Source organism: Harpia harpyja, chromosome 2, assembly GCF_026419915.1.
Source record: "Harpia harpyja isolate bHarHar1 chromosome 2, bHarHar1 primary haplotype, whole genome shotgun sequence".
Lineage (NCBI taxonomy): Eukaryota > Metazoa > Chordata > Aves > Accipitriformes > Accipitridae > Harpia > Harpia harpyja.
In genome coordinates this window covers 29,765,488-30,053,845 of record NC_068941.1, presented here as the reverse complement: position 1 = coordinate 30,053,845, position 288,358 = coordinate 29,765,488, and the positions used below count along the sequence as shown (strand labels likewise).

The 288,358-nt window shown below is 40.5% G+C and overlaps 3 protein-coding genes and 1 long non-coding RNA gene across 16 annotated transcripts; 1 reads left to right on the top strand and 3 right to left on the bottom strand.

The window, feature by feature from the left end:
- The first annotated feature begins 50,310 nt into the window (after nt 1-50,310).
- FAM241A (family with sequence similarity 241 member A) lies at nt 50,311-201,255 on the top strand. Of its 2 annotated transcripts, none has more exons than XM_052774500.1 (2): nt 50,311-50,367; nt 197,452-201,255. In XM_052774500.1, exons 1-2 carry the CDS (start codon nt 50,317-50,319, stop codon nt 197,695-197,697), a joined length of 297 nt encoding a protein of 98 aa, XP_052630460.1. In that variant the 5' UTR covers nt 50,311-50,316; the 3' UTR covers nt 197,698-201,255. The 2 variants fall into 2 exon arrangements, with proteins under 2 accessions (XP_052630460.1, XP_052630452.1); XM_052774492.1 differs by lacking the exon at nt 50,311-50,367 and adding an exon at nt 182,936-183,084.
- Nucleotides 201,256-211,806: 10,551 nt separating this feature from the next.
- On the bottom strand, nt 211,807-215,321 carry LOC128135498 (uncharacterized). The gene is made up of 3 exons (XR_008233097.1): nt 214,636-215,321; nt 212,304-212,529; nt 211,807-211,945 (listed from the first exon to the last, which is right to left on the bottom strand). It is a non-coding gene; the product is annotated as an uncharacterized LOC128135498 (long non-coding RNA).
- A 10,699-nt stretch (nt 215,322-226,020) lies between these two features.
- SLC20A2 (solute carrier family 20 member 2) lies at nt 226,021-284,743 on the bottom strand. 10 transcript variants are annotated; one of them, XR_008233085.1, is made up of 12 exons: nt 284,633-284,743; nt 258,898-259,448; nt 254,016-254,156; nt 252,689-252,774; nt 250,588-250,684; nt 248,450-248,566; nt 247,554-247,757; nt 245,554-246,142; nt 234,240-234,425; nt 233,440-233,524; nt 232,854-232,938; nt 227,611-227,719 (listed from the first exon to the last, which is right to left on the bottom strand). XR_008233085.1 is itself a non-coding variant. In XM_052774384.1 (12 exons), the coding sequence occupies exons 2-11, from the start codon at nt 259,184-259,186 to the stop codon at nt 229,666-229,668; spliced, it is 1,827 nt and encodes a 608-aa protein (XP_052630344.1). In that variant the 5' UTR covers nt 259,187-259,448; nt 284,633-284,743; the 3' UTR covers nt 227,642-227,719; nt 229,640-229,665. The 10 variants fall into 10 exon arrangements, 9 of the variants coding, with proteins under 9 accessions (XP_052630292.1, XP_052630335.1, XP_052630298.1 ...); XM_052774384.1 differs by lacking the exon at nt 232,854-232,938 and adding an exon at nt 229,640-229,698 and having other exon boundaries at nt 227,642-227,719; XM_052774332.1 differs by lacking the exon at nt 232,854-232,938 and having other exon boundaries at nt 226,021-227,719.
- Nucleotides 272,299-288,075, bottom strand: SMIM19 (small integral membrane protein 19). Of its 3 annotated transcripts, none has more exons than XM_052774464.1 (3): nt 287,870-288,075; nt 287,593-287,717; nt 272,299-274,477 (listed from the first exon to the last, which is right to left on the bottom strand). In XM_052774464.1, the coding sequence occupies exons 1-3, from the start codon at nt 288,028-288,030 to the stop codon at nt 274,425-274,427; spliced, it is 339 nt and encodes a 112-aa protein (XP_052630424.1). In that variant the 5' UTR covers nt 288,031-288,075; the 3' UTR covers nt 272,299-274,424. The 3 variants fall into 3 exon arrangements, with proteins under 3 accessions (XP_052630424.1, XP_052630417.1, XP_052630432.1); XM_052774457.1 differs by lacking the exon at nt 272,299-274,477 and adding an exon at nt 285,480-286,409 and having other exon boundaries at nt 287,870-288,070; XM_052774472.1 differs by lacking the exon at nt 272,299-274,477 and adding an exon at nt 286,483-287,368.
- Nucleotides 288,076-288,358: the final 283 nt, after the last annotated feature.

Genomic DNA, 288,358 nt, shown 5'->3' with positions numbered 1-288,358 from the left:
TTCCTATAGTTCCTCTAAAAATATGTTTAACCTTTCTAGCTCAAAAATAGGTTATTTCATGATACAGTTTTAGCTTTACAGTATTTTACGGCATTTCTTACTCCCAGATATAATTATGTAATGATACCTCTTCTGTTTTACTTTTCAAAGTCTCCTTCAGGACTACATGGCTTTTTAGGCTTTGGTCTATAATTCCAGTTCAGAAATTACAAATTGATTTAGAGACTGCAATGTCCATCTGTATATTTTTAAGTGTTGTACTAGCTGAAGTCTGAGTGCTGTAACGCGATAAGTAACCTACTTACCCTTTAACTTTATTACTTTAAAAAATGGCTAGTGCTCCAGTTTGTGGGATGTTGCATAACATGAGACTCCCATGTGTGATTTATAACATTGACATCACAGACTGTGCTGGTTAATGTCAGTCCTGGACTGCTGCTTTATATCAGCAACTATCAAGCTTATTCATTATCAATAAATAAGAAATGCCAAATAGTTTCATTTAGCTTTCTTGAAAAATGTTGTACTTTTTTTTTATTTTGAGCTGTACGTATTAATATAATTATCTGATTGTATTAATCAGGAAAGGAAGAAAAACAAAGGAAGTGACTCAGTTTTCATAGTGTTCATTCTCATTGGCAAGCTCTCTTTTGCCTTTCTGCCCCCACATACCTTCATTTGAGGCTGAATTCATTCCACACAGATGTGAGGACTCATTGATGGTAGCTTGTATTTTTCGATTCATGAGGTTACCCTGTGTCCATCTGACCCTCTGCACAAGTTAAAGCAGTTATTGGAGCCTTGCAGAGCTGGGGAGGGGGAAGAGATAGTTCATCCTCCCCCACCTTAGAAAGCTCTTCCTGCAACCAACTTTGCATCTGCAAACGTGCCCTGGGTGCTTTGGGGGCAAGCAGGGAAAAGACTTCATTGTGGCCATATGCTGGGTAGCACATCATGAATTCAGCTCCAGTTCATAACAATCAGAGGTGCAAGATGAGCTGTGCTTAAATGACCTCCTCTTAGCCCAGCCATGGTGGTGACTGTGGGGTGGCATCCTCACATCTGGTATCTGCACATCTGGTGCTTGCAAGCACTTACCTATGTTACGCAGGTTGCTACTCTGATGTCAGCAGGGTCCTTCTCATAATACAGTTTCATGGTCTGTGTCTTTGCTTGTTTCTTATCTGTCTGTGTGTTTGTCCAAAGCCTTGCCATATTGGGAGGTAGGAAATCACTTTAGGACTGAAGGAAAGATTCTTGTACAGGTGAAAAAATGGGTTTGGGCTTCTTAAAGATCTCATAAGGATTATTTTTATATAAAACAAATTAAATTTATTTAATTAAATTATGCTGGATATTTTCACCACTGGCCACATACTTAATGGTACCGTCTCCATTTTGAATTACTTTGGTTTACTGCCAGAATTTTATATGCTAGAGCAGTGACATGTTACTCATGGTGTCATTTCAATTATTATTCTAATTTGGACTAAGACCATTACATTGGGCTATGGACAAATGTCCTCTTCTAAATCCAGTTAAATCTTGAACCTCATATTGTCTTTTTTTTTTTTTCTTGAAGTTTTCTGAGCGAGTGTGTGTCTCAGGATTCTTTCTGAGCAAGTTCTCATTTGTTCAAACAAAACGTGCTGGTCCAACAAAGATTACCCAGTTGTGAAACATAAGGAAATTAAATGTGTTATTATAAGTGGGAGATGTTGGTAGAGCTTTGCAGTACAAGAAAAGTTATCCCTAAACCTTCAGAGTGTCCACTGAATCTTTTTCTTGAATTCATGCCACCTAGCCAACTGCAGCTTTTCCTCTGAAATTCAGTGTGAAATTACATGGTGAAAGGTAATACTTTTTCTCAGTCTCCTGGGTCCAATGAGATGTAATATGAAACATAGGACTTGAAAGACTGGCTTTAGTCACATAATTTAGACCACTGAATATATGCAAATTTCCTCCTATATGAACTGTATTGTCAGGCCATTTTTCATAGTTATATTGCAAGTCTCATAATATCTTTTTATTTACCTAATGCTTGACATTCTAAATGTGAAAAGTGAGAATCTTAGTTTCCAGGGCTTTTTTAGCGACCTTCTCCTGCAGTTTAAATGTGATTTCAGTTCTCCACCAGAATGCAGTTTAAAATTTCATAAGAAGAGAAGGGAAATCAAAAGAACGCAAAATGCTGAGAGGGGAAAAAGAAAAGAAGAAAAAAAAAAGAAAAAGAACAACATTTGATTTGGGGGAGGTATACCCTGAGCCATCTGCTCTGGCTGAGCCTGCTTTGGCTGGGGATTGGATGACAGACTTCCAGAAGTGCCTTCCAGCCTCAGCCATTTTGTGATTTGGTGTCCACTTCCAATCCAGTGTGAAGGCAGGGTATCGAAACCTGCTAAGTGTTTCTGTTGTGCTTTTGTCTTCCATCTGTGAATCAGTCACAAACTAGCCTTAATGCTCTCAACAGTATTAATCAAACAGCTTGGATGAAGGTGTATGAATGATTCCTAGAGGTCTATGTAGTGTTTCTACTATGCATTAGTTAACAGTACTGCATTATGCCCTACCACTCTCTGATTATGCATGTTCCTTGAGATTAATGATTAGAGAGCTTTCTGGATACTGTAAATAATCACTAGTCATCTGCTTACAAATAGGTAACACGGTCCTTGAATAAAGGACAGAATGAACCTGCCCTGTTATTCACAGGTATTTTCGGTTCATTATTTAACCAACTTCAGTGTGAGAGGTTTTTATAATGTAACGGACTAGATCATAAATTAGATTATAATATAAAGGACTAGATCATGAGAATACATTATGCATCTGGATGTATTTATGCAAGTCCATAGGTCTATTAATGTGGACTCAGTTACTTGCAAAAGCCTTTGCAGAACATAGTGATGATGACAAATACTCTCCTGGATTGGAGTCTTGTAATTTATTCAGTTAATAAAAAGAAGATACATTGCTTGCTAACAAAGAGCATGGAAATTGTGTGAGTAAAACAGGTAAAACTTAAAGGAGTTGAAGCCTACAGGTTAGTACAGAAAAATAGGAATTTAATTCAAATAAAAGATCTTTAGCCTGTATCTTTCCTATGTCTTCTTCCATGGTTTGACAGTTTCTCTACATAGGGAAGTTACTATATAGTTAGGTAAACTGTGAATGTGTGGTGTATCAGCTATGGTATGTTAGCTTCCCCGCGTGTACGTGTAATAGTAAGATTAGCTCCAGGTAGGATGGTTTATCCCACTTTCAAAACAGAGTAAAAAGTGCTGCAAAGAGCTGCTCACACAGGAAATGTGTATGTTCTATTGACAACATGGGAAAGTCGCACTGAATTCCTGTAGAATGAGTTCCCCATGGAGACAAAGGCTTAGAGAATAGACTCTTTGCAGCAAAAACCCATTTTTTGCCTGTGAAATAGTGGGAGTGTCTAGCAGAGTTTTGCAAACTATTGACTCATTACCCTTTTCCTTTTCCTCTACCTAAACTATGCTGCTATAATTTTTGCCATGCATACACAATGTTGTATTTCACATACATATCGACTGTAAAACAGTTTCATTCAGAAGCTTGTCACAGTGCAAGATTATTGGAGTTGACTGTGAGATTAGAGCATTACCTACAAATGTGTGCTTTACTGTCACTGGTAATAATATGCAAGCATGGCTTAAAACTAGAAGCAAACATACGGAAATTATCCAGTAGATACAGACTAAAGCCAGTTACTCAAGTTGCTCTTCATTTGTTTGCATAACAAAGATTTGTTAAAGCTTCAGTTTTCAGCAATAAAGAAGGGGAATATATATATGTGTGTAGATAAATACATATTTAAAACGTATATATTTAAATCTTGCATATCTATATATAGCATGCTTTTATCTATAAACTGTGTATCTATATAACAATATAGATATATCACTCAAATATGAGAAAGGCCAAACCAAATTTAAATCTAAATCTGAACTGCTTGTCCATCCTTTAATATGAGAGATCAGTGCAAAATCAGTGTGAAAACCTGTCTAATTTGATAGCATTTCATACTGGCTTTGTAGGGATGTCTATGACGAGGAAATAGTGCAAAGCAGTGGGGAATTAGACTCCTGTTAGGATTTCATTCAACTCGTTGTAAGTTCTTTTATAGTACTCCTTGTCATTACTGTTGTCATTCACAGTTTCCACCTTCAAAGCACAGGTCATTTAGACTGGTTGTGTTTTGTCACTAAAAAGTAATGTCCTAATTATAAACCTCCATCACATACTGGTCTGTTTTTCTGATGAGAGTGAAATACTAGTTTACAGATTTCACCAAACCTGTTTGATTCATAGGGGGCTTTGACCTGGCAGTGCAATGTTTGACAAAGGCCATAATTCATTCAAGAGCCTGTGTAGCTTTTATTTAAAAATGCTTGGTTTCAAAAGGAATTAAAAGGAGCAACCTTCCTAAATAATTTCTGAAGTACCCCATGATGCACTGCTTTTTTAACATCCAGAAAAATCTTGGGTTTTTGTTTAAGTGCTTACTCGATTAGTTTGTCCAGAAAAAAGTCAGGCTGCTTCTGTAAATTTGATACATCAGCTACCTCTAGCACAAATAAGAATTAACTCATTTTTTTCAGCCCAAACTGAAACTTGATAATTTGTTTGTATTCTTTATTGACTGGATTTTTTTTTTAATAGTGTATTCAAATTTAAATGATGAATTCAGAGTATTCTACAGTTTACTGGCACAAATACACAAAAGCTATTGGCAGAACTTGCTTCTATGAGATACTCGGTTCATAAGACATGAGCAATTTTCCTTATCTGGATACTTTGTGAAGCTAGGCAGACTCTCAGAGTAAAATCAGCAAAAATGAAAAGTCTACACAAAGGTACTGTTATCACTCACATATACAGTATTTTAATAGATATGTAAACATGTGAAGTAAAAAAAACTATGCCCAGAAATAAATTCATTCACCTTAAGAAATTCATTGTGAAAAACAGCGTAACACTTGGGAATGAGAAAGAGAGATTGTGCATCACCTCATTAAAAGCATTACAGCTTATTTAGCTCAGATTTTGATTGCATTATAAGAAATTCTCTTGCCAGAAAGCTGAGTAAAAATATGGTAGGATGAAATTAATTGGCAGATCTGAATCAATTGCTCTTTTACATTTACAGACACTTCACAAGCGACTTAACACAGTAGTATTTCACAGCAGCTCTTTTTCAAATATGAAAAAAAGGCTATGCAGAGGAAGGATGACCTTTTTATCTTTGTAGTCAAAAAGCTCATAGATTTATTTTTAGACATGATGCATATGGTAAAATGGCCTAAAATTTTCCCCAAGTGCCAGGTTGTGAGTGGTTCTGAGGCAGCAGGAAGAATTTTGTTAAAGGAAATATTGTGGCCAATGCATGAAACACTTTACTATAATAAAGATGTGGGGGAGGGTGAAGGGAGGAGAGAGAGAAATGTACAACTAAATGTCTCTGTCTCCTAAACACTCACAGAAGTGCTGTTTGAAATTGAGCAGAAATGGGCAAGCCCCACATTCCTCCTGTGGTCATAGAGCTTCCCACTCTTCTAATGCACTCGGGTAGACTTGCAGAGTTCGGCTGCCACTGCAGAGCTCACATCTGGTATGGAGAGCATGCTTTAATAATCCTAGAAATAATTTAGAAATACCTACTCGTTTTGGAAGCAGTTCTCCTTTGAGACAGAGGGCCGTAGCGCCCTGCAATGAGGCCCTGCAGTCCTCCACGATCAATTTTCAGTGCACAAGTGCTATGCCAGACGTTGTAGCTACTGTGCATCCACTGCACACTTGTGTGGGAGTTCTGAATTCCAGATCTTAAACCTGCAGGTTTCCAAGCAGGATTGTCTCCAGAGTCCTGGAGGTACTGGGCCCTGCATTTGTACAGAAAGCTGATCTACAGCGAACCCAGTCTCCACCTACTATGTTCAGTGATTTGCGTGCCCATGTGTTCATATGGTAATTTGGGGGCGTATGTGCAGTAGGTCTAATTTATGCTTGCCTTTTGGGATTAATAAGATTCTTTTGGCTTTCTAATCTCTCACTGAAGTCAATGAGAGTCTGATTCTGCCCATTTGCCATGCTGAACAAAGACTTTAGCTTAGCTCAAAACCATGTTGGGAGGTGTCATTTCTAGGAGAGGAAGTAGAACCACATGCTGTTTAAGTCCTCCTGAGTTCCCCTGTCACCAACTGGGGCCTGGAGGTCTGTAAGTTGAAATGATATGATTATTAGTATTTTCACATTTGTTTTTCTGGTTTATACATCTAAGCTGAAGCTGAAATGGTGAATAAAGATATTCATCCCATGCACAGCTGAGAACTAATTACTTAATTATTACATCTGTTTTCTTTTTATTACTAGTCCGTGCTCAAGTCACAAAATACCTGATCCAGAGCTAGATTCAGGTTTTGCTGGCCTCAGATCTGGAGAGTTTTTCAGGTATATGTTTTGTATCAGTTTATTCTTGCCTATGATAAAAATGCAGATTATGGTAGGCTTCCAAACTCAATGAATAATCAAGATTTTTAGCAGAAGAATAGTGTATTGTGCAAGCTAAATTTACTGTCCTGTATTCTTCCACAGATCTTTAATGAAATCAGTGGGACTTCTTAAGTACAACTGAAGAAGAAAGAACTGATTCTTAACTTAAAAAATCAGAAATCTTAATATAATGTCAGATTTTTGCAAATAGATTAAAAAAAATACAGTTTCAGGACTGTCCTTTTAAAATTTGATAAATAATTTCTGGTTACTTAACAAGCCCAATTTTTCAAAAAGCTGTGGACAGGCTTATTGTGCTTATGATGAATATAAAAAAAGTCTTGCAAGGCCTAGAAGGTAGGGTGGCAAGTCTTTACAGAATTAGGCCCTAAATTAGAATGATTCCACATTTAAGAAAGAATACACCTGGTAGACAGAAACAAAACCTGCGTGTATATTTACGCAGGACGACATGAACTGAGCTTAAGACATTGTTAGGCCAGTGATGAAGTGGAAAGCTTGGATGTATGAAGGTTTGGCTTTTCTTTGTACTTAGAATAAGACAGTTCAGAATGGACTGCTGAATTGAGCTAATGAAAAGTATGCATTCAAACCTCCTGTGTGCCAAGAGGAGCACAACATCCTTGCACTGGGGGAGGAAGGAATTTGGTTGGCCGACTTGCTGAACAACAGGGCCATAGCTGCACCTGTGGGACGCTTTGACTGGGGGTGCAAGAATGGCTGCGGTATGTACATCACAGCTCAGGACACATGGAAACAGCACACTGAAAGGATGGCTTGCACTTGTTTAGTGAAATTAGACCTGTCTCAAGCTGTCTGAGGGTAATTTAGAAGAAATGCTGATCCTTCAGAACCAGCGGATTTGGATTTCCACTGGAATCTTGTCTGGTAAAGATTTAAACTTGATAAGGAGCCAGAGCACAATCCTTAAACTTGCCTTTTTCTCCAAATCAGTGTGGAGACTTAGATTTGTTACATACCAAGGTCCTTTTTCTACCAGTAATGTGCAGTGATGTGAGAACTGCTCAGACTGATCATTGCCCACTGGCTGGCCTTTGCTCAGTGGAATTTTCCTCCAAAATAGTATTACAGAAAAATAGATAATGCCTCTATAGAAGCTCATTCTGTGTGTCTCTGTCTATTATTAATAACAGTCACCTGTAGCTAAGAAACTTGGGTTTGTAGTTGTAAATGGCCTGGAGAGGACTGATAGAGAAAGCGTTGGACAGGACTGATAAGTTAATGTTACTCATAGGTAATTCTAGTGTTATGTGTGCTTACAGTTCTTATCACCTCTAAACACATACTCATTAATATTTCATGATACCTTGGAGCTGCTCAATGAAAACATGAACTGTGCTGCATGCGAGTTTTCCATTAAAGCTTCTGCTTTCCGGTTATTTTGATGAGAGGTTTGGGTTCTTTTTTTTTTTAAAGGGGGCTTCTACATTTCAACTGAAAGATAAAAAATTATCTTTCCAGATCTTAAAACAAAACAAAACAAAACAAAAAACTAAAATGCCTTAGTCTCCTCCAAACTAAACTGCATGAAAAGTTAATTTCACTGAGTTGTATAAAAAGAGGAAAGAGAGGATGTGGTTTTTTGTATACCTTCTGTCCATCAGTACTGGTTGAGAAATTATTCCCCTACAATCTCAGCCTTTTCTGTATCTATTACCGTTAAATCTGTGACCTATACCTCTAGAAATCACTTGTATCCTCTAGAGGATCATGGGGACTGTTCCTTTATTGTGTTGCATCAGATCAGAATGACCTAAATTCTTCACATGAGTCTCATGCCTATGTAACTTCATTAAAAATTGGTTATCAGACAAAACCAAAAATTTTGCTAGAAATGGATTTGCAACATATAACTTCTGCTGAACTCCAGTATCTCTCGTCATAATTTAAAACTGTAAAAGTTCATAATTTATCACAGTCTGTGACATAAATCAGAACAGAAAATTTTATTATTCAGCCATTCAGCATTAAAAATTACTATACTTTGTACTTTTTCATCCTGAAAGCACATTACAAGACTTGTCTCCATTAGTTGTGGCAAACAATGCTTGACTTCAGTCAGTTGGGGAGAATGGTACCACCTGAAATTCAATAGGATAAATTAGTCTGGTCTTAAGTACTCTGTATAATGGTCCATGTACTTAGAGGTGCATTATGCAATTTCAAGAGGAAATTTTTAGAGAATTTTGTTCACACTAAGAGAGGAAAAAAAGCCTAGAAATAAAGACTAAATTGATATCAGATGGTGAGAGTCAGCTCAAGTCCATGAGTAAGTATTAGACACACTCATGCTTTTTTTGTAACTTACACGCTACTACAGGATACATAACCATTTAATATCCATTTGGGGAGAAATCTGCCTATTTTAGTAAAAAGAAGTGTGCTTTATCTGTTAAGATTCACAGATCTGAAATGTCTTCTCTTCTGTTTATATTCTGAATTATTAATGTGAGTGTATCTAAATTAATCCCACATCCCTGCTCATGTAGAAGAGAAGGTCTCTAAGTGTTATGCTGCCGTGTTTAAATGTCTTCTCTTTAATAAAGCATTATTTTGATTACCTATTCTGTTATATGATTTTGTCCCTTATTTTTCTGTGCTGTGGTGCTTTCTGTGCTGCTATTTTGTAGTATTTGAATATCCATTTATGACAATTGTCTTTGCAGCTACCTTTCTGCAGTTACAAAATCCATCATGAAAGCTAATATGCATTTAAAATATAAACATACAATGATAGATGAAAGGATTGTGAAACAGATAAACAGAGGCAGATGGTGCAGATTTAATTAATAAAAAACACAAACAGGAAAATAATCTGCTGCAATGATTTAATGCCTAATTTAATTAAGAAAAAAATGTCTTGGAGTTTAGTTATTGCCAGGAAATTATATACTATGTTGTTTCTATTTAGAGAGAAATGGTTTGTATAAACTTTACAGCATTTTGTTTTATGAAGAATCTGACACATTTTGATTGAATGCCATGAAATTTTTCTCCTTGCAGGGAACAAAATTCAGGAAAAAGCAGGGAATGAGGCTCAGGTCGCTAGGTTAGATGTACAGAGCTGGAGTTTGAGGCTGAGCTCTCAAATACGAGGTTAATGCCTTAGCTGTTAATGCCACTGACTGTCTAGCCCCTGGATCATGGCCCACTTGGACCAGAAGTTCAGCATCATGCTAAGAAACCCTCCCCACTGAAAATATTTTTGAAATTAGTGCACAAACATATGGAGCACAGGATTGTTTGCCATATTGACATATTCCTAAGGGGAGGGAGAAAAAAACCTTTTTATTTAAAAAAAAAAAACCAAAACATTGGCATTTGTCTGAAGAAATTTTTCTTCATTGCTGCTACATGCATAATGTCATAAGAGACCAATATTGGAAATGAGTTAATTTTTGTTTTGTGCAGTACTTCACTGGCCAGAAAATAAAAATGAGACAGACAACCTTGTGGGGTCACAAAGGAGATAGGTCTGTGGAATTAAAACCAGAATAAATTTGGGTTGCATTTGTTGGGGAGTTTTGGCCTGTTCAATCTGGGAAAGACTGAACAGGCCATAACCTGTAAAGTGGTAAGTGTGTGACTATGCTTCTGGATTTTGGTTTCAGAATTATATCATTGTTTATGGTGCTTTAGCTTTCTGAAAAAGAGGTTAACATTGACAATCCCAAACAGAAGAAAAGAAGGTGGGATAGTTCTCTTTCTTTGTTATTGTTAAATCAAAGAAATTTTTTTCTCCTCAATACATTAGAATAAAAGATTTATTTTAGGTCAAGCTGAGATTAATTTCCTTTTTCTTGCCCTTTTTAGTCAGAGAAGCAAAAAATCAGCTATTGCTAGATTCTTCAGTGTTTCAGACAGACTGTTGGAGACTGATAGGAAAGACATTGGTTTACGTGCAGCTTTCCTATACTAAAATCAGCTAAACCAGCCCTCCTGAACACTCTCAAGGGCCTGGGAGTGACATGGGGACATCAGCCCTGTCTGACCCCAAGTCGCAGGCAAGCCCCACTTGCAGGATGCCCTGCCGACGGTGTGGGGTCAGAGGGGTCTGGAGGGATGAAGGGGTGGAGAGGTGACGTCTCCAGCCTCCCATCATCCAGCTGCTCATGGGTTTTCAAGCACTGGTTATGTTGATCGAGAGCAGTCCCAGAGTGACAGATTCACTCTTGTCAATCTGCTTTCTGCTTCCATTTGCCACACAGCAAGGGCTGTAGCTGCTCTCCTTGAGTTTGCTGATGTCTCATCACCACTGTCAGCCTGTCTTCCTGGCTGAGTGAGGGCAGATTCCTGGCTCTGAGAGCATTTTTAGGAGGGCATCTGTTCCCTGGCACTTCCTCCTTTGACTATACATCCTCTGTTTGTCTGTGTATGTGTGAAAAGAGGGTGAGATCTTCTCCCTGGCTTATGTTTAGGTACACTACGGTTTTGATAGGTAAATAATTCTGTAAAAATACCACTAAAAAGTTCAGGAGTCCTCTCATTAATTTCTTTAACTAATTTTATCATTATCAGAATACAATTCTGGTCCAATATATAATCTTCAGGGAACTAAACCTCTTTTTGTAACTGCTACTCAGAATTAATGTTGTAGAATAGGTCTAGTACCTCAAAATACTTCAGGAATATTATAGGAAATGCTTTCCTCCAGTAATGATCTATAAGGGTTGTCTGTTGCTTTTATATTGCCTTATACTGTTTTATCTGTTGACTCATCCTGTATAAAAAGAAAAAAATATTTAAATTCTCTTTTTATCTGCTACATTTGAAAAAAAATTGAAGAAAATCCTCTCAGGGGGGTCTGCTGGTTTATATTGGAATCTTAGTCCTCTAGTATAGATACTGATTATTACCTGGTTATGGAACAAAATTTAAAGTGAAAGAAGAATTTGGGGGTTTTTCTGAGCTGAAAGAAGTGGCATTCATTTCTTTCAAACAGGACTTATCCTTGTTTACTGAAGCAAAATAAATTTCAGAAATGGAACTAAAAATCTAACTTAGGATCACTTAGAGGGAAATAAAATAGAAGCTAAAATTAAGCAGGAAATATTTTATTCTGATATTTTCTAATTTTTATGCATTTTACATGGGATTGTACTTTATCATTTGTAGGTGTAAGAGATGAGGAATACAGTATGGTTATTTGTGCCGATATTTGCAAGAAACAATTCACATACTGGAGGGAACCTCACTTGCCACTTCCTACATCAGCTAATGTTCATTTAGCAATCTTCATAGTATAAGTCTCTCACAAGAAGACCGTCACATTCCTCATCCACAGCATTCTTAAAAATTTGTCTTGCTGTCAGGCTGTTTTAGGTTTTTAATAGGTGCATAAAATCTTACAGACTTGTAAATCTCCTGAAACATTCACATGAATAATGCAGAAGTTAAAATTCACATGGGTGAGAAGTTTTGCAGATAAGAGACCATCTCATCTACTAAGAAAGCATGTGGTTGCCCTGTGAGTGCAACTGGAGTTGTAAACATTATCTGGTAAAAGTGAGGTTTCCTGGGGCTGCAGTAAGTAAAGCCTGTTACATCTTCTGGTATTAATCATAATAAGTGTTTTATCTTTAGCTGTCATGTTTAGTTTCTGCATGCAATTTACCTCTCAGGCAAGCTGTTCACGGTATCGGCCAAGCTTATCTCTGAACTTATGGTCTTCAAGTACCTAAATGTATTTCCACCAGAGTTCCCACAGTTAATGTGACAAAAGCCAACGTAAGTGCTATTTTAAGACCTCACTGCATCCCTTTACAGAAAAATAGTGTTGCTTGTATTCTGATCACTCCTATCAACCAAAGTAAAGCTTAACTGCCTTTACTAGTCCTACAGTCTACTGTAATTTTATTATGACCTATTTTCAGATAGACTTTCTGTACACACATAATTTATCTTGACTCCAAATGTCCCTCACACATGTTATCTCCTATCCTGTAAAGTGCCTTTACTGCCACAGGACTTCACATACAAAGCATGTCATTATCTGTCTGACTCCAAAGGTATGTTTAGCAAGATGCAAAAGCATGAAGGAAACACATGGTCCCTGTCCCAAAAAGTCTACCAGCAAAACAATCAAATTGCTGCAGGACATCCAGCAATAGCCTGCTGAGAGGAAGGCAGGAAAAAAAAAAAAAAGAATGCCTTGAGCAGTTTTGTGAGTGGCTGGTTTTGCACGATGATGCCAAAACGATACGGAGAAATAGGTCAAAGATTAGACAGCTCTTAATATTCTACTCTGCATGACCCCATCTCACTGCAATACTCTCATGATCTGCTAATAATCCTTTATAATTAAGCTTCCAGCCTAATATTAAAATGTAATCCACATGAACACCAATCAGAGCATACAGCAAGAAGTGGTTACCACTTTGAGTTGTGCATGGCAAGCACTATGCAGTTTTAATTTAAAATCTTTAAAACATTTGGCCCTTGATGTAAAGACATACAGTACAACACATCTAGTTCAGATCTGCTGCTGTGACACATTGCCTGTACAATGCTTGCCAAAAGAATATGGAAACATTGCTACTGTGAAAATGGAGACTGCGCTTGTTAGCTACCTTGACATTTACACAGACCATGAATGCCAAACAGATTTTGTAGCAGCCCATAAAATAAATGGCTCAGGTTCATAGTTGGTAAACTTCGAATTTGGCCTTCTGGATTGGGTTTTATATGCAATCTATATGCATGTGTCATAGTAATCACCACTGCAGGAGAGTCAACTGTTTTCTCCTTGCGCTGGTGTAACTCTAAGAACTCATCTGAAGTTACAGTGTTACTGCAATTGTGACATGATGCAACGTTTTACTCTGTGTTTCTATCTATTCCATTTCTATTTGTTATTGCAGATTCTTTCTGTGGATTCTTCTACTCTTAAAACACTTTCAAATTAGTTGTCACTAGTGTGATTGGGCTATTCTGCATATTAAAATGGATGGTTTCCTTTCCTCCTCTTTTTCCCTTGGCATAAAACTACTCATCAGAAATCTTCCTGTAGAAATACTTGTATCCTGAACAATTTGCTTTTTGCTCTCAAAAAAGCAAAAAAAATAACAGTCCAATATACTAGACCAATGTAAGAACAGCAACTTTTTTTCAGAATTGAGATAAATATTTGAATGTGCCAGTGCCTCTAGTCCAAAAAATTCTTAAGCTAACTATTCCCATGAGATTGCAGAACGTAAAATGGAAACTGAATTGCAGCAGTAAGCACCTAAAAGAGTTCAAGGGAAAAGTGCAGTGGGAATATTAGTTCATAATAACCTTTTGATTGGCTTTTTCAGATAGACAAGGGCAGTTTTAGCTTTTATGAGTTAAGCTAGAGTAAGCCTATTGTGAACTATGGAACATACAGTTTTTCCATTTGAATGAAACAGGAAAAGACTGCAGTTTTAGATTTGATTTAGATTAGATGAATTTGTATTTCTCATTTCTTTAATGAAGCTTTGCAAACTAGCTAAGAATGTTTTCCACTGATGGCATACAGTGGAATTCTAAACATCTAATTAGTGCCTAGAGAGCTGACTAACTAGGAACTGCCAGTGATATTAATATCTAGTGTATATTGCTTTAATTAGCCAAATCCACAGGTCAACATTAACACTGACTTTCCAGTCCTGGAAAACTTCATTCCAGAATTTGACACTTGGGTTTCTACAGCTGCCAGGCAACCTCCATGAATGGCCAGGGCAAACTGAGGCAAGCAGGTGAAGGGCATGAGAATGGATATTGCTTTGAGCAGAAAGATGGGTTGCCAAACGTTGTCCACATGTCATTGTAGAGTGGAATTGCTTTCCAATTTTGGAAGGAACAAGTTGTGACAAGAGAAGCTTTATGTCATCAATGGCGAGATCACCAGAAAGGATGCAAAGGACGTTTCAGAATAGAAAGACATAACAGAGAGCACTTGCAGCAGCTATTGTGGCTGGTTTTACTGCTTTTAAGCCAGTGTTACTTTTCTCATACTCTGGTCTCCTTTGACTTCCAGAGTGGCTTACAGAAATGATGATGATCATTACTGTCTTTCAGCACTACCTTTTATTCTTTACAAGAAAAAGAGAAAAAGAGCCCATGAAAGGAGAGAGCAAGTAGACAAAAGAACACACACTTGCTTCCTTAGGCATGTTACTGTCTTAAAGGTCACGTTAAGATTTAATTTAGTTTCCTGCTCCTTTCTTCATTGTAAAATCTAGATGAAACCGTAGGAAATGGCAGGAAACAAAGCTAAAACCATGTTTACAGGAGGGGCCTTGAACTTAGCATTGGGAGTAGCCCGGGCGTGAGTTTTCAGGGCAGTGCATGATGATAGCATGGTAGATAGACCATTCATCCTTTATGGGTAGAAATACACTAAAGTTTTTCTGTGTTTTAAATATTCATGCTACCTTTGCAAAGCAATACAATAAAATATAAGTGGTATATTGCAATACCTGGAGAATGTTTGTAAGTAATTAGAATTAAGTTGCTTGAAAAATGTGAAGAGGTTTATTTCCAAGAACACTTATAGATCTGTGATATAATTTCATAGTAGCACAATAAAACAAAAATAAATGTGTTGGGGCATACATAAAATGTAAACTAATGTATTAATCTAATTTAAATAAAATAAATCCTTATTTGCTTAGTAAGTGCCATCTCTGTTGTTCTCATGATGTATCACTTGAATTAGTTTACTTTCACTGCAGTCGGTGAAATCTTGATCAGTATAAGTTTAAAAACCATGGCTAGTATGTGTTCTGGGGGAGTTACTATAAGTACTGATATTTTCTTAAATTGTGAGTAACCTCTGATTAGGATGCTAACTTGCTCTGCGTGTATTATTTATGTAAATCATGTTAATGGAAAAAGTTGCAACCATGTATTATTAATTAGATTAGAGAACAAAACAATAAATTCTTGATGCAATGAATTTGCTTACCTGCCATTATGCCTGATCTTAAAATATGTATGATTATACCTTGTACCACTGTCAAAAAGGAGGAAATAATGAAAAAGTTTGTAGTGGAGAAGGCAGGAGGCAGACTTGAGGTGAGTAACAGTGAGGTTAGCTATTGATGGTCTGGAGGATGATTTGGTTTTGGAGTAGTTTCCCTCATTTTTATGCTCATGTACTGCAGTGTGCCAGAGGGAGCAGGCCCTGCTGATTCTTAAAACCCGTGCAGGTATGAAGTAATAAAAGGGAACAAGGAGAGTGTATCTCTATCTTTCCCACAGTGACTAGTAAATCTACCTTGGCGTAGTAACTGAGAAAACTGTATCTATTCCTATGGTATTTCTGATAAGACAGAGGTGAAAGCATTGGGAGTTTGCCAGAATAAGGACTGGATTATTACTATACAGAGACCTAAATATCAGACTTAAGTCTGACAAGCCAAAATGACTGCTATTGCAGACCTGAATTCTAGAGTGTCTTCTAGTTATAAGCCAAGATTGTCCTGGCTTTGTATTTAACTTAGGCTGACAGAGCTGCCATGGGAAAAAAAAAAAAAAGCTTAAAAAGTCTAGATTTTTTGTTATAAAAGCTAGAGAAAGAAATATTTAAGCTAAACCTTGAAAACTACTGCTTTATATATTACCCTAGCAGCTACTAACAGATCGGAGGGGAGGAGAGCTAGACATAAAACTGAAGTTCTTCGGAGACTGTGTGTGAATAGGTGCAGGTGGACCCACGCTCTTCTGCTTCAAGCTAGTCATGAGGCAGCCGTGGTAAGGAGACGTAAGGCTGCATTGCGATAGGGCTGTGTAATACTCAAACCAGTTCAACGCAGTGATTCCCCAGCGGGAGTCAGCATCCGTGCTGGAGTACTACAACATGCAAAGCCTTTGGGAAGCCCTGTTCCTCTTACAAGGCTGCCTCAGTTTATTTTGAGACCCTGTGTCATGAGCGTTATTAGCTGATGTAGATGGGCTACCCCACATAAAGAGGATGTAGGGACATGAGGCAGCTGAACTACAACTCCTGTGCATCCTGTGACAGCACTGACAGGTAGAAATACTTCAAGCTTCACATTAAACATTACAAGTCAGATGTGTTAATTTTCCTTTTTATTAAAGCTATGACTTTTCTACAGTACAGATTCTCCACACACAAAAAATATTTAATATAAATCACTGTTTTTCTTCTCTTGCAAAAATGCTAGAAGTTCCCGGAAAAAAGACAGGTCTGAGCACCAGTTCATACTGGGATGAAGAGGCCAAGTTACTGGGGACAGGGTGTGGCTAAGTGGGAGATGAGGAATGACAAAAAGCTTGTAGGGGATCAGATCATTTTGAGCTGCCTTCTAGGTAAAGAGCTTGAATTCAAAAGTGTTAATGTTATGCTTGGCTCTGCAACCTTAACTTCCTTTTCTTATCAGTTTACTTGCTGGTGTGTATGTATTAAGTATAGCTCTACCAGATTCAGACATTCATGCAAATATTTCATCTGGCAGGTACGGTTTACATTTCGGTCTGACTTTGCACTTGATAAATTATATTAAAAATATAGTGCAAACTGAACCTGTGAATTTTTGTGGAGAGCTTTTTAAATATTCTAAACTGTTACTTAGTTCATATTTTCTGAAAACCTGTACTGAGGTTTGTTGCAGAATTTCTGTTCTGACTTTCAGACTGCAAGATACATTCTGTCTCTGTTTTCTACAGTTTAAGATTTTTCTGCCAACTCCTTGTAGAGCTCCACTTCCAACATGTCCTCAGGGGAACCACTGTAAGATAGGGGGTTTGTTTATTTTTAAGCTTTTGAAACTTACCTTTTGCTCAGTACTTGAACCAGTGAAAATTAAATCAGTAGAAGGCCTTCCTTTTGCTTCTGTAGATTTCAGACCAGGTTCTAAGTGCTATTTCATTCCTATAAAGTTTGTGCCCTTTTCCCCTTCAGATGTCTTGACAAAAATGAAAATCCAAATAACTATGAAATTACTTTTAGTGCTTCTCCTCTCCCTGCCTTACTCCCCCTTTTGCCCAATATCAAAAGGTTAATGAACCAAGTCCACACTGTTTAGATTTTGTACCAAGTACAAAGAAATATGTTGTGAATAGCTGATAAGTGGCATGATCAATAATAGGGAAACATCTTCCAGCTGGTGTTATATAAAGGAAAAATTATCAACAAAGACCATAGCATTGTCAATGTTGGTTTGTAATATATTGATAAGTTACAGATTAGTCACTGCAATTTAAACAATCGTAATGTTGACCACTGAACCGTGTATATTTGGATCATCAAACATGCTAAAACTCCATTTCTGAGTGTAATGGCAGACCTTTAAGTTGTGCCTAATAAACTGCTCCATAGCATAAACTTAGTAGCTTTCTAACAGACCTTTTTCAAACATTGCTTGCCATTATGAACTTAGTTCAAAACAGTAAGTACAAAAGCAAAGAGATGTTTCTCCTTAAAAGCAGGCATTTCCTAGGTAACTGAGGTATGGTTATTTTTAAGTAAATTTGCTTAGTATCCCTGATGACTGAATGCTATTTGGCAATCATGAATAAAATTATTGAGTGGCAACTCTATAAGTTCTAGTGTAACTCCTGTGGCACTGTATTTTGATTAACAAACTAGCTGTCTGATGTTCTCTAAAAATTCTGGTGCTTTGGGCATTTAATGGAGCCTAAGAACATTTGCAAAATGTAAATTTATTGAAAGTATTTTGGGGAAGAAGCAATATCTTAGAGGAGATCGTATGGGTATAACACTGAAATTTGTTATGGAACTGTGTGGAATGTCTTTTGCATCAGTATTTTGCCTGTAATTTATGTAGATGAAAGGCTAAGCACAAGCATGTGCTTTCATATGCACAACTTTGTTGTGTATCAGTTAATTGCCCAGGAGGATTCATGCCTTCTAGACACTGAGTAAAATCTTGGTCCTATGAAAGTCAATGGGAGTTTTGTTAGGGACTTGCAGAGAGTCAGGATTTTACAAAAGCAAAACTAAAAAGGATTGTTGGATGTAGGCTGATTTTCAAAAATCCATTCACAATTTCACCTTTCCAACTTTAACTAATAATGAATAAATTATTTGAAAAAATGCCTTTATAGGGAAGAAAATTAAAAGTTCTGATTTTGAGCAAAATTATCTGACAGAGATAAGATATATCTTTTAAACTACTGCCTTCTCCCTAACAAAAGTTGTCAACTCCCCAAAGACAAACTACTGTCTGAGACCTTAATGAACTTTTCTGTCAACAAAATAACTGTTGTTTTGAGATGAGCTGGGAAAAAAAGAGCATAGATAATGAGAAAACATTTGCTTTAGTTATTTTTCAGATCAGTTTATTTTAGAAGTAACTAATACTTTTACATAACATTTGTTTCTGTATTGCTTAGGTAAGGGCTTGTGGGGATCTAAAAAGAGTGACAAGGGCAAATTTAAAAGCTCATTAAGGATTAACACTTCTTCCGTATATAAAAAATAGGAAAAGTGTTAGAATGAGTAACACATCTAGAAAGAGTGGGATTTTAAAACTATCCCTGCATTTAAAAGCAGCAAGAGTATTTTAAACATCTCTGGAATCTGTAGCATTTATAAGATCTATTTATTAGCTGCCACAAGCACAACACTTCTAAGAATGAATAAAACCATTTAAACATTTCCCAGGACTCCTGAGACCGAGGTGTGTGCTTTGCATGTATATGTAAAGCATAAATATGAATGTGTGTAAGTGCATGGGAGGGAAGAACAATTTTCCCTTCTTCCTCTCAAGAGAAAGCCTGAAATTTAATTGAGGTAAAATAAATGTTCTTATCAGAAGGCACAATGGACCTTCCCAGTTTTGTTTGTGGCAGAGTTCGGGAGCCCTCCCCATGGCTTACTCTACCTTCCCCCACTTCAGATATTAACCTGGACATCATGCCTTCCAAACATTAAATGAGCTGTGCGATGTTTTATTACATTTCTCATGTGGCTAAGCTTAGTGTGGCTTTTAAGTGTTCCTCGGTATGCCGTGCTTACGCAAGTTATTTTCTGCTGTGGATTGTTGATGCTGCAGCAGCAGATAGAGTGATGTGCCTTGAATTCCAATGAGGAGAAGGCGTTGGCTTATTTTGTTTTTTTGAGTACAAGTGAGTATTTTTAAAAGATTTGTAACTCAGATTTTTCTCTATTTCAGGCTTAAAGCATTAGAAATGAATTGTTTTAAGTGCTGCTGGGAAATAATTATATGTCTTTAGAAAGTAAAGTAATTTAAAATGTCATTATTTGTAAAGTATGTTGTTTATGAAAATCTGTTTTAGCTAGTGACTTTTATTACATTCAGTGTGGGTCTCCACAAAATGCAAATGAACAAACACAAACCCTAGAGCACTGAATACCTAATTTTTATGAAACTAATTTTTATGAAAGTGGACAAAAGCAGTGGGTAGAAACTTTGCCATTGAGAACCTGAATTGTAACTAAATTAGACTTTCTTTCATTGTACTGAATTATTTCTGATCTTGTCCTGACAATTAGGGAAAATTTATAAGCAATGAGGTGGGCAACTGAAGTGATATGTATATTTTCTCAAACTCCTTTAGGGGATTAAAACCTTTCAGTGTGTTCTATCCATCTGCTTATTTAGTGCTTGTATTATTGGAAGCAATCCTTTCCTCTTCCAGCAGTGATGCTTAGATCCCTAGTTCTTAAGGGTTGTGTATGAAACAGATTTTAAGGGATCCAGCTCTGATTAGAACAGTTAGCCTGTTAACGTCCTATGTATTTACAGTGGATTATTTGAAGGGAAGCAGGGGTTAAGTCAGCAGGTCTCTCAGCTTCCCCAGGGGTTAACCTGGCAGCCTGTTTGGCACACACAGGAGGGCTGACAGGTAGCAGGATTTGTCTAAGCAGTGTGCATGAGAGCCAACAAGGAAAACTGAATGCTCTGGATTAGTTTTGGATTATGTTGTCAGAGTGAAGCCTGACGGACAAACTGCAGAGGAATAAAATGCAATCTGTTTGGGGAAAGAGACAGCGTGCATAGCTTTCATTTCTCAAGAAATGACAAGAAAAATCATTAATAATTTGTAAATCCATGTCCATTAACTTTTCTCTTTGTTATCCCAAGACAGTCTTTTTAACATAATTTTGCCACTGTTCTATATCTGTTCTTTCTTGTGACAGATGGCAAGATAAATATAAAATTGCAATAGTACAGTACAAACCAAAGGGAAAAATATCTAGAAATCATAACACCTGGAATTGCTTAATGTGGAATATTGGGGGTGGGGAGGTGGTGTTTTTTCTCTGTCTTTTTGTGGTAAAAGATAAAATTGAATATAATTTACATACTTTTCCTATTCTATGGTTTCCTTTGTGTGATCATCATTTACTTCAACATATTGGAAGCAACATTCCATTATTCTTTCTATTAAAGCAATTGCATTACCAATATTACTAACACAGTTGATTCCCTGTTTTTATTCATCTGGTTATTTCATTATTTTACTGCTCAAGTACTTACTGTTTTACAAGAGGGGAAAAACATTTAAAAAAAAAAAAAGCAACCAACTTTTTTTTCACCAGAAAGAATTGCATCATTTTTCATTGAAGTACTGTTTGTCCTTGAAAATGTCACTTAGTTTGTTAACAATGACTTCTTTGGCTATAGAATAGTTCCTGCTCATGAACTTCAGTCAGATTTGATTTTCAGAAGGTTACTTGGGGGCGGGGGGCAGGGGAAGGGCAGGAGGAAGGGGAGGTTTCTACAATTACTCTTTTATAATAAAAAAAGGAACACACTAAATGGAAGTTGGCAAAGAAACTCTACTTAAGGACCAAATAAAGTCAGGGAAAGACTGTAAAAAGTATTGTGGACTTGATCTTTTTTAGTCAGGTTTATACCAGATTTGTTCAGTTTTTGCACAGTTTATCTTTACAAAAACGCCCAAACCATTTTACAGCATCCTTAATACAAGAAAAAATGATTCATCAGTTACAGCTGTTTGGATTATGTTGTTGCTGAGGTGTTACCAGAGTAAAACAATTCATAAATGTATTAGGACTAGAATTGTAATAGTACAGCCAATTAATTTGCAGGAAAACATCTATATGATAGATTTTAAATTTGTTTTTCTGCCTATGAATTATCCAAATATAGCATCAATGCATTTGGGTTTGGAAGAGTACAGTAAACATTGTCTATGAATTAATCTTGGTCTATTTACATCTGTATGCAGATTTTGTGGCTATTTGATATATCAAATTTGAGGTAAGTTGGGTTCATTTGCAGTGAGCGTATGAAAAGTACATGAAGTTTCTGCCTCCTAATCAGTGATATAAGAAAGATTTTGGTGCTAACATTCCCAGTTTTATTATATTTCCCTAAAATGTGTTCTATCTGAAAGCAGTCTTGGTAGCTATTTTGTTTGCTCAATTATTCTTGAAAAGTAAGTAGAAAAGTATGAGGAATTGCTGTAGCCAACTTTTACTTACCTGTGTAGAATTTGCTTTTGGTTATTAACTCAGCTTTGGCTAAAAGTAGTAGTGTATTTTCCCTTGCTGCTGTGGGCCCATCTGAACCTAAGACACCAAGGCATCTCTGTTGAGTTATAAAGTGTCATTTTCATAGGAAGTTGTTACTGTTCTGATTGCAATGTATAAAATTGTTATTTTGTGCAAGTTAAACACTGATTTCCAATTGGCTGGTAGCAGCCTTGTTTAATAAGTGAAAAATAGAGCAATATTTTGTGGTTCATAATAAGGTCTTTGTAGAAAATTTCTGGAGGGTACCTCTTGGATGAGGGAAGGAGAAGGAATGAACTTCTGTACAGCTGCTTCCATGCCGCTGTCTTATCCCCTCAATTTAAAATAGCAGAGTGAATGATGTAACACACTATCACTGTTTTAGTATTAGATGCTACATAAGTGTGTGTGCATATGTACATCAGTTTATTCATAAAATAATCTCAGGACATTTATCTTCCATATAATCTTTTAGAAGTATTAGTTGGCTAGCTGGGAGTGTGAGTAAGCAAGCAGTAAAAATATCTCCTATAGAGTAAAATGTTTATGCCCAAACTCATCCTGACTGAGTCCCTGCACCTCGTATATGCTGTTGGCTGACTCTCTAGATCTTTAGAACTGCTTCCTTAATAGGAAACAACAGCACAGAGTAGAATTCAGGCTGCATTAATTTGGGCCATGTTGCATGTCAAATTTAAAAATATTAAATATTCTTTTAATATTAAGCGTGTGCTTCATTGCTTGTCTGACTCAGGGTGGCTAGATTTGGTCCTGGAAGCACTATTGTTGGTGCATTGTATTCTTGTTTTGCACTGAATGGATAGAAGCCTTGTAAAAGCCATGTAATCTCTCTGGGGTTCTCTTTCCCCTTGAAAATGGTAATAGTATTTCATAGAAGTTTTAGAGACTGAAAATTATGCTTTGGGATTTTTTTTTTCTGGATAAAAGTTCAATGATTTGATTGTACATAGTTGTCAGTGCTTATAACTAACCAAACTTTTCAAAAGTAGTCATATTGTACTACCATCTCTAAAATTTCAATCCAGGTGAAAATTTTAGTGGCATTATAAATCTTTGTTCTAGTTATGGTTATTCATCAAGAAGTCTTCCACAAGCGTTTTTTCAACTATTTTGAAATGATCTGACAATTACATTGGGACAGCAATACAATTTTGTTTGTGTCACCTTAAAGGTAAAAGTACCTGGAGGAGAGTGCTAGAGTAGCAAAGGATATGTTTAAAAGGCAAACAAAAATTAAATGGCTTGCTACAGATATATTTTGATTTTGTAACCAGTTGTCCACAATGAGGAACATTTCTTTTCTTGAATTTCTTCAATCCTTTTCCACTAAGATAAGTATTACAGGTTCACATTTTTAAATAATATATATTGTCAACATTGTTTATATACAAAAGAATTAAGATAATTCACTTGTTTATTAATTTGTTTCTGTGGACATTCACAATATCCATATTTACAAGCTTAAGTATTTGAACTAGAGAATAGGCCTGGGACATTTTTCATCCTGCATGTTTCAAAAATAGCTTATAAACATCTCCGTAATCTGTAGCTGTCAAGTGGTTATTTCATTTATTGCTGACCTAGAGTGAAAACTCAGCAAATGTACACAATAATTGGGGCTAAAGGTCAAAGAAAACTGCAGAAATATACAGGCATAGATGCAGTACAACTTATGTGAGGAATTTAATTAACAGCTGTTCACAGTAATATAGAGCAATATCTAATGGTGAATGATAGTCAAGACACAGAATTTTGTAGTATCTTTTAAATTAATCAGTCTCTTAAGCTCTCCCAGGAAAGAATACTACCTAAGTAATGGCCAGCAGGAGCTGCATGTTGCTATAGTTTGTCCTTCCCAAAGACAGGTCTATTCCACGCTTGCCTAACTTTTCAGAACTGATGGGAATCACACACAGTTTGCTATGGCTGCAAATCATTATTCCATGGGAATAAAAACAAGAGAAATGCTCTTAATTCTGTTACTCAGCTTTTAAGCCTGTCCACTTTGGGCCAAGTTGTCTGACCAAACTTGGATTAGTCATTGATTTCTTTGTCATGAATTTATGGGAAGTGACAGAGTACAATAAAAAACTTCAGAATGCTCCTCTTTGTGACATTAGTAATAGTAGCTTTAGGAAAACCTTAATATCCTGTTCCCTTTTTCATATAGGAAAAGTTAGACAATAGCACATAGAAATAACTGAAGTAGTAAATTATCAAGGGGCATACAGTTTTAATGGAAATAAGTCCATAAAACTATTGCATATATCCTCCTGTTCTAGGGGAATAAAAGTCTGCATGACTTATTTATATGAAAGCATTTGTTAGGTATGCACGCTAAAAAAATCTTCCAAGCTACTGAAAGAATATGACTTCAGTATTGTTAACACTGTTTTAACAAATTGTGTTGCAAAGAGTAAGCAAAAAACCTAAGTTTTCCCTTAGTTGATTACTTGTATATTATACTTTATTCTGCAGTGTAGCATCCTTGATTCTGTGAGGTTTAAATTACATTGTTGGTTCCAAACCTCACCTCAAAAGAAAGACCTCTCCCAGCATTCAGTTCACACTGTCTTTAACCCAGTCTCCTGCTGACTTCTGGTATGTCCCTTTAGGCAATTCTTAGGCATAAGAACTTATTTCAGAACTAGAACTATAGTTCTACTCTGCTCTGTTGCCAGTTGCATGCAAGGGCTCTTTTTATTTCTACGTCCATATAATAAATAAGGTGATCAAATATTCTGGTTTGTCTAGCAATGCAGGCTCTGTCCTGGTATTTCAAGGACTGATTTCTGGATGCTGTTTTGTCCTGGATTATTATTAGGGATATTGACTTTTACCAGCTGGTTACACTTGCACTACTGCAGCAAGAGTTGATGCATTCCCAGGACTTTGGTAGAAGCACATGAGAGAAGAGCCTACCTGAGCAGACAAGAGCTGTGCACTCTCATCTGACCAGCGCTGAGGAAAGTTCCCCTTTCATGCTATCTCTATTAGGTTCCATGGCCTAACATGAGAGATGAGTTTTTAGTATGTGACACCACAGCCTTGTGCACCATTTTTAAAAAATTTTTAATTTTTAATCTGACCACCCTAACCAGAAGCCAGAGACACTCACTTTCTCAATAGCCACCTTAGAATTTTGTAGTCTCAAAATTAGTGCTGAGAGCCATAGTGGAAGGAGAGGAGTATTTTGAGTGTATATGATGGTGGCACAGGTTCTGAGTCATGTTTGTGGGAAGAGCCACAGCCTTAATGATGCTGTCAGGTGAAAAGAGCCTAGCTCATCTTTGAGACTCCAGTGCTTTGTAAGGTGCTAAGTGAGAGAGCGCACAGTTTTATCTATGAAAAGAGCAGATATGAAATTAAGAGACAAAAATAGCATGAGCTAAAATAATCACTTCTTAGAGAAGTGAGTTTGTGTCTCTCCTCTTCCTCTTTCTTCTTTCCCCACATTTTTTCAAAAGAGAAGAGTGATCACCAAGATACTTTTCACAAGTTCACAAATTTTTCTAACTCAACTCAGAAGAAAACCCTTTAGAATACAAGCTTGAAATATCACATCCAAACACGTTATGGGAAATAGATCTCCATTGTTCACACACAGATAGATTCCACCAGGCTTCTCTGGGCTACAATTGACAGTGCTTTTCTGGTTTTGAATTTTCCTGCCTCTAAGCCTTGTGTCTCCTAGATTTCTCAAAGACATTTTCATCTTCATTATCCTCTTAATGATACCAAATTCATAATGCACTTCCTTCCAACCTTCCAATTTCTACATCTAAACATAAACACATAGTATATATTTATTTTGTAGAAGTTTACAAGTTGTAAGAGATGATGCATCTCTATTTCCTCCCTTAGCTTTGTGATATTTCTTAGTATATGCAGGCCTGTGAGACTCTGAGTGAGAGACCAGTGTTTCAATATTAGCTTTTTTTATATATAGCAGCCTTCCTGCATTTACAGGTCATCCAAACTCTACTTAAGCAGTGGCATCCAGCGCAGAGGTTTGCGAGGGCTTGCAGGGTTAATTCTGTCATTACTGTGTTGACATGAGGCATGTTACAGCTTTCAGCTGAAAATGTTACTTGTAATCTTTTAATCCCAAATTAGGTCAACATTTTATCAAGTTAATCTAACATGAAGATTAATTAGGCTAGTTAACACACGCACAGAGGTTATTTGTTTTAAGTCTACATTTAATCAAGGAGTTAGTCCTTAATACAATAGACAGCCTCCTCCCTGCCCCCTAACCCTAGCTATAGCTCATTCCATCATTTTGATATCATGCACTGTTTAGGATGTAAAATTAGGAAAAGGCCAAACTGAATTTCTTATTCAATCCACCCACAAGCCCAGCTGAAACAAAACCAATCCCTTGTAGTATGAGAGAGATGGATTTTCAAAAATTGTATAGATATTCAAAATTAAATCTAACATAGACTTTTTTTTTTTTTAGGAAAAAATGCCATTAATATTAAACTGCTCTGAAATTTATTTTGAAATAATTCCATAGCTTTCCAAGATAATTCTTCATGTAAGAATTATCAGCATTTGAAATGCGGAAGATGCATGATGTTTTCTAAAGCAAGATTAATACTACCATTAAATCCTTAAGGCTACAAAATGCAGAATGGCAGGAAAAAAACGACTGTTGAGAGAAATGTGCCAGGCAAAATGGAAGTTTTATCAAGAGAGTTTCTCATGTCTGCATTGGAGTTTCTCTCAAAATCAGATTGTCTCAAGAGCTTACACTATGCCTGCTAGAGGACTCACCTGACGCATAAGAACCCTGGTTTGGACTACAGCTACTGGGCCTGTTTCACAGCAGGTTTTTGACTCAGTCTCCCAAGCCTCAGGTAAATTTTAGTAACCAGCAGACAACTAGGAACTGTAAGGAAAAGGAACTTTTTATACTTTTTAGTGTACTGTTTCCCAGCACAGAGGAAAGCACCTTTCAGTTTTGTGGGTATATTTGTACAGCCAAGGAAAACTGTTCTTTATAGTAGTGCAAGAAAGTAGATTTTTCCCTAGGGCAGGATGTCTTTTAATAAGAAATTTTAGTTCTATTAGGACCCTTGAAATTACCTGCAGCAGTCATGCTGTCTTTTATTTTTCTTTTTGTTACCCACAGAACTTGTTGCTCTTGTGGCGTTCCGAAGAATAAGAACAATGGCATAAGCAGAATGGAAAAAAAGAACTTAGCTGGTTTGTTTCTTTACCATTTTCATGCCATATCTCTTCTAAAATATACTAATCAGTATAGTTACTCTCAAATTAAATATCCAAAAGGAGGAGAGAGAAGACAGTTTGTATAGAGGGAGGTGGCATAAATCTGCTAACAGGGGTCATTAGACTGGACAAATGCCTTTCTCCCCTGAGTTTCCTAGATAAGGAGAACCTATCTAGTAGTTAAAAATTCCAAGAGTCATTCTGGATAGCATTACCGACCCCCCTGGGTGTTGCTGCAGAGTTCATGCCCTGTTTCATCAAATACCCAGTGACATTCACCAGGGGCCATGCTAATTATAGGGATTTAGCAGACAATGTCTAAGAACATTTCATCACAAAATAGCATGTCTTTGTCTACAAGTATTGGTTTGTTGATGTGCTAAGTTAGCAAAAAACTGGAGGTAAAATGATTCTGCAGTTTGTTAGTGTACCTTTACAGCAGCATTAATCAACATATTGAAATGTTAAGATACAATCTCCCCTGCATTTAGCGCCAGCAATACTGTGCTGTTTTGCAATTACATGGAGGAGAAAGGTTCAAGGTAGCTTAAAAATTCATGGATTATACATTAGTTCAATGTCTTCTAACCCAATTGTTTTAATGAGTTACATGGTTGATTCACTATAAAACATTTTTTGGGGCAAGAGTTAGACAACCCTTGTCTTTTACTTATGCCAGACCTATTCAGTAGACTACTGAAATCAGGGAGGAGGGTAGGGTGTATGATGGTAAGGGAGGCAAATCAGACTCCCATTTTGCTTCACTGCCAGTTGAATTGTTTGATTCTCAGAGAGCAAAGCTTGTGATTATGGAGTGAAGTCCCTTACTCAGGGCTAAGTGCAGAAACACACATAAGCAATGCTACAAGTTGGCTTTATCAGAGTTCAATCCATAGGCTTTCCTTGTACATACATGGAGGCTGTGTACCTCAGAAAGCTGTAAAATAGCCAGCTTCTGAATGGTGAGCAGCCTACTCCACTCATCTCAAAAAGCTGTGAAGAATAATACTTTTTATAACCCTCCAGGTAGAGAGGGGCTTAGTGCCAGAGGTCACATTGCCATTGTCACTGGAAGCCTCTCTTGGAGGTAGGTACATGACTAATTTCTTTTTAAAAAGAAATAGAGTACAACCCATCTGTTACTTGCGAAATGTTGGCAGTGATTGTGTGATATCTTCAGTGTTTGGGTCCCACTCTGGCCCAGTCACTGCAATACAGTCCATAGTCACATTTTAACTCTATTTTTGAAAGGAAATAATTCCAGCAGAAAATATGCATTGCCCCACTCACAGTGGCCTATAGCATGGTGCTTCCTATACTATCCAGGGAGCTGGTAGACAGGAGGGTCAAACCAGTACCACTCTGATTCTAAGAATACCCCAAGTGATGTGTCCTGTACAAAATATGCGCCTACACATGACTGCTAGGCATGCCAAAAATGTATTTTCTCCATCAGATCTATAAGGGGATTTATAGAAGGGGGTTTATTAACATAATTCAAAGGATTCTAGGGATTACGCAAAGCCTAATCTAATGTTTGCAGTATACTTCGTGTAGTTTGTACATTATGAAATAACTTGAAATTAACAGTTAGTGTCTCTGACACACACATTTCTACTTTTACATGAAATTCATTATTTTTTGTTCATCAATTTATGGTAGTTATTATTGTTTTATTAAGCATTTTGTATGGAGGTGACAACTTGCCAACCAGCTTGGACTCAGATGCAGAGGCACAGTACAGACTTTATAAAATAATCATACCTGCCTTTTAATGGGAGCAATTACAAATATTTACTTTCTTAACAAAAATTTTGAAGTAGACTTAAGTGGACTTTTAAGTGGACTTAAAATTAACTTCTGTGAAAGCATATGGACATTCAGGACTCCTGGAAATTAACTCAACTACTTAAGCATCTTAGGAGAATAACTTCTGGTTGGCAAAAATCTGCCAGATATATTAATGATGATGGAAATAGTAATGAGATAAATAGGCACAAATGATGAAGCAGAAGACTTTGAATTGACAAACAGCTAGTGGGATAGCAACAAAAAATGGCACACAGCATAGAAATCACCTATTATTGAATTTCAGGAATGTTTGACTATGAATGTAGTAGATATGTCACGGTCATCAGGAGGCTGTTGCTGTTTCCCTTTCCTCCCCCCATCCACCTTCCCTTTCCTTACCTTTCTTTTTCCTGTCTTTATCAACTTTTCCAGACTGAGGTTCATGTCCTTTGCCTTTTTATTTTTTCTGAGAACAGTTTGTAAGAAGCACATTTGTCTCATGCTCTACATTGTAGCATTTGTTTGCAGAGCTACAAGGGCATAGGCAACACTATTCTCCAGGAGATGACTCTCTGCTGGGGCGCACAAAATGTTTCAAGCCTTTTTGGCACTGCCTGCATCCTAGCTGCATCTTCCCTAAAGGGTTTTAGTGAGAACAGTCCTTATGTCCTCTTCATTCTCCAAAGCAAATGACCTGTGATTAGTTCTGGTCACATACTAAGGCTTATAAGTGGGAAAAGGATTTGTGGTAGACAGGAAGGAGAGCTTCTGGAACCAGCTCTCACTCTTCTGCATTCACAGAGGGTATAACCCACAAAGAGCATTTAATTACTTAGTGGTGTTTTATGGTGGCTGACACATGCAAGTTTAAGTTATGTAACCGTACCACTTTTGTAAGTATCTTCTAAATTTTTATCCTTTTGATTAAATGATTGGAAATATAAGATATTTAGCTCTGTAACAACTGAACTCCCCACAGTATTTATTTCTCAAAGAATTTAGCCTCATTCTTAAAATCTTCTTGCAATATCCTATTATTGCAATTTCTTTTCTTTTTAACTGTGGGGAAAAGGTCTGCAGATCATTTCTAGTGAGCTCACTGAAAGCTGTCAAATAAATGCATTGGCAGATATGTTCATGTTTAATGGCTCCAGGAAGTGTTACTGACAATTCTAATCATATAAATTTTTGCAGATACACTCAAACCCAGACTATGCAAGGTCAGTTCACATAATCACACCAGGTTTCACTTTCCACAGTGTTTTTTTTAAAAAAAACTAATGAGCTCATTTGGAGATGTAAGAGCATATTACAGGTTAATGTGATTTTTTTAAATGCAAAAGACCATGCAGTGAAAATGCTAAGAGCTTGAGGTGAGGAGGTGATTTCTAAATTATGGTGCTGAGAAGTCATTGCTTTAGTTAATAAATCAGAGAGTGGTTTGAAGACATACAGGTTTATATTATTTGTATTTTCTCCGAAAATATTTCAGTATTGTTGTCATCAGAGAGCACAGACTTTGATCAGTTTGTAAGTCATTATTTTCCTACATTTCTGGTGAGAAATGAACATTGTATATTAAGTTTTATTTCTGGAGATGGCCTAAGCAGAACACCTGTCTTGTTGTGAGAGTCCTAGGGAGACTGCACTCAGTTATACTCTAATACAAATAGTCTGGTACACAGCACTCTGTGTAAACGGAATGTGTACAGTTTTATGAATGGGATTTTTCTAAAGCTCTCTGAAGTTAAAAGGAATCCCAAACAAGTATTTAGAAAGATAAGGAGAGGAAAAATTATAAAAAGGAAAAAAAAAAAAAAAGGATAATCTCAAAAGCCTTATTCCTGTGGGAATTTGTAGAGGATAGAACCTTGTCAAATGCTTATTACTGCACTCGCCTATAGGATGTACATTTATTTTTTCCAAACAAATTTATTGCTTCGGTACGCATTTGGTTAATGGGCTTCTGTGACATGGAAGTGCTACAGGGACTCATTGTCTCCATCTCTTCCTGCTGTGTTTTAAGTCAATATTAGTTTATAGAGAAGTGCCACAGTGCAATTAATTTGTCCTTCGAAGAATTCAGATTCATAAATCAGCCTCTTTCTCCCTCTCTTTCTCTCTTTTTCTGCACGCTTCATGGTGAGGTAAACATTCACGACAGCCAAAACTCAAAAGGTTGAAAGGTCTAATTCAGAAAGGGCTCCCCAAACAGGATGCTTATCTTAAACATACAAATTTATCCAAGCCTTTGCAAGTTTACCTTTTTCCATGTGCCATTATTTTCTTTCCAGCTCACTCAGGCTATACTCCTTACCCTCAAACTATTTTTTTTGATGGTTCTTTTTGTTTGATATGGATGAAATTTTCTTTTTAAAAGCTACTCCAATCTTCATTGTACTGAACAGAATGCAAACCACTTCTGGATTCATTAAAGCTTAGATAAATACTTTCCTGCCTCTCTGTGACTTCCAGTAGCCCTCTTTAACTCTCTGTCTTGCTGGAATCCTTCCCCACATATCAGAGAGGCTGGCAATCTCCTCTGCGCAGGCTACTGTCTTCAGATCTTGTTAGTTCTTGGGAACCACAGGGAGACCCCAAGTGTTAGGATGTGAATGAAGTAGGCTACCAGAGAAGGTGACAGGTCAGAGGCGTACACCTCATCAGTCACATCACACTTTAAGATCAGGGCATATATCAGGTCAGGTAACTCTCTAGGTCAGGTTGGGGGGTGGGGAGGAATGGAGTCTCTTGAGGTTTATAAGGAAGAAAGGAGAAGAATGAAATGAAAGTGTCGAAAGAAAGGCTGGGGGAAAAAGAACAGAAGAATCTCAAAGGACAGGGGCAAAAGAACTTAAAACAGAAAGGAACCAAATTTCTCAGAACTTTTTCAGAAATCCTTGACTCCTTCACTGATCTCTACCTTCATCTGTAATCCCTTATTTGTCAGACTCTTTCAGCTCTCTCCCACAACTCCAGAGAAACTAGCATCCTGTTTTAAATCTGATTCTCATTCTGCAATGGTAGAAACTACCAATAGAGAGAAGGTCTTGCCATTACTTCTTCTCTCCTACTTAATTTAGAAATGAAGTAGTTTCTTCATGCCTTTTATTCTTCCTGCCCCTTCTACCAGGACCACAAACAATTTTCCTCAGAGAGTAGCAAATAAGACATAAGTAACATACTACTGCGTAAAATTTCTAGGTTCCAGGTTCTCAGGTTTGCTTTGCTTTGATTTTGTTTTCTTTTGCTGCTCTTTTTGAGGACTAGATTGCCAGCATTTCTGGGTGCGGAGATGGAAGTTAGTCCAGTTTGAATCCACTTCTTGAGCTGTTCCTTAGTTACTGTGGAATAAGTAGTAAGAGATAATAGCAGCAAGTATTTCTAATGCTCTGCAGTTGGTACTGCATCCTGATGAAATACACCTGATGAAACTTGCCACTCTACCAAATAACTTTTTGACATATGTCATTATCACCAGACTGAAGTGATTTTCAGCCTTTGATACAAGGGATTCTATTTGTAATGGAAGGGGAATAAAACCTCTCTCTAATAAAATATTTCATGCTCATTACAGCAGTATCCTGACAATAGGGATTCAAACCCCTCAGGGAAGAAGGAAAACCCAATTCATGTTCCCACATCTTTAACAAATGCTTTACCGACAGGTCTAGAGAAAACCCAGAAGCACAAGGATTCTGCTATGTAAGTACAAATAGAACTCATACCCTTTAAAAGAAGCAATTACTGTATGACCAGTCCTGAAACTTTGGAAGTTTTCTATTTTTGTAGAACCTTTGCACCCATAATGGAAAGATTACATTTCAGTGATTGATTGCAAAGCAAAGGATGTGAACAATCCAAAAGCCCCAAGCCATGCTGCCAATTAATCAGTTTCCTGCATGATAGTGCTCAGGAAACTTAAATTTAGGTCTTCAAAGAGTTCCTGGAGACTCCCGCTGCAAGGTGTGATGTTCAAGCACAACAGCACCCTATTCACTGCCTGAAGCAGCCAACCTCCATTATTCACAGAATCATAGAACTGTTTATGTTGGAAAAGACCTTTAAGATCATCAAGTCCAACCATTAACCTAGCACTGCCAAGGCCACCACTAAACCGTGCCCCTAAGCACCACATCTACATGTCATTTAAATACCTCCAGGGATGGTGACTCAACCACTTCCCTGGGCAACCTGTTCCAATGCTTGACAACCCTTTCAGTGAAGAAATTTTTCCTAATATAAAATTCATTCATCCTAAACTCAAACATTACATCCTTGAACATAGGCCTCTTGGAAAGTGCTGTGCTTGTAACTTCATGCCTTTTGCACTATTCCTGAAATAACAGGAATGGAGACATTACAAAGGAGAATGGAGAGCATTACAAATCTAAACATTAACATGGGAACTCAAACTCTTTTGCTAAAAAGCAAAAGTATGTAACAGGGAAAATGTAAAAGGGGAAAATGTAACAAGGTTCTCTTTCCACTAGCTCTGCAAAAAATTTAATCATTAAAAAGAGAAGCTTATATATTTACTGACAAATTTTTCTCTTCAGAAATACAAAACCAATTAATGGCCTCATAGCCCAGTTTTGTCAAAGTACCAAAGTCCTAATTTTTTTTATAATCTCTGCTCAAAGTGAGTAGAAAATTGTAGGACATAGAACTCCATAAAACCACATCCATATCCCTTTACATATGTGTAAGCCCCTAAAACAAAGAGAAACGCAGTCATAGTTATCAGAATATTTCCTACAGGTATTAACATTCATATATATCAAATGAGTAAAGTGTACATAAATCGTGAGTGAGCATCTCAGTCCCACTGTCATGGTTTAATCCAGGTCTTAAGCTTCTGAGAATAGAGAAATAGTGTCCCAAAGATTATTTCCATATCTGTCAGTCACCTACATAGATGACATTACAGGTGGTAAAATATGCCCTCCTGACCACTCAGGCAAAAAAAGGGGGGCTCCCGTTAGAAAGTTAGCTAGTAAAGTTTAAAAAATTACTTGCTGTTTACTGCAGAAAAGTTTATGTACAAATGTTGTTACAGCAAAATAAAAATTCTCTGCAAGTTCACACTTCCTCTTATTTTATGGGAGCTTGTTTATAAATTCATATTGTGAAATACTAGTTACTCAAAGTACCATGTTTTATTTTAATTATCCTTGAAAAAGGAATGAGGAATCCAGAAACACTTCCCCAAAGTTATATCTATGACAGAGGCAAAGAAGGAATTGAAGCGGAAGAGGAAGGAGGGGGAAAAATGTAGTGCAAGTTCAAAGCGAGCTTGGGGCAAGCCATCAGGACTGGGAGTTAGGAATAAGAAATGTGTAACTAAACTTGCTACTAAGGCTAGCTGAAAGCTGAATTTTCATTGCTTAGATGCTGCTGCTGTTATGTTTGGGGTTTTTTTCCCTGAGCTAAGGTGAAAAAGCAAAATAACTACCCTTTTTTCACAAAGCAAAGTTCAAAAAACAATTAAAAATATTCCTTTTTTTGGCCAATCTGTCATTAAAGTGTATCTCTATGAGTCATTGCAGTGTTGTGTGTCCCCACTTCAATAAAAGTGTTTGTTTTGTAATTGTGAAAACCATCTCAACAGAAAGTTCTACAACCAGCATTCAGAATTTAATATCCTTCTTGTGGGATTGTCTGTCTCTTCAGTATTTTAGACATTTTAGAAGTGAAATACAGGTGGGAAAATGTGTTGATCCATTGTATGCAACCATGGAAGAAAACCTGCAGCTGTGGTAGACTTGTACCAGTTACTATTAATGATACTATGTAAGTTAGTGCTGAAGTATAGACATTTGGTTTTGAAAGAGAGAATTTGTTTACCCATGTTTAAAAGCTAGGTATCCCCCTAATTGATACAACATTGTTTAAAAACTCAGTTAAAGGGGATTGTCTGAGTGGAAGTTGTTGTTATCTTTACCAGTGAGACATAGTACCTACAGTTCCTGCAGCAAATGGGGTAATTTTTTCCTAGCTGCATGTTTCAGTCAAGCTGAGATCAAACATCCTGATTATTTTTGGCAAAAGAATCTCTGAAGATTATTGAACTATTCTGCAATAATACTTACTGCTTGGCTTCTTGGGGCTTTACAGTATTTCTACTCAGTACTCAGCTGGAACTACTTTCCAGGAATTTCACTGGAAGATTTTATTGCCAGTTTAATCGCTACTTGTTTCCTTTTCCTTGTTTCCCTGTGATCCTATTTTCCACAATACTTAATAAATTATTTACTTTTTGTGTGTGTGTGTAACATATTCTATGACCAATCAGAATCACCATGGTTGTTCTTTGTACAGGGATCTACCTATCTCTTAGGGACGGATATTAATGCCATGTCTGGAAGCAGATTTATGTTTAGAATTACTGCTTTTTTAATTTGGCTGTATGATACCAAAGGAGAAATGATTGGGTCTACTTATACATAGCCTTACCTAATGCTTAATGGTTAAAGCAAATGCCTTCTCTTTTTCTTTCCTTTTGCCATTCCTTTTCTTTCCGTTTTAAATCCACAGTATCTGTTAGATAGCTTTTTATGGCAGATGTTAATTATTTTCTCCTCTGATAATAGAAAGCAAAAACCTGAGCTTAATTCCCTGGCTGGGCTATGTTTACAGTGTATTTGTAGCACCAAAATGAAAAACCTGTATTTATAACCTGGAGGAACTGCAGGTAGAATAAAGTTGCATGACTTAACATACTGTTTTGATAGTGGGCAGTATTTGGTGAAGTACTCTGTATCAGGCAGGTGGGTCGGACTGCTATTTTGCAGCCTACCACATCAAAGTGTAGTGCCTTTCCTCTCTACTGTTAAAAGGAACTGATGGGAATCAGAGAATGATGGACAGTCTTCTTAATTCAGGCCTTTGAAAGTTAGATGGTCTCAACCTATCCATAAAGGAAGAATATTGTGACCATATGTCTCATCTGTCCCATATTTGGCTTCAAAACAATGTGATGGTAAATGCACACACATAGACTGCATTTGTGTATCTGGGAATTGCCAGTGGCCATAAAGTACTAACATTTTTCTTACTCTGCTACATCAGAAGAGGCTGACTACAGCTTAACAATAACTTATTTACTTGTTTGTTCTTGCTAAGAGTTTTGGTGATTGTGAGTGAGGTACCTGTACTTTTAGTTTTTTCAAAAGGGATTTTTCTATCAGCTATATTTACTTTGCTACAAGCTAGCCTGTAGCACTACTGAAACATGTTGAATTACAATAGTGAATAATAATTTATCAAAGTCTCATTCCAAAATAGATGATAAAATCCCAAAGGTCAGGGAACAAAGTGAAGCAGACCACCTGGTCCTGGGGTTGCATGGGAGAAATGGTCTCTCAATTAGAGACACTTAAGGTGGGAAAAAGATGTTCCTGAATTGATCGTCAGTAGGACATCATACTGTCGTGAGGCTTATGATGTAGATACTGCTAAGACAGGAGATGAAAATGAGTTGAGTTCTGCAAACATGAGTTGGTGAATCTGGATAGATTTGTAAGGATACCAAAGCACCTGAACACTATCCAAGTTTTAGACGGTTTCTGTGCAAATTTACAGCATCTGCTGGAGTTGGTGTAAATCCAAAGACTGAGCTTGGTTCTAGTCTGCTGCCCATTTCATGAACAAAATGAGATGGGATTGACAACAGAAATCTGACTTGGAGGGGAAAAGGGTATCTTCTGCCATTAACTTGTACATGCTGTACCAGAGCTGAGCAGATACACAGGACTGCATTCCACCTTTAGAGCCCCTCTTCCCTGATTCCAAAATGATGAGGAAATTTTTCCAATCTCTGACATAAACTAGTGCAGATTAATTACAGTTCTGCCTTTTGGTTTTGTTTCTCCCTCGGAAGGTTGTTTTGTGGGCAAGCATTAGCTAGCAGGTTTTTTAGACACACCCATTCCCTGGCCCTACTCTGAGCTGACTTTTAAGTATAGAGGTGTCTTGCTAATGCTGTTTGCCACTTAAGTGAGGTTTGTGCTGGGGCAGATCCCTAATATCTTTATTCTCCTTTCTAATTTATTGCAGTCAGAAGAGTGCATGGTAAGAGAATTAGAGCCTTTGATTTGGGAACACAATGCACTTGATTTGAAATTTCAGAGTGAACCCCACTCTAAGATGTTCATTTCAAGGATCACTTGTTCTTGGAAGGTGTATGTGCTGTTCATTGACCAGAACATGATTCAAATATCAAGTCAGTGCGTGGTTTGAAATGTTTGCCCTCTTGCAGGGCTGGACATGCTGGGGTATATGCTGCTGGTTATTATCTGTAATCTAAATCAGATTTCAGTTGTGCAACTAGTAACAGGGAAGTGACATTTCCTTACAAACCTTTCTAGCTTTACAGTTACTGCATTACTACAGTTACTTGCAAAACAAAGATGATTAACTTGTCTGACCTTAGAAGCCACATACCAAATCTTTAAATGGCTGAGCTGTATTTGACTGAGTGGGTACACACTCTAGGAGTATGGCAAATGGTGATGGGTGCCCCACAGCCCATTCCACATGTGCCACACTTGGAAGTTTGGCTAAGCACCAGCCTGACCTGGTGATAATAGTGTCTGCTGGCTCATTTCCTCCTACCAGTGACAAATTGTCTGTTCTACTGCCACTCTTTCCTGATGACATGTTCTTGTCTCAGCACAAATGTTACAACTGAATTGCTTGCAAGCCAGATGTGGCTTGAGGGCTACAGGTTGGCCACCCCTGTTCTATGAAAGAAGAGAAAGTCTTCTGTCAAAAATGCAAGTGCTTTTCACTGGTTGGAAAAGCAGTTTCACTTCTGCTGAGCATGCAAGTGTAGAAGTGCATACCAATCTTCAGGGAAAGTAGAACGGTCAAATTTTTCCTTGAATAGAAACACTCAAGTAGTTTTGTGTCAATAATGTCCTAATATATGTGAAACATATAGGTTTACATATACATAGTATGTATAGGTTATACTGGATGTATCACTTTATGAAAAATTTAAAGGTTGTAGTAAAAACACATATTCTAACTGAAAAAGTAGTACTAAAAAAGTTAGCTGTCCCTGTCTAGAATTGCAATATATTTGCAATCTATAGCTATACACAGTTTTGTTTACTTTGAATTATCTGGCTCCTGTATCCCAATGAGAAAAGTGAAAAAGACTTTGTCTCTGAAATTTTAACACAAATACATGTTTCTTTCAATAGGGAAGAGGACAGGAAGGAGAGGAAATTCTTGCACTATTTCTTCTTCTTTCTTTTACTTTCCTCTCCTTCCTCACCTTCATCTTCTCTCAGTTGTTACTTTCTTCCACTCTCCAAAGAGATTTTGTCATGTAGCTAATACCAACTTGTCTGTCAATAGCAGGTGTTGGCTTTCATCAGCTTGCAGTTGCCCAAGCAAATGGAATATAATGCTGTTTCACAATTTAAGGAGGGCGGGGAGAGGGGAAGGATGATGGACAACTCACAAGTTATATTTTGCTAATTGAAAATTTTCTATGAGGAACTTACCTTTTTAAAAGTGTTAAACATGTACTGTTCCATTGGAAATCTATCAGAGTTATAAGTGCAGTGAGCTGCTAAAAATCAAGTCCATATAGCTATAAAGCTCTGAGACAATATATTCCATACTAATAAGAGACTCTTTCTGGCATACTTGTATTTGAGGGCAGGGATGTGGAGAGGGCTCTTTTTTCTTGGAGAAAATTATTTATTTTCCAAGTAATGTTACATTTTTAGATTGTTCATGTTGATTATAAGTAAGCTCTTCTACCTGAATCTCTTCTGTAGTAACTGAGAATCGTTTTCATAAAGTTAGAATTTTTTTTCAAACACTGTTTTTGACATGTTTCTCAATTCCATTTAATAATACTAGGAATAATACGTACTGGGAAGGTCAAAGGCAAAGGGGAGAAATGAGACTTAACAGAGGGTACTATTAAACCATTCTAAATTGATTAGGAAGATGAAGGAATTTCACGCATTATAGATAAACTCTATAAAGAGAAATAGTAGCTATAAGAGAAGTTCAAAATGGCAACAGATATAGTCAGCAAACACAGACTGGAAGATAAGATGGTGTCTGTGATGCAGTGATAATAGAACACATATTGTGTAATGCTCAGGGCTAAGTTTTGTCTAGATCATTCTTCACCTTCATATACCTGTCTGGCTTTAGAGGAGGATAGTTACAGATTGATAGATAGATATGTGCATATGTACACACATGAAAAAACATAATTTTTTTCATATATATAAAATAAAAACATATCACTAATTGTATGTTGAGTTCCAACAACAAGAAAAATTCACTTTCCAGTCACCCCCCCCCCCCCAAAAAAAGCAGTTTTGTAAATGCAGTAGCCATTATTCATTATAGTTTATTCTTGGAAGATATATGCTGAAAGTATACATGTTAACTATCTCTACTCTGCAATTTGCAATGTATTGACAAACTATTGCTATGTACAGTTTTATTTACATTGGTGAATACTACTTCCAAAGAGAAAAATGAAATAAACTTTCTAATTATATGCAGGAATAAAGAAGAGGGCATAGCCTTCTTTAATTAGCATTTACAGCAATTTCAACACAGAGTTCAAAGGTGAAATAGACTTAGTTTTATGTACATTGGATCTTAGAGTTATTAAAGATTGCAAAGCTAAAATTCAGAGGCTGAATTTTTGAAGTAGAAAGAAACTGCATTTGATTTGATTTAGATGTCTGTAAAGCCAACTATAGCCACATCTATCTTGGGAATTGAATGTGAAATATTTTCATTACTAATCTGGTGTTGGTGGAAATGTTTTATGATTTTGGCATGCCTACTATCAGATTAAAATGCAACAAGATAGTAACAAGAATGAGTTTATTATTCTTTTCTATTTCACTGCCTCTCTATAAGTGTCTCTGTGCAACTATTCTAGTAATATCATGACAGTGTAATTGGGTAACCAAAGATGTCTGCCTCATTTTAAAAGCTCTCTAATAATCAAGGTGAGGCCAAATTGCCAACTGTTGTACCCACAGATACTTTGAGGCACAAAATTGAAAGCCTAGAATGTGAAATCCATATGTTGTATTAGATTAAATAATCAGCATTGATCTGAAATTGAATGTCTGGTCTAGTGTACACATAAATTGTATATTTGGCAGCAGATCTTGTAAAGAGCATGAAATTTATCTGACTGAAGATCCTTTGTTATCAGAACAGCAACCAGCATCTAGATAGGACAATGGATTTTTAATGCTGGTCATTTCTATATTTACCAACCACCTGACCCTGTCTGTTGGTACTCCCACAATGATGATTTCCCAGAAGCAGTGTTTTTCCAGGCTGTCAAGCATTTACTCATTTATCATACATAAAACAGAGGTTCCCTTTCCAGCAGTTTATGGTAATAAAGAGAAAATGTGGAGATATTCTCACTTAGTAGGATATAGTGGACGTACCTAAAATGTTCTGAACTAGTCTCATCTCTGGCTCTACAAGCAGCGGAGGACTACTTGACAGCATTACAGTTGACAGTCATTGGAAGATTTAGCATGTGATCACTATGTTTTTCATGGAAACTTGGCAGAATGTGGCAAATTCCCTCTCATTCTCTTACTCTCCCTTCCTTTTTTCCATACTTTCCTACTATATATGCCGTATCCCATTTCAGAACAGCAGTGAGTGACTTCAGACATTTCTTAGGGATTATTGCACTTCATGGGCAGTGATATATCCAAGGCATCTAAAAACACCCCAGAAATGCTTTGCTTGGAGTATCTTATTGCTGAAATGGGGCTAGCAGTACTCCATCTCATCTCCTACCTGCTGAAACAGGCAGATATTGAAAAGAGGCAAGATAACAGAGTTGTTCTTGTTAACAGTAGAGAATCAAAGCAGCACACACTACCTTGAAAATAATTGAATCTGATTTATGGGCTTCTTCAGTCTCCCTGAGTTCCTGTTGACTTTGATGGGGGGTAAGATTCATCCACACTTCACAGTGTATAGTCAGCTTCTTGCAGTAACCAGCTGTCACAGACTAGCTATAGTTTGCTGGTTTGCTCTAGAGTATAGTTGATGTTAAGAGAAATACAGATCTCCATTTTTACCTGCTGCTGAGAAACCATGAAGGGGCTGTTTAAAGACACTAATTTAAGCAATTGAGGTTTGAGTCACATCCATTTATCAAAAGTCCAGTGTAGTGGAAAAGACTTTCCCTCCTGAGTTGTCTTCCTGAGTTTTACTGAAAAAGGCCTAAAGCCCCAGGATGTACTTCAGTGGTTATTTCTGTATTAGTGAACCAGGCTGACTCCAGATGGAGATGACATGTGGCATGTTGCCTTGACAAGAGCTACAGCTTTCTGTGGGAGGTTCCCAGCATGGGCAATCACCAGCCAGAACCCCTGCCTTTACAGCTTTGCATCCCAATGGTTAGTCTAAGTAACTCCTCTACTGGTTCCCCTCCTTAAATTTGGCCTTTTCCATTATGAGGGCATGATGTGGGAAAATCACAGAGTGATTGCTACTCAGTGGGCACACCCTTTTGCTGCCATGCTCATATTGATAATTTTAGTGATACTATATACAACGTTGCTTAATGTGTATGTTAATTATTATCTCTAACTGTAAACACAAGGTGACTAGTTCTATTATATCCTCCATCTGCAAAGTGGTGGGCTTGTGTGAATGTAAGTGGGCACAGAATTTGGCCCTAAATCAAGAAAGCTTTACTTTGTAAAACTGTCAGGAAAAGGTTTGTGTATTTTCTCTGTTTGTGCAATGTCCAGCACAGTGAAGCCCCCTTTTCCTTACAACAGTGTCTTAATAGAAATATTAAATAGCAATCGAAGTTAAAAGACTTTTAAAAAGTTGTATGACTCAGCACAGGAAAACTATCTGCCTGAAAGCATTCAGTCACTTGCAGCAAACTGCCTTGACTTTTGTAAATATAACGGAAAAAATAGCCTTTTTTTCTGGTTACTCCCTGAGCTGTTGTACTCCATTGGCCCTTTCTCACCTTAATTTCACCCCTCTCCTAGCATAAATCCAATTTTCTTGCTCAGGCACCATCTTATCTTTGGCTTAAAAATTCAATTCATACCATAGACTTTGTATAGCTTATGCCCTACAGGCCTCTCACAAACTTCACAGCTATATGCTGAAGACATAGTTAAGACTGGAAAAGTAGAAAAACATTCCTGCTTGACATGGGTGTGAAAATAAGAACCCAGGTTTTCATCCTCCATCATGTTTTTATGAAGTGACACAGTCTTTTGTTATGTTTCCCTCTTTTGCATTTCAAAATTGTCCAGAAATTGTCGAGATACTGGCATGATATTTTCCCTTCTTTGCCTAGGAAGAATGGTCAAAGGATGCAGCAATAGCTTTTACGTTCCATAATAATGCTCTTGTTAGAGTGGGTTTTAATAATTTCCATGCTTATAGAGGCCTAGTTTAGAATATGTATCATGAAAACAATTTCCCGTCAATTTGAGTAAAAGGCAAGGGTGAATTTTCCCCTTGTGAACAGGCATTTGCTGTAGAATGTCTCAGTGCACCCGAAAGTCTGCACTCCCCTGTTGGAACATGTAGCAGAGAAATGTGTGTGCAAGGAATTAAACAAGAGCATGAAGACCAGCACAGAAAAGGGCAAAGGGAGCAGAGAGATCTCAGAGAGCTTTTCTGTTAAACTATTTAGTGCCTCAGTTAGAGGTACCCCCTCATCTTCTGGACAACTAGGCTGGAAAATAGCCTACTGTCACCAGCTCTATGTGGGAAAAGACCAACAATTTATTTTTTTAAAAGCTCAATTTTTTCACACTGCTGGACTTTAAGAGACCACTTACTTGGAGGTTTAAAGTCAGCATAAGCTTTCCTGGCCATCTTCAGCAAATGACACTCTTCAGATGTCCATCTGCACTTTGTGTTCCTTCAGAACTCCTCTGAAGGAATTTCTTACTTGGGCAGCTTGGTATGTGATCACCAGAAGGGCATGGCCTAAGAAACTAAAATTTATTTATATTTAAATGAAAATCCCAAAACTTAAAATAGGAACTCAGCTGAACGGACCATGACTCCTAGAAGGAGGTTTCAGTTCACTGTTAATTTCTGTGCATTTTCACTACTAGAGTAACTCATTCTTCTCAATTGATTGAAGCCACTGTGGATCACGGGGAGTGATTATTTGTCAGGGAGATCTCTAGAACCGCATTAGGGCAAAGAGCTCAAGTTTCCAAAGTGACCTCCTGGATCACTTGCTCGTGTTAGGCAACAAGGAGCACGTCAATCCTTCTGTTGCCCACAAAGCTCAAGGGACTGCTGGGATATGGACAACGCAGGACTGTTCATCTTAATATTTATGGGCAAAGGGATTGGAGTTGTCTTCCCTTATGGAGTTTCGGGCCTCTCCTTTAACATCATCAGTAAACAACAACTTCTGTATAACAGTTGGGGGGGTGGTGGGGTGGTGGTCGTATGTTCTTTTACAGTTTTATTGGTTCCTCTGACTGCTATGTAAAACCATACCACAGCATACATGGGAACTCTTTCAGAAGCAGGATGACCCACCTGGGCCCATACTGAAACGCTATGCAGTAGAGATGAGAACCTGTCTTGCCAGAGGTGAGAGGCCACTGTGGAAGGTGAATGTCAGCCATTCCAGAGAGATGTGTAGGTGCTGCCTCCAGTCCGGCCAGTGAGCCCACCTAGTGGAGTGGGAGCACGCAGGCAGCCAGGCCGTTTTCTTGGCAGCCATTGTGTCTTAGCTCCAGGAAAAGCCGAAGTATTTCTGGCATAGGCTACTAATGGATAAAAAGCATGTGAACTTCAGTGATCAGCCTGCTGCATAATGTCCCAGGGCAAAGATGAGCAAGGAGCACTTTAGAAAAGAAAAGAGGGGGGGGAAGACAAATTGAGCCAAGTGGGGTCTGTACTTTGTTCTTATATTTTTACTGGCAGAAATGCTGCTATAGTCTTTTGCAAAGCTTCAGAGTTCTCAATTTACTGTGGATAACTCTTGGATCGAGCTATCAAAATGCAGTTTTAAAAAACTCAAGAGATTCAGAATATGGAAATTATTATGACATATACTAGACAACCCCAAGATTTGTTTTAAAACTTCAGGGTCTTATAAACAGATTCTTCTGCCTTCTTAATGTTTGTACTCTATAATTTAGTCTCTGTGAAAGATATGGTACATGACTTTACTGTTTATCTGTCTAAATTCTTATTCTTCTTCTGTGATTTCAGTATCACTTGATCACTACAGTTATTAGTAAGCTCATGTTTTTGTGTAATCATACATTCCAACTTTTGCCATACTAAGTTCTCTGTATTGAAGCATTTTTTTAGAGGAGAATAAAGAGGGCTGCTGAAAAGCAATAACTTTTTTGTATAACAATCAAGAAATACTTGGTGTATTCATTTAATTTTTTCTATTTCGTTAAGTAAAAAGTAGGGAAGGGGGAAGAAGAAAACCCCTTTTGGCCTTAAGGAACATATAAAACTGTGGTGGTATAAGTACTTCAGTAGATATGTACACTAGAAGTCAGAAGTATTTATTACTGGTAAAGAAAAGTATCAAACAGGAAACAACCCAACTGTGTCTTTGCACTCTGTAAAGGCTAAGGAATTTTTTTTCCCATATTACTCTTTAAAAAAAACCCCAACAAATATTTGATGTAATTTTCTTTTAGTTTCATATAGTGTAATTGTTTTAAAAGACTTGAACTAGAAAATTAGACAAAATGATAAAATATATGCATTTAATATATTTCAACCTGAGAGCCAAATAACCATCTCACATACACCTATTCACACAGGTTCCATTTCAGCCAGTGGAAATACCATGGTGTGGGATCAGTTCTTGATCTCTCAGTGTCAGTCATCTAAACAGTGTGTAAAACGCATACATTTGTAAGGAAAGACAATCCCTTAATTGCTAGTGGAGGCTGGTGACATCTGAAAGTGAATAGGCAAAACTGTCATAGGTCCAAGACCAGAGCCAGTTCAGAGCATCTGGTAAAGATCACAGAGTGTTAAACTCGCATCTGCCTGTGATGCAGAGCCTTATCTGTTAACTGCAATCCTGTGTATCAAGTTGCACAAACAAATGCGGATTTTAAGATCGCTCATTAGGTGGCTACTTTGCAAACTCCATTTTGTGTCTTCAGCTTTAGGGCAGTATCAAACATTCCACAGGATAGATGGTTATTCTGAAGCACTTTTATTTGAACTGTGTAAGAGCAAAAATATTACTTGGACTTTCTCCTTTATGCTTTTCTCTATGTGTAGATGCATATATTGTTCAGCTGCATACAAAGATCATCTTTTTTGCATATCTGTAAATTATAAGGATAGTGTTGAACAAGTGATTTTATATTTATATAATAAAAGTTCTCACAGTGTTGCAATAAATGTGAGTAATTAGAGCTCTTGGAAGGATCGGCAAGCAAAATTATGAAGCCATGCAAAACACCCTTTTTAGTTTTTTGAAAAATTCAATTTAGTAAAGAAAGATATGGATACTGCTAACTAATTATAATGACTTGAAAAAGAGTTTCTTATATGTGAAGCAGGTCAGGAAATTCATAGCTTAGTAATATAACCTGCATTGTTTATGTGTGAATCAGTTTGGCTAATATTCTTCCTGCTTTCAGAATTTGTGTTTATATTGGTTATTTTCTAGTTAAAATCTAGTACCTTGTTCAGATTTGGCCTCCTGTAGGTATACTATATAGCCCCTTTGACACTGCATAGTAAACTGATGCCAAATAGGCAATTGGGCCTCAAAGTTGCGTACCAGCATTTGCATCCAGTAATAGGTAATAGCTGTTCAAAATGCCACATTGCAACGTTCTCCTTAGCAAGAAAGCAAGGTATAAGAACATGAACAGCGTGTGCAATAAAATAACCTCACTAATATGTAAAACCTTTATCAGAGTTTCTGCTGAAGGTCTTTTCTGACTGCCTACTAATATATCAGGGTAGCGTTTCAGCCCTTAAACATCTGAAGAGAGGACTCGAGGTTTTATGGGGTTTTTTGCAGGTACTTGTGCTGCAGTTCTCCCGATGGCTGGCTGTGCCCACAGAAGCAGGCAGAACCTGTGCAGCTTCTGCCCTTCCTTCAGCTTTTGGGGTTCCCTTCTGGTGGCGTAAACTTAGGAGATGAAAGTGAGAGAATCTAGTATTACTGTCAGCTTGGATTGAGGAGGTTTACCAGGCAAACCTGCAAATCAGGACATTTGCTTAGTTACGGACAGAATGAAATGCAACAGTAGAATATAGTTAAGGCAAGGGCACAACTCTGCCTCTGATGCTTGTGAGAAGTGGCAGTAGCACAGACAAAATTGGGCAGGCATGGGATGAAACAGTGCTTAGGCTGATCCACTTCTACCGTAGGACCTCTCCTGATTAATTCAGCCACTAAGAATCAGGAAGGCTGCCTGCCACTTACTGCCACTGCTGCCTGCCCTCATGGTCTGCTTGCACCCTTTGCTCAGATGCACAGACACCTTCTGCTCGCTCATCCGATCGTCTGTGCTGCAGGGGTCAGGTGAGGTGGAGAGAAGGGGGACTAGGAATTTAGCAGTTGCTTGGTGTAAAAGTGTCGGACAAAGTCCTGAGAAGCAGAGAAGGGTTTGGGAAAGATGGCAGAGTGGCAAGCTAATGAGCGAGCTTCCTCTCTAAGCAGGTCATATCTAACAGACCTATTTGTGGCCTTGATTTTTAGAAGCTAAAAGCTGCTTGGAGTTGAACTTACATTGAAGCTGCTTACTGAAAAGCTGAAAGGCCCTGTCTAATCCTTTTGTCGCTTTATCAGGTTGTTCTGGGAAAACAATTGCTTAATATGTTATATGGAGACCAGCTTCAACAGTATTATGTTAATGCAGGTCTCAGGGCAGATAGCAGCTGAGGCAAAAATGTTACATAGGAAAAGTTACCTCATAACAGAGCCCTGCATAGTACGGTTTGTAGTTAGATTTATATGCTGAGAAATCAAGTAATCACTGATGTTTCATGCAAGTGTCTCCAAAGCTTGGATTTAACTGGATCATATCAACTGAGGGAGAAGAAACAGAAACAGCTTTCTAAAGCTGGAAAAAACAGGACAGAGCAGGAGTAGAGTACAGGAAGAAATGATGTGTGATGCACATGGCATCTGATTTCAATATGATGACTTTTTCCGCCCTCTTTGAAAATGTATCTGGAGTATGCCATTTGTTTTAATGTCCATGGATTGCTTGATTATTAAATTAAACATGACCTTTCTGTTCCTATCAGCTTAAGAAAGAACTGCTGCTTTTGTAACTTTATAGATGGTTTTGTCAAGTAGATTTATAACCCATTTATTCAAATAATTCTTATTATCTTCAAAAGTTATTCCAACAAGTCTGGCACCTTGCAGTAGCTTTGTACCTTTGCTGTAATTTAAGTGAAGAGTTTGAAGATGATTGTTTCTTTTCCTCACTCTGAGATACAATCTTTCTGACCTTACCCCTATTTATTTCTCCCCTGGTATTCTGGCTGCCAGTTTTAGTTGGTTGGACAGCACTGTGGTCTTTCAAGTCAGAAGAAGAATGTATCTTTCCACATGATCAATAGGCATTTGGCCACCAAGTCTCCACAACACTATTTTTAAAAATAATTTCAAAAGTTTTCTCTGAGAGAGAGAGGAGAATAAATTCTTGAATGGCTAGGCATTCATCAGGTGAGGCTGAGATAAGCAGTTAAAATAGGGAGGCTGGATCAAACTGCTACAGCATTAAATTTTTATGCTTTTACTTTAAATATTTTTGCTAGATGAGTTAACACTTGGCTCATTTGTACTGTATATTTAGGGATTTTTTTTTTATTTGAACATATTCTTCCTTTTCTCAATTGTTAATAACAAGTAGTGAAATGCCAACATCTCCCCTTGCACTGTAGCCTTTTAAGATGTCTATTCCAGTTGAGACTGGCACACAGAACTTAAGCAGGCCCGTCTTGTCTAGGGGAATGCCATGGCTGTGACAGCCAAGGATCCATGGGCTCAGCTTGCCAGCCCAGGTCAAACAGTAATAGTCGAGAAGTTTTAGGGTACTAAGAGACAAATGCAAACTGGCGAGAGGAGGGGAGGAAACATGAGAAAAATGAAGATGGGGCTCATGTAAAAAAAAAAATCTCTAGCTTGTATGAGATTCAGAGTATAGACAGAGCTGGTGGTGAACCTCTGGCTGATGGACAAGTTAGAAAAAAAAAATCGAAACTTTGTTGCAGTGACTATACATGGAAGGCATTAAATAGGGAATGAGTTATATACGTTTACTAAAAAATTACAACTGATAGCATTCTTTTCCCACTGTGAGTACATGTGGTGATGCACTAAAAATGCAGATTAATTATGACTGCAGTGTGTCCTTTCAGAGAAGGCTACAGATGGACAAATTTACTAAAGGGATGTATAATGCAGCTATGATCTACTTGAAAGCCACCAAGACTGTATGTGGCATACACCTAATAATATATGTGTCTTTTTTATGAATACCATTTATTTGAAAAAAATGCATTAATCATAAATTAGATTTTTCCCATTTTAGGTAATTGTCATTTCTTTCATTTAATGCAGGCTAGAGATATCTCATCCTCATACTCTCACAAATAAAAAATTAAGCAGTTTTCAGCGTAACTTTTGTAGAACTAACGGGTCTAGTTATGAATTACTAAAAGGATGAATAAGACTACAGTAAGGACTATCAAACTGTATAGCTATTTCTAATGATGAGCAAACATCAGGAATATGTGGGATAGGGGAATATAATAAGAAAAAATATGGTAGTCTACCTGACAATAGAATAGAATATTTTCAGTAGGAAGGGACCTACAATGATCATCTGGTCCAACTGCCTGACCACTTCAGGGCTGACCAAAAGTTAAAGCATGTTATTGAGGGCATTGTCCAAATGCCTCTTAAACACTGACAGGCTTGGGGCATCAACCACCTCTCGAGGAAGCCTGTTCCAGTGTTTGACCACCCTCTCGGTAAAGAAATGCTTCCTAATGTCCAGTCTAAACCTCCCCTGGTGCAGCTTTGAACCATTCCCACATGCCCTGTCTCTAGATAACAGGGAGAAGAGATCAGCACCTCTCTCTCCACTTCCCCTCCTCAGGAAGCTGTACAGAGCCATGAGGTCACCCCTCAGCCTTATTTTCTCCAAACTAGATGAACCCAAAGTCCTTAGCTGCTCCTTATAGGACATGCCTTCCAGCCCTTTCACTAGCTTTGTTGCCCTTCTCTGGACAAATTCAAATTGTGGGGCCCAGAATTGCACACAGGGCTCAAGGTGAGGCCACATCAACGCTGAACAGCAGGATAATCACCTCTTTTGACCAGCTGGTTACACTGTGTGTAATGCACCCCGACAATGTAGATTGTCTCTCTTAATTGAGTCTCCTTGCCTGCAGTCAAACATCTCTGTTTAGTCCCTGTAAATCAATGAGGCTATGCAACTGGACTGAGATCCTCCCCTAAATGTATGGAGTAGGAGATCAGAGTTTTAGCAAATGGCAAATATCAAATGATTCAAAGTTTGATTTTAAAATGTGAAGGTGTGTTCATCCATAGAAATAAATCTTTTATAAATCTGCTTCTTCCGGGGTCTGTATGAAAACCAGGAATGTGCAAGAACAGGATTTTTCAGTATATTGAATTATACCAAACATACAGAGTTCAGAAATTGAAAACAAGGCTAACCCAACCGTTTTCAGGCTTTAAACATTGTCTCAGATGTGTTTGGAATTTGGGGGGAAGTTTTCAACTCATGAATTTTAATCCATGTCAATTTAATATATTTTGCTTACACTGTGCATATTGTTATTCTGTTAATTGAACTCCCACTGTATTTCAATTTCATACATGCAATTGCACTGGGGTATTTAGCTTTTAACTATTTGTGCTAGAACAACTTCAGTTATCAACGTGAACAGTTAGGCGTGCTCCCCCCAAAAAAAATCCGAGCAAAAGAAACAGTGAAAAGTACGAAAATCAAACCAAAACAAATGGCAAAGAATTTCCGGTCCCTGACAGTGTTTTTCTTGAGCCCTTATTGTTACTTCTGTGTGAGAAATGTTCATGTAGAGGGAAGTCCTTAAGGCAAATGCTGCCATCTAGAGAGAAGCAGAAAGAAAGTGCACGATTTACTTAGTGATTCGATTTTTATTTCCAGAGAGCCCCAGGAGAAGCTGGACAAGAGTCCACAGAATGGACTGCAGTGTCAGAGATGGGAGCCATGGGGATGCCTTTCCAGCAGATGTTGACTGAAAATAGTCAGGTAATTCCCACAGATATTGAGCAAAAAAACACTGAGAAAATCCTGACAAAGGGGTTTGAGTATGTATCAAAGATACCAAATGCCTCTTCTTAGCCAGTTAAAATTATTTCATGTTGCACATTTTTTCCCTAGCATTTCCTTTTTTCTGAGAAAAGCTTTTACTCTGAATTTATTTTGTTTAAAGGAAGAAATGCAAGAGAAGCTTGCATTATCTGTTATTTATTGTTCATCTGCCTCCTTTTTTCATGTCACAAAGCCTCTCTGTTTACTCTTCAGCTGGTTTTGAGAATTAGGATTGCAAAATTCAAATAGAATGACAAACACAAAGAAACCACTAAAAATACCTGAAAGACAAGAAAGAAAAGTGGGGATTTACCTTGTCTCAGTATATTATGTGTGCAGCTATATAAACATCCCAGTGTGTTCAAAGACTGAGCTATGCATGTTAAGCCTGAATGGCAAAAATGAATTCTTGTAGGTACTTTCAAAACTCTGCTAGCAATAGCGTTTCTCTGGGTGTAATGAAGATGACTCATTATGAACTAGTGACTTAGAAGAGCCTGCAAATAATGCTACACATGCTCAACCTTGTTATGCCCATTTATTTCACTGAAATTATTTGTACAGAGTTAACCATGAGTGATTCAGAGTTTGTTTAAAATGTTCAAATGAATAAGCACAGTAAAAATAAGCATACTTTTTTTATTTCACGTAGACAAGTACATTTCAATGTCAGTGTGTAAAACAATGGAATGAAATAATAATAAATAAAGAGACCCTCTCTGGGGTCTCTTTTTGATGACCGGTTTTCTTTAACATGTTCTGTTGTTAATGGCGAACTGTATGTAGTCTTGGTAATGACGTAGGAAGGCAGTATGTGAGAAGGAAAATAAGGCAACTTCTGTGTCTCTCCTCTGAAGTACCTGAATAACATTTGTAGTCTGAGACTTTAGGATAGCTCAGCTGCTTCTCCCTAAGTGGTGTTCTGCAAGTGGAAAAGAAGTATGGGAGAACCCTAATTTTTTCCAAGTATATGCATATTTGCTGATAAGTGTGCTTACAGGGTGGATGAGTTTGTATTTTCATCCGAAAACTGTGAAGGGGCTGGAGGCACTTTGAAGAAGTACTAATAATCATTCCTGTATTTTATATATGTTTATAACATATATTATGCTAGCAGGTTCTCTGTGACTTAGGAATTTGCTGAGATTGAGGGAAAGATGTGTCTTGTTATTTTTTACACAAACTAAAAATGTAGAGAACTTCAGAGCTCTGTAATGAACTCAAAGAAAATCATTTTACAAAGCAATACTGGTTTTAAGTATTAGTTGATAAGTGGGACATTTTCCTAGCAGCTGTAATGCATATTGGCATTGGTAATATTTTCCACCTGGAACCAGTTTCATCCTTCATATTTCATATCCAAAACCTTTTCTGCAGTACGATTATATTGTAAATTGCTCAAGTATAACGTATATACAACACAATGGAATCAGAGGAAGGCTAGTTCTGTCATACACCATAAAATATTCTGAAATCACAGAACAGATTCTTTTTTTCTCCACACTTCTTCCTGGACTTTTGATACTGATATTTGTATCCAAAAGCCTAGATAGATTAAACTTACTGTTCCTTTGTGCTTTCAGTTATGATGTTAGCTCGGTTTTAAGCACCAGACGTGGTAACTGCACAGCCCAAAAGCAGTGCTTACCAGCCTTTTTTATTTCATTGATGAGGAGGCTTCAAGTTTGAAGTTGCAATATAGGAAGCTCAAGCTATCCCTTTAACTACACAACAAATACAATATGTTTTTAAATATTTTTTCTCTCTGGCTCCCATAGAGGATTAGAGAAATGAAATATACATTTCATAGTGATGCAAGGGCATGTTTTGAAGTGACAGTTCCATATGTTACCAAAAAAAAAAAAAAAAGAAACAAAATCACAGATGCCTGAAAATGATGGGAAGCTTGTGAGTTTCCACAAACACATGAAAACTTCCCAAAGGCAAATTCCCTGCTTTCATAAAAATGCCCATGAGTGTCTTCTACTCTCTAGCATATGGTACTGCCTATAAAACACTTCAGCCTTCCAGAATGCCAGTGATGCAGACAGAATTCTGCATTCCTGTAGTGGGATATTTTTGTTCTTATTTAGGATTTTTTATTTATTTTGCCAGATCCTCTTCTCACAGTTCCTCAGTTCAGTATGGTCACTTGTTTATTATGACTAGGGAGTGTGGTATCTTAGAAAAAACAGATGAACAAAACAGTTAAGGTAGATTAAGAATGGGTTTGAAGTAAGCCAAAGCTCAAATTATTTATAAGATTTTGAAAAATCAGGTGGGATCTTTTGTTATCCTCTTCATTTTGGTTCTATGTATGGGGACTTTTTGCCTTTTCCAAGAATCACTGAACATAGTAATGAGATTTTTTGGAAAAGGATGATTATAAAACATCCCAGCACAACCTTATGTTGCAATTGCTAAAGTAGCAAGATTCAGAATTATAATTTGAGTTCTTAAAAACAACAAATCCAGCACCTGTGGTAAGATTCCGAAACCATGGATTTAATTGGGAGTTTGGGGGTTCTCATTTAACTGATAAATTTGGCCATAGTTCTTCTAGGATTAGAAGCCCATCCTAAGGCATGTGCTTTTTTGTTTTGTTTTGGGTTTTGTTCATGTTTGGTTTTTGTTTTGTTTTGTTTGTTTTTTTAATTTGTGTCTCTCAGCGTGTTATTAGAATAGTTAGAATTAGGTTTATTACTTTAGGGTGAAAATTTCCTGTGTTTTCCACTAGTAGCATCTCTATTAGGGGCCAAGATGAGGAGCGTGCTGAAGCAGGAGGGAAGGAGCTGGACACAGAATTAGATTTGGGTCTGTGAGCTAGTCCTAGTTGCATGTGGTAGAATTGTTCAGGGGAGGCTGCAATTCAGGGCAGGCTTGAGAGACATGAAAGAAACGGTGTCCATTAATATGCATGTGCATCTATATTTTTCTGGAAAGTCTATTTAGCTGAAAACTGCACAATATATGCTACAAATACATTTTCTTTTTAATGCAAATACAAGGAGACCAAAGTTGCACAGATTTTGAATGCCTAAGATTCATTCAATTACGGCAAGAAAACTTGGTATCACAAGAAGTCAGTGGAAAATTTGCCAAAGATTTAGTAAACTGCAGATGCATTTTCCAGTGAGTTTTTGTCTTACTGTGTTTTCAAACATATTTTAAGACGGCTTTCCAGACAAGCCAGTATCACCTGGAATCCAGTTTATGTTAAAACTCGCCAACTTGAAATGTCTCATTTCTGACACCTCTGTACTGTTAATAGACTGGAGATGGCTCTAGATTCATTACAAATTCAGGACTGAATTTGATTTAATTTAAGTTTTCCATAAATTAGGAGCTTGGAATTAAATTAATAATATAGTCCGGTTTAGATAACCATAGGATGGTGTAAAAAAACCCCATAATTTATTTTCTGCCATACTCACTGGGCATATCTTTGACTTTTGAGTGACCTTTTGCTTGAAACAACTGGAACATATGCAGTGCCAATAAACAGATATCGGCATACACAAATGCACATATAAACTAGACAATGTGCAACTGTCAAATGCATCTGATATAGCTGGCATCGACATCAGTAAGTTTTCTCTCTTTCACCTGTTCTAGAACAGCTTCCTGAATATAATGGTAAGCTCTTCCCTTCTCTTCAAGTTAAAGGACAATATATTCAGTTTATTCCTACAAACGTCTGTTTAGACTTAGTAAATGTGGTTGTCTCTTACATTAGCAGTCCTAGGTTCTGATCCTGTTGGGCTTTTATTTTCATTCACTAGTATATTACAATGGTAATATTCTTCCTTTTTTTTCCATTGAAGAAACCATGTTAGCCCAGGTCACATATACTTGGTCTGTTCATAAATATAAAACATTTAAAAACAGATGAAAGAAATCAGAAGATCCCTTTGACAGTGGTTTGTAAATTATAATTTTACAGGAATATACTTTTAGTAGCCATGCTGCATACTACAGTGCCTTTCTTTGTGAATGTATTACAATGTACAGGTCCATGCAAATTTAGTGTTACTAAACAGTGATGTGGTGGCCACAAGAGCAGTGGTAGTTTGTAATCACTTTTTCATATACAGTGTAACTGGACTGTAATGTAGATTTGAAGATCTAAGTGAAACTGCAGTGAGAACTGAGTTATGACAGGATCTGGAATTTGTTGAAGACCGGAGATAAAGATATTTAATTTTGGAACAAGCAGTAAAAAAGTGCTGACTGGTTGGGACATTGATTTTATTTTGTCTAAAAGATGGCATCCCCAGGATATAAATTCCTAACGCTATTCCAAAGTGCTTGGTTCAATACTGACGTATAGGGAAATCTTCCAGGAAATCAAGGCCAAGAACATCTATCTTATTAGACGCAAGCATGCCTTGTTTTATAACCATTTTCGGTGACGTGGTTTGGGCCTAGTTTTTCAGCTGTTTTGTTGTTCTTTGTATATTGACCCTTTCTGTCTGTACTAGGTTCTTTGGGGGTTTTATAACCTACACCATTGTGTAACATGCTTATTCTACCCCATCAGATACTGATTATCACAGAGTGACCTACCACAAAGGTTTGTGATAGGAGTTCTCCACCTCTCTCTAGAAAATGCAACAAGAGGAATGAATTGTTGACAGGTTTCAAAAGACTCCTCAACTCTTCCTTTTGAAAAAAAGATTAATCAGTAAAATTCAAAAGAATATTCTCCTTTCTACAAACCAATGCATTTGTCCTGTGTGTTGAACTATGCCCCCAGTCACTCCTAAACTATTGTTGTTGCCTGATTTGATTGTCCAGTGACCTATGCTTGGCTTCTGTTTGTGCTGTCTGTGCTTAATGTTTGGTTTCCATCTATCATGATACTACCTTTCTCCTGAATGATAAACTCTGCATTCAGCTAATAGAAAGAGCTATAAAAATTAACCTAGTTAACTTTTATTAGCTTGTTTTGGTCAACTACAAACAGGGTGTGACAAGACGCACCCCTGACCTGAGCACCTTCATCATCAACTTCTGGCATGTGACATGCCTGCTGTATGCCAGATAGGTATAGCTGACCTCTAAATGCCATTTTCAAAAACACATGCATTAGTCTCTCACCTGTAGTAAAACTTTGCTTGGGAGGGGATGAGCTATGATTTCCATAGCCTACAAAGCAGACCACGTAGTATAGCTATCGAAGCTATTATAGCTTCCTGTACAGCATGGAAGGGTAGTTTTACAAACCTCCACAAACAACTTGTCTTTGTACTTACTGTCCATTCTAGTCTGGAAGACAAAATATTGCATTCACACAGTAGGACTCATTTGACCATATTCAGGTATCTACATCTAGACTGGTTGCTGCGGGCAGTCTGTATGGTTAGAGGCAAGTGCAGTGCAGGCCACCTCAGTCTGAAATAGCTGTTGAAATACATCAGATGGGTAACACATGAAAATTGTCTATAACTCTTGGCAGACTATACAGAGGAAATCAGTAGTCTGCTGGGACTCCAGTCTCCGGTGTGGACATCTTAAGTTAGGTGAGCTGGATCCCATTTGTTAAACCTTTGTTAGGCCTATTAATCCAGTAATGCCTAAGTTAGGCCTATTAATATCCCTCAAGATATATGGCCACAGTGAAAATACCTCTAGAGGCTGCTGCATTTTTTCCCTCAATTAAGTTAAGCTGCCTTTTTTTCAGAACATACAACCTTATTTTTTGTTTTATTCTTTTCCAGATATAGTCACTGCATTTTTAAATATGTAAATTAAAAGTGCTTTCAGCTTCCTCTAAATATGGTCCCGATATTTTAAACCATGTAAATTAGCAGTGCTTTCAGGTTCCTGTAAATTTGCAGAGCAGGACTGGTACGCAAAGAACAGCCTGTGTTCTGTGGGTCATTAAACTACCTACACATACCTTAACTTAATGTCTGGGCAGTAAAACCTAATCTCAGGGTGTAGCCTGTAACAGCCACTGTTTCTGATGCTTCAGAATAAGATTTCCCTTCAATTTATAGGTTAAATCCTTGCTACAGATACTCTCTGCTGACAACTGAATTAAGGGAATCACCAGAGGCAGGAAACCTATTTTGCCAAAATGCAGACAAACTGCCAATCCCTTCCTACTTGCTTCTTTTTGAGGCAAGAATCCCATTGCTGAAAAAAAAAAAAAAAGGATGTTGCCTAAATACTGTGCTTCAGGATTTGGTCCTGGATTGTTCTAATATTTGCAAGTATAAATTTAGAGATGGATACATCTGGATCTAAAGAGTGAGAAACAAAAGCACAACTTAAGTTTGTCAGGTGGTAGAAAATGCTGAATCTCATTAAAGACATTTTGGTATGACACCCGCAAATCAGACTGTTTGTTGCTTTGGAAAAACAACTAAAAGATGAATTTAAGCAACTGGAAAAGCAGTCTCAGCATAAAAGATGGTTACTGCATCAGTGGAAATAAATTTATAGCATGTTAACAGAGAAAAAAGTAATACGCTAGATTTAAGTGAGAGGTTTTTGCAGCTTTCAGAAATTCTAGGAGACTGATGCAAAAATTATTTCAAAATAAACTTGAAAAGTGCTGTGACTATTATTCTTATCCAGGTGAATGGATATTAGATAACTTTAACTTATCAGTGATTTTTATCTACTGCAGTTTTCTTAGACATTTTGCTAGTCTGTTCTGCAGTGAACTAATGTGTAACTCTGCAAGCATACATTGTTCAGCAAAATCATGGAGCTAGCATGTTAAATAACAAAGGCTGTTTTAACCTGTCTCAGAAATAAAAAATAGCCCATTTTTTTTCTCCTCTGTTAAACAGGCAAATGTATGTAATTCTTAGAATTTTATAAAGTGGAGGCTTGAATTACAAAATGAGCATACACATGTGCAAAATTGGTTTGGAGTTTTCTAAGGCTTTCTCTCAATGTCCCAGCATTAATGCATAGAGGAACTCGCTTTTCTCACTGAATAACCCTATTCTCCCATTCCCCCCTCCTCCCCCAGCTTTGCCAAATGTGTCTGTAGTTTGATGGCATCTTTCCAGAGAGCGATGAACAGGTCAGATCAGCAACCAACTTTTTATCCATTGACATACAGACTGACTGATGGAAACTTCTAACAACCTTAAGACTTTAAGCCTCAGTACAAGAGTTTACATCAGACCCTTCACAGAAGGGGAAAGCCATTTAATCCCAGAAACTGTTAAAACTTCCCACAAGACAAAATAAACTACCGTGGTATAGGGTTTGTGTATTCTATTTATTATTTCTAAACAATTCAGTATGAAAGATAATAAACTTAGATCTCTGTGTGTTTTTTCTATTTAATCTGGCGTTGGTAGTTGAGTGATCTGCTTCAGATGGCAAGACCTTTATTCTCTGCCACTCACAGCTTTTGCTGTGAGTGCCTTCACTTGTCAGGTAGTGCTGGGAATCTTGCTCCCTCATTTCACTGCAAAAGGAAGATTTTTAAAACTTGAATAATTCTGTGTTACAAGTTTGATTTCCAGCTATCACTTAATTCTAAGATAATTTCAGAGCATATTTCCTGTATTACTACCTTACTGCAAATTCCAGTATGAGATTTCAAATCACTGTGTATTCAATGGAATCATTTTACAGGACAGCCTATGAAATCTAAGAAGCCTAAGTGCAAACCCACTTGGGCAGCACCTATTGTCCATCTCTAGTAACGGATGCAAGAGTTATCTTGCATTCTGCTTGCCAATCAGCAGCTACAGCCACTGTTGCCAGCCTATAGTTGGTACCTGCGTACAATGGACATGATTTTCTTCTGAAAGCAAGAAGGGTTTTTCAATACTGTTGGTATAGTGTGTAGCCCTAGGGATTAGATGACAGCATAGCGTTTCCTGCAAGGTACAGCATTAACATAGGAGTGTAACTTTTGCTAAAAATTTCATCAGAAGATGGTGACATACTGTTGGGGAGTTCATCAATAAATTTAGATTGTTCAGGCATTTTTAAAGCCAGCAAATACGTATGAACTACTGAAACTTTTAAAAATCTTGATTAAAACCTGTAATTTTGTTTTATTAGTCATCCACATATTCAAAAATTACAAAGCAGCAAACCCTCTGCACATTATTTTCATTAGTCTGCAGTTTAATAGGTAGCCATATGTCATCATTTGAAATCTAAGCAGGCATACATCATCATCTGAAGACCAATTTAACAGAACTGTCCAACTCCTGACATCTTAATTCTCACTCTAAAGAAATAAAAATATGTCTTAGATAAAGAATTTGCTGTCCATTTTTAAAGCTTTTTGTTTGTTCATTTTCACTCAGCCTAGGCCTCATTTACCACAGGATTTGTGTGGGATCCTTCTGGAGTGCCTCAGAGTTGTTAAGTGACAATCTAAAAGCCGATTTAGGATTAGCTAGCTTAACCAGGTGAACTGAGGGTTTCACTTTGATTGGGTAGAAAAGCCGTAGCTGTGCTTGGAAGTCCATATTGTGATACTGAAGGGCTTTATCAACATCCTGAGAGGAGTGCATTCAGCATAGGTGATGATGCGAATCTCACTAATCAGTGAAGGATTATCTGAGGCTCAAAGCTATACTGCTTCTAATTCCTTCTTCATGACGCTGTTCATGCACTGCAAAATGATCTAGTGCAACACCAGAAGTATAAATATTAGATGAGACTCTTCAGTATCTTAATTAGCACTTTCTAAGGGAGCAGTTCTTGAATAGTCAGGGGTAATCAGATGTTTAAAAAAACCCCACAAAATCAGAAACACAGCAGAAATCTATGATGATTTCAAATGTACAGTGACTGACACCATGTTGTACACAAGGTATATCACTTACTAATTTTAAAAACATTGCCAGCATCAACTCTGATGCCAAGTTATTGACAGAATTTAGTATTTCTAGTCACACCATTACTGTGTTGAAGACAGTGATTCTGCATAATTCTTTCCTCTTACTGAAATATGTGAAATTCTCCATTGCCAGTCTGCTCCTATATGGGTTAGGAGTGTGCCAATACCCCACACAGTCACTTAAAATAGTTTTCCCTACACATGTTTGTTCAGCAGCAAAAAAAAAAAAAGAGAGAAAATTAATGAAACACTGAATACAAGGGTTTTTTGTTTGTTTGGATTATCTTTTTTTCTTTTCCCACTGCATTTAACAGAGGGTAACAGGCTATGAAACATGGGACTGATAACAAAACAAACTTACCATTTCCTACCACAACTCTATTGACATCTTATGCTTGCCCTTACAGCAAATGACAGTTTGTTTCTGAATTGGAAAAGTTATATATGTATTTGAAGGGAGTATATATTGGTAAAACAAGAGCTTCTCTAGTTTGCTTCACTACACACGTTGTCAAAATTGACAGAACAAGATATCTTTAATTCCTAACATCCAATTAGGTCCAGTATCTAGAAGACCACCAACAGAGTGAGGGATTGCTTCCCAGCACTACTTGTAGTGTTTTATATTCTTCAGTCTCCATTGCTTCTTACCATCCTCATTTTAGTCTTCTGGCTTCCAAGAAAAGTATTTACAAGTCATTGACAGCTCTTAAAAGATGTTGTTTATTAGACCCTTTCTCCCCACCATAATTTTAAGTAAGATATAGAGGAAAGATGGGCTGTGAATAAAACCTCAGATTTGAGGAATCCAAGCCACTAAAGAAACAGGTTCTGATTTTGCAGTATGGGATCATTCATGGAATATCTCCATGTAATAAAAATCTTTAGATGAGTAGTTCAGGTTTTTCATATTACACATTTTTAGTTGAATTCACTTTTTACGTAAATGAAGCTTAACAAAAAAATCAATTTTGTGATTTTACCTGACAAGTGTCATTACTCATTATCAGAAACATCTATTTAAAGTTCAGAGAAAGTAAAAATAAAAACTGTCTCTCTTAAAGGGGGGGGTAATTTAAGATTAAATTGTATTGCTGTACTTAAGATTGTGTTCCTATAGGTATACTTCTGCTCATCATGGAAAGTACATACTTTCAAGTTGGCATGCAATATTCCTATGAAAAGCAATAAAATAAATATCTTAGAAACCAGACATTATAAAAACAAGTATTTCATTTTAATACTGTTTTCAAAACCAGATAGCAAGGTTTTATCTCCTGCTTTCTATGATACCAAGAAAACATACATCCAGGTAGACTTCAGATATTGTGTCAGAGGGTTTCCATTTCTATCACTCCTTAATGACAAATGAGGTGGTTCTTCTAAACAAATAAGCACTTCAGAGAGTTACCCTTGACAGGGCTGTTAATCCTGGGAGTCTGCCTTATCGTTGTAGAATTCAAGGGCTGAAGTTGTACAGTATCCCTGTACTGCCTGTCTCTTACGCTGCCGCTCTGGCTGAAAGTTGGGACAGAACTATTTCACATCTTGCACGTAAAGCCGTGCTCAGTGCTTCTGTTCTGGTGTGCTCACAGATAGAGGGGCTTATCATCTTAGTAGGCACTGGCCCTCTTAATATATAGCTGAATTTCTCATTCAGATGGATGTGTTATCAGCTTGCTTTCAGTGGTGTATTGTTTCCTTTGCAGTCTTTCTTAACTAAATGCAATGAATTTTGGACTATAATACAAAGCTTACCTTGAGCACTACAGAACATAAGGCAGGTCAGATCATACTCTCTTGTCACAAATGAATTAAAGATATGGCCCTTAAGCACAGTAGGACGTCATAAAATGGCAATTTTGAATGAATGCAGAAAATCTCTGTCTTATGATTTTGCATACCTGACAGCAAATATTGTACTTAATATTACCATTAAAATTATAAAGCCTTAAAATAGCAACAGGTAATGGTGGTGTTCTAGTGATTAAGGGGAGAATCTGGACCCATTTTCACAGGATCGAAAACTGTTCTTAAGCATCCTTCCAAATGTCTTTCATACTTTCTCTCCACCACCTCCCAAATCCCTTCCACACCACCTGCCATAGAAATTTGGAGCACCACCAGGATCATCTGAAAATAACAAGTAAATATTTTTTTATCTCTGTCAGTTTCCTTATCTCTTAGAAGGTTTAGAGAGGCATGTGACTTCAGCTGCCGTTTGAAAATCAAAGCATAATGTGTTTCCAGTTTATAAATTATAAAATATTCAAAAGCACAGACTAACTTTAAGGAATTGGTTACACTGCTTGATATCTAGAGCTGTTTGTTCCTTTTATCTGCCTCCTACTCCCTCCCTCCTTTCCTTCTTAAGGATAGGATGCAAAGAAAATGTAAATTTTGATGCCTTGGGCCTTGGAAAGATAGGAAGGAAAAAGATAATGCCAAAAAATAAATAAGGGAGATGGGGTGAATAGAGGGTCTCTTTTGATGTGACACCAGTAGTTCCATTCACTAATTTCATTCCTTGTCCGTCAGAAAGATCCTTAATGCAAAGTATTAGCTTTGTAAAGGCTTTTCTGAACAGTGGGAACAAAATCAGGCATTTTTACTGTACTAACTTTCATTCTAGTCTCTCAAAGCTCAGCATAAATATTGTCATCAGTGCCATGTGAGATAGATATTTTAACACCTACTTTACAGATAGGATACTGTGAGGTGCAAATAGTTAAGAAGCCCCAGGAAGCAGGAGAACATTCCAGGAATACTGAACAGAAAATGAATGTTTGGGTCTGATCTTCAGAAGCTGTTTTCTTTAGGGGCAGGGAAAGCCCTGCACTCATAGCTGATAGAAAATATGCATACCATCACCCTCAGCTGCCTGCACTGAAAAAGACAAATTCTGTTAGATGTAAAAGGTGAAATCCTCACTGAAATGATGAGTAACTCCCTGACTTAAGCACAGCTCAGCTTTTCTTTACATGCTTATTTCTGCTTAGTACGTAGTTTGTCAAAGTAAAAAAGCAGGCTTGGGTTGTAGTTTATTTTCATGGGTTTGATAGTGGCAAAGCCACTGTGAAAAGTTCTCTGTCCTTCTTTACTCTAGCTTCATAATCCCACATCACAGTTTGTGCCCTCCTCAGCTGTGCTGAGGTAACTGTCTGGAGAGCCAGGCTATAAACCAGGCCACTGAAATGATCCTGATTATGTTTTAAATCCTCAGGCTTTTTTAGGTGAGATGAGAGGAGAGGAAGATTCAGTTGGGAATCTTTTGGTTTTTCTAAACCTACATAATTTTACTGATCTAGATTATAGCAGATTCATCAGTCAATTGCAGCAAGTGTTAGAGGTAGGGTTAAACTGAACTGGTATTGCTGCCCAGGGAAATAAGTTTTTAAATGCCCCGAGAATCAAAAGCATTTGGTTGTTTCTATACTGCTAGTTCACAGTGAGCCTATATATTTGTATAGGTCCTAGCACAATGAAAGCTTGATGCTGATTCAGGTGTGAAAACTTCCCTTATAAGGCTTTATTAATACTTTTTTTTTTAATGAGATAATGGCATAAAGGTGTTAGCTTTTAGAATTTGCTCCATCTGTTTTCAATGACAAAAAAATCATGTGAAGAACCAGGCATTTAAGAGACTCTTTGTCCATAAACCCTTGTGCTATGGGGGACATGTTACTTCTTTCTGGTCTTGAAGAAAGGTGACCTGCAGTTTTGAGTATACTATGCTAAACCTTGTTTTGTGTATCATATCTCAGCTGGCTTTATAGCCCTTTATCTTTTAGCTAAGCAAATGCTTGAATATTTGCCATATCCCTAACATGATGTTTCTAAAAGCTATAAATAGAAAGAAAAACTGCAAATTAGACTCAAAGTAGTTTTTGCTGATGAGAATTCTATTTGCTTTCAATAGATATGTACCAGTAGAGAGGCAAATACACCCTCTCAATTACTCTTATTTTGTCTTCATGTATCTATTGATTAGGGCGTTTATCTAAAGAATAAACAGCAGCATCTTGGACAGTGTTATCAAATGTGATGTAATCATGGCATACAGAGATTTAGTTGTATGTTTTCCTAACTTTGTTATCTAGCAAACCACATCATTTTCTGTTCAATTCTAGTCTTAACTCTGCAATAATTAACATTCTTTATTTTATAATAGGTTAGATGTAACTTATTTTGATCTATTTAGCTTCTATGTGTAATTGATTGGGGCAAATGATGCTACTTAACTGTCATTTAGTGATTTGGAACCTGTGGAAAAGCATTATATTGACTGAATTTTATTATAGGATGAGTATATAAAATTGATTTTGAGTGATAGGAGGTTCATGGTCTCCACGTAGCACTTTTTATTATAAATGCCTGTTACTGCTGGTTTACATTTTTTCCCATCAACCAGGCAGAAAATGCATTCTTTTTCTCTTTTGTATTTTACAAAACCAAAGGTTTGACCTGTAGTTAGAGTAGGCAGAATGCTAAACCATCACATGTCTGGTCTTTGAAAGCCCCAGGGTCTGCTACAACTCCTATTGAAGTCGCTGGGAGTTTTGCCATAGATTTCAATAGGACTGGGAGGAGAGCCTATGTTTATTGTTAACTGAGATATACTGAAGCTCTGTTCACAGTGAATTAGAATGATGGGTCTGAATTGTTTCAGAGGTTTATTATGTGCAGGCTGCAATTCCAGAGAACCTCTGTTTACAGGAGGAAAAAAATTTTGCATTCCTTGTACAGTCAGAATTTCCACTGAAGTCAATGAAATCTTTGCCTGAGTAAGGATAAACCAAAGTAAATTATTTAGTGGAAAACAAGCACATTACTGAAGTGCCTGTTGGCTGTGTTCCTGTATTTTCTGTCATTTAGATTTAAGGAGTTACCCAATACTAGTAGGTTTTGGTTACTTATGTCCACTGATGGTCACTTCACAGTGACTGCACACTACTGCCTTTCTTACAAGGAGTGGTTATGTGAAAAGAAAGAGCAGAAACTCTTTAACTGGATTTTCAGGCCAATTCTGGTTGATTCAAAAGATGCTGTCATGCCCTCACTTCATTTCTTGTTGCTTTCTGCTGAGAACCTGATGGTTGTACAAGATCCGCAATGTACTTGCAAATTTGTGCGTGCCAGGGATCCAAGCTTCTGAACAGTGAGGACTTCAGGGAATTTTTTTTCCCTTCAAACACACCAGCTAAGTCAGCCATAGCCTGGTCCCAGTCACTTTTCATGTATAAACACGCTGAACCCTTGATGTCTGAATAGTTATATCATCACAAATTAAGTTCTCAACGCTCTTCCAGGATTAGTACTTTGTGACACATGTGCCGAGTACTGCAAAACTGGGCTGCCACAAATTGCCAATCAAACTTTGAGGGTTTGTGAGTAATTTTCTACTGAAACAAACAAACAAAAAAAGTGCTTTAGATGAAGCAGAGTAGAATTAGAGATTAAGCTGTCTTCCCTACTAACTCTAAATCTTCAGAGGAAGTATAATATCTCAATTTGCCCCATATATGTATGCAATAGAGTTTTGAGTACCTTCTTGGTCAGGGGCTTAGCGGCACTGATCCCTCTATGCCTTCGCTGTGCAATGGGAGCCAGTCAAATTCTGCAGCAATAGTAGTACAGTAGGGACCTCCACAGGAGGTGAGGAGTGGGGTGGAATTACTCCCATGTGTTTCAGACTGTTTCTCAAGCTTACTGGTCTGATGTAAAAGAGAAATGATGTTCCTAAGATACATGTTAACCCTGGGTTTGAAGGCAAAAGAAAGTGCTTAGAATTTGCAGAGAAGAGCTGTTTAAAAAAAAAATAACAAAACCGAAAAAGTAATTTCAAATTGGAGTTGATATACTGCACGCTGAGAATAAGAGATGCTAAGAAAACAAAAGACTTAATTTGAAATACATTAATTTTTCCACAGTCTGTATTATTATCTGTCAAATATACTGGGAACACAAATCTGCATCTGCATTGATTGGATGAATTTCAAAGACCTTTTACCTGCTCTCTGTTTGTGTTGCCTCATATCTTTATGACATGGAATGAACTGCTTGGCGCCACGTTGCTGTTATCCATTAACCATTCCTGTTTTCCTAATCATCTTAGACTCCATCTTTCTCTGTCCTATCTGTTATTGTCTTCTGCAAAGCGATGTGATGTTCCTGTAGCCTGTTCTGGTTTGCATGACATGATTTGTGTTTCTGCCTACAAGGGTTTCTCTACTGAACCCTGTACATTATCTTCCCCCAGCCCCCCCCTCCTCTGTAACCAGGAGAAGAGGGTCATACATCTGTAAAATGACAGCACTTATGAAAAATGGGAGTTTGGTACACATGGCTCTCATCAGACACAGACTCATCTTCCATGCCACAGACACTACTTGTTTCCTTGCAATGCAGACTGTAGCTGGAAACACAGGAAACACCTAATAAATTGCTTGACCTATCAAATTAACAAGTCATCAAGAAACTATTTTGGTAATCAATGAGCAAAGCAGAATTGTTTGCTTTCTGGCAGAGCAAGAAGAATGCATGGAGATGGAGCAATTTCTTTTCTTCATCTCTCTTCTATAAACAACATTTAACTGGATTTTAAGTTCACTGTAATACAGGGAAAAATGTAAAGAATCTATTTTTAGAATGAGAAGAACTCTTAGACTAGAGGCGTGCACTGGCCTAAGTTTGTGGCTGAGTACAGAACTCAAAGAAACCCAGATACACTTGGATATATGACATCGTAATTATGTCATCACTATTTCTGGTGAAGGTGGTTTTAGTGCTGATTATAATAAATACATAACAGAAATTAAATTTTCTGTTAAAATTAAATTAAGTGTGGTACGAGTTGAAGTAAGTGTCAGTGTAGTCCCCACTCCCACAGCCTAGCAGAAAAATTACAAAGTATAAAATTATCAGCCTTTATCTAAAGCACCTAATTAAAATTAAAATGAGTAATTAACAATAAATGAAGAAGTAGACATTTTTTTCTTCTGCTTCATGTGGCCTGAGGTGCAGAAATAGACTGGCTTTTACTTTTGGTTAGAAAAGGTAGATGCTTGGAGCTGCTGAAAATTAAGTCATGGTGATGGCTGTGAAGGCAGCTGCCAAGGATATTTGGAGCATTTACTGCCCAGTTGGCCTAGTGTGGCAAAGAGCTGTTCTTGTGAAATGAGACCAGCGTATAAAAACAGGAGACAGATGGGAAACTTTTGATTGTTTAAGTTATGCCTGTAACTGCCAAGGATGTTCTGTCCAGTGAAGCTTGCATAGACAGCAAGATGCCAAAGCAGGTGTCATTTACGTTGTGAGCTTAACAGTAGACATCTGCTTGAGCACTCTGTCAAATTGTGGTCTCAAAAGTAATTAAATTATCTGGAAATTTATAGAACAACAGTAATCTTCCTACCACTGTGACATCCTTTTGCCTTTCTTGGGCATTTCTTTGGTGCTGAACTTCCTGTTTTAATAGCAGACCTTTATCAAGTCTCCATCACGTGTGTAGAGGCCCCTGGAAGAGTATGCATCATTCCAACTGATCATTTAATTCAAGCATAATTTGTTTTTCTTTATTAAATAGAAAGTCACAAATCTGAAATCCTGATGGTATGGAATAGAGCTCTGTAGATTATCAGGGTATTATCTAGGAATATCAATTTCCCTCTATTGCCCTTCTGACAATGATAGGATGGAAAGATTGCTATTGAGGAGTAAATGGGATAATGCAGGAACCCTTCTGACAAAATTATAAATACGCATTGTTGTAGAAATCCATGACATGCCTGTTGCAAATTCTTCTTATTTATTAAAAAAAGTTTGCTTTGAAATTATGTGTGCTTTTTTCTGTCTAAACACAGTTCCTTGTCTGTAGTCCCAGTTCAGTAAGACGTTTAAGCTCATGGACTTCAGTAACCTTTCTTATGTTTTAAATCTGTTTTAAATAATTGTGGGGAAGTTTTGTTGTTATACTGTGGTGAAGGGATGAGGGGTGGAGTGTGTGTAAATCATCCGCCTCTGTCAGTGTTATGATGATGTTATTTTGACTTTGGTGTGCAGATTCTTTTTGCTGATGTAAGTGAAGTTTGTGAAGACTGTGTGACGAAGGTATATTTTAATGATAATTCTTATGCATACACATAAGTACTTTCTTAATGCCAAAACCAGATGATAGGCTCCCTCCCCCTCTATCTTTATGTAAACTGTGGTCAAACAGAAGAAATTATACCTCGTGGTTATTATAATAATTAAAATTAGTCAAAATTAGGACTGTGAAACTTAGCACTAAGTTCCAGATGGGATAAGAACATGGGTTACACTGATGCTCATTTACAACTGTCTAAACCTGGAAGTACACCAGAGTCAGTGACTCACGGCCTCATCCCACATGTGCTGAAAAATGTCTCCAATCTGTGTGTTTTCCCCATTAATGTAATTTCTAGATTAGAATGCTTACTGTTTGCCAGTACTTGTGCCTTTTCTTTAGATTGAGAGTGAGAATTTAAAGCAGAATGCTTAAAAAAAAACCAAACCCAAAACCAAAAAAAAAACCCCAAACACCTCCCCATTTCATCCTTAAGACAAAATATCTTTATGCAATAGCATAAACTTGGATTTAATCAGGGAGAACTTAAAAATTGTACTGTTGCAGGACATGCAGAGACAAAATTTCTGGGTATTAAGCAATGAGTTATTTACTTTTTAAGAGTAAGAAGCGGTGAATAAAATGGAACTAATTGGCTAACTATAGCATTTAATTAACTTTTAAAATAACAACAGCTTTTGTGAGTAAGCACTGTGAGTTACAGTAATTAAGTTTCTATTTTCCAAAACATCCCAACCAGAAATTGTAACTGATATACATCAAGACATGAGAAAGGACACTAATTACTGGAATATTTGTTGAAGGCAGCATACCTTCATGTAAGATGAATTAATAAATTTTAAAAATACTTGCATCACAGAAATGCTAAAAGATTCTTGCCTCCATTCTCAAACCCTGATTGAAAGACACCACGAATCTTGTGGTATCAGAACACATGCTATTAGGTAATCAAGTCTTAATTTTCGTCTTTTAACTGTTACTGTTTAATAGAATAAAATCACAGTTTTTCCTTTTTTAAATCCACAGAAAGATTGAGATATAATTAGTGTTTTCCTTAAAAAAAGCAGAAACCTAAATACTTCCTATATTTGCACTTGATATCCTTCCTTAGTTTAGAATTTTTCCTGCAGGTTCTGTCTGTAACAGTAGTAGTAGTTTGTTTATTCATAATTTTACATTTCAGAAAGACAAATGGCTGTAGATGAACATCTTCTTCCAGTTTCCTCAAGAAAAACTTCTTTCATATGTGAAGACATTCAGTTTGCGACATTAAAGTCCAGGTTAACAACAACTGATAGGAGAGCAATGAAAATGTTAGTTTGAGCTTAGTTTTATTTAATAGTAACTGTAATAGCCAGGTGCTTTGCTTTTTGCATTATGTCATCATTTTGCTAAGTTTAATGCTCCTTGGTATGGGACTGTTCAGTTCATTGGAGTTATGCATTTCTCAAGTCAACTCCTGGTTTAACAGATGTTTGTTTTAAAAGAGTTTCTTAGCAGTATAAATTATAGTAGACTAAATTGCTCATTTAAGGGCATGACAAAGTGACTCTCAGAGCATGCTCTGGTATGTGAAGCAAGCAGGGTAAGTGCAAAAAGCAGCACATGGGTCTCCATGAAAAAAGTCCTCTTTCCTATGTTTTAGAAAGGGACTCTGTCATACAAAAGTTATGCCTTCTGCTAAAGTAGTTGAACCAGCTGCATCCCATGTGCTGAAAACACTCTTGTCTCTTATTTCTCTTGTTCAATTATTGTGTCTATAAATTGCAGTGGGCCACCTGTGCAATGCACTCATCCAGAATAGCCCCAGAGGAAGCATTAACATATCAAGGCTCATAAAGCACAAATCCTTAAATGTAAAAACTGACACTTTCATCCTACTCCAGCCTACATCTATATAGACATTAAAACAGAAAGGAATAAAGAATATTTTACTATGCAATTTGAAGGCCCTGCTCTCCTCTTGCAGAGGTCACCAGCAAACCTCCTCTTGATTTTTAGTTGGGAACAGGATCAAGCTATATAAAAAGCATGAATTCTAGTTACATATTTTAGAAACTTATTCTGACTTCTGCCATCTATCAAGTCTGATGCACCTATTAAAAGAAAGAAAGGAAGACTTCAGTTCTTGACATTAACTGTATTTTTGTTTTTCCCAGTCTAAAATAATTAAATCAGATCTCTCTGGGGCAGGGGCCTGTGGGTTTGGACTGGCCAGAAGAAGATCTCCAAATTAACAAAGCTGCTTCTTCCAGCTCTAATACTCCCTCTTTAGGAAAGGTTTAAGAATGATCATTCTTTTCTTGATATGTTAAGGGTAAACCAACAAATGCTGAGACTGTTTTTTCAACCTCTGGGCAGAGCCACTGGCCAAAGTGAATGTAAAGATGGCAGTTTTCCAGTTATTGCAATCTGCAGCACAGGTAACTTTCAGCAGGGACAGATCAAAGTGAGACCAGCCATTTTCAATCAACTCAAGCAATTCTTGAGCAACATTCTTAAGAAAAGAAGTTCTCTGGAGAAGCAACCATCCTCCATAAGTGTCCAAAAGCATCTCTCTTTTTTTTTTCCTCTCCTTATACATTTATCTCCAGTGCATACATAATACCATTGATCAGTAAATAATAGTAATAATTGTATTATGAGGACTGCATTTCTGTGTTCTTGGCATAGATTGGTAAGGTACCCTTCTGCTCCACTCCATTCCCATCTGTAAATTTATGTATGCTTTCACTTAAGCTTTGCTCCAGGCCAATATATGGTTGTGTATTCTTAAGGACCTCTTATGAGCAGATGAGCAGTATGCTACCACATGAAACAGTGTTATGCTTTGAAGGAAATGGGTTTGGATATAGAAGCTGCAGAACATGACTCCGTTTACAGAAGGAAGAAAATCAAGGCAAGTGTCTCAGAAGGTCAGCAAAGAACTGGGTGATGCAGATCTTCAGAAATAGAAGATGACTCAAGGCAGATTCCTGATGCTAATAGCAAATAGGGGGGTTTTGGAGCTGACCATAAGTATTGCATACCTACAAACGCAGACTCACCATGATCTCAGTTTAGGATTCTGTCTAAACCAGTTGCACATCTCTGACCTCAGAGCTGTTATTCTTTCAAAATGACATCTTTCCCTGACAGTATATTCACATTTCCGTATCTTGTACATTTGACTTGTATTGAAATGGCTGTCTTTTTGCCTCAGTCCTTCATAAACAACACTGTCATTCATTACCTTGTTGTTTAACTATTTGGTTATCTTTCTTTTTTTACTAATTCCCTAGCTCCAACTCTAAAGATGATTCCTAACACATCCCCACATTGCAGACCTTTTCCTCTCCGCAGCACAGTTAGACCCCTGACCTTCTATTCCCCAAAGCTAAAGAAATGCCAAATTGCCACCAGCACTTCATTATGTTTATATATTGGTCCTATGAGACTTGAATTTTCTTTGGCTATCCACATCCTTCTTTTTATTTCCTGTTTACTAGCATCATACAACTTTCTGTGATATCCAGTGCTCTTGGAATAGGGTATACTTTTTTATCAGGTAAGGTTATTTGCACTCAGTTATTTTCTCTTTTCTCCAAAACTGTATCTTGAGTATTAATCAGTGTGAATTAGTGACTATTACAAAACCTAAGGAAATGAGAAAGAAAGTAAAAATCCAATAGTCTTAAGCACAGTACAAGATTTTGTGGTCTTGGATCAAGATCCAGCATATGTGTGCTCAATATTACTCACATGAGTAGCCTCTGTCTTCAATGCATTACTGAACCCTTACTTTTCAAGTGCACTCTTGCAAAAGCTTCCACATTAAACCTTCCTAATTGCAGATAGAAAACTATCCACAAATGAATACATTTTCCCTGAAGAGAGGTCAGTGAAAGTCATTCAGTAAAGGATTCAAAGCACGTTTTATCAACTTTAATACATATTGTTACATCTTCTGCTAAATCAAGTCTACATGAGCAATTATTGTGGCTGTGAAGCATGTGAGAGTACCTGTGTGCCGTGATCGTGATCTTTATCCTTAACTCTGTCCTGAGAACAACAAAAAAAATCCTTTCTTATCCTCCTAATATATTAATCCTTATGCTTGCTTCATGGTGTAAAAAAGGTGGCCTCAACTAGTGATGTTAGCAGTAATTCTGTCATTCATTCAGTGAATCAGACACTGTTTTAGGATAGCATTACTCTAGCCTCTGAGAGGAAATGCTTCTGTAGGTTAGCTTCTAAGATCCTGCTCAGATCCATTTTTCTGTTGTCATTCTAGCTTCTGCTGTCGGTATTCATCCTTCCATTTATTCCCAACAGACTGGTAGCAGGCTCTGATAGCTTTTTTCACTGCTCAGTTCCTATTTCAATTTTTCACCTAGTTAAGAGTAGCATATAAAATCAAACAAGATTGTCCATCTTTATGCAAAATATGCTGCAGTTCAAATGCCATTTTTGGGGCATAAAACTGTAATATCCTGTGACCTTTAGTAGAATGTGAGGTCAAGTTAAAAGGATGATAAAGGTCACTTCTAGGCTTAAAATCTATTAATCTATTTTAATTGTTTGTAACTGCATGAGATCAAAGGTATGCAAGCCTGTTAGCGCATGTCTATAGGCATCTTGAACCGTGGGTAGTTCAGCCCTGACCTGCCTCGGATGTAAGAGTGGTCAACATGCACACACTGTCCTTGATGGAGAGCTCTTCAGCAGAGGGGTTTTCCCCACCGGTACACACTGATTCTTTACTACTTTCTTTTAAAATTCAGCCTATTTTTCATGGCTTATTCATAACTAGAAGAGAGAGCACTGGCCTTGGTGGCTTATGAGCCCTACAGGTAGGATTAGAAATTACCAGTACAATGATCAGTGAAAATGTGCACCTCTCTTTCTGGGCCTTTCCTCTGTGTTGAGTCAGTCATTGTTAATTTGTAATATAGTAAAAACCCAGTCTGAGACTCTGAAGTTCTCAGAAATTGGGTTTTGGAAGAGAAATCCTGCCTTCCTTTGGCTACAAAAAGTTAGATTTTGCCTATGAATATCTCTAACCTGTTGCTTAGCTGAGCAGACCTGTCTTTCTGCTTGAGCAGATACCACACATTATTTGCAGAACGTTTGTACTTACCACAATCAAACTTGGAAATGTCTGATTATTCTAAACTTAACATCATTTTTTTACAGAGATTTAGAACTCAAAACAGGCTGCAAATTATCAGCACAATTAATGTATTACATGGAAATTGCTGTGGAACTACTAACAGAAAGATTACAGTCCAGTTCCATGAGATCCTCCTTAGGCAGCTGCAGATAGAAAGGAAAGGTTTGACATGTGGCAGAAAGATGTGTGGTATGAATAGATGCATTTTTAAGCAGCAAGGTGTAAAAAGTATTTGTCTTTAGTTTATAGCAAAAATATCCCAGAGAAACAGTGAGCCATATTCTAATTTCTGGCATTTGTTCTGTTCATGAAATCTGCTTTTTGTGTCTTTTCTGGGAATAAATAATACCAGAGGATGGGTGGAGAATATCAAAGTGACCTTCTTGACAATTGCATCTCAACTACAACTCCTTTTAAGTAAGCAGTTCCTCTATTTCTCTTAATTTCTTCTCTTCCCATGGTTTGGCAATGGTGTAATGGGAAACATCAAACTTTTCATGCAGACTTTTTCAAATCTGGATTTGCATTTTTTGTTCATAACTACTAAAAAAGTATTTATGCAAATGAAAGCAGCTCCCCTCCTCTTTCCCTAGCCTAGAAATGGGGAAAACAGATAATGTGCTGTCAAAAATGGGGTCAGTTCAGTGGCACCACCTGCCAGACTGTTTTATAGCTTAGTATCTCAAAGTCGGTCACTTTTTTCCCAGTATTGCCAGTCATGACAGGACTGCATGTTTTAAGTCAGTTGCACGTTACCCTCATCCCAGGAAAAGGGATCACTATGGGCAGCCATCCTTCAGCACAGTTATCCATTGATAGAGAGCAGTGAAGCCACAGGGCAAGCCTAAGCCATTTGGGCAGCTGACTTCTGCTCACCGCCCTGGAATGGTAGCACACAGCCCGCAGTGCAGAGCAAAGATAACCATCTCATATAAAAAAGTAATAATAAACGGAGGACAGAGTTTCATGAAAGAAATGATGACCGATTATAGAGGGCAATGCCAAATGGAGGTAATGTTGTGAGTGTACAGCACACCAAATGTGCCTGCTGGCCCTCTTTCAGCAGCCCGTGAGTACCTGTTTAAGCCACACGCGTGCTGCTCACAGCCTTTTCTCTGTAGTGGCAGGTGTTTGGAAGGACAGTGAGGAGACAAACAAAAAAGGAGCAATACAAATACAAGTGTCCTTGTCCTTCTGATAACAGAACACTATGTGGGTATCGAAAACATATACAAGCTACCTGTAACTTGTATGTTAAATCAGAAAGGGTAATGACAAAAACCTGACAGAATGAAAACCTAGGGGTGTCATTCTCAATTTACTTTATAGAAAGAACTTCACTGAAAATTGTAAAATAACATGGCTATAAGATAGCGTAAGATAAGGTTCGTCCTTAGGTTTTGGCTCTGAAGATATCTCTGGTTTCACCCTTCTCTGCAAAAGAGGCTAGCTGATTTAATGAGAGGACTGTATGGCTTGATTGTAACATCCCGCTATTGCTGGATCCTGGGCAAGATTGCTGACACTGTGCACTGGGGAATTTGTATGTAAATATCATTATAATTTTCTGCCAGAATGGTGTTATATTGTGCTTACCAAAAAATAAGGTAATATCACTGGTGATTGGAATCTGGTCCCAGTGAATCTTTATGCTATAAAGCTGGCCTCAAGAATTCATTGAAATGATATTGACCAGTCTTTGAAGAAATCTGGGGGAGATACAAATAGAAGGCCAATTCCGCTCACTCAACCTGTCTAGTGCACTCTGTATGCATATTTCAAATATTGGGCATTTGAAACCTGCACATAGTTCTAAAATTTATATGTAAGACTTGACTCTGACTTCAAAAGACCTTAAGTGAAGAATTCTGAGATTTGGGGGTTTATTTTGATGTAAAAGTAAAATGGAGCAATCTCAACCTAATTCACTCCAAATACAGTCTTTCTACTTCAGTGAAATTACAAACTGGATGTAAAGTCAAGCCAGGATGAAGGCAAGAGCTTTTTGGTTGGTACAAGTGGAAATTCAGTTGCAAAAGACTCATAGCCAAGTCAAACATCTCAGAACAAGCAGAAGGACTGTATTCTGAGTGGTCTGTGAGATACATACTGAGATACAGTAATTATCTACATAGTAATGAAGAGGTATCTTCAGTTAATATCACCGCTTAAATCCAGGTTCAGATTTTTAGTAGTCTCAGGCCTTTGGGGTTATCTAGACCTTGGGCTATGACTTGGCCCCACTTAATGGATTTTAGAGTTTTTCCATTGTTTCCAGTTGATTTTTCTGTATGCTATTTTAATAGGTTTATATTCCAAATTTTTCTTAGAAGTGAGAGATATTTTTCTTTGGTGAATAGTACACAATGCCTATTGTTTATTTGTCCAATAATTATTGCCACTTTCTAATTTTTAGTGTATTTCAGGTGCCACTGAATTGGTCAATCTCCCTGCCCTGAGATACAACCATGGGATAGCAAGGAGATTGTCCTTGGGAAGATTAAAGACAATAGCAACTTTTCTTCATAAGTCACTATAAACACTGAGCTGTCCCCCTGTGACCTCTAGCTGCTCTTAGTCACACGTGTGCATGGAGATGAAGTTTGAGACAGAAATCCTCTTTAGCAGCAGAGTGCACCTGCCATTTCCAGCAGCTCTGCAGCAAGCAGTAAATCTGTCAGTGGGATCAAGTAGTGGATGGCACCAGTGGTTTCACATCCAGCTATTTTGAGTCAAGCAGCCAAGTGATTTTTCTCCCTCTGAGTCGACATAATGCTATGCTAAGAAAACAAATTCCTTTAGTATTCCTCTTGTTCTATCCAGCACCCAGTAGGCTTTGCATTCTAATTCTTTCCATTTGGGATTCCCAGATTTTATAAAATCAGTTTTTTAAAAACAGGTTTCCTGTTTCCCAGCACAATGCCCAAGAAGTAGATGCCCATTCAACTTCTTTTTTCAAACACCTCTTGGTTACTGAAGACCGGCATAGAAACCAGTGAGTTTAAATGCAGTTCACTTAGTAGACTTATAAAATACCAGTATTTCAGAGAATCCAAAGAACTCCAAGCCAGAGACCAGACAAGTCCAGATCCAGTGAGGAATCTTGGAAACACAAGCCTTATGTGACTTCCATCAGACTCCAGGAGCCTCTTACACTCATTTAAAACCTGACCAGCTATGGCACCAGTTTTAAAGCTTGCAACATCTGATTTTAAGTAACAGAAGCAAAACACAGAAAAATCTGAGAAAAGCATGTCTAAATGGTAGTAAGTGATAATCACATCAAGATAGCAAATTTACCACAGTATCAAGCCAGAAATTGTAAATCTAAGCTGCATAAGGACACAAACATGCTTTCATGCAAATAGCATGATAAAAAGGCATCCTTAATAGAGTCACTTTATAGATGTTTTTCAAAATCCATTATTTATTTGGGGGGAAAAAAAAAGCAAAAATGTCAGTTTAACTTAGTGACATCTCTACTGTAATTCTTCTCTGCTTCCATTTCTCCAAGAGACATCACATCTTGGCTCCCTTATGCAACTACAAATATTATTTGCTTTTTAAAAAAAATGTTAAAAGGTAATCCTGATAAATACGGAAATAAATACAGCTTCCGTATTAGCATTAAAAATAACCTAACTTGTATTTACACAAAGAATCATAAGCATTTCTTATTTACACAGGAGTAAGCGTGAATTATATTCACTACTGCAAGACTTTAAATTCAGAAAATAGTAAAGATGTTGGCTAAATGGACCTTCTCTTTGTGTGAAAGGATAATGTAGTATTTGCATCCTCGTCAGTTCTTATCTAACCAGAGCTTCAGATACCTGCTGAATGGCTGCCTTAGTTAAATGAGTACCTGTCCACTAGGCACTGAGTTCATCTTTTTTAATCAGAATGGTCCCACTGGGAGTGTAGACTCACTAGGAAATCTTCAGGTAGGAGGGGAAAAAAACCCCACAGATTGTTCAATTTCTCCTATAAATGTGAGTTAAGATAGAAACTAAATAATGTAGCAGGTCTACTGGAAATATTTAAACATATTTACTGCTCCAAGCAAAGACAGCTCCCTCCATGCCAAGGAAAGAATAAGAGAAAGACTAAGGGACCAGTTTAAGAATAAACAAATTTGCTCAGTGTTTTATAGCTTATATTTTATATTTATTGCTTGTGATATCTCTTTACACTACATTCAGAGAGGTCTGATGGAGACACCTTACCTAAGGTTGCATTGAGGTGGTTTAAACGCTTTTCTCAAACCTGTTCTGCCTTTTGGCTGGAGAAGGCAATATGTCTAGAAACAGATGAAATGAAACTGTGTAGGAGAAGACATTATTTTGTTGATAACCTCTAATATGATAGCAATCCAAAATTAGGTATGTTTTAAATACTAAGTGTCTCATTCTTCAGTCATAGAAAGCATTATGAAAGCATTACAAAGTCCGTATTTCATGGAGTTGCGCTGACTCATACACACGAACAGAGAAGATTTGGGCTGCTTAAATTTGTACTCTTGCTTTTTAGACAGGAGGAGAAACTATGAGGGTGTTGAAAGCAGTGATCACTGTAAATACAAGAAACTTTTGGAGTCCTTTCTTTCCTGATACCAGAGTAAAGGAGCTTCCCTAGAATCAGAAGGCAGCAAATTTAGAGCCAGTACAGCTTTTTTTTTTTCTTTCTTTCTTTTGGTAATTCAGGGTTGTAATTAACCTATGAAACTCTTCTCCACAAGATAGAAGGGTTGTGAAAGAAAGTGCATAATTATTTGCATTTAAAAGTACTTATGTCTGCAATAGTAAACATTTTTAAAAGACAAGAGGAAAAAAGAGAGAAAACGAGTTTAGACTTAGTTAACCTACTTGAAGAGGGTATGAGGCAATTTTCTATGGCAGAGGCTTATCTGTGACCACCAGTTGGTCCTTACTTAGAAAGAGCTGGTATTGACCACTGCTGAGGGAAAGGCTCTGGGCAGAATGGACGGCTGATCTGATTCAGAATGGGACCTTCTATGTTATGTCTCACACTTCTCATCATTTTCTACAAAGCCTTTGGGGAAAAAAAAAGTAAAACCTGTAGGAACTGGATTGTCTCTGCTTTTGGCCTCAAGTTTGGATTTACAAAAGCATTTCCATTGAACTCCTCAGAAATTTGTTTTGACTGGGAACAAGGTTTGACACCACTTGATTCTAAGTTATTAAGGATTATGTTTTTGCAACAAAATTTGCAAGATGAACTGTGGCAAAATGCAGGGCTATGTCCAGGCTTTGAATTCCTAAAGTTCTTTCTGCGATCTGATTGGAAATATCTCAGTTTAGCTGGGTGAAAAGTAGTGAAAAGTCCCTGGCAAGCTTCAAAGACAGGCTATTCATGGCCCCCACAGAAATTCATGTAGAATATGCCTGTTTTATATAGGCAGTAAGTCTTCCTCCTGGTCCTCAGCAGGACTGAAGAAGAGAAATTTGAGGAATATTAGCAGACCTGTCTCTAAAGACACTGAATATAAAATCAGGAGTTTTAAAAAGCCTGAGTGTCACAACTGTTGGTAACAGTGTGAGGAAATAAGGCAAGTGGTAAAGTCCTGTATTTGAGTGCATGTTGAGTCTTCATAGCGTCATAGAATAGTTTGGGTTGCAAGGTACCTTTAAAGGTCATCTAGTCCAACCCCCCTGCAATAAGCAGGGACATCTTCAACTAGATCAGGTTGCTCAGAGCCCCGTCCAACCTGACCTTGAATGTTTCCAGGGATGGGGCATCTACCACCTCTCTGGGCAACCAGTGTTCCAGTGTTTCACCACCCTCATTGTAAGAACTTAATCCTAAGAGGGCAGGAAGGCAGAAAGCCTCAATAAGAGATGCAAAGAAGGTACTGTGTAAGTATTGTCTGAGTACAACTTCTCTACATACCCCAAATCTGGGGACAGACCTCCCATGTGATGCTGATTTGTATTCAAAACTGAAAGGATACAGCTAGTTTTGGACATCAATATATGCAAATTGAAAAAAAGAGTGGAAGTTCATACATATGGTAGGAGGCTGAATCCACTGCTAATAAGAACCAATAACAAAGATAATAAACTTCTCTTATGAAACCTACTATCATCATGCTAATAATTGTATGCACATTTCATCCAGGAAGCTGAATCTTAATCAGATAATGTGTATCCTCTTTGAAATGCCTTTTCATTTTGCTTTGAAGTGCCAGACTGCAACCAGAAGAGTACTTTTGCATTTCTTACTTGACATGCTCCCATCTGCTACCATCCAAAACTGACTTTCCCTCACTTTTTTCTCCTCCTCTCTTCCTGCCTACTCTCCCCAAATATATTTTTAAGATGAAGACCAAACGTTTCTGCACCTGATAGGGCAAAGATATGACAACTGCATCAAGCTTTTTGTAAACAGTGCTGCCTCACGGTAAGAAATTTGGAAAGTAGCAAGAAAGATAATCTCCCTTTTATTGGCTTCATTCATATTGAAATGTATGATCAGAGTCAAAGTCTTAATCTTCACCTCACTTTCACAGCTGCTCAGCTAACCTTAGTGTGTATCCCAGCCCTCTGTGAGAAAGCAAGGTCCCTCTGATTGGATTAAAGGGCAAAGAAAGGGAACGTTGTGTTACCCCTTTAGGCATCCCAGGCTCTCAGAAGGAAGCTCAAATAACAAAAGGCAAGGAATCTGACCCAGCAAAACATGGCAGGATCCAGCAGACTTCAGCCGGCTGCACCAGCTACAATGAGGTCACTTTCGACACTCTGTATGAGGTGACTTCTCAATTTGTACTAAATCCTCTTTTTTCTCAACAGAAGGCAGGAGGAGGTCTTTCCATGTCTTCCTACAGAGACGAGCCAATCAGTAGCCCAGAAGGATAAGCCAGAGCATTGAATCTTCCCTTGTAAGGCCTCCTGTTAACAATTATCAGCTCCTAAAATGCTAAAGAAAAATATTGACTGCAGTTCACAACATGTATTTATCCAATGAAGTGTACAAAGAAACCTTTTCTCTTTCTAATGCCTAAGCCTAGCAGTAAAGCTAAGCCCAAGCTTTGGTGGCTTCTCCCCATCACATTTATTTAGCTCCTTACATCAGAAGTTACTAACAATTAGCTTGTTTGGATTTCAGAGCATGCCCATTCCCAGCCAAAAAAAAAAAAAAAAAAAAAAAGGCTGGAAATTTGCCATTGTTCTCGATGAAGACAGGCAAAGGAAAAAAGACTCTTATGGTAACAAGGCCCCATCAAAAAATACTTCTTTTAAATAATTACTGTACTTCCACAAGCGTAAACTGCCCTCTCTTACTACTAAGGCTCTGGAGAAGGAGTCCTCAGATAACCCACACTGTCTCAGAGGCCCCCCCGGCCTCCAGTCAGATCAGAGCTGGGGGAGGGCAGTCAAGGAGAGGCAGGTTATGCAGAATCAGCATTAAGGAGGTATTGGAGAAGAAAGGGCTGTGGGGTAATCCCCCACACTTGAATACCCAACTCCAGTATTGATTCATACGTTTTTTGAGGAGTCTTTCAGTCAAACTTGTGAACAGCTATAAACCAAAAAAAAAAAAAAAACCCCAAAAAACCCCCAAAACCGTTGAGCTGCAGGTGCTTGCAGCAGCAGAGTACCATTTTTAAAAAGACGATTTTCTAATTGTAAGGAAAATTGAGCAAAAAGAAGAATGTCTGAAGCATCACAAAACGTGTAAATAGCAGTCATTTTAGAGAGGCCTCCCCTCAGTACACGACACAATTCTGCAGTGATAGGTTGGTGAGCTTCTGCATCCATCAAGCTGGGGCTTGGACCTACCCTGGCACTTAGCTTGCCTAGGGTATGGCAGACAGAACTTCGGTAATTAACAAATGTTAAATCTCGTCCCCAGAATTAATCCTTGATTCAAGCACCTGCAAACACTTGATACTGCAGGCCTATCATTACAAACATAGATCTGGCAGACAGAGATGCTGCTCTGAATTAATTGTGTTCAGGCCAGGCCCTTGGACAGACTCCAGTGGCAAACTCAATTTTAACCAGCCATTTGTAAACCTGTCCTTTGTTAGAGCAATCCTCAAGGGATGCAAAGTCACTTCTATTCCAGGTCACCTTGATTTCTGTTGTAGGTCATAGGTAGCACCATGGTTACAGTGTCCTGTGAATCCCTATGTGTTCAGCACCCAAAGTGGGATCAGGGTAATGCTGCTGTAGGTTATAGAGCTATCCCCCAGGTGCTTTATTTTGTTGGCAGTTATTGCTTTGATACTCCAGGCTTTGCAAACGTGGTTTAAAAATGCCTTTTCCCTCCACTTCCTGATCTCGAGTCAAATGTTGGTCAGCTGGACTGAGGGATTAAGTATCAAAGTCTGCTTTTTACATTCAGCAGACTTGACTTTATGAGAAACCTTTTTTCAGTGCTACTGGAAAGAAGTGCAATCTCTCCTCCTCCAGACCTGCACTTTGGGACTGTAAGTAGGCAAAATACCTAAATTCAGCAGCATGGCTTCCAGGAGGCTGCTGCTGTGGCAGCAGAAATGGAGATGTAGTTAGTGACATGTCGATCAGCTCCCTGCTGCTCTTTTGACAAAAGAGACGAAGAGCCAGTGTTTATTTTCAAATAACATTTTTGCTGAGGTTCTAGAAAGATGGATGAACTGAAACCAGCTTTGATTTGGAGCTAATGGCCCAAATCAATCACTATAAGAGGCCACTGCCTTACCTCAGGTAGAGGCATGAGCTGATGGTGTGTGGGCAACATACAAGCTGACAGCCTTATATTTGCTGATGTGTTTACCTCAGCCATAAACAAACCTTTAAGAGATTGGCCTATTGATAGCTGGATTCTCAGTTTACATTTATTACAATAGTATATGTGTGAATAACAGGGAAAATATTTCAAGGCTAAAAAGTTATGATAGAATGTAAAGAAACAGGGATCGTATGTTCTGTACAGTGGAGGAAAAAAAGGCTGGTAGTTGAGCACATATAAATTTGTACCCTTTGCCTTGTGCTAAGCTATAATATTGGCTTTCGTGCAGAAATGAATAATAGCTTTATTCACCCTCTCTAGATTGCCCTAACATGCTGCAACTTGATTAAGGGCATGAATTCAGGGCATGAATCTTCCTGATATAGTGAGATTATTGAAATTATCCCAAAAGAGCATGTTTGCTGCTCTGCATGCAAAGATCTTCCATTGTCTCCTTAAGAATACACAAGACAGGTCAAGAGAAGCTTAATTAATATGGAATTAGCACAAGTCAGTTTTGGTTTTTTATATTGTCTTGCCCTTTGTGGCCTTAAGGCAGCTGGCAGTTGGAAGAGATCATCCTCATATAAGTGTATTGATCAAACGTTATTAGTTAAAGCTTATTTGTGTGCTATCTTTGGGGTAGCAGAACAGGAATTCTATATAGCACATAGCACTAGGCAGAAAAGACCAACAGGTTTCTGCATTTTGACAAGTCTGATTTAGGGCTAATAAGTAGCTGAGCTTTTCGGCAGAGAAAAGGCAACAAAACAAGGTTTTGGATTAACTCTGGAGCTACGTGAGGCATTTCTTGCCTTGTTTAACACTGCATTGCAATTAAACAGCTCCCCCTTCCAAACCAGCATGTCTATGAAGGATCATTTAATATCCCTCAGTCATCTGCCAGGTTCCAGTACCTAGTTTGCAGAAATAATTGGGTTTCTTTAATGTCATTTGTTCTCAAATTTATTGGACAAGGATGAGCAAAAGCAGGCTATTCATCTAATTGACTGAGCGCTGCACTCTTTGAATATCATATTACCATTATGTCTAAGCTCTCAGGAGCCAAACTTAGCATTTGCCAAGAACTTATTTCTCATTATTTATCCATGTTGCATGACAGCACAGGGATTCAGAAAAGATCATTCTGTCATCTTCATTATTCATTTTTCTTCATAGTTATACCAAGTTCATAGTGAGGCAAATGAATTAATCCTTGGATATTTAATGATGCTGTGCCATGCAAACTTCTCATTGACTTGGTGGATCCCCTATGGAAGGTACCGCACAGCAGAAGAAATCTCTTCTGGAATATGCCTTCTCAGCAGTCCTTCTCCATAGCAGTAAAAACACACCACAGCCAAGCACCTTGGAGACAATGGATCCATGCTAATCAAGTCCCTGAACAGCTACTGCAGTTCATTCGTGCTTATGGAACATTTCCACAAAATTTGTGATGGATGCAAAGAGCATATTCTTCCATGGCACTGGCTGCCCTGCATACAACTTGATGTTCCTCAGAATTTGTATGGTTCCCCACTAGCTTTGTTCTTAGATTTGGAAATGCGCTAATCATACTTTTTTTATTTAGCGTTATGGAAAATATCTTCTCTAGGTCATCAGGTCTTTGCAATGGGTTTATTCCCGTCACCAGAATCACAATGATTCATGGTTTAAAAACAAAGTTACTTTTTTTTTTACACAATTCTTAAGCCAGAAGGGAATATTCACCCACAAAACCTCCGAAGTATTTTAGGCTTCCTGCCACATGCCTGTTCAGTTGTGCCTGTGTCAATCCAGGTCTTGTGTCTCACCCAGATTTGGATTTTGGAGTTTTTGGAGAATTTGCAGGAAAAGGGAGAGAGGAGAAGATGTCAGTTGGGCCATTTATAATCTTTTTGGGGGGATAGTATAAGTGTGACAGCTATCACATGTCTTTCACCAGCTGAGAAAACAAACCTGGATAGGTTAAGAAGTCCCCTTAACACACGTGAACAGATATAAATACACACATGCAAGCACATGCACATGCTTCATCTTTTGCTCTTGCTCTCAGTTATGCTCTTTACATCAGTGGCATTAACATTATGAGCAATAACTGAATTAATTTGACAGTAAGCCCAAGCTTAACAATGAACTTCACATCTAAATCAGTTCCATGTCTCTGTTAGTATATGAAATACACATGCGGTAGCAGAGAACTGCCATGAGCAAAACCCCACCATCTGAAAATTAAAACCGCTTCCTGCTCTCATATTCTCATATAGATTATTTCTTTACATTCTTTTTGTCATTGCTGGGCAGCTCTTGTTTTGTAAACTGGAAATTTTATCACTGTACATTAGAACAGTTACCTCCATGTATTGTTATGCAAAAATAGCAAAAAGCAGTATTTAAAACAGAAATAATTAAACCTAGTGAAGAAGTGAAGCTAGGTGAAAATACTGTCTAAGAATAATCTATCTTTGATGTAAATGATATAAATTATGTCAGCTTCAACTTTAGACATTTGAGGCTGGGTTCTGCAAAGTTCTGTAATGCTTTACTAACACCCACTTCAAAAAGCATTTGTTAAAAACCTCTTACACTCCCTGCAAACTAATGTCAGTCATTTTCAAATGTGGTAGGAACAACAGATTTTCACACACATTTTTATTGTTATTAAAGGTTTTATTGCTGTTTATGATGCAGTGGGAGATGGTTTGATTATTTTCATATCACAGCTGTTCAGAAACATTTCTTGGGGGTTTTTTCCTACTTTTCAAAGCAACTGACTTCATAATCAGAGCAAAACTACTTATTCCAAAAAATTATTTTAACAAAAGAGCTGCAATACCTAAAGTGAAACAGAGTAGAGTAAGTCTGAGCCTGAACATACTAAAGTAATTGTTTTGGGTCATCATTGGGATGCTGTTTTATATCATAAAATGTTCTGATTCATTTTCAGGAAACATGGCTTATTTTTATGTTAATGTTTTTCTTTTCTCCAAAGAGGTTCTATGAATTATCCCAAATAGATTAATGTGCTGACCTTTGGTCCCTAGAAACCAGAGGCTGGATTACAGCTGTGCACGCCTTTAGAAGCTTAAATTTTACTGTTTGGTTAAGATGTGAGCTGCAAAGTTTAGAGATGCCTGAACTTGACCTTCTAAGGAAACAGCAAAATTAGCACAAGATTTTTCCAGGACTATTTATACATCTTCTGAAATACAGAGTATGGCTGATAATTGCCTTTGAAGAGTATCCACAGAAGAGGCAGATCCACTGGTGTAGGAGAAAAAAAATCTTGCAGTCATTCTTCAGGTTTAGTGAAAGTAAAACTCTTACAGATTTTCCTGTATGTGCTCAGTCCAGAAGTATTTTTGAAAAGACACTAGTAGCAACGGCAAGTCATCTTTGCTCATAATACCCACACTAAGTTGGTGCTTTTTCAGCAAAGTAGGTTATCCTGTCTCTGTGAGACACCTTGTCCTCACCAAAACTCAGCCATACATACTTTCATTAATAAGGACTTTATCTGGTCAATGTTTGGAAAAGAAGTTAAACACCTGAAGAGGGGGACTGTAGCTTATTGTAACTCAGCTGACATAGGCATGACAATTCTTGCATTCACACAAGCTCTCCAGATCCTTGATAGGAATGCAAAGGGAAAAGTAGTTCCTTTCTCTCTGGAGCAGAAAATAGCCCATGGGTGAGCAGCCTGTGAAAATTAAGGAAGGAATAAGGTAACATTTAGCCATTTTAGTTTGAGAGTGATGAACTATAGTACTTCTAGAAAAACAGGATGAGGAGGGTGAGGAAGAAGAAGTGACAGGTCTGATAGCTATGTATCCCAGGAATACAGTCCAGTGGGTATGGCAAATGCCAGCACATAAGGTTTTAGACCAGACTGAAGATAAAACTTGAGTGCTTATGAGCAAAAAATGTGGACAATTTTTGCAGCAAATCTAGATGTGATTGGCAACTTCTCTTGGCAATTTTTTTAAAAAAGTTTCCATAATACAGTGCAGAATTGTGAGCTTCACTGAAACCAAAAATTCTAAACTGCATAGGATTTTAATCCCACAAGCCAATTGAAATGTCAGCAGTCAAAGCCTGTTTGCATTCCTTGCATCCCTGCACAACATGAGATTAATATGGTGAACTCTAGTGTGTTGGTAAATGAGTAATTTCCAGTAAAATAAAAATTAGAACATACTAGTTCTAAGACTCTTCTCTTGGCATTTTCAACTTGTCTGAAACCAGGAAGTGTCAAAAGTGTTACGAGAAAACCTATTCATAACATATTTGATTTATAGACTCAAAGAGGTTGGGCTATGTTGAGAAAATTTCATTTTCTGGAAGGTGATCAAAACAAAACTTTCAAACGTTCTGAGGTTCACCCAGTGCTGGAGGGTTGAGTGGTTGCCATTTCTACCATATGCACTATATCAGAGTTATTCATCAGCTGTCTTTCTGATATATAGAGTTCATATGATACAGGGAGTTTTAGTCTTTGGTAAAGTCCACATTCATTCGTTTCATTTTACAGTACTAAATGTTCTTCATGCATTAGAGCTAATTGCAAAGAAAAAATGACTTAAAAGTATCACTTAAAAGAAGTTCTACTTATCAATTTCACTGAAAAATCCAAACTCCATTATCAGAATCTGGTTGCCATTGTGTAATTGTACAACAGTGGTAAATGTTGGATTATTAAATAAAACATTTCAATCAAATAAAACTTCATGACATTTTTGTATTGTCTTTCATTCACCAGTAGCTCAGGGTATGCATTAGTTGCCACAGTTTATGCTAACACTGGAGAGTGGAGCAATCCAACCCGCAGAGAAAACATCATAAAGATACCTTTCTATGAGGTGTTTATTCATGGATGACTCTGTATGACTGCAGTTAGAATTAAGCTATTTTTCTTCCAAACTACAAAGTATATTACACAGAAGTAGGCCTGACAGAGAGCTCATGTTCCGGTTGTTTTTACAAGCACTAGGAATCCATTTTTATGTGAATCTCATGGCTAAAGTACAAACACATTATCTCATTCTTTGCATTGTGCTTTTTTGGAGGCATCTTCTCTCACAGAAGAAATATTTTGCTTCATTTTGATTTGACAAAATGCATAATTAGTATCAGGTATGCTTGGAGAACTCTAGGTGTACAGCAGGTATGGTATGATTATCAGGTAGATCATGCTGTCTGAAGAGTTGTAATGGCTCACACAGAGAACTAAACTAAGATTTGGAGGTGGATTTGAGAGTCCTACACCCAGGTCCACGGCCAACTTCTGAGTAATGTGTGCTTTTTAACTAAGGATTTCACTTTTTCAATAGCATACCTGAAACTGTGATGAATTCTTTATGTGAAATCTTTCTTTCAGCCTTGCGTGTATTATCAAACAGATCTGATGGTCTGCTCGATCAGAAATTAGAAAAATTGTGCTGTGTAGGTAACCAGGGGTCAATGTCATGCCTCCTGGTCTGAAGCTGTATGAAGCTATGTTGTTACATTACCATACTATTTGCTGACCAGAGATCTCAGTCTAAGCAAACAACTGATTGCATTGCAAAGCTTACCGTCATGTCAGGTAGATGTGATGACAGTATCAAGGAAAGCTATAGGGCTAAAAGACTAACTGGCAATAGGATGGAGTTAAAGTTTTTCTAAGTAAGCTGTGTGGTGCATTGGCTGTGTGTATAGTAGGCTTCTCAGAATAAACAGAGGCCCAGGAGCCCAGGACTTTAACTTTGCTATCTTTCCAGTGTAGCAAATTCACAGTATAACTGGCAAGTGGTCAAAGTGATGCTTCATCAAATCAAAGTTAAGACAAAAATTGAGCTCTAGGCATCCCTAGATGTGATTTTGAACAGTAGCATAGCTTTGAGATTTGTTTAGAATGTAATTTATTTGCTTGCTTGTTTGCTTTTAGAGGGGTGAGTCTTAGAAGGATTTGTTGGCTTTGTACTGTTCAGGCACCTCAAAGATAGAAAACTTGAAACGTTGTCTGTTGACTTCCTGTTGGGAAAAACTTGTAGTTGTCACAAATCACTAGAGCCTGCTCATACAGCTACCATCTCTTATCCTGCTTGGCACAATAAAGGGAAGAATAAAGCACTGTGTTTGCCAGCCCGTTTCTTTTGAAACTTGTATCAAGGACGCGCAAAGCAGTGAAGGGGAGGAGGGAGCAAGAGAGGTAGGAAGGGAGACCTTCAGGTCTGAAGACATGATGCTGCCTTTGTGTGTCTGTGTGTGTTAGAATTCAAATCCAAGTATTTCGTATTTGTACAGTCTTTCATTTGTTTTTTGGGGGTGGTTTTTTTTTATCAGTAAAATATTTAAATCATACAAACCCTTCCTTAAGCTTCTTTATTTTATGAATCAATTGTAAATAACCTTTGAAATGCATTCAGGTGATGGAAACCATTTGTTTGTTTGGAAAAGGTAATTTTCCCAAGCTCAGAGAGGAACAGGCAGTCCTTTCTAGCAAATCCTTTGAAACGCTGTGAGAAATTGTGGTCTAGATAGCTGGAGTGACCTCTCGTGGTCTTTATGGGAACTAAGGCAATTCATCTCCCCACTTCCTTGCCCTCTTTTTAGCAGATGCAAGTCAACGATGCTGGTGCTAACTGAAATAAGGACCTAGAAGCACAGCTCCATCAGAAGAGTGCAGGACAGGTACATGATAAACTGTAGCTCGCACAGTGCTCCCAACTTAATTGATATCCTGAAAATACTATTTCGGCCCTTTAGTGTCACTCATCTGTTCTCAGCTGCACTGAGAAGGAAATATTTTCCAGATATGGCAAGCTGGCTCACTACTAGCAGGTCTCATCTGTATTTTTTTAATGTTGGCTAAGAGGTTGACATCTTCCTAAGCCACTGGAAATGAGAGCAATCAACCCTTCCTGAAGAATCAGTCAGTAGTGGCATAAGTAGCTGAAATATCTGTAACAGATGCCTGCATTACCTTTCACTGCCATCTTGCTTTTATTTCACCATTCCTATGAATCAGCTTCCAGCTGGTTCTAGATAACAGTGAGAAATTTCTATTGTATGTTTATAGACTGGGAAGGCCGGCACGTATTTTCATGGCAGTAGCTTCACCTCATCGCCCAAGGGGTTCTTTTTGTTTTCTTTGAGTTTTTTGAGGGGGAGGAGGAGGAGGTGTTTTAGGACTGTCGCTTAACATGGCATAAAAGTATATCTATAAGTCATAAAAGTGATTATTGTTTTTTAACTTGAATTAATTCTACTTGTTAAAACCCAGACATTTCAGACCAGATGTCCCCCATCACTTCAGGTTGTCATACGCCATGTATTGACCAGTGCAGTAGATGCCTGAGAGAGTATTTGATTTGTATGATCCATTTCTCGAGAGGCACAGCTATTGCACTAGGATTCCTCTGTCCCTTCTTCGTGTTGTACCTACCTTTCTCTAATTTTAAAAAGCAATCAAGATATATAGTTTATGAACTGTTTTATATCGTTACATGTTGTACCTCCATATATATCCTTACTGAGTAGTCTGAACCAAACTACAAGTGTACACCACCTGTTTAGTCCCCAAACACTACAATGTTCAGAGTCCAACCCAGATTCAAGTTTCACACTTTGCCCATGCATCTCTATATCCATAGATAACCATACATCACTGAATACAAAAATCCCCTTCCAAACAGTAGTTTAAGTGTTGACTATTTGAAATGCAGATCATGATCTTAATCAAACAGTTTAGGCCTGTCTCTAGTATTGATAACTCTGCTTAGGTGATAGAGAAGGAGACAGAATTGCTAGAGCAGTAACAGAGTACCCCTGTCCCTACCCTTCTCAGTGCTAAGGGATAAGGAAAAAAATTAACAATAGTCTCTAGAGGCACAAATAAGTATGTTGAATGGCTGTTGGATTCATTCTCACTGCCATCTGTTCTTTCAATCTTCCATATGAGTATCACATACTGAAACAGCATCAGTGCAATTGTCAGTTCTTTTAAATTTCTATTTTCCCTTATCTTTTTTATGATTTTAGTGCTGTCAGACTGACTTTTCACATATTTCTTCTTTAAGTTTCTTTTCCATATGATTCTTCCTGTGGTTATTGTAATGTCTTAGCTTTCTCTTAGATTAAGTTCAGCATCAGGATAGTGAAAATTGATGGGTATATTGTTTAATAATAAAAAAGATCAGATCATTTAATTTCATTATTTATAACTGCAGGATCTATCCAGCTATTTTCCAGGCTTCAGTCACACATAGTATACACTAGAAAAGATCGATTATTTTCTCTCATTTCCATCTCCTACAGAAAGTAGGAAAGTGTCCTACATTCTCCTGACAATAATACAGTAGCTTTTAAGGTATGAGTCCAGACATGTCAGATATCTTAGTGCAGAGAACAGGATGTGCTCTTCAGTACAACACAGACTGTCTGAACTTACTGCCAAAGCCCATCTGACTTTTTGTATAACAATTTAAGTTAGTGGGATATGTTATTTTAAGTGAGCAAGTTCTCTTAAAAATTCTCCTCTCTTCAGCCAAATCCAGCTCTTGGGGGTGGGGGGAACCAAAAAAACCCCAACGACTCAGCCTGTGACTCTAAAGGCAAAAATTCTTGACTGACTTATCTCTATGGGCTTCGTTCCTGTTCAATAGGGTATACAATAGGGCAAAGCCCTCTCATTGAGGTCTATGAAGTTTCAGCTAGTATAACAGAGGAGTTATATGGTAGCTGTTTTCTAGAGCTCTATGCATGGTCAAACGATAGGACTCTGAAGTCCTCTTAGAATACATCAGAGGAACATTTGTTAAGAATATCTTTAATTCAATATTTTCAGTATTATCAATATAATCTGTTTCTAGGAAGGTAGCAATTTTAGCCTGCAGAGCTCTCCTACAAGCTGATATCACGAGCAGATGATTCAGGTGTCCTTTATTATTTGAGATCTGGAATAAGGATAGTAGTAACAATTAAGATTCAATGCATTCTTGCTATTAACATCCACTATACATCATAGGTGAAAACACATTTACGCATGCATGCATGAGATGTCTCTCTGTAGTTGGTCTCTGTAGGTTTTTGTCGTTGTTATTCAAGTATAAATATTTACAATATTTGTCTACCTGGTGAAATAGTCTCATTTCCATGCTTATTTAAATGGACTAGCTTGGCTGCATTTGTGGTGCTTATTTTTACAGTGAATAGAAGCCTCCAAGAATTTGTTAACTGAAAGTGCAATCCAAATGTTTAGCATATAGATGAGAGAAGATAATTTAGGGTCATTGCTTTGCTAATACAAGTCTTTCATTTCATGTTATCGCTCTATTTTGACTTCCCTCTGATTTCTTCCATTTTCTTCACTACTGGGTGGGATTTTATGGCAGAAAATGCACCAAGTTGAACATCACCACTGATTTCTGTCACAGGTAGTGGAAAAGGATGGAGAGTTAAAAGGCAGTTGGAGAGTTAAAAGGCAGTTGATGGCAACTTTATCGGGTTTTCTTTAGGGAAAGGACATAGAAAAGAATGTGTTTTTGAAGGCGTCTCTTGCATTATATGGGAGACAAAAACAAGCCCCAGACTGCAACAGAGGGTGGAAACATAAACATAAAAGAGTTGTTTACCAGTATGTTGCTGTTGCAACAAAGTTAGTTATACCTTCCACAATGAAGAAAATGCACAAAATCTAGTGTGAAAATAGTGAAGCTGTCTAGAAAAAAAATCAAAATTGATATTCTGCTTAAGTAAAATAAATTCAAATTCAATATCTTTCCTTCAGGCAATGTTTTACTGTTATTACTCTCTAAGCCAAGCACAATTGCTAAGTTTTGCAGGGATCACACCATGTACATACATGCAGGTAATTATTAATGCAAATGAAATCTTAATGTTTAAAATAGCAGTATAACAACTTAATTATCTTTAATTATTTCAAGACATACCTTTGTGTATATAGAAAGAATGAGTAGCAGTAGCATAAGAATTTCCATTCTAAAACTCCTTTTCCATTTCTTGCATTGTCAAACTTCCAAAGCCTGGTTCCTCCCCCTTGCAGAAACTGCACTGTTAATTCTGAGCTAATGTGTCTAAGCTTTTCCTCAATATGAACTAGACAGTAGCAATGTCTAGTGGTCAGAGCTGCAGGAAGGGATCTAATAAACCTGCATTCTGTTCCCACTTTTGAGCTTACTGAACGAGTTTGCAGTAGCTTTCCCAACTATGAAGTATTGCTGTCCTGTGCAAAGCAATTTCAGATCTCCTGATTTAAAAGTAAGCAAACAGAAAACTCCCAACTCACTGTTGCTTTTGTTTAACGAAAAAGTTAACATACGCTTTTTGTGGTTACAAAAAATGTTTGCAACTGTTTTGTTTGGGGTTTTTTTTAATAAGTCTGGTATCTCAAAGTGTGAAAACCGAAGATAAGGCAGAAATGAGGTTCTGTTAACTCAGCTGGTGTTCTGGTGAAATCCATTGAAGGTTACAAAGATTTTAAGTACCCTGGGCCCATGCCACAAATTTTGAATTAAAAAAAAAAATTTTTTTGAAAGTTATTTCCCACTACTCTGTGTTATGAAGCACTAAAAGCTCAGTGCACACAGAATGAGCGCTAGAGACCTTTGGAGTCAGTAGAAATATTCCCATCACGTTTGGTGGACTTTGAATCAACCCCTGTATGAACAACAGAAGGTGCACTAGTGCTCTGTCTTCAGAGCTAACCAGTAGAATTTTTAGTGGCTGTTTCTATTCCTACCATACAGACCAGTGTCATCTTTTCAAGTTTTACTTATCTTTTTCACTTCAAAACCCAAGGGAATTAATGACTCTACAGAAGAATGTAAGGTGAAAAATTAAGAAATGCCAGAGTTAAGGCAATCCGTAAAACCTTACTTCCATTCTCTAGTACATTTTGCCACTCTCTTTATTCTCCTATTTACCTTCTGTCTTTCATTAGAGCTCTGTCTCTGCAAGTCCAATGCTGCAAAATGAAAAGTGTGGGATATTTAGCAAACTACATGAGAAACTGGAGGATTTGGAGTTCAGACCCTAGCTGGCTGCAGTCTCTGGGTACAAGTCTAGAATGTCTGTGTAGTTATCCATGGAATTCAAACTTGTATGGGCTACAGTAACTGATACCATATTCGAGATCAGGACTAGGTAGAGTTACATTCTGAATGGCAAGAGAGAAGACTGCTGTGCAGTGGGGTAGCTGCTACTCTGTCACATAAAGATGACTGCTATACCTATAAGTGCTTATCACTTCTTAAAGTGCATCTCTACCTCCTCTCTTCATCCCCACAGTAACTGGAAATGTGACATGTCAGATTCCATTAGGCAGCCTTTGAACTTGAGGGCAAAACTTTCTTTCACTTCGGTTCTTCAAAGCCAGAAACATTTTTCATTTAAAATAAAGTCAACCATAGAAAATGAGGCATTCCGGAAACAGCCTTGCTCCCACTGGAATTAATGGCAATAATCCATCTACTAAAAAGTCTGTCTAGTAAAATTCACAGCTGCAAGAAAAACTGAATAAGATCAGACTTTGTTGTCCCATTTTTTCCTCAATGATTTTCATTTCCTTTCTTTTCCAAAGAAACAAAAAGTAATAAGCAGCTGGATGGACAGACAGACACTTGCTTGAAGTCAAACTTACTTAACTAGATTAAGTGGTAATCTTTTAAGTGTGTTGCCAAATATACCACAATAAGATTTGAAATGGCTCTGGAGTGCAAAAAGCTGATGCGATGTGGTAACAGCACACCTCAAAATGTTTCTGTGTGAGCCTAAGACTTAAAAATGTTACTTTCATCTTACTGAAGAGTGCATGAAATCTCAAAAGGTTTAAAGCTTTCTTCTTACTAAATGTTTTCTCTTTTCTTTCAACTGAAGGCTTTTAATACTAGAAATTTTTTATCTTAATGAGAAATTACTGCTTCCTCAAAGCAAATAGGGAAAAAAAAATCCATGTCTAATCTACATGAATTTAAATAAAACACTTCAGACTGAATCTTTCATGAATTTCCAAAACAAAACTTTTGCATTTCACATGATGTATTTCTCTTAGCTTTTGGAATTGATAGCTTCTCCTAAGCATGGAACTTGGCAAAAGGAGATAAAAAGTCTTCCTAGAAATGCTGATACCAGTTTTAAAACATAACTGCTCTCTTCCTGTGGACATTTCTATTTTCTGCCTGCCTTTATTGGCATCCCAACAGGGATTGAAGTGTAGCACAGGTTCAAAATGCCTGTCAATGTAAATTAGAAAAATTGAGTGAACAATACTGACATTTAGATGTCGGGGCTGCTTTTGATACTTCAGCTGAGTAACTTGAATTATAATTTCAGTCAGCCAGCCTCACTCAAATACAAAGCAGTCAAATTCAGGGATGAGTCTACTCTGATCTTTGCTGCTGTGCCATCCATAGTGTTATTTTTCACTCAGTTCCCTAAATCAGTCAGACTCTGCTCCTTTCCAGTACCTTGAGGACACCTGCTGAGATGTAATTTCTGTTTTGTCTAGAAGGCTCTAGATGGCTGTAGTGTACAGGCTGATAGACTGAAGGAAAAGATGAGTTATACCAACCTAGAATTACCCCGATTTTATTCATAAGGCCACGCCTTAAGAAATATTAAGCATTTTAGAAAGGGCTGAAAGAGACAGACTTTTTGGAATTACCATAATTTCTTTATTGCCTTGTGGAGGGCAAAAAGAAATATTTCAACCCCCTTCTACTTGCCTTTAAATGAAGTTATAATCCACTTTCCCCATATTTGAATACATAAAAACACTGCTTACAGACAACACCAGTGATTTTTCATATTATTTGTTGGTTTATCTGGTGTTCTGAGGAATGAGAGGTGAACTTTGGGAAATATTACAGCCATGGTTCCTGTTCCTGCCCCATTTTTCACCTCTCTGTGGCAACCTCCAGCCCAGGAAAGCCATCTGAGCCGCAGCACCTCAGCACAAATTCCAGCCCTCCAGCCAAAAGCCATTTTCCTTGACAGTCTGAGCTGAAAGACCAGAGTGAGCTGAGCACTCTCCCTTCTGCTGCCTGAGCTATGGAAATATAGTGGATTGCTGAGGGTATTTACTTCTTAAACTCATAAAAATTCAGCAGTTTGTTCATTAATGTCCCAAGTCTCGCAGTTGCCTATTTGCATTGAACATGCCACTTCCTTTTTCCTTCCATTGTTTACCTCTGTCTTCTTTTCTTTACCACAGTGAATGACCTCAAAGCCTTTGCAGTCTAATGACAGTGATCTCCACAGTGAACAAAGGATAAAATCATCCCTTTTATTACCCAAGTCATTTTCTGAATATTTCTGCTAATATTCCAGGAATGCTGTGCTTATTGCTGTTGTAAATCAGAAAAAAATGGGAGATACACAGCATACCCTGAAGTATTTTTACACCATGCCACTCTCAAAAAAAAAGTCATTGTGAAATAGTTTCCACAAACTCCAGGCACAGGACACATTCCCACTTCCTCTCTGTGGTGGAGTGTAATTGTCTTCAAAATTACAAGTCACTTCATTATTGCAAGGTACAGGCTATAACATGGACAACCTTAAGCATTTGAAATTCTGGCAGCAACCTATAGAGGACTTAATTTTTTATTTAGTAAATTAGCAACAAAAAACCTAACATGTAGCTTGCTACTGGAGTCAGAAACAACGTATGAGAAACACAGTATAACCATTCATACAGACGTAGGTCTGATTTCACTACAATTTATGTAGAGGGAGTGTATCCCTAGTTAGCTGTAAATTTCATCTGTATAGTATTCAACTTGTTACATGCGCTCTATCAAGGCTCCTGACTGTTCAAAAAAAAGGAAGCAGCTGAATTTTCCCGTTTCAAGTTATAAATGCTATTGAATACTGTACATTTTGTCATACCAACTCCAGTATGACACAACCAAGTGTCTAAAGGAAAAATCAGAATGATTACTGTATTTAGTAGGTCAGCTTGCTGAAGTCTCTGGAATAATTGCATGTGGATTTCTGGGGTGTGAGGAGAGCAGGCATTGAAGCCTAGCACTTAGAGCACAGAGCAAGCAAGAGGGCTTTTAGAGATCAAAACCTTAGAAAACAGTTTTGTTTACTAGGAAATGTGGGCTCTAGTGCTTGCCTCTTCACTGGCTGGCTATTAAACTTTAGGGCAAGGCTTAAGCACAGTTTTGTGTGTTTGGCTGCAAAAGCTGAATCCAGGAGCCTGGATTATGCCACCAGACATGGATGGTGCCCCTGAGCGGGGCCCGAAGACACTGATACACTGAGCAGGGAGCAGCTCTCCCTAGAGAGATGGCAGAGTTAAGTCTCTTGGCAATAGAACTGAGTCTCTTCAGACAGTGGTGGGAATTGATCCTAGACTGTCTGCAATCTGGACAAGGGGTCTGCTTATTAAACCTATTTTTGTTAAGAAATAGATAATGCTGCACTCTGTTGGAATGCCTTCTACAAAAGGGCCTACTGTCTCAATCCTTTCAGAAATTACAGGTTAAAAATGAGTAAGCTGTGCCAATTAATAAGCAGCTCACAAAGATTTTGATCCTATTTACTTAACTTTCACTTAACACTTATTTTCGGTGTCGAAATGCTATTCTGCATTAGGCCTTTAGCTTCCCTACGTACTGCCATCTGTAAAATGTGAAAAAACTTCCCAGGTGAAAGAGTTCAGAGGCTATGTTCATGTTCACAAATCACTGCAAGACACTCTGCTATTAATTTACATTTTTTGTTGATAAAGCCTAAGCCATTTTCCTAAGTTTTTGAAGCAGTCTTTCCGGATATAGGCTGGAGCATATCTTCGAGTGACTGTTGTCTGAATCAATAAAATCTTAACTTGGGAAAGGAGTTGTGTGCTGCCTACATACCACTTGGAAGCCTTCATTTTGAGAGAACTGTCACATTATTCTGGCCTGAAAGCATTGTCAGGTTAAAATAACTGAAAAATACCACTCCTTTAACCAGGCCAGGCCAATGCCCCTTCTTATCTAGGAATGTGTTATGGTTATGTCTAATAAGCCAATTCAATAAGAACAGAATAAATTTAGTTTGTCAGTTTAATAGAGTTATGGCTCTTTGCATGTTTAAGTAATTGTAGATGTATGCACATATAATTGAGAAGAAACCTCTATTTCAGACAGCGTGTGCAAAAAAGTGGATTTATATGTAAGTATGAACATACGGTAAAATACAGCAGTGAACATTAAGAAAGATGCCCGTTTACAGACATGTGAATGAAATATGATTGAATTCAAGAAAATCTTAAGGTAGTTTGAACTGGCATGGGAGACATTAGTTTAAACAGATGTGTTCTTTAAACTGGAAAGCTTGATATGAACAGTTGTCTTTTATAAGATGGAAAGAAAGAGAATGGATTCTGCTTTGATTCACTCCTTTCTATTTGTTTAATAGGGTCCTGTCAAAATGTAACCTACGTAATGTGCATCATCAGAACAGGGGAATATTTTACAGTTGCTGGAATTGTTTGATTTGGAAGGAATTCAAAGGTTCTGTGAGCTGGACTCATCCTGTAAGTTTGTGGCTTAGACACTGCCGAGCACAGATGAACAACAATTGAATCGAGTGAGCTTTGTTTTCTGCATTATGTGCAGAGACCATACTCATTTGACCCTGAAGTCCCAGAGTATTTATTTATACAGTGGCAAAATACGGCTGTGAGGTCAAACAACAGAGTTCTTGCTACCCCAGAAAATGCAAAATCTAGGCTGAGTATGACATCACATTCCTGAGTCTCACTGCTGACTAATTCCACAAAACAATTTTGGTGAAGCATGCTCTCATTCTGAAATGGCTACACTTTTCGGTTCACGTGCATATGCTTGCCTAGAATTAAGAGTACAGTGAATATTTATAACATTGAGATTTATTATTTCTTAAGAATTTTTGAGGGAAAATGTTACTTTAACTCTTCAGTAAATTAGTAATCTCATAGAGCAGGTGTAAGGGCCAAGGCCAGTACAGTCCCAAAAGGGAGAAAGGCTGTATGAGAATGAATTCTTTCATACTGCCTGAGGTGCTCTATGCCTCTTTGTAGGCAATTAAACCATTTTCACAGTTTCTGTGTCAGAGTTATGACTATCAAATCGGGGGGGGGGGAATTGTGTTGTGAAATGAGAGCAACCACAACTGATCATGTACAGGCCTGTTCAGTACCTCAGTTTGGAATAATGGTAGTTGACCATTTATTACAACCTGAGGCTTAGGCACAGCATTAGTAATCATCATAAAATAAAGGAAGCTTAAATAACTGGCAGTCTATTTACAGACACTTTGAGAGAGGAAAGAAACAATCTGCCATATAAAAAATGTGCAGTGTATTTTTTACAAAAGTTGTGTGATACTACATTTTGTACCTGAATTGTGTATATCCAGATAGCATTAGGAGTTCTGTAATGAGTGACCAAGATAATCTATGAACCTTTCAGGTTTGCATTTTCAAACTTTTGTCCTGAAGCCAGAGGGTAGTAACTTACATTTTAAAGTGAGAGCTAAGGTTCTCTTGTGTTGAGATAGGGCTCTAAAAAATGACAGATGTTGCAAGAAAAACTTGAGACAGTTGGCAATACCGTCTCTACCTGATACCATTTCGTACAATTATCTATTCCTGACTCGATAGTGGCACCGTGTAGTCATAAGGGATCCATGCTGTAGTGTTTAGGAGAAGGCCTGATAAGGCTCACAGTTACCGCCATGAGAAAGCATTCCGAAGTCTGCACCACAGCCTGGTCACAGAATCTTATTCACACTCCCTTTCTACTGGAGATTACATGAAAAATGTAAAATTGTGCCCTGTTAAAATGAGATGTAATGGTCTGTCTGTTAATCTAGACAAAGAGGAACATTTGCAGGTTTATCTTGTAGATGAACCAGATCCAAGAAAAAAATTATTTGTGCTAAAAGGAAGTAAAATCTTTCACCTGTCACATCTGAGTTACTGCTGGTGAGCAAAACGTTTGCAGGAACAGTGGAGCTCCTCAGTGAATTAGAGAAAATATTTTTAAGCCCACTCTTCCCAAATTCAGTCTTCATAGACTAAAATTATTAATAGCCGCATTTCTTTCAGGTAGTGAGACACAATGTAAGGGTTGTCGCAATAGCTGTCATCCACCCTTACTATTAATTAGCCTAATTAGTGGTTAGCAGTTTACGTCGCCCTCCAGTCACTTTCTAATGTCTCTTTAGACAAATGTCAGTTACACACAGATTTTCTCACAGCCCAGTATGTAACTTGGCTGCTAGAGACTGGGGCTGAAAAACAACGCTGTTTGATTTGCCACCATGCTGAAACAGCCCCTGTCAGAAAACAGAGGTCACATTCGCCACCCACTAATTCTAGGCTTTTCTGTCAGGAGCCAACACACAATTTGTTGGCCATTGATATGCCCGAACATCTTATTATCTCTTCATTTCACCAGCTAGGTGGTCGAGGGTGTGCTTCCCCTCAGGGGAAATGTACCTGTTAAGGCAATATTTCTTTTGGCTCCAGTTCTAAGCCATAGGCAGAGGGATTAGAGATTCAGCTTTTAATTGTGCTTGTCTTTTTCTTTTGCAAATGGCAATCATTCTATAGCACCTCTTGTGATATGAAATTGAAAATTGGATTAAAGCATATTTTTGATTCCTGACCAACCTTTGTAGTCAGGAAGGCACCTTGTTTAAGCCAGTGGGTGTGCTTATCAGCCAGCGCAGGCTTTGGCAGCCGTGTAGTGTAGGCAAATATTGAGTAATTTCAAAGCAATCCAGGCTTCACCTTCTAGAGAAGAACAGTAAGAGTTGTTTTGTGTTTTTGTAGACAACACAAAGAATTATTTAGCATTGTTCATTTATTTATCAGCTTCAAATCTTTAAAGTTTTGACAGATTAATAACTTCCTTCAGGAGTTTTAAATAAACATGATGTATTAACAAACAGACCAAGAGCCTACTTAAATTGTACAAACATATAAAGCAGGCTGCCTTGTCTAATGAAAACCCGATAAGAAAAATATCTTTTAGAAAAAAAAGGTTGTGTCTCAATTTCCGAGAAAATAATTTATCTTTATATATCCACTGGAATAACAGATGAATGGAGTCAATCACAGTTTAAATAAACCCCAATTATGCTTTGCCTGATAATTCAATTTTATCGACACTGTATATATTTACTTATAGGTTCAATTATTTAATATTATAAATATGGTGTGTTTTGACAAACTGGGGTTTGGTTTGTCCTTTTTTAATTTCAGCATAACTTCTGTAGATGAATATAATAAAGAGGAAATATTCCATGCAGAGGGGTTTAGAATGATAGCTTCAGCAAACCTTATTAGTACTGCAGCTTTGCTAGAGTCTCAGCGTCAGAGGTTGTATATTTATGTAAGTTTAATTGGTGTTTAAGAACACACTGAATCCATCCAGCCGTGGTCACTTAGCACAATTTGTATGTGAAACTGGTGTGGATATTGGGCCAGATGACCCAGTTCTCCACAACAAAGATTGTTGTTTAGACCAACAGTATACTGTGGTGGTAGAGCTGATGATTTTCAACTCTGATTTTCCAGAGGCAGAAACATGGTTGAAAGACCCATTTGCCCACGTTTCCCTGCTGACAGGGTAGCAGGGTGAGCAAAATGTCACCATTAAAATACAGTTGTAAATCTTCAAAACTTCTGCTCCACTTGTGTAGGCTACAGCTAACAAGTGGCTTACCATTTCTAAGGGGAAAATGAGCAGTGAATTCTTGTTCACGCTTTCAGCTTATAACCTCTGAAACAGCTCTGGGGCTCCACAGCGCAGGAGGGCAAGCCACGGCTACTGTGGCAGCGTGGGCTGCCAGCAAGACTGGCCCAGCAGCACTCATCGCTGCGTTTTGCAGGTAACTCCAGAGTCCCAGCTCATCCTATCTCCCGCTGGCTGGGACAGTGCGGGAAGCCTAGCTCCGGCCACCCACCTTCAGCCCTCTCTGAGTTCAGGACTTCAACGGATATAGCTTGGGTTTTATTGATAGTGTTCTGTTTGCACTGATCATTATAATATAAAACAATGGCAGGGATTTATAAACGTCCTGTAAGGAAAATTACTAGATTTTGAAATGTCGTAACAAGTTTAAGAGGGGAATTTCATAGGAGCAAAAACAGAAGGTGCAAACCAAAGAAACATAATGGCCAACAAAGCCAATGCTGAAACAAATGCCAGTAAATGTAGAGGGACCAGTTTCTAGAAGTACAAAGGTACAAATGATTCAAGAGGACCTCAAGGATCAGACAGCAGAATGAAATGTCTTTTCATTTTATTTGTCAGAACTGTTTAGCACTTTAATGAAATAAATATTTCTGTATTTCATGAGTAACAAGACTACAAGAAAAATTACAGGTAGTACTTGTTAGTGGTAGGCATTGCCATTTGGCCCCACAAAGACAGAATACTTTACGTAAAGATATACATCCCTGAACTGCTTTTGAAAATTAGATGAATTTTTTTTTCTGTGATTTTTTTAAATATAAAAGTTTCTGCTCTTTTGTAAAGCTACTAAGTCATATGTTGCTGAAAAATCTTTGTTTAGAGGAGACATTTTGTAGTTTGGAAAAGTTTGTCATAGAAATACTGGAGCACTGTACCTTTAAAATATATTTTTCAGGCAAACAGTAAAACCCCATGCAATTCATTTTATACTGAATTCATAATCCAGCTGTTTAAGCAGTCACACTTTTACATCAGCATTATGGAAGGAACATAAAAGAAGTCAACATTTTATTCTTTAAAATTACTGCATTAGAACTCCAGAAGATGCAGAGATAGTACATGTGGGGCTTGGGGTGACGGCCTAAGTAGAGTGAAATTTGGTTACCAACATCAGTTTGAATAATATTTGGTTTAAGTCTAATAGCTGTGGTTTTTTCTAGAGTCAAACCAGCCTGCTTCTATTTTAAGTCGGTCTGTTTCATAGGGATGGTTTATTTCTTTTGGAAAAAGAAATTGCAAATTGTAGACATGTGAAGGATTTTCAATTACTTAAATCCTCCTTACAATGGAAAGCCTTCAACAATGATTTCTTCCTTTCTTAAAAAAATGTACCTGTTATCATTCAATATACTACTAAAACCATAGTATTAATTTTGGTTTATATGTTTCATTTTGGACCTGACTGCATCATTTTCTGGGAAAATTAGCTGAGAAATAGAATATCAGGTTGTTTGACAGATTGGACCAAAAGTTCTGCAGGGGACAGTGGAAGAAGACACAGGCATACCCACCCTATGCAAAAATTAACACATCAGCAAGGAGCTTAGAGGAATGAGAAATTTCAGAGACATGACAAAACACACTTACACCAAGGGGTTTTTTAGCAGTGTGCTTCCTTTTCGGAGCCTGTGTGGCTTGTTTTGTCTGTTGCTGTTTCTATTAGATTTGTCATTTAAAGTTCTCTCCACATGGAATTTCATGAAATCCCAGAAGATGAGGAGATTGGTAAACCTGCTCTAACTGCTCTAACAATATCATGAAACAGGGTTTGAATTACCAATACACCCGGGAATTCTAATGCAATTATGAGTGTTTACTTACACCATGTGTTTCTCACTGAGCCTCGGCTGTATCAGGATAAACCAAAGGGAGCTAATGTTTTATAGATGGTAAGACTCTGTTTGTTTTCAGTAGGGCTAAGTCTCCCAAAGCACTCAGACACACTAATTAAAGTAAACTGCAGAGGCCCATAATAAAATATATGTGTTTGGAGACTGTGAGATGAACTCCACTGGCTTATTAAAAGTCAAAAGAAAAATATACATTATTTATGACTTCAAAGGGACACATTGTGAGCTCCGGTTTATTTAAAGGATTAACTAAGCATTGGTTATTGGTGACCATCTGAACAGCTTTCCTTTCACAGTTCATTAGTTATGTCATATATGTGGGAAGTCATAATTTGGGTTTAGATCAAATATTATTAATCAAATAAATTATGGAGGGTACACCAACATTATTAAATGTAATCTTTAGGAAAATAACACCTCACAAATCCACTTTTCTCCAGTTGCCCAATTACATTTCAATACATAAACAAAAATCCAACAGATGTGTGGCAAGTTTTATAGAACTGCCTATCTCTGGAGGGCTTTTTTTGTCAATAAATATAGCACGCTCAAAATACCAAATGGAATTGAAAAGGAAGCACTTGGTAGGCCATCAAGGGCTTAGGACATACCAGAAGTACAAATTAACCTACCGTGAGTACTTTTGTAATTTACCTAAAATGTTTGGTTTTAAAAAAATTGCCTGATACGTGGGAATGAGGGGGAAACTGAGGGTTCCACTGAAAAGAGCACTGGGTGACAGTATTTTCTTTCCCATCTTTGTCAGTAGTGCACCCTGTGCTTCTTTCTTCTCCTTTTTTTGTAATAATTTTACTTATCCAGCTTCTACTTATGAATGAAAAGCTGTTTAGGTAAAATATTTGGCCAGGCCAAGGCAAGCAGAAGGACCCCAACACACAGACACACACACGTGATACTGACTTTAAAGTGTTCGCCAACATTCACGAGCCTGGGAAGAGATATATTTTCATTACGTTCTTCTGTCTCTCCATCTTTCATGCTAAGTTTAATACAAGTCAGGTTTTAAGGGAGGTGAAAGGAAAATATTCAGGGTGCTAGCAATAAAGTTTAAATCAAAGATTTCAATAAATTTTGTGGGGGCAGTTAGGTATGTAGAGTTTGCTGATATTTTAATTTAATTGTCCCTAGAAAAGTGTTGAAGTTTCATTTTTTAAAGTAGTTAAATTTAAATTTAACTGTTTAAATAACTTAAACTCATGTAAATCAAGGTTAGGAAAACACTTATTCTTATGCTAAGTATTTAATTCACAGGAGTTATTTTAGGGCTGTTTGTATTTTCACTGACATGTCTTAGGAGAGCAAATGGAAGCTGCAGTCCCTTTTGTTTCAAATATTATAGGCTGAGGTAGGTTTTTTTAATATTGCATTGTCATCTTTGGATCAGCTAAACAAATATGCCAGCATTGGTACTGCCTCAAGCTTTTAGCTTTGTCTTTATAACATAAACTTTGGGAGGAAGGGGAATGGTTGCAACATGCTCTACTGCCCAAATGAGCATCGTTCTGCCATCCCACTTGTGAACACTGTGAAATCCTAAAATTGGTGGAGACTTAGCTATCATTCTTATTTTTCACTCAGTGAACCAGCAGGCGGGTCATGTTTCTACAAATAACATCTCTTATAAATTAACAATAAAATACTCAGGAGTGAGGGTCTGTTTGTTGTTGCTTTCAGTTCAGTCCTTTTGCCCGAGCTACCTACAGGCAGTAGAAGTCACTTAATTTAGAAATAAATTCTGAAATAGCGAAGCTTTGCCAAAATGTGTACAAAACAAATATCCTGCTGAGCAACAAGAATTCACAAATCTGAAATAGGTATTAAAATATATTATGTATAATATATATGAATATTTAACATATATATTTTATATATATATATATATATAAAAATATAAAAACTGTTCCATAAGCCACATGGTCCCATCATGTATTTGACCCATTTTACAAATAAAGATGAGAGGAAGGACACATTACAGTGCTGGTTCTCATCTTTTCTTTTTCTGTGGTGTTTTTTTCCCATACCACCTTTCCCAATCAGCTGACATAAACAAGGTTTCCTCAGGCACTTATCAATCTGGGAAGTGAAGGTGATCATGACTCCAGATCCCACATCAGGCATTCATGAGTGTGTAACCATTTTGTAACACACAACTCGCGTGTCTTGGGTGGAGGTGTGCCTGACACTTCAGTGCCTCTTCACAGGTGATCCTTCCCAGGCTTGTGGGAAGATCTGGATATTTTGCCAAATGTCTTTTCTTTCTGCATTGTATGTAAACAAATAATCTTACAGTTTTCTCCAGGATTATATTTTTATGAAATCTTTAGATTTATATGTCCTGTAACAGCAGGGTTTTGTTTTAAAAACCGACCTACATTTAGAAAAAAAAAGGGGAAAAAAAAGGGAGGAGAAAATCCTTTGAAAGGTTTGAAGCTGAAATACAGTAAAATAAAAAAAAAAGCTTACTGCAGATGAGTGATACTTTGATTTATTAAACTGTTTGGGAAGAAATTATGGTTTAACATAAACTAATTTATCTCAGCCAATAAACCCAAGACTTCATCTTTCACATAATTCTATTATTCAGATTTTCTTCAGATTGAAACATAATTTTGGAGGTTGGACAAAGACACTCTTCAAAACATTATGCCAGTTCTTCATCTTCTGCTATGGACTAGTATACAATCAGAATTATTGTGCTTTTCCTCCCTTCATAGCACTCTAAGTGATGGTGCAAGTGATGAGGCAAACAGCCCTAGTAAATTTATAAAGTAATTCATTTACACCCAAGCAACATCTCACAGAAGACTCAACTTTGTGGACCTCATTATGAAAATTTTTTCATTTAAATTAACTTCTAAACTTCAGGAGTTCAGAGTAACCCTGTATATATTTTGAATTAAAGCAATTGACTTGCTAAGATAAGTAGAATGAAGGAGAACTGATTCCAGTATGCAATATTTTATCACCTAATAGTGCATAATTTATAAAGACACATTGTAAAATTATGAACAATTAATCTTGAAATAGTCATTGAACCTAGAAACAACAGTACATTTCAGAAGGTGGCCTTCAATAGATTAATGATTGCTCCTGCCCTTTTCTATCTCTGTAGCCTAATTTGTCTGAGGAAGGGTTGTCTTTGAAGTCAGGTTTAATTTACTACCTATGAGTCCTTTAATGGATGTCTCCACAGTAGATATGCTTACATGGAAAATCTTACATGGAACCGGTTCATACCTAACAGATAGAAAGAATGCATTATATATACCCTTATCATAAAATTGTTAACTACAGTGTTATGAGGTTTGTATTCTGACTTCCTTAATAGTATCCAGAGACAAAAGGTCAAGGTCAATAGCTAATACAAGTTTCTTAAACTGTTCTTAATTGATAATTAAATTGCAATAAAAGTAATCCAAGTAAACAATGTCCTCATACATTTGTCTTTATGCTTCCCCTTTAGCACCAAATAGTATAAGCATAGCAAATTCCAGTGGCAACAAATTGTACACTGTATTTTTTCTGATGTTGAATTGTATATTTTCCTGCTAGTCTTTTACTTTTTTTTTTATTCTGGAGCATAGTAGATAGGTAAAAGAAGTCTATTAAAAGAAGGCTGTTGAAGAGAAAATTATGTTGACTAATGAATTTAGTTACTAGTTTAAGAACAGAGTGTGACTTTCTCTCCTTGGAACAGATAATATAAAAATACTCTTAGAATTGCTGGACGGCTAAGTGAATGCAATGTTAACTTACTATATTTAAGCAACTGTAGAATCCTCAAACACAAAGAGAAAAAATGGTACTCTTGGGTCCAGCATCTAAGTTGCTGTAAATAGATGCTGTTCAGCGTGTATGCTAAGGATTTGATTACATAAAATCCTTTTCCACCCATTGAAGACAAGGGGAAAAACTAGTTCTAATTAGCATATTTTTTACTTATCATTTCCTCAAATAAGAAATTGAGCTTCTGCTTATAATTAGGTATTATAGGTGATAATTGGTGATGGTGATTGCTGCTCATGTATGCTATATATATATGCTGGTGGAACAACATCTGAGCTAATGTTAGGAAATTTGCCCTGATCAGAGGAGCTGAAAAGGAAACCATGGTCTTAAAATACAACACTAAAATGAAGATTAAGAATTCTTTCCAAGCTATTATTTGTTCCAGATTATTTTATCTGGAAACCCAATTACAGAACCCAGAAGGAGACTGATTGTAAAGCAGAAGACCTGACTCTACAAAGACACATGGGCAAGCAGACAGCAGAAAAGAGTAAAGGTTATTTGCTTTCCAAATCCAGGAGTATTTGGGAGCATGTAACTATACTCTCACAACAGAGCAAGCCCTCCACTGAACCAGTAGCTGAAGCCAGTTATCCAAACAGAATCTGGCACAACAGCCCAGCCATGAGAACTGGAGATTAGCAGAGGTGAGCAACTTTGCCCCTTTCTTCTCTGAGAGCTGGCATGACATGAGAGTACAATTTAGAGAAAGTGAGATTTGGGCAAGATGTGTCATAGTGGAAACTGGGGGACTGACTGCTGTATAGCTTCTGGGTTGCCATCTCCTGTTTGCACAAATATGTTTACATACACAGGTCTCATATATCTCTTTGGAACACATTTCTTTCCCCTCTGAAAAGATTTTTTTGTGCAACACCTTTCCCAAGGAGATTTTGCGTGCTTGGAAACAAGAAAAGAAACAAATCGACTGAAAGGTTACTATTTTATTTTTGAGGACCAGAATGAAAATAATTTCTTTACTCCAGAGCCCAACTAGCAGAGGTAAGCGATAACATCTTGGTATTAAGATGCTGGTTTGCTTCAGATGCATCCTTGTAGATCCTATTAAAGTGAGAAACTTTACTCAGGTAAAACCGCAGTGATACTCCAGTCTGAAAAGACATCAAATCTTTAAGCTGATTGGGATTTTTACAGGCAAACCTTATCCCTCTAAAGAATACTCAGTAAATATATAAATAAAAATGTGTTCATTTTTCTTAGACTAAGTCAAAATGTGAATGGGAGTCTACATCATCTCTGAAGATGAGGCCGCAAAAACAGGAGTCCGTTCTGGCAATTAATGGTAATGTTTCTTAGAGAAATACACGGAATACTTCTGTATTCCTAAAAATCCAAGTTCAGGCTTTTTGCAGCTTCTAGAAAAGCAGTAGTATTTAGGATTAAGGCCTTTAAAATAAGAAACACAGGCTATAGAATACAGCAGATTTCAGTTTATACAGGAGAGCCTGTCAATCCTGAAAAGCATCATTTTGTGTACCTTGTGTACATAGCTTGTGTAGTTTTTACCAAAGTTACATGAAGGAATAGTATTGAGGGACTCCTAGTATCTGCTGCTGGATACTTCTGAGACAATCCAGCACTGCTTAGGCATGAATAATGCCCTGCCAGTCTGTGTGTCCTGGGCCTGCACTTTGCAAATCCTGTGCATTAACTCCCACTAGTTTCCCCATTGTGCACCCTCCTCAATGAAGGGTCTGCTTAGCCAGCCAAAGACTGCCATGGCAGACATTTTATTTTTATTTCTATACAAGATAATCCTATCTTTCTCCTAGATAATTTCTGAGATTAAATAGTTGTTGAACTCTCTGATTATTTTCACCTTGCAGATTCATTACACATTTTTCTAGTTATTCCCTCAGACTTTGCCATTACTAAGAATGTAAATGGTTTTACTCATCTACGGTGTATAAATATTTCTACCAAATGCCTGGGAGAGGAATTGCTAACTTTGTTGAATTTGTTTTGTTCATAATTAATGATAAACCCCGTCTTTCTTTAAATATTACAGAGTTTTTTGATCATTGTTTGTCTGATGATTGTTACTTATAGGAGTTATGTTGCCAGCTAAAACCTAAACACTTTGGCATACTGCTTAAGCTTTGCTATTTCTGTGTTGTATCCATACACAGCTTCTCTAACAATAAGGTCAATGGCAATGCCAAACAGGAGGAGTGAGAGATTGCATCCTGATTAACTCCTAATTTAGCATTCTGCGATCGTTGTGTTCCAATAGAACAGGGTGAATAATTCATTGCGAACAATTGACCACTATTTGCATGTTTTTCTAAATGGTCCATGAGCTGATCGTGTTTTAACAAAACCATTTATTTGAACACATTAGCTCCACACCCCTTCCCAATTTTTCCTATTCTCTAAATCAGAGATCCCCAGCTTTACTGTTGCCATCCCCCTTCAGAAATAATTTGATTTGCTCCATTCCCTTTCCAGATGCATGTGCCATGTACACTTCCCCTTTCTATTCACAGACAACAGTAACCAAATGAAAATAGCTCTTGAAAGAGGGAGACTAAATGGCATATCATGGTGTGTCAAATGCAGTGCCAGGTCCAGCAAGGCCAACTCTCCGAGTTGCCTTTTGGCAACACAAATGTTCCTATCCCTAGAAGATCTTAAAAAGATCCAGGAGTGCCAACCTGTCACAATTACGTTTGTTATCTTGCCTTTCTGTGAGATGATTCTCTCACTTAATTTTGAGTCATGTGCATACTTTTTCCCTCTGTACTATCATAATGAACACAGGATACAATGATTTACCTTGTTTTAGAGGTCAAAAGGACACTTTACCACCCAAATATTGGCATTTGTGCCTCCTAGTTGGCTACAGCCATCTATTCTCTATTGAGAAAGCTCTACTCCAGATAATCTAGGAGTTCATTTAGTGTGTTTGACACTGGGCACACAGAAAAGATAAGATTTTGTAATGCTCTTCCCTCGTTAAATGATCAAAAATTTTAGAATTATCTGTAAAAAACCTAAAGATTTGGGGGAACCTGTCACTACTAGGAGTACATTTTTCTAGGTCAATTATAGAAATGAATTCTAGAATATATAAGCTGCAATAGAAATTTTACTCTTTTAATTAATATTCATTTCTGTCAATGTGAAACCATTTCTACTTTCCAAAATTGCCTTATATTGAAGAAATTTCTGCAGATCTTTATCCTATATTTATTTCTACCAGGATCAGAGAAAATATATTAGCAGAAAAACAATAGTTTGAGAGGAAAAGAACTTAGAATTAAAGATCCTGGGGATAAGAAATGAGGTTTTCTCCAGTACAGAGAACTTTTCCCACTCTATCCTGAGCATATGCTTCTTCCCCATCCTAATCAAAATTCAGTGTTATGTTGCTCGCTCTTGATGTAGGAGACCTAAATGTCATTCACTCTTGAAGTTATTAGAGCTGTTTCTAGTGTTTGAGTGGGTAACTACAGAACCACACAACCTGTTTTCTTTGAATGTTGTATCTCTATAAATTCATCCCTTGCCAGTCAGCCCAGGTACTGAGTAATTTAGATTAGGAGTAAGCGGTCTTTCCTTGTGTGACCATGGAGTATGATTCTTAATAAGTAGAAAAACTAAACAACACATACATATTTCTCTACATCCATTAAATATTTTGAGTGAGGCTACATCGTTTGAGGACACCGGGAAATAAAAGACTATGTACACCATAAGCTAACAAAGAGTTGGTTTTGAACCTAGACAATAAGGGTTCACAAGTGTCATGGCAAGTTTACCACTACTTTGCCAACAAATGTGGAGTTGTAATAGTTTAGGATCTTGCCCCAAGCTTCCTAAATCACTTCCTCTGAAAAAGCTTCCCAGCTTGAAACAAAAGGCACAATCAGGGATTGAATGAAGGAAGACATTCAATTTGTGAGGAAGGAGACAAGGCTAAGCTTGGGCTTTATTCAACAGTTCTTTCTGGCAGCCAGGCATTCATTGCACGTGTGTGGCATTAGAAGGACCATGGATTCACACAAGTGTTTTGTTGTGCTTACGTATGTTTCATTTGACTGACCATTTGGCAGATTTGCTTGATTGCAAGCTTTTGCTTTGAACTTGTAGATCAAGTATGAAAACATTTCTGAAAATTGGACCTAGAATCCAAAGACTTTTGTGTAAATTTCTCCTATCTTATTCAAAACTGGCGAAGTTCACAAACACTGCCTGACTCCACCTGAAGTCCAGCTCCAGTTTTGCATCAACAGTGAACTGCAGCAAAACCCTATCCCAGAGCACCCGCCTGCATGACAAGCATTCAAGCCTTGTAACTTGAGCCCGCTCTAAAGAAATCTTCCAGTAAAGCCATTTTGCTTTCTTTTCAGAGTTTCTAACAAATGTTTCACTCTTCTAGTACAAACAACCTCAACCTAGGAATGAAGTATGCTAGATTTTTCTTTTCGGAGGTGCAGTAAGTCTATTCCACTGTCAACAGCAACTGTTGTTTCAGAATGACAAAAGCACAAAGTACTACAATCATGTAGCATCCCTGTGGCTTTCTTGTGGTGTGTCAGTTCTTGAAGTGTGTCATAAAGATGGGTAACTCATACTACCTCCTTAATGGTGGAGACAGCAGAAGAGGGTTGAGTGATTTGACCAAGCTGTCTGGAGAGCTGGAGACAGGGAGTACCTTGCTGAATTTGCCATTCTGTGCTGGTACCTGTGACCATGCTGCCTAGCTTCACATACAGCAAGTTGGTTCACATTTCCTGATACACAGACAATCAGAAGCAGCGTTCAGGTATAAACAGTAATACAACTGTGATTTCTGTTCAGCTTCCTTTTCATCTCACAATTTTCCACAAAATAGCCTGGTATTTAAAATGTCATTCAGTGTCTCTGGAAATGTGGAAAACAAGCAAATGGACTTATTTTCTCTTCTCCCACCGCTAAATACATAGTTTCCCCAACCATATATTAGGCCATTTCTGAGGTAATACATATAATTCAGTGACAAATCCACTTCAGCCTTCATAATGCCCTTCGTTTTTACTTCAAAACATTCACTGACTCTCGTGGATTTGTACTATTTAACACCCAGATAAAGGTAAGCTGTCTTTTTTAATAACGATGGATTACATTTTCTCGTTACATGCTCTGATTCAATTGGATTTTTCACTGTGAGCACATCTATTCCAGGGAAAACAGTAATGCCAGTGTGAGAATAATTGTAGTTATTAGAAAGGTAAACAAGATGAAACAAAACCTAACATAAATGGAAATTAAATTACTGCTTTAAAGGCCCACTTTTTCCTTACTTTTGCAGAAGTATCTACGTTTTCCTTTTCTTTACAAGTATATTATTAGAAACAATAGAGACAGACTACTTGGTGAGACCTTTTCTGCTAGACTGGGGCACTGCCAAAACTCTCCCGCAGAGTTGACTGCCGGTGCAGAGGAGAGCTTCCATGCCCTTCAGAATAGGGCTGTTCCTTGCTAGTACCCCAAGGGGGATGAAGTTGCGATGAGATAATATCCCAAACTCCTCTCTGAAGATGGCAAGCCAGCTCTTGTTAAGGGGATACTGCAGTGGATGTATTTCTACACAGAGGAGAACTGCAAAAGCTCCGGTGACTTTCTGGCCCTCACAGAAGTTCAGTGCATAAAGTGAAATTTGATGAGTTGTCTGCTGCATCTAGCTTTGAACACCCTACAGTGCTGGGGACTAATGCATCAAAGCATTAAATATGCACTAACTCTTAAATATGTGAGTACATCCCTCCCCATTTAGGAAAGCTTTTGACCATATAGCTAAGTCCTACTGAAGTAAATAGGAGTTAAGTGTGCACCAAATTAGTGAGTTGCTTAAATGCTTTGGCTGAACTGGGGCCTTAGACAGTCATTATTTCTTCATATGGTAAAAAAAGGTCAACCCATTAAAATGTGCTCTTTAAATGGCTTCTCCACTGAAATTCATCCAAGAAGATTTACACACTCAAATATATTTGGAGATGTTCCTTTGGGCAGAATACCATGCAGCCTGCACACCTGTCCTGCTGGACAGATGATCTCCAGGGGAGAAGAGCTAGTAAAGATCTGGGTATTTGTTTAGCCACCCTGTCTCAGCCATATGGAATTATATAACCTTGTTTTTGTAGGATTACTTTGCTAAAATAATATGAATATCACGTTTTTTCCTCTAAAACATATTACAATATAATGTTGCCCTGAGAGAGAAAAGGGGAAGATGTGCAGCTCCTCCTGTTTCATTTCCTGCTTTCACGGATTGTTGTGTTACTAAAATATTTTTATTACAGAAGAACTTGAAGCAATATACAATGTTTGTCAGAGGATTATTTATAGTCCCTTTAAGCTGAATTTCTGTAATGAAATCCATTTACAGACATTCCACAGTGCCCTATGGTTACTTGCTTATGCAAATGAAATGTGACCCTTGAAATAAGCCCCTTGCCCTTGCTGTCACCCTCCTTGGCTTCAAAGGTCTACAGACAATCACTTCTTAAGTGAATGGGGTTTTTTTATTTGGTTTTGAGTGGCAAAAGAAGAAAATGAAAAAAGAAAAACCTTTCCATTTCATGGAATTCTTGCAGAGATTCATAGTGACTGACTGGTTGTGCATTTATGTGAGAGAATGCTCATTTATTTTAGATGTTAACAGGAATCCTTTGCTCACAAACATGCTTCCTAGATTATACTCTTTTAAAAGAAAGATTCTGCATAATTTTTTAGAAATGTCCAAGTGATTTAAGTGCCTGGATTTAAGTTCATTTCTTCTTCAGTTGTGCTTTGGATTCCTAATTCAGGTATCTGGTTTCAAAGGTCCTACTTCTGGGCTCACAGATGCGCAGTTTCAGCCTGGCATACCTGCGGAGCTAATTCTGCAGTGGCCCATGAAAAAAAGGGTGTAAAATTCTGCCCTGTAAAAATGGTCTTATTGTATGGCTATGCTTGCAGTAATCTACGCTGATATAAATGAACGAGTAAATGAATGTATAACATACAGAAAAGAGATGAAGACCCAAGTATTTCAGAGAGGTAGAGAGGATAACTTTTAACAGAATGAGTTATGCTACATCTTTAATTATTATAGTATGCTGTCAGAAAAATCAAGAGAATTGACTATACCACAGTAATAAGGGCTAAATTTCTCTTTACCTCCTGTGCAACATCTGCTTTTAAAAGCTTTTTAGAAGCATTAGGATCATGGCTTTTTTGTTCAGCTGTTTACAGAGACAAAGCTTAGGTGCAACGATTTCTGTCCCGTTTAGGAATCTCTACAGTGTGAGCTGTAAGAATATGGGTGAGTGCTGTCAGTACAAATTTACAGTTGATTGCAGGTCCCAAGTCACCTCTTTACTTGTGTTTCAGATGTTTCTGCAATCACTGGCATCATGTTAAAATTTAGCATGCAACATCATGGCACTGATAATACTCGTTTTATGATACTTTTTGAAAATAGTTCATCACCTCTTAAATTAAGCAAAATGGTCATAAAAATAATGAAACATTCTGGCTGCAGAGAGTTCTGTATGCATAGAAAGATGAAGGGAAATGTACCTTGAGGTGGTTAGTTATGTTCTTTTCAAAGAAGAAAATTTCAACAAAAGCCGGTGGCAAAACCACTTCTTTCTCATTTTGATGTGTGACATCTGTAAATAAAAGAAACTGACTTCAAATGAACCAGACTGTCCATAATGATGGTATCTCAGATGTCAGGAGCACAGTAGACTTACTTATCACCTAGTTTCTTTTTTTTTACAGTTTGGTTGTAAGTGGAAGTTGACTACCTGGAGTTATAGTCCACTTATGGTAATTGTAGCTATCTCATTTACTCCAACATTATCAGAATACCAATGCATGAGAGTATAGACAGCTTTTGCTGAATCTTATTATTTATAGCTGATTCCAGCTGGTTTTTATTACAAAATATTTGTATCTTCAGGCCACGTTAAAGATAAGCAGACAGCCATGACCCCACATTATCCTGGGGCCTTTTGCAGTAAGTGGCATTCCCAAAAGATGTGAGGCAACTGCTGAGTTTATCTGAATAGAGGACTGCAGTCCTGCCTATGTTTTATGATGTGTGGGAGAGGTTCTGTGACTTGATAGACTTGGTGCTTCTCATCTCTTTCTGGGCTCCCTCCAGTCTGCACAAGAAATTCAATGCCATTGCCCTGGAAGGGCAAACTCCGTGGGACAGAGAAAGTGGTGGGTGACTACCTAAACAGCATGGGTTTTCTCCTCAGGACAGGTTCTCCAATCCCTCAACTGCCCTTTTGAAAACAGCCTTTTTAACACATAGGAGGGATGTTTGGTTCTGTTATGGCAGCATGGGCTGCTTGCAATTTCTTATTATAAGACCTATTTTCACATGTTTTTAACTTTTCAAGACTTTAACCTTCTGAGTGGAAGTGTCTTCCACAATCTGACTATTTCTTTTTTTCCTTTTTTATTTTTAGTCAAAATTATTAACCTTTTTCTGATTATGAGGACTCAAGCAGAAACTAAAATAAGGCTATTTGTTTTAAGCACAAGAACATCTTCTATATTGCTGGCATGGAACATGACACTTAGAAGGAGAATGATTTTTGTGTTAGAGATGTGCCTTTTTTCCCCAGGGAAAGCTCCCCATTCTTGATCAAGGTTTTGCAAAATGTGTCATTGATATTGACCAGATGAGCATATTCTGTCCCCTCTCAGCCCTTTTCTATGTCTGGACAATGCAGGTGCCAGCCTGGCAGGTACTTGAGAAGGTGCAGGTCTAGGACACCAAGGCTTTTGCTGCAGGATCAGCATCAGATGGATGAAAGCTCATGTGGGAGAGCTAAGCAGTACAGTCTGTCATCCCTATGGCCTCAGCAGCTCTCGCTTCTGAAACACTGTGGTTGAATACCTATCTGAATCAGAAGGACAAATATTAGACTGGTTTTCTGCTGAGGCTGTGGGGAGAAGAGAAACCTAGGACAAGAAATTTTAACCAAACTCTGATGAAACCAAAGACTTGTTGGAAAGGGGTAACAAGCTGCAGAGAAGCTGGAACAGGAGAGTTTGAGAAGGGGCCTGGGAGCTGGTGAGAGACAGGGAGCCAGCAGCTGTGCTGGAACAGGTGAGTGGAGACAGGAGACGGACTGATGAAGGAGGATGTGAATGACTGAGCTAGAAACAAAGACAGGGAACCACTGGAAGAGGGTGAAAGGAATTGGAAAGGAAAGAGGGGCAAAAGAAACAAGGGGAAAGGTGAGGGACAAGTGGTAAGGAGCTATGGGAGGAGAACTGAGCAAAGAGGTGCAGAGAACAGGCCAGAAAGAGTGGATAAGTGAATATTGGGAGTAGGAACCAACAGAAGGAGAACTGGGACTGGCTGAGCAAGGACAGAAAGAGTGGATTTGGGGAGCAAGTAAACAGGAGTTTGGAAGAGAGTGAGGCACTGAGTTCCTAGAGAGACTATGAGTGTAAATGACTGGGATTAGTATGAGTATCAGAGAACAAGGCTATTCAGGTGATTTTGTCCAAGACCATTTAGCTGGAAGGTGTATGCTAGCTCCATTTTTTCCAGGTCAGCACAGAGTTTAGCACATGGCGATTGGTTTCTGAGCAATTAAGAGAATGGTCTGAAATGCAGGATTTGCCTTGGCATTGCAGGGACCATCACCTGTCTGGAGCAGTCCATGCAAAATTTATTCATGATCCAAATGCAGACCAAATTCAGCTATTTGAGTAGACCTTCTTGAGGAAATGAAACAGTGACTAGCCGAGGGTGAAGGAAAGATAAAACTGGAGTAAGCATTGAAGATTGGGAAAGAGCAGAATGAGAGAGGCTGAAGCAGAAAGGACCCAGGAGACTAAATGTAGCAAAATTATATGTACAGAGGATGGTTTGTACCCAACAAAGAATGTTGTCCATGGCCCAGAATGGAGCCCTAGATTCCAGTATTTCATCATTCTTCTGCTTTCTGCAAATGTCAGCAAAATGAGCCTCCCAACCCTAATGTTTGTTACCCTGATCTGGAATTGGGTCTCGACAGAAGATCTAAAGTTCCATCTCTTTGACAAGCCATGGAAGCATTGACAGAAAAGACAGCTAGACAACTAGAGAGTAGGGAAAGAGGGACTTGGTTTTGCTGGTCCATTGAAAATATGAAATTGCCTCAGAGAAGAAAGAAATGAGGTGGGAGAATAAAGGTGGTTTTGAACGGACTTTTGGTTCTTTTGTTTTAGGAATTTAAACATGTGCAGTAACTGAAGCATAGACTGGCAAGAAGAGGAAGGAATGTTAACCTAAGTATTATAGGGAAATGCTTCCTTGGACAAATTACCTTTATTTTTGCATCTTCTGTAGAATTCTCCTGAGGCAATGTAATAGGAAAGCCATTTTAAAAGCAGTTTTTTCTACTTTTTCATTCACTTTCTTGAAATCCAACAGAGGAGCTTGAGGTCTAATTTGTAAAAATAGTGAGTATGCACAAGTGCATCTGAAGTCCAAGCCAGGCATGACTATAAAAGAGGGCAAACAATTGAAGTACGCTGTGAAATCAAGAGTCAGTGCCTCTCAGGCTGGATAACTGGATAAGCACGTGAATGAATACTGTTACCCCCCATTCACCTCCCTTTAAAATGACAGGTCAATATTTGTGATACAGCTGGATACTGTATGGGTAGGACTATGAGGAAATGAATCATTCAGAATACATAGCAGATCAAGAATAACATTCAGTAAATAATGCCTAGAGCTATCACTGAACAGGGACGCTAAGACTAATATGACTTCATTGTAAAGTGGGTATCGTCTATCCTATGGCCCCTGGAACACACAGGGTAAGTAAATACTGTATACCATATTGTATAGCTACAGGATGGCTGAAGTAAAGTTGTACAGATTTTCCACAGCTATGGAAGCTTTTGTGTCAAGACAGGGCCTCAACTTCCTTGGCATATAAAATTTGTGTAAATACTTCCTGGTGAGTGAGTTGGCACAGTAGGCTTTTAAACTCCTGCAGAGTGAGAATGCATGAAGTCATAGATCCTGATGAGCTCAATTATCTTCTCCCTGTGACATTTACAGGGGTTAGAGTTGGGGATACCTATGTCAATAAAAGCATGATCTCCTACTGTTTATGGACAGGTCTCACTGAAATTACTTGTCATTTTAGTATGATTCCAGTGTTAGGCACTGTTTTCTCCTATTAAAAGTAAACACCTCATTGATTGAGAAATGCTTCTTTCTCTTAGTTGCTTGCTGAAATGTCATGTCTCTTTCACCTGACTTTTTTCATCCAGGATTACTTGCTTGCAATGAAGTGTATCAATATGATCCCCCAGAGTACAAGTACTTCCATTTTTTGGAACGGTACAGATGATATGAGTGTTCATTCTCCTGGATGTTCCTCAGTCTTATGTGGAGAGTTGAGATGCAAGCTCTTAATTCACATAAATATCCTGGTGTTCCCACTTGAGTTAGCTAGCTGGCTAGATGCAATAAAAATTAAGAGTACAAATGCTGCACATACTTCAGCTGGCAGCCACCTGCTTTACCACAGAGAAACAGGCTAATCCTTTTGTCTGATGAAAGTCCTCCACCACTTTCCCACAGTTCCTTTTGTGCACCACAGAAGCCAACAAGTTCTCCCGCAGTCCTCTGAAAAAAATAATATAGAGCCTTACTATACCGCTGAACAAAAGCTGGAGTCCACCCCACAAAAGCTATAGCTCCCCACGAGAGTTGGTCTGAGTCCCTGTGGAAGGCAGTACGTAGATACAGCTTTATACATCCGGCTCCACACTGGTGAACCTGCTGCCCAACATCTAGAGCTAATTACCAAAGCTAACATTGCAATGAAGACTAAATCAGGAATTTTTCCTGTCCATCTTCTTCAGGGATTGCTACTTCTAATCAAAGAATGCCTATCAAGAATACAAAATGTCTTAAACCAGCCTTTTTGGCGTCTGTTTTTTACCCTCACCAAATGTAATAAAACCTGTCACTGAACAACATGCCAGACAGATCTGAAATTCCTTTTTTAATATGTGGGTTGGGAAGAGGATAAAGAAAGCAAGAATAGAGTTTGCATTGACAGAGCTCTAAGAGGCTCTCCAAATTACTTTTTCTTTTTGTTTTCAGCACTCATTTGTTTTAAACATTAACCAGAGATGTGGAGTGTAAAACCAGCTGTGCTTATTTCTGTCCTGTGAAGTTAGGTTAGATTTGAGTTCTTTGTACTGAAACCTACTCATCTTTCAAACATATGTTACTCTTTTTTTTTTCAAGGTCTATGGTCTCACCCTACCAAAATACCACTTGCGTGGATCAGTGAGGTTTGTCACCTGGTAAGGACTACTGTGTCTTTGTTACAGAGAATCCAGCAGAGCTATTTATGCAAGCAATGACTATTTGCAAGTAATTTTCAGGATGCAGCTGCACTGTGAAAAGTATTGTATAGTCTGTAAAAATAGTGGGTATGCCTTTTAATCTTAAAGTCCTGGTATCTTTGCATGGAAACTCCACTAATGTCCTTACATTGTTTCTTATGACCTCACAGAGGAGCAATGTATTTTTAGGAGGTCTATTCCCAGAGCTTGCCAGGATCTGACATTTTAACTGTGAAAAGCAATTCATCTTATTTTCAGTACTAACTTAAGGATGACTTAATCAAATCTCAAAAATGTACCTAATGGTGCTTAATTACATGACTTGAACAAAAGAAAAAAGATATATCTGATAAAATGTAACTAAACTGTGAAAATCATTGTAACATTAGGATTGTTCTGTTATCATTGAACTAATATGGAGACTTAAGAGTGACCTCTTCGGAAGGCAAGATTTTTCAGTGAAATACAGCTTAGATGCTTAGTAGCTCACCTTTTTAAATGTTTTATTCCCATTCCAAGTTCTATTTTACCTTAGAGAATATCATATGAATTAACTACAATTATATGGAAATATGAAGTTATATTTCTGTGCTATAGTTCCAAGGCAAACCAACTAATTTTTCAAGATCTTGCTCCCCTATTTTGCTGATATTTTGCAGTCATATTCTTTAAAAATCAGGTATTTCTAGTGCTCCTTATGTGATGCTTTCCAAATTCTCCTAAGTGGAAAATATGGGTAGGACATGAAACAACACTACATGCATAATCTATAGATCATTGTACTAACATATCCCATAAGTACCTTTGATTAAGGAAAAAAATCACTTGGCTTCCACATATAGCCTTACTAAAAGCTAATGAAATGATATATGCAGTGGGTTTTGCATAATGATCTGTGCAATGTGCTGACTACACTAGTATGGTATTAGGACAGTGAACTCTTCCACAGAGTAAAGCTGAGAACTAGTCCAAAAAATGACAAACCTTTGACTATTTATTTGTTTACTAATAAGATTAAAAGAAAAAAGTAAGGTATTTTTTCACATACACCAAGAAACAAGGTATCACTTACTATGTTGGCTCCCCGCACAGAGAGGTATGTTTTGCTGTATAGGCAGTCAAGGATATTACCAGATTTGGGGCAAGGCTCTTCCTGGCTGCAAAACATCAAGGGTGCCTTGTTTATGAGAGAACTACATCAGTTTATGTTGTGTCAGCATCTGATGTGCTTGCAGATCTCACAGACTTCATTTCAGCAGTTACACCTCCCAAGAAGTTCTATTCTTGGTCTGAGAAAGATCATACTGGTAGGAGGGGTTTCTGAGCAGATAATACCCTTAATTTATCATTTAGGGTGATTGATTATGCACTATAGTTATTGAAAAGGATATTATTTGCCTGCTGGACAACTTCAGACATAGTACGCATTTCCTGGGTGACTCTACTTGCAAAACATTTAATTCACTGTTGGTTTTGTTATATTTGAAGTTGTCTATGATATGAAATTATTTTCTGGATTATAATAATGCTATTTACTACTAGTATATGATATTAGTGAGAGAGAGAGCAAAGGAGAGATGAGAGAAAATAATACCGGAGAAAACGGGCTATAGATAAAGCCCTGAGAAGCTAAACACATCTCTAAACTGAAGATAGAGGGTCCTTCAAGTGCTACTTCTGTAATGCTCAACTTCATCTTCCTCAACCTTACATGTCTGCAATATGAGAAGCTTTCCAAAGGACTATTGACAGTTGCTTTTCAGTCACTTGTCATCAGTTTGATATTTGAATATGAGTTTTATCACAATATATAATGTGACTAAGAAGCTAGCCAGCACTGTATAGCTGGTAGTCAAGAAGGAGAGCTTATGCATCATAGCTGTCTAGCTGAGATTCAATTGTTCTTTGTGCATTTTGGTCAGTGTAATATTTCTACAGCTTCCAGCTTCACAGATATTTCACAGAAAGCTGTAGACCTTAATCTAATGTTTCTAAATAGAAAGCAGAGTCAAACAAAATGGGCACAAGACAGATACTGGGACTGTTCAGAATAGCAGAGGGAATAATTGTATGAGATTAATTGTAATTACTATCAATTCTTAGCAAATACGGCTAATTAGTCATTAATCATTCCTTGCTAAAAATAGGGAGAATCTATAATTAAGTACATATTTCATAGTACATCACAAACAAATAACAGTGCAGGTATTGTAAAAGTAGCTCTCAAATTATACCAAAACAGGGCAAATATGTGTACTTTACCAACTTGCAAGGGTTAAAATATCATGGCACATTACATATACATTTGTAGCAAAGGCCAGAGGGGTAGTAGTCCCATTTCATAATCCCAGTGGCATTTTATGGAACTTCTGCCTCTTTATGGTTCTGTGACTTCCCTCATTCAGGGAGGCCAGAATGAAAAAAGGTCAAAATAGATGTCAGCCCAAGCAATTATGAAAGAGAGAACTTGGACATGACCCTGAGATTAGAAAGAGTGACCTGTCACAGTAACAGGGGAAAACCTGCCATGCTGCCTTTTTGTCAAATACAAACTACCATGGCAGTCTTAAAATGTACTGTCATTTATTTGCATTTTAATCTCTTTCACCTCTAATATTGGGCTTTCCTTCTCATCTTCTCTCTTCTGCCATAAGCAGATGGCTCTGATGGCAGAAAATAGGCATAGAGTTTAGAATATCCACATCTCCTGCAAAGAAAAGTCCTGGGAAAATGGATCAGAAACATATTTGTCTGGACACGAGGAGTAGAAATAACACAGTAAGCAAACTGTGGCCTGATTATGGACACTGTAAGAAATATTCTGGGGTTCCTTTAAGGTCAATGAGAGCTTCATTTCAGATACAAAACATGCTCAAAATCTATGTAAATAGGAATGGAAGAAGACCCTGAACAGAACATGATTTGCCACTCTTTAGCTTGCCACTTTTTAGCCAAAGAAAGGGGCATATTCTCAAAGGTCATCAGCCCAGCCCCCAAAATTCTGATATGCAAACTAGCAATGCTTTCATATTACAGAGTTGTCCTTTTTTATCAGGATAAAAGTTCTAATTTCTTTACTACTCAGCAAATTAAAATGTTTAGTTACTGCTGCTTTTTCCGTGCAGCCTGGAACATTATTTTAGCATTTTTTAATAGGTTTTATGGTGGTTGCACCTCAAAAGTTTCTTCTTTGCCTCCAGGCTATACCTATGGCAATCTGTTTTTCCTATCTCAACAGTAGAGAAGTCCTTTCAACATCTGTACATGCTTTCGGTAAACAATCAATATTCACTATTGAGAATGGCAGATATTTCATTATAACTTTTTTACAGTCTGGAAATTAATACAATAATGTTCACATTGTGTTGCTAGGTCTGATTTCCTAACAGCTACCTTATCGTCAAAGCTGTGAGTGAGTAAGATTAGATCTGCCCCCTCCTGCCTTGCTGTGACAAGCTTGTGGTTATTCCAAAAGGTGTGGCTTGATTACAGAAGTCCTGTTTGCTGAAAAACAAATGTCTGGAGATCAGACATCTAGGAGTGGTATCCTCAATAAATTTAAACTTTGCCCTCCCTAGTCTGAACCGCAGATGTATGTGACCACCTGTGATCACTGTAATTTTTCTGCCCCACTCTTGAATAGCTGCTACGCCAGGAATAGGAAATAGAGGAAAAGCTACCCACTGTAACAGAAATCAAACTTGAAAATATGAGCTACATCTAATGAAAGGTTGCAGAAAAACCTGAAGGGAAAAGTTATGCTTGTTACATTAATTTATTGTCTATGTTCTGCCATTTTCCTGTGTTCTCCTCTAACTTTTACTGTGGTAAAGCTTGGAATGACTACTGAAGGTAAAGGGCCCTTTTGCTGTATAACGCTGTTGGCAGGGAGTCAGTCTTCTTTTTCTGTCTATGTATCTAATGCTTGTGAGGCTTCATGTGTGAAAACACACTGCTATATGAATAATAGGACAAATCCTGCTACTGTTACTAAAGGAAGGAAAGGCTGTTACTTTAAAAAAAAAAAACCACCTTAATTCTGTTCTCAATTTTTTTTCTGTCGCTACCTTTTCCCAAAGCCTGAAATTTTGTCCAATGCACATATCTAGTGAGAATATTAAAAATTATGTCAAGACAGCTCCCTGTATCTGTATCAAAATAGGTGCTTAGTTGCACATATGCTTCACAAATATAAAGTTACTTCCTGTTTGTACCTGCTGTACTTTTGACTGCATCTGCCTTTCTTCAGCATGTCACTGAAATGTTGGCTAGGAAATGTCTGTCCGATCCTGGTTTGGGACAAACTCTGCTTCTTACATTTGCTATCATGTAAAAACACAAAAATAAGTATTTATGTCAGTGACATTTGAACCTCCATTTGACAGTGTGGATATTGCACATGGAATGTAGCTGAGATTCAGAGCATATGTGTTGTACTCTTTTCTTTTTCCAGAATTTAAAATTAAGAAAATATAAGGTTAGAGGATATGTAGAGACCATCTCAAAACTGCTGCCCTTACAAAGTGCTTCTAAGCTTTGACAGGAGCATCTAGTATGCAGTGTATATAAATAGGCATCCTTCCCACTTGCATTGTGAGACTGAATATACATTTAGAACATTCACTATGATTTTTGTCTGATGTTCAGTGGATCACAAGGTGCTCCCATCACACAAGAGTAAAAACAAAAATATGCTGTGTCCTTCCAAACCTGCTGTGAACAAAGTATGGCTGTTGAAAATATGTATGCGACCATGCAGTTGAGGACTGACGCATAATTTATATAAAAGTGAATAAATGCCATAAATAAACATTTTGATCATTTTATTTTGCAACTGATATTCTTTCAAAATGTGTGGTTTTGCATGGACCTGTGTAAAGCGATGGCACTTAAAAGTTCTTGTAAGGTTCCACTAGTTTGATTCCTATCCCTTATTGTTAATATTAGGAATAACATTGAAAAAGAAATACAAATACATGTAGTTAAAGGCTCTCTGATATTGAATAATTACAAGGCAGGTAAATGAATAATGTGTGGGTAGTTGGTGGTTTTAAATTGGAGAAATTGATCTTGCAGTTTCATTGGTGTGTCTGTATAAAATAAAGGAGGTATAAATATAACTTCTTCTTTTACCCTAAGAGAAGTCATGATTGCTTTTAAGAAATAAGAAATGGGTGCAATTTTTTCTTGAAAGCTAAGTCTGATTTTAATCACTCATCTTAACCGCCTTTTTTAAAGTAAATCTTCTACCCCAAATATGCAAGTTAGCTGTAGTTCCAGGGTGAGATTCCCCCATGCTGATGTGAAGCCCATCTTTTCACAGATGTATTTGTATTATCACTAGGGGTACAGAAAGAAACAGTGAATGTAGTAATCCTATATTCATAAGGTCTTAAATGAAATATACAATAGTTCATAACAACCAACTTTTTACAAGCAGCACAATTTTCAGTTTTAGTCTTCATGAAACAACACAAACTCCTGTGAAGTAACAAATAATTATAGTGTGGAGACAAATGGCCATATACCTTTCATACGCAAGGCGTGTAGTAATAACTCAATAGAATATTTTATTTCCCCATGCAGATAAATTATAAAGAGCAGTACCAGCGCAATAATAATAAGTGGTGAGGCAGCACTCCAAAGCAGCGTAGCTAAAACACCTATCATTCGGTTTTTAAAGCCAGTGGTCAAGACCAAGCCCACAGTGGAAAGACTCCTTCATTCCTGTATTATTGAGTTTTTAAGGCTTATTGTCATCTCCACAGCAAAAAGCATGACAAGCCTCTGTTTTCCTCTAAAGATTTGATCACTGGAGTTTTCTGGTATGACAACCATGGACCTAGTACTAACCTCTCAGTATGAAAGTGCAAGCAAAATCTGCTTCTTTCTTTATTGCTTTCTGTTGAATGTCATTCAATTCCATACCCAGGCCCTAAGGCCTTTGTTGTTTGTGTTGTAAAGAAGGTGGCCCTCCCTGGACCTGAGCACAGACAAACATGAAAGAGTATTAAAGATATCAAGAAGATTGCTAGTCACTGACTGGGAAACATTTCTTTGAGCAGACACGTATCTGGGAGTAGGTAAAAGCTGAAATGAGTTATCTGAAGAAGCTACTTTGAATTTGGTGGGAGGTTTTTACAGAAACATAAAAGAAACCAGAAAGATGTGGCTATGGCCCTAGCTGGGCTGGCTGAGAGAGCTGAGACCAAAGAGGACATCAGATTGGCTTGCTGACTTAGCCTTGCTTAGGATGATGAAGGCTGCAGAAGGTGAGGGCAGGATGCCTGAACCCAGGTAGCCCAAAGCCTTGCTGCTGTCTTTTCCTGAGCATGTCTCTGCAGATTGTTTTGCCAATGACATTCATGTTGGCTGGGAGTGCCGAAAAAGGAATCACATAGCTTGTCAAGTATGACTGTCAGCAAAATGTTTGATGAAGACTTAGCCATGCTGAAGAGAATTGCCTTGTCACCTTAGCCTATGCTGTCTGGCAACTGGATGCAAATCTGATGGAAGGAAAAAAAAAAAACTTGATGACTCTATGGTGTCTACAATGGCTTCACGTTAGGTCTGTCTGTAGCTCTGTAGCGGATGTGCAGACTGCACCAGACAGCTTCAATGGACGTGGGTGAGAGCTGGAGGGGAAGAGAGGGGCTATTGCATCAATATTCAATTCAATATTCAATGCTATATTTGATTCTCTCAGCTGGTCCCAGATGTGCATGGAGAATCGGAAAGGAGCTAGTCCAATAATCAATGCAGGGAAGTAAAAGGTAAGAGAGTCTATGGAGAGCCCATTAAGAAGATAAGGGAAGAAGTCTACCTGGAAGTACAGGAGCAGCTGGTTGCATCTATGGATGGAAAAAGAGCTCTGGAAAGGCATAAGAGAAAGACAGGAAAAAAAAAAAAGGCAGACTTGGTCCCAAAGTAGCTGAAATAATTTTGACTTCAACCTATATTCTGGCAAGTGCCAATTATATCTGTCTTTAAAAATACAAATTTTAAGTCTACTGAGAGTAGACTTTTTCACAAATCGTGCTTACTGCATTCTGTTTAAAGAATGAGACATTTTACTCAACATACTGCAGTACTTCATAGGCCAGAAAGAAGCGGACAATATTGCATTTACTTTTGACTGTGCTACATGGAAACGTCATACACTAGTCCAGAACTCCACAATTCTTTGCAACTGATGAAGAGTTATTTGAATGTAACTAATTTTCTCTGTCATAGCCTTCCTCTCTCTGATCCTCTGTAACGATATATGGATATACATTTTAATACATTGCAAGTTCAAACAACTCTACCTAAACGTGTTTAGAACAAGTTATGGATAGACACATGGAAAACAACTGCAGCAGTTGCTGATGAGCACACAAGGAAGGATAGGTTTTTGTGGTGTGCAGGGGATTTGGTTTTGCACTGGAATGTCTACCCTCAGAAGCTTTCATACATGCGTGTCAAAATTGTTCCTAAGTTTTTCAGGAGTGGAAGATAGGAAGAATAGCTAATTGCTTGGGCATTGGCTTGTGACTCAGGATTCCTGAAGTCAGTTCTCAGACACCACCACAAAAAGGGACTGACAAAATGGGTGCAGGAACTTTATAAGTTTAAGGAAGGCTTTTGTTCAAGAGAAATCTAGACTTGCCTGTCCCTAAATCACTCGGCTTTTCAGCCTTTCTTTACCAGTAAAGCAGATCTAATTTGGCAAGGGAAATTCACCTACTACCAGCTTTGGCAAAATACTTTTCTCTTTTTCTTGAATGCAGTGTATTGCTATGCAGGGCACAGCTTGCTTTGTTGTTAACATTGCTTGCATTTTTTCTGCAGATATTCTTCTTCTACCTTATAAAGACTCTTCGAAAACACTATTTCCTGAAATTTTTTTGCTGGTGTCAAAGCACTTGATGAAATCAATTGTACATGCATATGTTTAATCCAACTTAATAACAAAACAATAAGAACTAATATAATGTATATGAGAATGTCACTTGTAATTTTTCTGCTAGACAAAAATTTTACTTTACAAATTTTTTAAGTTTCCAGTTGTAATTAAATGCATAATGCCCACCAAAGTTTCTTTCTCCTATACATTTAAACTTTGAAAAGGCATGACATTTTCTTCAGTGAATGCTGAAAAATATAAAGCATGATGAGGTTTCAGCATTGGATATGGGAGAGATGTTGTCCATCAAACAGAGTAAATTGTCCAGAATACTTGTCTAATGGGATTCTGATTAAAGAACTTCCATTGAACTACGTATTTTCTGAAAAATTAGCAACAAAGTGATGTCCACATCTGGCTTGCTTGCTTTCAGTCATATCTAGAGCCTCAGTATTTGTTTCTAGACAAGATTTAGTAAAAGTTTTCAACTGAAAATCAATCATTGTAGCATAAAAACTGTTTTTTTCTGATACTGTAAAATAAATGCCAAATAGCCTGTTTTCCAGCAAGTAAAAAGCTCCCTAGAGGTGTAACAACAGATATGCTCTTACATACAGTGCAGGTAAGGAGGCAGTTTTGTAAGCCTGGAACTACATTTTTCTTCAGATGAAATCCAGCAATAACATTGACAGTTGCCATATACCTGGGGAATCTGTGAGCAATAAATTAAAATATAGCATAATTGGCTAGGTAATTCAATCCTCATTTTATCTTAGGTCTTTCCTATTAATAGAGCTGAGTCATGTCAGATATTGGGTCTTGGTTTTGAACTATGGATCCAAATATTTTTCCAAAGAGATTTTTGTTAAAGACCTGTATGTGTGAATTGCAACATAAAGTTCGCAAGGAGGAAGTCTGTACAATATGGCATCAATTTAAAAAATTCCAGATGAAATTTTCAGTTGATCTTTTGGTTTTAGTGCATTCTAATGCATATCATGAATCCACTGAAACTACCTGTTGCTTGCTTTAAAAAAAAACTAAGCAGCAAAATAGAAAAGTTACCAGAGGCTATTACATGTCATAATTCTGAATACAGGTTTATCAGTGATGTTGGATGACACCACACCATTTTCTTTAGTGGTTCATTCAACTAACAGCAATCTTTGCCTATGGTAATGCCATTGACCTTGACCCTATTAAAAGGCTCACCTTTGGCTCATAATACAGAGTTCAACTTGCAATCAATTACACCCAAGCAAGCCGTCAGTAGCTGAGCACGTTGCACAAATTGTTTATCTTAATGTTTATCTGATAAATATTCACAAAGGCAGAGAAGGGAAATCACATGCAGTCAAGATAAACAGTTGGTCAGAGATTCTGAGTACAATAGCATTTGTTTTCTCTTTATAACTGCCAGAAAATCTTACAGTTCTGTTGAACATATGACCAAGGAAATCTATGGAGATATTTTCTATTACTCAGATTTCTGGTTTGCTATGAACAGTCATTCTGCCCTTTCCCTTTCCTCTCTCACCACCTATAATCTCCCAAGGACAATAGTTAGTCAAGCCTCAAGATACCAGTGACTGAAGATGTTTTGTAGAACTACAAAAAATATGATGATGGAGCAAATGAGATTTTTCAGGACTATTTTGAAATAAGAAACCGTAAAAAAAAAAAAATTTAAGAAAAAAAAAAAAACAAGCTAAAAAGAAAGAGCCACAGTAGATTGCTGGTGTTCTGTCTTCAGTAAGTCCTAAAAACCACTGATTTCACTTACTAACTGAATGAATCAGAGCCAACTATCTCAGTGGTGAGAAGACATGAGCAAAAATCTGCAAGACATATTAAAACACGCAGAGAAATGATCTCATTGCCTCCACCCAAAGGTAAAGCTAAGGCTTGTAAACTTCCTTGAGAACATTGGGCATGACAGGGAAGAAGTGAAATGTTTCCTTTCAGACATAGATCTTGCTGCTGTGTTCTGTATCTTCATTGTCTTTAAGAATGGATTCCCACAGTGTGCGCTGCATGACTCCACCCTAGCTCTATGAGCAAAATTGAGACACCATGGAAAACAAGGAGGCTGCTGCTCAGTGCTGCTGTAGCGTATGGTACCAGTTCTCTGACTTCTGTATTGTCTGTCTTCTCTCAATAGACCCTAAGCAGTTAATTGTGCTTTATCCAGCAGTCATTCCTGTCGCTGTACTACAGCGTCTCTATTGTTGTTATACATCTTGGTACTGACAAATTAAATGAGAGTAAGGAACTGCTGCCAGATTTTTTATGAAGAACATTGGCCCAGAAAGGTCAAGGGTACAATGTGAAACCTTTAGTAAACTTAGTCTATGTGGTCTCGCATGGATCTGAATTCAGAATTTGCTTTGTGAATGCTGACAGTCCTTTGACCAAATTAACTTTTTATATTCACTGGCTATTCCAAATATCAGTAATGACCACTGGGCTTTCTTGGTTCTGTGTACAAAAGATAGGGCTGCAGTCCAAAATAAAAAGTATTTGTAGGTATGTTTGATGCTAGTTACCCTAAAGAGTAAAGTACACCCTGGGTATTGTTTCTGCTTTTGTTTTTGTTTTGAGACTTGATGAAGCTTCAGGATTTAAGTCTGGTAATTAGACAAGGTGTAGATGGTATTTTGAATTATTTATGTAGTGCTCTTTAAAAAGTTAGATAAAAAATTAGCTGACAGCTTGCTTATATTCAGATAGGTGGGTAAGATTAATTTTTTTGATGACAGCACTGGAGCTTGATTAAAATCTTTTAATTAAACTGGTGCAATTGAAAGAAAAAGGCAGCGTGTGATTGTGTGTGTACATATGCTTGTGTGAGAATAGTACAGTTTATTACAAAGCCAAAACTTTGTCTAACAGCACAACAAAATATAGTAATTGTACATCAGCTAGGTAGATAATCCGGGTAGATAATCCATTTAAAGTAAGTAATGGATTGAGCACCTTCAGGCAGTGCTTACATTGCATGTTTTGTCGGAAGGAAGGTGAGAGCCACATGAAAAGCTAGGGTTATAATAATGGCTGTCAGTGAAGCAAACACAGGGACCTGGGCAAACCCTTTTTCAAGTTCCTGGGAGGATATGTGTGCTCTTGCAGATACTGTAAACCACAGTAGAGACTATATGTTGAATATGCATATAACATGTTTATATGTGTGCTTGGACAGCTTTTGTGATTACTTAGGCCCTGATTCTTCCAGTATTTATGCACTGCTTAACTTCAGCATGTGAATCATTTTTGCGCACTGAAGGATTGTGAAAGTCCACCAGAAAAGAGTGTAGGTGTTGCACCAGTGGCCATGCTGAAAAAAGAAATTCTATACAAGCATACTGCTTTCTGGCTACATTGAACCAGGTTTGAAAATTCTTCCTCATGGGGATAAACTTGGATTTGCAGAAGGCAAGAAAAGATTGACATCTGTAGCTGCGCATAACAGCTTTTCTGGCATGATTAATGGAAAGAGGTCAGCTATGAATACGATATGATAACAAAATCTAATCAGTATGACCACACATAGGCATAAAGTATGAAAAAATAAAGAACTCAGATCGGAGACTTTGAGCACCATTAGAAATCAGACATAAATATTGGTAAAAATACAAGCCTTTTGTCAGTTAACATTCATTTAATGTTTCATTGACTTCTTCGCTTTTGGAATGAAACATTTTATAAGTACTTGTGGAAAAAATACGTATATGGTATATCCCCACTTTATGAATTTATTCTAGTGTTTAGGAAACTGGCACATCTATTTATACATAATAAAAGTAACTGCAGTGCTTGTTTCAGTGAACTTTATGTTGCAAATATAGTTCCCTTTTGTCCTACAGAAGTTTGTAAACAGCTCCATCTTCAGGTATCATTCCCTGTGCTAAAAAAGAAAAAGGCAACAATTGTATCTACCACAAACTTTCAAAGATCTGTTAGCATTTTACCACTTACACCGATTTTTACCACTTAAACCAATGTAATGGTCTCATATAACCACTTCCCACATGTATTAAGTTGAAAGAAAATCATTGGCATTGAACCAAGAGTCTAACAAATGAATCCTGGTAGGTCAATGGCAGCGTAGATGTATGACGAGTATATTTACCTATACCTAAATCAGATTGAAACTGCATTGCAACCACGAGAATGTCTTCCTGTCAGCTGATAGACCCCAAAGTGTTCAAGTCAAATCAATTTTTAAAATGGCTAAAGTGGCTAAACAAAAATGAATGAAGTGAGAGAGGCAGCACTGAGAAAATGTTATCATGCAAGAGGTAAAATACCTAAAAATCTTGGAGGGGGTATGTCTCCCAAAATCAGGCCTGCAGAATGACCTTTTGGCTATCATTCAGTGTGAGAATGAAAGATGTAATTTCATATGCTGGCAGGAGTGTAAATGAGGTGTCCCTTGGATACTGAGGAGAGTGTAATTCTATTGTCCAATGAGTGTTTTTCTTCCCAGTGGCAGTGCCTGAATAAACCAGTGAAATGGATCTGGGAATAGATTTTTTTTTCTGCAATATGTTTGAAATAATTGATTTTTTAATTTGAAAACACTTTGGAATATCATTTGCCCCTAGAGTCTCCAGAAGGGATCTCTGTTTACATAACAGGATATTTGGTAGTGGATAATATGATCATTTCTAGAATTGTAAACTAAACTGAATATATTAGTCTGCCAAATATCAGTATGTTTGGCATTTTAAAATACATCTGTTGTCTTCACAATTATTTTCTATTAATCCTGATGATCAGATCACTGTTACTCTGACGTACAATATGTGTGTTTGCGTAATAAATACATGTATGTGATCTGCTTCTCTGTGTGTGTAGGTATACATGAAAGGTCCTTTTGTATAAGTTGTCATTTTCTCCACCCATCAGACATAAGACAGATAAAAATCTTTCCAATAAATCTATCACTAATCCTTTTAGAACATATAAGTAGGTGTCATTTTCTTACTTGGTTAAAAGATTGGGGTTTTTTCTTGTTCAGTTATAAGATTTAGACCTAAAAACTAGCAGTAAAGTTTTCCAAATGCTTGTTAATAATATATTACAACAAATACGGCAAGCATTCATCCAACAATTTATTTGACAAGTAGCTGTAACTCTGCTAATATATACACCTTAAAATTATACTCATTGAGTAAATTTGACCAACTTTGACCAAATTTGACAGCAACGTAATTTGCCCAGAGCTTTTGTACTTAAGGCAAGTGTTTGGTGTCTGTTTACTATCCATTTGAAAATTAGCTATCTAGGAACTTCAGAATATTTGATGCTTTTCTGAACTGGTCATAATACCACTGGGTTTACCTGAAGTAAGTTGGTTTTTTTTATTTTAACCCTTCATCTCTCTGAGCCCAAAGATGCATTTATGCTGCAGAAGATACTAGAGGTAGCAAAGACCTAATTAGCTTAGGTTTAAAGGTGATAGAGTTGTCTTAGGCCTTCATTCTGAGTAATATGGAGGGAATCCATGTGAGTGTAAATTTATTCATAGTTGTACATTTATTCAGTTGAACACTGGAATAATATGCAGCCCTTGATGGGAAGAGGAAGATAAAGGGGGAAAAGCAGACTTGTAAAAGTGCATTCACTTCATCTACTTTATCTCCCACTGTATGAAAAGGAGTGATATTTTTTATATTATTATTTTGATATGGTAATAGAAAGAAGCTGTGTGTAAAAACGTAGTATGGAATCTTGAATTTTATACAGAACATCTATCTAATGGAATAAACAGAGTTGAAAGCATACCATCATTGCTACAGAAATACTTCAGAGAAATAAGTGCAAGTTGTTTGTTGACATTTTCAACTATTTCAGAAAAGTCCAGATCTGATTTAGGGTCCAGTCCTTTACCTTTAGATTCCAGTGGAGCTTGATCAAACTCTTCAGTAACTGAGAACAAAAAAGATAACACAAAAGATACATGCATTGCTACTTTAAAAACAGTAATGCACAAAAAACCATTTTACTTCATTTCATAAAGGTTCTAATTTCACCATCTCTGTACATACATAGCCAGTTCTATCAAATTAATGGGACTATTTCTAATCTGAAAATAGGAACGTGTTTGTATAGCTTACTGAACAAATGTGCTATGTTTCCCACACACACCACACACCACAATACTGTTATCTACTTTTTGTGCCAAAAGCCAAGGAAACTGAGTGTTTATAGGAAAGTACTATAGAAGGTACAGGATGTGGACCCAACAATCTGTATGCAAATTTAATACATGCCTAGAGATGTTATTCCAAAACCTAGTATGCTAAAATCCTGGCTTCATTGAAGCCTGTAAATTTCCATTGACTTAAATGGAGCCCGGATTTCCTCCACATCATTTTCTTGCTGTGTTATAGAAATGCTAACCAAAGCTATTGAATTTTAGAGGATGAAAGTACTTATGTAACTACATTGATGGGATAACTAAGCATTTCTTTGAAAGGTGGGTTGTTGGGGTTTTTTTCAAAAAACTTTTATTTCTTTCTCTATAGATCCTACAGGACTTTTACCAAAGGTAATGTCAGAATTATATTAGCTTTTATTAGAACAAATATTGGATAATTATTGGAGTTTATTGGAGTTCAGTTAAGTTAAAATACTGGACTTTAGTTAAGTTACCTCAATAAGCAAAGAGAATTCATTTTAATCATTAGAAAAGGATACCAGTAGTATGAGTTTCTGATTATACATCTAACTAGAACTGAATTGTTCTTTTGGGGAGTATCCCCTAGCCTCTCCTTGACTCATACGCTTTAGTTGGGACAAATAAAAAACATTGTATTAGGGCTGCTAAACTGGTTAGTTAATTCTTTGTAGAGTGCTTCAAATATAGCATCGCAGATATGTGTTTTAATATTACTGTCAAAAAATGGGATGGGTTCCCCAGCAAACTAGCTGTCACATACCAGAAATGCTTCTGCAGTGCCACACAAATCTGTGGCCTCATGATCATTTAGGAAGCTGTGCTCATCAGCAAAAGCAACAAAGCAATTAATTATTGCTGACAAAACTTTTTCACCTGTGAAGTCAGATCTTCAAGAAATCTTTCTTTTTAAAAAAAAAAAGGCAAAACCTTTTTGTGGCATGATTATCTAACTCATATACAGTTTCTGTAATTTTTATATCAGTGTGTCACTGAAATATTGTCCTAATCATACATTTCTAAGTAATAAAAGTTGTGGGTTTAGTGAGTGAAATACTTTTAAAATAATCTGAATATTCCTCTATATATTTAAATTAGAAAAAAAAAGAAAGTGGGATATAACTCTTCTCTAAGCCCTCCGCAAGAGAATCTGGGGGAAAAAAAAAAAAATCACTGAAGTGGCTTTTGGTTATCTCAAACCAGTAGCTGCTAATCCTAAATCGGACTTCCGTAAGTAACTATGGAAAGATTTTGACCCAAGTCAGCATAAAGCTTGGATTTGTTTGAAAATCTTTAGAATATTCTGACTGAAGGAATTGCTTAGATCAAAGGGGCTGGGTTGGACACAGCTCTAAGTCAGATTGTTGCTTAGAAGGACTCGGAGTTACTGAGGACCTGAAGTCTTTGGCAGGAGATGTATTTAATTCTGTAATTTTTCAGATATACTTTCGTAGCCTGCTGCTTTGCTTGCTTGCACTCTCTTTTCTTCTCATTAGTACAGTCAGAAGTAGAAACTCCCTCGAACATTCTCTCCATAGGCTTGCTCAGTTGACAGTATTCCTTTATAAATCATCTCCCTGGGTAAGCTTTCATTGCTGGTTCCTTGAAAGGGGTTTTCCAGCCTGTCTGGTGACGCATGTGGTGCGTTGCCAAGCAATAATGGAAATGAACCCATCCACTCATGGTTCCCTTCCCAGGATAATCTGCCGCCCCATCTGCGCGTTCGCAGCAAACTTCTGCTATTGCAACATCTGCCCAATGGTTATTATATGATCCATTTAATATATTCTAGAGGAGCCATAACCACCGCTGGGCCTAGATGGGATACCAATAAGGCCTCAGCAGACATGCCAGAGCAGCCTCTCCAGGGGATTGAATTGGAGCCAGATTCACCATAGTCAGTTAAGTACACATTCCTTTGGTACATGTGTGGCTAATCTACTTTTAATTGAGCTCCATTATTTTCATATATTTAGTAAACAAACGTGCATAGGTACAAAAGCTGCTGCTTGTTGACAACACAAACAATATGCAGCTTGCCGGAGCTTTGGACAGGCACCCTTGGCAGTAGATGTGGTAGATCGTATTTAATGCGCAGACATATTTCTTTGTGCTTTTTGCCTTTTTTTTTTTTTTTTTTTTAACATTTCCTGGATTTTTGTGTCCCAGCGGCCTATTCTGTGTGATTATCACAGCTGAGTGTAGGTGCAAACACAAGGTCTTGCTCCACGCAGAGACATCTGTGTGCCAGCATTGTTAGAGGGTATGAACTAGGTTTTGTTTTGGTTTGCTCTCCCTTTTTTGATTAATATTAAGCCTCTTTAGACTGGGATAAAAAGGCAGGGTTCTGCCACTGTGATGACTCTTTTATTGCCTTACTGGGAACAGAGACATGTCATTCACTTTTCACCTGCCTCTAAAAGAACAAGCGTGCTATATTTTACTTTCCCTATTGTTATTCAATATTCAGCATATGATATTTAGAGAAGCCTTGACGTCCTTTGTTTGGTGTATTAAATAACGGTTGATTGCCAAAAGAACAGGGCAGTTTCAAAACAAGGTTCAGTCATCTACTTCCTTTCTTTGGAAACGGTTTTAATTTGCTTCATATTGCCTGTAAGGTGCTGTGGGAAGAAATGTCCACATCAGGGCCTGTTGCTGAGGGATGAGAGATGTTCGGGGCAGTTGCTGGATCAGCGCTTTGCATGCATCCATCAAATCTCCTGTGGAGCACAGGGTTGCTGCCCAAGAGCCATCCCCTTCCTACCAAGCCTGACCCTGTTCCCACTGCGTCGCTGCAGGGAGGACAGGGTGGATTGCTGGCAAAGACAGTGGTCTCCTCGCTCCTTCCCTTGAGAGCAGTGCAAAAAGTTTCTACTGGCTGGGTAATCTTTGCTAGTATACATTTCTAGATGGCAGCTTTTCTCCTGGCAGGTGGTCATGTATCTGTAATCAGCCTTGTTGTGCTTAATATACCCTAGTATTACATTCCTGACTGGGGGCTCCTGCTGCAAGACAGCTCTCAGCCCATCCTCTTTGCAGTGGGGGATGCTGCATCCGTTCATCAGGATGCTGTCCTTCATCTTAGCAAAGTCTCAAAGTGACATCTAGTGGAATACCTAGTCTCTGTGGGGAAATTTAATTAAACCACAGTCCCTTTATACCAGCACAAATATTGTGAAGGAAAACAACTCAACTCCTCTGACATTTTTACAAATAGGTTCAGTGGAAACTGCTGTGTTTACTTTAACTGACATTTGTTTTTTCAGTCAATTATCCCTCAGTCTTTTTTTCTTCCATAATTTATTACATGCAGCTCAGCCATAATAATAAATACAAAGTTGTTTCCCCTTTCTGTTGTTGTCTTGCAGACTTTGCTACGAACAAATGAAATAAAAATGAGTCCCCCTAATCTCCCTTGCTTTCCCATCTCTGTGGTAGCCTCTAACTATTTATTATGGACCTTAGCAGTCTCATATGGAGCAGAGTTTAATCCCAAACGTGAACAGAAGATTAGTCTGCAACTCTGGTATTTTTTCCTCATGCTTGGGTCCTGCTCCAAGCTGTACTAAAGAGACTAAGAGGTTGGTGGGTTTTTTTATTTCAGTGGTCTTCGGAGCAAGCCCTTTAACCATAACACTTAAACACAGCTTTTAGCCAGATGACATCTTTCTGACTTGTTGCTCTATCTGAACTAGAAGATAAACACTCCTCTTTGATGCAGTTCTTCACTTCTCACTTTTAAATTCAAGAATTTCAGGAAAATCAAAGAAAATCTACCCAAAAAACAATTTGTAAAAGGAGGGCCTTTATAATGGGGCGTGGAATCACAGGCTGGACTTCTGTGGTTCCATTGACTTCAATGCTTGGGTTGTAGCCAAAGCTGCAATGACAAAATATTTTTCTGGCTCTTCAATCAAAGGCTGCTGGAATAGAGGAGAAACATGACTTTTTATTTTTTCCTTGCTGTTTAAGAATGAAAATGATATGTTTGCAAGGGCAGAGCATGTTCCTCACAACTCTTAGGCATGCAGCAGCTGTGCTTTAAGTGATTTAAGAAAAAGCAGTGAAACAACAGGGCATACTATGCACTCATTTAATGCATCAGGTACTGTCATGCTGCTACTTTTTCTTTGTGCACAGAAATAGTCTGATCTTTATTTAAAAACTTTCACCAAAGCAAACCAAATATTTTACAGCCAAAAATCTTCAGCTGGTCAGTTTGTCTGAAAATATTTCCATTTTCTGAACAGTTATTTTTCACAAAATCCTACCAGTTGAAAGCTATTTTTCTTCCTTTATTCTTCATAAAGAGCAAAAGGAGCACCTCAAGAGCTACATAAAGTTTTATATTCCATCTGGGAAGTTCATCAGCCATCCACAGCAATGAAGCTATTTAAAGTAACAGTAAATAGAGATGTGAACATTTGGAATTTGGAAAGCTGAATCCACTGGAAAGGAGTTATTTTTCAAAGTCCTTTTCAATATGGCTTTTGCCAATAATACAGTGAATCTGTGACATATCCGATGATTCTGTAAAAATGTTTTATGTTCGGTCTCCCAAATAATCAGGAAAACAGGAGGACAGAAATAGAAAGGAGGAAGGAAAAGAGATAGGAAATCAATATAAAAATCAGCAGTATTTTATGAGGATGTAAAAGTGTTAATTGTTTAATTCCTTGTGCTTAAAAGTTCATGTGCGTCTAGCTTAGAAATGCTTCCTTGCCATAAAATGCTTTGCATGGAAACATTTAGAAAATCAAATAGAAATTTCATCAGCTTGACATAATAAAGTTTGGAGAACTGTTAAGTTCACAGATCTGTTAATTGGGATATGCTGGAGAATGCCCTTTGGATGACAGTTGTCCTTTTGGGGCATAGATTTACTCTGATTTCTGCAGTAAGTTCCACAGGTGTCAATGGAAGGGGCTTGGTGTGGCTCTTAGAGGAGCTGAAAGAAGGCAAAAAAAGGAAAATCAAAACTAGAACTGAAAATGCGTTATGGATTTACTGCACTGTCTTTCCTATGAGTCTGTTTTCCCTGGTCTCATACAAAACCTGTTTTGTACCAAGTATGGATGAAGAGCTTAACTCCTCTTACTCTTGACTGGCTCTGGTGGGACTTCGAAGAAATCCTCTGACTTAAATTAGCGTAAAAGCAAAGCAAAAGGCTAACTGGGACATGTATATTTAAGTATGCCACACAGAATACATGCAGTCACGCCTTTGCTAATGTAAATTCCAGAACCAACTTTTTAACTGGAGAGGTAGGCAAATGGTGTGAGTGCCACCCAACACACTGGTGAAAGCTTGAGGGGACAGTCCTGCTCAGAGGAAAGAGGGGAGCAGCCCAAAGGCTAAGGCTGTCATCCAGGGTAGAACACTGAAGTAGAGCAGTCAAAGAGAAGAGGAAGAGATCTATAGTCTGCATTACCATGTTTCTTTTTACATTTAAACACTTCTCAAATAAGCTTCTCTTTTTTTCTTTTTTTTTCCCCCACTTTAATTTGGAAAAAAGTGGGCCAGCTTTTTAAAGGTTGATTTCATTGGAAATTAAGCATTTGAACAGCTCTAAAAATCTGACCCAGAAAGATCACCTCCAGTGACACTGCAAGCACACCAAAATAGCTGAGCTATCCTACTGCAGCTTTTGTGAAAAGATGGGTTCAAACTTTGAGATTGAATTGCTAATTCTGTATCAAAATATGTAAAATTATATAAGCTTTTTTATGACATAAGGATTTTTTATTTGATAAGGATAATTTTATTAGTTTTAAGTTTAAGGTAATTTGATTGAATCTATTCATTGAGATAGGATTTTAAAATAGTCATTCCACATTTCAGGTTACCTACAGAAATAAACGAACAAATGATCATCACTTCAAATAGGGACATTTCTCCTAAATGAGGGCCAGATCCTGCCAGTTCAGCCCAAGCTAGAGACTAATAACAACCTTCTGAGTATGATTCTGGCCCTAGTATCAAAAAAAAAAAAAAAAAAAAGGCCACACAAGAGAGAACTACACCTGTGCTTGTCAAGAAGAAGTTTCTTTGGAGAAGTTAGACAAGCATGTGACACAGACACTACTGCATATAATTTCCAATTTCCTGAGAACCAGTTTACTTTTGACCACCAGCAGGGTTTCTTTGTTTTTCATTAGCACATGGCTAAAGCTCTCTGTGTAACCATATCCAGATTGCTAATGAAAAAATATTGTCTGGAGTCGCATATGTAATCTGGAAACTACGGGTATAATGAGGGTAGGGAGCAATGTATCAACCTGTGCATATACTGAGTGTCTTTGTTACCCATGCCACTGCCACAACTGAGCCTATATTGTGCTGCTTTTTTTGGCAGATGTGTGTGAAAATCTGCCTCTAGGTGGAGTTTCCATAGACTAGTGCTTTTGCAGACTTCAAGCCTTTTCATCTTTCCTTTCTTTTTTTTTTTTCAACTCAGTGCCCTATCCTCACTGCTGAAAATTTAATTGAATTCTAACTTAATAGAAATAACACAGATCCTTACATTCTGTGAAATGTGATACATCACAACAAAATTGCCTCCGTTTTTCACATCCTGTTCTAATCACAAATGATGCTCATCATGTACTGTAATAATTTTTGGTGAGGACTGTCAGACTTTCTGACACAGTTCTGTGCAATAACAGCTATGTGATAAGGCAGGCTGGGCTGCGGGTAGCAACAAATCTTTTGTCACTGCATGTACAGCCACGAAAGCACAGACTCCTGCACGACTACGAAGCCAGCGTGGTGCAAACATAGGACAGATCCCTCTTGAAACCAGAATAAAACTGATTCTGATGATCTGAGGCCCTCTGAAATGGCTGTCCATTTTACCACGAAACGCCAGTAAGGCTGCTGCTGTTGCGAGACGCACCATGTGCTCCTAGGGTGCTATCCTGTCTTCATTTTACTCTCTGCTCTGCCATGCGTTTCAGTCGAGGTTTTATCTACAAATGCCTCCTTGCAGATCAGACTGCACCTCGTTCTTATGGTGCTGTGAAGTTGATGCTCGGGGCACAGGGGGAGGAGGAGCGGAAGAGGGAAGCAATTATTCTCCCCATACGTAGATGCTTCCTCCTTCTCTTCCACCCCTTAGAAGCACAGGAAGTTCATCCTCAAACCATATGGTACCTAGAGATACGCCGTGAGTCTTGGGGGAACGCCAGGGCCCGGCGGTACCCTCGGGGGCCGGGGGGCCCTTCGCCTCACCTCCTCTCCCCGGCTTTCCGTGGCACGGTTTCCTTCACGAGTTTCCTTATCACGCTTCTGCCAGCGCGTCTCCTTCCTGGCCTGCAACACCTGTGCTGCATTACAGTGCAGAAAACAATACCCACCCTGAGACAGGCAAACTGTATTTCATCTGTCAGCCTCGCTCAACTCCAGAAAAGCCACTGGAATTAATCCACTATGCAGCCTTTGATAGTCTGTTACTGAGAGGCTGGGTGGAGGTACTGGGGGCACTCCGGGAAGGGTTACCTCAAGGGCTTTCTAGCGAGGTTTGAGCGCACCGCGTTATGTTTGTTTGAACAGAGCAGCAGTAATTGTTTCATTACTGTGAGGTGCTGTTTCTCTCTAAGCTATCCATTGGCAATGATGTAATCAAAGTCACTTGACATGGAATTGGCGGGCGCACAATGGTTTGTCTGCTTTGGCATTTGCGATCCACTTTGTTAGTAGGACCTGCTTATAATTTAAAATATATGATTTCCTTCAAAGTGGCATAGTTTTGAAAAATAGCATGTGATGCACTAATAAATTATTCAGTCTTCTGAACAGGCTACATGAAAAGCACATTTTTCCATCTGCATCTGGCTAGGCATTTGCAACTGTTTCTCTTGGATCTGTACCGCGGCACACTTAGCCATGATTTTGTGACCTCCAGAAAGGATTAATGCAATATGTTGTGCACGGGGCTGCTAGTGAAGGTCACTTGGAAATGTAGGCTAGTGCGACATGTGGCTGCCCACCTGCTCGGTGCTGTTAGCTGCAGGGAGCGTGTTATTTCTGTGTCTCCAAACCGTACTGAGCTCATGCACTGCAAACAACAGGCAGAGGGACCAGTTCCCTTCTAGGCTTACTCCAGTTAAGTGCTACAGTGCTCAATGCCGCTGGGTTTGCTGGGGTTATTTCTCACAGGACCAGTAATAGGGGACTATCTACAGTTATTGCAATGCCACTTACAAAAATAAGAACTTGAGACCAGACCCTTAAAACCTCTTTTTGTGGAGGAAACGGAGAACCTGCTGTAACTGCTGGCAATAGGGAGGTCCTTTATCATCCCTGTTAAACTTACACAAGGGGTCGGTACTACTCACCCATTAACAAAAACTCATCCTTTGAAATGCTTTGATTCACTCTCTAGAAGTCGGTTTGGATTAGACACTACTTCTTTTTGTTGGGAGAAAGATGAGATCAGCTGCAGCGTCCAGGACCCCACTCTAACCCAAGATGTTCTTAGAGGAGAGGCATCAGGATGGTGTTAGTCCAAGGGAACTGAAACCTGTTGGCAGCTCAAGACACCTTTTTACTTTCTCTTTTGCATGGAAAATGGTGTTGTGCAGTCAGATCTGAGATGGGAAGACTTATGATGGAGATTTTTTTTTTAGAATTTTATTAATTTATTGTTTTTATTGTGTACCTACCTTCTGCATTCAGAGGTGTATTTCATCAATCAAACAAGTAGCATTTGTACATGAAATGAGTACTGGAGTAGTTTGCAACAACCTGCAGAAAGGCAGAATGGTCTTTGTAAGCACACTGAGTTTCATAGACGGGTATATTCTGTTGTTAGGCACTAGTTAAACAAAGATGATACAGACTGAAAATAGAGCCACACAGAGCATTTTATTTTTGTGACAAAAGCTGCTCAGTGTGCCAGAAACATAACCATGGTCACATTCAGCTAAAATATATCAGGATTTGAATGCCCTGGGCTTTAATTTTGATGAAAGACTTTTGCATACCACCAAAAAGAGAAATAATCAGTACTGCCTAGGGTCTGGCATCAGTCAGGCTCAAAATGGTTTCTTTGCCAAGGTAAATACATCTTCCGTATTTTGGGATAGGCTGAATGTCTAATGTGTTGGTATTAGGAGAAAACAAAAATTGGGCATGTTTAGACTAAGAGGAGAAGTTTGAGTCCTACATGACAAGGAAAAGGTGCATATTCTTGTTAACTCTCACAAATCTGAGAAGTCAGAATCCTCATTAAATGTAAGAAAAAAATAATAACAATGAGGAAAAAAAAAAGCCAGATTATGCCCTCCTATTATTTTTATGTGCGATTTAGTAGAAGAAGGAGTATTAACGCAGGCCATGAATGAATATGATATATTGCACTTTGGCGAGATATATCAGGCACAGATTTAAATGGGGGAAGGTGGGGGAGTGTGTCACCTCCCTCTCCCCGCCACCTGCATCACCACACTAGGGGAAATGCAGACAGCGCAGTCAAGTTCATGCCGTTACCTCCCAGCTCAGACAACATGGTCCTCAGCACTTGCTCTGCTACAGCCCTCACGTCCCTCCGTCCCAGCACCGCACTCCCAAGTGTCTCCTGCTTCAGCTCCACATCCACTGTACAAAAAGGCTTTGTCAGTCCCTCCCGTAAGGGCACCCCAGTCTCAAAAAAAAGCATCCAGAAAGGCGTAATTACCCAGCTGCTGTTGGCACTACTGTCTTTCCCTGTTATGAGGCCGGCCTATGTACGGACAGATACACAGGATCTCACGCACAGGGAGAGAACAACTTGAGCCACTTGGTCATATATTCTCCTGGACTCTTCTGCCGCTCCTCCTGGCTTGCATCCATCCCTGCACAAAACAGGCCGCGTAGACAAAAGGTCTTTGTCTGCCTCTCTCGTACACAAGAAGCATACATTTGTGATAGAGGTAACTGAATCCAGTAAGACTTGGGAGTGAGCACAACTCATGGGATCAAGGCTGAGAAAGGGTCTTACCAATCAGAAGCAGTTACTGCCCCAATAATTTGGGTGTTGGGGAACACAACTTTTTGTTGTCTTCTGAGCAATGAAGCTTGCATTGCCCAAATCACATAACTCAGCCCTTGACTGTGTGTCAGCAGATAGCCAGAGGATGATATTTCACAGCTCTGCAGTAGCTAGGCTGACCTTCTGCAAGGCTCTTAACCTTGAGCTAATAAGTATTGTCCTTCAAGGGGTAAAACATTTAACTGCAGCTGTTTACTATTTACACAAAGGGACTGACATGTGAGCCTTCCCATCATGCAGTTTGGCCCATGTGAACTTTGTTCAAAAAGAAAAGAGAAAAAAAGTTCAGATTTTATTACATTTGCAACTTACAGAGGGCAGACTGTCCTCAGCTGTCGCTTGCGAGCTCTTTCTTGAGCTTTGCTCATTGTCAGAGACAATATTAATTATTTCAGTCATTTTCTTTTCCATTTATTGTTCAACACCAAACCATGAAAAATGAACACTGACGTAATGATTGATCATGAAGCTGGGGGTTGAAAGTGAAGGCTCGAACTGTTGGGCTGTATATGAAAAGGGTTTGGGGTTTTTTCCTTTTTTTTAGATGATAATATATTGTTTGTGAATGGGTTATTTATTAGAGCCATGTGTAGCCTAAAAGGTTTGTAAAGATGATTACTAAAGCATATCCATATGTGGAATGTGTGTGCATATTTGTAAACTTGGCAATTCGTCCAGAATTTTTTTTAATGTTTGTAGAAAAAAAGTCTCTGAAATTATGTAGGGTTATTCTTTTTCTTAATAGTAGGCTATATATTTTCAAAGCTATTGTGCTTTGCGTAACTTATGCTTTAGTTCTGACATCAGATGCATATGTACTGTTATATACTTCTAAAATGGTGAATAATCTAAATATTTGATAGTCTGGCATCAATCTTTGCAGAAAATTGCTTCTTTGCCAGCATATCATATTCTCCAAATATTGTATTAGATCAGATACAGACCTCTTAGTGCATCTGTGTTAGAAGGTAACAAAAACTGGGCACAACTAAACTACTGTTGGAGATCTGAGCACTTTATCACAATGAAAACTGTCATGTTTTTGTTAAATTTTGGAATCCCAGGGTACCAGATTTTTCTTCAAGAAACTTTTGTCCAGATCACACTCTCCGTGAGTTTTGGAAATAGAAACAGTGGAGGCTCTGACAACAAATACTCTTGTTTCCTGCCTTTAACTAGTGGGTCTAAACGCAGAGCTGTTGCGCTACTGTAAGCAGAGAAGTTCGGCAATAGCACTGGTGGGGCTGAGAACTGGACTTTTTCTGTCCTGTGTTCCAAGACACTACAAATGTTGATGAGAATGGGTTCCGTTGGGTCTGACGGCATTAAATCAGGCTTTTACAAGATCTAAGCATTGCACAAAGAGGAACGTCCCGCAGTGCACCTCAGAGGCAGGCTGCTATCTATTAGCCTCATTTTAAAGGAAATGAGGAAAGCGGCACAGACAGGTGCTGCCTAGCAAGGCAGCAAAACATAAAAGGAAATCCATGAGCTGATACTGCAGAGAGGAAACGGGCTTGTAACTCAACATTGACAGTAGTCAACCAGCGGAAAAAAACTCAAGTGCTTGTGTATGCAGCTAAATTCAGGCCCAGGGCTTGGTTGCTACCCCCCAGTCTGGGGACATGCACAATTATCTGCAACAATCTCCCTTCACTGCTGTTCAGAGCTGTGCAAATGCACTAGACTTGTCTTTTCAAGGTGTCCGTGGCAGCACTGTGCTGTCACCGCTCTGTGGATCGCCCTCTGGAGTCCATGTGTTGAACTTTTTTGTGACTATTTTCCTGTACGTCCATAAATGTCAGGGTAACAAAAGAAACAGGCAAAAGCAACATGGGAAAACAGCCCTAGATCCTTTCCATGTAGTTGAGAGTTTATATTTCAGGAAATAGGGATGTGATTAAATTATGCACGTAGTTAAGTGCCTTGTTTTATCAAGGTATAAATATTTATTTACAATACTCATATAAATGAAGGCAAGGATCATTTAAATTCATTTTCAGGTTGCCAGAATGCCTCACTGGTTTAGACTGGAATTAAGGAAGATCAGAAAGTCATGTCACAAACACACCAAATATATAAAATACAGGTTTACTAGAGAAAAAGATCTAGTAAACAGACCAATCTGAAACCGAATGAGAAACTTAAAAGGGATTTGGGAAGTCAAACACTGGAAGCTATGATTTGCTTCTCATGTTAAAAATAGTACCTCCTTCACATCTCCTTAGGATCAAGCTTATTTCAAACATTTCTAGTTTATGGAGACTATTCTATGGAAAAATATTTAATATATTAATTTTCCTTTAGACAGACACTTCAGCTGCAATAATAAACCATACCTGAATTTTATGAACGAATTAATTTTACATCAAAGCTATGATTTATGCCCATATAGAGTTTTGTGTTATAGCCCAATGTGGAAAAATTAGAAATGGGGAAGCATTTAATTCCTAAAACATGTGACAAATGTCCTTGAAAAAGGAATACCGTGTCTTGTCAGTGATGCTGTTATTTATCTTCAGGTAACTGTTATTTTGGGGAGCAATTTAAATATTTAAAATTAGTAACAACAGTGAATGGGTACATGGAATAATTGTAAATTTTTATAGCTGAAAGTTAGGAAAATATATAACTATGTTCTGATTTTTCAGCTTGGTCATTACTAGTCTCTAATTTTGTACCAACAATTTAATGGAGGAGGGTTGCAGGGAGGGGGGTTGCACTAATTGTGTGTGATTGATGCCAGTTTAAAAGTCTTCAGAGCTGGCTTGTTTCATTTTAGTCAAAGATCAGCAATGGTTACACAGGGTTTAAACCATTACGGAGTACTTAAAAATTTCTCACCAGCTGTCTGTATGATTATGTTTTCTAGCCTGATGTTTAACTGGGCATCTAAGCAGCATCGGTGGCTCTATGATTCTTTGTGTTCACAGAAATGGAAAGTAAATCCTTACTAAATTCATCACATTAAATCCTTGATACATCCCATTGCTTGGTATCTTGCAATGTGGAAAATTTACCATTCTGTTTCTGTCTTAGATTATTCTTGCATCCATCACCATTTACTTTCATAACTTTCTGCTTTGTGACTGTCTAGGACATCATTAAATTCTTTAAATGAATTTGGGCTCATTTGTGTTAAATTACTGTAGCTTGTCCTTTGTACACTGCGATGTGGACATGCGCAAGACATACTGGTGGCTACTACACTGTAATACTTGATCAACTGCTCCTCCCCCCGGGCATTTGTATCTTCTGTCTGAACTTTTATTACTGCCTGTTAAATTATAGCAATCCCATTAATGCCTAACAAATGTCTTTGTTCTCCTGGAATTGTCACTATATATATATTGGTCTTCTCCCAGCTGCTGGTTATGTAGTTCCCAATCTTTGCCAATTATCTCAGATGCAGGTCTGGCTTTACTTCAGTTAGATGGAGCACCAAAAGTTCTCCAGCATTATATCAAGATACTTTCCTGTCTCTTCTACACTGTGTATTGAGTCCCCATTTTTCCTCTTGGCTAGCTGGCCTTGTATGCTGGGGGAGAAGCGTAACAAAGATTACTTTAGAAATGTTTTCACAAATTCTGTTAGTCATGCATCCGGATTTACCATTGTTTCCAGTATGAACTATAATCACTATATCCATTTCTCCCTTACATACCACTCCTCCAGCACACGTGTATGATTTATTTTATTTGCTTTGCTGACAGTTAAAGGTTCTTGGCATTTGAGAAAGTAAGTGTTGGCACTCCCGGTCCTGTGATCGTCAAATACAGATAAGTATTCCCCTGCAGATATTCAGGGAGAGTTATGTTTCTTGCTACCTGAGCTGATAGGGTTGCAAATATAAATGCAATATAAATATAGGTTTTGAGAGCAAGAATGAGCAATTTCTACCCTTTTACATTTCAAATTGTATGTGAGAATGTCTGCCCCATTACCAGGAGTAACACAAACACAACAAACACCAAATTTTTTTTCAGACAGAAATGATATATCATTTGGTTGTAGCTATCTCTATTAGGGAATGGTATCGGGTAAGAAAGAGTGTTGGGTAGTAACATACCTAAGAGTGGTTGCAAAAGCATCATATTTGATGCTTTTTGAAGCACATTTCTCAGAAGAATGTGACATAAGGTTGCCTTTTGGTATGTACTGTATTACTGGTAGGCCACCTGTCCTGTTGGTGTGTCAGTAGGCATTCCCTTTTTACAGAACTGCATCTTCAGCAGAGTGACAGACACCAAAAGCAATGAAATTCAAAACACGAGACACAGAGACAAAGGTCCTCCCAGTGAATTGCTTTACGTTCTGTGGCTATGGTGTGTACTGCAGGTCTGAACAACAGTCGCATGGCCAGGCTTTTTCCCATATCCTGTTCTGATGAGGACAGACCACTGCAGAGTCTGAAAAGCCTGCAATTTTTAATTCCTGGTTTTGCAGTGGCCTTGGTAGTGTGTGTAGGCCTTGCTTGGCAGAGTATTAATGGCTAAATTTTAGGGCCGCTGGAGAACTGGGGATAAGAGAGGGTGAGACAGAGGAAAGGAGGAATCTTCCTAAGTCTGTAAGAGGTGTATAGTCATCAACAAGGTGAGGGGAAAGGAATGAACTACTTGATAATATCTAAAAAAAAGCGTTTGGATGAAAGCAGAGGAAGATAGGAAGCTTCTGCCTTCCCCAGAGTGTTTCTATGAGATTGCAGCAATGATTTGATAAACAATATACTTTCCGTCTTTCCTGGTTGACTGTTTCACAGTTGCTTTCCAAATAACCATAGAGCGTGAACTCATACTTGGGCTGCACCACACTACACTAGACACCAGGATGGGCAACACTTCACAAGGGATTTGCTTCCTGGAAAGGCCTAGTGCTTTGGCTGCATATATGTGCAGACTAACTGGACTGAGAAGCTATCATTTACTGAATAAATGGCTAATAAGCACAAGATATTACTGATTAAAAAAAAATCTAATTGTATTTAGTAACTTGGTAACAGTTCCAAAGGTGTCTGTGAAGCAGGATGCTAACAGATGCAGCTTTGTATTGTATCGGTGAAGAACAGCAACATCATCTTCTGTCTCTAATAAATAGCATACTTTTCACAGAATCATAGAATAATTTAGGTAGCAGGGACCTCTAGAGTCACCGCGCTGAATCCACTATTCAGAGCAGAACAGACTAGCTCAAGTTACTCAGGGCCTTGTTCAGTATTTTGTTCAAGTTGAGGTTTCTTTTAAATGTAAGTTGTTCCATGTCACACCAACTGGTCCACTTCTTGTATGCCTGTTTTGCTCCTGGATAGCTCCATCCATGTCAGTCAACTTATTCCTCTTCTACATTGCTTTGAGAAGAGAATGGCTTTGAATAATCTGCTGTAAAAGGGCACAGTACTCTCAAAGAACCCAAGAACTGATGAAACTCACACATCAGGGAACTTCAGACTGGTTTTTTAGAACTACTTCAGCTGAATGCTTATCCCAAGAAATGATTATTTCCGAAGGCCATCCAAGGGAGCCTGCAATTTTAACTGCAGTGGGCCTTAAGTAAGCCAAATTCTTGTCTGTGCTAGGTGTGGCTTGTAATTATGTGAAAGAAAATAAGGCAACAAGCAATACTTATCAAGTAGGAGGAGGACATAAAAGAAGGGAACAGCTTTGGCTGTGGATGGTCTGCACTTGCCTCTATGCCATCCCTAGTTTAGTTCTGGCCTGTACCTATGGCACGTGATGGTCATATGTTTCTCGAGAAAAATTATAATCTTTCTGATAGACCGAATCTCTGACATCAGTGCTTAATGCAGAAAACATTACCAACATTTACTGCAACAAATGGGTACAGTGAACATGTCACCAACCTTCCTGAGAAGCAAAATATTATTGACCCTCTTATTTTCTTTCACATATTCTAGTGCTAGTCCAAACATCTCTTCTTCTCAACTTCCATAGCAATAATTATCAAATCCTTGATAGGGCAAGAGTGTATCAGGCCCAAGCACAGTTCATATGCTCTGTGCAAATGCTGGAGGGAAAACTGGAGAACACCTGCATAACTATTTTATTATTGAACAAGACTCTTTGTCTAACCTGTCAACCACCCTGCTGGGAACCTCTCATTTTGACACAGTAACGAGAGAAACAATTTTACAAATGAATGTTCAGATGCTGAAAAAAGCAAGTCCAAACTCATATGCTCTGCATGTCACCTTTCTGTTTAGTAAGGTGTAATTTAGATGCCAGTTCAGTGGAAGTTTCACCCCTTGTTTTTTCACTTCCAGTTAAGCATGTCAGTGGGTTGAGATGTACATACCCTGCAGCTGTGGCAGTCTTCCCTGATAATAGCGTAGAAGGGATTAACCACAAACACATTTTAAAATAAGTCCTCCTCTTGGTTGGTTTTCCTTTTAAAGTTTTCATTTTATTCATTTGACTTGTTCACCTGGTTTAACACTGCAGGAAGGTATGAAAGTAGCTCCTCTAGGAAGCATGATAATGTAGCTCTCACCATTACAACACCACTGTCCCAAGTTACATTTGCCCAGGGTCTGTCCCTTCATTTTCAGGAAGTCCGGCAACAAAACAGCAAATCTTTTCTTCTAAGCCTGATGAGCCCTCTGCATGTGTCAGGTGTCTGCCAGGTTGCTCCATTCAAGTCTGTAGGATTTGTAGTCTTCTCCAGAAAAATGATCTCACTTGTTCTGTCTGAGGTGCCTTTTACGCCCACAGTTGGAGTACGTGTGCATGTGCAATCCCTGCAATTGTAACTGTCAAAGAAGAGAGCTGTTGGATGTGGGCCCAGCTTTTGAAAAGTTAGCTCTTCAGTAATTTGTGATTGCAACACTTATGATGGTCTGATGACTCTGCAGCCAGAGACCAGGTTATGGCTACTGTATGCAGAAGTGAATGATGCAAGAAGACTCCATCGCCCCTGTCTGAGACATTGAACAGTGCCTCCATACAGTGGCAGTCCTCCAGAGCTTCAAAATCAAGCAGTGCTCCTCCCTTAAAGCATCAGTCCTCTATCAGCAAAATGAGTGGAGGTACAGAGGGACTAAGTAAAATGCAGAGAATCAATAAATGGTTCTGGGCATAGGGTCAGTCTCTATGTTACTGAATGAAACAGGTCAAGAAAGAGGAGACAGTAACAGTGGCTTGAGTCAGTGGTAGGAGTACAAGCAACAAAGAGGCACAAGGAGAGGGTGACAGGGAAGGGACACTAGCAGATATTGCATCATGAAAGGACCACAAGGTCAGCATGGCCAGTGGTGAGAAACACCAGCCATCTAGGAGACAGAGAAGAGTGATTTAGTGGAATAAGAGAGGAAATCCCAACCTTTTGAGAATGACAGACTCTTGGTGACAGAAGCACTTTTCCCGAGTCATTAGTTGATCCATTATGTAGCTTTACTGCAACTTTTGTATAGACGGATGAAGCACTACCCGAAAGTAAATCAGTTGCTGACAGAATCTGTGCCCTTCCTTAGATATTGGCAGACATAGGTGTGCCACAACAGGGAAGGGAACTTCATCAGCATTTGGATGAAGGCAGTGGCCACCTGCAACACATAGTTTCACTATCCGAGACCTTTTTTGGTTTCAGATATGGCCTTTATTCAGTTTTATTCCTGTCTCTTAAACTTTATTCCTTGCTCTTCCACTGGCTTGCTGGTTATCTTGGGCATTTTTTTTTTAATCTACGTACCTCAGTTTCTACATCTGTATAATAAACATTAAATGACTTCTCTAAGGGTACTCTTATCAACCAATACGTGCGACCTCTGAACTTAAAAGAGAGAAAAAATATTTTAATTAGATTAAATTACCTTTTTAAAAGTCAAAACATTCTTCTAATGCATTTCCATTCCATTTGAAATGCATTTTAACAAGTGTTGCATATAATTCGTTAGATGTGACCTGTCTCTTATCTACCTTATTTTAGTTTTTACTTTATTTGACTGCAGAACAATTTGAATAGAATCCAGAGAATACCAAACATTTGGTTCATCTGTCTGTGACATTGAACAGCCACATTACAGGGGCTGCGCCTAGCCAACTAGGAGATGTCTATAATAATGACAGGTCTTGACTCTTTCTGAAAAACAAGGTTTGCTTATCTGACACTAAAATCTCTGGCTCTGACACCCAAAATTGAGAAGCACACTGAATGTCTGAGAAGCATATGTTCCAAATCAGCTGTCATTAAATGACCGAGCAAATGCATGGAACAACGTAGACATTCTTCACACATTGCAAATGCATAGACACTTTCTCTTATTTTTAACTTTTTCCTTTACGCTGATGTTCAAATGGAAACCTCTCCAAAAGCCAGGTACTGTGGTACACAATGGGAAAATAGCAGTGGGAGTGATTGATTGCAAAAAATGGAAGATGTATTGTGTAATCATATGCCGGGAGAAGGAGCAGGCAACATGACTTGGTTTCCATTTCAAATAAATAGACAGTGGAACAATCAAGAAACTGCCAAAGTAAATGAATTCAGCATGGTTGGAACACCAGCACATTGCTGCTTCAGAGAAGGTTTCTGTCACAAGTTACAGCATCAATGGTGAAAGACACAGGTCTTCTGTTTTATTTTTCACTTCCTGAGCCACACTCTGCTCTCTGTTATTCTAACTGACATCTGGAGGAATGCCAGTGAGTTCACTGAAATTAGTCTGGTTTTAAATTATTGTAACACAGATCAGATTCCTGCCCACTGTCCTTGAACCCCTGAGATATGCAAAACATGTGATGGACTCTTTCTCATGGGGATTTATACACTGATTTAACTGTTCCCGACAGCTTCTTTACCACATTATGAGCTTTAGGGGAGAAGGAAAAAAATCTTTTAACTATGAAAAAGTGACAGAAATAAAGAAAAATTAGTTACTCTCCATGGAAATTGTAAGAGGTCCCTAGGCCATATCAGAGCACATTATTTAAATTCTTTTAGCTATCATCAGCAGTGCAGAACTTCTATTCCAACATGTCTGAATCTGCATTTGATCTTGTAATTTGAGATATGTTAAATTAGAGGTTATCATACTCCTTTACTTTGAGATCTGTCTCAGGGCTTATTGTAAAAGGCTTTGATTTTGCATAAGCTGAATATAAACATTACAACACGCACACCCTTGACTTGCACTAAACACTGTACCTTGACAAACTTCAACAGTGTTGCGTATGTGTGTAAGCAAGGGTTTACCAACATACTAGGTCATGCATAGCTTGTGTCAGAAGGACAGAGTGCTCAAACAGTATCATGATCTAATACCTGACATGCTTTATGTGAAAGCAGAGCACTCCTTCATTAGCTGAAGGTCATAGATTATAATAATGCTTGGCACTTAAAATCCTGAAGGTGTTGTACTCCATCTAATTAAAATTTGCGGATATGTAGGCTTTTATGCATAGGGAAAGTAAAGTAGAAATTTCCCTAAAGGCATAGACAGAAGAGGAAAGAAGTCATAGGCACAGAATCCTAATTCTAATTCAGTTCCTGGGCACCAGTTTTTCCTCAGATTCCTGGCCACACTTTCTAATAATAAGGGAAGAATTAGAATTTCATCCAAAAAAAAACCCCAAATGAGCAATGCGTAATAAATCTATCATTCATGCTAAACCATGGCACAATATTTTGAATAACAAAGAGTTTTTTCAGGAGTATGCATAGAAAAGCAAAGCATAACACCCACTGGTGTTATAATTTACAGGATTATTACAAGCCCAAAGTCATCCCTTATTTCCCTTGCTGCTTCACATCTTCTTTCCCAGAGCAAAACTATAGACTATGTACCAGCAGCTTTAAAGAATATTCACCCTGCTGCATATGAGAACGTGTAACACATTCATTTTATACAGACTTTGCATGTCAATGCATTTATTAAGCTGAAAACCATAGCATTACTGTTTAGCTTACATTAACCACGAAAGTAGAAGGGAAAGCCAAATCTAACCAATTCCATTTTTATATTTTAAGAGGTTTTGTTCTCTTTCTACCAAGTTTTACTAATAAGTGCAAACTCCATAATGAAATATTCAATACTTCAGAAATCACTTGAAAGTATCTTCACTGGCAGTTGTGTGAAGCTCACTTCAGCTGGGAGTACAACTGCCTGTCATTCTTCATACTTGACTACGTGATGCGAGAGGCGTTCACAAAAGCCAGCTCCCTTGGCTCTCTCCATGCTCATTGAGGTTGGCTGTTACTAGTGTTTGGAGCAACTATGGTCATATCCCTTGTATTGAGTCGCCAACTGAAAGGACGCATCTCCTTTGCTCAGAAAATTCCCTGATATCTGCAAAGTTAAAGAGAAATTAGGTTTACCTTCAGAAGCATTTTGGAATTTTTCTGCAAGCACAGATTCAGCTCTACCTGGCTGAGTTATGCCACTGGTGGTCAGCAAGACCCACTTGCAGTAGTAGGAGCAATGCCCAAGGACAAGTGTTCTCCGTGTTTGGGATGCAACCTTGCAGTGTATATTCAAGCAAAATGCCATGGAGCTTGGCTTAAGTAAGAATGTAGGTTAAGGCCTATGTACCTTATTAATCAATAAAGAGAGAGGCTGTAAACTGCAGAGTACACACAGTTGACTGGCTGTAGCTTGCAGTTTATAAAGTCTCCTTTCCTGTTATTCTGTAGGGCAACATCATTAACTAGAAATGTTTAAATAATTACATATATTTTAGTGTGTCTGCTCTTAAAATTGAATACATGCACAACTCTCTAAAGAGAGTTGCTCCATTTCATTGTATACTAGCTTAGAGAAGGTCTTAGCACTTAATAAATACTATCAACTTTTCAAACCATACTTTGCACTCTTAAAACACTGTGCAAGCATTTGTCTAGTGACATCTGAAAAATATGCAGAGATCAACGTTCAGTAAAGTGCATTACATATGGCTTTTTACCCTTATTCAGTGGCCATAATTTCAATTCTTCTGGAGATAAGGAACAGACAGAGCAGACTGCCATCATCTCTGTTGTATTTTGTGGCTACCATCTTGATTTTTTTATGTCAAACTGGAGAAGTCAGGAAGGTCATTCTTAATAAAAGCAACAACTATAGATTAATTGTATAAAAAATTAGTTTTTCAAGAAAGCAGAATATTCTCGCCCAGTCTTGCATTTCTCCTTGTGTTTTAAAACAGAGCAATACACTGCAATAACTTTTAATAAGCTGTATTTGCTTTTGATAAATTGAAAACAGTGAAAATGATAGTGTGAAAAGCTGAGAAGTTTTTTCCTCAAAGCACTAGCTAGAGAAGATTTCATGTAAAAGTGTGGAAGACATTTTCAGGAGTTGAATAAACAGGCTCAGTTATTTATACTGAAAAATTCCAAAGATTAGGCTTCTGCTTTTTAATGTCTCAGCCCTAAAAGGTATATGATACATGTGTTCAGTTTGTTCTTTTTACATTTGCCCTTTAAGTGCAGAGTCCATTGATAGCCATTTAGAAAGCACCCAGGACTTGAGTGCCATGTGTTTTAGCAAAGCTAACAAGAGAGAGATTTTAGATATAAGGACTGGTGTTTAAAACAACCTCGTGAAATTGCTGGGTTTTATACACTGCAGGGAATCATCCCGGGATAGTGGGGGGAGCGGGGAAGCTTCAGAGGAAGTCTTAAAGAAATGAGCTGTAGCCAACACTGTCATCAATGTCAGTAAGAGTCAGACTGGCAGTTTAGTCCAGGTTAAACTAGTGTCTCGAATTTGGAAACTCCTGACCACAAATCCTTAATGCCAGGGAGCTCTGTAGCTGACTGGCACTTCAGCCAGCCATACAGACATGGAGTGGCTATCCTGCCGCGGATGACATGTCTAACCTTTGGAGAGAGTAAGGGATCAGATGTAGACAGAGATGACAACTAGTTGCTTTTTTCATCCTGTCACATGGGATGGTCAGAATCATACTTATCCTTCTCTAACAGTGGATTCACATGTAATCTTTCATCCATCTTATGCCTGTAAGGAGTCATCCTTGCTGCTGAACAAGGCAGGATGCTGCAAAATTATTCAGTACTCCAGAGAGATGTTTAAAATGCAAGCCAACAGGTTTAATGAGGGGACAGGCCTTTTCTAGCACTCACCAGGTCTCCAGAACTTTTCCCTTACTTTCTCTGAAGCAGTCTGATTTTGTGTGGCCTTGCAAGAGACCTTTTTGGAGAGGGTTGTGTGTAACTCAAGAGTTTCTGGAAATGAGTGCAGCGTGTAAAATTTGACCCAGTGCTGTGATTTTATTGTAGTATTCATGGCGGCTGAGGATGCCTGAAATGCCTGAAGATGTAGTCATCTTCTGTGTTATTATCTGAATTGGACTACCAAAGTCATGAAATTGAGGGTGGGATTCAGTGAGACTTGCCAGAGCCTCTGTCAGCTGCTGAAGAACAGAGGTCCAGAGGGATTGATGGGAATTGGTGAATCTAGGTGTTTCTCAGGATCAGACCTACAACCCTTTAGGAATAACTATTGCCCCATGATTGATATAGCTTTCCTAAATTTAGAATATATTTGTACCTTTTTTTTTTTTTTTTTTTTTTTAACCTAAACTACGATGAGAGCCTTAGTCTGGGGCACTTCAGTGGCATGCGAAGTTGGCAAGAACTGGTGGTCTGGGGCACAAGCTTGGACAATTAACCTCTGACTCCCATTAGTTCCCAAGAAATGCCTAGTGATCAGTGTTGCTTAATTAATTTGTGGTGAACTGACAGGAAGATGTGGACCTATTTTCTCCTAATTGTGTTACTTTATAAATATGTCCTTTAAAAACCTTGTTCATATTATTCTTTAGACTTTCGACCTCCCATTCATCTTTCTCCTGCCATACAACAGATGGACTTGAATCTAGCATGAACGATGGCCAAGTCTTCATCTAGTAGGAGCTCTCACCAGGATTGTTGCTAGCTGCTCTGGCTTGCAGATACCCTGTTTCAATAGAAATGAGAAAAATGCCTTTATCCTCATTTGTCTGTGAAATACAATATATTTGGAAGATAAGCCTAGACCTTCATGTTAATCATAAATCAATTATGTTTATCCTTAATGTAGAAAGCATGAAAATTCCTTCTTTCCTTATTGCAAAATCCAGTAGGATATTCACAGTAATTATGCCACTTTTTATACAAATCATAAGCTCATATTGTAATCATTAGAGCTACAACTGAGTAGTTGTCTGTCTTAGAATATTGGAAGTGTCCATTTCAATTGCAGTGGAGGTTTGGGAATTTATTTATTTTTAATAGCTGAAGTAAATCCTTTTATTAACCAGATTTCCCCTTTTTATTCCTCATGTAGCCTTTTGAGTTTAGTCAGATTTTACACATCAGAATTCTGCATGAAGAAAGTGAGAAGGGAACTACAAGGTTAAGCCTGTAAAATACTATCTTTGCCCAGTACCGTTAGCCATTGATTTGGCAGAGAAGCACCCTGCAAGATTGCTCCTTACACCTTGTGTCTGTAAATAGATTATGTCAGTCAAGCTGTCCCCACTGTTTGTTATTACTATTACTTGAACCATCCAATGTGTTTATCAGATGAAGACCTCCTCTGTGTTAAGGGATGTACAAGGAAGTGTAAACCTGAGAAAAGGTGGGATGAAAGAAATATCCTTAATTCTGCTATATACATAAGAAGCTGGGATACAAAGAAAGTAAAGATACTTCACTGTCTTCATGCTTCTAGATTTTTGTGGTTGGGTTTTTTGGTTTTGGGGTTTTGGGGGAGGTGCGTGTGTATTTACAGTGCTGATCCCACTTAGACCACAGAGGTTCCAGCTTATACGACAATAGGATTGGGTTAATACACCATCTGTGGCTTGCAGATGCTATTCTGCTCCCAACCATGTCTAAAAACTAGCTAGGTTTATCATGGGCTCTCAAGTCCCTTAAACCAATTTACCCTGTGTGATACTGAGGTTCTGGGTTTGGCTCACATTGTGACTAGCAGTGCTAGAAGAATAAATCCACTGTACCTTGCCTCACGGTTTAGTTGGCAAGATATCAAATAAGCACACTTCTTCTTATAAGAGTCCACATTTAATTGTCAATTTCTAGAAATCAAGCACCAGAAATATCCCATTATTCTGTGTACATTATGAAGTAGGTGTCATGCACTCATTTCTCCTGTTCGTCTCGGACTCTGTGGAATGTAAGCATGATCTTATGGTCAGGCCCTGCTGCCCTTTCCACATTAAGTATTAAACTGTCAGAATGAGTGGAAACAGGTGTATGCAGAGAAAGAAAGATGGCTATATCTGAAAGAGTGATTTTGATTGTTGCAGCCATGGATGAAATTAAATCTGGCTGAGAAGTGCAACCAAGATTTTTCAGGCTCATTTGTGCACCATCATGGTGTCCTGGTTTCAGCTGGGATAGAGTTAACTGTCTTCCTAGTAGCTGGTACAGTGCTATGTTTTGAGTTCAGAGCGAAGAATGTTGATAACACTGATGTTTTCAGTTGTTGCTCAGTAGTGTTTAGACTAATGTCAAGGATTTTTCAGCTTCTCATGCCCAGCCAGTGAGAAAGCTGGAGGGGCACAAGAAGTTGGCACAGGACACAGCCAGGGCACCTGACCCAAACTGGCCAACGGTGTATTCCATACCATGTGACGTCCCATCCAGTACAGAAACGGGGAAGTGGGGGGCAGGGATTCGCCGCTCGGGGGACTGGCTGGGTGTCGGTCGGCGGGTGGTGAGCAATTGCACTGCGTATCATTTGTACATTCCAATCCTTTCATTATTGCTGTTGTCATTTTATTAGTGTTATCATTATCATTATTAGTTTCTTCTTTTCTGTTCTATTAAACCGTTCTTATCTCAACCCACGGGTTTTGCTTCTTCTCCCGATTTTCTCCCCCATCCCACTGGGTGGGGGGGAGTGAGTGAGCGGCTGCGTGGTGTTTAGTTGCTGGCTGGGGTTAAACCACGACACATGGCTAGTGACATATGTGCCAGCAAGCATGTTAATAAAAGGGCACTTCAAAAATTCTCACCTCATGGCAATGCCCATTTCAGTTGCATGTTATTACTTCTTGAAGACTCTCTGAAATATTTTGGCTTTGTTATATCAAACTTTACACATCTCTGTCCTCTAGTCTATATTCTCTCATTTCTGCATTGCCCCCTTAATGGTCAGAAAGCATTTTTTTTTTTAAGATCAGAAAGCCTAATTTATGCTAGCAAAGGCATAAGTGGGAATAGCAACTAGCTTGCCATATTAAGTGGTACAGTAAATGCTAAAACATGCCCTTTGATTAACTGTCATCCTAACAAATGGCAATGACGAATCAGAATAAATATTCCAAGTAGTACTCCTGTAAAATATCACAGATGATAGTTCCGCCCCTGAGATTTCTTTTCTTAGTTCTTATTCAGCTTTTTAAAACTATGTAAAGATGCATGAGCTCAGCCCACTTTTTTCACTTTTAAGTGCAGAAATGACATCTTCCTAATGAGTAGGCCAAAAGATTTAAAGGTACCTTTGTCTTTCTTTGACTTCCCTAAAAATATGTGACCAAAATCAATCCCAGTCGGTTTGCAGGTAATTGCCAGTGCTGGAAAACAGGCATCTGAAGTATCCCCTCATTTCCCATGTGCTGTGAGATAGGCAAGGAGGTATCTGCTCTGCCCGGCTCCAGCTCTCTAAAGGTAAAGCGCACTTTGAGATCACCTACTCTTCCTATAGGCTGAGGCTATTACTACATCATGCATAGAAGCAGCTACTGTTTGTGTCAAAGTGCAAGTATGGTAACTAATTTTATAGGATATATAGCATAATGAAGAACTGAATTAATGCAGAGGGGGGTAAATTGCCAGTTAAGTAGTCTTTTGTCATCACTTTGGTGGGGAAAGGGGGACATCTGGTGGGAGGTCTTTGTAAAAATTGAGCAAGACAATTTCCCACTTGAAGCAGTAGGATATAAATCCCTATGGAAGTGGTATATTCTGAGTAACCGTTAGATTTTGCTTAATTTCTAACCAAGAGTGTTGATTAATTAAGGCATATCAAAATCCCACAGCAGAATGTTTTGCAGTGGTGCATGCTGTAAAGCCCTCACTTCCCTTTCATCAAGTTCACAAAGAAGAATAGCTAAGCCTGGATGAATGCCCCGTACCCTCTTGTGAAGAGATTTTCATAAAAGGTCTGGGAGAGAAGGGGTGAGAGGAAGTCTGGTCCAGAAAAAGCACTTAATACTTTTTGCTGGGGGTTAGAAAATAAATATTAGAAATCTGTAAGCATTGCGTGAGTACATAAGAAAGCAAGATGTTGTGGCATTCACTAAGCCTTGAGTAGACATCTTCTCAGGGATTATAACCTGCTTAATCAAGCCTTGGAAATGCAACAAGGCAGGAGGCAAAACATACAGTAATGCCTGAGCATGACACTTCAAAATAAATTGCAGGAGATTAAAAGAGGACATAAGAATGTGGCACATCCAGGGTACAATGCCCAGTATACTTTGACCCATCATGTAAATAATAAGTAATGATTGCATTTATTGATAAAGAGGAGGGGAGCTACAAGTCTTTGTTGTTTCCGTCTTCTCTGATCCTTTCCTAGCAACAGTCAGTCTGGAATATGCAGCTTTGTTCCTTCTGCTGACATTTCATAGCTTCTGTCCCATTTTGTGAATGATCCCCTTCAGAAAGCATCCTGCAAAGAGGCAGCACCAGGGTCAAAGCAGTCACAGGGTAAGAGCTTCGATATTGCTGTGGGAGCAGCAGTGCTGCACGGGGCTTGGAGGAGAAGACAGCCAGCATGATGTGAGACATTGCCACTCACCCACTGCAACGTGGGTGAATTTCATTTCCATGAAATTCTGTGGCAAATAGACACATTTCTTTTCACCAAAGAGGGCACAAAAGATCTGTTGCAAGCTGAGAATTGAAGTGAATGTACTTCTTTTTCCCCTACTGCACTGCATGCCATATTTCACTTCTTTGTCTGAATCATCTTATATTCTGTGTCCCATGGCAGCATAGTATACTTTTAGCTGATCATTGTTACAAACTTAGATTTTTTTTCCTATTTCTCTGTTCTCACTACAAGATTGTCTCTGAGCACATTCCAGATTTATCTGCAGTCTTTAAAGTGCAGTAAGGGACTATCAGTGCAGACAATTTATGCTTGCATTTGCATTTAAGTTATTGTTAGCATAAGGTCTTAAATCAGATTATGATTAGCTTGCTTTTGCAAAGCTAAAGCAGAACTTTCTAAGATAAACTGTATCTTGCTACTATCCAAAAAGTTATTTCCATATAAAGTATGTTTATTAAATGTGCTGAACTGTTATAAAGTTCCTTTAAATTTATGAAAAGACTAAGAAACTGCTTGGCAAGAATACTTGAAATGACTATATATCATAAATGCCTTTCATACTATATAAAGAACAGCATGCAAAAAGAACAACTAAAAAAGTTCAGCATGTTCACTTATGCTCTGAGTATAACATAAGCCAAGCTGACCTCATTTTATATGAGGCCATTTTATACTCAAATATACCACTAAGCTTTATTTTATCTGTTGTATTTTCATTATTTTTGGCCAAATCTGAAATGAGAGCATTGAGGCTTCTGAGCCGCCTGATAGAGAGGAATTTAAAAATGGAACATGGTTCAGAACTGACTCCTCTGATGGATACATAATTTATTTTAAAAGATAGGCTTCTAAGCTAGCACAAAGAAGCGATGCTAATGTTGTGGTCCTATCTGGAATGCACATTTTAATTGTCTGAACTTCTACTCCAAACTCTCTTTCAAAAGTGAGTGACTTCATAGTTTGTTAATTTTGGCAATCAGTCTTTGGGTAGTTTAGTTTTGTAATGCACTACAAGCCATTAGGAAAATTATTAGAGCCAAGTGCCCTTTTACTGTCAAACAACGCAGCATAAGATTTCTTGCACTAAATTTTCAATTCCCATTGGTTCCTGTAGGGTTTTATATCAGTGATGCAAAGTAATTTTTAAAGGCAGGCTCTCACAGCTGATGGTGGATGATGGAGCAGTTCTGTGAAGCACCGTTACTCAACACAGTTATTGCACTGATGACTCTCCAGCAGCGTACTAGTTGCTTGAATAACTTTTCTGTTTAGAGATGGGCCCAAACCAAAGTTCCGGATTTGAATGCCCATTAATCAAGGAATAAAGTTTTAGCACCTGAATCTGAATTTGTTTCTGCAGTTGATAGGTGGCAAAGGAAATGGTAGATCGTCTTCGCCATTTGTGAGAAAATCTCAGTGAGATTGTTCTCATGGGGACTCCACTGGCTAAGCTGTATAACTAAATTTTCAAAAGCATTCACCAATCTAATTGCCTGTAATTAAAGATTTTAGCATGCTTAGAAAAGTAGTCAGGTTTCAGCATCAGTTTGGTATGTTCTTCTATTTCTACACCATATTCCTCCAATGGGATTTTCTACTTTTCTCTGGGACATTGAATATTTACTGCTTGCAAGTGAAAAATACCAGCCTTGATGGAAAAATCATCTGATATGTTGTGGTAGGTCCTGCCTTCCCAAGAGCCACGGTAACTTAACAGCTAGGGTGAGCGCTTGCACTACCAAAAGGCCAGCTGGAGGGCCAGTTAATGCCCGGGCATTGAGAGGCAAGGTACGCAAATGGCATCATCCCTGAGGATTGCTGGGAGTTTCCTTGCAGAGTCCAAAAATGAAAAGGTTTGCATGACTCTGTGTGTGTGTGTGTGCACATATATATTTTTCAAAATACCTTCAGATCATTTTTGTGGAAGTGTAGCCATCTGTAAACCTGTTCCTTGTCTGACTTGAGCAATTTTAGCTGTCCCAGACTATCCATGAAATAAAAGGGTGACTGAGATGTAGTCACACTAGGGAAAAAAGAGGTCCCTTGTGGTAATAGATGGCAGCGATCTTCAGCACAAAAAAATAAGTGGCAAGTGTTTGAAATAGAAGCACATATATAAAAGAAATTGTTAATGATTTGGGTTAAAATGATACTAGAGTTAATGCTTGCCCATTCTCTTCTAAGGAACAGTGCAATGAAGATGTATCTATTTTTTAATTGGGGTTTTCTGTCAAATCTTATATAAACAAATCCGAACTCCATTGAATTATACAAATAGAATCCATGCCAGATTAATTTTGTACAGTTTAGGGTTGCTTTTGTACATCATACAGCTGGACTTTCTATAGCAGACTGGCTCCCCAGCATAAGTCTGTTGACAACTTACATGACCTGTGCGCAACGTATAGCCAGCTGAAGGTGTATAATACATGCATGCATACTTTTTATTATGAACTCTGCCTAGGGGTCTTCCATCTTCCTGGAAGGATGACGCTTTTTTTTGGATCCAGAGAGGTAAGAGATACTCCGTGGGAGAATTCAGAAAAGGAAGCATACATTTGAATTGAAAACACCGACAGGAAAATGCATGACATTTATAGCACAACAGTTTATTTCTAAGGGATTAGCTGATGAGATTTTAGGAATAAATACAATGTACATTAGGTTTAGAAAAGGCTTTTCCTTAGATTACCATAAGAACATTATGCCATTGATTTCTGACACTGGATTTGTAAACTTAAAATGTAGTGCTGAATCAGTAAGCACAGCTTTTGTGGAAATTAAAAATCATCTCATGCAGTAATTGTTTCAGCTATAACTCTCACACTGGCAGAAGTGTGGGAAGTGTGATTTCTGTTCTAACTGTATGATGATTAGGCTGAACTTAGTAATTTCAATGTAATTCCATTGAATTAATGAAGCTACGCTAGAAGAAAATTCTTTTCTGGTCTAATTTTCAACTGGGTCTTTTTATTTTTTTAACCAAAGATAATTGTGAGATAGCCGTACTGGTTGCATCTGTAAATGCTCAAGCTAACTTTACACCTCTATCGTGTCGTGCAGTCCTTGTTTAGGTGATAGAAATATTTATAAGCAGGAGGAGAACTCAAAATACCTTTGAGATAGTCCTATGGTCATCATTTGTCAGAAAACAGGATTGACACATAAGATTGTTTGTGAGAATGGTGGCACAACCGTTTGTGAGAAACATCACTGAAACAAGTTCAGGATTAAAGCTGGAATAATTTTTTGCAAACAAGTCTGCTTAACGTATTTTAAGCTACCCTACTTGGCAGAAACCGTTCCTGCTTGGTCTTTGTTCAGTTTTTTCCATTTTAATGAAAAGAACAGTCATTCTCACATCTTGCATGGAAGTAGCAGTAACAATTAAATATTTTCAGTAATACTAACAGCTAGGGAGATGCAGGAGTCATGTGCTGATACTGAAAACTCTCTAAGCTGCTTCTGCTTAGAGAGTGGCTAGTAGAAAGATAAGGTGGAAAGTAGCACAGAATTCTCCTGCGTAGAAATGCTAGCACTCTTCTTACTGGCCTGTTTGTCGGGCTTACCTCGGTGTTGGAAGAATATCTAGGGAAAAGTGCTATTTAAAATCTTTGAACTCATTCAGTGGAACAAAAGCCTGATGTTTCCTGCTACCGCAAAGTCTTCACTGTCATCAAGATAAAGTTGACCTTCAGTAAACCAGAAACTCATCTTTCATCATTCTTTGACATTTTTGTGCTTCTTCCATTATTTCTTCTTCCTATTCCTTCTCCTTTTCCTTTGGCCATTGGAGAAACAGATATATATCTATATTTCTACATATGTACATTTACATATTATTATACATACATATATATGTTTAAATCTATGTATAAACATGTCTATATATAAGTAACCTTGCAAAAGAAAACAATCATCAGTAACTAAAATTCACTTCTCTGGATCAACCGTGCTGAGTAACCATCAGGAACAAGAGAACCCCAAAGCACAGGAGAATTAACAGACTCTTCGAAGGCAACTCAGGCAAACCAGGCCATGTCTTCTCTCAGGACCAGCTCCCACGATACAGATAGAGAAAATGCTGAAGTGCCTGGGCCTGCCTCAGGACGCTGCCAATGCTTTGAATCATTCTGACTTACCACTATATTGTTAGGAAATATCCACTATATTGTTAGGAAATATTTATATTACAGTAGAGCACAGGAGCACAACTCAAGATAAGGTGCTACTGTGCAAGGCTCTAAAGCGAACTTGGCAATAGCATACCGGCTGCCTAGGAAAGCTTGCAATGATTTAGAGAGCCCTCAGCAAAGTCACTCCTGCAATAGAAATTACTCATCCTCCGAACACCAAATGCCTCGTTAAGCTCCAAGATGTGCAGTAAGACACAGTAATCACATTTTGCCCTGAAGCGTTTTGGGAGTTAATAATACTTGTAGAGAAAATCTACCTCATTCAATTCTCAGAGGAACTCATTGTCCACACAGCCACCAGATCAGTCCGGTTTTTATCTGGAGATGTTGCTTCAAAGGGACAAAAAGTATTTCATGCTGTATGCTGGAATGTAATTCTGCATCACTAACTCATAAAAAGATAATAATGAACAGTGATGTAAGTGGCAAGAACTGCAACAGCGATGGATAATACTTGGCCAGTAGAAGCTGATAAGCACGCGTGGGGTAGCAGAGAAACACTGCTCAGCAGCTCAGGCTTTGAGGGGCACACTGGTTTCCATGTACACAACGCTGGGTCCCATATCTGGCACTCTCAGCTGCCCCCCAAGAGGACGAGCTGGGGGCTGCTCACATCTCCCAGTCACGTTGCTGCGAGCATGAAGTGCTTTCTCTCACCTCCATGGCTCTGTAATGGTGTAAGCCTACTTGAAGGAAAGGGAAATCAGGCTTTTAGTGTCCCTGTAGGTCAGTTCCTCCTCTTTTAAAATATTGTGAAGGTTTATTTATTTAGTATTGTTTTAAAGTTCAGATGCCTTAGTGACAGAGGCCTTTTACACAAATATTTGGAAGCTGTTCTTATGCGAGCTTTTAAAACTTATGTCCTCTGGAGTACTCCAGGGGTCTAGACAGATTTATTCCCTTCACATATGCTTTCTTTCTCTCTCTCTTTCTCTGTTCCTCCCTGTGCCCATGTTCTGTAAAACATATTAACTTCTTTGTCCTGAAAGGTATTTACTTTTAACTTATTCAAGAGATGGTCCTGAAACTCCAGAGCTACATGCATTAAACATTATCTAGTCTTTGGAGCTGCAAATGTTGCTATGTTACCTTGACTCTGTAAGTGGGTACAAAAAAGATGTTTTCCTCCTTTTCAGTGACTCATTAGGCATTATTCTGTATGAAATACCTCCATCCACTGACTTACATATTTTATCCGTGGTTATAAATATCCTTTATGGGTATAAGCCAATCAAATAAATAAATACAGCTGATTCCTAGTTCTTGAATGACATCAAAGACAACCATAATCAACCACTTCAGAGCAAAAGTAAGCTTATGCAACTAACTCTTAAATTTTTATTCCAATATATTTTTAGAAGAGGAGGAAGTGCTTTTAATTCCTACCTTATGCTGCCCCAGATTTTAATTATTTATTATTGCAATTATTAATTATTAATTATTGCACCCCTTCTTCATACTTAATCTTTTTATGTTTTTTTTATGTCTGCATGTATCTAGTTCATAAATTCCCAGACATTTTTTTCCCACTTTGGATAACTTTACCTCCTTCTGGAATGGCAGACCTCTGTACCATGGAAGTAAAAAATAAGCTGTTGCAGAAGAGACTGAAAGATTGATGAAGCACAGGATCTAATACATTACATGGAGTGAGCATATCCTGCACTTATTTCACATAATTCTTTAAAATTATTATGATGTAATGATTTTTTTGTTCCATAAAGAGGGCTTTTGGCAAGAACTTGTCCAGTGAACACATCCTAGCAATAACCCTACATCCACTTTTTTGTTTGTTTGTTTTTTCCCCTGACAGGAACTGGCCAAAAAAAGCCCTATAACTGGGAGTAGGTCTGCTGGAGGACACCACCACTGCCTGATCTGCACACTCCTTTATTGGATTCATCCTCATAGGTAATCTGCATGCTGTCTAAGAAACCAGCCCCTGCAGAGTCGTGGTATTTAAGTCATTTCACTCAGGTGATTGTTTCGGAGCATTCATCTCAGTAACTTGGTATCTTTCAAGCACCAAACATCTGATTCTGACAAATCCAGTAACCGAAGTAAATGAAGCTGTATTAGAACAAAACTAGGGTAAGATCAAAAGCGGGTAGCAAAATTTATTGTTTTCAGTCATGGAGTAATCTGTACTGGTAAGTTAAACTAAGAAAATTCAGTGCCGTTAACAGGTACTTATTGGTGCTACAAAAGGTAAGCAAACAGCAGTAGAAACTAAGGCTGACTGGGTTTGTTATTTTTGGTTGCAACTTGTGTAACTGTAGATCCATAAACAGTCTCTCTGATTTCAGGAGAACTATCCAAATTCTTCTGTCAATCATGCATGCAGGGGCTTAGCATTTTTTCTGGTTAAAGCAGCTTCACACATTGTGTCATAAATCTCACTTTTGAAGAAACAATGCATTTAAAGGCAGGCACGAAAGACCTCAACTGCAGAGCTCCAAACAAGAGGTTTACATTGAATTAAGGGTGGAAATGGTTTGGGCCCTTCCAGAAGCACCATCTGTTTCTACGGCTGGTCATTGTTTGGATTATTTATGACCATAATTTTAAATTTACCTGGTTAACCTTTGGATAGCCTCCTAAAATAGCTATTGACTCTTTGAGCTTTCAAGGTAATATATTAAGATGTGAGGGTTTAATATTATTACTTTACAGAAAGAACCTCAAGCCTTTTTGTGTAATATATCAATATCTACAAAACCAGGAAACAGCTATACTATCACACAGCAAAGGGAACTGCAGCGTCACATGTTTGTTGTTCACACCACGGCCCATGCTAATTGAAATTTCTTCATGAGAAAAACAGAAAAGCAAAGGACAGTTGTTGTTTTTTTTTTTGAGACCCCCCCCAGTACTTACCACAATATCTGTCTTCATGTTGCGGTTCAGCAGAGAAAGAGGAATAGATGGGATGAAGCTCCTCCAAAAAGAATAGAAAATAAAAAGGAAAAGGGTCTTGAGGATTCATGACTTGCATCAGACTTAAAATGGATGAAAGGAGATGGAAAAAAGACTTTTCCATATTAGCCTGTATGATCTCTTCCTGCACTATTAGAGGTGCTGGGAGTCTTTCCATTTTCCCTGAGGGATCAGGTCCCACAATTCAAAAATACTGTGCTAAAATAAAAATGGACAGAACCCTGGTTGGTTTTGCAAACATTCATCAAGGATCGTTCAAATTCAGGATGAAAATAAGCTAGTACAAATTAGTATTTGTGGGAAGGTTTTGTTAGACTGAGGTAGTTTTAGTTGGAGTATAATTACTCTTTTCATGCTTGCTAGCTTATGCATACCATATAGAATTCAGAAGTAAGGAGCATGAACTTTCATGAATTTGTTTGTATTTAAAGGGCAGTACTCCAGTCAAACGAGAACGTTTATAGGATTTATTCTTCAAAAAGGGTGAGCCCACAATCTCATGTAGCTTTTGGCTCCTCTCTGTGTAACAGGCTAAAACAAACCCTTAAATTAAAACACCTTACTGTTTCATTTTGGACTTTATGGCCTGGTTTAAAATTCATTTTACAATACTCTGAATCCACACAGCACTCTACAAAATGCACATTGATAAGGATGTTGCCAACCATTAAAAAAACAAACTTTTGAAAAATATACTGCAAAGGAAAGTTAGTCTTTTCTTAGCAAAAGAAGTATGAATTGGGGAGAACTTTTTAATCTTCCTAATAATGTACTGTATTCCTCTTCCCACCAGAGAAAATATTCTTAAATGATGAAAATCCAAAAAAGGCTTTCTTCCTGGTGATCTCCCTGCATTCCCCCATCAATAAAAAATAAATCCAAGAGAGATACTGCAGTACAGTGCTACAGTAAACAATAGCCCCAGGTATTTTAGGAGGAACTATACATGCCTGCTAGAACAAAAGAACATTAGATGAGGATCTCAAAAAAAACATGTATTCAGGTCTTCCAGGTGGTGCTGCAGAAAGACCTGATTGTTTCTTTTCCATGAAAAAGAGCCAAAATGCTGCATACCTAGCCTTTTTGTTACCCAAATTCATTTTTGGCATAACCTTTTTAGCACTCAGTGAAGGCAATCAACTACATTATCACATGAGCGCTGAGAAATCAAACACAGCAGAGGAAGTGAACCAGGCTGACTTACTCTATTACAGCTGGGAGCTTCCCAAAACGCACTCAGTATTGCGTACTGTAGACATATAATCTTCCTTTTTATGCTTCTAACCCTATAAAATTAATTTGTCATATTAGACCCAAATTGAAATTTCCATATTTATCTGAAACTCTAGCAAAAATGAAATTAAGAGACTTAGGAGGGTTTATCGATGTGTATAAAGAACTGATGGGAGGGAATAAAGAAGAGGGAGCCAGGCTCTTTTCAGTCATGCTCACTGACAGAAGAAGAGGCAATGGGCACAGATTAAAAAACATGAAATCTGAACGCAAGAAAAACCTTTTTTACTCTGAGGGTGGTCAAACACTGGCACAGGTTGCCCAGAGAGGTTGTAGAGTCTCCATCCTTGGAAATATTCAAAACCCAGCTGGACATGGTCCTGGGCAACTCGCTCCAGGTGGCCGTGCTTGAGCAGGAGGCACAGACTAGATGACCACCAGAAGCATCTTCCAACCTCAGCTATTCAGTGATTCTGTGAAAAGAGGAACTTATCCAATATTTAGTCCACTGAGTTCAGCTCTGGTGTAAGACTGATGGCACACTGTGAAGAAGTTGATCATAGTGTAGTTCTTTAATCTAAATAAGATTCCACAATGGCTAAACTGCATTTTTTGAACCTTACTAATCACGAACATATAAGGTGAAGGAAAAAGACGGGGGGATTTTAGGTACCGTTTGTCCTTGTGGTTAATTGGCTTCAAATAATGCATTTAACCCACTGTGGAATCTTGTGAGACATATTTTTCTTCCAAGTGTCTTCCTGATTTGATAAAGAAGCAAGAAAATGTTTTACAAAATTTCTTATGGAGCCGGCATGTGTTTCGAAGTTTGCTACAAAATGAATACAAAACTACCTGTTATTTTTACATGAGTTAATCTTATACTACCGCCTAGTGGCTAAGATCTAAATGAGTCTCTGTACATCTTCACTACGCTTTATATATGGATACAGATATATAGTAGTTATGTATATTATAGTATTATTTTCATTCATTTTTAGATACCATATTATGTGTATTATATGTCCACACAGTAACAGTGTTGCCAAATATAGTGAAGACCAGAGAAGTTTCCATGCTGAAGGACACTAATACTCATGTTGAGCACTACTAGTGATTGAGTGCAGTCTTAACGTCAACAGGATCTCCCTTTTAATGTAGTTACAGTTTGAGATAGAATTACTTTAAAAATGAGCTGTAGAGAAAGACTTCAGCCATCATGTTTGAGATATCTTATCAGTTGTCATTGTTAGAAAGAAACATTCTTGAGGTAGATTGTGTTATAGATGTCCAGTGAGGAGTTTCTTGCATCTTCCTACAAAGCTCTTGTGGCCCAAACATTCATGGGCTTGGTGGTGAATAGAGTTTATCTTGCTCAGTGTAACAGATCCAGATACAATAAGCCCTCAGGCATCTACTTCCCATTGATTGCTGGTGTTCCTGTACCTGCCTAAGTTCACAAAATCAAGCCCATGAGTGTATTGAGCTTGAAGTGTAAATCATTCAGGAGTTCCAGGTTTTCCCATTTCCTCCCAATCCCATGCCATGGATCCTAGCAGCAATATACAAATTCGCAAAAAATCAGGCTCTTGCAGAAGCTTAGAGGAAAACACTAGTAGTAAAAACTACTTCTGCAGCTGACAGTGATAACAGCTAGTTGGAGGAAAGGATTCCTCCTCAGGAAGATGAGTTTCCAGCTACTCACACTACATGACTTTTAATTCTTGGCATTTTGCATGCCTGCCACAGAAGCTGCTCCTACTAGAACTGTCAGCATTCTTTGTGACAGCAGGAGTTATGGTAGCAAGGAACAATAGATGGGCACCTTGACTACTTCTAAAATTTTTTTTAAAACTGACGTATCTATAGGTAGAGCTAGATATAGATAGAGAAATTTAAAATTAATTTATTTAGGTCTCTTCCCTAGAGGCTTCTGTAGCTCAGGTCTTGCTGGAAGGAGAAATTTTAGTACGCAGTTAGGTGTGGAACAGAAAAAAAACAACGTCATTTTGTCCACCAGGCGGCACTTTGTTATCAGACTTCTGTGTTTAAAAAATCACCTGAAGGCAAAACAAACTAGGTTATGATTATACCAGGTGTGAAGTAGTATTGAGCAAGGATCTGTCTGTTTCTGGAAATGCAGTCAGATCTCTTCTGGGGAGGGGATTTTGATCTTAATGAAGGGAATGGGATTTCTGTCATTGACTTAGAAGAAAAGCAATTTGGCCTCAATTAGGTGGAACCATTAGGGAAACAAAATCTATTTGCAGTTTGCAGGACAGACTATTTTTCTTCTCTCTGATTTGTTAGAAGAGCTATATGAGTGATGGTGAGTGATTTATATCTAATGCAGCAGAGAAGGGAAATAGAAAAGGGGACAGTCACTGAGTAGCACAAACTCAGAATTTTGGACAATGAGTAAACCAAAGAGATAGTACTGCAAGTGTGCAGATTTACACATTCTGCAAGATCTTCCTGCCCTGATGGAAAACATCCTAGTATAGAACTCATAAACCTTTATTTTGATGCAGTTTTAGTCCAACACACACGGTGTCTGATGTTCCTTTTCCACCATACCAGCTGGAAGTTAGGCTGCAGACATTAGTACAGTGTAAAGATATTTGTACAGTGTAAATGGGGGAAAAAAAATATCTCAGGTGGGAGCAGCACAGTTTGAGTTTGGAAACTGTCTCTTTACCAGTCATCTGTGCAAAACCTGTAGTTTAATCTTGTTTAAAAATGTTTTATTCTATTCTGCACCGTTTGCATGATTATGTATATTTAGGTAAATGTAGGAATGTAAGGTGTAGGTGATGTGCAATATACTGATGGAATCTGAAACTGTTTCCCCAGTGGAACAGATCCACCTCAAGTGGTAGCAGCCAGTGCACCCCAGTACCCGCAACCAATACACTCCCGGCCAGACAACTTCAGGCCTTACCTCTAGACCCTCTCAATCCTTTCCTCTCCTTCCGAAGCAGCTCTCTGACAGAGATAGCTTTCCCAGAAGCAACACAGTGAGATCACAGAGAAGATCTGCCAAGGCCTTTGTGCTACAACAGGTCTCTGACACTGTCTCAGCTGGTGATTAGGGAATATTGCATTGAAGACATGGAACTGGAGAAGAGTTTCATTTCCCAACTAGCCAGCTCACATTTTGGCCTTATATTTCTGTTCATTTTCATCAAGAGTGATTTAGAACCATTCGTGCTTTGCTTCTCCATTTACTTTCCAGGCTTCTCAGAGGCTGCTGAAAGCACTCTGTATACATAACTTCTTGTTAAAATAATGAAAGTTTCTGTCTCCTTAGTGCAATACATGTACAATTATTGAACGTTTCCTGAACACTGGCTAGTGGTGTTCTGCTGAAAAAGCAGGGTTTAATATCAATAGCTTGTAAGTGAGCTGGAAAAAGGCTTCGAGTGGACGAGTAATGATTGTAAGAGCACGTACAAGAAAACAGTATCTAAAATATCTAGTTCTCTTTCTTGGAAACAATAAAAAGCTTCATCTTGTCAATGCACAAAACTGGCATAAAACTCCCATTTACTATGACCAATTTGTTTCGGTTAAGGACAACTGTTTCCAGGGCATTTGCTTAAATCAGCTTTTTCTACAAAGTGCAATTGTGTGCTAATCTACACTATGGGGTAGGAATCTGCCTGACCCTGTACCGTCACTGGAAGCAGACGCTGAACTGGAAATGATAGGCCCAATTAGTTTACAGTTGTAGAAAATAAGCAGCTCAAGCAATTCCCAGAAACATAACAGCATCCTGGAATCATGCTGTTGCTATTTCTGATCTGAAACACTTTGCTAGTGTTCTCATGATAAGTTTTAGCTGAGTTGTTAAAAACAAATACTGAAATGAAAACTGACACTTGGGTCTTGCCTACAGAGATAGGCTACTTTGCTTAAAATTTGCTCTATCTGCTATGCCTTAGATCCTCAAGATGTCGTTGTATTATTCTAATTATCTGGCCACAATGGAAGTGTTTGAGGGCCTCTGCGCAGATCTTCATTATACATCTCAGAGGAACATCTTCTGATGTAAAACCTTTCTGCAAAGGAACAATTTCTAGCCTTCTCTTTGCTGTCATCTCCACCTCCTTTCAAACCTCCAGTCCTGCTAGTTCCACCCTACTTCTCCCTCAGCCTAGAATTAATATTGGAATGTTTTACAAAAGGAATTAAAGGGGAAAATTTCTTACCTTTACCAAATTCACTCCAAAAAGTACTACAGGAATGGTACTCTAAAACGGGAAATAAGACTATACTTTATCATTGTAGCCATGGTGATCAAAATTAGGGCAGAACCTTTTTTTTTTTCATTTTTCAGCCTGTACTTCTGTTATGCTAAAGAACTTGGTCCCTGGACGGGAGTCTGATTAACTGCAGAAAACCAAACAAATCTCTGAGCCATGAAAAAGAAAAGAAATTAAATGTTTGAGAGTTTTATGACAGTATCTCCGAAGAGGAAAGAGGAAAAAAGGGCAGGGATGAGAATGTGCTCCTACTGAGAAAGGAGAGAGAGGTGACAAAAGAGAGAAAGGAGGAGGCTAAGACATGGACATACAGAAACAACATTTTCAGTTGATGAGAAGCAGGCAGTCACCTTAATGTTTTAGGATTCCTCCTAATGCCACCCAGTGCCAGACTCTTGACCCAGGATCTCAGAGGAACAACACTACTAAGGAGTCATAGACCAATTTCCTTGACATATTGTTCCAGGCACATACATTCCCTTCCAGACCTCACTTCAAAGGAAAGAGATTGGTGAACACTTGGTTCCAACTTCAGTCCTGGAGCTGCAAATGACAATGTATTTTTTTCACATTCTCCACACCAAGGCAAGGACTAAAAGCAAAGTTTAAGCTTACACACATTTTTTACAAGACTAGAGGTGTGTCAGTATTGCTCATCTGTGGACTCGATACACAAGTAAGTCTCATAATGGCTACATTTTTAGCTGCTTTGATCAGTAAAGGGTTTCTTATAGTGATATGCACTATTTGGTTGCTATTTTAAAGGATTCAGTGGTGTTTCATAGAATCACACGTATACCATAGCCATTACTAAACAATTGCATAAAACAATGAAAACCATAGTCAAAGTTCAGTGCGGCTTTTTAGCACACAACCTCATAATTTTATACTGTGGTTTGCAGAAATGCCTCTCTATAAAGTTCATCAAGTTACAAAATCTCTCAGCTGACATCAAGAGAAAAAAGCCAATCAGATAGGAAGGACAAGGAATGCTAATTGAAAAACTAAGGATCATATGACTTGATAAGAAATTCAAAATGAAGAAAAAAAGCAGGAAAGGCATTGAATTGAGCAAGTAATTTGAATTTAAATGGGGTTTAGCTTGATTTCACAGCACTTGCCTTTCCAAATGTAAAGATCAGAAGCTTTATTGGATAATATATTTAGGAACATTTCAGCATAACCGTTTCTTAAAATTTCTGACATTTTCTTCTTATAAAAATACTTCCAAAATAAAGGATTTTTTACATTACACAGTCAGGCTTTGCTGCTTTGGAGCAACACAAGTTCTCCTTATTCTTTTGCTTGGTCATACCCTCACTCACATGACAGTGACAAAACTGACTGGGAATTTCTATAGTGAGTGAAGTCAGGTTGAGGTTGCATGTGTAGTATTGCAGGTAAAGTAGCACTTTTCAAATAATCGTTTGCACTGTCAAAGGCACTGTAATTTCACATTAGACTTGCGCCACATCTATAGCTTTTAGCGTCAGTTCTCCTCTCCAACAATCATGCACCAAACATTTCCTTCAAGCCTCAAAATACGGTGCTGTTGCCTATTACTCCTCTGATTCCTATTGCTCTAGCCATGTTGAGCGTGAGCAGCACATTTCTGCCTGGCAGCTGGCTTTCGGGTGACACTGGCACCGCACTTAGAAGGAAAGGCTACAGGGTGCTAAATGTGCCCAGGAAGGTCATAATACAGTTTAAAAAAAACTTCGGATTAACAACAGGCATGGATTGAACAGCTTGCCTCCTTCTTGACTAGGTGTCTTAATTTAATGAGTGTCTCTCTCTCAAAATCATTGCCCTGAGTTTATCTAAATTGAATAACTATTTTAGCATCTGTTAGTTCAGCAAAGCTGGTCTGATGGGCTGGTGCCTGTGAGATTGGACTGGAATAAGCTGTCTTACTATGAATGTTCCAGGATAGCTGTGCAGAGTGGAAACCCCATTAAAAATAAATAAAATAGCTTTACTCCAGTAGTGTTATGTTCTGATATTTTTTAGAGTTAAAGACCTATGTAGTTTTAGTAATTAAAAAGGGAGGAATGAGGACACAAACAAGAACATGAAACAGCTTTTAGAAAAGCTTTCCACTGACTTCCCTTTCCATTGTTTTTCCCCTTGGAAAGTCATTTTCTTTCCTTCTTTTTAACAAGGAAAACAGACATGCAGTACTGAAGCAGACTTACAGTTCTTTGGTGGTGATAACTTTGCTCCGTTCTGTTTGGATATCTCCCCTGAATATGAAGTACAAAAATAATCTGAAAAGGCAAAAATCCTAGGGTATTTTAAAAGTTAAAAGGCTTCAGTTAGTTTTTTTATGAACTACACCAGCTCTCCATAATTAGACAATAAGTCATCTAGGCATGGTAAGTCTTTTCATTCTGTCTAAGTACAACCTCCACTGAAGCCGAATCACAATCCCTGAGTGGCTTTAAAGACTTAATAGCTGTTTCTCTAATGTAAGTTCATAATAATCTTTTATATTAGCCCTCCAACACTGATGTGGAAGGAAAAACAAAGTTTAAAAAAATAATAGTCATTTCAAAGCAGAACTCATTCAGTATTCTCAGTATCTTAATAGACAATATTTAAGCCAATTTGCTCAGGAGATGAGGAACAGAAAGTTTGACAGCCATGAAAAATGCAATTATTTGGGATGGGGGGGGGGGGTGTCCTTCATATTTCTGAGTTTCTCTTTTCCCATTTGCTATGTTTGTCTTTGTTGCCCCAAGGAGAAATTGTAGTAGCAATAGTAGCTTCTTTGCATTTCTTTAATTAAATTCTGAAAGGCGCCAGATGCTTCTTCCATTTGCAGTCTCCCTTTCTCTTACTAAAGCACAGAGGAGTTAATCGTATAGTAGGCTTTAGTTTACTCTGAACCCAGGCTGGGGCAGTGTTAATTAAGTCTTGCCATTTAGTTAAAGTATAGCCTGTCATCACAACAGGTCTCTGCTGCATTGTTTTGTATTGTTTTTTCAATCCGGTAGAGAATTCTGAGATTTTAGCTCTTTGTAGTTTAAATTATTAAAGACTTGATCTGTAATCCTGTGTTACAATTTGGCCGTTAGGAAGTGCCTGGTTCAATCATACTGAAATGTAGATAGCTAGGGCTTGAAGAAAGAGCAGGAAAATTTCAAAGGGTGATGGTTCATATTACTTTTAACAGATTTAAAGGTTATTTATGTGCCCAAAGGTACAGGTAGATGTTCCCTGGGATTTTCACAAACATCTCAGGCCACTTTTAAAAATCCGGCTGTGGCATTATCTGCATCCTTAGGTGTCTAAACACTCTGACTATGTTCTTGACTCTTGCATCCTCTTTCCGGGGATACTGCAGTCTTAACCAAGGCAAATGTTAGGCAGCTATTTTGGCATATACCCCAGAAACAGCCAATGAGTTCACAGTCTTTACCTTTCATAATGGAAATTTTATCCAAATAGTCAATGGTGCAGCTGGGATGCAGATCACTTCCCAGGGACATCCTCAGGCTGACAAGATGAGTTTTTTATCACTTTATCTTTTTCCTCTCCACATCTGATTTCTCGGGGAAGGAAATGTGGGCGCACGAGCCAGAAGAGACCCCCGCAGCACTCCAAGTGGGTCCCCACCTGAGGGACTTGGGCACTCAGTAAACAAGAGACCCCAGTCGGGAAAACATATCCTGCTCTATCTTCCTGTCACACAAGATGACTGTCAGATATTCAGAGATTTATTCATGGATGAGCTGCAGACCCAGAACTTTATTTAAAGAAAAGAATAAATAATTTTTAATAACTAACACATTTGAGGAAAACTTGCTCTGCTTGGGGACAATTAGCAAAGAAGAGAGGTAAAATTCATCAGATAAATTATCCATTATGAATTATTCACATAATTTTATGGAAAACTTTAAATTAGTGCATGATAAAGATCCTAATTTATTACTCCCTTCCCTGAAGCACAAGAGTATGTGAGAGCTTCAAGTAACTAGGCTTTGTTAAAAAAAAAAATTTAAAAATGAAGTTTAAAGCATATCACTTAGGCCTTTCTGAGTCTTTAATAACTCACTTGGATGAACTTTATCAGATTTGTAGTTATGTTAAAATAATTACAGAAAATGAAACTGGAGCCACATAAACTGAAGTCATCACCAAGCATAGCCCTGACTCCTCAAGCCTGGCTTGAGTCTTACACACATGCACACACACACACAGAGCTTTCTCACAGGCTGCTATTGTCAGAAAATAAAATACTGTCTCTACTGCAGGCAAAAAAAAAAAAAAAGGCTCAGCCAGGCTGAAAACAAAACATGAATTGTGTGGGGGTTTTGTCAGTCTTTCTCCCAATGTCTGTTCATCTGCCCTCTCTGGGGTGCCAGGAAGCCTTCTCAATGAAGTACTTTGAGTAAGGTCATTCCTCTTCATTTTATCCTGCCTACTTTGTGCTCATATAAATTCATCGCTATTTCTTTGAGAATATTGGGTTACCGCAATCCCTTTTGCTTGCCTGGATGCTTGGGATTTTAATCAGGAATTAACATAACCTTTCCCAATTTTAACAAAAAGACCTTTCCTGCTGCCACATATCTAGCATCCCTTTTGTTCTCTCTGTAGTTAAGTTTTATATACTCAGAATCACTTAAACCCATAATTCATTTGTCCACAGGAGATTTAACACACATGCACACACAAACCCCCCATAGAGCACCCTGCCATTCTGGGCTGTCCTTACTTGCACTTGGACAAATGACAGCACAAGGTGCAACATTAAGGAAAGCTTGGGTTTTATTTTAGCCTAACAAATTTTACATTACAAGCTCATACTTGTTAAGGTGCCCATAGCCTGAATATCCTTGTTCTCAAAATAAAAAGAAAGGAGAAAAAAAAGCGCATTTTTTTCATCTAAACACAGATTGTCGGTGGAGGAGAGGAAGCATAATTAAACGTTGGGGATGAGGCTATAGATCCATGATGTAAAGTGTTCAGCACCAGTGCCTTATTAAGGAGTTTCCCTCTCCCTTCTCTTTCTCGTGCCTCAAGCCATTTGTTTCTGTTCCTATGACTGAAAGCACCATCTTGCTTTAGTGGCAACAAAACTGTTCATGGGGCTAGGCTAGGAATGATCACAAGCCCTTCATAATACTTGGCCGATATATTTCTCTCCAGGCCCACAGCACGGCCCCCTGTGCAGTCTGTGGGAACAGCTGTGGGAGGGCGATGGGCCACCAGCATGGATGAGGAAGGGAGAGGCAGGGAGGGACTTGTGAAACTGGTATGGCACACAAATGGGTTTGCACTGCAAAGACAAAGCATCCTATTAGGAGCCCGTCAGACTTATTTCAACTTAAAGACGAACTGAGAGAACAATTATATTGCTATTGAACACAGCAAAGAGGACTGCAAAAAGAAAAGGCTATATTACTGTGCAGAACTGCTGGAAGCACAAGAGTTTTGTGAGTGGCAGCAAGCAGCAAACTGGACCCATACTTCCAGTGTCCTGCAGTAATAAATAAATAAATACACTGCTGTGAATTTGGATTGTCTATACATTTTCAAAGCTTTTTTTTTTGCCTGCTTTGAGCTTATACTGCAGTGGAGTAAATGCTTATAAAAGGCTCATGGCAAGAAAAAAAATCAAAACTCTCTTCTCAAATGGTAGCCAAGAAGAAAGGTCTTAAACTAAGAAAGATCAGAGCGATCGGAGTAAGCAAAATTAAGGTTCTGTTTTGCAAACCTACTAATCCTAATAGGGTTAGAGGTAAATATTGATCATGCAAGCTGGCTGTGCAGAAAATCAGGCTTTCATCAAGGATGATAAATTAACCTAACCTAATAATAGAATGAAATAAAAAAAGGAAAAATTTAGACTTGATAGCTAGGGGGGAGCCTTTTGTCAGATTTTTTTATGCTGTGAAATAATATCCAAGGGAAATGGCAGAATTCACTTGAGACATTAAAAAAAAAAAAAAAAAAAATTTAGACTGGTGAATGCATTAGAAAAGGTAGTGCAGAAAACTACCCTCCAATGCCTGGGAGTGCTCCAGGTGACCTTTTGTAATAGAACTTCTCCATTACTGTTTTGTTTCTCTCTTTCTGAGCCCATATATAAGAGCCCATGTGTATTTTGCTTTGGCCCTTAAATGAGATTGCATGATATATATCAACTATTGGAGAATAGGGATTGCTAATGGGGGCTGATCTTCAATGTCCTTTTGTCATTACACATGGAAGAAAAAGGAACCAAATTAATTGTTTCATTTCATTTTTATTCAGTATACTCTAATATATTTTCATGGTTTGAATTCCAATTTCTCCTAGTTCACTTTGTATCCAGTGTTGGAAAAGCCATTTCTTGTATTTCTTAATATGCTTGAAGGATCTGAGGAAATTACAGAATTTAACAGCTTTACTTCAAAAATCCATGTAAGAGCTCCAGTGACCACCATAAGCTGCATGGTCATACTGGACAAATTGTCTGAGAGTTTAGAGAATTTACTTATATTAGCATCTGGAATATAAAGTAGATAAAACCCATCAGAGAGTTTGAAATGTTCCATTCATCAGTAAATCCATTATACTGTACAAAACCACATTGACCTCTTCCCAGTTATGACAAAAGTTTCCATTACTAGAGGTTTAAAGAACCTCTGTTTTTTCCAAGCCTTTTAATATTTAGATGAACTTTGGAGTTTGGAAAGATTTGGGATTAAACTGTGCACTCAGCAATCTGAGTGAATCTCATATTGAAGTCAGTTACATCCGTTAGGTGCATATGAAGAAAAAAAATAGTCTTTTCTTCTTTTTTTTTTTTCTGAAGTCCTTAACCACATACTTACTAGAGGAAGTTAGCTGAGTTGCCACTGATAGGAAATGGCAGGTAGCAAGCAGGTGAGAACTCAGCGCATCCACTGTATCTTGTCCCTGTCCTTTCCGAGTCCCCACAAGGGTAAGTTTTGTGTTGAGAATAACCCCAAAGGCCCAACTCGGTCTGGAGCAGATGCAGGCACACAGTCGTGTATCTGTTGAATCGGCTAGTGTATGAGGCCCAATTTTAGGCTGGTGGTAGGTGTTCATGCCAGCTTTCTGCCAGCTGAGAGAAGGACACACGGTACCTGCTGTGGCGTAAGACCTGTACACACAGTGCTAACCAATGAAAAATTTTTGACCTGTTTGAACCAGCAAGGTGTCTCTGTGTTGCATGGCTATGGCCTTTTCAATCTGGAATTAAATGGCCTAAAACTGGTTTTATTGTATCATCACACCACAGCCTGCACTCTGGCAGGCTTCATCTTTGCCTTCGTGCTCTCGGGCAGGTAGCTGGGATGGGGAAGTCCTGAGGGCAGGAGCAGCTGACATCCCTGGAGAGGGGATGCTCACTGCCCCAGCCATGACAGCCGTCTAAGGAGGCCCTAGCGAATGCCAGGGACATGGGAAAAAAAAAGCACAGGATGAAAGGGATACATTCCCCTGGGCAACAAGACCAATATAAGCAGTCTGTATGACTTGGCCGCATGTGATCCCTGTGGTAGCATGCCTTCCCTCGGCTGCCTTTGATCCCACAACCGAAATACTGCCCTCACTATATCCAGCTCGGTGCCTGGGCTCGGGAAGTCTTTGAACCTCAGATTAGTGGAAGCCAAAAGAATACTCTCAAGAAGTATTGCTGCAGCATGTGTTACTCTTTCCCCGACACCTACTATTGGCTACAGTTAAAGAGCAGATACCCATCTAGAGGGAGTTTTACTCTCACTGACCCCAGCTGTTTCTATGTTTTGCAGTCTAGAGACGTGTTTCAGAAAGGCCAGTGTGCTCAGCCTGTCCTAGCTCTGAGCAAAGCTGCAGCATTCAGTCTTCCTCCTACTGCAAGCACCTGTTTTTCCAGAAAATCCTTTAATTACAGATTTTTACCGTGAGGTTCTGACTCTCCTTAGTGATCCCCAAATGACAGTTGTGCAAGAGGACCTCTCTTTACCCCATGGGAGGTATTTGGTCTGTACCTGTATTACAAATCGACCACAAGTTGCCCCATGCAAAACAACTATTTTACAGAATCTGCCCTTTAACTTGCATCTCTGCAATTTCCTTTGGCATGTGGCTTTTTTGCCTACCATTAAGTCATGCTGGGATTTATCCTGGCATTTTCTGAGATTATTGATCCTGGGAGAAGGTACCATAAGCAGAAGGTCAGCCATGTCCAGAGGTCTAAGGGGGTGCGAAACTTCACTCAGACAGTGATCTCGAAAGGAAAGTTGCTAAGTTGTGGGGATCTCCTTTGGTGACATAGATCCTTCAGCTTATTCTTGTGATTAGATCCTTATGAAGCTACCACATGCTTGTGAATAATTGGAAAGAATCCTGATTTCAGTAGGACAAAGTCGAAACGTCAGCCACTCAAAGCAGTTTTGCAGCAGCTCAGCTACATTCACAGACCCAGGCACCAGTGCTCAGAACACATGAAGCCCAGGAAAGTTGGTGTCGTGGTTTAACCCCATCCAGCAACCAAGCATCATGCAGCCGCTCACTCACCTCCCTCACAGTGGGACGGGGGAGAGAATCACGGGGGAGAGAATCAGAAGGGTAAAAGTGAGAAAACCCATGGGCTGAGATAAAGACCATTTAATAGGTAAAGCAAAAGCCACGCACGCAAGCAAAGCAAAACAAGGAATTCACTCACCACTTCCCATGGGCAGGCAGGTGTTCAGCCATCTCCAGGAAAGCAGGGCTTCATCACACGTAACAGTTACCTGGGAAGATGAACGCCATCACTCCAAATGTCCCCCCCCTTCCTTTTTCTTCCCCCAGCTTTATATGCTGAGCATGACGTCATGTGGTCTGGAATATCCCTTGGGTCAGTTGGGGTCAGCTGTCCCGGCTGTGTCTCCTCCCAACTTCTTGTGCCCCCCCAGCCTCCTCGCTGGTGGGGTGGGGTGAGAGGCAGAAAAGGCCTTGGCTCTGTGTGAGCACTGTTCAGCAACAATGAAAACACCTCTGTGTTATCAACACCGTTTTCAGCACAAATGCAAAACATAGCCCCATACTAGCAACTATGAAGAAAATTAACTCCATCTCAGCCAAAAACAGCACAGTTGGTTATAGGAAGAGCTAGAGATAGTGATGTGATTGTGGCATTGCTTTTACTATGAGTGTTTGCTATGAAAGGAGAACAGGTGTCTTTGAGGTTACTGAAGTTGCGCAGGCTGTAATGGTGACTGCATCCTAAGAAATCTCAGTGGGGGCTTCCGAGTCCCCGTTCTTCCCCTGGACACTGGGACTATTGCCCCCAGAGGTGCTTCCCCCCGCGGAGAGTGCCGGGGAGCCAGAGGCAGTTCCTGTGCACTGGGCATCTGGCTGTTGGTCAGGGTGTGACGAGGCAGTCAAAGGCTGATAGCTGCAGTGGGGAGGAGTGCAGCTTTTTCTGAAGTACAATGAGCTTTCCTGCACTGCAGAAGCTATGGAAGAATCTTCCTCTATGGGGAGATCAACATCAAACCAGTAGGACGGCAGACAGGTGAGGAGGAAACTGTAGCACCAAGCCAGCCAGCACACGTTATAGTACTCCTGGCACAACGGTCGCCGGTCCCCGAGAGGCAGCAGGGATCAGAGGCTGTGCTGTAAAGAACAACGGTGGCCTCAACATCAACTTTTTCTTAAAAAAAATTCTAATACACATTTTTGTGATCCACAAACCAGCAAAGGTTTATGGATTTAAGTGTACTAAAAAGCTCACTGAAAGGGACACCTAATCAATGCTTTATTTAAGACCTGTTTTCCAGAGAAAGTTTACTGAATGTCAGTACTACGTGCGACACTTTATTTCTTCGCAAATCACCCGAGGAGCAAAGAACCTCAGGAATGTTTTACAGATCTGCTGCTAGGCAGTCAATGTCATGCGCAGAATATATCACCATGGCCCTCGGTGGTGAAGTCCGTGGGATTTTCCCTGGTGTCCAGTATTTCCCCATGCCAGCGGGATTGCAACGGTTTATGGGCACTGTTTCAACAGCTTGATATTCCTCCAAGCCTGTCCCCATTCCTGCGAAACACTACTAACAAACGGATCATGGACCAGAACTCTGGGCAAGCAATTAGTCATCAGGGCAAACTGCTTTTGGCCAGTGTGCACCTCGGGGAGCAGCCGGGGCCGGCTGCTCCATCAGGAAGAGGAGCTGCAGCCGAGTGCAGCAAGGCGGGCAGAGCAGTGGCCCTTTGGAGAAGTGCCCCGTCCCAGCTGTCCTTGCCCTGGCCCTCAGCCCCCGCAGCCAAACCGAGGGGCCTGACAATTGGTGCGGCTTGTGTATTGTTCCGCATTTTTGAAGAATACTTGCTTGCAGTCTGGAGGTGAGACTATACCACAACACACTGAATGTTTCTTTGTGACGGTTTTAGGTTTGCTGCAGCTATTGGCTGTTTGTTGCCCAATAATGACAGGAAAAGCAAAAAGCAGGCAGAATTCCCTCTAAGTAACAGTGGGACCCACACTCAACCACCAGAAAGCCATACAAAATTCATCTGAATGTCTGATTTCCACAGAATCCTACTGTCAACGCAACCCGTTAGCGCCTCTGGTAATTGCCCGTGGAGACAAAACTGAGCTAAGCAGACCTGCCGCAATTAATGCATGAACTGCCTTCTGGATGAGGAGAAAAGATGCACAAAGGTGCTGCCAGCGGTCCCACCACGGCTTGGGAGTGCCACGCGCTGAAATCCAGCTGCCCTTTCAGGCCCACTCCTGACTCTGCTGCACCGGGGTGGACGGCATCGGTGACTGGCAGAAGCGAGGCCTCTCTCTGCCGGGGTACAGCGCTGCTCCACCACGGGCAGCGGGAGCCCGGCGCACCCCTGCGCCGTGGCACGTCTCCATCAACGCTGCAGTCCTCCCTACCCGCCCCGAGCTTTGCTAGATGCCGAGTCTTATCTTCTGGGTTTGCTGTTGCGTTTCCTTCCTCCTCGTGTGTGTTAGCTCGTTTTTAAGAGAGGAGGACCAGATTCAGGCCGCTTCAGAAGAGCGAGGCCGGTGTTTTCTGTTTCTCTGGGGAAGAGCAGCAAACACCGCACCTCGCACCGGCCACGCGCCTGCCAGTCAGGACATTCCTCCCCGGTGACACACCAAGAAGGAGCGGTGCTAAAATTAACACCTGGCGTTTCCTGGGTTTAATACAAGCCTGGGGAATGGGGTTGTTGGGGTTGGGTTTTCTTCTTTTTTTTTAATTGCTCTGCTTTGCTTTTGCTCTGCTTCTGCTCTGCTTCCACCAGCAGCGAGCGGGCTCTCCGGCCGAAGGCGCGGGGCGGGGTTCCCTTCCCCGGGCCCCCGCTGCCAGGGGCCGCCCCCTCGCTCCCCGCCCTCCCGCACCCCGTGACGCTCCCCCCGCCCCGCCAGGCGGTACCGGCGGGGAACGTGCGGTTCCCTTCGGCCCGCAACGAGCCATGGGCTCGGCGGCGGAGCTCCTGCCGCCGCTCCTCGGAGAATGCGAGCGGGAAGCGGGGGCGGCGTTCGCCCGGTACCGGCGGCGCCCGGAGGAGCAGGTGGGTGTCAGCGGGCGGGGGGGGGTGAGGGGGGTCTGGGAGGGCTGGGCCGAGGTTTTGGGGCTGCCCCGGGGCGGGGGCGAGACGCCGGGGGGCGGGGGGGGGGGGATGCCCCCCCCCGCCCCCCGGCGTCTCGCCCCCGCCGTCAAGCAAGAGAAAACCGTAAACGCCTGGGTTTACGCGACCCAGCCGAGCTGCGTGGGGTTGTTGCCCACGCGTGGTGCTGGAATAACCCCCAGTGTACTCGCTCGCCCCCCTCCGAGAGGCTTAGTCCGCGTGGGAGAGGATGGGAGCGGATGCAGAAGGGCAGCAGCATCGCTGGCAGTAATTGGGGTGCCGCTGCCATCCCCGGAATTCCACAGTCGTTCAGCTCTACTCGGCCTGTCTTTTTAAAGACTTGGCGCTTGTTCGCTTGAATATTTCAAGCTTTTGGTTTCTCTGTTACTCGTGAAATTGAGTGTGTTGTAATTGGGGAAAAACATCGACTCGTTGTTTTGACTTGCCTGCTTTCTTCGGGGTATGCGCTTTTATGGCGTGGTGGGTGGAAGTGGGCTTTTCGCTTAGGAAATGAAAGGAGCCGCGTACGGTTCCCTATTGTTAATTGTAAAATGGCTTTTCCACGCACTCTTTGTTTTGCAGACAGCGTTGTCCCGGTGCTCAGACAAAGGCAGTGGTCTTAATGCACCTCTGTTGACGTTTCCTTTAAAGAAAAAAAGAACACGACCTTTTTCATATTCAAGACTTAAAAATGATCCGCTCTGAATGCCTCGAGCGGTTAAGTAAGAGAAATGCACTAGCGCTGATAATTGCACAGGGACAAACAGAGCTGCTGGAGTACATCCCAAAGTAATTTCCAGACAGTTTTGTTTAATTTGTTAATCATTTCTGTTGAAAAATCTTTTAAGATGGTCGTGACTGCGCTTCACCATAACCGAGCCCTTTCACAGCTAGAATAGCTTAATATTTGCAAGTATCTGGTAGTACTTGCCTGACGTTACAGCTAGGAACGGGCCACTTCTGAAAGACGCTGGTACTTGAGAGTTCTCTTGGTGACCAGTTATGTAAGTCAGTGCATCTCCCTTGGCCCTTTCTCTGGCAAAATGGTGCGGAGCAGGGCCCGTACCTGAATGTCAGGTGAGGCCGGGTGTGCTAAGAGAGGCGCAGCAGTTCCCCTCTCTGTGTCCACAAGCCCTTCTGCAGGATATCACAGGGGGAGAGTCAGAAATACTCACTGGTTCTGGCTGCTGGCTTCCCTGAAAAGAGAGGTTCAAAAGTTGCATCAGATCATCTCGGACGTTGCTGCTCTGAAGCTGGTTGTAACTCCTCGCTCCCCGCAGGTTACCACCGCGGCGCTCTCAGTGACGAGTGTGGTGGTGTGGTTTCAGGGGATGGTGCGGGCTGAAGAACTGCTTTCCAGTGTTGCCTAAACACATTTGAAAATGAAGCTGGTAAAGGTACAGCTTGGGTGGCCACAGGCATACTTGGCTGAGAAACTCTCTTCCCGCTTTTCTCAGGCACAGGGAGTGATCACGGCCCTTTCTGACAAGTTGGGGCGTAACATCAGGATAGCAAGGCAGAAATTTTAAATAGGCCGTGAGGAAGAAAGAGAAAATCCTTCCTGTTTACTAGAAATGTCACACTGTCATAGTGTGAAGTATTTTTTCTGCATACTGAGGTGCCAGCAGCCGGACAAATAATAAACTAGATTTGGAAATAAGGAGTATCAGTTGCCTTTATTTAATATACATGGAGAATGTGAATATTGTATAACAATAAAAATAATCATAATTTGATAATTAAATGGGAGTATTTTATTTTTATATGTGCAGGGAATACTAAAGCTAGGTGAGGAGTTAGCGGTACATACACTTGCTGCGAACTTTGACTGTCACAGTCCCAGATTCTCTTGTTCAAGGGAAGCACAGACACGTAGTTTGATTTGGAGGGGCTCCTGGGTCATCAAGCCCAATCACGTGCTGTCACTTTTTTGCTTTCATGAATGTGTCCAGATTTCTCTCAAAATAATTGCCCTCCCGCCCGGCCTCTCTGCTCTCATGGAGGGGCTGTTGCTGAACCCTGCCATTCCGGCAGGCAGGAATCCTGTTTCCAGGCTGGGTCATTACCTGGAGTCCCTCGTGGAGGCCTGGTGTTGTCGCTGTGTTTGCTGAGGGTGTTTGCACTGTTAACGCAACTGCAGGTCCTCAGCCTGTGTTTTCCTGTTTCGTGTTCTCTCCTGAAGTATAAATTTGTGCGCCACCTTAGTGTTACATGCGATGCAAAAGAAATGGGTCAGAATCTGCTTTGACGATGGTGTAAATTCTTACTTCTCTCAGCTGGTGTAAAGCCAAGCCTGCGTGAGACCAAATCCTTGGGCCTTTTTTGAGAGTTCTTTTTAGGTGATGCTCTGGGGCTGGTAACCTGGGTGTGATTTGTTTTTTCCCCGTTTCCTCCAACATAAACTCAGTTTGTGTAGGATCATACCTAGTAACATAATGCTAAAAGAATACCTTCCTGACAAGCAGGACCAAAATCATAATCTGTACAACCTTTAATATATTTTTAAAAGAGAGTACTCTGTAGGAAAGAAATCTATTTATTTAATGCCAAACCCTCTGGCTTTAATTTTCTATTGAAGCTTATTACTATGTCAGCAAGGACATGCTTAATGAAATTACTGACAGGTACATTTTTAAAAGAATAGAAGGATATGTTACTAAATGTTATACATAGCCTTTGGAATTCATGATTGCAATAGACTGTAGAATTATGTAGTTCAGTGATTAGATTGAAAAGCTGAACTGGATGATAACGTGATTAATATCCTTTATAAGTTTGCATGCAAAGGTGAGAATAATTGCGCTTACTTCAGTCTTCAAAGCACTGCAGAACCTGGGTAGTTTCTTCCACCTCTTCTGTATTGCATTGCTGCTGTTCACAAGTGGTATGTGAAGGCACTGAAAGATTCAGGTGCTCCTGAAGCCACAGGAGTAGGTTGCTGCTTCACCCTATGAGTTCACAATTTTTTCCTAACTGTTGATAGTTAGACGCACAAGTTGTCCTGTATTTTCAACATTGCTAGAGTTAAGGACCTCTAATCGCCTTCCCTAACCCACTTTCTAAAATAGGTTAGCCTTTGTCATGTTACTACAGTCTAAATCTCATCAACACCTATAAATTAAATGACAAAATAAAAATAGAAAAGTGGAATGCATGCGAGTGTGTAATAATAAAAGGGGAGGCAAAAGTCCTGCCTTACACTAGGGCATGAGGTGTGGTGTTAGCAGGAGACGCACCACCTGGTCCATCCATAGGGACTTTGGAGCTGAGCTGTGTTACAGCAGGCAGGGTTCCTGAAAGCTGTGGCACTGTGGCTGTTTTCTGTACTGAAAATTGTCTGTCTGGGCAGTAATGGGTTTTAGTCTCTTGTAATCTTAAGTTGAAGGCAATGGCAAAATTCCCAGTTGCTTCAGTGAGGCCAGGATCTCCACCTCGCGCTGGTTTAGGATGCATAGATTCCGAAGTGCTGTCCAACAGCTAAGCTAAAAACAATGCTTCTCTTAGAAAATGCCTAAATGCAGAGTTAATATGCGATACGTGTATTCGCAAGTAGATAAATTAGCTTAGACAGTCACCTTTTCATTAACCTGAGTTTGTAACCCTTTGGGATGTTGTATTATTAGTTAGAACAGCGTTTTATCTCTGTAAGTGGAGTATTTTATCTTCTAATAAATGGGTTCAGGTTAGAGGAGCTATTACAAAAGGTTTTTGGTGTTTTCCATTGAGAATTATGTTGAAGAGGTATGGGTGTCTTAACGAAGTTCAAGTCCTGAACTTTTTGAGTAAGCTTCCAGCATCACTAGTATTTCTCCAGCATGGAAAGAATGAGCAGAAACAAAACTAGAGGGTAATAGCAACAGCCTTGTGCTATCCCTCATGTAAATGTTTCATTGTTCGTCGGACTGTAGGATGGATGTGTGCTGTGTTGCCTGGAATGATTTCATTCCAGTCATAAGCCAGTAGAGGCCAAGAATGTTTTAAAGTAAGCTTGTGTGTGTGGAAACTGTGGTGCCTGTCCTGGTTTTGGCTGGGATAGAGTTAATTTTCTTCCTAGTAGCTGGTACAGTGCTATGTTTTGGGTTCAGTATGAGAAGAATGTTGATAACACACTGATGTTTCCAGTTGTTGCCAAGTAATGTTTAGACTTAAGTCAAGGATTTTTCAGCTTCTCGTGCCCAGCCAGCAAGAAGGCTGGAGGGGCACAAGGAGTTGGGAGGGGACACAGCCAGGACAGCTGACCCAAACTGGCCAAAGGGGTATTCCATACCATGTGATGTCATGCCCGGTATATAAACTGGGGGGAGTTGGCCTGGTGGGGGCTGGATCGCTGCTCGGGAGCTAACTGGGCATCGGTCGGCAAGTGATCAGCCATCACTTGGCTCTCTTGGGTTATATTTCACTCTCTTTTTGTTATCTTCCTTTTCATTATTATTGTTTCAATTATTGAACTGTTCTTATCTCACCCACGAGCTTTACTTGTTTTCGATTCTCTCCCCCATCCCACCAGGGTGGGAGGGAGAGGAGTGAGTGAGCGGCTGCGTGGTGCTTAGTTGCTGGCTGGGGTTAAACCATGACAGTGCCTGAGGCCAGAAACCTATTTCTAATTTATTCCACACTGAGATAATCTGAAAATTGTAGGTTTCTCCTGCTTGCAGTTGTTGGGATTTGTTTCTGAACCGAAAATAGTAATACCTGACAGGGAGGGCTTAATCCCAAATGTGTTCTGGCTCTACAAATAATTTAACTCTGCTGCAGAGGTTCATAGCTACAAAATAATATGTGGTAATAACTTTCTAAAAAGTATTAGTGGGTGTTCTGAGGCTTGACAGCATTTGAAGAAAAACAACAAAAACCCCCTTCAGACATATCTGTAGCACCTACAATTGATAGGATAGCGTGCTGCTTGAATAATGTGAAGATCCCATTTTCTTAAAGAAAAAAGTATTCCGGAGATAGAAGCGAATAGAAGTTTCTTCTCCTTGAAAGGCAAAATTAACAGCTGTTGGTTTTCAGCAAGCCAGTGCATTGATACCACACTGAACGTACGGTGGTGGATTGCAAGCCTTTTGCTGGGTCAAGCTGACCAGTTTTAGTGGGGGAACCTTGATAAACAAAATCCTATGGAAATGAAGTGTTGCAGGTGTAAGGAAAAGGTGGATTAGAAATTGCTTTTGATCTAGCCTCTATCTAAAATTGCAGCGTGGGTGGGATCAAGTTACAGGGACAGTAGCAGGAGGGGAAGGAAGAGTGTAAACAGCAGCCTAAAATGGGGGAGAGAGGCAGCAGATCTTAACGGGGGGGGGGGGGGGGGGAGGCAGGATTCCTCGCCCTCGGAACCTCCCGTGCTGGGTTCTTGTCTGTGACACTTTCTCATCTGGTGCCGCATTAGTGGGGAAATTTACTCCTGAAATTATGGGACTCAGACACAGTTTATCGAGGGAAGCCTCTGTTGCTCTTGAAGCCGTCTCTCCTCTGCACATGCACAAGTTCAGTATCTGGAAAAGTCTTTTCATCTCCTTAACATAAATCCGCTCCTGGTATTTTGAAGTTTGTTCCAGCAACGGTTGATTCTAAACTTGAGTTGCCATACAAGCAGACTAAAGGGAATCCAGTGCAGTTGCTTTTCTTATGTTGTTGCTTGTTTCTATAGAAACATCTTGTTTCTATTTTGTAAATGGTATCTGGATTCTTGCTGTGAAATGAACTTTAACCCAATCTTTGTTCTGCAGTTTTTTATTTAAACTCCCTCTAAGTATGTCACTTTTATTGGTAGCTGTTGTAAAGCACTTTTGGTATTAAGAATTTTTCTAGTTTTCTTGCATTTGCCTTTTTTTCCCAGAGGAACAAGTTAAACTTATTTTTTTTCTGTCTTGTTTTTCATCTGGAAGTGAGGTATGATTTTTTTTTTTTCCCCCCTCATTTCCTAATCTATTAATCTTTTCATATTTAAATATCAGATTAAAATTAGCCTAGAGAACTGAACCCTTTTTTTCTTTTCTCCAGACAGTTGAAATTAATTTTATTGTCTTAATAGTCTGTTGGCTGAGTATCAAGATCTTTTTACTGCTTACGTTTACAAGGTGAAATACTAATCGTTAGTTTCATGCTAGCAAAGAACACGAAGGGATACTGTTCTCTTCCTCCTGTAGTAGAAGAGGAAGAAAATCGGAAACTTTATTCCAATAAAATTATTTGCCCTTCTTGGGCAAATTTCACTTTCTTTAATTAAACATAAGAAATCCTTTTAAGTACGGAAAGGCAGGGTGAAATCCCGGTCACGTGCCAGGTGTTACTAATAAGAAAACTGTCTAGTTTGCATATGCGGAGGAGTAGGAGGCAGAAAGCCTGCGCGCGGCCGACCCATGCCTCGCAGGGTTTTGTGCTGGTGCCCTGCGATGGGGCGAGGCTGCGGTTCGGAGAAAGAGGAGGCCACGGCCTGGGAACTTGCCATTTGCTGAAACTCTCCAAAGCCGGTGCGTGGGCAGTCAGTACGCTGGGCAGTCGGATGGGGCCGAGTACCAGCGAGATTGGTTAATTCATTCCTCTGGGACTTACCTAACTATAAAATATCTGTAGCTGTGTGTTGGCTGGTACGTGTCCCCGTCTGCACCCAACAGAAGTTGGGCTCTTATTTTGGAGGGGAGGGAACTTGTGGTTTCTTCCATCCTGGTCTCTGTCATCTGCTCGCTTTCTTCTCATATTTTTCGGTAAGATTGAGCTTGAAGTATTTTCAGTTTTAGTTTACATCCTCTAAAAAGAGATGACTGTGCGAGGTGCTCTCTTCTGAACGTTAATGTTCCAGCTTTCAAAAATACAGGAGTATTTTTCAGTTTCTCAGTTCCTAAAGTCACATCTCTGGCTTTTTTGACATTTAAGTGCCTGTGGGCTTCAGCTGTCAGACACACCACCTGTTCCCTGGAGTAAAAATAACCATGACTGGAGTGAAATAGATAGTGAGCAGTTAAATACTGCAGAGGAAACAGTTTACTTGAAAAAAAGGAAAATGTGCAGGTGGGTATGTAAATGTGATATCCCTGTGTTTCTTTAATGTCTCAGATGTTGTTAAACACGTGTTTGCTACTAAACTCAAAAGAGGTTTCTTTTCTATCTAATGTGGAAGTAATTCTCTTAAATATGCCATCTCCTTTTTCTTCCTTTTATAACTATAAATGTAACCGATTGTGATCTGAAGCATGTTACAAATAATTTGGAGACACTGCTGCTTTCCTGCGTTGGAGATGAACTTTGTGGATACCTTTTTCCCACTCCTCTTTCTCTTTGCTTTCTTTGCCTAGCAGCAGCTACTCAACTGTAAAATCATGAGGTTTTACATGGAGAGCAGTTATTTTCCCAGTCCATTGGACTCTTCTCCATTGCTGGAGTTCACATTTGTGTAATGGCCTTTTGGGCAGTTGGTGTAAGAAGAGAGAAGACTGATAGACTTGTACTCAGCATGGTGCTGTTGTCAAGTTGAGTGCGGGGTGGGAATTTTTCAAGTTGTCTGAGCAACAGAAGACTGTTGGGGTTTCTTCGATTCATTAGTCATGAAACATAGGAAGACGGATATTATTTGGTTTGTTTTGAAGGATCTTGTACCTTCAGAGTAGTTGAATGGATTTTATTTTTTCTTTAACACAACATCCTGAATCTTTAGGTGGAGCAGGTCCCTTATGTTCACCCCCTCCCTCCTCCCACAGAATGAAGGCTGTTGAACTTCATCCAGTTATTTCACTCAAGTCAGTGACTTAGGACTTTTTTTCCACACACGCAAGAAAATCACAAACCACGCAAACCATCTCAAGATCCTTAGGCTAAGTGTGGAATAGTCTGGACCAAGCTGCTGCTTCAGCAGATGAAATGCCTGGAAAGCAAGACCACAACTACACCTGTTTTCCTCACGGCTAGTGCAGTGGTGAGGTTACAGGACTGAGAATCATTGCAATCGCTTCAGAGCCCTTCAGTTTGTGTTCCTCCCAGACAATTCATCCAGCCCACTGCTGCCTTTCCTGGTGGCCCCGTAGCACCTCACCCATCATGCTAGCCTTGTGGCAGAGGGGTGTGTGATGAAGCAGGGCTGTCTTTCTTCCAGGAGGCTGGCAGGAGGCACCGGCCGCAGCTGCTGGAGCAGCTGGGGTCGCTCCTTTCAGACCTCTGTCCAAGGATGAGCCCTGGGAAGCCCAAGTTCTTCTGGCAGGGTTGGAAACCCTGAGCACACAGAGATTCACCTGCACACAGATGTTGCAGTGGTTAGTCACATGTGATCTGCACGTGGCCAGCAAATCCACCGCATCCAGCAAGCGTGGGGTGCCCTGAGCATGGGCACCGGGCTCCATCTCTTGCCGAGGGAAGTGCTGCAGCAGCGGCCATGCCCCTAAGAGAAGCTGCAGGGACTTCCAAGCAGAGCCTGTTGGCAACGCTGTGTAAGGACATCTAGTCTTTGTGTAAGGACATCATTGATACTGTCCTTCAGTGAGCTAGCGTTGCTGATAGCAGAAAAAAGAAATGCTAATCTGTGCTTCTATGCTGTTTTGATGAGCCACAGGAGAACAGCTCTCCAAGCATGTTGGGTAGGTTCATGTCCCCTTTGGATCCATTTGTCTTCTGCATCCTCTGAGGGCTTGGCAAAGTTACTCGGTGTGATCTGCAAACGGTCAGGGGCAGGAACTCCCAGCAATTTGAAGGGAAAAGACCTTGAGCTGGCTACATTATACTTAGGAGGTGCAGACAGGGATCAGCCTTAAATGACTGTGAAAAGTTCAGTGCTAGCCTTATCCTTCTTTCCTAGTGAGTAGCGTATGAATCATTGCAAAGATGGATTCTTTGCAGGGGGTATGTTCTGATGGGCTCTCCTGTTTCTCTGCATGGTCAAAACACCCTTGATGGGAAGGGGGTAAGCAAGAAAAAGTTCCTGCTGTCAGACCAGTGTGGAGTGGCCTCTGCTTGTGACTTACCATGTGCTTTCCTGAATTTAGGCAACAGTGAGTTTGAGTATGGAAGTTTGCCATAAGCAAGGGTAGTCAGTGGTCAGAACACACGTAATTTTGCGTGTTATGTTGATGACAAACATAATTGGTGAAGCCACAGCCAGATGTTTGTTGGGTTTAGTATGCTGAGTTGACTTTACCTTCTCTGTTGTTTTAACGGTAGTCCAGGAAAACATGCAATTACACGGGAGATTTTTTGTCAGAAGCACTTCAGGGATGTAGGAGTACTAGCTATGCTGGAAGTGGACAGAACTTGAGCTTAGTATCTCCTCTGTGACCTCCTCGGAGACTTTAATTCTGAAAAAGGTCCTTTGATGGCATCCTGCATCTGAGAGGGCACGTCATGGTTCTCCTTAAAGCATCCAAGCCCCTAAGCCCTTTGGTCGTAACAGCTGGGTAAATTTGGTTACAGTTTCCATAGCAAAGTTCTTCAGAGTGTGGATCTTCAAGTTCTGACTTTCTGCCAGTAAACAGTGGGAGACAGCAGACAACAGCTTTGCTGATGCAAATGTGCCAGTTTGAATAGGGAGGGAAATTTTATAACACTAAACATCTGAAAAGACAAGAGAAAACTGGGTGCTTGGTGGGAACTCTCAGGTACTTCAGTAGGCTTGCGAAGAACATTGTTTGTGCATACGTGCTGAGCAACAGGACAGATCAGACACTTCTGTTCTATATGATAACTCCATTTTTAATTTTAAATAATTTAAAGTAAAAAAATAGAAACCAAATATGAAATGGAGTATGGAGTACTGTGTCCAGCTCTGGAGCCCCCAGCACAGGAAAGACTCAGACCTGTTGGAGTGGGTCCAGAGGAGGGCCGTGAAGATGATCAGCGGGATGGAACACCTCTCCTGTGAGGGAAGGCTGAGACAGCTGGGGTTGTTCAGCCTGGAGAAGAGAAGGCTCCAGGGAGACATTATTGCAGCCTTTCACAGCTTAAAGGGGGAGTATAAGAAAGACGGGGACAGGCTTTTCAGCAGGGCCTGTTACGATAAGACAGGGGGTAATGGTTTTAAACTAAAAGAGGGCAGATTCAGACTAGATGTAAGGAAGAAATTCTTTTATGATGAGGGTGGTGAAACACTGGGACAGGTTGCCCAGAGAGGTGGTAGATGCCCCATCCGTGGAAACATTCAAGGTCAGGCTAGATGGGGCTCTGAGCAACCTGATCTAGTTGAAGATGTCCCTGCTCATTGCGGGGGGGTGGACTAGATGACCTTTAAAGGTCCCTTCCAACCCAAACTATTCTACAATTCCATGAAATACTTTTAAATGACAAAAAAAAATCATTACACTATATGAAAGCATTTAAGGAATATAAAATGAAAAGGCAATTGAGGCAATGAAGCCGTGCACAGTGGTTGTATGTTTGTATAAAGGAATCTGCTAGTGTAATTTGCTCTAAGGGTGTTGATGATGCCAGTATGTCTAAAATAAAATCACTTAGATGTAAAATTAATTTAAATTACAGTAAAGAGTAATTCATTACAGCAATTTGATAAGAAACATTAGGTTAGGAAACAAATGCAATCAGCATTTCTAATATATTCTTTTTTAGCTTCATTCACACAGGAAAGTCCCGTTCTCCTTTCACCTTCAGGAATAATCCCATATGTCTGTATCTGGTGAGTGTCTTTCAGCCAGTTGGAGGAAGGAGGGCAGGGAAGTTGGGAAGACAGTACTGCTGTTCCTCCCTTTTCAAGAGACATTTTGGGCATCCATCTATATCCATCTAGATCTCTGGCGGCACTTCTGCTTCCCATGCCCCTCTGAACTTCTTCATCACTCCTGTCTTTCAAAGAGTGAGGATAGGCAAACAAATTACTGCAGATGAAGTAGACCTCTCTTAGGTTCCCTCCTGCATTGTGGCAAATGAAGTCTGGGGGTGCCCCCTGCATAGCGCATGTTAGCTATGAGGAGAAGAGCTGCTGTAAAGGCCTTGAAAGCACGCTTTCTCTGGGGCTAGTGCAGGTAAAGAAATTCCCTCTGCTCTCTCTTGATACACAAAAAATTCTTAAAAGTTATGAAACCAAGGCAGTGGTGTTGATTTTTAAAACTACCAACTTTGAAACAGAAACTTCTTTTGCTTTTAAATGAGGAAGCTCTGTTTTGTTGGAGGCAGGGGCTGCTCAGAATGGGTACATTTCTCTTTCCGCGTTTTTCTGTTATGGTAGTGTCTGTCCAGCTTCAGGCTGATTCAGCAAGATTTATTATGAAAACAGTTCTATGGAAATTAAGAGTCAGCAGGGAACCGTGTGCTTGGTGAAGACAGACAATTTCTAAAAACATTTAGAAAAGTACTTTGTGGGGGGGGAGTATTTTGTTCTAAGGATACGGTTTGAGAGCTACTGGCACAGATGCGGGACTGTACACTGTTTTACTGTCGCCCTGAAAATTAGTGAGAGAACTTCTAGCTGCAATGTTAAAGCTTATTTAATTTGTTTTAGCAATTTGGAGTATTGTAACATTACTGGTGTTTGCCCTAATGGTACTATCTTAGCTACACCTCTGAAGAAACATATTTGTCCAGCATGTGAGATATTATGCAATAGTAAAGAAAAATGTCATGTGTGTTTTATGGCTGATCATCTGTTTTAAGCTTCACTTGTTTTTTGCCGAGTTGCCTGAAGCAAGACATACTCAGCCTGAATTAACTGAAGCAGACTTTGAAATCTTGAGAATTTCCATGATCATTCTGAAAGGTTTTGTAAGCTCTTGAAAATATTTGGAAAAATAACTTGACACTTGTTTTGTAATTACACACTTGTCAGTCTCCGTGCCTAGAAGCTTGCTTTGCATAATCGCTTTAGGATTTCGTGAATCTAACCTTGTTTGAGAAGGAGAGGGTGAGATAACGTCTTGTTTAAAAAAAAAATAAAAAAGACCTGGGCAGCCTAAGTAAGGTGGTATTTACTCTGTAATCTGCTTAAGAGACTCTGCAACTTCTTGCTGTTATCTTATCAAAGCGGAGTGGGGCTGCTAGGGAAATCCCGTGTCTTACAGCTGCCTCATACCAGGAGAGACGTCGTCAGCGTGGACAGGTACAGTTAATCGTGTTTAGCTGGCCCGGTGAGACGGAGCTCGTGGACACGTGCCTGCTGGCGGTCTCCTTGCCAGTGCTGCGCTCTGCTTGCTCTGTGCAAAGGCTTCCAGGACGTTGCTGAGTACCATTAATAATCCAGAGGCAAAGAAGTGATTCGTTTGTTTTCCCTCTCCTAGTTGCACTGGCCGCTGGCTCAAAGCCTAAGCTACTTTGCTAGAAAATACAGTGATTTCTCCTGCACACGTTACCTGTTTCTCTCACAAGTGGTCTCCGTGACGCTTGATGCAAGCTGTGCGCTGACCCCCTCCGCCGTCATCCTGTAGGCACGTGCTCCCTGGGGTCTCTGCATGCAGGGAGCAAGCAAATGTATCTTCCCTTCCCGGCACGTCCTTTCTCTTTTCCCTAATCGTTGTGATCAATATACCACTTAGGCTAATAGTTTGTTTGTCTCCCTGTGCTCTGTGGGAGTGGAGGGATGAGCGTTCCCGTAATAACACTGTGTCCCCGGGGTGGCAAGGCCCCTGCCCTGCCGAGTCTGCAGGAGCTCACAAGAGGCTCTGCCTTTCTTGAGGAGACTAATCTTGAAACGCTGGAATTAACGAGGCATCAACATTTATTTGAATTAAATAAAGCACAGTTAAAGCCAAAATGCTGAAAATTGGGGTTTCCATATCCAGTGAGGGGGAGAAAACAACCTGGGCTTGAGAAGCAGGCGGAAAAGAGGCAAGGCGGTGCCTGTCAGCACGGAACCTCCAGTACTGCAGTTCTCCACAGTCAGGCTCCTGTGTAGGCCGCAGCAAAACTGAACACAATATTCATTACTGTTCAGGCTTCTTGCACCCCTCCCTTCCTGGGATTCAGTACTGAAGCTTAAACCAAAATCTTTATGAATAAGCAAATAAAAAAATGCACAGGCACACAGAGCTGAGGGACCGTAGGGGTTTTGTTGGGGTTTTTTTCAGTAGCGGCTGTGGTGCTTTACCCAACCCTCATTCAGTCAGAACGTTTTGCATCGTGGCCTAAAGTCTGGCCTAGAAAAAAAATACGAGCTTCCTTTGGTCTTTGCTGGATGTTTTTTCCATGGGAATGGGAATTTACTTTTTTACTTGCTCTCTAATGGAGAGCCTGGCACTGCTGTGGGAGGGAGTGTCTGTTTCTCCACCGAGACCATGCTGTATAACCAGGGACACAGAATAGCTTTCATCCTTGAAGAAAGGACTAAAGATACATGTTTGCTTTGAATCCAGGAGTAGACTAATTGCACATAGAGTTTGCAGGCAATTTGTTGGACCTATTGATCAGTTGACTGAAATATTGATGAGTACCTGCCACATGTGTTTTCGTTGTTGCCTAATGGAAGGATTAGAAAACTCGTGTTCATCATCTTGAAAGCATGTTCTCCCCGTAATACCCAAACACAAGGCAATAAGGTTTTGTGCAAAGGATCTCTGGACACTGGGGAAGGCAAGATGGGATTTCAAGCTCTAATCTAGTTACAGTTTACATGTTGAAACAGTAACATGTTTTCTGCAGTGATATTTAAATATGGCATCTTCATCTAAAGATGTGCTTCTGCCTTCCTATGCATTTGCCCCATCGTTTTTCTTTTGGGGAAAAGTACAGAACTTGTTTCCCTTCCCCTTTGCTTCTTTGTACCACCACTTTGCATCTGTGCAGTCCTTGGGTCTGTCTGCCATTGCCTGACTTTCACAGCTTTCTATGCCAATGTGGGGATGGATGTTTGCCTTCTTCCCAGTAGAATCCAGTGCCCTTCTTTCAGTGGTGATAGCAGCCCTTCAGTTCCCTTTGCTTTGGTGTGAAATAGTTCATGCTTAATAGTTTTGTATTGTTCTTGTGGTTCTGAAGATACTCTGGAAATAATTTACAACAAATCTACTTCAGTCAAATCCCCTTCCTGAAATTACAAGCATCTAATTCCGTTTTGGTTGCCCTGACATCCACGTTGCACAGACAGGTAAGATGTATGACCTACAGGAGAGCTTTACCCCTCTAGAGTGGCATTTGGAGGGGAGACAGGCTGTCATATGTTTGTAATATCACTTCAGATGCCCCAAGTCTGGACAAGTGAGTGTCATCCTTAACGTTGTACTGAAGTCACAAGCTACATAACACTTTCAATTTATTGATTTAAGGAGTAGCTTTATACCATGTATATCTTACTTTTACACATTTGAGTAGAAACAGCTGAGACTCGTTCAGAATCACAGTAATAAGAATTGATTGTACAACATATTTCCTAATTTTGTCTTCTGTCCGCAGGTCCAGCAAGAACCAAGAAACCACACCACAGAACCTGTAATAGATGACTATAAAAAGATGGGGACTCTATTTGGTGAACTGAACAAAAGCCTTATCAGAATAGGCTTCACAAGGATGTACTTTGGAGAACGAATAGTAGAACCTGTAATAATTATATTCTTCTGGCTGATGCTCTGGTTTCTTGGCCTACAAGCTCTTGGACTGGTTGCTGTTCTGTGCCTTGTCATTATTTATGTACAACAGTAAAATTTTATAGACGCTGTTCAAATTATGTATTTCAACACTGTCACTATGTCAGTGGATTTATGTGTTTAGGTAAATGGGTGGCATATCAAAAGTTGCAATGCTTTGAATTGCATTTCACTGAACTTCCAACATGTGGGGTGAGGGGTGCTAAAATTATGCATATTAAGCAAAGTCAGCAGTGCCCTACTACATCTTTGAAGGGCAAAAAAGGAGATGTTTGAAATATAATGATGTCCAATGTACTGTTTTCAGCACTCTTGGGGCCTTAGTCCAAGGATTGGCTTTTTGTTCCCCTCCCGCAATGTTCTTGCTTTGTATAGTGAAAATTTCTTGTCTGGTTATAAGAGAACACTTGATGTGAGTGTCCTGTTTCACTGTTGGGGGGGGCTTATGTACTGTTTGTTCCCTGAATCTGCATAATTTGCTAGGTTTTTGCTGAAAAGCTAAATCTGCACAAGGGAGGTTTGCTAACAAACCTACAATGGCAAACATTCATAAGGTGAATACAACTTCCTGACACAAAAGCATCTTTGGTTAGTTTAGTTTATAGCAAGCTTTCCCCCAGGAAACAAGCTATGCCAGCAAAATGCTTTTATACTAATACTAGTGACTTCACACAAGGCTTCAGCTGTTGTTTAGGAGGAATCACAGTCCTATATTGGCCAAATGGTCTAATGTAGCTCTGCCTTGTTTTTGGAAACATACTCGGCTGCTGCTGCTGTTTTTCTTTCTTTTGTTTTATATTTGCTCTTTCCCCCAGCCCTTGTTCTGAAGATAAATACTGGGATAAATATTTGGATAATTCATGGACTTTGTAGGTAGTTACAGCTGCAGTGTTGGAGAGTTGCCATTCCAGACGGCAATGCTAGAATATTGTCTGCTTCCTCTGGGTCGTGTGTGAAGTGTCTGAACAACCAGATATGTATCAGACCAGATCTTTTAACGCTTCCCTAATTTGCTGCAGTGTGGACCCAATACAAGCTAGAAGCTTTGCGTACATAAGCAAATCAGACCTGTTTCCTCATGCAAGGCAAGAATTTAGTTGAAATCAGGTGGTCATTTTATTTAGTAGTCTTAACTGATTGATTTCCACGTGCGGCAACAAAAATGCATATCTATAGGTGCATATCATGGGCAACACAAATCAGAGGATAGGATATATACATTCAAGAGTAGGTGCAAAATTCACTCTGGCTCCCCAGGAGCCACACCAGGGGTATATTGAATATTTCCAAGTTGAACCTGCTTGTTTAAAGCAAAACAGTAAAATGAGACAGAATCTTTACGAAATAGGCTACCAATTTAATATTTTAGTACTTTTAGTAAGAAACTTAATTGCAAAATTGACTTCATCTATGATGGAGTGCGATTATACATTTACTTAAAGAAATGTAATAGAAGATGTGAAATTTACAGAAAACTACTTAACCTTTTGCAGTGACTTTTTTCCTAAACATTTTTATACTAGCAGAGATCAACAATAGATTAGTTGAAAATGTTGTCTTATCCAGAGACTTTTGAAGTTAAGGGGAGCTTCTTTATGTTCCCAGTCCTGCAACTGGATTCTGAAGGCTGATTTTATGCCTACATGGATCATGTTGGTTGCTGGGCTCTATTTCCAGGACCCTTGGCCCCAGTCCTTACAGATTTTCCTGTTAGTGAAATAATTGTTATTTAGGGCAGTGAACGTGAAGGCCCAGCTCCTCTAAAGCCTCTATGTGCCTAAACATCATCTGTAGACATGTCTCTGTGCTTTTCTAATGGATGCGTAGTTACCTTCTGAGGAGCCAGGTCTCCTCTCCAGACCTTCAGATGACCTTGGCTGTGGATCCCAGATGCTCTGCCGGACCAGCAGGACTGCAGGGGAGTGGGACTGAGGCCCAGCTGTGTGTTTAGATGGCAGCCAGCGTTGAGTGGCACCTCGTTAAATAGTTACGCTGGTGACAGGGAAATGTTTGACAACAGAAGGTGATCCTGGATACAGGGGTTTCTTATTCACAGCTGGAAGCCCCAAAGCAAACAGCAAGTACAGGCTGAACTCAGAGGCAGGAGCTATGTACTCACAAGTGCCTAGGGGTAAACTTTGGTTTTGTTTCAAGAAACTCAGAAAGCAGAACATCTGTTTACACCTTTGCATATTTGTATAGATATAATGGTGGGTTTATGTGTATTCTTCTCTTGTATAAGGGCTGAACTACGAAAGCATCTTGTCATTTAAAAAAAAAAAAAAATCCTTCCTTTCTTCCCACAGTCAAGTCACTGTTCAGAGGATCTCATCCATTTCCTTTTGTCCTGTAGGAAGAAGTGTCTCTGTGATATCCTTGTGGCAGTAATACTCTTGTGTAAAGACACTGTGCTGTGAGATGGCATGTAGTATTTCCTTGAAGTGGTGATTTTGTTCTGTACGTAAGGAACAGGGAACAATGCAGCAAGGGTGTGACTGACAAGTTCAGTGAGGACATTGTTTATATGCATGTTACCTTTTAGTATGTGCATAACTATGACCGTTTCACTCATGAAGTCATTTCAGGTCTTTCAATGTTCCATGTTTGTATACAGGTAGCTTTTGGAGTGTGTACAGTGAATGATTTATATGGTTTCTCTTAAGGGTAACTTAATACATCTTGTCCTTCACAGAAGCTTTTCATTTTTAAAAACCTGAAAAAATAGCCCTCCTAATGGAGTTAGGTTGACTGAAAATGAAAAAAGAAAAATAACGTATTGCATGGAAGATACCCCTCACCTGTTTGGTTTCATACATTCCATTGTATACAAGAATTTGCACTGAATCATCTGTCCTAATTTTGTGCTATTGCTATGACTTTCCTGTCATTTGTAGGAAAGGAAAGACCAGTCAAGGAAAAAAGGGGACTAGGACAGAATCAGACAGAAAGAGTTGGAAAATGGAATGCAGTGAAATGATGCATATGTGTGTCAAAAGAAATCTGATTGTAAAAGTGTGCCAAAAGTGAGAGGGGAATGGGTGAACAGTCCTGCATTATGTTCTTCCTTCCATCCAGACATAGTTCCAAGGCAGAGGAAGCACCAAACAGAGGATGTCCCTAGCTAAAAAGCAGGTGGTTAATATAAAAAAAGACAATTTCACTGTTGTCTATATAGTAAAAATTGATAATGTTATTTATATTGGTGTATGTGATTATTATTGTTGATAGAACTGAAAGCACCTTTATGCATCTGCGTGTAGGACTGTATGAAGGAATTATGTCCCTTAAATCTGTGTTAAACAACAAATGATGTAATTCCTGTTGGTCAGTGTTAAAATATTGAAAGCTTTTTACGTAACAGCTGTTTTTTAAAGGATGGACTCTTCAGTACTATTTCACACCTGCCAAATGCATAAATGCTTGAACGACTGTGTACAGAGAAGAAACTCTACGTGTAGGAGAATCTTGGAGAACCCTGTTTGCACTGAAAAATCACATCGAAACTGTCCATATAAAAAGGAAAAATCATATTTCTTAAAAACTCTGTATTAAATGAATCCTATGGAAAGCACTTTGTTATTCTTTCTAATAAAAAGTATTGCCATCAATGGGACCTGTGAATTCTTTGTGGTGCTTTGTTCAAGGTTACTTGACTCCTTTTAAAATTTCATGGTAGGCCCAGATGAAACGAGGCAGTGTTCAGATATCCACTGAAATCAGTTAACTTGCAGCTAGTGGAGAAATAACTGCAGTAGAAGAGCTGAATAAACTGTGTCAGGTCTCTGTGGTTGAGTATGCAGCAAGTTAGGCTGAATTAAAAAAAAAAAAAGTAGTAAAGATAGATGTTAACAAATAATGGCAACTTTATGGTGTAAAGTAGCTTGAATTTCACAGCATATCTATTTTGTATCCAGAGCAGCCTCTGAACGAATCAGATGTGGTCAGAGGTGTGAAAAATCCTTTAAAGTGACAATTGCTGTGCCACAGAAAGGTTTGGGTGTTTTCATTTGTGTTTGTTTTAAATATGCATAGAACAGCATATGGTTTCTAAAGAAATCCTCTTCAAACTGTTCATTCTTTTTTTTTTTTTTTTTTTTTTTCCTTCAGGTCAGAAGAGTGGTCATTCTGCCAGATCCAACAGACACTTAAATGTATCTGTGTTGCTCAGGCTGCACAGTGAGTTAAGCAGTATAGGTTTCCTAAAAGTAGCAAAGTTGAATTTTGGTCCTTCAAACTCATACTGGTGGTTGTGCACAAATAAGTAAGGCTCACTGCTTGAATAAATTCAAGCCTTCAGGTTCTATTTCTGATAAAGTATCTTGGTCAGGCCTTTTATAGGGTGCATGCAAATTCAAGAACAACCTGGCTTTGACTCTTTGATTCTTTCCATCCTGGGCTTTACTCTGTGTTTTGGAAGTTTCTTTCTTAGCCCCTCCCCTCTCCCAGAAATGACAGCTTTATCTATCCCCTTTTTACTTTCCTCCTTTCACTCTGTAGCATTCCCTTCTCTAGGGCTGTTCTCTTAGAACAGTCTCTCTCTGTGCCAAGGGTTCAGGCTTTTTCATCATTTAGTCTTCTTAAAAGCTACCTAGGCAGAAAAATCTATTTTTAGTTGGATATTTTGTTTTACTGTGTGCCTGCTTAACACCAGAGGGGAGGAAACTAGAGGATTTTAAAAAATACGTATATGCTGGGTAGTCACTTCTTTTTTAGGGTGTAGGGTAAAGAACTGTTGGTAGATTGGCACCAGGATTTTGAGAATAGATGGTCAAGCAGCATGTGGCTTAGGCTTGTTTCAAGCTTACACAGGCAGGTAGACTGCTAACTTCCCTTAACTCTTGTGAATACCTCAGCTTCTTCCAAGAATGTCTCCAAATGCATATAAAATCAATATTCCTTTTGCACTCACTCTGAAGAAACTGAGCTTTCATCAGCTGTCTTATGCAGAGGAACCAAAAGGAGATGAGAATGGGAAAGGGGAATTGGAGTTACAATAGTGTTTTTAACTTGTGCGCAAGCTTGTGGTCTTTTCAAATTTTAGTCTTGTATTACCCAGATAATGTTCTTGTCTTGTATGCAGTTGTCAGAAGTCTGTATATCAGCCCCAGCCTGTATATTTTTCCCAATTAACATGGAAGTGAAGCAGCAGAGATAATATATGCTTTTTCCCCGAAGAATTTATTAAAAACAAGTCCCCCCCTACCCCCAAGTGGCAGGAGGGGTTTGACAGGATAAAGCCCTTCTGATGAGAGGAGCTGCTCTTGGTGCAGCCTCAGGTGAACCAGCTCCTTCCCAAGGTACAGCAGGCTACCAGAGTGCCGGGGAAAACATCTTGCCCAGCCCCAGGCATCACTGAAATAGCAGGAGTCCAAGTGGCATGGAAGGGGAAGGAGTGTTACACCACAGTCCAAGGGATTTGATCGGACAGTGTTTGAGACAGAGCTGTTATGGAGTATGGTGTCTAGGTTTTATGTTCATTAAATGTAAGTTAATTAAGCCCAATTGTTTCTTGGCTTGGCCTGGCACATCACCTTGTGTTCAGAATGAACACTGCTTGCAGCAAATGTTTCTGCTTCTGGAACCTGTCTGTGTCTGCTTAGGCATATTTTAGACGTACCATTTACTGTTAATTGCATTTTAAAGCCTTACAAGGGAAAAGGGTTCATCCTCTAGTCCTCATTTGGATGAGGGTTTAATTAATATGTGTGAGAAGGGAGCCAAATTAGTCACTGGCAAACTGTTGAGGGCTTCCTTGTAGAGGAAGAAGCTGCTAACTGATGTGTGGGTGACGAAGGTACAAGAGACGTGGGTTTGCATGCTGTCCAGAATGGGTGGTGGAAAGTGACCATTTTTCTGTCCTAATTCACAAATGAATTAATTATCTGTTTTCTAATGTAGTGATCTTCCTCAAGCTAGCTGGAACATACTTCCCAGGTACAAGAGGTCTGTAGCAAAGAGATGAATTGTTAGGTAAGGAAAATCCTTTGGCAACCAAAATCCTGTTCTGTAAGTATCGGACATTGAGAAGTCTCTTCTTGACTTGAATGAGATTTGAGCTCTTTAGTGCTTTGGCTTGTTAATTCCTTATCTTGAACATTTTACCTGACTTTTAAGTCATTCTTTCACTGATGTTCTTTCTAAAAGCTGTTAGTTCAAAATTCTTGAAAGCTGCTCCTCTGTCAATAGCTGTTACCAGCAGGGCTGAAGATAGATAGCCTGCGCATACAGGATGGCAGGTCACAGGGAGAGACTGGCGTGTCTTTAGTGCTGCCTGGCTGGTGTCACAAAGCCTTAAAGCAGGTCTCCAGCATTTCCTTTGCTGTCACTTTCTGTAGTCATGCATCTTGTTAGGTGCTTAGCGAGAGCTGACATTAGCCAAGTACCTCATTTCCTCAGGTATTTGAGTCTTCTGAGCTTGGGACTTTTCTGCTACTGAACAGACTCTGCCTATCATCTCCACTGGGCACCCACAGAACCGTCCTTCACTTCTTGTTAAGAGTGGAAACATAGGCATACTGCAGTCATGTCCTCACCCTAATAAGATTAGTAAGAGCATGATGATGCAGTTTTCCTGAGAGAACAAACATTTCTATGCCTTTAAGCTGACTTCAGTAAGTCTGTGAATCTTCCTGTTGCAGAGGAAAAAAAATTTAAGTCTTGAGTCTATTGCCCATTTTTGATGCTTAGTAGATAAGAGAACCAAAGGCATGCAAGTGTTTGAATAAAAAATTTTTTCATTTTGATTCCTAGTTTCTTCATTCCATCTGTGATTAGAGAGATAAGAAGGTATTTGGCTGAGCTCTGTTAGCAATGGAGTTAACCCGGCTCTTAGTTAACAAATTCTTATCCCAGGGTCTTCAACAGGTACATACAAATTGCTGTATTTTTTTAGCTTTCCTTCACAGCCTCCATTTTTTCTCGTGCTAACGCATTAGCCTAGCTTTTTTGGCTTTTTAACATGTTTTGGGGAGAGTCTGTTCCTTGCTATGCATATACCTCAGTGGAGATGGGACTGTTGGACAATTTAGCGTCTTGACCCTGCACTCGGCGTGGGTTTCAGCATAGTTGAGACCTGCCTGTCTTGTCAGCTGGGCTTTACCAGCTGGGGGGATTTCTGTGCAAAGAAGCAAGTAGGTTTTAAAGTCTAGTTAAGGCTTGAGATGATTAATAGAATTTACTTGTGCAGTGGTGGCTATGCTGCAGTTTCCCAGGAGACTAAGCAATGTGTTGTAACGACAGTGTTTTGCAAGGGACTCTAGAAAATAAGCTAAAGACTCCATAAAAAGAATTCAGGTCTTCGTGAGCAACTCTGCCATAAATGCTCTGTTCTTCCTTTGTTACTAAAAAAAAATCCAATGCATTTTTAAATCCTCCACTGAAATTTTGAGACTGGTAGCACAGATCCTTTTTGACACTACCCTTCTCACATCTTTTCTGACTGCTTTTCCTGACTGCTACCTTTATTTTTTCCCCTCCAAAGCCCTCTGTAATACAGACAGTAGAGGAAAAAAGTGTGGCTATTGCCAGGTAGAAGGCACTTGCTTCCAGTGTAGTGGTAGTGCAGGCTGCTTTTTCCTTCCTAAGTGCTTCAGACATCTCCTGGGGAAAATCGGAAACCATTTAACTTGGAATCAGCTCTGCTTCAGTATAATTATATATGCTGTTTCTTTTTACTTGCATCGATGAGTAACATTTAAAAGCAGGTTTCTGACTGAGCTTATTTGGGTCTGCTGCTGCGTTCTAAACAACCCCCACTGTAGGAGTCCCTAAAGGAAGAATTTGTCCTGTGTGCCCAATTGTACTGCTTTTGCACAAAGTCCCCAGGGTTAAATTCAAATCGTAATGGAAGGAGCTTATTCCAAACCCCAGCATAGCTCTTGGTCCCACTCTAACTGGTCTTGTCCTTTTATTCTCAAGAATCTGTCCAAAACCCCCTTGCTGCAAAATCACTGTGAAAATTCAAAGGGGGTTTTCAGCCTGCGATAACCTTCTCTGTAACACAAAGTCATGAAGAAGTGTGCCAGAATTGAGATGTTTAACTGTCATGGGATCTGATAAGAAGCAAAAAGGGTTTTTGGAGTTTCCCATAAAACACTGAAGTAGTGAAATCTTTCATTCCCTCCACTTTCAGCACTGTTAATGATTTATTTGCTACATGCCTGGTCGGTTTTTTTTCATGTTTGTGTTCAATGAACATTAGAGTTAATTTTTATCTCCTGAGTAGCGTTGAGCTATGACATTTTCCGTCTTGACATTTTTGCGCTATGTTTTTATTCAATCACATCATTGTCACTCCTGATGAAAGCTTGTTAGATGCTGCTGTTGACAGGGGATAGAGGACAGCAGTCCTGCCCTTTCTAGTCCTGCCTAGAAAAATGTCCTTGTGTGTCACCTGTGTCAGCCTGGGATCCAAGGTGTGTTTCCAGCGAGGCTTATGCCATGGTGGGCTTGAAAAGCAAACCTCCATCCTGGGTTCTCTGCACTCTAGGAAAAAGCCCATTGGGACTGTTTCATGAGAGTGCTGTTTCAAAGGCTAATGTGTTTTGTGACAGAAGTCACCCGCATCTCCAGTGACCTTAAACAGGGGAAGTCGTGTGCTGCCTCTCCTCTGTCTCTGTGCCAGTGTCTGGGCAAGGATAATTTTGGCACTCTATGGGATTGTAAAGCCTTTACCTAGATTTCTGCTTGATGGTTTAAGAGGAATCCTTTGCCAAGTGCATAGTTGTATGGACTGAAATAGAACAGACTCTGAACTTTAAAACCAAACTAAGCGTAGGCTTCTGCCTTTCTCCTTTGGGGCTTTTTATAAGGAATACATAGAATAGTTTCTTTCTCAAATAAAGTAGCAGCATTTGAACTATTCATTTGTAAAATGAAAATACAGTGAGTCTTTAAATAACACTTCTCATTCTGCCTCCTGGGACATCCTGGGGTTTCCAGATGTCTTACAGCTGCCTGAAGAGCTGTGCTATGGCCTGTTTCCTAGCGGTGGCTGGTTCAGCAGCTGAATGCGCGTGGGTGTCTCCTGTGTGTTTCTGAATCAACATTGTTCATTGCTGAATTCTGAAAAGCATTTTATCTTCTGGAGGAGAAATGGAGCTTACTGTATTGAATATGTACACAGGCACAAAAGTCCACGCCTTTATTACTGTAAAAGCACTCCACTGAAAAATTTAACAGTTAATAGTGCCATACATTGGGATGATCATCCTTGGTCATCTCTTCCTGCTTCAATGATTTTATTAACAGCAAAAATTTGCAAAACCATTCTAGCGTTGCAGTTCACAGATGCGTAATATCTGCTACCTTTCCATCTGGCCATTGAGCTGTCACAAGCAAAAAACTTACTAAACCTTGGATTTGTTTCTTTTAGGAGTGTCCGCTTCATATTCTGCTAGTAGTAATATACACGTGAATGGAAATCACTGTATTATTTAGGTTGGCACTACAAAATCCAGTCTGAAATGTCTTCACAAAGGATTTTTAAAAAGATACTGCAGGCAGTATCTTAATTTATGTAGGATCTTATTTCTTGAAACATAGGTCCTTCATCTCATGCATCAGGGAAGGGGCTGCCTCCTTCCTTGAGCTGTGCCTGGCATTTCCCTGGCTCCCATTCTGGTCCCCAGCCCAGCTGCAAGTACAGGGTTGTGCACTTCTCTCTTTATCATAGTCACATAGAACTGTTCTTGAAAAGTGTCCTGCAGATACAAAACAAAAGCTCACATGAGGATGGGAACGAATCATCAAATGACTTTAAGAATCACAAAGAGGGGTGTTCAGCAATGAAAGGCAGCAACATCAGAAACCCAATAGGTACAACTCATACAAGCATGTTATTTGTCAGTTTAGAACAAAATCAGCTGTAGATGACTTAAAATAGGACTGGACTGATGCTGAGTTCTGGGTGGCCTGAAGAGCTATTGGGTGTGTAATTACATTGAGCTTTTATTTGGTTTGTGTATGTAGGCTGTGGTGTGTTTGGTCTCTCAAAAGATCTCCAGCTCTTCTCAGCAATGTACAGGTTGGACGTGTGCAAGCCAAACTGCAAATTTGTCCTGGTTCTGAGAAAAGTCTTCTGTAGTGCCTCTCTGCATCAGCTCAGTCACTGTTTTCTCCAAAACTTAACTACTCCAGAGCATTTTTTGAATACTTTTGGACTCTTAACATGCTAAAACATGTTCCTGCTTGGTCTCAGAAGAGCCATTTCTGTTCTTCAGAGGGGGTCCCTGCTTGTTTGTGGTAAGTGCAAAGCAGGAACCAAGCTCTGCAGTAGCATTAATTTGTGCTGGATGCAGAGTGTCAAAAAAGGAATTTCAATTATGTATGTGCCTCATGGCTCACTTTTGAGCTTATCTTCAGCAAGCTCAGCTTTTTTGAGCCTGGTGCGATCATAATGGGGCTTTGACACTTTCATATACAAGTCTCCTTCTTTAAGAAACAAAATAAAAATAGCTTTAAGCCTTTTCCTGTATTTGGCTTTTCCAGGAAGTTTAGCACTTTTGTATCTTTTGCTTGTGTTTCCTAGTTTGCCTTTTGAACAGTGAAATTGTTGAACCGATTGCCTGAAGCCCACACTCCTTAGAGTTATTAGGAAACTGCTGTGCTTTTCTAAAATTGCTTACTTGAGACTTCCCACATGTGTGCTCTATGTGTTATTTCCATAATAGAAAACTTACTTACCTTATTCACAAAACTAGATAAAATATAATGTGAATTTATTTCTTAGAGCCGTATATTTTTGATAACTGATTTCATAGCCAGGAGAAATGTGGCAGATCTAGCCTACCTGTAAATCAGTAAAGTAGTTACACTATGTGGGAAGAAAAGTATAAAATAACTCAAACTGAGACAAGGGAAATGAAGAAAAAGCTGTCAGACTGGAAGAAATTTTATAGGAGAATTCTTCACAGTGGGGTCTGTACCCCTATCATGCTCATATTTGCAGTAGTGATGGTAGCAGGAGAATTAGGCATGTAATAAACCTACAGAAGCAACAGGAAGGATTATGCAAGAATGCCTCGGAGTTAAGGCCTGGAGTTAAAAAAAAGGGGGGGGGGCGGTAAATTTCATAGTATGCTGTGCAAGATCACATAGTTTTGAATTCATAAGGCACTCTAAGAGCTTATCTGTTGAAAGTGACAAAGGAGGATAGCTGGATGTCGTGGTTTAACCCCAGCCAGCAACTAAACACCACGCAGCCGCTCACTCACTCCCCCCCCACCCAGTGGGATGGGGGAGAAAATCGGGAAAAGAAGCAAAACCCGTGGGTTGAGATAAGAACGGTTTAATAGAACAGAAAAGAAGAAACTAATAATGATAATGATAACACTAATAAAATGACAACAGCAATAATGAAAGGATTGGAATGTACAAATGATGCACAGTGCAATTGCTCACCACCCGCCGACCGACACCCAGCCAGTCCCCGAGCAGCGAATCCCTGCCCCCACTTCCCCGTTCCTATACTGGATGGGACGTCACATGGTATGGAATACCCCGTTGGCCAGTTTGGGTCAGGTGCCCTGGCTGTGTCCTGTGCCAACTTCTTGTGCCCCTCCAGCTTTCTCGCTGGCTGGGCATGAGGAGCTGAAAAATCCTTGACATTAGTCTAAACACTACTGAGCAACAACTGAAAACATCAGCGTTATCAACATTCTTTGCTCTGAACTCAAAACATAGCACTGTACCAGCTACTAGGAAGACAGTTAACTCGATCCCAGCTGAAACCAGGACACTGGAGCTTTAGCTGAACACAGGATAAACAGGAACTAAGAATAAGATGTGGCTGTCAGAAAATATAATCCTAGCATGTTCTGGAAAATATATTTTTACTATAGATGTGTAACAAGTCATAGCATTGCACTGAATTTTGTTAAATTTTTTTATATACATATAAAAAAAATAACAAACTTAGTCTGGTACAGAAGAGGAGATTTCCTGAAAATGAAAATCTTATGGAAGCTGGCTTGTTTGTAAAGGTAAAATGAAGTCATAGGGCAAAACATAGTGGGGGAAACTAAGCAAAAGGGTGATGTTTGCTGAAGGGTAATTAGGTAAAAACTGTTAGTAACTTTAGTCCAGATATTCGGAAAAATTTCAAACCCTCATTTGAGTAAGATTCTGAAGCAGTAGCATCAGTGACAGCAAGAACTGGAAACAGCTTTTAGCATAAAGCTTGATTGTTTCCCTAAGAGCTGCTATGGGATGGTTGCATGCAAGAGGGGAAGACAGGACTCTGGCAGATTTTTTCCAGTTCTCTGGTACAGCTACAACTAAAAGCTAAGCTGAGTTTTGCTTGTGCTTTTCCAGAGATGTCAGTGCAGCGTGGGCATGTTAAGTAGTCTGGAGAGATTGCCTTTTTGCTCATTTCCCCTGTCCTAGTTGTTGTCAACATGTTGCACTACTGTGTATCACACAGAGATTATCTAACCATATCTTTGCTCTGATTTTGGCTGGTTTAACTAACTGATTCATTTCTGAGATAACACAGTTTATAATTTGCTTAATACTGTTCTGCTTCCAAATATCTGATTTCTCCAGCTTGGAGGCAGGAGTGATATTACTTCCTATTGAACAACCATGCTGATACGATCTGTGTTAGCATCACTGCAGTGGAAGAAAGAAAGGAGTTAAATGATTAGGCTCTTAAGTTACTGCCAAATTCTGCTTGCTTGCTTGCTTTTGGTTTGCTCAATAAACTCTATGTTGTAGCAATGTGCCCCCAGCATCCTGGGTTGGACATTAAATTACTTGTGACCATAAAAGCTGATAATCTCGTGGCCAATGATGTGAGCAACACTTCCCTTTTCAGTTTAACAAAAGTTGCTCAACAGTTACAGCACATACCTCCCCTTCCACATGCAGTTCAGCAGCACACAGATGCCTGGGCAGAAACAGCCTTTCGTGAGAGCCATGGCACAAGGGAAACCTTTTCAGCTCTAGCTAACAGTTCAGATCTAATCCAAGTCACCAGGAAAACCACAACTGCTATCACCTCAGGGCTTATTGTAGGGCTTCTGCAGTTGGACTAAATGACTCAAACCCAGTTCCTACTCAGTAAATCCACAGGCCACAAAGCAACTGTTACAGGTGCCATTATTTACTGTACTTCATTCAGTGAGCCAAAAAATACAGGCTTAGGAAAACATGGGAGTCTGAATTCAGCTTTAAAGGAGGGGTAGCCCAAAGACTAGAACTTTGGGTAAGTATATCATATAACTTTGATTAATTCCTCCTTACTTCTGTTGAAGAAGACTTGACTTCATCTCCCCTTTTGTAAAGGTGGAAGGAAGAGGGACATATATAAAATAGGTCACTTAAGGGAATATCAAAGCTAAGTAGGATGACATTCTGAGACCAGCAAGTTTATGCTGCTTCAACATGCATATAAAAGTTCTCCATCTCTGTGATGTGCTCTTCAGAGCACAGAGTTCTCTGGAAAACATACAACAGCAATGCAGACCTGTAGTCCAAGCTTGTTGGTAGGTGTGGTTAAAACATCTATGCATGCCCTCTTTAAAAACACGTATGTGAGGTTTTTTGCAGCTGAAGAGAACACACTGAAAAGATGTCATTTAAGAAATTCACTTCCAAATAACTTATTAGACATGTGATACTATGTCAACATACGCAATGTTATTGCAGGGTGATCAGTGATCCCCCTTGTGGCAGAGTCCACTACCACAAAGGCTGTACATGAAGGCAGCATATGTTATTATTTACTTTCCATCAGTACCTGCAAACCTCTATGCCTCTGATGCTGTAAAATCCTGTTGTAAGAAGCTGTAGCTGTTTCTAAAGGCTTATATCTAAGGAAATGAAAAAAGGCAGAGGATTGAAAACAGTATGTTTCTTGGGGAGGTATGGAGTGGTCATAGTTGGAGCTGAGAGACTTGTCTGAGATCAGAGGAATCTACGGGAGAGCTGGGAACTGAGCATTGCCCTCCAGAGTCCCAGTCTAGTACTTCACCATGTTTCCCACTCATACTTTTGCTGGAGGCCCATGCTTCAGGAGCTCATTTCAAGATCTGTGAAAATGTAGGTAACCAGTCTGAATTCAGCTCAGTAACAAATTACTGGTCTCAGTTCCAGTAAGAAGAATAAATGTTTCTACTGGCCTGAATGTTCCTCAACTACGTCATTAGAAAACACCGGCCCTGCTGGGCAGGCGCAGCCTGAACTCTGTCTGCCTGGGCAGCTGTTGGCAGGACATGGGGAGCTCTGCAGAAAGGATAACGCTATCATCCAACAGTGGTTACATCCTGTGCAGTTGGCTGTTTCAGATCTTCCAATGGGAATACCTAGAAATGAGATTCAAGAGTTTTAGTGCACCAATAGAAAAATCATTATCTTGCGCACAGGAGCCTCATTCAAAGATATAGTTCTTGCTCAAAAAACAACCTTGACTTTCAAGATCTGCTATTAGGTAAGGCTATGAACCCTCAAAATATCAGCCAGTGGGATTTGACTGAAATAAATGAAGAAATGGTGCTGGACAGCATGCTAGGAAGTAAAAAGAAGTCTGCCACAGTAGACTGAAGAAACAGGTAATCTTTACTACCTGATGAAATACAGCAGGGGTTCATTTGTCACAGCTTAGTGTGTTCTTAAAAAGTCATCACAACTGTGGCTGCAGCACTGCGAGCTGTGCTGCATTACCTTTTCAGGGGAATCCAGATGCTGTGATGGATTTTTTCCAAATAATACATGCTTCGAGGAAGGCCTCTGTTGCCCAGTGATGTGTCCCCTGGTAATCGGTGCTTCTGGGAGGGAGGTAACCTATCGTTTAAAGCCACAGCCTTTCAGTAATAGAGCACTTATGGCAGTGACTAGCAGGTCAAGCATCAGCATCTCAGACCACCAGTCTTTGTAATTCTGATCCAACCTGCAGGTGATGGATCAAAAGAAAAAGCAGAGTGGCATGACCACATCAGTCTGACACAATACGCACAAGGTTCTCCCTGCCCCGCTTCCCTGCCTTCCCCCCCCCCCCCCAAAAAAAAACCCCAGCAATGATTCCTAACAGCACATGGGCATCCCTGAAGTACCACATCTCAGTAAATCATCCAGCTGATCTCCTCACCTAACAGTGGCTCTTATTAACAGTTTAATAATAAACTTCTTGGCTATTTTTGGACTGTCAGTAAAACATTCCTTCCCGTCTTTTTCCTGTCCTGTCTATGTAAGAAAGACGGACATGAAACATTATCAATCAGATGCACAGAAAATAAATATTTGTGCCAGGGTACATGTCCCCTGGGGGAAATGGAAACCTGGTGGGGCTGGGGGTCTCCCAAGGGCGGCCGGTGACCCCTCCTGCCCCTGGGCTCCCTCCTCCCGGCTGCTTGCTTCTCCCCAGCTCTTTTCCGGAGCAGCTGCCGGCAGGACAAACCCCTCCGGCCTGGGGATGGCTCTGCCGGAGCCGGGGAGAGCTCGAACTGGTGTGTGTGGGAGCTGCTGCTGGGGGGAACTGGTTTCCACCGGGGTTCAGCCCTTCAGCCCTGCCCAGCATCACCCTCGCAGGCGATGCCCGAGGGCCGGAGCCGGCAGCGTCAGGCACTGCCACGGTGGAGCCTTGGGGCAGCTCTGGGCCCTGCACGAAGCCCTGCTTCTACTGAAAACCACCTTTTTCCGCTCAAAACGTGCTGCAGTGGGAGCAGAGGCCGCTCCAGGGATCCGCGCCAGTGCCTGCAGCCCCATTGGTGACACGGTGAAGCCAGCCTGGCCGGGCACGGGGAGCTACGGCCGTCCTGGTGCTGCCGGTCCCTCGGGAGGTGTTGGCGGCACAGGCGAGGCCGCGTGGCTGGGAAGGCTCATCCTGGCGCCTGGGCGAGGAGCACGGCCCCAACGCGGCACGTGCCAAGGGGGACACCAGTGGGGAGGACGTGCCCAGTGAGGGGAGTCCCCCAAGGCAGCGGTCGAGCAGACCTGCTTGGTAGGACCAGCTGTACCAGTGGGACCTGGGGGTCTCCGGTGCCACAGGAGGGGATGGGTCCCTGGGGATGGAAGGGCAGGCAGGGGTCATGGGTCACGTCCCTGGCCCTGGAAGCGGGGTGCTGGGACCGAGCGGGCACAAGGGAGCCAGACCTGGCTGGAGGTCAGGGAGCTATTTTGTGCTTGGGGCACTTTGACTTTGCCCCTCATCCTGCCGGCAGGGCAGCCAAGGGACGGGGAGGGCAGATGCCATCCCCTGGCAGGGCTCCCTGCCAGGCCCTTGAGGGAAAGGAGGGGTCCCGGTGCCAGAGGGGCAGCGCCGGTAGGTTGCTGTGGGTGCTGGTGCATGTCTCTGGGGAAGCTCAGGACCAGGGCCTGTACCCACCCAGGTGGGTCCCCCCCATGGCCACAGGCTGTTTGTGAGCACAGGGGGGACTCCAGGTAGCCCCGCAGCTCCCATCCCCGCAGCCCACCCTGAGCCCAGGCCAGGCAGGTCACTGCCACATGTTTGGCAGGGCCACAGCTGCAAGGGGTTAGTCAGGGAGGTGGGAGCAAGCACTGTCAGGGTCCAGCCCCAACCCCAGCCCCAGGGCTGCTGGTCATAGGTCTGTGCTGCTGCTGCTGCACAGGGCAGGTGGGTTTTCAGCCAGATGCTGGCTCTCACCCACTCTCCCCAGGGAGAAATGGGATGTTTCTGGTGGCCCATCCCCGTTTCTCCTTCCCCTCCCATTGTGGGTGTGCAGCACCAGAGAGACGCTGCCAAAACCACTGGCTAGGGGCTGGGAAGAGCTGCCTGTGCCCTCAGGCAGCAGGGGTTGCAGGGGCAGCAGCTCTGGGGGTGTTTTGGGCCATGCCACACCGCAGGGAGCTCTGACTATCCCACATCTCTCCCTGTGCAGGGATGGACAGAGGAGCCCCAGCCATGCCAGAAGCCACCCATACCAGAGAGACCTGATGTGGGGTGTGGAGCCCCCAGGAAGAAGCCAGGCTGCCTGCAACAAGGACTGTGCTGACGCCTACCCTGCACATGGCTGGGGACAGCCCTGCCTGCACCCACCCGGCTCTGCCCACCCGGATACACTGCAGGGACTTCGCAGCTCCAGCTTGGTTGTGGCTTCAGGTCAGTTGCTTCTGCCCCTGTTTTGTTTGTTTCTGCCCCAGCTTGTGGACAGCTCCAGTTCATTTGTGGCTCCAGCTCATGGACAGCTCTGGCTCATTTCAGCTCCAGTTCATTTCAGGTCCAGCTCATGGACGGCTCCAGTTTGTTTGCGGCTCCAGTTCATCTGTGGCTCCAGCTCATTTGTTTCTGCCCCTGGCTTGTTTCAGGTCCACCTCCAGCTTGTTCTTGCTTCCAGCAAGTTTTAGGTTCCACTTGGGTTTCATCTTCTCTGGCTTCATTTCAGCTCCAGTTGGTCTGTGGTTCCAGCTCCAGTTCATTTCTGCTTGAGCTCATTACAGCTTGTGCTTGTACAAACAACCTTGGCTTTTGACAGGGTCATAAATCAATCACTGTCACAACCTGAATATGAACAGTCATAATTGTACATTGTCTAAATATGGACTAATGAGTTAATGACTATTCCGGCTGTTGTACACACCTCGAATAAAGAGCTGGACACGTGAAGACGGTGTGAAAAGCGCCTTTTCCCCCAGAGACTGTCTCAGTCATTGAGTTCAGCCTGGTGCACGCCAGCCTCCCAAGCTTTGGGGACCAACGCGACCGGACCCCCAACCTCCGGCGGGGGTCCAGGCACCCTGCCCAGCCCCCAGAGCCCTCCCTCCCCCCTGCACCAGCGGCCAACCTGGCCCCTGGGTGTGACCCCAGAAACAGCCGAGGCGGTCTCCGTTCCCGAGCCCGAACATGCAGGACTCGGTCCGTGCTCCAACCCCCCAGCCCAGCCCCAGGAGCCCGTTTCCCAGCCCCAAAACCGCAGGACTTGCGCTCCGCTTCCAAGCCTCGGAAACGCCCGGCTGGGTCCGTGCTGCGGAGCCCCAACACCGCCCCCAGGAGCCGGGTCTCGCGTCCCACAAACACCCGGCTGAGCCCCGACCCCCCCAGCCCCGCGTGTGGTGTCGGGGACGGCCCCGGGAGCTCCGGGCGGTGCTTGGGAACCGGCCGGGGGGACCCGGGCCCCGCGTGGCGGCTGGGGCGAGGACGGCGGGCGCCGGGCTGCGGCCCTCCGGGCTTTATTCCGCCGCGCCCCGAGCCCCGCGGCTCCCCCAGCTCCTCGGCGGAGCCACCGGCAGCGCGGCCGCCCGGGCACCGGCCCTTGCCCACCCACACCGGCCCCGAGGCGACCCCTTCCCCGCGCTCCTGCTCCCCCCCCCCCCCAACCCCGGCGCGGCCGGTCCCCGGGCCCGAGCCCCCCGCGCCTCACCTAGGCCCCGCCGGGGGAGCCGGGCCCGGCCGCTGCCGCCCCACCGCGGGGGGGGGGGGTGGGGGGGGGGTATAGGAAGAGGGGGCAGACGGGGGCTACCCGGCCCCGCTGTCCGTCTCTGCCCGCCGGCCTCGGCCGGCGGACTCCTCTGCGCGGCACCGTGCCGGGGCCAGCGTGGCCCGAGCGCCCGGAGCCGCCAGCCCGGCCTCGCCGCCTCCGTCCTGGCGCCGCAGGCGGGAGTTGCGGCGCTCCGGGGCCGGGCCCGGGCACACCACACGCCGAGCCCTGGAGTGGCAGCGCGGGCCCGGTTCCAAGCCCCAAAGCACGGGACTCGGTCTCTGCTTCCGAGCCCAACAACGCAGGACTTGGTCTCTGTTTTCCAGGCCCCAAAACTGCCCAAAATGTAGAGCCTGGTTTCAAGCCCCCCAAAACGCAACAGTAGTCTCTGTTTCTGCGTCCCAAAACTCACCATTTCGTCTCAATTTCTGGGCCGTAAACTTGGCCAAATGAGCCAAGCCTCCAAAAACCACACGACTGTTTCTGAGCCCAACAACACAGGACTTAGCCTCCATTTTCAAACCCTAAAGCTGCCCGGATGAGCCTGCTTCCAAGCCCCAACAACGCAGGACTTGGGCTCTGTTTTTCAAGCAGTAAAAACACAGGACTTAGTCTCTGTTTTCAAGACCCTAAGCTGCCCAAATGAGCCTGGTTTCAAATTCCCAAAACACAGGACTTGGGCTCTGTTTTTCAAGCCCCCCCCCCCCCGCAGGACTTATTCTCTGAGCCCTAAACCTGGTCAACCTGGAAGTTGGAGAAGACTTACAAGTTGCAATAAGAAGACTGAAGAACAGATGAAAGGAAAAGGTAAATTCAATTAAAACCTCATCTAAGCCAACTTCTTTGTTTTTAAGACAGTAAAGAGAGGCGGGCAATTTCCATCCTACTGCTGTGAGATACCATTTCTCTGCCATTGAGATTTCCAACACCATTACCTCTGATCCTCTGAACCTTTGCATGGTAGCTCAACCTGTTACATACAGACTGTTAGTCTCACTGAACTCTGGGCCCACTTTCCCTGAGCAAGGTTTACATACATAAACAGAGATGTTTGAAAGCTGCTGTGTTTAATAATACATGTTTGGGAACTAGCTTTCCATGAGTTGGAGTCTTTTCATTCATTTTTGCAGGCTTGGTGTGGGGCTTACATATGGGATGCTGCCTGTAACACTGCCTTCAGCTTTGATGACCCTTCTTTGATACAGATCTGTTAGCAGCAAACTTCAGACCAACTTCTACAGAAAGTGAGAGCCTGGGCCAATCTGGGTGTAGAGGACTGTGCATCACACCATTATCCACATTGGGGAGAACAGAAAAGCTCGTTTAAGGTTTGCTTTTTAAAGAGGAAAGAAAGAAGTCAGGGTGTTACAATAGAAGAGCTGAAGAGCAGAGGGTGAATTGCCCTTTCCGTGAACCAGCATTGCAGTCACTTGAGCCTGACAAGACAGGACTGCTCATCATGGTGGTGGGGAGGCAGCATCTTGGAAGAGGCTGGGAAGCTCTGGTGTTCACTTTCTTTGACCACTTTAACCTGAGAAGCAGAGTCTGTGCTTTACTTTCCAAGCCTCCCATGTCTTAGCCATACCTTCACCTACCAGCCGGTTTACTTTTCCAACAGCATTTGCAGTGAGGGGAGAATAACTGCAATTTTAATAATGAACGCTTTCAGCTGTGTCTTTATTTTTAGTAAGCACTCTGTTCCTCCCTCCTTTCCTTGCTTTCCCAGGTAATTGGGTACATATCTCCTACTAAATTACCTTTCATTCTTTGCCATTGTCTTCTGATGAACTTTTCCCTGTCACTCGCACTTCCTTGGTAGTTCAGAAAGTCTGTCAGTATGCAATATGTTTTACTGTTTCTTTTATGATACTAATAATGAAACTCCCTTCAGTTTTTTTCCCATTTTCCTGGACTACAAATTATATAGCATGCAAATACAGTCACTTAAAATCTTTGCAAAGTTTTCATCTAGCCATTTAACTATTGGAAGCAACACTCATCTATTTGACATACAGTGTATTGCCATTTCCTCTCTTCCTGTGCTTTCCTATCTGCAGCTCCATGTAAATACTGGTAATAAAGAGAACACAACACCTGGATATTTCAGCATGCCAGTATTACAGATACTCCCCAAGGAGTAAATCAGGGCCCCCTTTATGCTCCTGGGACTTTTTTGCCAGGGGAGGTTGGCTGTGGGTGAGAAGACACACACAGACAGATATCCCAGCTCAGCTGACCATGGATAGCTGTATTGAATGTAAGTCTTCACAAGTAGTGAAAAAGAGGAAAGCTGGATGTTTCCTAGTGCTTTTGACAGTGAGAACGAGCTGCTTTGGAAAGGAGGTTTTTGTTCGCTTTTAGAAAATAAACTATCGTCGTCCTGATTCAAACATCTCTCTGTTGCTAACCACAAACTACTGGTGCTCTCCAAACAATCTTTTGGTTATTGCTCATATTTTTCTTTTTCCTTGACATTTTCCTATTCTGTTATTTCAAATGACTGCTTCAACGTGGCTGTGACTACCTGCTAACCAACACACTGTTTGTTTTGCGGAGTTGCACTCTAACACAGTTGCATTACCTTTTTTCATCAAAGGAAGCAGGCAGTGTTGAGATGTGTTTGGCATCAGGCAATATCCAGGGAAACAATCTGCATAGGGGATCTGCTGCTGAGCTCCACCAGGATTGAAAATGCAGTGGTAACTCATAAGTTATATTTATATATAAAAGAGGTAAAAGCAAATATATGCCAGCCTAGTCTGAAAACTAGCAGATCCACTTTATGATGCTCTTGGTCTTACAATCCACTACACCTAGGGCTAGGGAAACAGTGGGTTTGTGCAATGTATGTACTTGTATGCTATGAGGCATATTGCCTAATACTGTATTTGTAAAGGTATTTAGGGGCAGTTAACTTCTAGTGATTTTACTGAGTACGGGGTGCCTTAACAGCTGTTGAAGTATGACCTTTCCCTTTTATGTGCTCAAGTTACCTGGATGTAAAAAAAAAAAAAAAAAAAAAAAAAAAAAAAGGCAGTAAAACATTTCCTCATAGTAACAGAGGGATTGATGCATTCAGGTTTGAGATACTGAGGTAGTTTGGTGGTGGAAGGGGTGTAGGTCCCTCAGAAATCCCCAGCAAAGATTCTTCATGTCCTTAAATTAATCCCTTCATATCCCTGACCCCAATCGGACATTTCTGAGCTTAACTCATCAGCTCCAGCATGGCTGGAAGCAATGCAAGGAGGAGAATGGAGGATCTCCTGGTATCCCCACACAGGTGTACAGGTCTTTCACCAGCCAGGCACTACCAGCAGGTCCCAGATGACAGTGGCAGTTTCCCTTCTGGGCTGAATTGAGCTGCATTGAAATCAGCATCGTCTGTCTGAACAAGTCATGCTGCTCATCAGTTCCTCAGAAGGGTCATTCAGGAGCTGCTTTGTTCTGTTATGTGGGACATACACCACGCTGTATGATAATTAGGGCCTTTGGCAGGCTTTAAAAAGGTTGGATTTTTATATAAGCCTGTTACAAGAGCCTCAAAGCCTGTTGAATTAACAGACATTTGCCCCTGTAGTTACATGCCCAGTAACCCCAGCCATAGAGCTCTTTCCCACCTAGTGTTATGTGGCATATCAATATTTGTCACTTGTTATTTATGGTTAAAAACGTGGCATTTCAGGAGACACTAGGTCTCCTGTATTTAATAGGCTTAAGCTAGAGGATCAGTTCTTGGCCAAGTTCTTTCTTGCTGTACCACTTGATGGCACTCTTGCATTAGCACACTGCAGGCTGAAGGTAGGACAAATCAAGAAGCAAATCCTGTCCAAAGTTGTTCCACTTAATTTGTTTTGCATCATGAATGTACCTGTTTAATTGATTCAAGGAATCTAGCACTGTAGTATTGAGTAGGAATAAGCAGGACATACAAAATAATTACACCAAGAAAGCCCTGTATTTTGCAATTTTAATCCCAGATATTGTCTGGGTAATTCATTAGTTTTTCATTCTTTCAGTAAGTTTGGTAAGAAATTTGCCTTTGCATTACTGAGCCTTTTCTTCCAAGGGTGGCAAATTTTCCTTGCCTGGTATTTTCTTCTTTCTCTATCAGATGGTTTGTAGCAGGTTTGTTCATTGCATGTGTTCATGCATGTTTCAGGGTTTTCTTTTGTCCTTTTGGTTCAAAAGCAATGAATTGCTACTGAAAGTAAACAATGATACCTTCTGTTTGGCTAGATGGTGAATGGAAATTAAATTATGTCCTTTGAGTAATAAATTATGATTCAACTTCATATCAAAGGAACATTCTCCAGTGGGCTATATGTGGTTACCAAATGAGTATGAAGTGCTATCACATATGCCGCTTATCTCTAGATGGTTATAAATACATCAGTGAGCGCTGCAGATGGTTACAGGCAGCAGGTAGAAACAACTTGCTGGTCCGTTGGATTTTATGACTTCATGAAAAATGTATTAAAACATTTATTAGCTCTTTATATGCAGAATCTTAATGGCAAATGTAACTGACCAGGATCTGAAGTTAAAATGTTTCAGACTGGGAGCCTCACAAATAAGTGTCATGGGTAGGTAGCACCTGAGAGGTTTTGAAGCATATACTGTCCTGACTTCCTCTATTACCCACTGGATTGCATTGGCAGCAATAATTGCAGCTTCAGGAAAAATAACTGCTAAACAATGATAGCAGTAAAGCCCTACAGCCTTTCTCAGTTAAATTAAGTGGAAACGTAGTCCTTGAGTACTACTGCTGAAACTGGCTGAGCAGAATAAGAGCAAGTGCCCTGGTGGGTTGGAGGATAGTTCAGGGCAGGAGAAGGACTGCTCGCTTTGCACTGTGACCACCCTCCCTATGCCTCCATCCGAAATGTGTGGCCACCTCTGCCCTATATCTAATGCTGGCATGAGAATAAAAGCAACAGATTGCAAGTTGAATCTACTCTAACCAAGGCCATGTAAGCTGGTGAATTTAGGGGAGGGCCACTGTCATCTCTGTAGCCATCATTTCTCTTCTGGTTTTGCATCAGCAACTTGTACTTCCACCATTATTCATGTGTCTCAGCTGCAACCTCTTGATCTTTGGAGGCTATTTTGGTATTGTTAGTATACCTCATTTACTTCTACCCTTTCTGCTTATCCCAGTACTTGTGGTTTTTAATCAATGCCATATGCAAATGCCTTGCATTTGTTAATGGGTGCTACAAAGTTTAGTCTTACAAAGTAGAACTTTTTGTCTCTATACATTCCTGTGTGAAGGGGAACTGGAGTCATTTTCAGTAACAAAGGAAATATTTTTACATTGATTTGATGTAAACTACCCAAAATGAAAGAATGAAGCAATCAAGAAAGAAATCTTTGTCATAATATTCAGAGACTCCGGGAGATTTTTCTTCAAATGATATCTAAGAGCATTCACTTCAGCCTTCATAAAGGAAGGGGAACTCTTCCTTAATGAACATTATTTGGGATAAAGATGGGATGGAAGGAGAGGTTTTTATGGAAGAGAACAGCCTGAAAATTGATATAGCCTTTTAACCTCTTTCTGCAGTGCTTAGAAACAATAACCCAAAGAAGTAGAAAGGTTGTTAGCCAGCCTCTAGATAATGTAGCTCTTGAAGAAGTGCTGTCTCAAAGATTCTGGGCACAGATTTCTGTATCCAAATTCTTCACAGTGCTTAGAAAAACTATCTAAAACTTTGGAAAGCAAGTAGACACAGCACATGGCTGTGACCCAAGAAAACTGGGTGCATTCACCTTTGTCTACCATCCAAAGCTTGTCCACTGAATTGAATGTGCCATTCTCCCCATAAGGGGCCAAGCTCTTCACAGTGCTTGGGTCTAGCCTGAACTTTCCTTCCTCCCTTTCATTATCACTTCTTGTGCCAGTTCCCCATTGCTTTTGGTGTATTTTGAGCAGCACTTAACCCCAGCACTCTGTGACAGGCACTTTATCAGTGTAACAAAGCATCTCTGGTCTTGTGGGAAACAGAAGTCATCATCTGTCTGGAAGCGGCCAAGACTTAGTACAGGTTGTCATGCAGAGTCAGAGGCTGAGAAGAGAGAACTTGTCAGCTTTACCTTGATAAGCCCATGAGTGTGAAAAACATGCCACATGCAATTTCCATTACAGAGATCACCAGGAATCCATAAGAAGCATGAATGAGTGGAACAAGTCAGGCATGCAGAAAATTATTCAGACCAGAAGCGTTGGGCAGTTCCAGGTGTGGCTGCTTTCCATAGGAATCAAGAGGATTCTTAAAACTGTCTTACAAGATCAAGAGAAGATCATCCATTACAAAGTACATCAAGATAGCAAGATAACATTTTCAGATTAACCTTCCTATATTTTTTCACCTCAAGCAAAAAAGGCAATAAATTCTCTCACAGTAGGAAAACAGGTTTAGTATCATCCAAAAAAAGTTTTAGTGCTTTTCCACTTAGTTAGGACAACCTTCCTGGTTCACTTAAGCAGCGTACTACATCCTCCTTGTCTTTCCCTGACAGTGGCAACTTCCTCCACAGGTACAAGCATCCTCTCCCTTTGTGCTGGAGGAGGGATATGGACTGTTGGTGAAGTTGGCTTTCAGAGGCTGAAAACCACAGCTGTCCTGACAATGAGAGATCAGAAACAAGGATCCTATTCCTTAGCAGCATCTCAAATTCCATAGCTGCATGAGCCACTCGCAGCAAAGGAATTGGCATGCACCATGCTGCTGTGCAGGAAGATCCCATCCAGGAGCTGACTGCAACACAGCAATGAAGAGGACCGGCCATCAGCTGGACACCTACCACTCCTTTTCCTCCCTTTGAAGCACAGCAGTGAATAATGATCTACAGTAAACACTTACACTGTGGCACCATTGCCAAGCAGTAGCAGATGTCACATCCTTGAATTTGGGGTTTATTGGATGAGAAGCCATGATTTGAGGCTCATCTCCCTATAGTTGGCTGTTTCGTGTCAGCTGGGGGAGATGCAAGCAACTATGCTACTTAAACATGTTTGTGCTTGGTTTTCAGGCACCAGCTTTGTTTTAAAAGCTGATTGCAGTTAAGGAAGGGAACAAGCTTTTTTTACTTGCATTCACCCCCTCACACAAAAAGCTTCTGCACCTGGAAGCTAGTAACAGCACAGCATATATGTACAAGTTAAAAATACTGTTTTGCTTAGGAAAAATAACACCCTTTTGAAAACTGCAAATAGTTGAAAAAGCAATGTAATATGTATATAAGATCTTTCAGACCAATGTTACCCCCGGACAAAGTGTTTGTTCATCGATACAGTGCTAAAATAGCATCACTGCAAAAGTTCAGTAGCCGAGTTTAAAGAACTGAAGTCAGATAATGGTTACTTTTGCAAGACAAGTAGAAGCAAAGTCTGCTTGTGTCAATTCAGTGCAACAAATAAATTTTTCTCCTAGGATGTAAGGTAACTAAATATCACACAGTCAGCTTAATTAGTTTCTGATATTTGTACAATTTCACCTTTAAACTCTGGAAAAAGCACAGTTCATGTGTTTGTGCTTTATAATTCCTTTCTCTTCTGCTTTACTGCTTAGAAGGAGGAGGCTTACAAAGCTTCAGAGTGACAATAAAATCTTACTCCAATTCCGACTTTCTTTTGGCAACCAGGAGATGGAATCAATGCTCCATCAGATCATCTCATTAGTGTCACTAAAGCAAGCTCAACAAAAGGAAGAACACAAAACCAGAGATCCTTAAAATTTTCAAAAAAAAAAAAAAAAAAAGCTTTTCTCACCAGTTGCCTTCCCTAAAGAAGTAGCACCACAAACTGCACAAGACCCTCATTCAAACAGTTATCTGTTCCCCCAAAAATGTATCTGTCCGAGTCTTTTTCAGTATCAGTGGCTTCTCTGAAGCTTCTGCTCTGCCACCTTGCAGTCCAGGAGCACCCAGGTCCCCAAGTTTGTGCTAGAAGCTCTCACAAAGCAACCCAAATCTCTCTACTGCAAACAAACAAGGGTCCTGTGCCTTCATGTCGCCCTGCCCCAGGCATTCCCCAGCTGCATTTTCTGGGCTCTCACACCACACGAGGCCCTGCAAGGAGCATTAAGTTACCAACACCAGAACGAGTCTTGGTACCTGTGGCACGGGCAGACTCCCTGCCCCAAGGGGTGCTCAGCCAGTCTGACCAGTCACTGGTGCACAGGGCACTTACCTTGGAGGTAGGAGGCCAGCAGCAGGGTGCTGGAAGAACAGGGCTGCTTCGTTGAGGACGATAAACCAGGATACACAGGTTACCATGCCACAGAAACTTCATCAGTGTGGGGCACACTGCCAAGCAGCACAAACAGGGCAGGGTTGGTGGCAATAACAAGTCCCAACAACAGCCCAGTGACCATCAGACAAACATGCAAAGGACATGAAGCAAGTCCCAGGGCAAGCTAGGAAATCTGGCAAGTGGGGTGGAGGCTGGAGGCACCAGGAGAGGTGGATGAGGGTTAATTAGAGTCTGTTAGCACCCTCATGCCCTGCCAGCTGGCTCTCCTTCTCAGGATGGTTTGAGTCAAGGATTTTACCATGAGCCGCAGTAGACACTTTGGTTTCTGAAATTCACACTGCATTTTCTCAGTTAAAAGGGTTTTTACTTGTAATAAGTATTTTCACCAGGCTTCTGTCTCTCTTACCTCCTGACCTATTTCTTGCCCTTGCCTTTCCTGAAAGGTGAGCATCCAGCCCCCATCAGCCTGCGCACGCTCCTCCCCAGCACGCAGCAAAGTCTGCCTGATGGCAACCATGAAGTCCTGTGCCCTGTCCGGGGCTGTAGCCCTGATGGCCATGAACCATGGTGGGAAAACCTCTGCCATAGCACTGAGTTCAGGGGATGGGGCAGCAGTGTGGGGTGCAAAGCATCCCATGTCTCTGTTAAGGTCCATCAGCACCTGCTTGCTAAACGGGTCTTGGCTAAACAAGGCTTAACTCTCGGGCCCCACTGGGCCCCCAGGCTGCTGCAAAAATGCAAAAACCCCACTGTCTACTTGCTCATAAAATAGACCCATACCTATTTTGATTGCTGTCTGAGAGAAGGACATTTTAACCATGCCCATATTTGCAGGGCATTTCACCAGCTGTGCTTCCTCTGCGGCAATTCTGCTTCCCAGGGGTGGTAAAGGACACCTCTGTGGTGTGGAGAAAGTCACTTCGGGTTTTCCAGCTCCCTCCAGATTAAAGGTTATTGTCTTTCAGGCAAGGATATTTTGGAGATGCTTCCTTGCTGGCCATTTCCCTCATAACAGTTTTATTCATAAATGTGTGTGTTGACAGATACCCAGCTGTGTGTGCTGGGGGATTATCACATACTCCCCGGAGCTGGCACAGCCCACTGCATGCTGCCTGCATCTGGCAGGGCTACAGCTAGGTTCCTGCTGGTGGAGGAAGAGAAGTCTGGTTTGTCTCTGTAGATAAAACAAGGTGGCAAGCTGCTGGGCCACTGGGCAGGCATTTGTTTAGGCAAGTGCTAAGATGGGGCGAGTCCTTCCACCCCTTTCCACAGGTCCCAAATTGTCTTTGTGCATTTACTGGCTGCTCTGTTCACTCAGCTGCTGCTCATCGGTCCCCCCCGTTTGCCAGCGCTATTTATACCATGGCTTTAGGGCTTCAGAGGGGTTGGAAACCGAGTGCTACAGCAATGGGGATGCTTGCAGAGCCCCAGCAAGGGGGGCTGGGGGGCAGTCAGAGCCAGCAAGTGCCCAGTGAATGCATCTGAAGGAGCCTCAGAGCTTCCAGACATTGCCGGGAAGACACCCATGAGCCAAGCCCTAGGCAGAGTGGGTGCTGGGGCTGCCGGGACAGCAGGAAGAAAAGGGAGGTTTTGTCACCGCCACACAGAGCGTGGTTTCATCCCCACTGACCCCGGGGGACAAAGAACAAAAGGCAGCGGATGCCAAGGAGTAGGTTTTAACTGCCCGTGGAGCCTTCCCGTTATGGCTGGCATGGCTGAGTAACGCTCGAAAAACCCAAGAGGCAAACAGTGATAGGGGCTGTTTATCTTTTTATTATAAATTTAGTATGAATGACCAATGGAAAAGTCACAATGGAGTACCAAGAACATTTTATCAAAATTTTAGCAGCATTTAAACAGTAATAGATTCCCAACCTCCTCCAGGCACCCCTTGCCCTTTGCCTCCCACCCACAAAACAGTAACCTTCACCCAAATGTGCTTTCCAAAGAGGATGTAGCTAGTCATTTCCCCCTGAGCTGCCGTGAAAAAAAATCTCATCCCAAATGCTGGTTACCACGCAACCTCCATCCACGCAGGGCCAGGCTCCCGTCCCCTCCTTGCGGTTGACAGCACAGTGGGAGGCTGGCAGGCTGTGGCGTGGGATGGGATATGCCGGGGGGGACCCAGCATCTGCTTGCATCCTCGCCGTGCTCCTCACACCAGCCCCTGCGTGGGTCAGCGCTCCCACGGGCACCCATACCTTCAACCACAAAACCAGGGCTAAGCCTGTTTCCTACCCGCTGCTGCCCTTCGCTTCTGTATGTGGGGGTGCCGAGCACCCTGCGGTCCCACTCCTGTACCTGAGAGTGTGTGGTTGTGGCTGGATGGACAGAAAAGGGGGAGACTGACAGTCCGTTCTCCTGCTGGAATTGACAGCAGGGCAACCAGGAGCTGAGACTTGAAGGGGAAAGGTAGAAGGTGAGCAGTGAAACTTCAAATTCAACCCACAAAATGAAGTCTGTCTACTATCAGCTAATGTGGAGAACTGTGGTCTGCCTACTAAGTAACAAGAACTAACTTTTCTGTGTGCTTTTTTTTTTTTTTTTTAAAGTTACATTAAGACATGAACAGTACTATCCTAGCCTTGCTGGCGGGAGCCTGGTGAAAACAACGTTGAATTAGAGGTGGGAAAACACAACACACGCCCACACGTGTAGACAGCAACATAGTATCGGCAAGCTATTCCCCTGCTTCTTTGGTACTTCCTAAACTTTCTTATCCAAAATATATAAGGGAAATGCACGATTTAAAAGTTACTGTTTGTAAGTATTTACACAGCCATAACCATCACGCTATGACACACAAAGGTCAATATGATATGAACAAAGTTATTTTATGAAAAGCACTTCTGCACATTTTATTTTGTTCCAGTATCTTAATAGCTTTAAAAAAATTCATGTGTTACACAGTCCTGTACCTCGCTTCTTCTTATATCAAATGGACAAGAAACATTTCCTAATCCATACTCTTCTTCAAAAGATTAAAAAATTGCCACCAAAATGATACACTATGTACAAATTTTACTAAATATTAAATTCTAGGCAATTATTTTCACCCCACTGATAATATAACTTAGGTATTGTTACCTACTATATGCATATATATTTCTTTAATATATAAGAAATGGCACCACATCACCATGTCACCAATATGACACATTGTTATGTACAGTAGATAAGAAGTTAGATATGGAAGATGGATCCTCTCTGACTGGTTCTTTCATGGGAACGCTTCTCCCCTCGGTAGTAGCTTGGCCGTTTCCCCTTTTCCCACTGGAGCAGGCTCTTCAGATGTAAGGCAGGATCCCGTACATCAGCAGCGCCATCACCCCGGCGCTGAACAAGCCAGCCACCGGCACAGTCACAAACCACGCCAGGAAGATGTTGCGGAAAAGGCGCCAGTCGACAGCTTTCTTGGAGCGGATCCAGCCGACGGCCACCACAGAGCCAACCTTGGGAGTGCGGGGAAGAGAGAGGGAGACAAGATGTGAGGGGTAGGTCCAAGTGCTCATAACATGCCCATGGCCACACCAATGCCAGTCAGCTGATACCAAGCGATGCTCTGAGATAAAGGAGCCCCTGATGATGACAATGGCTGTGTTCTGGTGGGGTGGCAGGAGGGCGACAATTCCAGGGTGCTTTAACCTTTATTTTTCAGTGATCTCCACTTCTTCATGGGTCTCGGGGCCAGCCAAAGGAGAATAAATATGTTTGTGGGGTTTTCTCTGCCCTGCTAGCTCCTGGATCAGCCATGAGTGCAACGGAGGCAGCCCTCCAACTGCCCAGCACCTGACTCAGTCTGTAGGGGAGAGGGCAAGCGTCCACTGAGTCTGGCCAGACTGTGGTCCAAATCATGAAAACACCAGGAAGGTTGTTTTTAAGGCTCTGCTGGAGAGTGTGGCATAGGGCAGGTCGGGATAGCTAGTACGGTTCCCATCCCACCTGCCTGTCCTCTTGCTGGTTTGGAACGTTCTGCCTGTTCACCCGGCAGCTGCTGAACCTCTGCAGCTTATAGCCTGGCATACGGTGCTGACTCCAAACAGCACCTATGTATTTCCATACAGCAGGCTATAAACAGGACAGCAACGGCAACGTAAGCAGCTGAGCCCACCCTGTAACAGCACTGGTAACTTGGCAGGGGGCAGACAGACAGCGCAAGGTTAGACCCAGTACAGCTGCCCTACATCAAACTCATCAGTCCGAGCCCTCCGATGAAAACCAGCCCTTCTGGACCAGCCAGCCAAGCAAAGCATCCAGAGCTAAAATCCTCCCTGTGGACAAAGACATCAGCCTGATGCTATAGGACATGCAAACTGCATGGACATCAAGAGGTCTGGCTTCAGGTGGGGAACGGATAAACCACCAAAATATCCTTCGAAGGCACTGCTACCAGGGCAGGTGGGTAGGTCAGTGTTTTTGAAGACAAAACACACTGCGGCATGGGCAAAGCTACAACCTTTTCTTCCTTCAAATGTATTTTCAGTTGATAAGCTCAGGTATAAACCCAGCATATTATTTTTTAAGAAAGAACCGGACTGAGAAAAATATTCTTGGTGAAAAATTACGCAAAAACTTCAGAAACGCTGCATTTTCTGCCCTGGAAGCAGCCCTCTGTGCCATTAACAAAAATGTGTAAATTGGTGCAAGTCTATTCAAAGCACACAGTAAAGCAGCAAGAAATGTGGAAGGAATATCCTGTTTTGAAGGAAACTCAACTCCAAGACACAGCTGGGCTTGTGCTCCTTGAAAAGCCATCCCTACCTCCTCTTCCCTGCTTGTTTTCTTAATGGGAGTATCAGTCCCTGCCTATAGATGAGAAGATGGGCTGCTCCCCATGTGCAGAGCCAGGAAAATGATAAATGCTGGGAAGACAGGGAAGCAGGGAGAGAGAGGACGGGGATATCGAACCCACATCTTTTGTTAACACCTATTTAACTTCTAACTACTGCTTAACATTTTGTTTTGGAGAAGAGAGTTATTTGTGGAAGACCCTGTAACTCTACAGAAATAAGACTCAAAAGTGCCTGTGACAGAACAAGGGAAAACTAAACTTGATATTCTAGGACTGAAAAGGCCTCAGTCTAAAGCTTGATCAATAAGGAAATCTGTTAGACAATACTTAATCTGAAGACCCCTTGACTGTACAATATGCTATTCTGTATTTAGGAGGTGTAAGTGTATTTAGGAGGTGCCCAGCTAAGAGGAACCCCACACTTCTGACTATATCAAAGTGTTAACCCAAGGAAACAGCATTTGGTTTTCCAGCAGCTCAGCTGTTAGGTTCTGCTTTACATTTGGCACGTCTTTAGTATCCATCTGTCATGCTTGCAACAAGAAGCATTGCTTATTGAGCGAGCCTGCAGTCTACGTACGATAATCTCTGAGTTCTTCCTGAAATTCAAAAGGTATCAGCAATGATGGCATTGGTAATCTGTTTTAAACATTATGAAAGTTTAGTTTATTAATAGTGATTTTGATGGACTAGAGGTTAGGAGAGTAGCTAAAACTTGGGTGTAGGGACACTACACCATCTGCAGAATTTCAGATGATATCTACTTTGAGATTGGTTTGAAACCAGTGCAGTTTGCCTTCAGTATGTTGTGCTCAAAGCATTACAGAAATGCTTTTGGCTTTCTTATTCCTGTGCAATGGCATATCATAATAACACACAGAACATGATAATTTCATCAGAGCAACACTGAGAATATTTTTCAAAACACCAAAATCATAATAGCAAAATGGAGCTGACAGTATGACCTCAGCAAAGTCGCTTTTGCACAGAAAAAGCATTTAACTCCTGCACTCTGATTTTACCCATATGTGAACACGTTCAATCTGTTACAGCTGAGAAATGCCTGTTTATTTCTACATCTCATATCTTAGAATAAATAACAGGCACTATGTGTAAGATTCAACATGATCATTTGCCTACCTGGGCAGCAGAAAGGCAAGGTATGCATTCACTCCACACTGGCTTTTCAGTGCTAAATCCCAAGGGACGTTGAACGGGTGCAGGCAGAGCAACGTGGCTACCGTGTTCAGACTCACAAATTCCTTTGGACGCTCAAAAGGTTAGGTCTTTCCCTCAGGCCCTCTTGACTTGGGAGGCTTTCAGAGCAACTTTCCTCTCCCCTTTGACTCGTGGCAAGGACAAAGGTGCAGTTCAGGCTCTTGGCAGGCACTGCGTGTGGAAAAGCTGCTGGGCTGTAGATTTAGGACAGGCATATTGGGTGGTTGCTACCTCCCGTAGACCAAAGCCTCCGATTTAGGACTGAATGCAACTCCTGATCTGAGAGGGCTTGACAAATCTTTCTCAGAAGCTAATGCTTTTCTTCCTGCTACCAATCTCCAGTTTGCCACCACATCTGCTCCAAGACCTGAAAACTGCTGCTCAGAGCTTTCCTTCATACTTGGTCTCCATTTTTCGTTATAGTCTATTGGTTCACCTTGAAAAGGTCTCCCTCCACCTAAAGTGTTTCACGCTGCTCCTTCTTTGCCATCAGTTTATCCAGTGGCTGCACATTCAGTTGACTGACACCCCTTCGGTAGGGCTCCCACTTTAGCAAGTGCTATTTTGCTGTGGAGCAAATGTTGGGGAAAAGAGTAATTCCCACTCCCTGATGCTAGAGGCTTAGGACTAGGCTCACCTTGAACCCATTTTCTTTTTGATTTCTAGGGTGAAATAATTTTTCTGCTGATTTTTAAGAAGGCATTTCTATCTCAATGGCTGACAGCACTTTCAGAGAGACATTTTCCCATAGAGTAAATGATATATAATAGTTCTTTTATTCCTTCACCAGGCCCTCGAAGAAAACAAGGAATACATCTGTTACAAGTGTTTGCTTTAACTTGTGTTGATCACTTAGGATCTTTCAACTCAGGATCTCATTCTGCTGAAACACAGTCAGTTATAATAATGTGACATCCTGGAACAGTCTAATCCTATTGCAAAGTGGATCTTCCCATTAAGAATGATCCATCTAATGAGATACAGCAAACTACAGGGAGCAGACACAGACTAACCACATTAACTGCTTTTACGGGTATTTTTTAAAAACAATTATTTTGCTCTGCAGTTAGAAGAGACCAAGCTTTTAACTGCGTTGAGTCAATGAATACCTCCTAATGCTGCCCTCTCATTAGCTTATGGCTTCCAAGACATTTTCTTTTTAAATTCAGTCTATTTGTCTGCACCAAATTGTATTTTCTCTTTTACAACGGTCGGCTAGAAGTACTTCAGGCATGCAACTGAGATGATCAAAACTGTATTATTCTCTCTGGCAAATTCTTCATCACGCATTTGATATACCAGTCAGCTTAAAGGGAGGTGGTTCCAGGCCAGCATTTTTAGAAGTGAATCACGTTGTTATTATTTTTCTCCTCCCTGCTTGATTCAGAGGAACCAGAGTTCGGCCAACGCCGGGAAATCTGAACAGTCTTTCAGAGCAGCTCAGTCTTGGCTACTTCTCAAAGAGCTCTACAGCAGAAGAAAGAAATGATTTTGCAACAGAGGAAGGCTTTCTGAAGAAATGGTTTTCACTAGAAAAAGGCTGACTGAACCAACTTGGGGCGTTTTGCAGGATGTGTGGATTTCATTGACTCTTTCACTGGAAACTAGGTCAATGTCACAGGCAAGGATGCCCAGCTTCTTGCCAGCCTGCCTGCCATGCTGTGGAGCAGTTAGCCCCGAAAACCTGCCTGACCCAGCCCCAGCCAGAGCTGGAAGGGCTCCAAGGTCCCCAGGGTGCAGCAGCAAATCCTACAGGATCTGGCTCTTGTAGGGCTTGGTGGTACGTCCCGAAGCAGAGGGGCTTTGCTGCTCTGGGGTCTCTGATTTCGGAGGGGCTTCCCCTCGCCCTGCCAGAGGGTAAGGGATACAGACAGCTCTGCGTGTCCAAGAGCTTGGGAGTCCATGGGGAAGCAGAGGAAAGAAAAAAAGGATATTTGACTTGGGAGTTCCCTGGGGAACAAAATTCCAAATTCTCACTATGTTCTTCCAGCAGTGTAAATGTCCACATGCTCCTTGTTGCCTACAAGCAATATAAATGTCTTCTCACACAGCGTATCGTGTAACACAACTAAATTCTGCTCGTTACCCAGCCTATATCTATAATTCAAACTGGTCTTTTTTTTAAAAAAAAACAGCCAACAACCTTGTTCAAAGAACTGATTACAAGTGCCGGATTCTGTATTATAATGCACAAAAGTGAGGACAAGTTGGTTTAAAAGAAGAGAGACATTAAAATATTAGCTTAATGATGTAGCAGTGTTTTTCATACGGGTGGCTCTAAAATACACATAACTGGTATCACACAACTACGAGTCTACGTTATTTTAATATGTCTATATTAGTTCAATACGATCATGTAAGCGTGAAAGACATTCCAGACTTTTGTGCAATTACTTATAATGCTGACTTTGCTTAGCCGTACTGGCTTTAAAAGCGGTCCTCATTACCTCGCAATCACCGTCTGCACGGTGCATCGCATAGTGAAGGCAATCTGCAACAATTGGTATCTCTTGTATTTTGTTATGGTTTGTCCTAGTGATGTGATTTACTGATGCAATCACTGCAAACTCCAATACCTTGCAATGGGTGGAGCTTATTGGAATACCCACATTTGAGGCTACAAGTACCGTTAGCGCACACATTACTTCAATGCAAAATCCACTGTGAAGAAATAAAAAAAAAAAGACAGATGGAAAAACTGTAGTAAAAGAGTTATATGCAGGAAATCCCATGCCATGCACTTATCAAGAAAGTGAAGTATAAATGATGAATGGTGCGCAGCCTCTGAACAAGGGAGAAATGCTACCCTACCAGGTTCAAATGGCACCATTGGAGGAAACCAGGTTCTTCCTTGTAATTCTTTGCTTTAAAATTGAGGTCATGTTTTTGTAAGCGCTGTTTTTTCTTTAACCACAGCTATGGAGTTCACACTGTGCCCGATTGCTGCAACTTTACTGTGACAAGTCCAATGCATTTTTTGGAAGCCTAATTATTTTCCAATATCGCTGGCATGACTGAGACGCGCTGATGCACCTCTGCCTAACCGTCCTCCATGAGTGGCTGTTTTCCCCTTGCTGTGCCATTATCCGCTGGCTCAAGCGGCACAATTTTAAGATGAATAGTCCAGACTGCCTTGACTGCAGTCGCTGGGCAAAGGCATACCTTGCAGTGTGTAGTACTGACAGGAAGTCCAACATTGGAAGCTACCACAACTGTGAACGCCGAAGCCAACTCAATAGTGAATCCACTGCGGGAAGCATAAGAAAACACTTCACAATCACTCTTTGCATCAGCTTGGACTGATACCATGCAGCGTGCCAAAGTCTTACCCGTTTCTTCTTTCGACTGTTTTATCTCCGACTGATTTTTGTCATAGGAATAAGTTAAGAGAACAAGGAAGGGCTGAATAATGGGAACGGCACAGGCTAGTCATCTGTAGCAACCCAGCTGCACGTCTCATTGCATCAGGGACTTTTACTACTCTATGCTGCGGTGAATCATGCCTAATTAGTAATTTGGTTAAGCACCAGCAGAGGTCAAGTATGCATTAAGGATGAAAATTACTGTAATAAATACATATGGTTTTAATAGTCTGAAGCACACTGGGAAAGCCACTGTAATCTTGCCATTTTGAAATGCACCTTCTGCCACTTTAATTAGGTCATCAGCAGAAGACTCTGTTCATGTAGACCTCTACGCCTCAAAAGCATTCAGTATTAGTTTACAGGGTTATCTTTTTGTCCTTTCTCTCTTTCTTTCTCTTTCTCATTCTTTCTTTCTCTCCTTTTCCTCTTTTTTCTTTCATTTTTTAGAAAGATGGAGAAGTTGAAGCCAGGTTATCATTAAAATCAAAGCACAGCAAATGCAGCAAACTGCATTACAAACAAAATACTGGAGCAGCAATTTCTCAGATCAGTTCACGCACAAAGTTCACACAACTGTAATGACAACTGTGCACCTACCTTGATGGTGTGATTGGAGTGAGGTCTTTACCCATGGTCTGGATAACTCTTCTACCCCAGACCCAGAGACCCACACAGATCCCAACACCTCCATAAAACAGCAGCCAGACGGGAGTCGATGCTTCTTGCATTACACCACCTTGCTCGTAGATAAGCCAGAGCGCAACGAGGGGACCGATTGCATTGCTGGAGAAACAGAAAAACATCGCTCGAGTTATAAAAACACAGATAATTGCCTTGAAAGAAGTCTCTTATTTTCTGTGTTATTTTTCTTCATCATGTGTGCAGCACTGCTCTGACCTGACCCTACAGGCAACACCCTTTCTCGCTTGGAAAGGCTGCAGCAGGGGGCTCTTATCATGTTGCTTTTTCAGTTGCCACTTCAATGCTGATAACTATAGCAAATGCTGAAAGGAATTTCTCTTCTACAAATTGTTTCCTGAAATGGCAGATTCAGTAATATCTCATTATATCTGTTCTGGGACAAAACCCAGTATTTTCAGTACTGTGCTGAAATTATCTCAAAATTTACCAATTCAAGAGCTCTGCATTTTTTAAATTCAAGTATTAAATTAGCTCTTTTTGTTAAAGAGGGAAATTAATGAACAAAATTACCACTGCAGACAAGAAGATACACATATAAACTAGTCTGATAACCTGTAATGTTTGGAGATACAATCAGAATGCAGCCGGGAAGATGACTTGGTCTTCTTCAAGTGTGTTGTAGAGCTAGTTGGACTGGATCAGAGAGGACTCGTTGGTGACACAGAGCTGGTGTAAGCCCTTTTGCTACCCTGCTGCTGTTATCTAGAAAAACACTGAAACTGAGCAACACTGAAGTCCCCACTCCTAATGCAGGTCACCTGATATTGGTGGCTGGAGTCTCCATTGCCTGGAGTGAGACTTCTGACTCTGTTTATTCTAAAAGAGCATCAAGTTTCTAGACATGAGAGTTAGAAGAAAAACTTGAAAGCTGGTATCCAGTTACTTTAGAGGCTTAAATATTAAAAAGGAGGTAAGAACTTTGACATCCCCTTTTTTTTCGGCAGCTGTTTTGCTAAACTGAGTAGCTGCTTGCCCTGCTGAGCAGCATTTATCCACAACCAAAAAAGCGTAAGAAGCGAGGCAGCGCTGCACTTATGTCTGAATATTCATGAGAAGAGCAGAGCAAACCTGTCCAATGTCATTCAAAAAGTCTGAAAACCAACAGGAAGCTCCCCTCTTTGTAAACTGATAAGGAGAGCAGGTTGCGGCGAGCGCCACAGGCAGGACCGATAGCTATGCTCGCCCTGCAGCCAGGACCGGCTAAATTTAGTTCCTGGTCTCGTTCCAAAGCACACAGATGGAGTAAGGGCCAGTTTTAATGTCAAATATTGTGCAAACCAAGCCACCATAACCAACAGTTAATAATTTACTTGAATCCCATCTTTACCAGATACAAGGTACTAGGGGCTGAGCACTAATTGCCAAGAGACGATGGTCCTCAGCATTGCAAACTCGGCACATCTAAGCAACATGACACCCTCCTTCTTTCTTCTGGTCCTTGAGAAATTGAACTTTGAACCCTGAGAAGCAGTCCTGGAGCAAAGTAACTAGGAAGGAATTTTAAACACACATAACATTCAAGCTGCGGGGCAAATGAAAATACTTTAAAATGCTCTTTGATATAAAAAGGAATGAACAATTCTTACAGTTTTTGAGAAGGATTCTGGAAATATATTAGTGAGCTAATATGGATAATAAAATCCAGTGGGTTTGAAGGCACTGGGTAGTACAATGAAGAACTAAATACACTTTAAATAAAGAGTGATTTCCACTAGCAAAATTACTTTAAAATTCTGGTCTGATACTGTGCCTGAGTATGCATTTGATTTGTTGAGTTTTTGTGTGAGTGAAAGGATGGTATTTGAAAAGTCCATAATGCCTAAATGCAAGAATTACTTTAACTTCAAGGAAGAAGAGACTCTTGACTGAAGCATTTCTAATATTTTTAAGTTGACCTGCAACTTCTTTGCCAGTGTTTTCAGGTGTGGATTAAATTACTTGCACATTTAAATGCCTTATTGTGCATAGCAAAAGAAAGGTATTTCACTGTACCTTCAACTGATGGATGCAGAAGGATGGATAAAGGCAACTAAAACATTGATCATATGAATAAAGGGAAAACGGATCATCCCTTATAGTGCTGTATGACATGGGGACAACCTCCCTGTTAAAATAACAGGTACATCTGGAGCAAGCCCAGGCACTTCCTGACTGTTCTAAAGAGTTTATGGATGGATATTTGTCAGTCTTAATGTAAATGGGAAGACAGAAAAGGCTTCAAAAACTACAGCAGCAAACTATGCTCTTTTGTACCAAAATCCAGTTTTAATTATTTGCAAATGCTACAGCTCTGTGAATCAACTAAGCTTAATCCTCGAAGAAAAGGTTATTTTCTTATTTGTGGCAACGGAAGGCAAGGCAAAACTCTGCTGACTTATGCTCAGCCTCAGAGGATCCGAGTGGCTGATGCTGCCCAACAGATTAGAAGAGATGACACTGATGCCCACAGGGGCAGCACTTCTGATACCTTCCCTGTAGGAAAAGAAAGCGGAGGAGTACTGGATCCATATATGCTTGGAAAGGCTAAAAGGTAATTAACTGCATTTTCATTTGTGGGTATCTGCACCACTGGTTATCTATACCAGAGAGACATTTCTCCTCTCCCCGTAAATCATGTTCAATGTGACTTAAACGTTCTGTTCCTAGAGACAGCGGCACCTCCCAGCCTCAATATCTACAAGTGGCTGCCAACAGCCAGCAAACTGGCAGTGGTGCGCGGCCAGTGGCTGCGACCTACCACCGTCATGGCTCTTCGGAGGGCTCCTTTGGCTTCTGGATTTGTTCAGTAGGTCCAGGCCCACGGGCTTGTGGTATCAACACTTCCTATGCCAATGGAGAACAGCTCTATAAGAAGCTGTCCCACCACAAAACTGCCAAAAGCTCACAGGGAATGAGTCTGACTCACAAACTGCAAAGACTAGGATCTTGGTACTGCATACGTCAGCTTCAAGACATTACCATAAGCACATGCAATCAACCATCCCTGGGACTAGGAAGAGCTCATCGGTAGAAGACAACCAGTCCCAACAGGAGAGTAAGAGAGAAAAAACACATCAAAAAAAAAGGCGTCGTTAGATAAGAGACTGCTTTGAGACTGTTTGCGGTTTACAGATGTCTCCTACAGCTGAGTGACTAAGTGGATGAACCATGAGGACACTGGCTAGACTGGGATGTGGCTTCCACAGTATGTCCCACCGGTTCTATCTCATTTGACTCAAGACATGACTAGCAGGAAAGCAGACCTCAAATCTTCCATGCCTTTGGCTAAGACTCATTTCACACATCTATTTTCAAGAAGCAATTTTCTCTTACTCTCCCACACAGCTCTTTTACTTGCCTTAACTAACTCTCCTTTGTGCTGGAGCTCCAAGTCTTATTCGTGGTAGTTTAGAGGGGGAAGAAAACAGCCTGAGATGGTCATTCAGGGGGTCCAAACCCCTATCTGCATCTATCTATGTGTAAACTGCTGTTAGGTTCCTATGTAACTGAAGGGCTTCTGAGGATGTTAGCATATTATTTAGCTATTGGGTTTAAAAGCCAAGATAAGCTACTCCTGCTGTATTACTTTAGTCTTGTATACCTAATACTCATTTTTCCACTGAGCACAAGAGGATGGCCACTACGAGTTCATTTTGGGATGAATTTATAAAACGTTACAGCATAAGAAGCCTAACTCCTGGGTCTACCTCTTATGAAGTGTATTCTCCATGTCCAGGATTTTTCACCATCTCTGCTGGGCTCCGCCAGCCCCGGTCACTCACAGGGCACAGGGCTTTGCAGCAGGGGTGGTGTGTAGGGGCTGTCTGCCTTCCCCAGAGGTACAACACAGGATTAAATGCCATCTACAGTAATGCTCGTACTTGCACTCACATGTCACAGCGGTTCAGCGAAGTGCTGCTGAATGTTTCTGAAGTGCTGTCTGACCCTCATGATGAGTTCGCTAGCTCTCTCAACTAACGTGAATTGGCACAACTTCTCTTTTTCTGCTCACTTGTGCCAGCTGAGAATCTGTCCTGCACCATTTATAAAGCTGTTCTGAAAGATAGCATTTGACAGTGAATCTGAACTATAAATAGAGTTGGCTTCTCCTCTCCCCTGTGAGACAGATAGTATTACTGGCAACCCCCCCCCCACACACACATTCAGCTATCACGAGACAGGCTTAGAAATTACAGTTTCCCATGCACACACACACACGAGCAGAGATTTTTAGGTACCTTTGGGTCACAAGTCCAGACCTTTCTCTGGAGGAACAAGGACTACAACTTTTTTTTTTTTTTTTTTTTTTTTGGTAAAAATTGAGTGTCTCTTTCATTCATGGAAGGATGCCATCAGCTGAATGCTCTATCACCAAATCCCATCATTGTCATAATATTTTATGAACTAGCAACATTGCTCTTACCTCGCTACTTCTTATTTGAGGGGAGTAGTGAGTTGCTCAAAAAGAAAATTTAACTGTATTTGAATGCTATGCTCTGAATAAGCTTTGTGTTATAATCCACGATCTACAGACTACTTGATGACCATGCTTTGATTCTCTGCTACCTGAAAAAGCAGATTGTGTTTTAGCCACTTCTTCTAGTTGAGTGAAAGAATTATCACGGATTAAAACTGAATGACGAGCAAAATAGCCGTCTGAGAAAGCTAAATTAGGCTTCCAATATTACAAATATAATTACAAAATCCCCAGTCATTTGACTATTTCCCAAACCAGGATTTCACAAATGAACTTTCCACTGGGAAAATAAGTGGGATGATATTTATGCGTATGCTGCAGTTATGCCTGAACACATTACCCAGTTGAGTAAGGGTGCAAGAAAGATATGCCTGTATGTACGAACAGGAAAAAAACTATGTCCTAATCTCCAGAGATCTCAGATTATCAAAAGAGTTTTATCCTAGTTCCAGTAATCAGACAGTTTTGAAATAGCATGTATACCATAGCACAATAAAAGTGTGTCACAGCTGTGCCCTGTGAAGTGCAAATTTTGGGTGCATTAATGAGTCAGGAAGGCTACGTATTTCTTCCTGCAGCTCATCACTGCGTGCTGTAAATGCTGGCCCTGAAACCCCAAATCCCTGGACCCTGGAAGGTTGGGTCCATCCTCCCCCCTCGCCCACCAGCGTCAGCCCTCCCCCAGCAAGCCCAGTCACGGGCCGTGCTCACAGCAGGATGGGGAGGTATTCCTGTGCCCACTGGAGCCCGCTGTTTCTTGCTGCTCTTCTTTGGCTTGCCTGCATGGCACAAAAAAGATGCCATGTACCTGCACAATTAAGGACACAAGTGAAGATTCATATCTACTCAGGACATGGGCTGCGCTTTCAGGATGGACTGCTATTAAAAAGGGAAGAAATCAGATTTCAGGCTGCTCTCAGTAATCATAATGGACAGATTAGCTTCCTAAATATTCTAAGTGATCTTGACTGCAGCTCTCAGGGAGGGAATAAGAAATACTCATTTTGTAATCCAGCCTTATTATAGCTCCTTTAGACTCCTTATTTAGCCAGGAAACTGAATCCCACTAAGCTCTCTGTGTGCAGTGAGATACTGGCAATGTTCTGGCCCTTCTCTCCTTTAATCCCATTGCATTTACTTTAGGAAGAAGGGAAAAGGTGAGTCCCACTGCTGTTTCTGTCCTCTGACCTAAAACTCCAGTCTGTAAGGAGGTGAAAGAAGTTTCCTCTCCCTGTATTTTGGGTAAACAGGTATCTCCCAGTTTCACTTGCATTGCTTTGCTTAACAATGAATTCCCTATCTGGTAGCAGTTCTATTTCCCTAAAACCACTGAGAGAATGTGTAGAAATATATAAAAAAATACTAAGCATTTTTACTATAGCTCTGAAATAGTTTTAAATCCTGTCTTTGGTAATGTAGCCTATATCATCTGGATAAAAAAGAGAGCCATTCTTTGTCAAGCTTGTGCCATAAATCTATATGGCATTACTTGCAGACTCTAACACAAATGATCCTTTTTTCCTATAATATCTAAGTACAAATATGCAAGGGTAGTCCTTTAGTCCTCCACGTGAAATTTAATTAGAGCAGCCACGTTCAAACAATTTACCCAGCAGGAACTCAGCAAAACAGATTCCCTGCACAACCGTGAAACATCTGCAAGCAGGTTTCTCCTCCCTACAGCACGTACTAGCTAAACCTTGGTACTGCCTGCACCTTGGCACGCACAGACACAGGCGGGCAGCATGGTCTGTGGTCACCCTGTTCAGCTGGAGCATCACAGCTCCTGCCACCGTCACAATAATAAACCACCTTCCTCCATGGCTAGAACCCATGAACCCAGGGTAGATGCATGCTCACACAAGCCAGGGCACGTGGCTCTTGTCATCCCTGGGGTTTCTCCTGTGACAGCAGGAATGATGGCCTGAGGTGGGGTGGGGGTAGGAAGGGACAGAAGAGGCTACCCATTTATAGGAGAAGGAATCTGTACGAGAAAAGACTAAACACACGCACAGACAGGTGTGTAGGAGCACAAGGCTCAGCCTTTTTTCACAGCATAAACAGCAGATTTTAATCAGCAAACCTCACGTTGACCTACAGCATCTTTCCATGGGTCATCCCGCTTCGACTGCAAGAATTCAAGGAATAACGAGCTCCAGAGGTTGCTTGAGTCAACAAACGCATCCTCCCGTTTGCTTGAATGGGCTGCAGGGCCAACGCACCATTTGCTCATAGCTTTCTCATTCCCAACCCAGTAGCAAAGCAGCCACAGCCACCGCTGTGCTAAGCACAGGAGATAGCTATGGGGTTAGCAGTCCTCTCTAGCCATTTCCAAAACAGCCTGCCCAAATGCCTTCATTTTCGAGAACTAGTTAATTCAGACATGCTTCCAGACTTTGAAATGCACCATAAACGCTACAGCTTCAGCAACTCTCCTGCTACCTGCATTTACGCAGGTAAGCTGTTGTGGCTGCAGCGCTAAGCTCCAGATCATCACGATTCTTGCTGAACCAACCTATACTTTCAGAAAATAAGCTGAGTCCAACTCAACCATAGGTGCATATAATCCCCACTGGCCAAGAAAGCCCACCCTCCTGGCCCCTCTGGAAAGCTGGCTCTGAACAAGCATTTAGGAAGCTGGCAGTTCTCCTTGTGTCACGCTTCTGGCCCAGGTCTTTTTTTCCATCCTGCCCTTTTTATTCTCCCGTTGCCCTTGCAATGACCTGACGTGCTCCCTTTGTGCTTGGGTGCTGAGCCAGTGGGACCTGCTCACTTTGCGCCGCTAATTAAGTTCAACAACATTTTTTTCAGCAGTTCTGTCCCAACATATTTAGTCAGGATTTTAAATTCTTTAGATTTCATTCAGCCCATGTGCACGATGGTGTCACAAGGCTCTCGGCCCAGCTCAGTTAGTCCCAGCCCTGGAAGGGCTCCAGCATCCTTGACACAGCACATATAAGCTCTGCAGCAGGGGGGCAGGAGGGGATGGTCTGAACAAAAGAGTCACCCGAATAAGGAGTTACCATGACTCCCTGATTCTTTTAACGCACAACTGCCCTGGCCAGGATCCCTGCTGATGTCAGCCTAAACACAAGCCCTGACTGCTACAAACATCAGCTCGTACAGCAAAGATGGCTGGTATCCTTACGATGCTAAAAAGCATCATCTTGGAAAACACTGGGGTCTAGCTACCCTTATTATGAGTTAGTTCTGCAGTCGAAGGCAAAATACTGATTTAACTCTTCCAGGTCCAGGGGAAAAGCCTGGACAAGGAAACAAGGGAGGTCTCCGTATGACTTTTTGCCCACTTAAAAGCAATCCAAACTATATGGAGCACTTCTGCTCCGTAAAGTGTTTCTGAGTTGCGTCATGGTTCAGTCTGTACTGATCCTCATGCTTAAATATGCTCTAAAACAGGTCAATCATTTAACGACCTGCAGTTTTTAATTTTTATATTAGCTTTTAATTTTTCACTCTTCGCTCCTTTTATCTGCTCCTGTCCCTTCAAGAAATACCAGCAAAGAGCCTGATGGAAAATAAATAGAAAACATGGGACCAGAGTGAGTTCCAGGATGGGGAAGGAAAATGTAGGAGACAAGCCCAAACAAAAAGATGTGGACAACAGGTGCTTCCCTAAATATATGAGTGAGGTGCTTAAAACCAAATGCAGAGGAAAGCAGGATTTTAATGACATGATTCAAGGCTGAGAAAAAAAAAATTAGAGAAGCAGCTTGATAGCAACACCTAAATACGAGCAGAAGGAAAGTGAAGGAAGGAGGGAGATGAAAAGATAGCAGCCTTCAGTGGAAGATGGATTGTCAAGGCTTGCTTTCCTACAGAAACGTGGACAGAAGGCCATGCTACTAGCTAGGTTCTACTGCATTATTTTTAAAACAACACACTGCCTTTCAAGCTCTGCAGATCTTTACGTGACATGTGGAGGAGCCAAGAGCCCAGTAAGAAGTCTTCTGCTCTGCTAGACAAAGACTGGCAAAATGTCTCTGCTACACAATCCACAGGACAGATAACTGCATTCCCAGAGCGTTTTATCTACTCAACCTTTTTGGCATACAAAGGGGTCTTTAATTTTTGTTGCTTAGCTGGAACTCAGTACAATTGCAAGGATGGGTTCATATACAACTCTACATCCATGACCATCTTCTTGCATTTCTACCAGCTTTGACAAAATGAAGGTAACCTGTTCTTTAGTTTTGCAATTACATGAATTCAGCTTAAGAAGAGATTTTGGAATAAACAGCATTTAATAAAAATGCATGCTTGCTGGCAAATTTGGTAGGATCACTGACAGAAGTACAGATCTGCAAAACACCAAAAAATACGAATTTTCAGGAAAGGATATTTCCAAGGCAACAAGCCAGTCCAAATGCAGAAACCTGGAGGAATTAGGCTGTGAGATGCAATAAAGCATACTGCACAGTCTAAACCTTGTCTTTCATCCTGTCCAGCTCCTATCAACACCAAATTTGATTTCTGAACTGACTGCATCCTTACAGATCACTTCTAACAAACTCTATTATCCTTGCCTCCTATAGAAAAGGCAAGTGATGCTTGCATAAACATGTGAGTCCTTGAGGAGTATGTATAGACATCACCTACAGGGAATAAAGGAGCAGGGGCACCTACTGGGGTAGGCTAAGAACTTTCTGCAATGGTATTTCCCAGGGTACATTACAAGAAATTATCAGCAGTGTTTGTCCTTATGCCTATGTTCCCCTCAGCACTCGCTGCTGGCCAATTGCAGAGCATGGGTACTGGCCTCCATGGGTCTTTGCTCTTGCCCAGTGTGCTCAGAGCACAGGTCCTGATCAACGGAGACCATCCGAGAGGAAAGAAAGTTGCATCGCTGCCCTCTGATCCAGAGGATGAGGGGACCCTCGACTCCTTCCCGGAGCCAGATGCCTGCGGATATGAAGGGAGTAATAACAAGAGCGAGGACAAGGCAGCTCTTCAGAGAGCCCTGTTCCAAATTCCCAGGACGCTGGGTGGATGGGGAGGAAAGAGGCATGTTTGTAAGTCTTTTCAAGATGAGCTGTGAGTTAAATTGGGTGGCTGACAAGAACAAGGAGCAATAACCGTTCTCCTTGCTGAGTGGGACAGCATTTGCCCAGATGCCTAAGGAGCACTATGAAAGTTATGAACGCTGCAAAGCCCCACTGCAAATGCTGAAACCGACACCGGCAGGGCACGGCTAACACGGTGAGGGTTCAGCAGGAAGGGGACTCAGTATGGCCTCAGCTACAACCCAAATAAGGACCACTGCTTCGACAAGCAGCTTCTGCGTGGATTTCTCAGGGGACCTTATCACGATACAGGAAAGAGCGCCTACTAAATACCAAGGCTCCAGGCCTAGGGAAGAGGCAGCCCAGCCAAATCCTAAAGGAAAAATATGCAATGTTCCCAGGGACAGAGCAAAAATACCCAAACTGCCCTTCAGCTACATGCCCCCAAGATGGCAAGGTGCAACAGGGCCCTGCAGGTGAAGCAATGTTACAAGCAGATAAGCAATGTGAGTGCAGACGAGGAAGGTATACATTGCTCCATCCTGAGCCTACATCCTACGTCTGTCAGTCAAAAGTCTTGTACTTTGTGGAATAAAACAGAGCCTTCAAAGGGAAAGAGGTTGGCAAATAAGTAAGTGAAGAGACACTATTTCGTGGGGGTCTGACCAGATGACGAAGGGCAAAGAAGTGCAGATAAACATTTCTGAGACCAAGATATTGTCAGCTGTCTGAGTCAATACAAACATGACAGAAAGACTCCTGGAGGATGATCCTTTTCCTTTATTCCTGGGAAATTATGTTAATGCCACAGGATTTAAGGACAGACACGCTTAAGCCAAATGACTGAAGGATGAACTCGCTGGCTTCTTCCAAACTCAAGGAGCAACTCAACAGTGATAGCGGCTCTGGATAAAACTCCTGACAGGGAGTACTGTGTACTGGAACGATGATGGGAGATGGGAAGTTTCTTAAATGAGTGCTAGGAGATGAGTCATAGCCCATGTCCCCTCTCCACATGGGGCACAGGAATGTGCCCAGGCGTCCTCGGGAGTAGCTCCCTTTGTTTTGGTAAGAGAACTGTGGCAGCTGGAGAAGTTGTATGTGCAGTTTATGAAATTCAGTAGGACTTTGATGTTCAGGCTTGTTAGATTTTCTGGGCTACTTCGTGATACACTGCCTCACACGGTCCTAGACCCCTGGAAAACTACAAGCAAAAGATTCAGCAAAGGGAAGTCTATAAGGGCTGCAGCAATCAAAATGAAGACATTCTTCACACACCTCTTTTTGCAGTGGTGACAAGAGATGAAATTCATCTAATGACAAAAATAGTCTAAATCTCTCATTTGTTGATGGTCTCCAATCTTGCACTTAAAATAGGCTGCGAACTCTGTCGAGCTGGGATTGTCCTGTTTGCTTTTACAGTGGTTGGTGTGCCAGGGGGAGTCTCAATACCTCAAAGCTTGCCAAAATTAAACCTGAATTAAACTAATTACTACACAATTAGCAACGAATAAAAAAAGATGTTACCATTGAGAAGAAAATAAACCATAGACTGAGCAGCCCAACTCCTGGAATGCACCAGGGACATCAGTGTCACAAGGTTTGCAAAACACAGCCCTGATGATCATCTGCCTGCAGAAATGAATATGCTTTCTGACCAGCTAAGATGGCAAACCTTGCTCCAAGCACTTAAACTGTAAAACTGCTGGTTTGTGAGATCTCATCCTCTTACCTGACATCATTACCTCCATGGGCAAAAGATCCAAAGCAGGCTGTTAAGATCTGGAGGAAGTGGAAAAGTAGATGGACCTGAGATGTGTCTTTCTCTTCCTTATCCTCTTCCACGGGATCAACTGGGGGCCGGTTAGGATCTGTGAGTTCAGAGGCCAACTTCATTTCCACCCCACCTTCCTCCGCCTCAATCTCTGCCTCAGCCACTGCATTGCAATAGCTGGAGTAGCTGTCGTAGCGAACTCGCTTCTTGGAGTAGGAAACAGTGTCTCCCACTAACTTCTCACTGTCCTCTGGAGTTGACGTATCTGCTGCCTTAAAGGAGGAATGCACGGGCATGCCACAAATAGCAGCTGTATAACAAGTATAGCTGTTGTTGCGTCGTAACAGTTTGTAGTTGTTTTCTTGAGTGGGCCTCTCATCGGTGGCCCTGTCCAGGTGTATTTTGTGGAGCAAGTCTTTGTATAAACCTGAGTCCTTGTGCACAGTGTGATAAACGTGGCCATCGCTCCTCATCTGGCCATCGAAGCTGAAGGTGCCGTTGGAAACAGGTGATTTCACCGAGGTGTGCGTCATCGAAAATGCTCTTCCTAAAAAGGCAGAGATTTAGAGTTTTTATTTCTATGAAATGTAATACAGAAGCCCCCTCCCTCCCACTTTGTGAGACAATAAAATGGCAGTAATCCAAGACTACAGGACAAAGAAGATCAATTTGCAACATATGCAGTGAATAAGCCAAGATTCACCGCAAAATAAACTCTCTCATCTTCTGCGCAAAGAGAGCTTTGTTCCAGCGTTAGGTCTTCCCCAGACACACTGTATGACCTGCAGCAACTCACTTGGGATTGGCTACTCAAAGGTAATACTTGAAGGTTAAATCCTCAGGTTCTTTGAAAAAGTAATTTCTATAAAATTCCTTTCTTGTAAAATAAGCTCTACTTTTTCTGAGGCTTTGTCTACATTAATAGATAAGGATTTCAGGAAAGGTGATTTACTGTAATTTCATATTGAATATGAGGTCACCTTTCAAAAGTACCTATGTTTAAGAGACATTTACACAAATTTTAAAAATAATTAAAAAAACAGAAAGCAAAAAAGTTCATGCTCTACAGAAATATTTCCTCAGCTATTCCAACATTTTGTATATCTTATTTCTATGAACAAGATGATAGTTATTCCCACTGTATACATTTAACATTAGCGTACGCTGTAGGACACATGTCACAGCTAAGGCAATATTTCTGAAGAAACTATCTTTTTCATTTCCTGACTTCCCAGATTTCCACTGTGCAACATTCAGAATTGGTTTTAGCTATTTTTAAACTGGAAGCACACACTCAAAGGGCTTCACGGGATGACTTATTTGATTTTGTAAGAATCAGTTGAATATATTAGGCATTTATTAACCAAATTACAGGGCTGTGTAGATGCTAGCAAAGTGATATCAAAGTCAGCAGACTGCTAAGTAGGGGGGGTGCGATCCCACCACATGGAAGAACAAAAAGAGCTTTATGCACACGAGCCTACTTATAAATATATGTTCAGAAAACAATGTGTGAGATTTTTCTAGCGGACACTCTCCAAAGGATCATACGTTTGTCAACTAAAGCCCAAATCTTTTCATCTCCTGTGGTAGTATGCTAATCATCTTTATGCTGAATTTAACCTTCATACATCAGCAATTTGTGTTCTCTGTATTTTTCCACTGCTTTACAGGATGGAGGATACATTAGGATACAAAGTAAAGCAGAAAAGAAAGTAATTTTTGTTTTCAGCTGTTTCTAAAACTGAAATACAGCCATACAAAATGTAATTGTTTTTAAGTCCTCTCTAGAAAATGTCACTTGTAAATGAGCATCTTTCCCAACAAGTGCTGAAGAGGGATTAGAGCTGGAAATCCCAAACGTTAACTTACCATTTACAACAGAGACCTACTTGCTGTCAAGAAACCCTATCGAAACAGGGAGAAGATAAACCCTCTGTTTTGTCTTACTTTCTTACCATACGGTACACGTGGATGGTTTCCATTTGCAATAGTATCTGATGCCCCAGCAGCTTCTGTTACTGAGCCAGTAAGGGGAATCGTGCTCTCGTCAGATGCTTTGGCACCGGGAAGCTCTTTAAAGACTGGTGTTTCTTCATCTTGAATTTTATCAAGACTTTCATCTGATATCCTTGACAGTGCAGCATCTTTCTTTAACCGGCCTAAGGAAATAACAGTACTGTAATTTTAAACCCAGCCTATCCGTCTTGCTGCTTATGTTTCCACTGTTTGCATCAACGGCATAGATCAACATGGATACAATAACCTGGCTCCATTTCATACGCATTCTTTATTTATTTGTAACACTTATCTTTACTAAATTCATCTGAGAAAATTCTACAACATCTTTGTTTCTTCCTACAAAATTCACCGAACTAGGTAACTGAAGTAAAATGCCAAGTTGCTCATTTATTAATGAACTCTGAAACTTTTCTCTGCATTTTAAGCACTGCATTTGTTGGGAGTAGCAAAGCAAACAAGCAAAACACTGTAAAGCCTAAAAGCTGTGATCAGTCCAACTTACTGTAAAGTTAAAGAAGTCACTTAATCATTCTGCCAGATTTTTCCTCTTTAATGTTTCCTTAATAAAATATAAAGCAGATTATATTCCAGGATTTATTTTCCTGTTTCTGCTGGACTCTAGAAGTGAGCACTGCAATGGATTGCCTAACAAGGTTTTGAATTTCTACCACTGCAGGTTTTTAAGAGCAGGTTACACAAATACATGAGGAATAGTTTAAGCACATCCTGCCTGTGGGTGGGGACTGGACTAGGTGACCTTTCAAGCTTCCAGCTCTGAAATGAAATTTTCCATGATTTTACATCACCCACATTTCATCAAGCAACTACTTACTTTCTATTTTTCTCTTCATCCAGGGGCACACAAAAATCCAGACTAAGATGGCAAATACTAAGGATACACCAACTGATATTAGAGCAATGGCCCACATTGGCAGTACCAGTCCCAGTACTGTGAAGACAAAGAAATAAAACCTAAGCAAACTGTAAATTAACATGACTTAGTTATCTCAGGCAGTGGAAGAGCAGTCTGTTGCAGAAAAGCCTGTGCTCACAATGTATTTGAAACCAACATGAATGAGCCAATAATTTTTAACATATATATCAGTTCATGCAGTATTTAAAGGTCCAGTTGACATGCAAACATTTTCAGGTTTAGTCTTCCAATTTTCTGTTACCCCACTGTGACCTTATTTCCAAAGAAGTCAGGGGTAAAACTCCCACATCAGGGCTGCTAAAACAAGTTTGCAGTGATTTTATACACTAATGCATGTTAAACCATGTTGCCCATTAGGGTAAGTATTTACCTGACCTTTGTTCTGGTCAATAAAGCCTGATGCTTACTTGATCTAAGCCATTATTTGCTTATGATAATAGCTTAATGTAGCACTTGAGAGCTGAGGTTTCAGTCCTGCAATGCACAATCACATCAATAACTTGTGTTCCTGTAAGTATCCTCCCAAAAGAGCTCCTTGCGCTTGTTCAATTAAGTGACCAGACCCTTAATGAAGAAAGAGCTTGGACTCTGATCTTTCAAACCCATATATGCACACCTATCTTGAAACCTACGTGATTAATTCATCCCTGTAAGTAAATGTTGCCAAGACAGAGGCCTTGGAGAGTAAATATGTATTTCCTTAGCATCAAAAACAGAGTCACACCTTTTTATTCACACACTTTAGAAACTGCTAAACTGAAACAGAAGGCACATGAAGATTCTTATTTCATTTATTTTGCTTAATGAGTCACTGCAGAGTGCCTGACCTACTTCTGCAGTACAACTAATGAGGAAATGTTGGTTATACAGCTGACTGACTGTGAAACATCTTGGATATGTAGCCAGTTAGACTTAAGAAAAAGGAATAGCTGAGTTATCCTCAAATTGGGAACTTCTCAAGCTTTTTATTAATTTTTAGTAATGCTATGCTATGAAGTAGAGTCTACCGACTGTATTTACCTAGTACATCTGGTGCGTCAGGTTTTAGAGAAAACAAATTTATATTCAAAAAAGGTCACTTTCTAAGCCTGCTTTCCGAATTCAGGGGCATGTTCAGGAGTCTCTCTTCACTTGCCTGTTCGTTCATGGCTCTGGGGCAATAATCTAATCTAAAGATAACTTTTAATGACCACAGCCTTCAGTAAAGTAGTTGAGAGCATTGAACATCTTTTTTCTGAACTCTTTTGCTGCAAGTGCGTGTTTACATATACACTGCTTACGTAAAGTTAAATATAAACATATAAATGCAAACATATAAACATAAATGTGTGAATCTAAATATACAAACATAAATATAAGTTCAAGTATAAACACAAATATAAATAAACACAAACATATACACGCAAATAAAATATACAACTGTTCAAAAATACAGATAAAGTCCTGACAATGACATGTATCATTTCCTTCTACTGAGCTGCAATGAAAATACAGCACCCAAGAAAGAAGATGCATTCAATGCAGAAACAGGCTCGGGGCTTCTTATCACTGAAGGGAAATAAAGAAGTAAATTTAATTAATAGGCTCCATGCCAGATCTGCCAGAACAGTGACTCTGCTAATTTCAACGGAGCTATACCGTTAGACTGAGAGCAAACAGCCTACCTGCTCTTACCGCCCGCTTTGAACCTTCCCTCCTTGATGCATGTACCTGAAATACCTTTGAGAGCTCAGATTTACAAAGCTGAAGCTGGCAGCTCAATACTTTCCCTTCCTCTAAAGAGGGACTTTTTTTGTAGCTGCGCTCTTCCCCACTAACCGGAGTGATCAGGAGGCAGTCACAAAAACACATGCACAGATGTGGGGAGGTGTATGATTTACTCTTGCCCTCGTTAACTCCTAACGTAGGAGATAACCGTGCAGTGTCGACAGCTACGACAGCTACCTGACAGCACACTGGCAGAGCATCGTATAACGATTCCCGCACACTGCGGGAAGCCTCCTTCCCGTGCCTCCTGCTGCGGATGGCTCACTCACCTGGTGCCCCCGTGTACATGATGGAAAACACGTTAATAGCTATGGTAGCAGCATAAAACACTGGAAGTGCGCGGAGACCGTTGGGCACAGGGTCTTCCTGCATAGAAATCAGGAAAAAAAGGAAACATTAGCTGGATTTTCCACCAGATTAATGTCAGCATGAACCGCCATGAGGAAAACACGTGCTCCTGAGTCAGCGTCAGGCAAGTGGAGCTTTTGGGTGGATGGTGAGGAAAGGATGGTGACCTGCCTGGTTACACCCAAGTCCACAACGCTGGTCCTGGCAAGCACCAGCACTCTGGGGAAGCTTGACACTGTTAATGGGAACTAGGGAGGCAGGTTGTACTTTCGGGTCGGCTGCAGACCTGCTGGGTGACCTTGGGGCAGGTTTCTTCCTGCCAGTGTCTTCTTACCTATCTTGTCTCCAAGATGGGTAGTCCCTTTCACTCAGCAAGACTGAAGGACAGCCGAGCAGGACAGGGCTTTGACATTTTGGGGGCAGGGCTACAAGCATCAGTGCAACACGTCCATCGCAAAACCTTATTCCTAACCTCCCAGTTTTGACCGAGACAGCCTGGCGCTTTCCACCAGCTAACAGAAATCTCTGAAATATTAAGTGTCTGGCAGTATTAAACAGGTAACATACATAAAGGGAGCGTGCAATGTTTAGCACGCTGCTGTGCCTGCTGCCCGCTGGGGTCTCGTGCCCTTGGCACTCACAAGGAAAATCTCAGCTGAAGGCGCAGCGGAAACGCACCGTGCGAGCCATGGAAAAAGCTTTTGTGAGGATACTGTTTTGGCCTTCTGAGGGGCTCCGCGTGTTTGCAAAGAGCCTGGCAAAGCTAAGGGCTAGCTAATGTGGTTTTGTTTATTGCTGCCATGGGCTATAAAAGGGAGCCAAGAGAAGGCTGCGGCCACCCTGCGCTGTACCCCAGTCCCAAAGCGTGATTCATCACGGGCTGTACCCGCAGGGCCAGCTGTTCACGGACACCCCCAACAAGGGCATGAACCCCTACACCAGGCCACAGACTCGCAAGCTAAAAAGCTGCTCTTTTTCTATGCACACACACCACGCAAGTCACTACCTGCTTATGCCAGAAGCTCTACAGATCTTACTACTTTGTGAACGGCACAGATGGCTGTCAGAAGACAATTTCCTCAGCTTGAACTTTTCCTGCCTCTTGAATGCTGAAATGTGTGGCTTTTATATCAGAGTTCATGTGATTTTGATGACTAATTTCTTAAGTTGTTAGCTTTTGAATGCAATAGAGGAACTTTTCCTCTTCCTTCATGCAACTTGAGTAATTTTAAATTCAAAGCTGAGTCCGAATTTATCATCTGCTTTTATCGCTCACATTTATTTACATCAGAAATAAAGAATGATGAAGCTGAGGTTACAGGTGGTGTTATTTATAGCAAAAGAATTAATCCCTTGTCTATTTAAGATCCCTGTGTAACTGCTAATATAGTGTCCCTTATTTTTAGCAAGTTGAATGGTGTGAGAGAAATGAAAAGAGCAGATAAAAGTGTTCTGGTTTCCAGTTCATGCTGGGTGGCAGGCAAATCGTCTTCCGCACTGGAGATATACGGAGTGATGTTACCTCAAAGCTGCCACTTTTGACTGAGGTCACTAAAACCCATTGATTCAGGTTTCTTGAGAATCTAGGAAATATGCAGATGCCCATCTTCTAATGTCTGATGTGCTAGAAAACCAAAGCTTAAAATTTCACAACTATGAAATACCAATTAGAGTATCTCCAAGGGAGGACTGTTCTGTTTAATTAACAGTCAGAACGGCTATCGTGAGGCTAAGTCAATACCAACAAGTTTGTACTAATACAGAAACAATCCTTTAATCAAACAGAATATACAATATTAATTATCATGTAGCACCTTCTAAGCCTCAAATACTTGTCAAATTACTTTGAGCATTCAGAACTGCTAAGAGCAAGTACAGTTCCAAGGGCTATAAAACAATTACTGGTCTCCTGTCCAAAAAGCAAGCCACAAACTTTCAACTCTAGACATGCCAGCACTCAAATGGGAGATTAGAACACAGCCTTCATAACGAGCAGTCATTATAAAAGTGAGATTCCTTTACCTTGTTTAAAATGAAGAATCTAATCAGCACAAAGAGAACTCCAGACATCAAACCAGATAACAGTGGGGAAATAAACCAAGAGGCAACTGTGTCGAAGAAAAGAAAGAATGAAACATGAAACAAACAGTATTCTTGCATAGTAGTTAAGTAAGTAGTTAGTGAGCAATAAATTTAAAACAGTTCGTGTACAAGTGGAATGAATGTTCCGTATGTTTACTTACAACTGTGCAACTCGATGCCCACTTACACTCATGAAAGTCAAAGTAATGCTAGGCACTATTAGAAACATCAGCCAAAGCATTTCCCGATAATGCTGCAAGTTTAGCAATCAAATTAATCAGGACAGTTTCTTGTAGTCTGACGCAGAGCAGACCAAGAAGGCCCTGTAATTTCCTAATCACCATGACCACGAATGTTGCAAGCAAGTGGAAAGCAACTGCATCTAGCAGGATGCCATGCTGCTCGCAGGGTAAAAGTCTCAATTTCCAAAATGCCACAGAAGCATCAACTGTAATGAATAATGCATGTACATTTTTTGCAGGCCAGATTTGCAAGTGTCCAGGGCTGATTTTACCGAAGTAGGTGGCAAAACTCCCACTGATTTCAATAAAACCGGATTAGGGCAGTGCTCTGGAAATCTCATCCAGAGTGATTTATCATTTGTGGCATGGTTAACAGATTGATTCTGCTGTCATTGCAAACTCTCCTCTACTTTTGACAGAATTAAAAAAAATACACATTGCTCCAACTTCTCTTAAGCTCAACTGGATTTCCCTGCCTTCAGCATCAAATCCTTTTAATACAGGGTTTAGGCTGTGACTCGGGTTACAAGGCTTCCATAACAATAATAATGAAAACTCCTTCACATCCCTGCTTGGCTATGCTGATCTTGGCAGTGGGAGGCTGTGAGTTAAACATGTGCTGTATGCCCAGCTTTCGCCTCCCTGAAGCTGGTGGGTGGAGAAACATGACTGTGGGCATTCACATGATGGCTACCATTGTTGAGAGCAAGAACGAGGTGGTATGAGCTGCCACGAAAAGAATTAGAAGAGGAGGAATGTCACCTTGAAGCATGTCTCTGAGGGACAATGTCTCCTCAGCTTACTGCTGGAGAAGTGCAACTTGCGTCTTACCCCTTTCTCCACCGGAGACACACTGCAGCCCTTAATGAACATGGCATCAGTGCATCTTCTGAATGACAAGACTGGGATGGAAAATAATTTAAGGAGGGAGTGCTATCAGCACAAAGCAGATTTCTGGGAATGTTTTTTGCAGGCAGTGCACACTATTTCACATACCCTCATGCATAAAAGGAAACAGCACTTACCAATCTTGACAAGCTGCATCCACTGGACTCCCTGCGTGCCAATTGCCACCAGGGAAAATCCAATTGTAGCACCTACGATGCAATGGGTCCCTGATATAGGGAGTTTCAAGAACGATGCAATCAGCTGCCAAACAGCAGAACCTAGATAAAAAACCAACCATATGGTATAAACAACAACAGTAACAATAATGTCGCGCAGAAAATTCTTCGCCATGTACCCACATTCTTTTACGAGCACTGCCTACACTCCACATGAACAACAGAGATCTCCTAAAGAGAGTTTTGTTCCTGTTCTGTCTCTAAAACCAGATACTAAGACAGTCTAATAGCAGCTTTGAATGCTGCATCTTACTTATGATTTTTTATTACTAACAGCTCTTTACACTGCACAACAGTTCTGCAGTTCTGCCTTTTTTTTTTTTTTTGAAGGCTTTCAGTATTTACAGTCTGTCTGATTAAACACACAAACTGCTCCTAGTCTGCATCAAGCTTAGAAAACCTCATTCTTGAGAGCTGGACCTGGAAGCCTCCAAGTGATCAGTGTGAGGAGGCATCCACCATTTCACTAATGAACTAGCCATGCTCCTAAACTCAGATGCTACCACAGAAAGACTCAAATTGTGGGGCAGGGAGTTTTTATGTCTCTTCTCAGTGACGTGCAGCCATCTGGAGTCCTCTATAGGAAAAATGGACTGAGGAGGGAATAAGGACTCTCTCACTGCCTTCATTTGCAGCTCATTGTGGCACTGGAGAAATTCAGAACTGCAGAAAAGGCTTACCTTAGTCATGGAGTAGTCAAAGATACCTTTGGCATAAGGAAATAAGATCCCCGAACTCAGGGATGGTGGCTAATGGTCTATAAAGTAAATGCGATGTCTGGTGTCCCAACAGACATCCCAAGGAAGGATGTTTGTCAAGAGTGCAGACCCCCCCCCCCCCCCCCCAACCAACCCCAAGCGCCAGAGAGTATGCCTTGTATTTGTTTCCAGTCCCAACTTCCAGTAGTTAGATCAGACCACAGTTGGCCACTGAGCCCTCGAGCACGCAGCTCCATGCTCTGACTCACTGTCACACTGCAAGGACCCAGGTTCCCTGCTCCTCCTGCAGTGGCGCTAACCTCAGGACACCAAAATAATTTTGGCAGTGACACAAGCTTTCTGTGGATGTCACCTAATATTAGAGAATTCTTAGAAAGATCTCCTCTTCATCTTAAGACTTCATGGCCTTAAGACTAAATCTTCATGTGTCAAGAGGCCCCAATGGCAGCAATCAAACTGCCATGAGAGATCCTGTATTTTCTGGCTTGTGCCACCTCTCTTAACAGATCTGCAGCAGACACAGGTGATAAAGCAAGGTCGCTGAACATATGCTGTTACTCAAAATCTCAGCCTCCATCCTCAATTCCAACAGGACAGGATGGTTTGAAGGTCTTGAAATGGAGCCATCTGCAAATAGTGATTTGCTGGCATCATACGCAGCTACTTTTGGAAGTCAACCAGTTTGTAAAACTGATATCTCCTGGGGTACTATCCCAAAACAACTGGTACTCCTATTGCTATTGGAAATTCTAGATCAAACAAGGAACACCTGCTCTTTAATTTTTTGGCTTCTCTTCTCCTGTACTAAAATAAAAATAAATACACTTTGAAACTTCTGACATGAACTTAGAGACCAGCAAGTGGAAGTGAGGTGAAAGAGAAAACAGATGGTAACATCTGTAAAGAGCCAAATAAACAGATAAGCCAGCCTTAGATATGTAATTACAAAATACTCAGCCTAAAAAATAGGGAAAATGCAACCAAGCCACAGCTGTACTGCAAATGTGTAGTGAGGGCTGGGGTTCTTGCGGGGGGAAATAGAGGGAGTATGGCACTATTTCTTATTTAATCAACTTCACCTTGAAAACAAACAGCAGAGCAAGAGGGAAAGTTGTGGAGGACTGAGGGATGGTCTGAGAGGGACAATGCATGGTCTAAAGAAGTTTAAGGAAGCACATTAAGGAACAGAAGAAAATAAAAATCAAGCCAGAGCAGGACTTTCCTCTATGGCTTGCAATGCCTTAACTACCTACATCAAAGCTTTAACTCCTCTTTAACATAAAATGCATGCTCCCAATTTTTATCTTTGCCAAACTAGCCTAGGAAGCAGAAGGCTCACTAGACCTGTCACAAAGTCCCAAATTCAGACTCTTCATGCCCGCTGACGCCATGGCCGCATAGCCTTTCCTCCTGGTTGCTATCTCCTAAAGAAAGAGGGTTGGGGGCAGACTGCCCTGACCAAGAGTCACCAGCACCATCTTTCAGCTCAGGGTGCGTTTCATGCTCCCCTGCTGGGGAAGGCAGCGCATCCCTTCTCCTGAGGCTCCGGTGCTGTGTGCCAGCTGCGAGCCCCCGTCAGGTACCACGCCACCCGCAAGACTGGGTTAGTACTTTGCTTTGCTAATCCTGGCTGGGGTGTCCTCTCTGTCAGTGGCATCTCCTCGGTCGCACAAGCTGCTGACTTCAGCTCCCACCAGGACCACTAGAACAACACTCGGGCAATTCCTGACAATAGCCTGGCAATTAGTTAATGCTAGGGAAGTACTACAATTTACTCCCAAGAGCAACAGTCCCTAACTTCCCGACTGCCTAACAAACAACATTTTAATACCCCACAAATTATTACAAAATGTTACGTTTTAAAATCTTAATCCTGTTGCTCTCTGCTTCCTTTTCTCTTAGGAGAGAAGGTTGCCCTGAAAATCACCATCTGCTGTTTGCTGCAAGCATCAAAGGATCTTCCACCAACATCTGGAAAGAGGATACAGCGACTTTTGGTCTCTCTCAGACCGTTGACTCATTTAAGCCTCATCGAAATTCAGAAGCTAAGTCCATTCGCAAAAACACGATCATGAGGCATGAGAGAACACGGCGGGAAATGCAGAGCAAAAACAGAAAGAGGAAAAGAAAACATCCAGGAAGGCTCAGAGAAAACACAGAAAAAAAATATCATGCATCCAGAGAAAAGCTGGAGATGGACTTCAGGGAAAAAAAATCGAAATCTGCAGTTTGTAACTTGTGATTAATTCTGAGATTTAAAATGAGGAATTTCTTCTTAATGCCCTTACTGGAGGAAGGGAATGCAACTGGTCATGAAGTTCACACAGGCTTATGTAAATACGCATGCAAATAAGTTGTTTTCTTTGAGCTTCTGGCCAGTTGCCTCCACAGGGGGCATCTGAGACTTAAAACTTTGCCCGGCCAGGATCAGGATGCCAGAAATAGATACAGAAAAGGAAAAGGACCCTTCCTTCAACAGGGTCCGGGAGTATCAAGAATGTGAAGGTCAAAAGACACAGGTCACTTACATTTCAGACGGTGTACGCTGCTGCCGGGCACACGCCCGTGGGAAATAACGGAGCTATCTCAGGAAGCAGAAGGCTAAATGATGCAAGTGGAGTGGTACTAAGAAGGCACCCTACAGCTTGAGGGAAAGACCAGAAATCTGCAGCTGACCTCGCAAGACATCGGGAAAGAGGAACTGATGGGGGGTGCCCAAAAGCATTTGATGTGGTTTAAGTTGGCAACCTCACAGACGGACCGTTTGGGGAAGTGGCTGCAGTCCCAGCAGCGATTTCTCGCTAACCAACCCCTCTTCCCCTTGGGCAGGGGAAGGTGGACAACTTTCAGGAGGCTCAGGAGCTGCAAAAGCCCAAGGGAACCACCTCCCCACTCTCAAGCACACAAAGCCACCTCAGACAAGTCCAGAAACTGGCACTCACTGCCCATCTTGATCCATTAAAATTAAAGCAAACTTTTCCCATTTCCCCAAAGAAATGGGAAAATAACCACATGTAGTAGACCTCTGCACAGATTCACCTATCTCACATGCAGGTCCTGCCTGAAAACTGTGGGGAGGTTAGAGGGGGGTAGGTGGAATTAATATTTAGGTTAGGTTTTTGAGGTTTAAGGAAGAAAATCTTTGAGTGGAGCATCTCTTTAAAACAGAGGACACAGCAATGTTTGTATAAATCACGTTGCCCTGTCACAGGATGCCACGGACCTGTCAGACTGAAGTGGTGGTGGGATGCGCAGGCTGGCCCCTCGCCTGGCTTGCCTCTCCCACAGTGAAAGGGTTTCCTTCCTGCTGCCTCCTGCCCTTTAAAAGCAGGTTTGGTACTGATTCTTGAGGAAGCTCTCCAAAAGCTCACAAAGCCTCTTGCATATGAACAAAGAGTAAATAACTGTGGCTTAATGTTACTTACCTCAGAATATGCTATTTGTTCTAACAGAGATTAATTTAACTGCAAACAAAAGCAGAGCAGATTCTAAGGTACGCTGAACTGCCGTTGGTTTGAGTCAGAAAAATTAAAAAGACTTGAAATGTGTGACCATCTATCTTCACTGCTCCTTTAGTTTTGCCATGTGCAAGGGTGAAGTGTATGATTAATTGCAATCGCTCAGCTAGACAATCAGTTTAAGAAATATGTTTGGATTTTCTGTAATTTTTTAAAATTATTTAGGTAATTCCTTCTCATATGTATTCACTGCAAACTGCTATTTCTGTAGGATCTTCTGTATAGTCACAAATGCTATGCTTACATATTTTCCATTTACCATCATAAAAATCTCCAAAATAATTTTTACAGTACACTAGGAATACATATATATAATCCATTATGTTAAAAAAATTTTTCTTCTATTAGTTAAATGGCTGAACCACTGAAAAATGTAAATGATTAGAAGCATTTAAAAAACATAGGAGACTAAAAAAGGAATACAGGCCCCTGCATTCACACAAAATCAGACGTGCAAGTCCAGAAGATGGGAAGACTTAATTAACAATATTCACAACAAACAGGATGACAAATACATGTTACTTGGAATAGAAAAGTATTACTTACCAACCATTGCACTCACTTCTCCTGCCATCAGCAGTGGGACAGTGCTGTTGTACAGGTTAACGTCAATGATACCTTTCCGAATTGTTTCTCCTACTTTTGCTCCCAGTAGTACTGAGCCAGTGGTTTCAAAAACTGAAGCCAAAATGCAAGCCTGGCGTAAAGTAACAACACCAGAGCCCACAGCCGTTCCGAAAGAATTGGCAACATCGTTTGCACCAACTGAAAAGGCTAAAATAAAAGCAATGATAAAACCCACAATGACCATCCACAGGTACTCATCCATTGCCATCTTTCCTCAAACCGCAGATTAGCTTCCCCTTTGCAAATAGTTAATAGTCAAGGCTGGAGGGCACCGCAACGGATTTGGAAAGCAGATTTCTTGTAAACAATGAGTTCTCTCTGGAAAGTGCTGGGTAGTGTTAGAATGTGAAGAAACTGCTAACTGCTGATTTTCAAACTACTATAAATACTGTTCATTTGGCTGCCTTCGGTCAGCAGTGAAACACATTCCATATTTTGCTCCCAAACCGGTACAACTGCGATGTTCTGTCCTGCAACAGAAAAAAAAAAAAAAAAGGAAAATAAAAGAAAATTTAAAAAAAAAAAAAAAGGAATACTCAGTGGAGCCCGTAACAATGTGCGTTTTCACAAGTAAACAGATGATTTAAACCCACTAATGGGGTCCTACCTCGGCATGTGACTGTTCTAATCATAAAGCAATTCAGAAAAGGTTAAAATTAGGTCACCTCTAAAGCAATATGTTTCTTGCAGTATCACTGATGGAGAAAATCTTTTGAGCAATTTAAAAGGATTTAGAAAGGTTGGGGGTTTTGTTTGTGTTGAATTCACCAAGCAGTGCAATAACCCCTCTTTCTAGAAGGAGGACTCTTCCTGGCTTTTTGCACCCAGTGAATATAAGACATGCAGAATATCTAGACCATACCATACAGCCTGAATTCCCAGCTGATGTACATCACCTAGCTCCACCGACCTCAGCAGAGCTCTCACCATTTTATCAGCTGCAGCCAGAGATGCACTCCTTTGAAAAATTATTTTATCTATATGTCTGTCTAGGAAATGCCACTGAAAATACTCTTGAAGAGCATTAATATTCATTTATTACTGTTATCAATTCCCATGCAGTAAGAATACAATTTTCTTACAGCTTCTCAGTCACTGAAACAGCACAAGAATTGCAATATTCCCATATATCCCTACAGATCTAGAGAAGACTATAAAAAACAGTTTAACTAAAAAGTTGAGCACTCTGCTCTTTCCTATAGATCGTTACCAATTACTAACAGTTATTATATTCAAACCATTGTTAGAGATAACTTTTAGTAGTTCTTTTGATAGTTTCAGTTTTATGATCGCCTTTTGAATTACATCTTAATTAGTCCTTAATTAGGCTAATCTGAAAAAAGAGTGAGCTCTTTCAAACCAAAAAACGGGCAGAAAGAAAGGGACTTGAAAGAATAAAACCTTCACCATCCAAAAGACTGCTAAGCAGAGCGATAAGGCCCACATCGATGTCATGATGGTCAAAAGCTAGAAGCAAATTTGCCCAAACCATCTGCCTCTTCTGAGGGCTGCTCCTCTTCTGCTAGCAGCTGCCACGAAGACATCCCATACCACCCTCTGCTTTCCTATCCATGCTGTTTGGCTCCAGAAAAGTGCCATTTTGGAGGTGGCAAGGGGTTAAATGAACATTTAGCAGCAAATATCCATCACCCAATTCCATACGTTTTAAAAAGCATTTCAAGAGATCAGGGGATATCAGACAAAAATCCCCAAGCCCACCTCCTGCTCTCTCTCAGTTTCCCCCCAGTCGCTTCAGTCTCACACAATATACCCACATCCACAGTTTCAAGGCCACGCTTAATTTCTTTTGATGACCCTAATGCAATGTAGGTCCTGCGGTAGCAATGAGGAAGGGTCTCTGAAACCTCTGAAATAATGGCAAAGTTAAAAATTAAAAGAGATTTTGCATATTCCTGAAATGCTGGATCCTTGAGAAGAACCAACAGGAAAATATCACATCTATATGTAAGTGTTTCCAAGAAAACCCTTAAGTTGATGTCAAGGATTGATGCTTTCTCTAAATATACATGTTCAGCAGAAAAGATGTCCCCCTTTCTTTCTCCAGGCTCCAAACTGGCTGAACAACTATTGCTCCAGTCTTTTCCAGACATGGAGCAGACATCAATCCTTGAATGCCTTACACTCTAAAATAACATCTTGGAAGGTCTTAACAGCTAAAAACATTTGTATAAGGATTTTTATACAATGAGATAACATGAGAAAACGAAGCACCAATACATTTATGTTTGAAGACTTGTTGCCTTTTTATAATTCATGAGCACTCAGCCCATTGAGTGGAAAAGGACTTGACAAGGACAGAAAAGGCTAACAATATTTGGAAAAAACAATTAGAGTTAGCACTTGTTTGCCTGTGAAGGAAGACAAAACTCCATTAAATTAATTCGTTTAAAAATTTCTATTATGTATATCAGATTTTTGCTAGGAGATGAAGTTCTGGACTAGGGTCCTTCCTTTATCCTGGAGATTAATGATTAAATTCTTCATTCTGCATGGATTTACACAGTACCTTTGCCAAGTTAGCCTCAGTGCCCCAGTTTCCTCTGCTGAAAATGGGCAAAGCTGCCTGAGATCCGTGCATGCATCCACATACCCTGTGATTATGAGACACCCGTTTCCTTCAGACCCACAAGATGAAAGCACACCCTTATTCCCAACAGAGATCTATCTTTTCTCCACTTATCAACCAACCTACCAATTTACTGCGGTAACCCAATTTCTGGGATAAGGAAGAACAGGGGGATTGTGACATTCCCCCACCACAATGGAGTTCACGGGACAACGTTTGCCAAATCTGGGTCCTCCAGCCACAGCGAGTTCCTGCAGCTTCCAAAATAAACCACTAAGTCACAAGGTTGCCTTTATTAGCCTCCCTGGGAGGGGGGAGAAGAACTCCAGATGGTCCCAAAGAAATTAAAGACTTCAAGTGTGTGCATGTGTGCTCCTGAGACTCCTCGTGAAAGCCAAAGAGTCTCCCAAAGTCTGTCAGCAGGGCTCTTGGCAAACGGCTCAGAGAGACAGCTACATAAACTCCCTCCCTGTGAAATGGGATATATGGCCACGGGAGAAAAGGATGTCTTAAGTAAGAAGTCACCCCTCCTGTCATTTTATGCAGGGTGACAGTTCAAAATAGAGCTTCCTCCAAAACTTGGGAGGCTCGACTTGACGCCCACTGCATATGCACCATTGACAGAGCACAGCAACAGTCGAGCCTTGTCTTTAACAAGATGAAAATCAAAAGGAAAAAAGGAAAGGGAATAAACACACTTTAAACTTAACATGAAGGCAGCATTTGAATGGCTAGGTGTTACTAATTTCAACCTTAAATAACCTTAAGAGATGTTAAATGTTTAAAGAAAGAAATGAAAAAAAAAAAGGGTACATCTCTGCTGAGAAAGTTTTCAGAAATGCAAAATATCCTGCAAAGTAGGCCAGTGACTAAATACAGACTAAATCTTGTAGCATGCTTCTTTCTAGAGCCCAAAATACATCTGGCATGCTCAGACACGCTGAGCTATGCCCCTCATCACCTAATCTAACCCAAGAGCCTGTGGTATTTCATGTTGTTACTGGGATGAAAAAGAAACTGGAAAAAACACCGTATAGTAGGGAATGGCAGATCTGCTCTCTGCGTGACAGCTGGAAGTCACTAGCCTGCTTCTCTCCTGCGCTCATTTGTATCTCTTCAACATGCCTCTATGCATGCCAAATGCAATTCAACCTGACCCGCTAGATGCTAGGAAATCCTTGCATTTACCTGCGGGACTGATACTGCCTCTCCACCAAGGCCTCTGCAGTTGGGTGTGCTACGCTACTGCAGCAGACACTGGGTGGAAAAATTCATTTTTCTATTTACACTGTGGATAACTCTTCTGAACCAGCCCAGCCTGCACTGCAGTGGACGTGCTGCAAACTCACCCTTGGGCATTAGCAGGGCAAAGGAACTGTGTTAGCACTGGGGAGCTGCAGGACCTGAAGCTGGAGCATGCATCTCTGATGGCTGTTAGAGCAAAGGGAGATGTGTAGAGATTAAATTTCAAGTTGTAAGAAGCTAATTCTGCATTAAGGCAAGATTTTTAGCTAATAGAGTTTTCTTATGATCCATAATTAGAGTATCATACTTAGGAGGTCTGAGTTGAAGCTTTTCACTGTTTAAGTGGTCTTAGAAACTTACAGAACCTGCACCTCAGTAAGAAAAATCGGAGTTTTGGAAATGCTAAGCACGTCCTGCTGCCTCACTGGCAGATGATCCAGACACCCCCCTCGGACTTTGTTTTGTTGCTAGCTAAACATCTTGTTATAACTCTGTCAACACAAAGTGCTATTTCTTCCCTAAGGCAGAGATGAAAACAAAACCTAGGTAAGGAAGCACCTTGATTCACGCAGAACAGCAAGTGAATCCTCAAGAAAAAGTCAGGATCTCCTGGTAACCATGAGATCATTTTAGGACATGTTTACATATGGACATTTACAAAGACAGATCTTCTGGAAACTGTTCACAGTTCACTTCTAAGCCTAGACAAGTTTTTAGGGAAAAAATGATAAGAAATTTGAAAAACAAAGTTGTCCATTGTTATTTTTTTTGCCAAACAAACCGCTGCTAAAGAGAATGCAGAAACATCTAACAACAGGGATGAACGGTTAAATAAAAGCTCAGGACGAAGTTCAAAGTCTAGGGAAGCAATCAGAGTGCATTACCCACCTGCAGTCCAACTGTGTGACATAAAGGAAACAAGCAGAGACCCCATAAATGTCCTTTAGTCTTCTCTTCACAGAAAATTAGGAGGAACCTACTGCGCTCGTGAAACATTGAAAGGTATATAAATCATCCCGTATGCAGCTCATACCACATATAAATCATGCTGTATGCAGCTCTTCTGCTCTCAGAAGTTGCCCCATGCAGCAGTTGAAAACTTTCTCCTACTCCGGATGGGACAGAGATTCTGTGAGGTCCTGCTTTTAACTGTTTTGTTGTTGCCCAAGTATGAGCAAAAATCAAAAGACAGCAGCTAGTGTAGCATTTCTCAAGATAACTCTTACAACTACTCCACTTTGCATTATGACAAGACAGACAGAGGACAATTTCTTTTCCCCTGCAGAGTTGAAAACAGCAGCCGTTTCATGATAGACAGTGGCATTGAATTTATACTGACAGGCAGGTTCACTTCTAGTTACCAGTGGCTGACGAGTCTGTCTAAAATGCTTACCAGAGAGCAGCTTCTAGGAGGTTATTCCATACCTCTCTAATTTCTCTGTGTTGCTCTTTACATAAAACTGATCTGTCAGGCTTCCCACCCATGTATATAAACTCATACCAGATCTGGCATTCCAGTCTATTGGTACTAAACACAGCACTGCAGAGAAACCAAGCCTGATTTATGACCAAAGCTACTAACATCATTCACACCAATAGTCCCTTATTGTTTCCACTTTGTTCTCAGGCCACACAGCTCGCAAATTATCTACTTTAAATTACTAATACTATACTTATGATATGAAAGGTGGTATTAATTCAAGTGGTTCAAGGCTAACATCCCTATATGGCTCTACATTACATGCACAGGACTTGTCACAAGGCCAAGCATGATGCAAGTTTAATGCTCCAGTACACAAAAAGCACCCTCGACTTAAAAAAAAAAAAAAAAAAATCAATTACCGCATCTGCAGAAGCAGTTTTTGTGTCAATCAGTTCCTGTTTTAACATGTTCACAATGTGCTTAAGCATACTTCACGCTACTACTCGATATGGAAACAAGACAGAAGTTGATAGCTTTCCAAGGACTCCCACCCAGTTTAACATCGCAGAGGGGGACTGCTGTCACCGCCAGCTCCCAAAACTTCCAGACGATGCTTCATTTTCTGAGTCCCTATCAACCTCTGTGCCCAGCACTGAAAGGTCAAAAATGCATATAAAATATTTAGCATGAAATTCTGTTGGTGAAAACATTCTCTGAAAACACAGACAGCAGTCACATTTAAACAGCAATTCTACAAACAAGTTAGATAGGTAAAGTATCAACAAGTGCTTGTTGTGCATTTGCTGATAAATATCTTTTTCTCTAACTAAAGGACAATTTGATCCTTCAGTGCCTGAACAAAGTCTTTCTAACAAGCAAGTGGTTTTTATGATTCGACACTACAGATTTTTAAGATCCATTCAGAGAAAACAAGTTCTCATGGTTATGGAAAACATGTTTGATAAAAGAAAGCCATGCAGAGAAATCTTTAAAACTCACCCAGTATTTAAAAGTTGTTTCAAAAGAAAAAGGAGCTAAGTTCTTCCAGCAACTCACCCTCCTGATTGTAAATACAGGCTGAAGTCTAAAATAGACATCCTATCATTAAGCACAGTCACATCTGAATATGCAAACTTCCAGAGGATAGAAAGAGGGCTATAACTTACACCAGGCAGTCCGGGGATAAAATTCACTCCGGCACAGGAGAACACACAAGACAACACCGAGAAGCATCAATGCCAGTCCACAGCCTTATTCAGTAGGTGAAAATATGCCTCCTCTTAAGCAAAGAATTCTGCTGGGGGTGGGCACTGATAAAACACAACACTGCGTCACAACTGCACTAGTGAGACAAACCAATCCAATGAAGCGGATGTTAAAAGCAACAAAACATTCCTCTTTTTTTTTTTCCCCCCCAAGCATAGGCATAGACGAGCAAGGAAATCTCTTTTTGACCGCCAGCTGAGCATTTTGGTGCAATCAGGTAATCTCTGAGGAGCCCCAGGTCTTCTATTTGGAAGCACACAAACACACTGAATTCAAGCGCATGTGATGGTAGGGTACATACATCCAATTCGGGAAAGATGTTGCATGCTTGTTACTTTATCCATGTCAGTAGAGGTCTCACAGGCTACGCAGACTGCAGAAAGTTAAAGATTTAAAGATGTGCACGAGTTTTGACTGGATTGATGCCTAAGCAAGCAACTTTGCTTTCAACAGTTCAACCTAAATTACCTAATCCAAATTCCTTCAACCACTTTCCTATAAGTGGGAAACATTTTTGCATGTATGTCAAGGCAAAAATAATGTTTGCCTAAAAGCACCCGGCTTAGCTTTATATAAAATATTCGCTTTAATACTATGTAATGCAATTAAGCCATTTTATTCAGCAAAAAGGAACTTAAATCAAAACTGCATTGTCACAGTTTAAAAATCTGGCAGATGCAAATTTATTTGGACACGTTTCTGGTTTATAAATAAATGATGCTTTAAATTTAACTGTTAGTTTTTACTCCATTCTGAGTCACTCAAAGCCATGGCATCATATTCCAACATAATAAACTTAATTAATTAAATCGGTAAACTTTCTGCAACCTGAACATTTGAGAAAAACTGAATCATTGATTTAGATTTGTAAACACAGACTTGGAAACATAATTCTTACCGCATCTATTTTTTCAAGTTTGAATAAAGGGTATTTCTTAACAAGGAGGCAAAAGTTTTGTAAATTGGTTAAATTCAGCTGCAGGTGATATTCAGGGATAATTTTGTAAATCTGAAACGTGGTTTACATTTCTTAAGAAAACTCACATGGATTAGTAAGCCTACATCATCTTCTAAAAAGAATTAGGGCAAAACTCCAGCTAGAAATCTGCAATGCAGAAATTACATTAAAAATCCCCAGTAAGAAAATAATTGTGTCAGGCCACAATTCTTTGTAAGAAAAGCTGACTCTTTATTTAACATCGATACCCAACTACCATTAAGCTTGCAATACAGCTGCTAACTTTGTGAAAAGCTACATCTCTTAAGCCTGGTTGCGAAGTCTTTCCTTTTACTTCTGTAATAGCTGGCAAACAGGCTTCCTAGGTTTAAAAAAGTGAGAGACGTTGATATTTTCACACTGGTTTTCCCTTATGTACAAGAGCAACATACTGTAACAGGAAGAATATTAATCTTTTCCTGCAGATCTAAACATATCTTAATACTTTTTTTTTTTTTTTTTTACAAGTAGCATCAATCAATTCAAGTGAGAACGATCAGCCTGTATTTATAGGTCTGGATTCCAAGGTTTTAAGGAAGTGAATAAACAAACACAGAAACTTTCTTGGAGCACTTATTTAACTTTATAAAGTAAAAAAAAAGAACGTAAAATATTATTTCATGTTCTCTTTATAGCTGACAAGTTGTTGATGTCTGCCTTGGAAAAGCTCAAACCCAAACGGTCCAAGTAAGCGCTAAGCCCACCCTAGCTCTCCTTGAAGGACCATTCACCCTGCCTAGAGTAAGAACCACCATCGTGCAGATACAGGTAAAAAGGACATGTTATTTGGGAGGTATCTACATCAATTTCAAAAGCCAGAAGTTGCCGGCCTGACCTGTGGGAATCATCCCGGACCCAGGAGAAAAACAAACTGGAACCATTTGAGTGCCGCTTCCCACGAGCCAGCCTGACCACAACGGTGGTTTCTTGTTGACCTAAGCTTCAGAGCTTGGTCTACACGCGAAGCAAAGGATATAATAAACAGCACAGAGAAAAGGAAATTTCTTCAAAGTTTGTGTTCTGCTAAATCAGCATTGTGGACCTCAGGCATGGGAAAATTCAAGCCAAGATAGGTTGACCATTAAAAAGAGTTACAATTTGGGATACCACTAAAGAAGCAGGCAAAGGAAAATTTATACGACCACAAAATAAATGATGAGGATCGGCTTTTGGCAATGGCAGCACCAGTTTGGTTCCCATCAAATCAAATACTTGGTAGAAATGATAAATACTATATATTACAATCTTGATCAGATACTGTAATTTTTTTTTTAATTGTAATTTATTCTCGTAAATCCACAACTGAGAGATCCCCATTTGAGTCAAACCTATGCTAGGCAGATTTATATTCTGGTTTAAATAATGTAATAGGACATGCCAATTTAAATAATTAATTTTAAACCCCCTTTGTTTTGCATTTCCACGTCAGCTGTTTTCTGAAAGATGCCCAGGTTCTCATTTACCAGTAACCACTAAAACAATGTTAATTTGCAACTTAATATAACTTTAATATCAAATGTAACTGTCCTTTTTGCCATTCAGATGGGAAGGCTACATATTTAAGCAATTATATTTATTTTAAAATGCATACACTTGGAGTAGAAAATAATGGGGTATTATTATCATTTTCTAACATAAAAACCTGTAAGAATTTGAACCAGAATACCTGTGAACTCCATTTGGTCAGAAACAGAAATACACTAAAAACATCCAAAAGGTGCAGGATGTTGTTGCAGTTATGTTGTGCCAACTTAAATAAGGTTACTGACCAGCAACAGGAGCTTTGGGCTTTCACATACCTGCTGGTACTCTAAAACTGGGAGTCATAAGCAGCTGGAACCAGGGACTTTTTGTTTCCCTTACCAGTGTTTGTGTCCCTGACCCTGCCTGGGAACCCTTATTTCCCCTCAATCTACAAAGAAAGAAAATAAAATTAATGAGGAGGAATGAAAATGGGTGGCAGATGACTGCACAGGTATCCCATAGTACCTCAAAGAAATCCAGCTCTTGCAATACCCTTCTTTCTGGTTTTGAAGGCCCCCGTGACCATCTACACCATGGGGGGCTTGAAGCAGGACACCACACGCCAATCATTACCTGGAAATCAGCCCTGAGGTCCTCGAGGCTAATGGAGATTTAACACAGCTCTACTGAACACAGCACCATTTCTGGGTGCTTCAGTAACTCCATTGTGCCTAATGAATACCAACAAAACCCTGAATATCTGCTCTGCAGATAGCTACAAACACGGTTGAAGCTGGAAAGAGCCAGCTCCAACCAACAAAAGTACATCTGCTTTTGCATATTGGGTAGCAAGCTCCCACACATTCTGCTATCTATCAGGATAATCTCCAAATAGAAAGAGATGCATCCATGTTTCACTGCAAGAAAAAGCATCTCAGGGACTCTCTGGGAAGTCTAATGTGGTAGACATAAAAATTAAAAAGTCACTTGGCATTCAGGGATGGAGCGACTCCTCTGCTCTGAGGAAGCAAACCATTTGGATGGGCTTTCTTGATAGCTCTGAACTCTGTCACACTGTCATTCAAACCTCTTTTTCCAGCAAGGCCCTGGGCTCTCAAAGAGGACATCCCACCCCAGCTAGGAGACTTACACTCCCGATGGTTGAGGTGAATCGGCTGTGCTTGCGCAGGCATGCAGGGAGAGCTGCCACGTTACAGAGTGTGACTCTGCTTGAGATCACACTTGTCTATTGAGCAAGCAAGCCCTGGGAAAATGAAAAGGAGGAACCCACAACCGGAATTGCCGGAGGCCAAGGCTGGCACAGAGGATGACACAGGCTCCGGGTGTTGTGTGGCCTGGGAGAGCCAGGCTGGCTCCAACCCCTGCCACAGCACAAACCCATGCCGAGCCAGGAGGAGTTCAAAGGCAGCAAACCCATTCTGAAGGAGCAAGGCTTTGGCCAGCGCTGTTTCAACCACTGCCGCGGTTAATGCCGGGAACCGGACTCATATCATCCACAACTCTGGCTGATTCACCGGAGACTGAGCGTACTACGTCCATACTAAGCCCAAGGAAAGGGGTGAACTGCTGCTCTGAGTCTCCCTGAGCTTAATCCATCATTTCCCCTCCCTAGCCCCATATCTGAAGAAAGCAAGCAGCATGGGCAAAGTATTTCTAAAAGCCCTGGCTACTGTTGACAACTCAAGAAGCATTATCCTGAATTACTAATGGACCTATCACAGAACATAAAAACTGCCCAGGAAACACTCCTGTGGCAATCCAAAAATACACACTTTGCAAATTCAGAGGCTTATGCAAAGATGCCTCTGGTAAAAAGCCAGAGTGCGGTTGCCAAAAGTCAACAATGCAAATTTTTCAGATAAAGGAAACCTGACACCTCAAGCCCCAGATTGCCTGCCATTTCCATTTCAGTTTGGGTTTCACAGAATAACCACTGCTGTGGAGTCTTTTCCCATTGAGCCAGAAGAGATGGCTGGGGCTCCCCCGAGTCCCAGCAACCCTCTCTCTTCAAAGGGAGCTGGAGTGAGAGAGTAGCTACCAACATGCCAAACCACACTGGCTGGCTCTCACTGACAACCTCCAAAATCAGTGTGGCCAGCAGGACAGAAGACCAAGCACTGCTGAAATGAGCTAGCTGAATACCAGAAGGAGGAAAGGACCAGGGGTATAACCAAAGAGAGGAGGAACGATGACACTCAGAGGTGCTGACCGGGGTTATGGAAGTAGGTGGAAGTAGATGAGGCCAATATATTGTGGCAATGAAAATTCTGCCTTTTTTTTTTTTTCCCCCTATGAGCACTGCAGTAATAAAGATATAAAGGTGGAAACAGCAATGAAAGCTGTGACCTTGGCTTCATTTCATAGGAATAGGAGCCAAATATTACACCAGGAGGCTGGTGACCATGCCTAATACTGTATGGAGACCATGCCGACTAATAAGCCTGTTTCCCCCGCAAAGTCCAATAGCTTCTGATCTCTGTTCTTCAGAGTCCATGTAATGGTCCACATCTATCTCCTGTAGCCTTTGCTGCTAGAGATACGAGGAGCGTGATGATGAAGCAAAAACCTTGAGCTCCACCTACAAGGCAGAGTTAACGTGCCAGCAGCTTCACCGTAGATTGCCGATGCTGCTGGAGCAAACAGGTGGCCAACAGACTTGTCACATTGGCTCGGAATTAAATCATCGCCAATACAACATGCCAAAGAACATCCCGTAGTCAGGTACGGGGCTCAGTGAACACCTCCAAGAGGACTTACTAAGGGCATGTGGTCCTGTGAAGCAGGTCAAGAAAAGCTAGGCTTTATCCTCTGCAAAGGAAAATGTTGCTCTCCAATGCTTCCCTTGTGCGAAAATTAGCACTGAAAAACATAGGAAAAGTGGACCTACAAGCCAGCTTAATGTAGTGGCTTGGTCAGGGATCTAGTTATCAAGAACTCTCTCCCTCAGATGAGTTACTGCTCACGGAGAGATGGCTCCATGTTTTACCTGGGCTTTTTCTAGCCTGGGAGCAAACCCTGGTAACATTAGCGTTTGTGCTTCAGCAGTCCAGTGCCTACATCCAGGTGGAGCACAAAGAGTCTTCCTAAAGGTACAGGCATGGTAACGGGACACACGTTGCCTCCGGTGAACTGACGAACACATTTGTCTGCGGCAAAAGCTCAAACAGCTAGAATTTCTCTGCTTGCTGTCACAGAAGCTATAAGAGAAGTGAAAGTCATTAACGTAGCAGGAGATATTTCTTTAAGTACATGGCACCAGCAAACAGTGCCAGTGGCTAGCGTGCCTCATCCTCAGAAAAAGGTGTTTACAGCAAAGCTGTGCTGATGATAGTGATGCATTACAGCACCCCAACGGTTGCCCAGAGGAAGAAAGATAGCATAGATGCCGCTGAGAGGTCAGGAATAGCAAAGGGGATTCCACAAGGAACCTCCCCTCTTCCCTACCTTTCTGGAGAATGGTGAGAATCCAGAGCTAGCCATGCCAGGATGCTGCTATGCCCACCGCACCTTGAATGGGGACTTCTTTAGACCCATGCATTTCCCTTGCAGAAAATGACCTACCCGACAATAGGAATGGCACAGCGCTGACACAGACCTCTCCGCTCCGTACAAGCACTGAGAGAAGAGCCACACCACTCCAAGGAAGGGTGCAAATTCCCAGAGCGCTGAAGTATTGGAAAAAAAATCAAGCAAAAAAGGAGAAAAGAACCTAAAAAAATAAATAAAATTAAGTCTACAGCAACCAGGTATGACAACCACGCCATGTGAAGAGAGTCCTCTGGAGTATGGAAGCACATGTGAAGCACATTCCTTGGAAGACCTGGAAGGGACCAGAGTCTACCTCTGTCATACTGATAAGGAAAAATCACTCACTGTTATCCATAAAACAAATGAGCAAGTGGATCATCATGTAAAGAACACTGAATACTCAGGAAAAAAAGTATATAAAATATTTTTTCTTTTAAAGAAATAAACAAGGAATCTATAATTAATAAACAACCGGTTGTTTCTGGTCACCGAGACCTTCAGAAGTCAGAGAAGTCGTTTCCTCTTCCATCTCTTCTACACATAAATTAAAAAGGGAAAATTAATTAAGCCATTTTTTCAACTGTCAATTGGTTCCTCAGCCTTGAATTAACCAGATATTGAATTAAATCAAATCAATAAAATTATGTGAAGAAAACAGTTGCCCTGAAACCATGGCATACGTTACTCCCAAAATGGGCTTAATATTTCAATCAAGGCTGTCTCCAAATCTTTAACCAATTATCCCCCGCAATTTGATTTTGTTTTCTTTAAAACTTCAGCAGACATGAACACCTTTGAATCACTTAATTTAATACAAATAACTAAACAGATTACAATAAATTTGGGCTATATTACAAGTTTGTTTCTTTCAAATCCAAAGTACCAGAGTTTTAAAATAAACATAATCCTTTCAACTTTTAAAAATTTCTCAACCAAGAAGTATTTTCAATTCTCCAAAGTAATCCAGAACATAGACCATATCGTTCACTAATGTACATTCAATCTGGGATACACTGGTGTCACTAATCTAACATGAAATTGAGGTGTGCAGAAGACCATTCTGTATCTACTTTAAAACACAATCATCAGTTACTGACAAATTTATTTAAAATATGAAAAAAATTACGATCTGACCCACTGGCTACTCTACTAATCCTGGGATTTTATTTTGCCTGGGGTTCTCTAGGGTTTGTTCAGAAAACATAAAGTAATTGCACAAACTTGGAGGCACAGTTCTCCATCAAGGAAGTCTTCCACAAGAACATGCAAAAACCCACACCAAGAGTGCCTCACAGGTCGATCTAAATAAGGCAAATACCATGAAAGGCGTAATGCTGGAAGAAACACTAGGTGAACGTAGAGGCAGAGGTAATATGAAGAAAACAGAAATGTGCAGATGTACTTGTTCCAGTCAACGACAGTAACTAAAGTTTATTGATTTCAGTTTCAGCAGCTAAAAATCCACGAAAACATTTTTATATGATACAGACAATACTATCCCATATTCAAATTTCTATCAAAGTAATAATATAGGCTAGGTTTTTCTCACAGTCATTGGGATTTACTTATCAATTAGTACAATAAAACCTATTTTAAAATGTAAATATTACTAAGTGCAAATAGTTTTTGTATCCAATTGTAATTTAGCTGTTCAATTATATGGAAATATCTAAGAGACCAAAAAAATATAACTGTTAGCTACAAAAATAGCTGGACACATTCTCAGCCACTGTCTCTCAACTGTTCCCTTTATATCCACTGTAAAACTATTTCCAACACACTAATCACATCTATTCGGAAGAAACTAAAATTATATGATTTCAAACTATTTTCATTAGAAAAACAGTCCTTTAACAACTGCTTTTATTCTTCCATCTAATTATATACTCTTAAAGGCCAAATATTCAGTCAGTATGCAAAAATAACCGTAGCCTTTTATTAAGGATAAAACACTAGATAAGAGTTCATAAGAAAAATAATGATGCTCTTTGCCTCTACCAGCAACACTGTCCAATGTAGGAAATTACATTTAATTTTAAAATTTTAAATACATATATGTCAAAGTCTTAGTAACTCTGTACCAGAGCTTTACTACAATTAAGTCTGTTCACAGCATCGTAACTTGCTGGACTGCATGGCTAATTGTTTTCTTGGAGATACTTCACGTAATAGCCAAGATGTTCAAAAAACTACCTTTCTAAAAAGCTCTCCCCTAACTCAGTACTAAGTAATCTGCACTTAAAACCCCACAGCCCTGCCAAGAAAACTTACCTATCTGGAATACTTTTGTGACCAACAGTCAAATCAAAAAGATTGAACTGATTAATATTTGATTCTGACATCTGTCTAAGGACCTCATAAGAACAATACATTATAAGGCTACTCAAATTAGAGGGCTAGCATGACCTTTTTTTTTCCTTTTACCTATGCACCTGTCACACTTTTTATGCAAAGGCCATTTATTAAATGCAAGCAAACCCCCTGATTTCCTATTTCATAACGGTCATGGTCTGATCTTCTCCAGATTCAATGTATGTTTCTACAAAAAACAAAATTGATTTCAAGTACAAAGCAGCAGCTATCTAATCCACAAATAAAAACTACAGCGATGTTCTGCTCTTCCTAAAACAAGCTTGAAGCCATGATTATATTAAAGACACAGATGTAAGGGGATTTTTCAACTTTCAAACAGATATGCAAACAAAGTATTACAATCCAGGGGTGCAGGTAAATGAATAAGCAAGCAAGCTACGTGACGTTTGTGCAGCGTCCTCTCAAATCCTGCAATCCCTTCTAGAAAGTCTGGGTCTACATCTCCCTCTTCTTTACTCATGTTCTTCTCGCATAGCTTGGTCTCAGAAACTTTCCATGCCTGTAACGGAAACTTGAGCCAACTTCTTAAATGTATGATTTCTTCATCTCCACTCATCATCCACTTCTGTTTCTGAGAAGCTCCTCATCATGACACCTGTATCTCAAGAAGCAAAACAGGAAACATCACAGGGATGAAGCAAGGAAAGATGAATAATAATATGCCTCTGTGTCTTTAATAAAATCCCAACTGTCATTCAAGTTCCTTTTAGGAAATAAGAGTTCCTCTCACAAAAGCCAAGTTTTGCCAAACTAGGTATGTAAACGTCGCATGCCAAAATTGGGGTAATCAATTAAATCTCCCGATCTGCACCTCCGTTCCTGACATGATGAGCAGGAAAAATCCTGTACTGGCTAGCCTTACATACTGTGGAAAACATCATCGGGTGCCAAGCTTGCAGAACTAGTCTGCAGCAGCCAGCTCAACTAAAAGAAATCACTGACCCATCTACTAACTTATCTACTACTGAAAACAATGCAAATTATCTTTAGCCAGGACCTGTTTGTCCAAGTAAGTAGAGCTCTAGCCCACAACTGAGACAAAAACCAAGGATGTAAGCCTCTCCTCTACCTTCCCCACTGCTCCTTAATCTATGCAACTTCCACGCTACATTTGCATTTTTACACACTTATCAGTTACTGGAGGAGACTCTTCCTCTGCATTACGGCAGTTTAACTACAAGGTGACAAAGTCCTCAGGTATTTTCAACGTGTCTTTGTGCCCAAAATCATGTCATGAAGTTTGGGGTTGGGGTGCAGGGGACTTGCTTATTTGTTTCTCCCATCCAAAACTTGGGATCAAGCAGGCCCAAAGCCAACAGCAGCACTGCTCAGAGCCTAACAACAAAAAGGCAGAGGGATGACTCATCTGCAAAATGGAGAGACAGCCATCTTGCGTCCAAACATGCAGCCCAAACCATTTGCCTGCCTCACGATTTTGCCTGAAAGCTGAATGAGGGGGTGCAGGAGAAATTATTTCTGCAGCCTCCCCAGCCATGAAGCCTTCAGAGCAGATAAGCAGGCACCAAAACCATTCTGCCAGCCAGCTTTCAGTGAGACAGAAGCATGAAAGCAATTTTATCTCTCCCTTTTAGGGTTAAGGCCATCTTTAAATAAAAATTAGCATCAAAATCTCTTCCTAGCAGAGGCAGACCTGATCCTACCTCTTATCAGCTACCATCTCAAATTCTCAGAATTCCACCTCCCATCTGAAATGCTCCTTTCTTCTGCAAAAGCACTTGACAGCAGCATGCTCCATACACGGGGCACACTTCACACAGAAAGACAGCATAGTCCTTCACCAACTCCTCCCAGCAAAACGACGTGTCATTTCAGCTCTCTTACACTAGAAACGAGGGACAGCTGTAGGGACAGAGTCCCATCAGAGCACAAAAAGTCTTGGCTTTGGTTCTTGCACATTGCAGTAGAGAAGAAAACCGAGCCTTGGACGGTCAAAGCAAGAAACCCTCTGACAATGCTCTGTGTACTGCAGAAACGATACCTGTTAAGTAACTGGACAGAAATGTATTTGCTGTGCAGGGATTATATGTTGAAGAAAAATACATATTCCCTCAATTCTGAACTCTTGAAGAAGTCCTTACCTCACAAGTGCTTAGGAGGCAAACAGTCCTGAAAGCCTGTACCTCAGTGATCATGCCTGCTATTGAGAAACATGCTATTGCCTACTCTAGAAAGGCAACTATCACAGATCTCAAGAGCACAGATCTCAAGAGCACAAAAGCTGAGGCAGTCACACATCCTGTCAGCGGGACATCCAGAACATGCCCAGATACCATCCAATTATTTTATACCACAGTGATCCTTAATCTTTTATCACAATGATCACTGTACACAAGAAAAAGAAACCACAATTTCACTGTTCCATAATCATCATACCTCCATATTCTCTCTGAGCACCAGAAATTAATTGCGGACAAGTAATTCAATTTATTAGTGACATCCTCACTCGTTAATCAGATCTCTACACTCAGCATATGCACCATACAGATTACAAGACATCCAGGCTGCTCACTGTCGCATGCAGAAAGAGAACTGCAGAAAAAGATTAATAGTTGCCAAAAAGATCTGATGCTGGCTGTCACCTGAAACAATTGAGGAATTTTCAGTTTTCTTTTGAAGAGACAACTTACTGGCAGTCTGGTACTTCTAACTTTGATCTTCATAGCAGCCAACACCAGCAGAAGAATTTTGTAGCTCAGTAACAAAACACAGAAACCTCCTGGACTGTTAACTCAATTACAGTATTTTGGCAAGGAAGCCTTCCCCTTATACCTTGGGGAAGGTCTAAGATTAAACAGTGCATGTTTTAAAGGCAGAGGTGCCTCAGTTATTTGGTGTAACTGTTCGTGCACCTAATTGCTTTGAGAGAAAAAGTACTCCAGGGCAACTTGCTTGGAAAACTGATATTCTTCGTTTCCCAAGGAAACAATGGTTACATAACCACACCAACTGTCCCATGCACAGAAACATAAATTGTAACGCCAATTTCAACCTGCTCTGATGGAAAAGGATAGAGATTTCACAGGTGATCAATTCCTACAACAGGCTTGCAGAACAAATAACTGAGGCAGCCCCCTGAGCAACGTGCCTAGTTCAGAAACACCAGGGAGACATCATGTTTTGATTAAATTATACTCAAGAACTATGAGGCAGTGAGAGGCTGCTCAGGCACTGTGCTGTTGGGAAAATCAGGGATGCTAATGGTACTGCTGTGTAATGGAAAGAAAGAAGGGAAGACGTTTAAGGTACCACAGTGCCACCAAAACTGAGAAAGCTGCAGGAAACTCTCATCTTCACTAGCTCAGCTGCTCACAGAGCTTCTTTTTAATCCACAGAGCAATACAGCAATGCCTTATGTGCCCATCACAGCTTCCATCTTTACACGGGCTGCTGCTGACATGTTAGCAGGCACTTCTCACGATTCGTTAAGGGCATTTGGTCAACAGTTGTCCTCTTTCGCCAATGTGAAACTGGAAAAGTAGACATACACTGAAGTAGAGGTGGCCTCAGAAAACCCTAACAAAAAAAAAAAAAAAAAAAAAAATGCTTCTCAAACCCTTTCAACAAGATCCTACCCAGGCAGGGTAAGCTAAGCACTGCCACAACAGGTCAGATTGCTGGTCCATCTGTTTGAGAATCCTGCCTCCTGTGACTGGGACCAGATGCTTCAGAAGGTGGAACAGCTTGGGTAGCGAACAATGATGTAATTCACCCAAAGGGGAAATTCCTTCCTGACCTCATCAATTAGCATGAAGGTTTATATGCTTAATTTATTTTTAATCCTATTTACTGCAACTCCGGACATTGTCATTATATATATAAATGTCCAGGTCTGCTTGGAATCCAACTAAACTTTTGGCCTCGGTAATATCATGTGGTATGCCAGGTTTCAAATGTACTGATTTTCAATTTCATTTAAACATCCCTTTATTCTTGCACTATGGGAACTAGCACAGCGATTAACCACCTCTCTTCCCTTTCCGAGGGCTCCAGCCCGGCTTGCACTGTAAGCTCCCATGCCATACTGTGCTCTGTTACAGAGCAGGAACATAATCTGAGGGCCTATAAAACAACAACTTAGCAACCTCTATCAGCTATCCAGCTACGTTTCTATACACTAAATTTCTGGGATCTGTTGGAAGCTGGCAGCTCCAGCAGAATTTCATCAGGCCCTACCCTCTTCCAGATCTTGCAAGCTCACTTCTCCGATGTTTTCCACTCCAGAGCTGCCACCCTTATAAGCAAACTGTTTTGCCCTGTGTTGTGCTCTTTGAACCCCCCTGAGATTCTGATAAATTTAGTTATAAAAGAACAGACAAGAAGCATACCAGGCTGGGCTTTTCAAGGTCACACAGGAACCTCTCCCTCTGAGCAAAGAATTTCCCTCCCATCTCCATGCCTGAATAAAGACCAACAGTGTCCGACCAAGCAAAACCAATCGCATTTTGCTCTTGGCTGATGTTCCTGTGGGCTCTCCTGCACAGGTTCCTCTGTGCAATAACTTTGGCCTATGTTGTTACTTATGGATGAGCTCATGCCGTAGTCACCATCATTATTATGCCGAGTACTTACTAAAGCTCCAGTGCAATTAGTCACTGCTGTTTCTGCTCACACAACGCTTGCGAGAGGCATCAAGGTATAAAGCCACACCTTCATTCAACAAAAGTTTGGTGGGGAAAAAAAAAAAAAATGTATGCAAGCAGCAGACGAGGAAGGGAGACTCTTAGAACAAACTTGAGGTTCTGGATCCTCTCACCTCCCCAAAACATAGTCCTGCTTTCAGTAACTATTTGGGCTGCATTTTCTTCTCCCAGCCTCTGGAACTAAAACTTTGGACCCCAGGCCACAGGTTCTTAATCCCAAAGTCTTTAGGAGAGAAAGAGTAGGTCTGGCTGGTATCTTATGGGAAGATGGTCCCCCCAAGGAGATGACAGAGATTTTTACAGCATCTGTGAGAAACACCACATAGCCATCACTGTTTTACCCCAAGTGTTTTAATTACAGGCTTGGAACTGGTGAATTATGGCAAGGGAATACTTCTTTGCCTAAACCAAAAAGAAAATCACACCATTTCATGCCTCCTTAGAAGGATCTTCAGGCAAGCAAGCAACCAGTCGAGAGAAAACTCCTGTGCCAGCCTATGGTCCATAAACAAATGGAGCTCTTTAATGATCAAAATAGCAATAACAGAACTGGTAACAGGCACCACTTAGCCAACTGTTAGCTCATTAAGTAATACAACCATATGTAACTTCTTTCTCTATTTGAGTATCATATACTGATTAAAGTCAATAAAATCACAGGTCTTATAATGGCAATTAAATTGTCCCATTGCATACTTCTCAATGACCTCCCCATGCTGTTTAGTAGTTACACAGCAGTCTTAGAAACTCTGTTCCAGAGCGATGATCTTAATACTTTCTTTCTAAGAGGCCATAAACGCTTTTCTGTTCTTCTGTCTCACATGTATGAAGACGACATACTGAATTGAGTGCTTCTACAATGCTCTTAGGCAATGCTCAAACAGCGGTCCAAGCCACAAGTTTCAGAGCACTGACATACCAACATCTCCAGGACCTCTGATCAGCCATCGAGTGGTTTGCCTTTGGCATTTCAGTATTTGCTGAGGTTGAAAGAGAAGACAGTAATGATACAGAACAATTCTCCCATCAGCAGTGGCAAAAGTAATCTTGGAGGCCTTGAGTGCAATGCTTTCACCACTTCTGAGTCATTACTGAATATGAAGTCAAAAAGATGCGATATTTTCTGTTTGTCACACACAAAAACAGAGTTTGGGTAAGGAAATCTTTTAACGGACTCAACAAAGGTATTTTTGGCTGCTAGAATTCTCAATCTGTTGTGCTAAAATTAGCTTTAAATAAATATGCAATACAAGCAGTACATACTTTGCCTAAGAAAAAATCTGCTGGCCACTTACAGATCATGTGAACTTGGTTATTTAGTTGAGCTAAGAACATCAATTATTCCAAGCCTTATCTGACTGTAGATTTGGATCTACTTAGCAATGACACTGCCACGTATCAAAATGCACGACAAGCCACAACTCTTTACCAAAGCAAGGGAAAGTTCCTGCAAACAACGGTTGCTGCCATTTAACAAGATGGTCATGAAGAAAAAAATGTAAGATTGAAAAAGCCTGCATGTCTGCCTCTACCCTTCCAACCCTCTCTCTGAAAAGAAAAAGCAAGTCTTCCTCTTCTGTCAGTCCACCCTTCCTTCCATGTTACAGTATAAAGAAATTGCATGCCTTCGACTATCACTCCCTGATGTCCACCAAATTAAGCTATGGAAGAGGATAATCTTACTTTTTCACCCTTTCAAGCTTTTCATCAATCAGTAAAAGGGTTCCCTAAGTTCTGCTCTGTTTTTACAACCAGTGTCACAGAAGTTGGTTCTAATATTGCTCATCAGAGCGTACACCACGATCTGAGCAATGGCAAAATAGAGTTGTTCAAACATACCGAGTACTCTGTGCTGGGTAAAGTTCACAGCAGCTGTTCGAGTCCCAGAAAGACATCTGAGAGAAGCGCCATAAATAACGACATCACATGGAGTCTCCCATTGCACAACCAACATACATACATCTTTCCTGCTCAGGAATTTATGCTTCACACCCTATGCTGTCAGTCAAGAGCATATTACAAACTATGTTTCCAGGATGACCCAGAGGATATTTTGGAAAGTAATACAGCCCTCCTGCCGGCTGAGTCTCCTCCAAATACTCATTCTATTCCATTACAAAAAAGACAAATGTTTCTATAATCTTGTCCAAATTGCGATCTTTCTCAGGAGCAAGCTATAGATCCACGTGTGCCTTTTATATATCATGGATGTCTAAAACCAGTTCCAGCAAGTCTGACAGCCTGACAGAAACTGAAGGGGACTACTTCGCAGACTCAGGATCTAAGTTTTTCTTCAGATGTGCAAATGTAAGCTATTTTCTCAGACTCCAATTTCAGCAAATCCCTAACTTGAGCAGCCCCTTTTTAGGATTCTTATTCATTTTACTGTTAGAATAAAATTAAACCCAGTTCTCCTAAAACATCTCATTCCTAGGCCTCTGCAAGGGGAGAATCGCTTTTCAAAGGAGTGCCTACTTATAATTCAGAAAGAAGATACACGGCTGTTTTATAAAAACAAGGGTTCTTTTTTTTTTTTTCCTTTTTCTGGAGTTTTGCCACAAAGTGCCTTCGAGGGCTTGGTTCAGAAATTCCAAATTCAGTTTATTGTTTTTCTCATTGAGAACTAACTCCTTTTAGCAATTCTGTTAATCTTGGAGTTTGAAGTTATTTTTATTAAAGTAACGCCCAGAGTTTAGATATTCCATAAAAAGATCAGGAATTATTTTTATTAAAGTAACACCCAAAGCTTAGACATTCCTTGCAAAAATCAGGCAAAGCACCTTCATTCTTAAAACGGTTCTTAGCCTTTTCCTTGTAAACACAGATTTCACAGAGACAACTGAACACTGAGAAGTTTTATCAGCCTTTTTTATCAGAGAGTTGGGAAAAAAACATTATTAAGGCAGGATTTTTCCTGCCTAAAAAAATCCTGAGCCTTTTTCTCTTAACACGACTTGTGTTTTTTTTCCTCCTCCCTTCTTGTCTTCTCTTATGGAAGAAGTAGCACCAATTTCCATTCCCCAACGTCACATTTCTCATGAGACATTTGCGCTGGCTTTAAGGTGTTCTGCCAGCAGTCAACATCTCTGGTCATACTCAGTATATGTCCCTTAGCCAGCAGGGAGTCCTGCCGACCCAGGCAACACCAATTTCTGATGGAGCTTGTTAGACTACAAGAAACTTGTTCATAGCCCTTAACTCTTATGCCACAACAGAAACAGGGCTGCAAAGTAAAGGATCTTACCTCCATTCTCAGGGGCCTGAGGCACTGAAACCTTCTGCTCTTCAGCAGCAGCCCTGTCTCGAGGACAAGATCAAGTGCTGCCTTTTTGCTTGAGTGACTACGTTAATAAACTAGGTGACATCACCCAGGTTCTTTACCATGACTAAAACACGGTTTAAATGTTTGGAGGGGAAAGGGAACGCCTTTTGATCACTACTTCCTATTTGGAGCGTAAGCAACCGCGACTGAAGACTGCACTTTGTCAGCAAGCCTCCTCCAAACGCTACTGCTCTTTAGGCGTAATAGGCCAAAGACATCACAGAGTTAATAACACGTTTTCCTATGAGGTGCTTCTTCCCCATTGAAGAAGGCACATAGTGACAATTTTCAATCTCTTTAATGTAGAAATTAGGGCCAGGGCAAAATCTTTTCAATTCATCCAAAAGAGAGGTTAAGTTGCAACATACCCACCTTTCTCTCTGCAGCGTGTATAATTTCAGCTTGCTCAATAGCAGTGGCACTCCTGAGTTGAGGAGGACTTTAAAAGGAGCGATTATGCTCACGGAAGTAAGCTAACGTGAATAAACTGCCCAGGCAACAGGGAGACATTCCAGAGCCTTGTGCTGTCACCAGGCTTTTGGCCAACGCTGCTTAATCATATATGCAAAACACAAATTACAGAAAGATTCATCATAGGTTAGAATATTCTCAATGAATATTCAGCACTGCACTGAAGAAGTTTCCTTGCAAACCATCCTTGGACGAAGGCACTGGGACCTTCTCCCCATTTTCAGAGCTTCTACTGGCATCAGCAGTACAAGTCGTACAGCAAAGGCTTCTACTGCAGGTCTTCTCAATGGATCAGGCAGTTTTGGAAGGGAAGTTTGAGACCAAGTTTAGCACCACCTGAGTGTCACGCTGCTGAAACTCGTAACTCTTATGGCTATAAGGCACCACGGCAGCTGCTACAGGCTACTTTCTCATCAGGGCTCAGCCAGCACATGCCAATTCATACTATCTGGGCATATAACACTGGACTGAAACTCAAAATGCTCATGACATGAGGGAAGGTATTTTCACTACAAGGCCCACGGAGTTTACCACATCTTCAGCTTTAAACACAGCCACGCTCATAGCTTAGAAATATTTAAGACCCTCTTGAGCCTTGTCACAAAATTTATAAAGTTCTATCTGAAAAGCTTTGATCTTCTGTGCAGCACTGAACATAAAACCTAGCCAGCCACATTTTAGTTATGAGGAGAGAGATGACTTTTCCACCACTTAAAAGATTATAGTTTTCACATAAGATTATAGAGTCATGGTTGTAACTTCATCTGAAGACTGCATTTACAAAGATCTGAAAGTTTAGCAGCTCCCATGGACACAACAGAGTGGTCAGATTCTCAAAAACATCTGAGTTATAATTGAGAGCAACTTCTTAACGCTTTTTTGCAGTACCTTATAGATGCAAAGTCTTAACGGCTTTGAAAGCCATCCCTCGCATGCTTTGTGTGATCAAACACCATGAAATCTACATATCATAATAGCTTTTTAAACAGTACTGGGTAAGCTAGAAAGATTTGCCTCTGTACAGCATTCTCAAAAATAAACACAACTAAAGAAAACTCTGGCACAATTTTTTTAAAGGTCACACGCTTTCCCCATCCAAGACATCTAATAATTGAGCATGAACAAAGTTCCACGAGAGTTTGAGAATCCATTCCTGTGCACGCCTACAAGCCCAACTACTACGAAGGGGTGCAAAAAACTCCAGATCTATTGTCTTTACCCTATCTGCCTTTGCTTTTAGGCACTGATTTTTTACTACCAGTTGAAGAAAGCACCTTTTCCTACATGCAATATCGTGAATTAACGGGTAAAAAAAATCACTGCTGAAATCCGAGTTGAAACTTCAAAAGCTGACTGCACCTTCTGTCCCAAAGCATACTTGTACTATAACACTGAAATATAAAAACCCCAAGAAAAGAGGGTATAGTTTTGCTGGGACAGAACTTCTATAGCTGCACTTAAGTCGGGAAAACAAACCACTACCTGCCCTTCACTCGTGGCTCAAGCAGCATTCTTCTAACGCCCTAGCAAATGCAAAAGGCACACGCCCTGGAAAAGCTTTTGCTTTTGTTACTTCTTAAAAATGTTTTGTCTCGACAAGTAAGTCGGTGAGATACCCGTGCCACTACCTCAGGTCCAAGAGCACAAGCCACTCGAGATTTCTAAGCGCTTCACGGTGCTCCCAGCTCCGCTGAGAGGAAAACTGTACGATTATTAGCTACAGGCAGAAAGACGGCTGGGCGTAATAAACCGGAAAGAACGGGTTCATCTTGACATGCTGCTTTATCCAAACATATGGAGCCGCACCGGACGGCTGCTGGGGAGAGCAGCCCTGGCGAGCGTTACAGAAGATGCGCCATTAGAAGGGACTCATCCCCGCGCTGCCCGTTCCCCGGCGGACCGCTCGGGTGGGCGGGAGGGCTGAGCTCTCGGTACCGCCACGAGCCCCGCGCCGGGGCAGCGCGGCGGCGACCGCGGGGTGAAGGCGGGCACCGCAGGCGGGAAGCCCTCCCGCGGAGGACACAGGGGAAAGCCCACCCGGCCCGGCGGCAGGCAGTCTGCCCCCGGGCCTCAAGCGGAGCCGGAGCCGGCGCCGGCCCCCCCTCCCCGTCCCGGTCCCCAGCCCCAGCCCCGTCCCCGCCCGCGCCTTCTCCTCGGGCGGCCCCTTCCCGCCTCACAACAGCCCCCCGCGCGCCGCCGCCGGTGAAGCGCCCCCCTCCCCTCCGCGCGGACGGGGCGAGGGGAGGGGCGAGGGCGGGGCGCCCCCGCGCGCGTGCCCCGCCGCGGCCCCACTCACCGCCCGGCGGGCGCCCTCCGGCCTCCGAGCAGCAGCGGCGGCGGCGGCAGCGGCAGCAGCAGCAGTAACCGGCGCGGCCCGGAGGCGGAAGCGACGGCAGGAAGTGAGGTCTGCGCGGGGAAGGGGAGGGGGAGGAAGCGCCGCTTCCGGGGGCTGTATGGGGACGCGGGGCGGACGGCCTCCGCCGGGCGGGTACCCGCGCCGGGGGTGGGTCTCGGTCCCGCGTGAATACCGCTAAGTAACGGGGCGGCGGTGCGGAGCCGGCTCTTCATACGGCCGGAGTAACGTAGGAAGGAAGAGGCACCGGGGGGGGCTCCGGGGAGGCAGCGGCGGGGGGAGGCCGGGCCGCCGGCAGGCCCGGGGCTTCCCGCGGCCTTCCTCCTCGTCCTCCTCCTCGTCGCCGCGTGGGAACGGCGCTTCCTGCCGCCAGCCCTCGGCCCCGCCGAGTTACCCTTCTGTTTTCCTCGGTGAGCTGTCAAAAGGGGCCATCGGTACGGCTGGCAAGACGGCAGGAGTTCACCCAAAGGAGCCCTTCTCGCGGGGCAAACCCGCGGCACGCGGCCCACGTCATGTTTTACTGTCCCTGCAGACGGACACTAAAGCGCAGATAATTTCAGTCTAATAAGGAAGATGTGGTGAACAAAGCCAAGTTTCCTCATATCTGAGTGGAACTGCAGTGCTGTTTACCACTGCTCCAAGACTCAGTATATTTTAGCACCGAATTAGACAAAAACCTCCTGCTGGGCACGCGCTCCCAGCTCTCTGTGCTGTTTGTTGGCGTTCTGTTCACCACTCGGCCTACTCAAGTCGTGTAACGTTAGGAATTACAGCATGATACATCTTCAAGTAGTTTTCATGATTAAATACTTTTATTAAGAATTAATTTCTGCAGTATTCTTTAAATTACCTGATTCTGCGATTTACCTACAAAGAAAAAAGTAACTGGGGTGTGTTGTCTCTTCTGGATAAGCCGTGATCTTCCTGTTGATGCAAATTTTAATAGACCATCCCATTCTTTAAAGCAATTTGACTAAATTAAGATAACCACCTTTGCTATTAACATCACAGTATTGGCTTTAAGTGTCTTCTAGACATGCAATTCCCTGTGTACTTCTCAGTTCTCAAAGTTTGTCCAGGAAAGGTTCACAGTGCTGCATACGCAACCCCCATATAAACACAGAGAGCAGGATCTTTCCGTGCTACCGCCAGCGACACTCTGGGCTCTCGGAGCTGTTCACCTTCACCAGGCAGTAAGGCCACAGTATCTTCATTCACGTTTACTGAACGCATTCAGCAAATTCACCAATGCGTCATCAAGGAACAAAAGGGTTTCCAGGCAGATAGTTACTGCCTTGCTTTCTCTAGGGTGCCATCACCAGAGAAGGTAGGAGCTGATTTCCAAGGTGCCAGCAGAGAGAGGAATTATTTAAAGAGCATTGTTAAGACTGCACTTCTCTACCCTCAGAGGTTTCTCTGAGCAGGTCTGCCCTGTGTTGGCTACTTTCATGCTGAATGTTTCAGTAGGCACTCAGTTTACTTCATGGGGTTCAGAGAAAAGCTACCGAGAGCAAAGTTTTTAAGCAGAGTCCCCTTTCTTTTCCCCTGGCCTTCAGCTGTGTATCAATTAAGAGGCATTGAAAATAGCTCCACACTGGCTCTTATCCTCAGCACTGGAAATATATCCCAAGTTCCTACAACTGTGGGCTTCATTCCACTGAGAGCTGTACGCTTTCAGTCTGTTTTGGTGGCTGCTGCTGCTGCTGTTCATACTTCCTTGCTGAAAAAAAGAAACACCGGTCAACACCGATTATACCATTTATTATATGCATGTCTATATATATATGTGCATGTATGCATATCTATGTGCATGTATGCATATCTATATATATACACGTATAAATATGATAACAATCAAGAAATAGACTTAAGATGAGAGAATGTAATTTCACCACTTAGCCACACAAGGGGATGTTTCAGTCATCGCGTGGAACTAGTCCTTTAGCATATGGCCTTGGAAAGGCCGAACAGTAGGGTCATAGCAAAATGTCAGTAAATTAATGGCAGAGAACTATGATTCCATTCAGGTCCTCTCATTTAAAAAAAAAAATTAAAGACTATGTCTTCAGAAGTACTATTACAGATGACCTGAACGACTCATTAGTCACACTGCTGATCTCCACATCACTCATCTCCTCCACAATATACATGCCACAAGCTAACAACTACATTGACTCCAAAAGTAATCTGGTTAGCAAAGCAAAGAGAGATCAAAGAGTTGTGTGCGGAACAAACACCAACAACGAATGCCAGCAGGCATTTCTCTGTAGGAAGCACATCCTTTGTTGTTCCTACAGAACACAATGGCCTGGTTTAAGAATCTTGACATTAAATCTTTACATTTAAAAAGGGGTTTCAACTCATGAAGCAGTTCTTGCCCGTATTCCCTCTAGGCGTGCATGTATGGCAGATGTGAAGCAAGTACAGGTGTTTCTCTGAATTGGACCTCTGGAATATCAGAGGCACAGGGCTCTATCCCACCTCCAACCTGACCTTCAGCATTAAGGTGGGAGCAGCAACACTTGTTGGTACAGTAAAACTCTCATTTATTTTCAATTTATGAAGTTGAATTACTCGTGATTTCACGGTCCTCTCAACTTTTACAAATCCATCCACGTCTTGACAGTATTCAGACATTCCCAGCTCTTTTTAACTTCAACATCAGATTCGTTTCGACAGCTAGAAGAGAACCGCACGGCCGCTCCCTCGCTCCGTACTTCCTCGCGCCTCAAGCCCGTGACCCGCGCTCCTGCGGAACCCCTGCTCGCGTGTGGTGCCGCAGGGCCGGGGTTCCGCCCTGGTGTCGCCAGCGCGCGAGGACAGGCAGGCTCGAGGCCACCCCTGCAGGAGCCGTCCCCAGAAACCCACAGGCCCAGGGGAGCCCCCTCTTTCCTTTGACTCACCGATGGAGTACATCTCCAGCTGCTGCCGCAGGCGGATCTTCTTCATGCTGTCGTAGAAGTTGGGCTCGGGCGGCGTCTCGGCGGCTGGGGGCAGGGTGAAGATGCGCATGATCCTCCTCTTGTTCCTGCGAAGGAAGGCGGGGGGGCGAGGCGGTGAGGTGAGAGGCCCGGCCCGGCCCGGCACGGCTACACGTGGGGCCGGCGCGGCCGCTTCCCGGCTGGAGCCCTCGCCCCGCCCCCCGCCACCTCCCCCCACTCTCCCGCGGCCTCCCCTCACCGCCGGGCGTAGACGAGGAGGGCGAGGCTGGCCAGCACCACCAGCAGGTAGACGTTGGTGGCCTCGTTCCACGCCTCGTGCACCGAGTAGTCGATGGCGCCGCTGTCGCCCAGAGCCGCCGAGCCGCCGCCGCCGCCTGCCCCCCCAGCCGCCGCCGCCATGGGGGAGAACGGCCGTTAGGGGCGGCCCCGTGGCGGCGGGCGGGCGGGCGGCGGGAAGTGACGTCAGGCGAGCCGTCGGGGCCGGCGTGAGGTGCTGCGCTTCGGCCTCCCTGCCGCCATCCCGGGGGGGGGCAGCGAGGGGACCCGGGCTGGTCCCCCCGTCCCCTCCCTTCCCCACGCTTTTATTTCCCCTCTAGCGGCCGGTCTCTGGTGGAGGGGACATAAGAAGGTGGCAGTTTCTGCCCCAGGGGATATGACAGTCTCTGTGCTTTCACGGTGCTGGCGTCTGAGGGGAAAGGCGCAGGCAGGTGGAGGGCCGGCAGAGGTA

Bases quoted from the DNA above. Each gene is read 5' to 3' on its own strand.
- FAM241A (XM_052774492.1), top strand. From the start codon at position 182,986: ATGGGCTCGGCGGCGGAGCTCCTGCCGCCGCTCCTCGGAGAATGCGAG. The intron at 183,085-197,451 runs GTGGGTGTCAGC...TTCTGTCCGCAG, and splicing joins GGCGGCGCCCGGAGGAGCAG to GTCCAGCAAGAACCAAGAAA.
- SLC20A2 (XM_052774332.1), bottom strand. From the start codon at position 259,186: ATGGCAATGGATGAGTACCTGTGGATGGTCATTGTGGGTTTTATCATT. The intron at 247,758-248,449 runs GTAAGTAGTTGC...TTATTTCCTTAG, and splicing joins GATGAAGAGAAAAATAGAAA to GCCGGTTAAAGAAAGATGCT. The intron at 246,143-247,553 runs GTAAGAAAGTAA...CTGCCTTTTTAG, and splicing joins CCATCCACGTGTACCGTATG to GAAGAGCATTTTCGATGACG.
- SMIM19 (XM_052774457.1), bottom strand. From the start codon at position 288,030: ATGGCGGCGGCGGCTGGGGGGGCAGGCGGCGGCGGCGGCTCGGCGGCT. The intron at 287,718-287,869 runs GTGAGGGGAGGC...CTTCCTTCGCAG, and splicing joins CTCCTCGTCTACGCCCGGCG to GAACAAGAGGAGGATCATGC. The intron at 286,410-287,592 runs GTGAGTCAAAGG...TCTTTTTTTCAG, and splicing joins GCTGGAGATGTACTCCATCG to CAAGGAAGTATGAACAGCAG.